At 44.8% G+C, this 228,980-nt stretch overlaps 1 protein-coding gene across 1 annotated transcript; it reads right to left on the bottom strand.

Annotated features, from left to right (window-relative positions):
- Positions 1–542: 542 nt before the first annotated feature.
- On the bottom strand, positions 543–208,378 carry TMEM163 (transmembrane protein 163; the record flags this gene model as incomplete). Its single annotated transcript, XM_081142189.1, has 8 exons — positions 543–2,695; positions 5,548–5,689; positions 11,792–11,903; positions 34,834–34,930; positions 70,716–70,807; positions 72,361–72,404; positions 202,862–202,981; positions 208,183–208,378. The coding sequence occupies 8 exons, from the start codon at positions 208,376–208,378 to the stop codon at positions 2,635–2,637; spliced, it is 864 nt and encodes a 287-aa protein (XP_080998315.1). The 3' UTR covers positions 543–2,634.
- Positions 208,379–228,980: the final 20,602 nt, after the last annotated feature.

Genomic DNA, 228,980 nt, shown 5'->3' with positions numbered 1-228,980 from the left:
CACCATTCCCTCTATCTCTGATTTTGTGGAGCCTTGAGATTCTCCCCCACACCCCCCCCTGCCGCTGGTGAGGCTTGGCAGAGGGACGAAAGGCCAGCAGGCAGGTGTGTGTGGCCGGTGGGGGGGTTCAGGGTGCACAGAGAACATTTGCCGTGCTGGGGTCTGAAGCCTGGCTGGGACAGCAGGATGGGAACGTCGCACAGTCTGCCCCGTCTCTTCAAAGAGGCGGAACAGACTTGGGAAGCATTTTGCTCAGTCCTGCCCAGGTGTTAATAGGACAATAGCAGAGCAATTGATGCCAAAGGAGATGGTGATGTGCTTTCTGCTGTAGTTGCTGCCACACCTTTGATGTCTTTATGCTAATGGCCATTCGCATCTGTGTCTTCAAAAGCTCCTGGTTCACTCTGGGGTTAAGTAGTGCAGGATTCTGCAAATGAGGCGTCGCTGTCCAAATGTACTGTACCCGCATAGAGGCACTGCTTTGTTTTCCACTGTTGTAGACAAAACTAGGGAGAACTTTATTTTTCAATAAACTTTTCTTGTGTGACAAGTGGGAGTGATCTTTGCGGGGGGCTTAGGTGGGTGCAAGGTCACCTGCAGAACACAACCGAGCTGCACCCCCAGTGCTGGCCTCTGCTACCTGCAGTCACTGCTGGAAACGCTGAGAGGACGGTCACATGTAAGGCGCGGAGGAGGGCCATGTCACTGTTGAGCGTCTTTCCCTACATCCTATCCACCAATACTAATTTCAGAGCGTTCACCAAGAAGAGAGTGAATTAGAAAGACCGGTGAGCTTTTTTTTTTTTTTTTAAGATACCTGTACTACACCCAATGTTTGAAAATCTTGAAGGATGTGCTAGTAAAACCGTCCTAAAAAGGCTGAGGGCCTCTTAGACCTGGGATGCATTTCCCTCCTCATGAACATTCGGTTACTTTAGGCTCATGCCCTGGAAACAAGGTCAGGAACCTCTGGGCTCACACCAAGGGCTTGCCTGCCTGTGCGTGATGCTGGAGGAAGGCGTGGCTCGGCCTTGGCACAGCCTCTCTCATGCCTGCCCAGAGCAGGGACAGCACTCAGGTCCCAGATACGGCATGGTTCATGCAGACCAGTCCCAAAAAAGGTGCCAAGAAAACTGAGTGTGTACGTTTAGGGGAGGCTATAGCCCAGCTTCCCTCCCAAGCGACCACACTATATGAAATACAGGGAACCTGCAGAAAGGACACCTGCTGAATCTTGCATTTCCCAGACCTATCTGAACAGTCCTCCCTTTCCCCCACCTAACGTGTTTCCGTCCTACAGAGCACGCCTCTAAGTGCTGCTAGAGGAAGCCGCGCACAGCATCAGGTTGAACCAAGGTCAGTGGCCTTAGATCAAACCACCATCCCTTGCCCTGCCTGACGCAGCTGGTGGGAGATGGGGCATGGGAGGCAGGGGTGAGGTCCCTCGGTCCCCGGCAAGGTCAGCTCCCAGGGCCTCGGGCACCACCAAATGAATGTGTGGCCACGCTCCTCACCTAAGCGGTGGGTGGCCTGCCCCACCGAGGCCACAAAGCCATCAAAACAGTTCTTGGGGGTCGCGCTCTACTCACATTCCACCAGGAACAAGTGACCTTCCGTGTCTGCTTCAGCCACAACGGCAAACCTTCCCATGACGGGGACACCTCTGAAAGAGCCTCCCTGCACCATACAAAACAGTAACGGTCTTTATTGGCCAGACACCGTCGCCTGGGCTAGAGGTACAGACTGTTGTGTGGGAACCATTTTCACAGAATCGATACCTAACGTGACATACACTGAGGACATCTCGCCCTTACAGGAGAGCCAGCGCCTCTGACAGACTAATGTACCATTACTGCCACCTAACAGCAGAGAGATATCTGCACGTGGATGGATTATGTCATTATTTATTACAAATAAACAGTAGTTTCACATGTCAAAAATGGGTCCTGTGTTTACATGTATGTTCGAGTTCTGAATGTACAAGAAAGGGTCATGTGCTTAGTTCGTCCATGCAAAGCTCATACATACGTCACTAAGTACTTTAAAAATAGAATGGTCTCCTTTTGAACAAGTCTGTTTAGATTTCAGATTAGTAAAACAGTATGAAACTAATGAAATACATCGATATAAATCAGGAAGCGCGATATACGGATGGTTTGGGTATGTGAAGGGGTGAGTGAGGACGAAAGGGGACAGACATACGGTCTTCCCTTCAGCTCTGCCGGGAGAGACCTCGAGCTCCGAGGGGCCGGAGCCCTCTGCGCCCAGAGGAGGTGGGTCTGGTCAGTCGCTCTCTATTTCAGGCCTGGAGCACCACAGAACTTTCTACCAAGCAGAGATCTTATCCTACCCACAAGAACCCTTTTACTCCAGAACACAGAAAAGGTGAGTTCCCACTGGAAAGGGGGAAACCAGGCTCCCCTCCTGTGCACGCTGTCCTGACGGGTGTGGCGGGGGCGGTGGAGCGAGGGGAGCGGTGCAGACCAACCTGCTGGGCAGACCTGTTCCCACGAACACAAACTTTCCAAAGAAACAACCGGATGTTCAGTTAAATGCTGGCACCATCCGCCTGTGTGGAAACCTCTCCTGGTCCTGACGTCTTCATGCAGATGCAGACTGGCGGCTCGGCCCCCTTCACTCAAACATCTCGTAGTGACGCGTCTGCCTCACCCTGGGCACCATGTCGATGAGGAGTCTGCAGGGAGGAGACACAGGTCACCCAACACCTCCAGAGCCTGGGGTTTGAGCACTCGGGGAAGCAGACAGGAGAGGGAGTTTTGAAAAATGTATCATTCACATATCATAAAATTCAGCTTTTTAAAGTATGCAACTCAGTGGTTTTTAGTATATGCAGAGATTGGAATTAGGAGGTGGTGATGGTTGGACAGAGCATTTTCCTCACCCCAAAAAGAAACTCACTAGTGTCCCTCCCTTTTCCTCTCCCCAACTCCCCCCAACCACTGATACGTTTTCCCTAATTTTGAAAATATTTAATTTATAAAAGTAGACATTTAATTTTACAATTCACCTAATTGTTTCAAGTGTAAAATATGCCAATTTCTGTTTTGTTTATTCATATATTTTGTTTTAGATTCCAGATATAAGTGGTATTTGTCTTTCCCTGTCTGACTTCTCTCACTCAGCGTAATTCCCTCTAGGTTCATCCATGCTGTGGCAAACCGCAAGATTTCACTTTTTTTTTTATGGTGGAGTAATATCTATTGTATATATGTACTGCACCTTTTTTATCCACTCATCTATCTGGAGACACTTTTGGGGGAAGGGGTGGTTGGTGTTAAACCCCTTATGCAATAGGTTGTCTTTTGTTGATGGTTTCCTTCATTCTGCAAAAACTTTTTAGTTTGATATAGTCTCCTTTATTATTTCATTTCCCTTGCACGAGGAAACACAGCCAGAAATATATTACTAAGAGTGATGTCAAAGAGTTGACTGCCTATATTTTCTTCTAGGAGTTTTATGGTTTCCAGTCTTATAATTAAGTCTTTAATCCATTTTTTATATGGTGTAAGAAAGTGGTCTAGTTTCTTTCATTTGCATGGGTCTCTTTTCCAAGGCCTTTTATTAAAGAGGTTGTCTTCACCCCATTGCATATTCTTGCCTTCTCTGTCACAGACTAATTGACCATATAGGTGTGGGTTTGTCTCTGGGTGCTCTATCATGTCCCATTGATCTATGTGTCCATTTTTATGCCAGTACCATGCTGTTTTGATTACTATAGCCTTGTAGTATACTTTGTTCTGCTTTCTCAAGATTACTTTGGCTATTTGGAGTCTTTTGTGGTTCCATATAATTTGTCCTAGTTCTATAAAAAAAATGCCGGTCTTTTGATAGGGATTGCACTGACTCTGTAGCTTGCTTGGAATAATATGGAAATTTCAACTATGTTCATTTTTCCAGTCTGAGCACAGTGTAGCCTTCCATTTATTTGCCAATGTACTTATAGTGTTCTAAGTAGAGGTATTTTACCTCCTTGGTTAAATTTATTCCTAGGTATTATTTTTGATGCCATTGTAAATAGGATTGTTTCCCACTACTTCATCTTCCAGATCACTAATTTGATCCTCAGTGTTTTGAACTCTGTATCTGATAGATTGCTTGTTTCCATTTCATTTAATTCTTGTTCTGGAGTTTTCTCCTGTTGTTTTATTTGGAGCATGTTTCTTTGTCTCCTCAGTTTGGTTGCCTATGTGTTAGGTAGACCTGCTATGTCTCCCAGTCTTGCTAGAGTGGCCTTATATAGTGTCCTGTGGGCCCCAGGGGTGTCCCTTGTATGGATTGTGTACGCCCTTTTCTGTAGTTCAGCCTTGACTGCTGTTGGCACATCAGTGGGTGGGACTGACCCTCTGACTGGCTGTCCATGGCTACAGCGGACAAGTTGTTGTGTGGGGGGTGACCACATAGTGGGAGTCACTTTTGCAGGGCTTTGTTGCCAGCTATGTCTACCCTTTGGATGAGTTATTTTTGAAGCTGGTGGGTGGTGCTCTGATGTGGTCTAAAGCTACCCACAAGTGTGTTGGCTCCAGTGTAGGCTTGGCACCACCTGGTGGGAGCTACGAAGTCATCTGGGGTTGGTTGGCACTTGGAAGAGGCTATTCTATGAATCAAGACTGGTTGCCACTAGTTCCAGGCTTGGGACCGTTGGGTGAGCACCGCAATGTATGCTGACACCAGGCACCACTTGTGCCCGGCTTGTGGCCATTTAGTTGAAGCTCTTGTTCCACATCAACACTGGCCAAAGTTTATGTCAGACTTGGGGCCCCCTGATGGGAATTACAATGCAGGTTGAGATCTATCACCACTGTGCCAGGCATGCCAAGGCCAGCTGCTGCTTGTTTGGGGTTTGTGGAACTGAGAGAGATTTTAGGCAAGTCCAGAGCATGAACCAAGGCAGGCCACTTGTGTGGAAGATCCACTGGAAGCACCTGGGCCGGGAATTCAAGTTAGGTGGGGTGGGGTCCCAGAGAATTACCAGGGTGGGGCAAATGGCGTTAGCCAGGGGGATGGAGAGCTCGATGTGGCGCCCACCTGTGCCTGATAGCTGAGTGGGGGTAGGCTTCAGCAAAGCCACGATGCTGACCAGCACGTCCAGCCCTGGGCAGAGCTGCCCTGCCCCCTGCCCCAGGCTCCCTGGATGTCCCTGGTGCTAGTCAAGCTGCTGCCCTGGCACTGGAGCTCAGACTAATGAGTTTGTGAATGAGCAAGTCCACGTGCAGGCCCCTCAAGACTCCAGCAGCCCCGTCTCACTCAGGTGCAGTCCCCATTGGTTTTCACAGTGGCTGTTACGGGGACTCCTCAGCCCAGAACTGGTGCCCCTTTGCGACTTTAAAGCCTGTGCCTCTTGTCAATGTCCTTGCCTCACTTCGGTGTCAGCCACAAGAATATCTCATCCCTGATGGGGGCTTTTCCAGTCACCTGACGACACTCAGACTCAGACTCAGGAGTGTCACAGGTACGCGGTGACCATCAGGGGTGGAAAACGGAGCACTCTTGGCCACCAGGAAAGCAAAGAGGAAAACAGGCACTTACTTGACCCCGTAGGCAAAGATGGTGAGGCCGATCAGCACACCTGTGCTGCCATCCAGGTACCAGACGGCCGAGTTATGCTTGAACACCTCCGCACTCAGAAGAATAGAGAAGCCCATCACGCCTCCCACGAGGGAGTTAAACCCTGGGTAAGAAGCAGAGAGAGGCTGAGGGCAGTGCCACGTGAACTTTCTTAGCCACCAAGAAGCCACCCAAATGCCAGGCGTTCTCCACATCCAAACCTGTGCTGCAAGGAATGTTGCCCAGAGCACTTCCACAGGTGACAGCCACCAACTCAGACACCTGCATGGATTGTCAAGTCTGTTCAAATGTCACCAGAGACCTTGCTAGATAGAGCCATCACCCTCCATCCCCTGCACCTCTGCCTGCTTGGCAGAGCCTGTCTGTGGTTGTTGGTCTTCCTCCCACACTCAAGAATGTCCAGACCCCATGAAGTCCAGGACAGTGCCTGGCACAGAGAAGACATTCAGGTACTTGGTGACTCAAGTCTGTTGAATGTCAAGCCTATGAAGTCTTATTATTACCCCATCTTACTGGTGAGAGAACTAATGTTAAGCAGAGTACAAGGTATCGACCAAAGTAATACAGATTGAGAGGATCAGGGCGAGGCTTCTACCTGAGGCTTCTACCTTCCAGTCTCTAAGTCACCTGAGGATTTTCACTCTCTGGGAAGAGAAATGCAAAGTCAAGAATTAGGGACACGGTTGTAGAAATGGCCAAAACAGAACCCGAGTTAACAATTATCTCCGTTCCATGTGTCACACCTCTCAGTTGGTCCCCACAACTGAGGTGTGACACCTCCATTTTACCTGTGAGTTTCCAAAGGCCACACAGGAAGGGAACGGCCTAGAGGGGCTTCTGGGGTTGTGCTGTGGTGTGAGCCCCGAGGCTCCTTGCCTGCCTCAGGTAATGGCCTGGGAAGCTCTAGGCCCATGCTGCCCTGGCGACCCCCTGGCAGCTGGTCCGTGCAGGGTCAGTGACCTCTCCAACAACAGGCCTTGCTTCCTTCCTGGGGCAACTCCACCTGTGTAAGTACCATGCTTTTGCCCAACTCAAAAGTGTTCACTCCAAGTTCAAGCAGGAAAATTAAGATCAAAGAACTTAAATGCATTCACTGGGCACTCTATACCTAGGGGAGAGGTTCTAGATGGGGGGGGGGGAGTAAGAGTGTGGGGCACAGAAGACTTGAGCAAAACCTGGGAAAGACCCCTTCTCAGGATCCAAGGTAGAGACCTCAACAGGCTGCTCCCCAGCAAGGGGAACAAGATGAGCCTGGCTGGGCCCTGCAGCGACGGCTCACTAGCTGTTGCAACCCTCTTCTCCCCTCAAATCTGCCATCTCACTCCAGTTCTCAGCAGATGTACTTCTCAGAGCACTTACATCCTGACAACACCGCCTCATCTTCCCAGCACCAAGTCCACCATCCACCGTGACAGCCACCCCACATACTCAGTTGCTTCTCCAGTTACCTGTTCACCAAAGGACTTGGTTCTTGAAATTCTCCCTTTTCTGGAACATTCTCACTAGGATAAATCTTACCTTCCCATCACCCACCTCAAACTCCTCCCTGACCCACCACCCACCACAAGCCCCATCCACCCACCACAAGCCCCATCCACTATCGACCTTCACAAAACTTGCAGAGCTGTCTACCCAAGTGCACCTCCCAACCTCTCCCCTCCCCGAGTCCTCCCTGAGCTCAGAGATGACTCACTCTGGGCTGCCACGTGCTGTGGTTAATTCACTGTCCTCGGCTTTTGCCCTCCTGGGACACTGTCCTCCAGCCTCCAGAACTCTGCTGGTTTTCCTCTTTCCACTCCAGTGCTTCCTTCTCAGTCTCCCGTGCTGGGTCCTCCCTTTCCCCATCTGCGCACTCTGCCTACAGTCTCCCCTAGGAGAGCCCCCCTTGTCGTCCCCAGTCCTGTATGTCAGTGTCTCCCAAGTTCCTCTCTTCAGCGTAACCTTTCCCCTCAGCTGCAGACTCACTCATATAAGTGTCTCACAATGAACATGTTCAAAGCAAAAACCTTGATTTCTGCTCCAAAACACCCATCTTCTCTGTACATGATGCCACATTCACCTAGCTGCCCAGGCCAAAAATCTAGGAGCGCACCCTTGACTTCTGTCACACCCAGAATCTAATCAATCAATCCATTAATTCTTGCCAACTGTTACCTCCAAAACTCAGTCTCCATCTCTATATCTCACCACCTCCACTGTCCAAACCCAGCCCAAGCCCCCCTTGTCCTTTGCCTGCACCCCTGCCTCCTCAGTGCCCTCCCTGCCTCCCCTCCTGCCCCTATCTCGAACCCACAATCTATTCCCCTCACAGCAGCCAGAGTGATCTCAGGAAATGGACAGCTTCTGGCTGTTCTTTTTTTTTCCCCCCCAAAGTCTCTGTGGCCCACATCTTTTCTCAGAAGGCCACCAAAGACAGCAGAAGCTATTACTCTGTCACAGGTGACCAGGGCTGGAGTTTACCTCTCAACCATTCTCGAACTTGGAGAAGTTTGGGGGGGGAGGGCTAGAAAGAAGGGGGAGACGACGAAATGGCTTCTGCCCCAGGGCAGACTGGAACCTCCACTCCTCTCCCTCCATCTCTCTGCCATGGGCAAGGCCCATGGAGCCCTCAGAGAAGCCAGGTGGAGCTCAGAAAGGATGCAGAGGGTGAGATTCCCCCTGACGGCCACTAGATGTCCACTCAGCTCCACCAAGTCACTGCTCTGCCAGCCAAGGACAGCCCAGCCTCCTATTTCTGACAGCAGGGCCCACCCCATTCCTGCTGCCACCCATGGGTGCTCGCAACTGATGGATTCACTGTTTGTTCACCTGGTTCACCTACACCTTCTGGGAAGAGCCTCTGGCCTCCTCAGCTCTGCTCACCTTGGTTATGACAGAGCCTGGCTCAGTTCAGGTTCACCTCCTATGAGCCTGCAAGGGAACCAGGGACCAAGCACAGAGACGGGACAGTCCTGTGTCTGCCTGGCAACAGCCTCCAGAACTTCCAGCCGCAGCCACTCCACACAGAGAACCCTGGGCTCACAGCCCACCCCCAAAACCGCCCACTGTACCAATGCTGCACACGAGGCCTGACTGCTCACTCACCTCTGGGGTGCTGTCCCCGCTTCCTCAGTTAAAACCAGAGCTGTTGTCGAGAATAAACGCTGTTACCAGTTTAAGAGGCTGTCTGAGTGGTGGCTCCACAGGCCTGGCCTTAATGACTAGATAAAAATCTGTGTAATTAAGTGCATCAGCTTCACGCAGAAAATTCTGATTACAAGTTTCCACGTGCTTACAAGCACCCTAGACTCTCGGTATTCTAGAATTGTGAAGGCGCAAGAGAAGAGTCAGCCCAGGCCCCTCAAGTCAGATTTGCAGCTGGCCCTGCCGGCAACGAGCCAGGCTCCCGGCCCCAGTTCCAAGCTTCTCTGCCTGACGTGTAGTATTAACTTGCTGTACAAAATCATGTTACCTGAAGCCAGCTTCAGCCTCGCGCTGATAGCAACAATACAATCTGACTAAAGAGCTAAAGGACCAAATCGAACTGACAAGGTTTGCCGCACTGCTCGGCACTGGGAGGTCGGATTCACCCACACCCTGGCGCCCCCTTTCGCTGAAGACCTGCTTCCTGTAAGGAAGGACCCGGGGAGAGAGCCCAACCCAGCTCACAGCAGCTCCCGCATGGGGACCAGCCACCCCACCAGTCACAGGTGAGGCCTGTCCTCCCTGCCTGCGCCGGGAGCACTCTGTGGAACCTGCTTCCTTCTGGGAGCGAAAGGGCCACACCTCTCACGGGCACATTCTCAGGACAGCGGCCATAAGGGACGTCCTCCAGAGCCAGCCCTCAGAAACCCCAACATTAGTGACAGGCATGGCCCCCGCCTCCCAGAGAGGGGATCATTACAGATGGTTCCCTCGCTCTGCTAACCAATGAATGAGAAAAGCCGCACACCAGAAAAGGCAATTAGCAGGAGGCTGCGATTTTGATTACTGCTGTGTATTTTGCTGACACTCCCACCAAGCAAGGGATTGCAGAGCACACCGACCCCCAAGCCTGTTCGGCCCATTCATCCCCAAGCCCTGTCCATTTTATATATATCGCCGACATTTCCTCAGACCCCCTACAGCCCCCACCCGCGCCCCCATCCCTGCCCAGGCCTCCACCGCCCCACCCTCAGCTCCCAGAGACCTCGGCCTGCTCAGCTCTCCCTCCCTCTGCTGTTCCCCACCCGACCGCCAGAGGCTGTTTGGAAAACATCACTCACGTCTCCTCACCTGTTTACCTAGCAAATCCTGCAGGGGCCGCCCTTACCCACCCGTCCCAGCCCCTCACCCTGCGTGCCCTCCTCATGCAGCCCCCCAGGTGCCCACCATGCCCTCTGCCTGGGGAGCGCTCTCTACCTTCCTGTTTGGGGAACAATTTTCACTTAAACCATCTACTTTGTAACGAACCTCTCCCTGGTTCGAGAGTATAATGGAAATATTGCAAAAGAACTCTGCAAACCCACGGGTGGGTGTTACTGCAGCTCTACAGCAGCACACCCAGGACCTGCTGTGAGCCGAATCTACTTGCCCTGGGCTGCACACGGCTGGCTACCTCGGGGCCCATCTGGACGCTCAAGGAGCCGGCTGGGCCGCCTGGTACACAGAAGACCCTGCACGCTGCTGAGCGCAGAGCCGGGAAGAGGCGGCCTCGCTCCTAGCTGCTGCTCCTTTTACTATTTTAAACAGCTTTTACTATTTCAAAAGTTTTGGTTTGCTATGGGCACATGGTCTCCTAGCACAGGGAGAAGGTGGCATCTTGCAAGGGCAGAAGCAGACGGCAGGCCCTGCTGGTCGAAATGGCAGGTGGGACACTGCGGGTCCACCACCCCTGGAGTGGAATGTGTCCTGGCCCCCGGGCTGGCCATGGAGGTAACGCAAACCTGTGTGCATCGCACGGACTGGACGCACCTCACAGCCCCAGAGCTAGAACCTCCAGGGTGAGACCCAGGAATCTGTGCCTACCAAACACCACAAGCAATTCTGATGCTGCCAGTGGAAGTGGTCACTTGACTAGTGCCCGGAGTCCCTGGTTCTGCAGCTAGCACATCAGATCATGTAAGCTTAAGCTTCTTCAGGTCTGTTCAACAGAAGCACATATGGAGCCACACACATGCACACACATGCTCCTCCCAGGGCAGCGGTGGTCGCAAAGCTGGAAATACCACTCTGACTTCCTGCCTACCTGCCCTACTGTGCACAAGCCTAGCTCCACACACAGTGGAGCATCATGGGACAAAGAGTCGAAGTCCCCAGTGCCACCAGGCTTTGTCACTTGGGAGACAAGGGCCCTCTGCACTGCCATTTGCCCCCTCACAACAGAACCCATGGACGTCCACCTGCACTCAGGTATTTCACAGAAGAGATCACCTTGGGAATTGGGGGCTAGAGGGTATGTGTGAGTGGCTCTTTTCTTAAAGAAATCCAGTAATTTCTGCTCTATTTTGTGCAGATACATACACCAACCCTCAAGCTTTAACCTTCTGACCTCTCACCCCAGGGTACAGGGGCTCATGTCTCTACTCCTGACTCCCGCACATACTCAGAAATGAAGAAAATGCCCAGGTGATCAGTTTGTCATTTCCTGTTTATACACTAGCACTGGTTTGCGAACTGAAATGCTTTTTTCCTGCTTTCATACACCCTTCCCTGTCATCCCAAAGGCCACACAGGAAGCGCCCCCTGACCCCTAGGGGCACAGAGGGACCCTTCCACGTGGTCTGGGTTTTCAGCAGAGAAACACATGGATCATTCCCCTTGAACTCCCAGGTGAGTGTCTCACAAGCTGGAGGGGAAATGAGCATGGAAAATCCACAAAGAAAACTTTTATAGGTTCCAGAATAGACATTTACTTTTGATTTGAGGCAATGCACATAAAGTCCCAGATTCTGGGGGAAGCCCTTTGTGCTTCATGTTTAAGAGGCTGGGGAGCTCCAATCCACCCCATTAGGAGGTCAGGGTGGAGGTGATTCATGAAGAGTTTGAGACAGTCCCAGGGCACAAGCCATCTGCCCTAATATGGGAACCCTGAGAACCATTCAACAGCCAGAGGAGGCGAGGCTAGGGTGATCCAATTCCCAGTAGTTGACCTCTTCTGCAAGACCAGCAACTAAAGGTGACACACACAGCACCTTCCCTCCCTGTGCCCACAGCCTCAGGGGTTGGGCACACCGGCCCTACTCACCATCTGTTATGAGCGCTCTGCTGGTCAGGACCTTCCCCAGCATAAACTTCAGCACGGCCAGGATGCTGCAAAGGATCCCACTTAAAATGGAGACACTGAACAGGAAATCATCCTGGAAGAGAAAGTTCCAGATTTCAGCAGTTCACGTGCCAGAGCAGATTATCTGCAAATCACTTGCCTTAAAGATAAGCTTTGTTCCCAGAACAAAAAATCAGTTGGGTATGCTGCCACCAGAGGGGGTATGTCGCTTGTTTTCATATCTTAGTTACCTGTGTCACTGGGAACTGGAAAAGCTGATCAGAAACAGATCATCCGGACATTTCCCTAGGAACCCGTTAAGTATTTCTTTCCCTACAGGAGATTCCTCCTTGCACTATCTATTATGGTGAAATAATTGGCAATCATTGATCAATAATAGAGTTGGTCAGAATACTAAAATCAGTTTCCTCTATGTAGAGTTTTTCATAAATAAGTTAAAAAGCAGCTGATTAAGAATTTTGGGAATGTAAGTCCACCACTGGCCTAAGAATACTTCATCACGGAGCCACCTGAATTAGCCACAGGGTCAAGTATCATGGAGCTACTTATAACCATATTTCTCCTTAAATTCACACAAGGCAATAAGAAGTTTAACTATAGCCGTCAAGGTGAGAAAAGGGCATCTAAAAATACAGTCTGTTATTGACGTTATCTTAGCACTTCCTATAAGTTGTTACCTTGCCTTTGCAAGCGAATGAGTGAGTCACATGCAAAAGAGAGCGCCACTGTCTCATGACCTTAGGGCCCATGAGCCTCCTGGCTTCAAGCTCCCTGCTCACTCCCAGGAGACACAGCCTCCAGATTCTACACTATTAAAATGCAACTGCCAGCAGAAATCTGATAGAGCGTCAGATATACGCAAGGAAATTGGATTCCTTAAGCATTTTATTATTCAAATTCACTAACCTGGTGACAGAAAGTTGGGAAGAGAGATGACAGCCTGTTTCCCTGAGTTCAAAACTGAACAAAGTCATTAAGAAAAATCACCTCACTGGAAACGGGATAGCCACATGGTGCCAAAGCATCTCCCCCACAATCCTGATTGATGGTGGTTGGTTTTAACATATGCCCACAAATCTTTGGTAACTCCTTCCTCTAGGAGCCACAACTTAATTTCCCCCTCCCTTGAGTGTGGGCCGGACTCGTGACTGGTATCTAACAAACGGGGCATGGAAAGGGAAAGACAGTAACTTTACAGTGGAGAACCCAGCAAGTGATCTTAGCCAAGTGATCAAGATTATAATGGCCATTAATAACTTAGGCTCCTGTCACGTGCCTCAGCAGCCACAGGAAACAATGCAGGCATTACTAGAGAATCATGAATGGACACAGACCCAGGTGTGATGTGACTCAGGAAACTGAAGCTGGGAGACCGAGGCATTCAACTAAGCACTTTGAGGCCCCAAATTCAGAGGCTCAGTTTTGGCTTTGCTCACCCCATACCTTTCTGGCTCCATTTAATCACTCGGTTGGCAAAGCCCCCATCCTTAAATTTCCAGAGGTGGATAAAGTCTGTGTTCACCCCTTGCCCCTCAGAGACATGTGTGAGATTCCAGGGGTAGAAGTGAAGTGGTGCCCCGAGTCCCTGAGGGCAGATGCAGGGCTTCAGGTGCAGGGCACCAGGGCTGCTGCAGACATACGTATGTCGCTAATCCACTGGCGACCCTTAGAGGGAGGGCAGCAGCCAGCCCCAGCTCCCTCCACCAGCTTCTGAGCCACCAGCTTCTGTGTCCTGAGCCACGCATGTCAAGGTTGAGACGATGACAGGAGGTGGCTCCAGTCCATCTTCAGGGAACCAGGCTGCCCTTGCTGTGCTCCACTCGCTACCACTCTTCCTTCCTTCCAGGCTGCCCTGCTGCCTTCAGGCCCAGATTCCGGGATGGCAGCCTGACAGGGGCTCTTCCACAGCCCCCACCACCCTTTAAGGTCCCATCCTCCTGTTGGGTCCCACTGAGAGTGGTACAGCTTCTCTGTTTGAACATAAAACACCATTCATAGGGATGTTTCGAAATGCTGAAACAGTGCCCAGCACAGGGTAAATGCTACATTTGAATGTGGAGAAGCCAATATGCAAAATCCAGGTTTTCCCTCTCAGTGGATTATTTCTGCACCCACACTCTGTTCCCAGGGTCACCTTCCCGAAGTCTGAGGGAATGGGTTGTGCCGTCTCGAGGGCGCACCCAGAGCTACGGACTTGCTTGGCTCACTATTGCTGCACTGATCTACCTCAGAAACAAATACACCCTGAAGGGTCCCCAGGAGACCTGGGCTGGGAAAGACCTGCCAAAGTCCCTCCTCCAAAACCAGCTTTCGAAATTCTGGAAGTCCCCTGTGCTTTCCCCACCAGAGCCCACCTGGCTCCCCTCTCTTCACCACCACCACATCTACTGTCAGCATGAGCAGAATGTCACAGAGATGCAGTCATCAGTCTGCTTAAGACAGTCGCTGCTATGGACTCTGTGTCCCCCAAAATGCATGTGCTGAAGCTCTACCACCCAATGTGATGGCATTTGGAGATGAAGCCTTTGGGAGGTAATAGGGTTAGATGAGGTCATGAGGATGGGGCCCTCGTGATGGGATTAGGGTCCTTATAAGCAGAGGAAATGATCTCTCTCCACAGGCACCCACTGAGGAAAGGCCAGGAGAGGTCACAGTGAGAAGGCGGCTATCTCAGTGAGAGGGGAGAAATAAATTCCTATTGTTCAAACCACCCGGTTTCTGACATTTTGTTACAGCAGCTTGAGCTGACTAGGACAGTCCCTGAGTGTTTCTGACAGGGTCCCCTCTGAGTCGGAGCCAGAGCAGGCAGGGCTAATGACGGGAAACTGCAGTCCGAGGAGGTACGAGCACTGGTCGGCCGCACCTGCCCTGCCTCACTTAATTCACGCAGCCAGGTCCAGTCAGCATTGGACAGGCGGAGAAACGGGTGCCCAGGGTCACTTAGCTAGTGGCAGGACCTGGATGTGTTCCCAGCTGTAACCTGCACCAGGACGTGGCCTTGTAAACACCTCTCATATCACATGGACTCTGAAAACAGAGGGACAGCCACTGCCTTAGGTATTTAGTTTCTACTGTTACCAGCACTGGCCCTGTGATTTCTCAGATTTGAATCTTTACTGAATGGATAGAAGATCAGGGCAAAAAGGTGCAAGAAAATTGGCCACTGACTCAAGAGCCAAGGGTGAATGTATATTAAAGGTAAATACTCCATAAATGATATCTATGCTGTGAGCTTTTCCATGACCTCATAGTGGTGAAGGCCTTTTATAACCATTGCAAAGCCATCAAAGATTAATACACTTTACATGAAAATGAAAAGGGGATAGGTTAAGTACAAATATAGATACAAAAATATTATCACAAAGAGTTAATCTCCCTATTTTCTAAAGAGCTCCCAGAAATCTGTAGGAAAAAGACCAAAAAAGAGACTTAAAATAGAAAATGGGCAGAAGACAATTAGAAAATGAAAATTACTTTTAAATCTATTGAAGATGTTGAAACTCATTAATAAAAGAAACAAAAAAACTACACTGAAATATAGTTTTTCACCTAATCAACCAAAAGTATTATTAAAAACTTCTGCTCCTGAGCCCTGGCCGGGTAGCTCAGTTGGTTAGAGCGTCATCCCCGTATACCAAGGTTGCAGGTTGATCCCCGGTCAGGGCACATGTAAGAATCAACCAGCGAATGCATAAATAAGTGAAACAACAAATCAATGTTTCTCTCTCTCCCTCTTTCTCTCCCCTTCTCTGTCAAATCAATATATAAATAAAAATAAAATGCTTAATCTTTAACAAAAAACTTTTGCTCCTGGAAAGACACTATTAAGAAAATGAAGGGCAACCAAAGACTGAGAAAAAACATTTGCAAACACATTTGTTAAAAGTCTTGTACCCAGACTATATTAAGAATCTCTGTAACTCAATAAAACAGATGATTCAATTTTTTAAAAAATGAGCAAAAGATTTGAACAATTTACCAAAAAAGATACATGATTATCAAATAAACACATGAAAAGATAGCCAACACCATTCATCAACAGAGAAATATAAATTGAAACCACCATAAGATAATACTACATACCAAATAGAACCAGTAAAATTAAAAATATATAATAGCAATCATAGTGAGGATGTGGAGCAACTGGAACTCTCATGTACTGCTGGTAGGAATGTAAAACAGTACAGCCACTTCATAAAACAGACTGGCCATTCCTCGTAAAGTTAAATATTAACTTACCACAGGACCCAGCAATTCAACTCATTGGTATTTACCCAAAATAAACAAAAGCCCATGTCCACACAAAAACCTGCACACCAATGTTCTCAGCCACTATTTTCATAGTGTCAAAAAGCTGGAAACAACCTAACTGTCCAAGAACTGGTAAAAGGATAAACAAACTATGGGATATACCCATATAATGGAATACTACTCGGCGATGAAAAAGAACGAACTACTGACACATTCGGCAAGAATATGGCTGCACTTCAAAAGCACTATGCTAAGTAAACAAGCAGAGACAAGAGACTAAATACTTTATGATTTCATTTATATTACTGTCTACAAAATGAAAACTATGCCAACAGAAAGCAGATCAGTGGTTGGGGAAGGGAGGTGATTTATAACTGCAGAAGCGCATGATGGAACCTTTTGGAGGGACAGAAATATTCTATATCTTCATTGTGCTGGTAGTTCTGTGACCATACACATCTACCAAAACCCAGCAGACTGTATGGGATATTTTACTGTATGTACATTTCATCTCAGTAGAACTACTTTTTTTAAAACCTCACCAGAGGATATGTTTGTATTGATCTTAGAGAAAGAGGAAGAGGGGGAGAGAAGGAGAGGGGGAGAGAGAGGAGGAGGGGGAGAGAGAGGAGGAGGGGGAGAGGAGGAGAAGGGGAGAGGGGGAGAAGGGGAGGGGGAGAGGGAAGAAGAAACAGAGGGGGGAAGGAGGAAGAGAGGGAGGAAAGGAGGAAGAGAGGGAGGGGGGAGAGGCAGAGGGAGGGGGAGAGAGGGAAAGGGAGAGAGAGATCGGTTGCCTCTCATTCGAGCCCCAACCTATAGCCTCAGTATTTGTCCCAACCGGAAACTGAACCCATAACCTTTTGGTGTACAGGATGACACTCCAAAAACTGAGCCACCCGCCAGGGCTCAATAAAACTAATTTTCTTTAAAAAAGCAATTTATCTCAGGGAATCCTTAGGTAACAATTACAAATATTTACATAGTTCGGCTTATGCACGTTGTCCTAATACACACAATGTCCATTCTCATGGTATGAGGCAGAGAACAGGATGAAGCACAATCATTATAAAGATTAAGTCTTAGAGAGGTCAGTGGTGGAACATGGCCCCTAATGGGCTGGCTTCAAGTCTCACGAATTTTTACTGATGTATTTCCACTGGGTGGGTGAACACTCCTTTTTATAGACTTATCTCAAGTGTGTCCTCTGTTGAGCGTTTCCTGACAACTCATGCTCTAAGAACTGACACTTCCACTCCACACCCCCACTGGACCATGTCCTCATGGTCCTGTGACACATCCTTGCACTTGTTCCCTTCCTGTGTCCCTCTCCTGTGGGCTCACTGAGACATCCTTCTCATTCCCTTCAGTGTCTGTCCCATGGCAATGTGTGTGATAATGACCTACCACATTGCACAGAGGGACGTCAAAGCCATAGCCCACCCACACTTTTACAAGCAGTTTTATGGAAGATGCAGGAATGTTTATCCATTTATCACCCTAACCCACAGTGAACGTTAGTGGCATAAGGTTACAAATCTATTGAGTAAAGACATCCCTGGGGTGGTGGGGCAGGGGGAGGAGAGGACTACCCTGCTGGATTTCTAATGATGAGACGGGATGCAGGAATGTACCTCGGGGGGAAAGAAACCCCACTCGGAGGTGTTCTTGAGCACGAGCTATATCCCTGGAACTCTGGAGGGAAGCAGGACATGGGTGAGGGCAAGGCTGACATTCTGCAAAAGCCAGAAGGGTCCTGGGCTCACACACCCTCCCAGCCACACTCATGGTCCAAGATATCAGACACAAGGTGAGTCTGAACATCTTGCTTTGTTCCCACCCGCCAGGCTGTGGGACATGAAGGCTCCACTGTGAAGGCCTCCCCATGCCTACCTAGGATTGCTGAGCTCCTCCTGCTCATGGCACCCCAACCCACACTCAGGACAGCTTAAGAAGCCACCTCAGCCCGGCCTCACCTTCCAGATCACATGTGACTAAGGCCAGTGGTCAGTCCACCTGAGTACAGTGTCTTTTCTAAGACCTAGTAATGCCTTAATCTGCAATTTCCCAACTTCATTGGTCCCAAAACATGAAAAGCAGCACCTTAACTCAATGGAACAAATCTCTTACATAGGAATTCCAAGAACTTGAAAGATACCTGCATTTCAAAAAGCTTTCCACCCTAAACTCTTTGGTCTGTGCCAAGACTAATCCTATCTTACCTAAGAGATCAAGTCATAGAACCACCCACATGCCCCTGCCCTTGCCCAGGTTCACCAGTACCCCCACCACCCCCACACCTTACATAGGAGACTGTCTGCCATCATGAGAGCTGTATCTTCAGGTCAAAATATAAGGGCAAAATGACCTCAGGTAGAGAGGTTGCTAGAACAATCTCTCCTATCAGTGTGTACCAGGCAGCCTCTAAAAGGATTAGTCGAATCACTGACCAGAATCTTGGTGGTCAGGATTCCCAATGCAACTTTCCAACCCTATCAATCTGCTGGCTAAACTAAACTCCACCACTCTCCCTGCTATAGACTGCATGCTTGTTTTCCCCCAAATTTATATGCTGAAGCACTAATCCCCAGTGTGATGGTATTTAGAGGTGGGCCTTTGGGGGGTAATTAAGTCATGAGGATGGAGCCCTCATGAATAGGGTTAGTACCCTTACAAGAACAGGTCCAAGAGAGAGTATCTCTCTCTCTGCCCTATGAGAACACAGCAAGAAGGTAGCCAATGCAAGCCAGGAAGGGTGCTCTCACAGACACCATATCTGCTGGCACTTCGACCTCAGAATTCCCAGCCTCCAGAACTATGAAAAAAAAGTAAATGTTTTAAATCCTGATCAAAATGGCAGAGTAGGTAAATACTGTGCTCACCACCTCCCATGACCACATAAAAATCACAACTAAATTATAGAATGTGGAGAACCATCTAGCTGAACAGAAGTCCTATAACTAAGGATATAAAGAAGCCCCAGGGAGACTGTCAGGAGGGGTAGAAGCACGAAATGAGCTGGCCCCAAACCCATGTGTTGTGGTTGAGAATCAGAAGGGATATCTCAGCTGCAGAGGTCCCCCTGAGGAGCAAGGGTTCTCAGCCCCACACTGGGCTCCCCAGGCCAAGCACCAGTGCTGGGAAGAGGAATATCTTCCCAATATCTGGCTATGAAAATCAGCGGGGATTCCATCCATCAGGTGAGGAAACTCAGGTGTCCTCTTAAAGGGCCCGCACACAGACTCGCTTGCTTGTAGGCACCCGCCCTGGGCTCCAGTGAAGGGACAGAGGTTGGAGGGGGGTTGGTAACAGAGACCTACAGGGAGAAACTGAATTATGTGGCTTTAGGGAAAGGGCTGGAGGGACAGTTGCCACTGTCCCTGTGTTGAGCCCTCCTTACACACAGCCAAATCTGAATCTGCGTTAACCTGGTAAACACTACTTGCCCCACCATGGGGACTCCCTGAGACCCCACCTTGCCCAACTGACGCACTGCCCATGGGTCTTTCAGTGGGCAGGCAGCAGGTGGCAGCAGGCCCCAGGTGTCCTGTGCCTTCTGCTGAGCAGCCCCCAGGCCCAGCACAGGCAGCTACCAGCCACTGATTGCTCTGTAGCTCCTACCAGGTAGCCCCAGGCCAGTCACAGGCAGCAGCTGACCTTGGCCTGCACTGGAGCCTCTCCCAAGGGGCCCCAGAACCAACCCACCAAGTGGCTGGCTTCAGGCCACAAGAGAGCACCACCCAATTAGCTCCATAAGCGGCACACCCAAAGGGAGGTCCCGGGAAGAACCAGACCCTGCTGGGATGAAACCGACTCTGGGGGGTGAGCCCCCACACAGCAGCTCACAGGCTGTGGTCATGGCCAATCCTCACAGCCAGTCAGCCGAGGGTCAACCCCACCAACTGCTGCGCCAGCAGCGATCAGGGCTCAACTACAACAGAAGGGCACACAGAACCCACACAAGGGACACTCCTGGCACGCTCGGCTCAGGTGCCCAGGGAGGCTGTGCCACACCGGGCCCCTCAGGTCACCTACTATATAAGTCCACCCTGCCAGGACTGAGAGACATAGCGGATCTACCTAATAACAGAAACAAACACAGGGAGTCAGCAAAATGAGATAAACTGTCTAAAAACCAAAGAACATGCTAGAAAAAGAACTGAACAAAATGGAGACAAGCAATCTAACAGATACAGAGCTCAAAACACTGGTTATAAGGATGCTCAATGATCTCAGTGGGAACTTCAACAAAGGGGTAGTAAGCAGAAATAAATGTCTGCTGGCTAAGCCACCCAATCTATGATATTTTTTAGAGCAGCGAGACTGACTAACACATCCACTGTCACTCCCACCAAGGGCCCTTCACCAGAACAGAGGTGGGGGTGTTAACACCTGAAAATCAGATTTACCTCCTGAATGATTCACACCATCACATAAATGGAGGAGCCTTGTTTCTGGCTGGTTATCAGCCAGCAGCAGTTTCTAACACTGACACTGAGTTTCCCCATCCTCACTGCTGCCCCCCAGCATTGTTCCACACGGCCCCATCTCAAAGTGTTTTATTCAGGGTGGTGCTCACAGGAACACCATTTGTAGGAATGAATTATTTTTGCAGGACCACTCGTCAAATCCTACTTTAAGTTTATTCCTTAGCATAGTGACACCAGTAGATGCAATTCCAGGTCACAGTGAACTGTGGCCACTCCCACCAGACTTGGGCCCTATCTGAAAAGCCAACTCACCATTCCCCCAAAGACCAACACTTTCCCTGTTTACAAGCTTGTGACAGCACATGGGGGGATACGGACGCCTGCTTGCTTAGGCTGGCAAAAAAAGGCGTCCTTTGCTTTCCTAATGAGGACAAATTTCAAACCATTCTGACACTGCACGTGTTATAGAATTACCCAGGGAAATGCTAGTGCTGGCTGAATAATAAATGCATATCGATTTACAGCCCCAGGTGAAATTAAAAGTCACGCTTATCCTCAGATCTTTTTGGCCCCCCACCCCCATGCCCCAGGCAGATGAGAAAAGCTGGCAGATGTGGAGAAAATTACACCGAGCACAAGCCCTCAATTTCCCCTGGTTATTAAATTATATTGACAAATTGCCATGGATTCACATTAAATGGCTTCACAATTTTTAAATTAACATATCAAACCATTCTGATGCAGGGAGGGTCAGGAGCTGGTGTTTAGACAATCGGGGACGCAGCTGGGGGGTGTGCAGCTGGTGGGCATCGGGGTCACTGGTGGGACTTACACACTGGGGAGCCCTGGTCCCTGGTGATTTCTAGCCAGACTGACCCACCTGCAAAGTCCCGTGAAGGAAGCAGATGCCCAGCTCCATGGATACCGAGGAGCTGAGGTTGGCAGGGTCACGGGATGCCACAGAGGAGGACAATGCAGTGTCAGCTGAGGCACTCTGCCTGCCTCGGAGACAAGGAGGGCACTGTGAAGTGCTTGGCTACCACCCTAAGGCACAGCCTCGTTTCTGTTAACCAAGGCCTCGGGCTGATTGCTGTTTGCTAATGCAAGACAGGAACGCAGGGCTCACCGGGGGACAGCTCTCTAGTCCCTGAACACTGCCATGAAATCGGAGATGAGCCATCCTGCTGGGGCTCACACACCTGCCTTCCTCCCTGTGGACCACTGGGCATCTACAGGAAGTGACACGGCCAGGGTTCCCTAAAACTGGGACCAAGCATAACATCCCCTCAGTCAAACCCTCATGACACAGAGGCACTGCGCCCTTGAACAGCTCTTCTCTGCAGAGGAAGGAGGACCTCAGGGCTGCCTGCCTTTGCTCCCTTTGTTGCTATAAATACCACGCCAACACCCCAATATCAAACTAGAGAGTTCCTTAAATAACAGTCATAATCATACAAGCAGATACTATTATTAATGCCCATTACCGATGAGCCTCGTTTTCCAAAGGCTTAACAAACAATTTTATTGTAAACAAAACCATCACAAGATCCCCGCTGGGTAGGAATTATGACCCCAAAGAGAGAGGCTAAGGAACCTCCTAGGGTCAGGTCATACAGCTAGTGGTGCAGAAGGTATTCAGACTCCCATCTGTCAGGCCTATGATCTACTGCCCTTCATACATAAGAAATGCAGGACAGCCTTCCCCTAATGTTGCCTGATGGCCCTGAATTTCAAATTTGGCGAAATAAAAAGAATAATCACAATGCTAAGAACATTGCTTCGTATGGTAGAAAATGCCTTAGAAATCAGAAAGGACTCCAATTAAAGACCATGGAAGGAACACACACATTCAGCTTTTGTGAGGCCACTAAATGGCAGCACAGGATTTTTTTAAGGCATGAACCTACAAGGACAAAGAAAAGAGGAGGCGGACCAGGGTCACAGAACTGTGTGAGCCAGAAAAGGAGACAAAGGGGTGGTAGCTGCCTGAAAGGTGCAGGGAATGGCGCAATCCTAGGGCAAAGGGGGAGGCTTAGAAGCTAGATGCCAAAACCCCGAAGGCCCAGGAATCCATGCCACTAGGCACCTCTGGAATAGGGGCAAAAGAGGTGAGACTGAAAGCAGGAGGTGTTGCAGGTTGAATTCCCAGTCAGGGCACATGCCCAGGTTGTGGGTTCAATCCCAGGTGAGGGGCATGTAGGAGGCAGCCAATCCATGTGTTGATCTCACGTCGATGTTTCTCTTTCTCTCTTCTCTCTCCCTCTCCCTTCCTCTCTCTCTAAAAATCAATTAAAAATCATAAAAAATAATAAAAAAAAAATTTTAAATCTCTATTTATTTATTATTAAAAAAATAAAATATAGGAGAAAAAATTAGAAGACCAGTCCAACATCTAATAATATAAAGCCTAAAATATAGAACAGAGAAAACCATAGCAAAAAAGTCGTTAATAAAATAATTTAAGAAACTCTTCCAGGATTAAAGGACACAAATACTATTAAACTTCTCAAAAGCAATATTAGAAATTAGAAGACAGTGAATTAATGCCTTCACAACTCTAAAAGTAAACTCACTTCCACCCAGGCAAACTACCAAGTAAAGTGTAAAGACAGAATACCAAGATTTTCCTACATTCAAAGTCTCACAAATTTTGTCTTCCCTGTATCTGTTCTTAGGGAGCTACTGGAGGATGTACTCCTCCAAAACAATGGAGTAAATAAACCAGGAAAGACAACAACATGGGATCCAATAAGATACAACCTAAAAGAAAAGGGAACTGAATCTCCAGGATTACAGTGCATGGGCTCCTAAGATGACAACTATGGAGCCGACCCAGAGTGTGCACGTATATCGACAGTATGTGCATATGAGTGTAATTTATATTACATATTCATGTATTAGTATGAGAGAACACACAATGTAATGCAAGAAAGGAAAAATAAACCAAACAAGACTCCTGGGCTCAGCTTTGAATAACATTTACAATCTTAATAATAACAACGTTGAATATTGATCTAATCAAAACAACAGTGTAAATGTACTGGGAGGTAATTAGGCGAGGAAATGATTAAAGGGCTAAACAGAATAGGTAGCCAAGAAACCACGCCAATAACGGGAAAAGCAAGAAGTAACAGCATATGCATGTTACTTAGAGAAGTGGGGGCTGACAGGGGTTATAAATAGTTGCCTCTAGGGAGGGGTGTGTTTTTTTTATAATGAGTCATGTAGACTAATTGGCTATTTAAATTATATACATGTACAACCTGGATACAAATTGAAACTCAACGTAAAGGAAATATTTCAGGGCAGTAATTTCTGAGTGTATTAGTCAGAGAAAGAGAACCAGCACGAGATAAATATTGAGAGATGTATGAAGGAATTGGCTTATGTGACTGTGGGGGCTGGCTAAGCAAGTCAGAGATCCAGAGGGGGTGGACTGTTAGGAAGGACAAGCTGGGGCTCAGGCACGAGCTGAAGCTGCTGTCGACGGGCAGAAGTCTTCTTCCTCAGGGGAGCCTCAGCTCTTAAAACCTTTTAAATGACTGGATCAAGCCACTCGGCATATTGAGGATACTCTTGTAAAGTCACTGGTTATACGCATTAATCACTTCTACAAAACTCCTTCCCAGTGACACCTACATTCACACTTCAGTGAATAACTGGAGGCTACAGCCTCACAGGTGATACAGAAACCTAACAACACATTTACACTCCTGGCTTGTTCATGATGGTTAGTCACCCTAGGAGCACTAACTGGTGGCTCGGTCATTCAAGAATCTGAATTGTTTCTCACACTTATAATCGGGGCTCCATCAGAGGCACTTACGTGGCAGAGTGTAGATTAGGCCAGAACCTGAAAGCCACCTAACACCTCAAAGATACAATGTGGAAAATCACCACGCAGAACATACTTTTCTGCAAACCAGCTTGGCCAGCTTCTTACATCAGTGGCCACTTGTCTCTCTTACAGAAAACAAAACAGAAAAAAAAGAAACACCAACAGCCAAAACTAAAAAGAAAACATAAGCAAACATAAACTCACTAGCCCCCAAAACTGAGTGTGAAGAAAATGAAGGAACCACTAAAAATGAGAACTTACTGAACTAGAAAACAAATCCATAGACCCGATCTGCAAAATCAAATGCAGGTTTGTAAAAAATGAATGAAACAAGCTTTCCACAAGCTAGCATGAGAGACAAAAAGCAAGAACACCAATGAACATTAGCGATTCAACAAGATCCGTAAGTGCAGATGGATTGGAAGTTTTTAAAAATCTGTGTTAGACTAACAGGAGTAACTTTAATGCAACAGGCTTGAAAGTCTAGATAAAATCAGCAATTTTCTAAAAAAACAAATTTTGAAATTGTTCCAAAAACATAAACTATAAAAATATTTGAGGTGATGGGGGGAACCTCATTAATAATAACAACAACAACAATAATAGAAGCAACAAACACCTGTTGTAGCACCAAGTGCCAGGCACTTTTTAAATGTTTACATGCATTGACTGAGAGAATCCTTATAACTCTATGAAGTAGGCACTAATGTTAATAATAATAAATGTTAAGTAATAAATCTGATTACACTAAAATGGAAGGCATGGGTGGGGGTGGGTGCTTCTAATAGCAAAAGATATACAATATTTAAAAGAAAAACTAGATATTAAGAGAAATTATTTGCAACTTGTATACAAGGCTAGTGCTCAGAACCTATAAATAACTGCTAAAAAACAGTAAGAAAAAGACAACAGAGAAATGGACAAACAATGTATAAAGAAGCAGTTTATAAAAAATACAGATAATAAATGTTAAGAAGTATAATCAACTTCACCAATAATCAAGGGAAAACAAACTAAAATGAGATCCCATTGTCACCCAGGAGACTAGAAAACTGTGACACATTTGAAGACATCAAGCATGGTGACGTTCTGAAAATGGAAACCGGTGAAGCCACACTCAAGGGCAACTTGGCAGGATCTATTAAAACATGAGCACCCTGTACTACCCCAAAATTCCTCTCCTACGTATGTACCTGGAGAAACCCCACCCACACACTCTGCACATTACCATGATAGTACAGCAATTCATTCCAACAGCTTTGTAATAATCAACAACTACAAACTACCCAAATGCCCAGCACCAGGGGAGTGGCTACAATACATGAATGTATAAGATAGGCATTAACATCATACATATCCTACATCTTAAAAACACGTTGATTTAAAAAGCTGTAGTGTGATATGTACAGTATCCATTCATGTAATAACATGTATTTCTTATGAATATAAATATGTCTCATACCAAAAGCAGGGGTGATGGTGAAGGGGGCCATACATATATGGGCTGCCTCACCCGCACACCACCTGTTCAATACATCACCAGCACTGCAGGTCAGGACCAAAGGCTATGAAAGTGGGGAGTGGTCTGGGATGAGCCTCTTTGCTATGTTTCCCCTACAGGGGTGTGAAAATGTCCACAGCACAGATTCTGTGGTTTCACCCCCTTTTTAAGTGTGGTTCTGGCCTACTGCCTGGTATAGCCAAGGGCCTCATGCACGCATGTATTAATTCATTCAATACACATTTATCAACATACATTTATTAAGTTCTTAATACATGCCAGGTTCTATTCAGGGCTGGGAGGGCAGCGAGTCTTAGTCCTCAAAGTATTTAGTCTATTCAGGGAGACAAGTAGAAAGAAAATTACGCTGCACTGTGGTCAGAGCTACCGTTGCAATCAGCATGAGGGGTCACGGAAGCACTGAGGATGGGCACCAAATTGGGGCTGAGTGGTGTTTGGGGAATTCCAAATCGAGGGGTGTTAGGGTCAGGTAAAAGAAGACAGCAGGCAAACCCTACTGGCAACACTTCCCCCAATGCTGCTTCTCACCAGCAGAAGGGGCAAAGGGTAGAAGACCACGGCCCTCAGCAGTGAGAGCGGTAACTCAGCTGCTCCTCTCATAACCGCCTCTGCTCACACCTCTCTCTGCACCAGTCACCATGCCGAGAATGAAGGAGCAAGCCCAGGGTCCCACCCAGAGCGGCTGGCCGGGTTTTTCAGTTCTCCTCTCCAACGAGCCCACAGGGCTGGGATGATCAGAGAGTCCACTGTAACAGGATTATTTAAGGATCAAGAATTCTTACCCGGTGCCCCAAAACTACTTCCCCCAAAAGTATCAAATGTTTCCCTAACAATTCAGTAACATGTGTGGCTTTGTCACCAAATACTCATATCCTGGTTACAGGCAGACTGTTCGAAGTCACAGCACTGCTCCTGGGATAGCAGGATGGAGCACAGGGGAGGTACAGAGGAGCCCGTCGCTGCAGGAACCGATTCCCCACTGCCTCCTGTACTGGGATGTACTGGGAGCTGTGAGCACCAAACAGGGGTGTTTTAGGCCAAGCTTGGGAAATAAAAAGGCATTTCAGTATGATTCTCTTCACTAGCTAAACACTAAACAGAAAAACAGAGAAATGTTATGAGGATTGTATTGTCCACATTATACTTAGGGAAGTGAATGAAAAAAATATGCACTTAAAAATGTTCCACACCTTAAAAATTTTTTTTCCCGTCTTCAAAAAATATGACAATAAAACCTCAGAGAAAGAGAGATGCTAAATTAGAAGTGCTGAATTCTCACATTCCAGACGGAAAGACAAGTGCCAAGAGATTAAATACATTTCCCAAGGTCAAGCACAGATGCGTCTGAATAGCAAAGTACTCAACCTTGCTTTAGCAACACCCATCTTTGATAGACACCAGTACCCTTAAATAAACAGATGCCCCTAAATTAGACCGGGGGACGGAGAGGAGTGAGCTCATTTCTCTATCTCCCTCCCTTTTCCTTTCTCTTCCCCATTTTTGTTACCATAACCCAGCAGCACCTTGAGGCAGGTTTTCACAGTACTTGTCATGTTGGAATCTTCAAGGCCTCCAGGAAAATGGAGGGGAGGGGGTTTGCTCCCATTCAGTAGTGTGGAAAACCCTACACTTGACGTTTATCCAGAATCTTCTGTTAGACTGAGTCTTGGCCATATTTTCTCAATCAGGAAACCGAGCCAGTTACATTAGCTTTCCTTGAGAGCTGACTTTCAGGCCTCACACTCTGGAGTACTTCAGGAGGCCATCCACGGACCAGACGGAGCCTGTCACACCACCTGGCTCCATTCCTGTGTGCGTGTGTGTGCGTGCGTGTGTGTGTGTGTGTGTGTGCGTGTGTGTGTGTGGAGGACGTCGTTTTATTTCTTTAGCTGAGGATTTCCTTCCCCGTTATAGAATGGCACGAGTCTAACGCCCTATATACTTGGGGAGCACTGGGCCGGTCTAATGAGACAAGAGGAAGGCACCTTTCGGAGGTGGGAACACAAAGGGGCATGAGAGCCAGATAAAACAGCCTGGTGGCCTGCCCCCGACACATCGCATTCTGACTCAAGTCCAAGGCCAACACAGCGAGGGCGGGAACCAGCCAGCCACTTCCTAGGCACCACCTGAACCCAGAGACCGAAAAGCCCGACGCCCAAGCTTTCAGGTTTAAAACGGTTAACCCTCTCAGAGCCAGAGCCACCAGCGGGCACCGACGAGAGCTCCTGGCAACGGCCTGGGATCAGTGATCCTTCAGCCGGAGCTCCCCTCACTGGGCACCTCTGAGGGCAGCTGCTATATTTAGCCTTCTATTTACACTTCCCCTCTTATCACACACCTTGTCTTCACATGCTGCCTGCTTATAGTGCAACTTTTAGAGGCGCTGTCAACACCCAGGTACTGAATGTATGGGTTAGTCAGGAAAACAAAACCTCACCTCACAGCAACTGAAATGTTTATGTAATATAGATCTGAGCAGGATTCCTCTTTGGCCTAGCAATGTGAGGTCATCTGTGGCCAAGCATGGCCCCTGGATGTACTTGAACTGCATATATTCAAAGTGTACAGCTTGACCAATGTTGACATGTTTTTATATCTTAGAAACCATCACCAAAAGCAAGAGGATATTTCCATCACCCACAAAAGTTTCCTTGTGACTTGTTAATAATTCTTCCCCACTCCCACAATCCTCAGGCAACCACTATCTGCTTTCTGTTACTATAGATTAGCTTGCAACGAAAATTTTATATAAATGGAATGCCATATATATATTCCTTTTTGCCTTGCTCCTGGTTCCCACCTTAATTATTTTGAGGCCTATCCATGTTGTTGTATGGGTCAATAGTGCCTTTTTAATGCTGAGTAGTATTCCATTATGTGGATATACCAGTTTTTATCCATTCACTTGTTCATATAGATTTAGGTTGTTTCTAGTTTTTGACATTAGAAATAAAAATGCAATAAACATTTGTGGAAGAGTCTTTGTGCAGACACATATTTTCATTTCTCCTGGGTGAATCCCTAATGGTGGAATGGCTAGATCATAGGGTAAATGGGTGTTGAACATTTTAATGAACCTCTGAACTCTTTTCCAATGTGGATAAACCATTTTACTCCCTCACCATCAGTATATGAGAGCTGCAGAAGCTCCACGTGTTTGTTCTTCTTAATTTCAGGGATTCTAATGGGTATGTAGTGGTTGAGTATGGTTGCTTTAATTTGTAATGCCCTGATGATGAATAATATTATACATTTTCTTGGGTGCTCATTGGCCATTCGTTTATCTCTAGTCTTGTGAATTGTCTGTATAAATCTTTGCCAATCTTCTGATTGGGCTGGTGCCTTATTAAGCTATTCTTTATACATTCTGGATACAAGTCCTTTGTCTGATACATGGCTGTTGTCTATGTTGTCCTATCATTTTCTTAATGGTGTCTGGGAAGAGCAAAGATTTTTTATTTTGATAAGTCCAATTTTTTATTTTCTTATTTTATGGTTCATGCATTTGGTACTGTACTTAAGAAACCTTTGCCTCCAAGGTGGCAAAGATTTTCTCTTTTCTTTTAGCAGGTTTAGAGTTTTGGGTTTGACATTGAGCTTTATGATGCAGTTGTTAATTATGACGTAAGTGTGAATGTCCATTTTTTTCCATATGGTTAGCCAGCTGCCCCCGCACCATTTGTTATAGAGACTTTTCTTCCCTCCATTGACCTGCCTTGGCACCTTTGCTGAAAGTCAGTTGGCCAGATATGCATAGACCTTTTCTGGATTCTATCTTCCTTGAACTCTGCTTTCATCAGTGCTCAGTTCTCTTCTGTTTGGAAGCTGGTAGGTCCTTGGCTCTAGGAAGAATAAAGCAGCCAATCTTGCTTAAGCAGTGGAATTATTCTGTCTGAAGTAACAAGGGTGAGACACCCCTGAGAGTCTGATAGTGATTTCCACTTTTCTTTGCACAGTGCTGGGGAGATGTTGGCGGGGGGGATGTGGAGGACCCTTACTGAGATTGTTATTTTTTTAAAGTAGTTGTCAACACAGCTCCAAAATTAAATTTAGAGTTATGCTTGAGGGCGTGTCCGGGTGGAAGAAGAATCTCTCTGTTGCTGATGGTGGATCCAGGATTTATAGGTTATTGCCCAAGAAGGAGCCTACAGCATTACCCAATCTGAGCTGAGTACAGTGTCCCTGAAGACATTTCCTGGACAGTTCAGTTCAGTCTAAGCTTCCAGAACTAAAGGCATCAAAAGGTCCACCAATTTCTCTAGTCCTATAAAATCAGCCAACATTCCTTCAATAGTTACATGCTAAGCACATTACTTACATCTTTTTATTTTGTTTGCTTAACAATCCTACAAAGAAGGTGCATTATTTCCGTTTTACAAACAAAGAGTGCGGCAGAAAAAGGTGGAACAACCTGCCCCAGGTTTCTCCAGTTAGGAGGTTGCAGGGTTGAGATCTGTCCCCGTGACTTCAGCTCCCACATCCCTACCCCCGCGGCTGGACTGCCTTGGCGCACTCACTGGGTGCTGAGGGCGCCTTGAGAAACTCACTCCCACGCACGAGGCACTTGCTCAGAAGACCCGAGGCTGACAAGCTGTGAAAGTGCTCACCTGGGCCCAAAGCCTTACTGCCCCCTCCCCATCCCCCTCATTTCCTTCTGTTAAATATCTCCTGCCTCAAAAGGGGCCCAATCGAAATCACCTTAGACCATAAACTGGAGTAACTGTGATCAGCAATTCAGAAATATAAAAAATCAGAATGCTAAGGGCAGCAGCCACCACAGTTGTCACTATCTTCTGAGGACAATTATTTTAAATAAGTTGCTGATTGGATCCTTATCATAAACCTCTGGCATGAGTCTAGACTCCAGTTCACATGTCAGGAAGCCCGGGGTCAGGAAGACTAGGTGGCCTGCCTGTGCTGGTCAAGGGGGCAAGAGGGGCAGAGAGGGGCAGAGAGGGGCAGAGAGGGGAGTCCCGCCTCAGACAGGTGAGTGCACCACGCCCACGTCCCCCCACCTGCTAAGCAGCTTCCCTACAGCCCTTCCTTCCACCCCGCTCCATGTGCCCCATGATTCCCTCACTCCATATTCGTCCCACTGCATTTTCCGTTGCTTTTTTTTTTTTTAAATCTTTACTGTTGAAAGTATTACAGATGTCCTCCTTTTCCCCCCCACTGCTTCTTAATTAACCTGCCTGCGGGTGTTTCAGGAGACAAAGCAGTAGAGGCAGACGCTGGTCGGAGGCAGAGTGCAGGGGCCCTGCGGTAAGAGGTCAGGGCAGCAGAAGTAGCCAGAAAGGCCAGGGACAGGACCACCTGGGGGCCTGGACAGCCTCCCTGCAGGACAGCCCTTGACAGCACCCACTTCTGAGTATGAAAAGATAGAAAAAAAGTACAGAAATAAATAAAAAAAATCAGAAAAGAAGACAAACCAGGTGGTCTAGGCCAATGAAAACAAGCCCACGTAAGCCCACAGTACCAGGATCCAAGACAGACCCAGACCAGGAGAAGGGGTTTCAAATCCAGGCTCTGCCACCAGCCAGCGGACAACCTCAGGAAGATCACTTCATCTTTCAAAGCCGCCGTGTCTTCCCAGGAAGCAGAAGTGTGCCACTGTCCCCTCCCCAGAACAGGTGTGGCGGGCGTAGACAGGAAGAGGGTGATGCTCCTTTCAGAGCCACCACAGACCTGAGGCCAGCGCCGTTCCCATGACATCTGCAGCACTGCCCACTCTTCCTGACTTCAGAACATAGTTCATACAGAGCTTCCGAGATGGCATCTTCAGGATTTGTTTCATTAATGATCCAATTCAACCGTGGGCAGGATGTGAGGGAGCAGACTCAGGCCATTTACCTGTGAAACCCTTGCAAGTGGCTCCTGGTCCAGGTTCCCCCAGAGCCACCAAGGGGCAGGTGACGCCACCAAGGGGCAGAGCTAACCGACTTCACAGTTAGGAAATTCCTAACTACACAGCTTTCTTAGTCAAAACTTACCCACCCTTGCAATACTCTAGTTCTGAGAATTACACAGCAGATGTTGAAAAGGCGGCTGCCAGGGGAACAGGCTTGGACAAGGGAAACTGCTGCTTCTGACAAACCTACAGGTGACAACCTGGCAGCAATCACATGTAAAACGGCAATTCTGCAGTTAAGGGAAGGGTGAAGCTATAATTCGGACGTAAATTCATGATATCTAGGCCCTAAATGCCAGTCTCCCTGGTTTTGACCACCACTGGCCATAAGCAGCCAAAAGGCATGCGTTATTGGCCCATGTGAAATTGTTCACCCATTCTCATTCAGAGTTTTCTGGGGGGTTTTAATTAGTTGCTAATTTATTTCTCATTAAACACAGGTTTCCACTTTCTCTTAAAAGCTCGGAAGATCTGGCAATCTCAGGTCCACATTCCCACAGGGCAACTCTACTAGAGGGCAAACCCTTCCTCCGGGCACACACTCTCTAGGTGAAATGGACCTCGGAAATTTCTCCTGTTTTCAAGACTGGCTTTGGGGGCCATCTGGGTTTGTGACTCCTCATTTAGATGAGGCACTGCACACAAACACTCATTTTGAATTTCTGCAGGGGCTGGGGGTCTGGCTACAGCCTGCTGACTTCCACAAATTTCTAGAACAGACACAGGGAACCCAAAGATCCAGTATTAAACTATCATCGGCTACAACCAGCAGCATTTACCTGGCCCGCCCCCCCCCCCCCCCCCCCCCGGCCACTCGGCTGATTAGAAGGCCTCCCCTCTAGAGAAGGGAGCTCACGCAGCTTGAAGGCACCTTTGTTACCTTTCCATACATCTGAAGGCTTAAAACAAAACAAAACAAGACCACCTTACTTCTGAGTTGTGAAGTGATAACAATGAATGGGTGGATTTTTAAATCCCATGCTAAGACTGATAAAAGATGCAGTGGGTGTGAGTTCTCCAAGGACAGGTCGTCTTGGGCAAAATCATGGAACTCTTCACCCTCTCTGACCCTTGCCCGAGGCAGGGCATTAGATATTTATACCTCAATATGGAATTCAAGTTGGTGAGCTCCATGTCTTAGGAGTATCTGCACCATAAGATATGAGACTATTCGCAGTTAAAAATGGTTCAGCTATCAAGAAAAAAAAAAACAAGGAGGGCCCCTAAGCACAGCTATCCATTCCATTATCATTAGTCCCGCTGGAAATTAATTTTTAATGCCTAAATAAATGAGTGTGTCCACTAGCCTAGGGCTGAAATTTCCCACCAATAAACATTACTTAGAGTGGAGTCAGATTTCTCTACCCTGTAAAATGCAACCACGCTATCTGACTGACGTCTTAATTCATCGCACTTTGTACTTTCATGTCTACTCTTCACATAAGCTTGATTCCGACAGAACGGAACACAGGATAGCAAGTCTGGTGGAGGGAAGGGATGAAAAAGTCCAGGATCCCAGGCAACCAGGGAGATCAGGGTGAAACAACAATAGTGAGATAGAGAGCGCAGAGTATAATAAATAGCAATATTTCCCTGAGCTGGCTCTGCTAAAAAAGACTGAAAAACAGAGGCAGGCACATCCCTACCCTGGTACCCATCTTTCCTTCCTGCCATTGAGATATTAGAGACCAAGCTTTCCAGCTGGGATGATACATGATAGTTAAGGTCCCGATGAGTTTCTAAAGGAATGGGACTAATCTCTGTGAGGGGCAGGGCAGCTCCAAGCAGCTTTAATAGCTTTGAAATGCGGTATAACATCCTGCTTCACTTTCACCTTCCCCATAAACACACACAGGCACAGACACTTAATACATTACCCCAAAGAGGATTAGCATAAATGTTTCTAAAAGTAAGCTTAAAGGGCTAATCGTTTAGGCCTTATATTAAGAGGGTGCATGTAGCTAAGCTCAAATCACATCACGTGAGAAGAGCTCTTATTTTTGCATTTAAATTACTATGTAACTTGTCCAGGGTGGGGCAAAAGTAGGTTTACGGTTGTGAGGATGCGAAACAGAGTTTATTTCTTGTATTATTATTTACTAATTGTTGAATTATTCTTTTTTTTGTTAATCTTCATCCAAGGATATTTTTTCCATCGATTTTTAGAGACCATGGGAGGGAGGGAGGGAGGGAAGGCAGGAGAGAGAGAAACATGGATGTGAGAGAAACACATCGATTGGTTGCCTCCCACATGTGCCCTGATCGGCAAGGGAATGAACCGGTAACCCAGGTACATGCCCTTGATCGGAAATTGAACCCAAGGCCCTTCAGTGCGTGGGCCCACGCTCTACCACTGAGCAACACCAGCCAGGGCAATTATTGGATTATTTTCCATATGAACAACTGTACACCTACTTTTGCCCCACCCTCTATATAGGGAATCCTTGTAACAGCAGTATCTCCATCTCCCTGTAGGTAAATCGGCTGCTTTGTATGAAGACTGTCAAAATACTTCTTTTCTCGGCATTCATAAGGGGAGGCGGGGAAAACGAATCAGAGTGCAGGTGATGATTCTCACAGCAAAAACAAAGTAATCAAAGACACACTTCATTATGAAATTGTGTCCTCATGTTTCTGCAATCGAATGTCAGTTGTGCCCGAAAACCTAAACAGGTTCATGTATTGAGGTGCAAAGGAAAAAACTAACTTTTAATACAACAGTCGTTAAATGGACACAGAACAACAGATGTCAACAACACAGACTGGTCACTCTGCTACATAAAAATCAGCCCATTTCTCTTCACATAAGAGATATCTTGTTTTAACAATAGTCAAAAATCTAAGGAGAGAGACACAGAAGCCAGTGCAGGCTCCACTATTCGAAGTCTTTTCATCTTGCCTAGTGCTTCTCTGCCCCAAGTCATTCATATTCTGCAACGAGTCCTTCAGGACTCCCGAAATGCTGTATATCCTCTCTCCACCTGTCCAATGTTCCCCAGTAAGTCTGTGCAGAGAGGTAACACAGGAGGGACTGTTAAGAAAGAAGCAGGACCTTACCACTTCTGGGAGCAGCTTAGTTGAGAGGTCATGGATGGCTTTGACCACTATACATATGGATGACAGGAGGAATATCACCCCCAAGATGACACAGGCTCTGCAAAGAAACAAAACATTGAGAAACTTAACTGGAAGAACTCCACCCTGCTGATTTACACAATGACAGTGACAACGACACAACCCAATGTATGGGGGCCCAACCATAACTTGACATATTCCCACTGTGATCATTCACAGCCTCAGAATTGATAGTGAATCATTTCTAAGAGAATGATGCAGAATTTTATCACCAAAACCAAACCCATGGGAAAGAGGCTGCACCATCCTACATAATCTCACAGCTTCCCGTGAATGCTGGCATGAAGAATCTCCAAGGCCCTGAGACCTCCCCAAGCCCCGTCCCAGTAACACAGTTCACTCCTCAGCCAGAGGCTGCAGAGTTCAGCAGCAAAGAGTGGAGACTCCAGCATGAGACATCCTGAGTTCAGCCATTTAACATGTTGCTTGGTCTTGATCAAGCTACTTAACTCCTAGTAACGTCTATTTTCTCACCTGCAAGATGGAAATATTTTCTACCTGAAGATAAAATCAGATAATGCACAGAGCATAAAAAAAGTAACTCATGCATGCTGGCTTAAAAAGGAAAACAGGCGTCCACCATGGATGTCCCTCTCTGGTGATAAGACACCTTTGGCTTTTCCCAAAGATAAAAAGGAGGAATAATTTGGTAATAACAAAAGAGAACATACTTATGGCAAGATGGAGCAGTTCTTGCCCTACCTGGTTTGGCTCAGTGGTTAGAGCATTGGCCTGTTGACTGAAGGTGTCCCAGGTTCAATTCTGGCCAAAGGCACATACTTCAGGTGCAGGCTCAATCCCTGGCTCTGGTCAGTGGGCGAGCAGGAGGCAACCAATCAGTGTCTGTCTGTCTCTCTCTCTCTCACCCCCTCTTACCCCCCTTCCACTCTCTCTGAAAAGCAATGGAAAAAACATCCTCAGGTGAAGATTTAAAAAAATAAATAAATAAATAATAAACTTTTAAAAAATTGTAAAAAAAAGAGACGGAGCAATTCTTGAGAATGAGGGGAGAGAAGTAAGGAGGAGTCAGCTAAGGCACCCGGCCCAGGAGGAGGCAGGAGCAAGTTAGGGACGAGGCCAAGGATGGGTGTGGGAGCAGCAAGGAAGTCTATGGGGCTTGGGATATAGGTGCTGTCTGGGGCCATCCAGACACAACAACTCACAGGAGAAAGAAAGATGAAATATGAAAGAAAATGTGAGGAAATGAAAGTAACAAGGGCCAAAATACCAAATGAAAATGAAAACACAGAGAAAAGAGAAAAATGAAAGAATGACCACAGTTAGCTCTAGGTCATTCCTGCCCTGACCTGATGTCTCCATCAGGCTCTCCCTGCCCTGGCAGCCTCTCAGCCCTCTTCCTTCACTCTCAGATAGAATCATCTTTCATTATCCATCTTGGATATCCCTCTCTGGACTAACAGAATGGCCCCAAGTTTCCCCACATAACACTGAAGTGGCACCTATTTAGAATCTAAACAAACCTGTGGATAAACATGTTCCCCTAAAAGTACTGATCAGAAATGCACAGGTCAATACAGCTGCTTGGCATCTACTCAGCAGGCTTCTAATTCATACTCTAGTTGAGGGGTTTATTCTTCCAACACGGACAGAAAGAATTCTTCAGTGCTGGCTGGGGCGAACCACAAGAGCAGAGGGGTAGAAAACACAATGAATGGGCTGGGGGTCTTGGTACAGATGAACAAGAGAGGTCCCGGCCCTATAAACCAAATGGATGATCCGCCACCAGTGCCATATATCCTCGGAATGAGCCCGGGGGGAAAACATACACGCAAGGGGAGAACAAAAACTGCAGGCAGAAAGTCCACACTGACACAGCAGCAGGAGTGATGAATGCTAGTGCGAGGAGTTGGCCTGGGGCTGCTCCCCACAGTCCTGGCAGGGCGACAGGGACGAAGGGGGCCGCAGCCCACAGGGGAGTCCTACAGGAACAAGGTGCACCTACAGTAGGTCCTTTAGTGACAAGATGCTGGAGCAAGAACAGGAATTCCCACAGGTTGGTGGGTTGATGCTCCCAAAGCAAGTGGCCCCTGAGTCCCAGGTGTGGCTCTGGGGAAGACGGCTGTGGGCCAGGTGTGCTGACACTCAGCGTGACCATTTCTACCTGTGAGCATATGGGACTAGGAGAGGTCCCATTACAGGGAAAGAGCCTAAAGTCAGGATAAGCTTTCAAGATAAGATTTGTAATGTGGTGTGTGTGTTTTTTCTCCATTCAAAAAACTCCTGCCTGGCTGTCATGGCTCAGCGGTTGAGCATCGACCTAGGATCCAGGAGATCGTGGTTGGATTCCCGGTCAGGGCACATGCCCCAGTTGCAGGCTCGATCCCCAGTCCGAGGTGTGCAGGAGGCGGCTGATCAATGCCTCTCATCATTGATGTTTCTCTCTCTCTCTCTCCCTCTGCCTTCCTCTCTCTGAAACAAAACAAAACAAAAACCCACTCCTGAGTGACTAGCAGAGACTCTCTGATCCACCCTTTCAGATAAATCCAGCCACCAACTCAGTGCTTCTCCAACCCCAGTGGCACCCTGCACTCACCAAGGGTTTGTGTGTTTTTTTAGCAGTAGCCCAGAGACTGCCCCAGTTCAATTTTATCAGAATCTCTGGGGGTGAACCCAGGCACCTATTTGTTTAAAAGCTCTCCGGTCAAGTCCCCAATGCACCAGGGCTGAGGGTCCCTGCCCAGAGCTAAGTGAGGCCCGTCCTTGGGGAGTTTCCACTGTGGGCTAAAAAGCCACAACTCTCTGGACTGAAGGTGGGGAGGGAGTGGTCATGCCCACTGGTAGGAAGGAATGGGCTCTAATGGTCCCTAAGAGACCTGCAGTGTATCTGTGTACAGAGCAGCTTCTCCCCCAGGATGTGGGTAGGGCAGCCACCACTGGGTGCTAGACCTCTACAGAAAGTTTGTCACAACACCCTCAAGAAGCTTCCATCGCCACGCTCCTGGGGTTGGGGGCTGGAGGGAAGGAACAAAGGTCTGAGCTTCGACCACGAACAGTGATGCCACAGGAACCTCTTTTTCCAGATCGCTGCAGGCGCCTCATTGTTTACTTTAAGGAGAGAAGTATTAAGAATACAATGGTCTCCTTACATAATATCTTGCTTATATATCTTTAATCAAAACCACACTACAAATCCCTTAAGGGCAGGAACCCTATTTTTAGATCTCAGTGTCTACAGCAGCAGAGCTGAAGTAACCATTAACTGATTAAGTGATCACTGGTGATTTGTATGTTTCCCCCACAGAATTCACTGCTTGCCAATGTTGATGTGAGGAGCAAAACACTCCTACTATGCCAGCCAGCATGCCTCTGGAATAGCCCACACTGTAAAACAGCTCTGAAGTGTAATGAAACTCAAAAGGAAATGATGACTTGGTTTGCTAAAGTTGAGTTATACAAAACCACCATCACATTTTCTTCATGAATATACCCATGAATATGCTAAAAATGTTTTAGAAACCTATTTTCATGTTCTTTTAAATGTGTTACAAATTCAAAACCCACAGTCACCCCTCCTTCCCCACTGCTGGGAGCCTGTGTGTCAGAGCAGCTCCAACCTAAGGCAGCTATTATTAGCAGAGGGTGTGATGCTATTTTTGATGTTTTATGAATAATATATTGTGTTTACACAGCAGCCTTCTCCTCGGGCACTCCAAGTTCTGCACATCAACTCATAAATGTTCCAGAGGCCACTCCCCAGACTGGGGTTTTGGTTTTTCTGCTACTTCATAGATTGGGGTGGGGAGAGGTATGTTTCATCAACACAAGTGGGGGAGTCAAAGACTAAGAAGCTTGTCCAAGGTCACCCAAGGAGTATGAAATCCACCCAGATGGAGAAGCCAGGTCCCCTGACTCCCTCCCAGTGGCCATTCCCGGTTGATCACCCGGCCACTAGAAGGCCCTGGCATCCATGTCACATCCCCACACCACCAGCGACCTGGGGCTGCGAGGTCTCCAGGAGGCAGCAGAGATGTAGGTAAGGAGCAAACACAGCTGCCTCCTGGTTGGGGGTTGTGGGGAGCAGTGAGGGTGACGCTCCATCAGCACACCTGGCCTTCAGCTGGGGGACAGCACTGAGGAGCAGGGTCAGGAATGAACACAGGCTCCTTCTCCCTCCTGCCCAGACTCCTGAGGAGGAAAACACTGAGTCGGAAAGAGGTAAATAAACTACCATCCCCCTTCAACATAACTCCCCAATCAACCCAGACTGAAGCCAAATTTAAATTCCCACAGGACCAGTGGCCAGCAAAGTGTTAGCCACAGGTCAGCAGCATCGGTGTCACCTGGAAACTTGTTAGAACAGCAAACTCCAAAGTCCATCCCAATCCACTGAATCAGAAACTCTAGGAAGGGCCCTGGGATCCATTTTACTGCGTTTCAATAAGCCCTTCAGGGGAGTCTGACACACACTCAAGTCTGAGTCTGTATTAGTCTTGCCAGTGAAGACTAGTAAATTCTAAAGACATGGTTGAAGCCACTGGCACCTTTTCTTTTCTTTCTGTAAAGACTGCAAAGTGCTAATTGTACAGCATTCTAAGTCTATGAATAACCCTACACGGAAGCGTCAAGGAAACCTACTGACAGGTACTCAACGAATTGCCTCTGAAATTATAAGGGCAAAACCTACTGACAGATACTCTCACAGTCAAAATGATGTGCGACTGAAAGTTTGCTCCCTCATCGACTGTAGGTTTAAAGGCCTGTGATTCACATTAGTAAAGCCTGAGTCTTCTACCAATTCTAACGCATTTCCCAAAGAGAAGCTTCTTCCAATCATCCCTTAATTTACACAAGATCTAAAACACAGTAGCCCAGCCAATTTAGTCTTCAGCTTAAAGTGTAAATGTTTCATTTATCATCTTTCACCCTAATCTCCCAAGCACTTGTAATCTGGGGCACTGTCTCTATAAAAGAATGAAAACTAAAAGACAGTCCAATGGCGAATATACACGGTACCTAGGATGCCCCATTTCTAGTGCTGGTTTGTTCTAGCTAGGTCCTGGGTCACTCCATGTATTCTACCATTTTAAATAAAGCAACAAACAAAATCCATTTGGAGGCAGGATAAAGGGAAGGAAAAAGTGAGCAAAGGATGCTTATAAGCCATTTCTCTTTTTCTATAATGGCTATGCCAAAAAGTTGCCCTTTTTTTCCAAGGCTCCCGGCTGGCCTCACTTCCTTACCACTAACAAACACCTCCTCCCCTTTCCCATTCGTCCTCACCTTACCTCCCTCTCTCGACCTTCCGAGGCTCCCATCTCCCCTCCGCCCGCATCCCCAGCTCTCTTCTCTACCCAGCCCCACCCTCCTGCCACACTGTGAACCGGCTGTGGTGAGGGGACGTGGCTCGGACCAGGGATGGTCGCGCAGGCCAGAGCTCTCTGGGCCACACACTCTCCATGGAAGATCGCCCATCTCCTCAACACCGAAGCGCTGAAATCCTCTCCTACACAACGAATGGCCTTTTGCTTATATCTGCAACAATACACAAGATGACTAAACCCACCCAAGTGACATCTCATTTAGATAGGACTTTTTTCCTGGCTTCGACTTGAGGGACAAAAGTCACCATCAGGGACTTATTAAAGAATAAGACTCTGGAGCAGTGCAGTGCAAGAGTTTCCGTGATGATGGAAGTGTCCTATTTGTACTCACTGCCCTACAGGCAGCCTCTAGCCACGTGTGGCTACTGAGCACTTCAGGTGTGGCTGCTGCAACGGAAGAACCGAAATAGTAATTACTTCTAATTAATTAAAATTTAAATGGCCACGTGGTATTAGTGACAATTACAGTAGACAGTGCCACTCTACAGGCTGGGCTGAAAGCAGGCTCACCAAAGTGTGTGGGGAGGGAGAGGAGGAGGAGAGGGGGGAGGGAGAGGGAGAGGGGGAGGGAGAGGGGGGGGAGGGAGAGAGGGGGGGGAGGGAGGGGGGGGGAGGGAGAGAGGGGGGGGAGGGAGAGAGGGGCGAGAGGGGGGAAGGGGAGGGGGAGAGGGGGAGGAATCCTGAAGCTCCTCATGGAGATCAGGTAAATTTCTGTGAGCCAGCAGCGTCTGCTCTAGGAAACCTTGCAGAAGGCATAATGCCTTTGGTACCATCCATCAATCGATGCATCACTTCCCTCCTCCCATAAACCCCCTGCTGCCCTGGTTTACCTGTCAAGTCTCACTCCTGTTCTCATCTAATGTCATCCAAGCCCAGCCACACCTACTGCACCACCAGAGGTAATTATTTTAGAACTTGATCTGAGCTTCATTCATTCATATTTTAAGGTCTGCATCCAAGCCCTGAGGCTAAGGAAAACAAAGTCTATCCCCAGTCTCTGAGAGCACAAGCGTAGGATGGGGAACCTGAAAATCATTCCAGGACAGTCTCAACGAACAAGGGACAGAGTGAAGAAAAGGGTCAGAGTGATGAAGCACCACCTGGGAACAGGTTGGAAGGAAGGAGGGCTCCGCAGTGTGACCTTTAAGCTGGGTCTAGAGGAATGGATGGGAGTCATCAAGCAGAGAAATTAGAAGGCTGTGCAGAATACTCCAGGCAGAGGGAACGTGTAAAAGTGTAAAGATACAGCACTGTGCGGCCCGCTTCAGTGGAAATTTCAAGTGGAGGTGCTATTCTTGGAGTATCTGGCCTAAGGGGACCAGCAAGGCAAGGGCCTCATGGAAAAGGGCCCCTTGTGTCCTGGAAGTTCCCTCGAGAGGGTGGGTGCAACACCCATGATACATACAATGGACCTTAGACGGTACTCGGACTAGCAAGTTATATTTAATAGTTATGTATTTTAATGTACATTAGGGAAAAAAATTTCCTGCAAGGATATTATTGCTTAGTAAAAAAAAAATGAAGTATGATCATATTTAAATAAATATTAAGTAAATAACAGCACAAGTGGCACACAGGGCAAAAGTCATCAAGGTGGAACTCATGTCTGAGGCTAAGGAAACCTGCAGTGGTGACAGGAAGTCACGAAGGACGGTAAGCAAGGAAGGCCCGTGACGTGACCTGGGGCTGGAGGGAAAGAAACTAGAGGGGGCAGGGGACCAGCTGGGAGCTGTGTCAGCGGCCAAGAAAAGGAAGGGATGACTCCTTACACAGAGGCCGTGACAGCCGAGAGGAACCGCAGGGAAAGGCCCAGAGAAGGCAGAATCGATGGGACTGGTAACCAACTGGACATGGGCTGCAGGGAAGGGCGCAAGGGCAACCCAAGGGAAGCAGCGGTGGCACATCCGGGAGCAGGGGGCACAGGCTGGAGTGGGGCCTGGCAGGGAGTCCAGCCTGGGACTTGCTAAGGTCCAGGAGGAATGTGCAGACGCCAGATACACTGAGCTTAGCTGAAGGGCCATGTCCTTGGCCTGGGCTCCCAGGGCATTTTCTGCGGTGTAGAGAGATGGAAGGAGAGAAACACACAGATACACCCTGTCTCAAGGGTACCAATCCCTACCCAGTATACCCTGCAAGGGTAATGCATGCTGAGACTCACCCCCGCCCCCCCCAAGCTCCTTCAGTCAGTAACTAAATACCACTGACCCCTACGGTGCCGTGGGGCAAGGGCTCAGCAGTGCACCGGACAGTGAGCAGCCGCCTGCCTTCCTGGGGCTCACAGGAGGGACAGGCAATAAGCACATGAGCAAACGGTGGAGTTATGCACAGAAACAGAAACAGGACAGAGGAGGAGAGGAATGAGAGTGCTGTTCTATATACGGTAGTCCCACTTCTAACGAGGGGACATTTGTCTGAAGATCTAAGGGATGGGAGGGAGGGCTGTGCGCTCCCTGGAGAACCACCCTCCGGACAGAGGGAACAGGGTGAGCGGACTGCCACACGGAGGGAGCCAGCATATTCAGGGGCCAGGGACGAGGCCGGCAAGGCTGGAACACGGCGGCCACGCCGGGCCTTAGGGTCGCCGTAAGTACTTGGGCTTTTACTCTGAATAGGGTGGGAAACCAACGAAGGACTGAGCAGAGAAATGACTCCCACTGACACAGGATCACTCTGGCTGTTCTACTGAGAGCAGACCAAAGCGAGGGTAACAGCAGTGGTCCCAGAAAGAGAGGACGCTTAAACGGGGCAGGAGTGGAGGTGGGGACAGGCCTGCTGTCTACCATTCCCGTGGGATGCAAGGCAGCTTTGCTTTTATTTATTGCCTTCGATGCAGTGAAGTAAGAAGCGGACTAGTGGGTCCTAGAAAGATTTTAGAAAGAGTGTCAGGGTAAACATCTGTTTCTCAGGAGAAGAAAAACACTTAGAAATCTTACTCCTTTAGCAAACCAGTTATTCAAAGTATTTTCCATGTCAGGTCAATTATCTGCACATCAATTTCGATTTTTTCTTACATATTTACTAGATTGTATAATTGCTTGTCTACGCATAGAATATATTCAGGCAGATACCCCCAAAAAAGTAATATCAGCCTCTGCAGAAAACAAGTGGGGAACAGAGACTCACCTTCCCTCCATGCCTTGTCACGCTTTTTGTATTTTTTAAAACAATGTGCATGTACCACCTGTAAAAATAAAGAACCACCACATCATTGTGGACACTGAGGGAGATTTACTGAGGGAGATTTACGGAGGGTCTCCCAGATGCCAATGAACCTGCTATGCAATAGATACAGTGACAAATAAGGTGCAGCCTTTTTCTTCAAAGAGTAAAGAAAGGGGGCACTGAAATCACACTGGAATCTTCTAGAGAAGTTGAGATTTGAGTTGACTTTGAAAGAACCAAAATAAGTGAGCTTAGGAGTGAAGAGTATGTTCCAGGGAAAGAGAAACTGTGTCCAAAGGCCTATGGGAATCCATTCATTCAGCACATTCTCACTCCAAACCTCCCTTACGCCAGCTACCACTCTAAGGAACAAATCACGCAGGTATATGGGGTCAGAACCTTCCAGGCAGAGGGATTAGCAAGGCTCTGAGGCAGATGTTTGCTTGACTTGCTAGAAAAACATCAAGACAGCCAGTGGGCCAAAGAGGAGGGAGGGAGGGAGGGAGGGAAACAGTGGAGGTGCAGCCAGAGGTGAGGGTCACGTAGAGTCTTCCAGTCACGGTAAGGAGTTAGGCATTTCCAAAGATGGGAAGCCACTGGGGCATCTGACTCGGGAATGACATGATATGACATCTTAACAAGATGGGTGCTGCTTGGCAAAGGAGAAACAGGGAGAGCAGTTGGGAGGCTGTTGCAATATATGGTGAGAAAGTCACGAACGATGGCATCTTGGATCAGGACAATATCATTAAAAGGTGGGTCTTTGGATATATTTTGATTTCAAGATTTGGTCTGTCCAGAGATATATTCTGAAAGTATGGCTGACAAGTTTTCTTCATGTATAATATGAAACAAACAAGAGTCAAAAATGTGCAAGGCTTTTGGCCTGAGAAAGTGAAGGGTGGAGTCACCACTTCCTGAGATGGGGAAGGCAGCAGGGGAAGAGAAGGGGGCTTGGGAGGGCGGGGGACAGATCAGGAGTTCAGGCTTAGACGCACTAAGCGTGCGATGTCTGCCAAGCATCCAGTTCGAGGTGCTGGGAAGGCAGAAGGCAGGGGAAGGCAGAAGGCAGGTGGAGACAGAAGTTTAGCTTCAAAGGAAAGCTCAAGTGGGGAAATAGATTGGGAGTCATTGGCACATAGACTACTTAAAGCCTTGAAAGGGGACGAGACCATTTCAAGACATCATGAGTGCCTTAGTAAGGCTGGAGTGAAGGGCCAATGAGGGACCCTGACCAGGAAGCTGAGTAGAAAGGTGGGCAACGGCCAACCCTGAAGAGCCTCGTGTGCCAAGTTGTAAAACTTTCTTACGAGAACCATGCAGAGCCCGACAGCTTTGACAATGATGCAGGAAGACAATTAGATTTGTATTTTTAGCAGCTGACTCAGGCAACACCTGTTGTGAATATCTGCTGGGCCTGACCTGCATCCACGCCCCCTTCCATTGGTAATGAGCCTCAGCTCTCCTTTCAGACAGTCACTGCACCCTGCCTTGAACCAAGGCACCGACCCAAGCTTGGGCTGACTGGGTACTCTTTCCCTGGACTTTGAATCTAAGATGAATAACTAGGACTGAAACCAGAGAGATGACTCATCCACAGTAGGGATGGCTGGAAGGCCAAGCTCACCTGGGACTGTGGAACATAGTGGTTAGTCAGTGTCCCTTGAGTTAGCTGGGCTTCCTGCATGACAGCTGACTTTCCCCAGAGCAAGCATTCCAGGAGTACCAGGGACAGGCTGCAGGCCTTGGAAGTCACACAGCACCCTTCCAGAGCATCCTGTTGGTTATAAGTGAGTCATAGGACTAAGATAAAAGGAGCCAGGAAAGAGATGCCACCTCTTAATGGCAAAGTAACAGGGTGAGATTAGAAAAGAGCACATGGGAGGAAAGGTATTGCTGTGGTCATCTTCAGAAAATACCACCTGCCACAGTGATGAAGAGGCCCAAGACCACCAGCCACCAAGGAGGTCAGCGAACCCTTTGCTTCTGGAGAATGTCTCATATTAGGGTCAAAGTAGTCCATACCCTGAGTCAGGGTCTATGCTGCAGAGGAGAAGCGATGTCAGAAGAAAATGGGTAGGCCAGTTCCCAGTGGGCCTGTGATAGATTGCATCACTGTCCTCAACAGTTTGATCTCAACCACACATTCCTATCCTTGCCAGGTGCTTTTCAGCACCTCTGTGTGGAAGAGGTATACATTCTGCCCACCAGGCTTGGAGGTGTGACTTGCTCCTGCCAATAGAATGTGAGTGGAGATGACAGACACCACACACCTGAGCAGAAGCTCTGCCTGGTTGGTTTAGCCTCATTTCTGTCCTGTACCACAGGACCCACAATTCTCAGAGAAGAGCTTTTCCTTTAGCCCAAGACCTGGAATAAGAACTCATGTGGCACAGGGCCACTGCCAAATCTCAGCTGAAGAGGAAAGTGACCGAGAAACTTATGTTTGTAGTATAAGTCACTGAGATTTTTTGAGATGTTTGTTACTGCAGCAAAGCTGACAGATACAAGGTTCTAAAATCAGAAACACCTTATGGCAGTGGCAGCAAAAGGCTCTCTCACAAAAGCAGCAACTGGAACTGGAGCAGGGAGTTGCCTGTTTGAGGACCATGGTGGAACACCTGTCTGATGGCAGTTTTATTATGGAAAACCAGAATCACCCAGTTTTAGTCCAGAAAATCAGGCAATCCCAATGTCATACATATGTACAGAAAACCACTTCCGGAATGAATATTCTTATTGAATCAAAAAGATATACAAGAACAAACACCTTCTATGATCTCTGGAACATCCACCTGTGTTGGAGGCATCAAGCACCAACTCAACCGCCTGTCTCTGTAAGAAGCAAAAAGCTCAGCACCTTCAGGACACACACTATCGGCATGACTTGCTTAATTGAATCTTTTCTTTCTTTTCATCCCTGCAAACATCCTCTATCATTTCCTTGGTAACCTATCCTCCAGTGTTTCTAACCTACTTGATTACAGTATTTTAAAATAATTGGCTTAAATTGTTCATTCTGTTTGATCCACTTCTGGGAATCTATCCCCAAAGAAAAAGCTTTCTGCAGAAGAATGTTCACAGTGGCATCAATTATACTTAAAAGTGGAGAAGTTAAATATGTCACAAAAGGAGTGTTTAAGTAACTATGATCCATCAATTCAGGAGACTATTGGGTGCCATTTAAAATTGCTTTTGTCAATGACATAAAAGTGTCAGAAAGATAAAGTACTAAGTAAAAAAGCAGGATATAAAATTGCATGTATACAGATTAAAAAAATATGCAAAAACAAATCCAAACTCAGGTAAACATTTTGGCAGGAAATACACAAAATTAACAATGGCGAGAAGACGAGTTTTTTTCCTTCCACTTTTGGGTATGTTATACTTTTATAATGGAACAAAAATTTCTAAAAATGCCTTCTCCAGCTATATCACTTTTGACATTTCCTTTTCTTCTATCTACATAAGATATTGTCAAGTCTCAAACTTGATGGCACAAATTAATCAGGTTTTAACTGAGCATCTGCTGTATGTCCTACAGGGGAGGAGGCACCGTGTGTAAGGCGTGCCCTTCGGTGGGTGCTGCACTGTTGCTGGAGCTATAGCAAGCTTCCACCCATGCTCAACTGTTCATGTCTCCTTTTCCAAGACTCAGTTTACTTATAAGTAAAATGGGAATGATAAAAATACTACTTCCCTTTCAAAATAACATGGAAATAAATAAGACAAGCTAGAATTTTCTTTATCTGGATATTCTGTGAATTTTTAACATACAAACTTTGCAGTTTTGTGTACAAAATATTGTTACATGAACAGCAGTATTACTGGAGCTAGGGGTGATGTTGCTGGAGTTGGGGTGGGACTCGGGAGTCCCGGATTCTAGATCTATCCTATCATTAACTTCGGGAAGAACAGGGAACTAGCAAGACCTCTCTAGGCCTCAGTTTCTTCATGCTGAAAATTAGCAAACTTGACTTAGTCAACAAGGTCCTGATATGCTAAAATTCTAGTCTAAATGTAGCCATGGGAATTCTGGCCCATTAAAGATTTTTATTTCAAGCCAACAGGTTTAAGGCACAGATTTATCTGCATAACCAAAATGCAAGAACTGGACAGTAGATATTGTTTACCTGCTACAAGTTAGGAATAAAATAGGAGTTTCTCACTGAGCAATGTACAAATTATGGGCTTCCTCTGATGTATCACTGCAAAGCTGTCAGAGAGCAAGACGGAGGCACCATGTTTCTGGCTGGATTTTACTTATTTCTGCAACTTCTCTGTGACCTACACACTCTACTATTTTAAAGAGTGGCATTTCCCAGAGTAAGAGATAAAAAATAGAGAATACAGAAAGAAAGCATTTTAAAAGAAAAATGTTACTCATCCACTGAGGTGGGCAACTAGCTTTCTAAACAAAACAAAAGTTTTAAATTATTTGCAGGGCATTAATACACTGTAGCCTCACTGTATTATAACTTGGGAATTACACATTAATGATTAATCCTAAAAACCTTCACCTGCAAGAACTAATTCCTAAAAATTCTAGAACTTTAAATTATAATGATATTTCTTATTAGACTCACAAAATGCTAAGGCTTCCCTATAAAGTACAGATCTGCCTATAAAGAAACCATTGCTTTGGTCCCTAAATCAGCAGAGCAAGCTGCGATCGTCAATCACACAGTCACAAGAGAGAAACGCCAGTGCTGACACACTCATTAGCATCCTGGCCTATGAGAAATCAAGAAACCTAAATGTAACGTGCTGGAAAGCTGAATAAACATAAGAACATCTCTGAGTCACCACAGGTGGGGTATTTTTTAACCCCGGGGTCACCTGGGAGACTGCAGGGGGCAAGGAGGTGCAGCAGATGCCTTTGGAGCCACACCACATCCTCTGGGCCAGTTCAGACTGCAGTTGCTGCCCAGTGGATGGTTCCCTGCCCTCTGAATGAGTCCCAGCTTAGTGCCCACGGGGTGGGGTGGCACACACTCGCAGAGGCAGGGGCAGAACTGAGCCCCCGCTATGGAAGTGGCCACAGTATTACACCTTCGTGGGCTTTTCCTCCCTCGTGTCTAACTCTGGGTCGTGCTTCCTGGGGTAACTCCTAGGATCACTGCCCAATCTCAGGCAGGGGGACTTCAGGGAAGAACCTACAAGAGGAACAGTCACAGAGTATTGTCAAGATAAAGAGAAAACAAGATACTTGGAGGTAACAAACTCAGCCTGGCCACTAACATCCACATGAACAAACCAAATGTAGACCCAGGACAGGAGCTTCAACAGTTCCCTGGTTTTGAGGATTAAATATGTCCAGAGCCCCCAGCATTGGGCCATTCTCTGAGACTCAAATACCCAACCAAAAGCAGGCACGAGTGTCGTAGGAGCCTATAATTCCCTAACCCTTTAAAAAACTCACACTTCTAAAAGCAAGGCTATGGATAAACGAAGCCAAATAAGTGGGATTAGACATACAAATTAAGTGAGACTTCCCTCCTTCAAATTATTACGTATTTTGTCCCTGAAATGCATTGCTTTTGCCTTCCTCTATAGGGCAGTCTTTAAAATCTGGTGCCATCCATAAAGGAGGCCTGGGTGAATGGGTGCTGAGGTGTGTGCCTTCCTCGCATCAGCACCGAGAACAAAGCTGCATCTCAGTGCAGACCAGGAGGCAGAGATGAGTTTGGAGCAGAAACAGACATGGGCTTCCGGGGCCAGATAAACACAGAGAGACGGGCCAGCGGTCCTTGATGGCTGGCACTGTCCAGAATGCGGAGGACCCGGGTGCTCAGCCATCTGCCAAGGCTCGATGGGAAAGGCAGGATGAGGGGTCACCACGGGGAGGAGGCGGGCGGGGACAACTCTCTACCGCATGGCAGGCGGGAGCACATTCTGGGGCACGAAGTGGAGGCAGAGGCAGTTCCCATCACCAACGCGTCGCTTGACATATTCAGCTGGAAACCACACTTCCGGGCCAATATAAACGCGAGGGGGTGACAGGAAGAAAGCCTTGTTATGACTGATCTAACCCTATCACTACCACCTTAGAGAAGAAGGCAGGGGGGCATCTTACTAAAACCACCTGTCACTCTGGATGTGACCCATCTACACATTCCCCCAAATAGAGAGTCAAACCAATGACTGATGCATCCGTTTGCTGATTAAGGACGCGGATTCCTCTAATAATTCCTCATACCCAATTTCTGTGAAGTCTAGCATGATCCCCGGTTATGGGCAACCCCAGGGAGAGCTCGGACTGGGCCTCCATTCCTGCTGTGAAGAGAGGCAGTAGAGAGGCATGTTCAGTGTGCAGGCTCCAGAACCAGGGTCTGTCTACACTGTGGCGCCAGCACTTAGCAGCAATGTGTGACCTCGGGAGAGCTATTTAACCTTTCTTGGACACGGTTTCATCATCCGTGTAATGGTACATCTGAAACCAGACCCCAAAAACAAGTCTGTCACTGCCTGTCACCACTGAGCCAATAAGCAGAGACAAGGTTGAATCATTTATGACCGGCCCTAGCCAGTTTGGCTCTGTGGTTAGAGTGTCGGCCCTCAGACTGAAGGGACCCAGGTTCGATTCCAGCCAAGGGCATGTACCTCGGTTGCAGGCTCCATACCCAGCTTCAGTCAAGGCAAGTGCGGGAAGCAACCAATCAATGTGTCTCTCACATCAATGTTTCTCTCTCTCCCCGTCTCTCTCTCCCCCCTTTCCACTCTCTCTGAAAAGACACTCTCTCTGAAAAGCAATGAAAAAATATCCTTGAGGATTCAAAAAAAATTAAAAATTAAACAGTAAAAAGTCATTTATAAGCATTTATTTCATATTGCTGGCAATATGGAGTGAGCAGCATGTTTGATACCCTAGAGAAACTGTTCCCTGGTATTTTATTTCAAACAAACTCTTATGTAGGATTAGTGGGTAGGAAAAAACCTAAAGTTAGTGAGTTCCCAAGGACTGCCTTCTTTCACTGTCCTTACGAAGATTAGCCCGGGAACGCTGCCTCCCTTCGGATAGGTTCTGTCCTTGATCTGGGCTCCAGGCCGCCTCATCGCTAGGGCCTGTTCCCCTTCAGTAACATGTTCTTCAGTTTCCCAAGGTCTGTAAGAAAATCTTTTTTTATAGTGAGTAGCTGATAGAAAACTTCTCTTTAGAATGAGATTGTCCAGGCAAGTCCATCCAGAGCCATGGCAAAGGGACCTCAAGGTAACTCTCTTGATCCCCAAACTGGCTGCTCATCGGAACCATCTATGAGGCTCAAAGAACTCGAGAGGACTGGGCTGCACCTTGATGTTTCTGCCCCTACAGTCTGCAGCAGTGTGTAGGCAAGTGGTGTTTGTCAGTTTTGTTCTCTTTTTATTTCCACAAAGCTCTCCAGGTGTCCTATGAAGGAAGAAGCTTAGGAACTTTTGTTCTAAGGCATAGGTGTGACTAAGTCAGTGGTTCTTGATCGGGGTGATTCTGCATTCCCCCCAGTGGACAAGGGGACATCTGGCAATTTCTAGAGATATTTTCTATTGTACAACTTTGTAAAGTGCTAGGGGCATCTAATGGGTAGAGATCAGAGATGCTGATAAACATCCTACAAGGCACAGAACAGCCCCACAACAACAAATTATCTGGTCCAAAGTATCAACCATGCCAATGTTGAGAAACCCTGCTCCAAGTCATCTTGTGACTTCCTCTTGGTGGTGCCCAGAGAACAGACATCAGGTTCCCATGTTCATCAAGTGGGGACAACCCACAGAGCCAAGAGGACCAAACTGGGTAACACATGTTGGACTGATAGACAGGAAACAGCTTCGAAAGAACAGTGATGGATTCACAGAAAGGCCACCATAACCTCTGCACAAAGAGTGAACAAAAACTTCACTTAAGAAGAGCACACCAGCCCAGCCGGTGTTGCTCAGTGGTTTAGTGTGGACCTGTGAACCAGGAGATCACGGTTCAATTCCGGGTCAGGGCACATGCCCGGGTTGCGGGCTTGATCCCCAGATGGGGGCATGCACGAGGCAGCCGATCAATGACTCTCATCATTGATGTTTCTATCTCTCTCTCTTTCTCCCTTCCTCTCTCTAAAATCAATAAAAAAACATATATATTAAAAAAAGAAGAGCACACCAACAATCACAACCTTGTAGACACACTGGGCGACAGAGCTGCCCCTTTTGTCCAGTGAGTACCAGCTCTGACTGCCAAACACCCACACTTTGCCTGCACCACCCCATTTACTCCTCACAACTGTCCCATGAGCAGATCTTTCCAACTGCCTTGAGCAGTTGAGGAAACCATGGTTCAAAGGGTTGAGAAAATGTGCTTAAGGCTGCCACGCTGGCCTGTGGACCCGGCCCGTCTGTATCACTGGAAGCCCAGGCTCCGGCCATGCATCACCCGCTTCTCATCTCATGCTGTGTCTTTTTTCTCCAAAGCAGGATTGGAGGCATCTGGTATACCTGATTATCCACGCCCCGACCCCGGATCTTTAGGAATCTTCTAGAGGGGGGTGGGCACAGACTCTGGGGTCTTTATAGGCTCCACTGATGATTTCGTAGCACCCTGAAGTCCGAGAACCAGACACTGTACTTCGATGACCCCTGCTTGTCCGAGCATATGACTGAGGCCAACAGCCAGGTGTGTTCCCTACAGAGGACAGAGCTGGGCTCCACTACACAAAAACATACACATTCCCCTGAAGAGAAAACAAAACAAAACAAAATGTGGGCTCAACTGGGCAGTGAGAAGAAAAGCATTTGAATTTGTGTTCCTTTATAGGGGGAGCCCAGTGCCTAAGGGAGGAAATGAGATTCACCAAGCAGGTTGGTCTCAGAAACGACCATCATCTAAAGTGCCAGCACACTAGGGCTTCGTGGGTGCATGGATTGGGTCATTTGGCCCCAAAGTCCCATGACCAGAAATTACAAGGGCACTTTTGCAAATAAGCCACTTGTACCTGTGTTGGAAGCCTCATATCTAACAGAGGCTTTACAACCATGCTCTGTATTTTGCCAACAACAGAATCAACCTCACAGGAACAGGCCACCAGCCACATGGGGCAAATAATTATGGGAACAATACAGAGGAAAGTCATTTATTATTCCCACCCTACTTATGCCACTGGTTTGTCTGAGACCTATTACAGTTTGCCCTCCTGTTGCAATCACCCCAGTTTGCTCTAATTTGCCTGCCAATGATTGTGAATTAAAGTAACCTGCAACCGCTTTTTTTAAGCAAAGGGAAAAGAGAGACTGAATTCCATTGGTGTTGAAAGAAAAATGCTGTGAGGCTCTGAGCCGCCCTTGCAATGCCCACTCCCCTCCTAATTACCAGGCCACTGGCTTCCTGACGGATGGAAATGAATGACAGGGCTCCTGACAGAGCTTCTGTAATGAGCCCCTGGGTAATTACAACTGGACATTCAATCTGCACCATTAATGCCAGAGGTGGTTCAACCAAATTAGAGAATCAGGGTCTGTGGATAAAGACTGACATGTGCGTGCTCTGTAATTTTATTAACCATTAGCATGCTTTGTGTAAGAAAGGCTTCAGATATAAAACCATATAAAGACACGCAATTTACACCCCTCCCTGGTTTAACAGCCTGTCTGTAGGATGTAGGTGGGGGTCAGAGTGTGTGTGCCATCACTGAACTGCTAGGACATCTCAGAATAAAAACATCACGGGCCAATAATTAAGAGAATTATTCATGGGCCTGTTAAAAGGTCACACGCCAAAAACTCATTCAACAGAAAGGAGCTGAAGTGTGGTGTCCAATTTTTTTTAAAACTCAGAGACGATTGGAAATGGGGATGAGCAAAATTTCACCCAGAAATAAAGCTATCATCGGTGCCTTTCAAACCCAGTATGGAGAAAATTATTAGGGCACTTCTTTGCCCCACCTAAAAATCCTCAACTTCTCAGGCATCCTGCCACCTCCCTCTGCCTTAGGCAAAGGAGCTGATATTTAATTCATCTTGATACAAATTACTCTAGTCATTGTGCGGCCTCTTCCAGGCACAGGATCAGTGTGGATAAACGTTTTTAAATAAAGGCTCCATTAAACAGAGAAATGTGAAGAAGGGGGATGGGGTCCTTAGGTCCAACCTCAGTAAGTCATATGACTCCAGTGGTTTCCACCAGGGGGCGGTATTTACCCCCACAACCACCCCCAGGAGACATTTGGCACTGCCTGGAGATATTTTTGGCTGGCACAACTGGGTGGGCGGCTGCTGGTAGCATGTACTGGGTAGAGGCCAGTGATGCAGCTAAATATTGTACCGTACACAAGAATTCCACAGCCAAGAATTATCCAGCCCAAAATGTCAACTGATACTCTTCTACTCCACTATTTTAGAGCCTGGTTCAAAGTGTGGCTCAGGGGCCACCACGGGCATGACCTGGGAACTCATTAGGATCTCAGGTTCCTCACAGACCTCCAGAACTAGAGTCTGCATTTTCACCTCCCAGAGTGATTTGTTAGTGCACTAAAAGTGGAGCCACACTTGCTTGGAACAGTGGCTCACTGTCGGCAGCTCTCTGGAATCACCTGGGTGGCTTGATGCCTGGGGCCCGTGCTTAGACACCCAGGTGTAGTTAATCTGGACAGTGGCCTGAGCACCAAGAGATTCTAATGTAGAGCCGAGTGTAAGAACCACTATCTCCAAAAACATTAAGTCAATGCCATTCAAAGGGTGGTTCCCAGACCAGCAGCACCAGCACCAGCACCACCTGGGAATTTGTTAGAGATGCAAATTCTCAGCCTCTCTCCACCCCTCAGATCAGAGACTCTGGGATGGGCCCAGCAGTGTGTGCTTTAACAAGTCCTCGGGGGGCCTGCGGGCGCAGTCTGAGCAATACTGCATTAAGTGATAGGCCCCAGACCCCCAACAGTTTCTGATCATTTGGAACTATATCACTGTGTTCCTCCACATAGTACAAAATCAGTTACTGAGCAGCATGTGAGGGCCCAGGTTTCCCTTGTCATGACCTTGTGTTTCGTGAAAGTGTGCCCAATGGAATGGACGGTCTGCTCTGCTTTTGAGACTGACCTTTGGGTTAAAGGTTCAGATACATGCAGTTTGAAACCACTCAAGGGAACTGTGACCTCCAAGTGTGTTTCTGAGGAAGGACCTATTGAAACTGAAAATATCTCCTGCCCTTCCCCATATACCTAAGAGCAAGAATGGGCACCACTTAAAAAGTGCTGCACAGCCTGCCCCCGACACTGGGCCAGACTCCACAGAGCAGCTCCCCTAATCAATCTCCCCGACCAGGGCAGGGGTGCGTGGAGACCAGAAACACTGTCCTAAGTGGGGTCTGTCTTACACGGGAGTGAGGTTAAGATAAGTGAAGTGAGGTGGCAACAGGAAGGAAAACCCAATGAAAACTAGAGGCAGGAGTGCTGCAGGCATTTTAGATGCACACCAAATCTGTCCTCTAGGCTAGAGGAAGGGGTGCCTGCAGGGGCACAGGATAAGCTGGAGAGACGTTTTGGGCCATGTTGCCCCATGCGTGGCTGCTTCCAGCTGGGCATGATTTCAGAGTGAGACTCCCTCAGCCTACATTAGGTCAAAAAACATGGTAACTTTCACTCTGCACTGAACACTGTCTTTCCTGAAGCCAACGGGGTGGAAGGAAGGTGTTTTTCCCACTTAATGAAAGAAAAGGGAAGGGACACTTCCGGATGCATTTAGCATGACAAAACAACTTTATAAAACCACCTAAAATTTGTAAAATATTTTAAATAAAATAGTTGTCCACGTGAAAAGTCTCTCAGGGAGGAGCTGAGTTAAAATCTCTACAATGATGCCAGACAAATCGTCTGCCCAATAGGAGCCTTTATGTAATTAATAAAGTCTATCTAGGTTCACTCCTTCTAATATCAGTTAATGCCACTTTATACAACAGTGAAAACAGCTCTCAGTGCATTTTTTTTTAAATCAAGCAATTAAATTAATAAAATATATTAAAAAGCAAATTTAAAAATCAAGAGTTTTTAATGATGGAGAAATGCTCACTGTAGGAAGTTAAGTGGGGGACAAACTAGGATGTACAATAAAACACACAGCATTAATTCAATTTTGTAAAAATGCCCATAAACCTCCTATGCATAGGCATAAAAGACACACAGAAAGTTAGCCATTTTCTCTGGGTGGCAGGATGAGGGGTGATTTTTTTTTATTTTTATACTTTGAGATTTTTCAATTATAAAAAGTAAACAAATTTTTTTTAAGTGGATTTTCAAAAATCATAAAAAGGTAAGTTATAAATATCCAAGCAGGGCTCAAGGGCCACCAGTCAGGGTTATGACAGAAATGCAACAGGGGAGATTGGCACACTGGGGAAGCAATGGCATTGGGGCTCCAAGGTCACTTCTGATGTAGTGGCCATTCCAGGCCCTCACAGGAAAATCATGATCATGCAGGTTCAGAAAACCACATCCCCATTTGAATCCCAAACCAAACGGAAGGCTGGTCTCACACAAAAGTAAGAGGCATGTAGGCGGTGGAGGAGGGCAGCGTCTGCTCTTCCCCCTTCAAGTTCGTTCTGCAAATGCTCCAGTTTCCTCAGGTGCCCAAGAAACAGCTCATCCGCCACTGCGGAAGCCTCATGCTCTCTAAAGGGCAGTCAGAAGAAAATGATGGACTTCCCAACTCCAAACGGGGCCCAATGAAATTAAAAAAAGAAAAGAGTCCTCCTCAATAGATCTACCCAAACCATTTCTATTCCGTAAGAAGAAAACCTGCATTACTAGTTTAAGGCCTTTTCTTTAACTCAATAATGTGCCTTCTTTGGCTCTAAATCTAATAACTTCAGCTTCCCTCTGGGGTTGGAAGAAGAATGAATCAAAGTAATTATTTCTGGAAAGCAGCTCATGTGCAAACGTATTTGCACATTAAAATTTCCCAGTACACACGCGTGTGCCCACACATGCACCACCCTTTCTTTGAAATGGGCCAATCAAATATCAGAGTTAAGGATCCAAAGAGAAACTGTTTTCCATACATTTCTACATTTCTTCAGCTCTGTCTGCCTTGATTCTTTCTGGCCGGTGCTCAGATAACACTTATCAGCTTATATCACAGTCCAATTTTGATGGAGAGAAGGGAGTGAGGGGGCTTTTTATATGTGTTCGGCTTTGCCATTTAAAATCCCCCTTTCAGGAGGCCACTGAAATATGTACTTTGGCTGATATCCTAAACCTCTCCTCCCAGAGTTTCTCTTGCAGGTGCTCACTTCCCAGGGGGTGAATGGGCAGAAAGAGGCATGGAGAGCGGCCAACCATAGAGAGGTGGGGTACACCGGGCCTTGGTGCTCAGACAGACAGACAGACAGACAGCACCACTAGTGTGCAATTCTTCACAGTCAGGCCGGTCTTCCTGGACTGGCACAGGGACTGGGTATAACAACACACGCAGAAAATCATTTCTTTCTCCCAACCCCTTTCATCGGCCAATTTTCCTCCCTAGCTCCTGTGCCTTTAATAGGGTGTGATACTTGCAAAGTGCAGATTCGGTAATAAAGAAACGGGTATTTGATCCTGAACGTGCTTGCCACTGCCTCTGACAACCAGATATCTGGGAATGCAGAATCGCAGTTAATTACACAAAGGGCAGACCCAGCTTTGTGTAGTCTATTGTTTGTGAGCCTGTCCCTGGCTTTAGTTACTCATGATATTCAGAAAAGCAACCTCATACAGACCTGCAGCTGTGCCCGCAGTGAAGGGCGCTGGGGGAATACCGCGGGCTTGATGTGCATATAAACTAGGTGAGCTTACCATTCCCCGAATATATTCCTCACCCCCCACCCGCCTTTGTGGCTGGCAGTGTGTCCAATCACAACGGCCACCTCACGAACAACTCAGATTACAGACAAGTGGCAAACAACGGCCCCACCATACTCAGGGACTGACAGGTCTCCTGTGTAGGCACAGTCTTGCCCACAAACCAGCTTTCAACCTCAGTCAGAATACAAATAGGGCTAGGATGCACAAATGGTCTTTAAAATCACAATTTAGTTGTCTCTTATTAAAGAAAAACGTACCCAGTATTTCAAACACAGGGCCTGAAGGAACACACAGAGAAGGGCACGTAGATTCATGCACAGCGATAGATGGCATCCCAGCCTGGAAGGGCAAAAGCTGGAGGAACACAGATTTCCTAACAGGAAACTGTAAAGTCAGTCATCACATAGCCAATAGCAGAACTCCACGAGGCGCTTAAAATGAACAAATTAGATATACAGACAGGAGATTTAAAATGTCCTTGGTTTTGTGTGAGGAGAAAGAAGCAGGGTCCAAAACATTATGTACGGAAAGATCCTATTTTCACTGACACCTGTGTGTATTGTCATGTATGTATCTGTGTGTATAAAGCATGTGGGTGTGTATTATATTCTATTTACACAGAAAATATTCTGGAAGCACATACACCAAACTATTCATTACGATTAACTTTTAAGGGGGGGGTGGGGTGGGAGGAAAGAATGAGAGCAAGTACGAATGAGAGGAAACTTTCACCTTAAAATTTCTATTAATCTTAACGTATCTGTTCTACAAATATGCACCATGATTATAATCAGTGAAACAAAAGTATTTTCATTTTTAAACAACATAGGGCCTCATACATTTACAAGAAGAGAATTCCCTCATGATGAACCACCTGAGCTCTCCGACATTAATTATATAATCAGATCACTTACTCCCCACCTCCCCTGCTTAATAACTTGCCTGTGGCCTTCCACTGCTATTATAATTAAAATTCCTCGTAAGAGTCCCAAGGCCCTGCCGCCTCCCAGCACCATCTCCCCTTTGCCTCTCAATAACCGAGTCCAGCCCCAGGCACCTAGTTTTCTGACCCTCAGACACATCAAGCCGGTTTGGGCCTCTGTTCACACCAACCCCTCTGTCCAGGAATGCTTTTTCCTAGGCTCCTTCCTCCCATCCCAAGTATCGTTGCCGGGACCTCGACCCCCAGCTTCGGAGCCCTCCTCAAGCTGTCACACTGCCCTGGCTGATGTCCCTCACAGCTCTTCCTTCTCTCTGTGTAATTACATTATTGTCAGTCTCCCTTTAGTCCACAAGGAGAGTCAGCTTCTCTTGTTTTCCAGCGCCTGTGAAACACAGTGGGCACTCCATAGCTCACTGCTGAATCAACAAATGCCTGTCAGAGCCAGGTGTGAGAAAATGCGTCTCCTCATTGAAATGTGATTGGTAAAACTGGACTTTCTTAAAAAAAAAAATTTTTACCTTCTCACACATGAAACCAATTGCACGCTAATTTACAGAACATGTACCTGACTATGTTTGGAAAAGGCAGGAAAGAAGTCTCTCCATGACCACCTTTCCCGAGTTGCCGATCCAAACAGCCAAACAAACCCTGAGGAAGAGCAGATATTTAGCCAGGTTGGTCTTCACTGGATCCAGCAGAATGGCCTGCTCAAAACCGGGGTAATGGGAATATTGAGATATAGAGGCCTAAATATGACATTTTCCAAATTTCCATCTGTTCTCTTGGACAGGACTTGTCAACAGACCCTTCACATCACTACTATTTTTGGAGGGTTCTCCATGTCAGACTCCAACATATACCAGCATATGCTAGAAGAACTGCACCTTTTATAACCTGGTTTTCCCATAATTTCTGCCCCAGTCACCTTGGCAGGATAAGAACTTGAACTTTGATTTAAAAGTAAATAAGATCAGTGGACAGTTTGTGTAGGGGACTCCACACCACCGGCAATATATGTACATGGGTTTCCTCATTAAAACACATGACAAAACGGGCAAAGAAATTCTTGGCTGAAAATGCCAAGAAACAATTTTTGGTGGGTGCTAACACCCACAGTAAATGATCCCTTTTGCAGCAACAAACACAACAGGGGATAACACAGCAACTTTGCCTATTCTCACAGTTGCCCTAGGAAAGCTAGGGGGTTGCAGGGGTGGGTAACCCTTCCATTTAAGCTTGGAGCAGCTTTTGTGCATATACACTGAATCCTTTCACAGGTTTTCCACTCTAGTGGCCAGTATTTAAGAATTTAAGTGAAAGGGGGAGGGGCAAAGAGCAAGTTGCTCATCAATGGGTGTGAATTTTCAGTCATGCAAAATGAACAGGTTCTAAAGACCTGCTGTACAACATTGTGCCCACAGGAACAACACTGCATGGTACACTTAAAAATCTGTTAAGGGGAGTCTCATGTATATGTGCTCTTACCACAGTTTAAAAAAAAAAAAATGCCCTGGCCAGGTAGCCTGGTTGGTTAGAGCGTTGTCCTGTACACCACCAGGGGGTGTGTTCGATTCTCAGTCAGGGCACATACCTAGGTTGCAGGTTCAGTCCCCAGTAGGGGCATGTACGGGAAGCAACAGATTGATGTCTCTCTCTCTCTCTGCCCCCCTCCCTTCCTCTAAAATAAAATTAAAAAATTAAATTTTAAAAAAATTTAAATTTATTAATTTACTTGTTTTAATAAATAGAGATGGTCCTCTGGGGTTGACTAAGGGCTGGGCTGTTACCAGCTGTTGTTTCCTGATCCCTCCTTCCTCTGAGTCCACATTCACAACTGTCATAAAAGTAATCTATATTACTTTTACACATATAAATATTTTACATATTTACTTCTGTATATATTTATTACATATATATGTATGTGTATACATGTATATGCATATACTCACATACTTCTCTTTTTTTAAAATATGTCTTTATTGATTTCAGGGAGAGGAAGGGAAAGGGAGAGAGAGAGAAGCATCAGTGATGAAAGAGCTATTGATCGGCTGCCTCCTGCACGCCCCCTACTGGGGATTGGGCCTGCAACCCGGGCGTGTGCCCTCGGGAATTGAACCGAGATCTGCTGGATCCTAGGTCGATGCTCAACCGCCGAGCCACGCTGCCCGGGCTACACACATACTTTTCAACTCTTCAAAATATGTTCTCTCTTAATGCTTTTCTTGATTGCCTCCAAGGCAAGTAAAACAGCAGCTTTAATTTTAACCTAATCGATGAGGAAATGAAAGTGAAGGGTGGTTACATTGTGTGTAGCAGAAACAAACCTGAAACCCAGATTTTTTTGCCTCTCAGGTTGGAAAAACGACTGCTTTCTGAGATGCAGGGAAAATGAGAGATCCACTCACCAGCCCCTCCAGCTGGCTGTGAAGCTGAGAGACAGACGGCCCTCTGGGTGTTGACTAAGGGCTGGGGCTGTTCCCAGATGTTCTCTCCTGACTCTTCCTACTCTGAGTTCACAATCACAACGGTCATCAGCACACAATGAATCCCCGGGGCTCCCCACCCCAGCAGCACTACATAGCACTGCATTGAAATGAAATCAACACCAGGTTTGGGGGTCCAGCAGGGCTGGGTGCAAATCGCCAGCATAAATCCCAGCTCTATGACTCTGGGCAAGTCACTCCCTCTCTAAGCCTCCATTTCCTCTCCTACAGGACTGGAATAGTGGCAATTGTATCTCATAGGACTGTTCTGAAGATTAAATGAGACAAACATAAACAATACTTAGCACAGTGCCCAGAACATAGTAAGAAAATCAGTAATGAAGACTGTCCTATGAGTTAAACTTTTAGATCAAGACATATCAGAGTCCAGAACAGGAACTCTACAAAAACCCCTCAGCCCCTGGGACACGATTTCTGCCAAACTATAAAATCCACAGCTATATGTGCAGAACTGATAGGAACTAAAAAATACAGAGTTAAAGAAAAAAGAACAAGAAGCCTCCTCCACTGCTAGCAGATGGTGATAGTATGAACATAACTAAAGCAGCAGCTCATAAAACAGAAAAGGGGTTGGTCAATAAGGAAACACAAAAAAAGGTGGTTATAAAGGCAAATATAGTGGGTACCTTCAAAATGTGCATGGAAAGTCTACTCTTAAGAAAATACTCCCCATTAATGGGATCCTACAAATGTCAAACACTGTGCCAAGGAACTTACTGATAGGACCTCATTTGTTCCTCATAACAAGTTTATTACTAACAAGTAGAAACTATTTTTTAAAAAACTTAAGTATTCCTTGAGATGCCTTCTATTTAGTGATATGAATAAGCTAAATCATATAAAGAGAGATGCTTGCAAAACCCACACTGACTAAAAATGTAAAGGGTGCAACTATTTAGTGAAAGGCAGGAAATCGGGAGAAAAAAAGTCACCGGAATTCCAATCCATGCGAGTTCATGGACACCCAGAGGAAGGCTGCGTGCACTGTGGTGGGAAGTGATCATACGGAGAAGCACCTGCTGGTGGTGTCAGCACAACAGCACCCAGTGGACAATCACAGCCAGAAGGTGTCAACACAGGGGAGATGAGAGCTTCAACCTTTATTCCTATTGCTCTTTATATTCCCCCAAAAGTAAAAAAGTATGCTCGACAGGATTACAAACATAACCTATGTACCTTGTAAAATATTTTTCGGAAAATGCAAAATGTGTAAAGAAAGTGATCATCAGCTAGTGTTGATTAGCAGTCAATGGCAAGTACTATGCAAATCAAACTGAATTTAAAATGTTCAACAGCTAACACACTGGACAGATCTGGACACTGAAGGAAGAAGAACTATGTGCCATGAAAGCTCTGACCCTAAAATGTCGAAGACAACTATGGAGACACCACGCCCACGACCCTCCAGAGAAGGAAAAAACCTGCCCAAGTCTCCTGCTCACAAAGGTGGTCACAAAGAAAGAAGGACCTGGCCCGAACCACCTCAAAGCTCACCACATCAGAGGGATCCTGTACTAACCCATTCATCTCAAAGCACAGTGCAAGCGGAAGGTGCAGGGAGGACAGACAGGGTGACGTCCAGGCTCAAGTTTCCAAAGGGTGACTATCCTCAGGGTGAAGCACTCACAGTGCTGGGCGGGCCCTGGTGTTCTTAGGGACACAAGACTCTCCAAGCAGCAAATACCTTTTCCTGCCAGCAGGTGCCAGGGAGGCCACATCATGGACAATGGTGGGTTCCTAGTCCTTGATGATAAAGCCTCAGTCCAGGATTGAGGAGGCCCTACCCAGCTGCCAGCAAGGCCTGAAAACAGGAGCCAAAGTTTCAAAGAGCCTGGAACAAGTCCAGGCTGCAAGGAAGACACATGGTCCTCACTAGCAAGGCCTTCGAGACCCAGGAGGGTCTAACCATTTGCCAGGGGATCTGGGACTTGAAAGCCAACTGCTGGGAATGTGCCAACCCTGCCCCTGGACTGCCTTGCCCAGGAAGTTCATCCACATCTAGCCACCTGCCAACCATTTCCCCACCTTGCAGAGTGAGAATCGAAGCCCAGGACTGCCTTCCAAGTTGGATAACTGTTTAGCTCTTTATTCCCCTGGATCCACAACCCCTTTCCCTCTGCCTTCAATTGAGTGTGGGTTGCAGCAATTGCTGGGAAAGGGCATTTCAAATAGGAAGTGGGGGGGGGGGGGTGGATAAAAAGTTTGTAAAACCAAGACACACGAATAATCATTTGGAAAGGTAACATTGCATAATAGTTACGAGCAAATTTCAGAGCAAGAAAGACCTAGGTTCGAGCCCCAGCTATATCCATTACTAGCCCTGAGTCTTCAGAACAACACTTACCTTCTCTACCAGGTGTTAAATAACACCTCTACCTGACAGAGCCCGCATGACACCTGGCACAAAGCAGGTGCTGGGTAAATACTTATTACTGTCATCTTCATAAAGAATATCAAAATGTTCCTTAAAACAAAGGCGTTCCATAGCTCAATCTTTCATTCTGCAACTTTAATGAGCACCCACTAAATACTAGGCAGTAGTCTAGGGATTGGGAATGAAAAGAATAAGATAGTTAAGGAATACCCTTGCCTTCGTCACCTTAAAGTTTTGTGAGAGCAATGGATGATAAATATGCCAATATATGAATTAAATACAGGTAATTAGATGTGTGAAAGAAAAAAACACGGCACTGCAAAAACCAAACAAACAAACAAAAAACCCACAGGTGATGGGGAACAACACAGGAAGGACCTGGTCAATTATTAAGTCATACTTCTTTAGTCACCTAAATTCTCCTAGCCGGAGTCTGGGAAATGTCCCAAAATGGAAATAAATGGCCTCTCATTCCCATCTGAAATTCTGGCAACCCATTTCCCGAGAGAAATACAGATGACAACAAAGCACATGAGAATATGCTCAGCTACACCAGTAACTAAAGAATGCACAGCAACAAGGAGAAGATAATTTTGCACCTGGACAAGTGGCTAAGCTCAAAAAGAATGGGAACACTGAGAGCTGGCACAAGGGATTGAACAGACATCCTAACCCTTGCCAGCGAGCACGTAAGGGTGGCCTTTTTGGAGAATTTGATACTGGGCATCAAAATGTGTCAGCAAATTCTTTGACCCAGACTTCCAGTAATACATGCTAAAGAAATAAGAGGGAGCCCAGCTGGCATAGCTCAGAGGTTGAGCATCGACCTATGATCCAGGAGATGGTGGTTCAATTCCTGGTCAGGGCACACGCCCAGGTTGCAGGCTCGATCCCCACTAGGCGGCATGCAGGAGGCAGTCGATCCAGGACTCTCTCATCATTGATGTTTCTATCTCTCCCTCTCCCTTCCTCTCTCTGAAATCAATAAAGATGTATTTTTAAAAAAAAAAAAAAAGAAAGAAAGAAGAGAGCAAGCATTAAAACACAAATGTGGTAATTGTGGCCCTCTCCCTTCCACACATGAGCAAACTGAGGTCTGCAAAGATTAAGGTTGCAAAGCAGGTGGGTGTAGGTCTGAAAGAGAACTTTTCTCAGGGACAGTATGAGCTTCCTGTGGCTGCTACAACAACCACCACAAACTAGGGGGCTTAAAACAACAGAAATTTATTCTCTCACAGTTGTGGAGGCCAGAAGTCCAAAATCAAGGTACCAGACTCACACTCCCTCTGAAACCTGCAAGGCAAACTCCTTCCTTCCTTCTTCTAGCTGCTGGTGTTTACCAACAATCCCTGACATTCCTTGACTTGTGCATACATCACTCCAACTTCTGCCCCCGTCAACACGGTCATTTTCTTCTTGCATGTCTGCCTGTGTCTCTTCTCTTCTTATGAGGACCCCAGTCATATTGGATCAGGACCTCATCTCACTTACTTGGTTACATCTGCAAAGAACCTTTCTCCCATTAAAGTCACACTTTGTGAACTGAGGGTTAGAACTTCAACGTATCTTTTTGGGGGACACAATTCAACACATAACAGGGACCAAACAAGCCAACACTCCTTCCTCTACTACATCCTGCCCATCACACCACAACCATTAATGTCATGTCAGTGTCCTGGAGGTTTCATATGTCCTCTTCATGACAGTGGAAGGCCACTCCCTCTGCCTTCAGGCAAGACCAAATGCAAACACTCCAAGGCAGGTGAGTGAGCTCGTGTCCTGTGGTGAAGGCTCTGCCTTCTATATCGGCTCTCATCTGTCACCGAGGCCATCTCCAAAGTTATTTATTCTTCTAGTTCAGGGTCTGCTCTTGAGCTAAAATACACTCAGGAGCTTTGTCAACTTAACAGCACCAGAGAAATGTGGAGGAAATGCAATTTGCTTTTCCAGAACCCCGAACTTAGGGTCACATCAAATATCCATGAGAAGCGGGGGAGAAGGGGTACGATTTTAATATGTTCTTGGTATAACTCACTGCCTTTGCAGTCTCCTTAGATCACACACCAAAAGCGAATCACCAATCCATCATTTCTTAACTGCATCAGTTACTGTTCTTTTTCAATTCCTGGAGCTGTTTCCCAAAACAGCAAGGGTGCTGCTGAAACCAGTTATCAAAAGACTATCAAGACATCCGGCCGACTGACAGTTTCCAGGCCAAGCATTTGGCTAAGCAAATTGGGAAAGAAAACAGAGCAAATACCTGCCTGGGTGAGAACCCGGGTGCCCATTTACTTCACCTGAAAAGACACACAGAGGATTTATGCCTCTCTAAGAATATCCCTTCCAGAGCTCTCAAATGTGCTACTGAGCATAATGCCACTTGGAGGTCGATTTGGAACAAGAGAATAACCTCCCAGGCTGTTTTTGCTCAGTGCTGCAGAATTAGAAGCCTGTAAAGGTGAGCAGCCCCCATCTGCCTCCACCTCTCTGTGTCAGTGAGCTGATGGCCTGTGAGAGAGACAGCTGGGCCTGGCAGCCTCCCTGGGGCCTCCCACCTGTGCTGCAATCATATAGAAAATGTCAGAGGCCCCCGATGGGCGTCAATCTGTACCTTCTGTAACTGAGCATGAGCTTCCCGATGGCCCTCCACAGCTGACGGCAGCAGGAGGCTGTACTTCCCGGGGCCTGACACGGTACCCAGGGCCTAGGGTGCTGAGACCAGCGTGAAATTCCCTGTGTAATTTGGCTTTGCCAAGTTCCTCCTCCACTAATTTCTCTCACACCCTCCAGCAACTCCTTCCCTCCTTCAATATCTTTCTCACATTTCCAAATCCCCTGGACTTTGATTTGTTAGTAACTCTGTCATTTTTAAATAGATTACAAATAATCAAACTATCTAAGGAGGCATTGTCCAATATGGAAGCCATCAGCCACATGTGACTATATTAATTTTAATTAATTAAAATTAAATAAAGTTAAAAATCCAGTTCAGTGGCTCCAGCCACATGTCAAGTACTGAGTGCCTGTGGCTAATGACTACCACGCTGGACCATGCAGACAGAGGACAGACCCATCACCCGGAGAGCTCTATTGCACAGCTCTGGTCTCGAGGGTATAAAGACCATGTCTGCCCTCCTTTGTCTATCCCCAGGCCTCCTCCCAGAGGCGATCCTGCTGCCAGTCTCCTTTGTGTCCTTACAGAGATTTTTTTATGTCTAAACAAGTGCGTGGGGATGCAAACTTCTTTTACTAAAACAAATGAGAAAGGCTCGAAACACTATTTTGCTCCGTGCTTTCTGCACTGATTGGACCCTGGAGATCACAATATAAGTGCACAAATAGTGCTTCATTCTTTTGAGTGTCCTCACAGCAGTCTCCTGTCACCAGGACAACTGCCACCACTCCCGCCTTATAACCACACTTCCACTCCTCCGTGTCCCCTTGGGTGGCGCCCTGCTCCCTTCCCTCCCAAACGCTTTCATCTACTCTTTTCTGACTCTTCCCCTCAGCTCCCGGCCTAATAAAAGCTGGTTGATCCCCGAGGAAGCTGCCTTCCCGACCTCTGAAGTGAAGGCTGCATGTTCTCTCTCCTGCCCATTCGCAAAGCCTGTCTTCCTCCTGGTAAATTCCAATCCAGTTTCTCTGGCTTTCTCCCCCAACACTCCCAGTTACCCGCAGACTAAACCACCCGCTACATCTCCTGTTGTGGCCCCCAATGCCCTGGCCCCTCCTCTCCTTCATTCACTGAGGATGTCAGCACCTGCTCCGCTCGTTTCATCTCCTCCCTAAATTCTGCAAGCAGCCCCTCAATCCCACCTGGAGCATCCAGCCAAGCCTGGCCTCACGAGTGTCCCCGACCTTTTGTCCTGACTCTGCCTCAGTCACCCACTCCCACCCTAAATCCACACAAATGAATGAACCACCCGTCAGATCATGGATTTTAGCATCCCACTCTCAAATTAGTATCCCACAGCAACAACCGTCAAGCTACACAAGACTTCTAATCCATGACGACGACTCCCTAACCTTGCCGCTGTCCTGCCAGCCCTCCTTCCCCAGCCTGAATATTCTGGCATGTTCTTAGATCCCTCCCTTACAAATAAACATGACTCCCTTGCCCCTCTATTTTAGTTGCCTGTTGAAAACCCTGACGCTGCATAAGCCTGGTTCGCCCTCTCCACACATATATTCCCCACCACAAAAAAGTGACCAAATTGGGAGCTTTTAAAAATAAGTAGTTGGTAGGATTACAAAATGGAGCAACTGCTATAGAGGGTAATATAGAGGGCCCTCAAAAAATTAAAATAGTACCATCATTTGACCCAGCAGTCCCACTTCTGGGTTGATTATCCGAAAGAACTGAAAGCAGAGTCCTGAAGAGCTATTGGTACACCCTTGTTCATGCAGCACTATTCACAATAGTTGAGGTGGAAACAACCCAAATGTCTATCAACAGATGGATGGACAGACAGAATGTGGTATATACATACAGTGGAATATTATATGGCCTTAAAAAGGAAAGTAATTTTGACACAAGATAGATGAAGCTTGAAGACACTATGCTAAGTAAAATAAGCCAATCACAAAAAGACAAATGTTGTATGATTCCTCTTATATGAGGTACACAGAGTAGTCAAATTCCTAGAAATAGAAAGTAGAATGGTAGTTGCCGACGGGTGGGGGAAAGGTAACAGGGAGTTGTATAGTGAGTCCAGTTTTAGTTCTGCAAGATGAAAGAGTCCTGGAGATCTGTTCACAACAATGTAAATATACTTAACACTACTGAACTGTACCCTTAAAATGTTTAAGATGGTAAATTTAATGTTATGTGTTTTTTACTGTAGAAACAGAGTATAAAATGAAACAAAATTATTGGTTAGGTTCCACTCTGTGGTGGTGCTGAAGGCACACTCTCTTCCTCTGAGCACCAAACACCCCATCCCACAGTCAGCAGGTGGCCAGGCTGGGGAAGCCGGCTACTCTCCTGCACTGACAAGGCCAAGCTCAAAACTCACCCTGAACCTGACAGTCAAAGTAGAAACAGTTAGAAGAATTAACTAAGAGCCAGCTGGGTATTTCCACATGCTCTCAAATACTGTTCTCCAGCAAATAACTGAACACCACTAGCTTTTCCAGCTCTGCCTCTCATGATTCATTCATGCTCATTTACATGCAAACATCAGTTTCTCAGCTGGCAGTGATTTCATGAATTTTTAATTTACATGGAATGAGTCAGAGATTAAAACTTTAAACTAAAGCCAACAATAGAGGATGTGAGTGTCGTTTCAATCCCCAGATTAAGAATCGCTGAATGAATTCACTGGCGTTGCCACATACACCATTATCTGGGAATTATCGAAACAACTCCTCTGGGAGTGTTTGCCTTTTGGGTATTAATATAGATATTCAGTTGTTGTTTTTTAAAAAAACAGTACCTGCTTTAGGATCATTAAAAAGAGTGACACCATAGACAATTCTTGTTATCAAACTTAATCTTGGAAAAACTGCAGGCCACCTGGCAGTTGGGATCTCACAAGATCCCAACACTACAGAAAAGCCACAATGACATGCAGCTTTGTGACTATTATGTAAGAAACTCATTTTAGCAAAACTAAAATCAAATTAAAAATAAGCAAATTAGAAGAGAGAAATTGAGAAACTCTGAACTCAATTCCTTCTGGAATTGCAAATCAAATTCTGCATCATTAATTCTAAAATAAGAAAAGGCAGAGGGAAGAGCTTTCTCCTTTGAGGGCAAGGCCACATGTGCAATTTTAAACTTCTAAAAGTCACATTAAAAATGTAAACAGGAGTAAAATTAATTTAAGAGTTTATTTAACCCAACAGATCCAAAATATTCTATCAAAATATAATTGGTATTTTTAAAATTATTAATAAAATGTTTACATTCTTTTTTCCTTCTACACCTTTGGAATGTGGTATATACTTTATACTTACAACAGCTCTTAGTTAGTACGGGCCACACATAAGTGCTAGAATACCACTAGTGGCTACTGTCCTGGACAGTGGGACCACGGAACAAAGAATATATATGTTCCCCAGACAGGACAGGGACGAGCTCTTGAAATCTGAGCCTGCCTCCAGACTGCACTCTCTAGCCTCTCTCACTGAATTCCTCACATAATAGCCAGCAAGAGCGGGGGCGGATGCAGTAGCTGCTCTCTGGGCTGGACTAGTGTTAGTTCCGCTTTGGTCCTTATGGTACCAATATTTGAAATCTTACAAAATCAGTTTACTACTATTGTTTTCTTAATTTTTTTCAACCACAAATTGACTCGCTTTTTTCAAAATTGACCTTACCCTAAACATTATCACCTGTGATATCACAAATTTGGTCATTTTTATACTTTAATTATGTTCGTTGAAAAAGCTAAAGCACATCAAAACACAGATTTAACACTTAAAAGAAGTTTTGTGCTCTACCTAAAGCCAACAACAGACTAAATTAAATTTCATTCTCATTTGAGAATCAGTTATGGTGTCCTCTCTCCAAAGCTTTCCCTTTGGCACATGAAATGTGAGATAGATTACTGAGTCCCCTGGCACCCAATATGTGTACCCCACACTTTGTACATCTGTGTAGGACACAGCATCCCTACCAACAGTATCCTTTGAGTGGGAACCACCACAAACCACAGCAAGGGGCATTTACTCATTTGTATTCAGCTGTTCAGAAGCTGCAGAGGTGGGTAAAACTCTTGCCCTAATGACAAGTGGTGGCTCAGTCCCAAGGGCGTCCCCTCAATAATTAATAATCATGGCAGCTAAGGTTCACTGAACTACATGCCAAAAGCTGTTCTAAAGTGTGTGTGTGTGTGTGTGTGTGTGTGTATCATACGGCGATGGTTATATCTCACTCATGTGATCATCATAATAACCCTAATAAAGAAGGTACCGCTTTCCTGCTTTTCCAGGGGAGGAAACAAGGCACAGAGCAGTTAGAAGCTTCCCGCAGTCACAGAGATAACAAGCGCAGGAGCTGAGATTCAAAGCCACGAAATCCCACTCTGGAGCCTGCGCTGTTGTCACCCTGAGGATTACAAATGGAATAAAGAGATGGAAGCTGGAGAAGACGCATGTTTTATGGTCACAAACACAAATCCTTCAAAGACAAAATCATCCCGCACAGGATGTGGAGACTGAGACAAGCAATGCCCTCTGACAGACAGGACGGCAGCCAAGTGGAATAATTTATAATGCCCTCAAGACGTCTTCTGCAAATTACCCTGGGGAGCTCATCATCTTCCTCAGAAAAGAAGAAAAAAAGCATGAAAATTCAAGGCAGCCAAGATTCCAATAACACAAAGAGAAAGAAGATGCCTGGATGGATGGATGGATGGATGGATGGATGGATGGATGGATGGATGGATGGATGGACAGACGGATGGACGGATGGAGAGAGAGACAGACAAATGAATACACAAATGTTCACTCCAGACTCAAAAGCAGAGAACAGAGAGCATTATAAAGGGACATTGCACTGCTCTGACCCCTGCAGAAGGGCCTACCACACGGCTGATATCACACCAGCCAGCCTTCTCAAAGGCAATTTGGGGACCTTACTCTTGTCACTGGGACCAAAGCCGCAGGGTAAGCTGTGCTGACAACCCAATTACGTGGCCTCCGTTTGCATGGGTGCCACAGTCTGGAAGGAGATGAAAACCCACTTACAGGTATTCTCTGTGGGCAGAGTGCACGGCGGCCGCGTTGCTATAGCGCCACAGGACGATCGCCGATGACAGGACATCAAGGACGGCATCAAACTAGGAGAAGGAGACACACATTAGTGGTTTTCCAGAGTTAACAGGACACGACTATAAAGACACAGGGCAACGATTCTGGGACCCGGGACATCTGAGCAAGTGAGCTCAGGGCAAAGAGGGTTTGCATCGTAATGACGCGGGCCACCCGCCCTCCTCACAGGGGACCCTGGGGCTCTGGAGCCCGGGGCGCTCCACATGCCAGCTCCCCCTCCTCTACTTTAACTGCTCCCCGGCCTGGGAAACCACACTCTGTGCAGTGGTGGGTCTGCGCCCGAGGCCCCTGGCTGCCAGCACTCTGGAGATGGGGGTTACACTGTTCTGACACATGTGAAATTGGTTTCCCCATGATAAGCAAGATCATTTCAGCATTTCACTGCGTGTCCCAAGTAAAATATTTGGGGCGAGGAATCTGTTTCTGGCTTTCAGTGGGATTGTTCTACCTGGGGTCCAGACTGAAGGTGGTCACCCAAGGGCTCTGGGAAGTCTGCAAACGCTGAAATTCTATACAAAATTCAATGCTTTTGTTTGAATGAATGAGTGAATGTGTGAGGGAGGAGGGAGTGAGGGAAAGAGAGAGAGACAGGATTTTAAGAAAGAGACAGAGAGAATGTGTGTGCGCGCATTTTTCTGGAGAGACAGTCCACTCCTTCTAAAGATCCTGAAAAGAATCTGCAACCCCGTTCAGTGCACAGGACGACGCCCAACTAACTGAGCCACATCAGGGCACATGCCCAGGTTGCAGGCTCATTCTCCAGTAGGGGGAGTGCAAGAGGCAGCCAATGGGTGTTTCACTCTCACATCAGTGTTTCTTTCTCTCCTTCCCTCCTCCTCTCTAAGAATCAATTTAAAAATCTTTTTTCAAAAAAAGAATCTGCAACCCCCAAAACATTAAGTTTTCACAACAAAAGGAAGAAGTGAGTTTGGGAACAGGAACACATACCCTTAGGTATAGGAAACCTAAAGCTATGCAGGAGGGATGGTTACAAGCGCTCTCTGTGAGAGCCACTGTGCCTACCACACTTGTCACCTGGAAAGTTATAAGCACTCTTGAGGGGACGTGGGAAGCTCACCCAAGTTTTGGCATGTCTAGCTAGTAAAATATCTGAGACCAGTTTTTCTCTAACCAGCTCACATCAGGAAGCAGAATGGGAACCCAGGTTGCCCTTGGCTGGGCTACAGACTGACATCCTAGTGGCGGCAGCCCCACTCTAACTCCCACACCTCCGCCTGCACCAGCAAAGCCTTTGCTCCGCTGTGTGCCCATCCTCCAACTGACAACCTTGTGGGGGAAAGGGGCTAGAACCCTAAAACATCCTTGCAACCAGCTATGGGAAATGTGGCCCCCTAATCTGTTCTGGAGAATTACACAGCATCTTTGCAGTTTACTTCCATTAAATTTTAACTTCCCCTAGAAGCTATTTCCATAAAAGGTATGTTTGTCAGACTAAGCTCTCCTCTGTTAACCACCCTCTCTTATTGAGAGCCCAGGGTGAGATTCATGGGTTCAGGAAAAATGTGCAAAACTTCATAAAAGTACATTTCAGGTTACTTACTGCAAACCCAAAAGCAGAGGCGCTGTACCTCATAACGGAGACAGCTAAAAAGAAAGAAAATATTATTCAGAATATTTTAAGACCTCATGGATATTTTCTCTCATTCATGAGTATATTAATATATTTGATATGCCCTTTTAAATATCAATGGAAAAGTTCCAAGGGAATAAAGTTAAAAATTAACTGTAGTTGTAAACTTTGAGAACTAAAAAAAGCAACGAGTGAAGTGAAAAGATTCCAGACTCCACCTGCAACAACTTCCCTTCCCAGCCTGTTCTGAGCACCAAAGGGCCAGTTTCAGAATGAAAATACTCAAGCAACTGTCAATCAAACGACCACTGAGACGTGGAGAATTTGGGAACTGGGATAGAGAACTGAAAACTATATTAAACTTTGAAAGTAAAAGCTCAATTGCTCAAATTGTTCTGTAAGAACCAGTGGCAGCTAGTGCAGTGCACGTGCCATTGCTAACACAGCTGAGAAAAGTCTCTCGCTCATCAGGACTTAAAATCCAGCGTAGACCTCAACAGAACTGTTTAGAAAAACAATAACAAACGATCTTTAAACAACAGATGTCTACAAATGTAGGTGTAACAATTATAATTAAAACATTTATCCCCATTCAAAAATCAACCTTTTGGGGGGGGTGGGGGGGGTAAGTCAACTAGGTAGCACTTTTGCCTAATACTTTGATCTGCTTTATGCCAAAGCAATGTCCAGCTTCAAAGGCTAGTCTCAGCTTGACTTAATAAAGGCAGTTCTCCATATTTAACTAGCATGCGTCCACCCTGCAATAAAAAATGAAACCCTACCCAATGGGTCAGCAAGGCTCTGAAGTGAACTGCTCTGGATGTAGGTGTTGCAAGCGCTCACTCAGCGGGTAAGAGGGGTGTGGGGGTGAAGCATACTCTCACTCAGCTCACCACAGGTCCCCTCTCGGGGACCCACTCCCTGTCCTGCCCATAAGGTACAGAAATGAGCCCTGGACAGCCCTGTTGTCCTTTGTACCCCTGCCCCCAGTCACAAGGGGTCATCTGACCCCATATATAGCAAGCATATTTCATTTTCTGTGAATTGGGGATTGAGACTGAGAGAGTCTAGCTGGTTAATGTATGTTGTTGGAATTGCAACTTGCAATCACGGGAGCTAGGGCTGGCTGTGGTTTGCTATAGGGACTGAGGAGCAGAGCTAAGCATGGGGTAAGGTTTCCAAGCCCTTTCTGAGACTCAGCCACATTTCAGTCCTCAGGCTGTGTAATACAATCCATTCGATTCCTGATCCTGTGTTTCTGACAGGGACTGCTCCAGGTATCCCTGCTGATGCTCTTACTGGCATAGAGAAGGGCAGAGCCAGGTGTGCGCAGTGACCAACGGTAGCTCTCACAGGCAATACAGGTGTGTAGTGCAAAGGGCCATTGACCCTTCCCCAAGAACCCACTTCACAGGCCATGTGGGCATGTGCAAAACAGGCAGCAGACCCCTCGAGGAGTCACCCTGAGCACCAAGATGCCCTGTGGGACACTGAGCCTGCCTTGCGGTAAGTGATCAGTAACTGTTAATTAAACTGTTAACTGACTTTTACAGAAACAAGTCAAAATGAGTATCTGGTTTTTCCTTTACAAACTTTTAGAATATCTTAGCTCTGTGCTTTTTTTGTGGGTTACTCGTTTATCAGCAGTGGAAACCTTCTGAATGCCTACTAACACCTTGCACAGGTGCTGGGTATTATACAACAGATCAGGAGGAGCTGCCCCGGTGGAGCCCCTGCTCTGTCTCCACCTGCACTGCTCGCCTGGGCACCACCAAGCGGAGGGCACAGCTGGAAAAGCACTCCACTCACCATCACAGAAGACTGCGTGCTTTCCACGCAGCAAACCATTACTCTAAACAGTTTTAATTGGCCCTGGCTGGCGTGGTTCAGTTGGCTGAGCACTGTCCCATGCACCAAGAGCTTGCCGGTTCCGTTCCCAGTCAGGGCACATGCCTGGGCTTAATTCCCCAGTAGGGGGCATGCAGGAAGGAGCTGATCGATGTTTCTCTCTCATCTATACTCTCTCTCTCCCCCTCACCCTCCCTCTCCCTGTCTAAAAAAACAAAAATATATATATTTTTAAAAAGAATAGACATTCTAAGTTTTTTAAAAGTTTTAATTGAGCTATTCGGTAATACCAAACATTTATACAGTGGGCTACTGATTTCAGAAATGAATGCCCGCTTGATTATATTTAGGAAAAAAAGGACCCTTGTCTCAGAGACCCTGGACTCCAACAAAGAAGTTGGCCATCGAATGGTGGTGACTCTTTCCCTGACCCGGTCAGAGTCAATGTTTTCAAACATTCAGAAAATTACACTGGAAAGCTGTTTGTGCGAGTGAATTCAGCCTGCCCAATGAAATACTAATAGTGTCCTATCCCTCTTGCACCAAGGCAAATGTAAGCAGGAGGGCTCCAGGTTAACCCGAAGTCCCTCACAGAAGAGAAGGAGTAACATGAATTATTTATAAATTGGTTCCATCAAATTTCCCTGGTGAGAGGAAAAGGCAAAAAATGCCAAAAATTGCATGGAGAACCCAGGGTACACTGAAGGGCACGGCTCATGGCCTTGGCTCAGGCAGCTGCCTTTTGTGAGCAACTCCCCGGTTCCCGCAATGAAATAACAGCAAAAAGTCATGAACATGGGACCCAAATGGAAGAGTCAGTGGCCTTTTAGGAATTTCTGAAGAGTGTGAAATAATAAGGTCATTTTCCCTGGCCTGTAACTTAACATGACACATCCTAATTTGGGGGTAAGAATAGACTCAAAAGAAAGGGTTGGTTTAGCCAGCCCCTCTCCCACAGAAAGAGAACTGTGGGGTTTTATCAGCTTGGTTCCAACTTCCCTCATGCTAAGAACAGGTTCCACTTACATAACAGCAGGCCTGGGCCAGAATAACCCACCAAGGCAGAGATTACAAGGTAGGTGCCCCCGGAGCCCACACGTACATGGCTAAGGGCAGCCGAAAGCCACCACAGGTCCAACAAAAGTCCAGCAGTGCCTTTCGGGCAGGTGCAAATTTAACAGTGGGCAGCAGACAATTTATGCTGCAAGCTGGCAAGGTTGGTGGAAACAGGCAACCGGGCAGCCATGAGTGGAGCTCTCCTATGAAGACTGCCCTGGGTCAAGGCAGGGGCTAGGAGCTGAAGATAATGAAGTCACTGTGGCTGTCAGCACTCGGTGTGGAGCCTGTTTAGCAAACACCACGGCTGCTCTCTGGAATGGAGCGCCGACTGTCATCAGCCTTCAGAGTCATCTGGATGGTGCTGCTGTCAAAATCCCTCGGGGAAATTTGCAAGAACGTTTCTGCTCCTCACAGTTTAGGGCTTGTCTCCGTTGCTCATAACTTAAACATGCACTTAGGGAGCCGGTGACCACCAGCAGCCTCTGAGGGACGCAATTACAGGCCACGGGAGCCTCATTCCCCAGGGAGCCGAGGCTGCTTTCCTGCCTCTCGCTGCCCAGGGGTGAGAGTGGAGGTGGGCTGCCACCTGACCAAGCTGGCCTTGGACACCCAGAAGTGTATAAATACAAGTGTGTGCTTAGGATGTGACTGGGCTCCTCTCACTTTCTGGGCTGTCTTTTTTTTTAAACATTAAGACATGAAGTCCTTAAAATGTTCCTAAGTAAAATGAAGATCTGCAGTTTGGGGCCTGCCCCGTATCTGTTCCCCACTTGAGTAAGAGCACCCTGAGTGTCCTCTGGAGAACAGCACCTTCCCTACCCTCAGATCATGTGCTTTGGGTGGATAACATCATTGTCCCCACTCTAGAGTATCCTTGTCCTATGGCCACAGTGAGTAATTCAAAGATGGCACAACTCAATGTGAGCCGATGAGGACCTGTCCTGAGGTTTTGCTGCAAATATTGGTAACGGGGTATCTTTCTAAGAGGAGACTGCAGATAGAGTTGGTAGGATGAAAACAGAAGCTTCAGGTAGCAATTTTTCCTTAAAGGGGAAAGGGCTGCCTCAGAATAAAGCCAACACAGAGGAAAGCAGATGTTAAGATAAGAGATACAGCCTAGGCCAGGCAGCTCGGTTGGCTGGAGCATCGCCCAATGCACCAATGTTGTGGGTTCGATCTCCGGTCGGGGCACATGCAGGAAGCAGCCAGTGAGCGCAGGAATGGGTGAGACAACACATGTTCAAATACCTCAGCCAGTAATTTCTCTTAATTTGCTTAAGCCAGTTTGAGTTGAGTTTGTATCACTTGCAGCCAAATGTCTTAATACAATAAACCTTGACACAGTAATCCCATGTCCAAGAATCTCTTTTAATGTCTAAGTGGAAAAACGCTTTACACACTTTGCATAGTAGGTTTATATAATTGATAACAGCAAAACACTGGACACAATCTAAATGTGCAGCAGTAGAGTGATGATTAAAGTATGGTTCATTCAAAAAATAGGCTACATGTAACTATTTTTAAATGTTTACAAAAAGTAGTGTTTGTTAATGCATATTAGTTAGAATAATATTGAAAATAAATGGGTGATATGTTTGGTGTCATTAGTACTGGGAAATGATGGGTCTGGCTAATACAGGTGCAAACTGAATGGAGAGGTCCGGAGAAGGTGACATTTGAATGCAGACTTAAAGGAGGTGAGCCATGCAGTCACTTAGAGGAAGAACCTTCCAATAATGGAAGTCTGGGCAAAGGCCCTGAGGAGAAGCGCCTGGCATGTTTGAGGCCACTCAGTCAGAAGCAAAGGGGAGGAGAGGAAAGTTATATGAGATAATAGATTTCCCTGTTGTGTGAACAAGAAACTAGGTACAAAAGGGTAAGATGTCCGATAATATATGTGATATAACTAGCTTCCCAGTACAACTATGTTTAAAAAAATGCATTGAAAACAACTGGGGAAAAAATCCCTCAACTGATAATAGTGGTTAATCCTTGGTGGGCAGAAACATTTGAGTGGATTTCTTTCAACTTTTTTGTATTTTCCATATTTCCTATAACCATCATATATGGCCATTCAAATCAGAAAAAAATCCATTTTATTTGGGAAAAAAATTACCCAACTCATAACAATATAGCCAAAGATCCAAAACAGAAGGGCAGGAACCAGGTTTGTGGTGCACATTTGGGGTGCACTGTGAGCTCCTGAATGGCTCTGGATAACAGGAAAGCATACAACCTCACATGTCTCTACGTCATCCAGGTCTCTGAAATACATCTCTCCACGCCAAGTCACCTACATGAGTGGGTTGCTAATTCCCCAGAGAATTCACTAGAGCATGGCGGAGGGGCAGGCAAGCCAGGATGTGGAACACAAGCAAAAAGTCACTCCCTAAGGGACAACCTGACTCCCAAGGTTTTGCTAGTCCCGCTTTCTACTTCCATCGATATGTCAAGGGAATAGTAACAGCTACATTCCCAGAAGCACTCACACAACAGAAGTCTTAAATCAATATTTACACAGGTCTGGTTAAAGACCAGACCTTCTTTAACTAAGCTTCATTCAGGCCAGAAAGCATGTCAGCTGGAAACTCAAATTCAAACAAAAAGACAGCTGGAAAATGGAGGGACCCAGGCAACCCATTGTTAGGGCAAAGCCAAATGCAAATCACGCAGCTGAATAATCAGCAGGCTTTGCAGAGGGTTTTGGAGGTTCAGACAAGTGCCTTGGAAATGCACAGAGAGGAGAGAGTGCCAGCAAGGCAACTGAGGGTCAATGCCAGCGCCCCTCAACAAGGAACGTTAAACAAAGAATGCCGTTTCAATTGCAGGCTGGTTTACAGCGACAATGAGGTCCCAGCTGTCATTCTCTCCAAAGTCAGGCGATAATTATCTTGAGCCTCAGCACTCTTTATCAACACCCCAGTCCCCATCACACCTCCAGGTTCCCAAATTATGTGACCAGTAAAGCTCTGCTAATAAATCAATCCCACTTTAATTAGACCACCTCTGTCACACAGAAGCCTGGCAACCGCACCCACAGCCGTGGCACTAACCCAACCTGAGAACCTCCCACCGCCCACCTTCCTCATCACGCCACAGTCCGGGCAGAAGGGTGCAGCCAAGAGGGGCCAAATTACTAGGTGTATGTCCTACCTCACTTCAGCAGAACCTCCAACGGCTCCCTCACGCCCTCCCACCCCAACAGGATTATAACGTGCTACAAAAAACGTGGGACGGGATGTCAAATTCAGTCGCCACTGAAGGAAACAGGGACCAAGCAGTCTGAAAAGCGAATCAACAGAACTCCCCCTCGGCGGCAGCACAGTGACTTCACTTTGCAGTTCATCTGCACAGGCGGGAATCTGCAACAGGGCTATCTCAGGAGAAACTCTGGACGTCTCTGTTTACCCTACACAGTAGTATTCAAATATCAGAACTGGCTGCCAACATTTTAAAATCGGGAGCCCTCACATATTAAAAGAAGAAAAAAGAACACCTAGGTTTTTGGCTTCTCTGGGAAAACTGAGACCCCCCCGAGGCTGGGCTGTGCCTTTCCCCCTAATGTGTCCCTTTCTGCCAGCGCTGTGTTCGGATGGGGCATGGGTGCTTGGGCACCTGCCTGTCCCGCGGCATCAGACCCATCTGGCCTCACACACCTGCCCTCTGGGTATCTGACCCGGTGGGCTTGAGTGTGAGACTTTAGATGTAACCCATGAGCAGCTTAAAGAAAAACAATTCCCAGCAAATGCCTGGCAAATATTCTCTATGCTGCGTGAACAGTAGCCTCTGATATTTTCTACTCTAAGGCCTGGCTCTCAGCAAATTACAAAAGGCTGCACCGCTGGCCAGGTGCTCAAGCTCATACCATTCTCTGAGAGCTCTTTGTCTTCTCTAGCACCTGAGAACCATCCACTAGCTGCAGCCAGGCTATGGACACTGCCCACCTACCCCCAGAGCTCTGCTAGTCTGTAGGCAGGCAAAGCCCTGCCAAGACCTCAGGGATGATCACAAGTCTCTCTCTCCTTCACATGACCAAGAGGTGGGTGGTCATGGACAAAAAGTGGCCACAGAGTCCCTCCCCCACCATAATCTGTGCAACCCTCAGCAAGAGTGGGCTTGAAGAGGTTGTAAGATATCACCCTTGAGCTACTGCTATGGCGGAGGGGAATGTCATTGGATAGTGACCTGGGTCATTTGGCAGTAAAAGATGCACTTGCGTTCAGGTTTATACCAGGAAGCAACCACCAAAATGTCTTGCCTGCACCCTGGTATCCTCCTGTACCCCTGCCTGGACCTCTGCCCAGCATTCTTGACATTCAGCCGGAGTGGTTCTACCTGGTGCACTTCAAAAAAAGGCCAAAGATTTTACAATGGATAAGGTGCCAGGAGATGACCTCCGCCCCTACCTGCTGCACCTGCTCACTACACTCCAGCCCCAGGGGCCTCCTTACTGACCTCCCCACAGCCCCGCATGCTCGGTCCAGGTCTAACTCATTGCTCTTCCTGAAGCATCTCTTCCTCTCCTTCAGATCTGTGGTCAACGCTCACCTCATAGGCCTGGCCTGCCCCAGCTCCCATAGCGTAGCTCCTCATCACCTTGCTCTACGCTGTCTCATCCTGAGCAAGTATCATCTCTACCACACCATCAATTTACTTATCTATGAAAATTGTGTACCATCTGCCCCTCCACCCATTAGAATATAAGCTCTATAAGGTCTGGAAGTTTTTCTGCTTTGTTCCTTGATGTCCCACAAACGCCTAAATCAGCACCTGAACACATGAAAGCATACAGACTGATTGACAGACTGATTGGCTGAAATAACACCTTAGGTCCAACCTGCAGTAAACAGTATTCAGGGAGAAAGCAGACAGGACCAAGGGTTCAACACACCAAGAGGCCCAACTGTCACTGAGCAGTTGTTCCCTGAGCAAATGGAGTAGCAGCCAGCACTCTGTGGGGCATAGGGAAGAAAGCAGCTGCAATAAAGACAATTCTTTTAAGGAGAACTTGGAGCATTTGAATGACAACGACCAAGGACTATGGCAACAGCAAGAACAGTCCTGAACCCAGACAGCCATGAGCAAGCCCAGAATTGTACACAAGGGAAAAAATTAGAATGAGGACAAGCCCAGGAGAGTTTCCACCTTGGACCAGGGTACTCCCTCTCTCTCCCACACACAGTAAACACTTGCTCTGCTTCAGTCTGCATAACACGAAACACCCCAGCCCCCTTCCAGAGCGGGAATCCGTGATATGGAATGTAAGCTGGACAACTGCTGCTTAATAAGGAGAGACCCAGTTCAGACAGGCTCTCCATGGCCACACAGACAGAAGGTCAAAAGCCAAGAGCAGCTTTTCATGCTGAAGTTTCTTCAGTGGCACAGCACTTTCACACTGCTGCTTCTACAAACTGGGATAGAGAGAAGGAAGGGCTGCCTGAAGCCATGTTTACCCAACTCTTATGAATGGTTACGAGTTATCGTCAATGGAGTAAACAATCCACCTCACTTGGTGCCACATTAATTCCAAAGACCTCCCTCACCAGAGCTAACAGTAGCAGCGCAGTTCTTGCTGACCATCAATTGCATATTCTCTCTTGCATGTAATTTTACTCCTGCCTGTGCTGTGGTTTCTCACGATGCCAGCACCGCTCTCAAGAAAGCAGTCTATTGCCTGTGGATGGCAGGCTTAGCCAAATCCCCGCCCAAGCAGCCTCAGACACTCAAACCCTGTCCTGCAACCCACTGGCCTAGACCAACAAGGGGAGCCTGAGCTCACCAATCATTCTCTCATGCAACAAACATTTATTGAGCATCTACGACATGCCACACACTGTTATGATGAGCTGGTGATATAGCAGTTACTTGCCCAATGATTTGATGAAATATGCCTCCTAAAGCCCCAACTATCCCTTAATCACAGAACACTGCTACTTTTGCCTCGTAAATAAAGTGTTCATTGAATAGAAAACAGAGACTGTGCAAAATTTTCTAAAACAGAACCTTCACAGTTTGTCCTCTCCAGCCTTCTGTTCTAACTGCAGTTCCGGTTGCTGGGAATTCAAAACCTCAATGCTCATTCTCAGTCCACTATCTCTAACTTGGCTCTGGCACCCAAAGCCTTCTGCCCCTACTGCCCTCACTTTTTATCACACAGAAAAGATCCTTGTGTCTTCTCCAGCCAACCTATGAAAACTTGAAATCAGGGGCTACACTGTATTCAGGGCTCTATCCCCAGGGCCTATGAAAGCACCAGCACACAACTGGTGCTCAATAAATGCTTGTTGAGCAATAAATGCTTGAGGAATCACTAAATCCTAATAATAATATCTGGTTTTTATTTACCATTATACAATGATTAACTCATGCCAGAATCAAAAGCTACCACTATGGGCAACTAGAGCTAGCAATGGCATGGATGTTGCACTTAAGGTCATCCTTGTCAGGTCGCTAAGATGGTCCACTGGCATTGCTTACACCATGCCACACATAGGACCTCTTTGGTTCAAAGAGCTGCTAAGAAACTTATTTAAAAAACAGAACACACTGTGGGGAAGAGGAATACACAAAATAAGACTTCAAAGACTTGGCTTAAGGAAATGGTGCTGAACAAACATTTACTCATTTGAGCTGATCAAAGTCATTAGAAGACCATTAACATTATCACTCAGAAAATAAAAGTTAAACATAGCAGAATAAAGACCTTTTCTCCTCTCTCTCCCTACTGTTCTCCTCTATAAAACCTGCCAAAGCAACAAGGAGCATAGAAAACCAAAGAAAGAGTATGACCAAAGAAACTAGGAAAAGGCCAACTTCAAACCCCAAGCTGTACAGAATATCTACCACATACACTAATACATTACATTGAGGGAAGGTGCTGAGAGCAGATAACATACCTCCATCAAATTTTATTCTGAGCTCAGAGTTTTTCACAATTTGGTGGTAGGATCATTAAGAGCCCAAATAATTACCCCCCTGTGCAATACCAAGTTAGAGGATGAGCTTCAGCATCCACTCCTGAGCCCTTTCCCCATACTCGACACAGTAGAGAGCAAGAGAGGTGAAACCAAAGGAGTAGTTGCTCAGGCAGCCACTGGTGTAAGAATCAGGCAGTTGGAAAACCAATGGCATTTTCAATGAGAGGAACAGAGACCGCAGTGTGAGACATACAGTCTTCTCTTGCTCACAGGCAGTGAGATGCTCTCCAAGGTAGACTACCAGGATGAGATGTAAAGTACTGCGGGAAAAGCTACTCGAATTCAAGCTGCACGCAGCTTCCCTTCATGCCCCAGCACTCCACAAAGGCCCAGTTATTAGAACAGCTAGCTGGCTAACTAACTGGCAGGCAGAACGGGGGAACCAAAAATAATTAGTAAGTGAACTCACTATACATTAGGCCACGAGACACTAAGTCAATAGACAAATATCAGCTCTTTCTATCTTAGCCACAAAGAGTAAGACACAGTTTTAAAAAGACACTATTTTCAACAGCATAAAAAAAAATTAAATACCTAAGAATAAACTAATGGAAAATGTGTAAGATTTCTACCTAGAAAAATAATAAAGTACTATTGAGAGAAATTAAAGATGATTAAACATATGGAGGGACATACCATGTTAATGAATTAGAAGATTCAATATTAGCAATCAAAATTCAATCAATTTTTACCCAGCAAAACTATCACTTAGAATCAAAGAGCAGATAAAGAGCTTCCCAGGCAAGAGAAAGTTAAAGGAGTTCATCACCACCAAAACAGTATTACAAGAAATGTTAATGGGGCTTCTTTAAGAAGAAGGGAAAAAAAAGATAAAAAATAAGATAAAAATATGAATAATGAAATGGCAATAACTACATATCTGGTCAACAGTTACTTTAAAAGCAAATGGATTAAATGCTCTAATCAAAAGGCATACAGTGGCTGAATGGATAAGAAAACAAGACTCTTACACATGCTGTTTACAAGAGACTCACTTCAGATTGAAAGAAACATACAGACTGAAAGTAAAGGGGTTAAAAAAAGATATTTCATGAAGATAGAAATAAAAAAATAGCTAGGTAGCAATCGTTATATCGGGAAAAACAGACTTTAAAACAAAAACAGACAAAGAAGGACCCAGCAATTCCACTTTTGGGTATTTATCTGAAACACTAAATCAAAAAGGCAGATGTATCCCTATGTTCATTGTAGCATTATTTATGGTAGCCAAAATATGGAAACAACCTAAGTGTCCATCAACAGACAAATGGAAGTAACCTAAGAGTCCATCAAACAGATGAATGGATAATGAAGAAGCAGTGTATATGTACAATGTATTATGACTCAGCCATAAAAAAGAATGAAATCTTGCCATATGCAACAATGGATGGGCCTAGAGGATATTGTGCTGAGTGAAATAAGTCAGAAAAAGAAAGACACAAGGCCACATGATTTCACTTATGTGTGGAATCTAAAAAGCAAAATTAATGAACAAACAAAACAGAAAGAAACTCATAGATACAGAGAACATTTTGATGGTTGCCAGATGGGAGGGGAGTTGGGGGTATGAGTGACAAAAGGGAAGGGATTAAAAAAGACAAACTGGTAGATACAAAATAGTTATAGGGATGTGAAGTACAGCATAGGAAATATAGTCAATAATATTGTAATAACTATGTATGGTGCCAGATGGGTACTAGATTTATTGAGGGGATCACTTCGTAAGTTATATAAATGTCTAATCACTATATTGTACATTTGAAACTAATATAATATTGTATGTCAACTATAATTGAAAAATAAAGATTATTTTTTTAAAATTCAATCAATTTTTTGTGAGAGAATTGATAAAATGATTCTAATGTTTAAGTGGAAAGTGAAGAGTCAAGAATATTCAAGACAATTCTGAACAAAAAAAACCCTGGAAGACAGCCACTGCCAGCTATCAAGGCTCATTTCAAAGCTATAGGAATTAAGATAATGTTGGCACAAGGTTAAACAAAAAAGACCACAGAAGAAAAGAAAACCCATACATACATGGTCACTCGATTTTAACTAAGGTACTCCTGAAGGGCACTGGGGGAAAGAAAGGTCTTTTCAATAAATGGTCCTGAGCCATTGATCCTACCTCACACCATACACAACAACTGTAGATATCTATATGCTAAGTACAAGATAGCATAGGAGGTAACTGGAATATAATATGGGAGAATATTTTCTTAATCTTGGTGGAAAGAAAAGATTTCTTAAATAGGACATAAATGCATTCATCATAAAGAGAAATATCAGTAAATTAAACTATATCACAAGACTCCATTAAAAGAGCAAAACAGCAAGCTACAGAGTGGGAGAAGATATTTACAATACTTATAATTACTGGCAGACTATATCCAGAGTATACAAAGAAGTCTTACAAATCAATAAGAGAAAACCAGCTCAGCAGGAACATGGTCAAGACTTAAGCTCCTCATGAAAGATGATACACAAATGACCAATAAACATATGAAAATATGCTCAACTTCATTAGCAACCAGGAAAAATAAAATTAAGACCACAAGGAAATACCATTGCACAAGAAAAAAGGCTGACCATTTTAAATATTAGCAAGGGTGCAGTCCAACTGGAACTCTTAAAAACTGCCTGTAAATAGGTACAGGCACTTCAGAAAACTGGTTGCCAGAATCTATAAAAACCAATCATACTCTATGAACCAGCTATTCCATTCCTAGATATATACCCAAAAGAAATGCATACATATAGAAACAAAAGATGCTTACAAAAATGTTCACAGAAGCAGTGATCACAATTATCAAAATTGGAAACGACACAAATGTTCAATAGTAGAATAGATTAATTGGGAGCATATTCACCAATGGAATACTATACAACAGTGACAATAAATGAATTATAGCCTCTTGCAACTACATGTATGAATCTCAACAAATAATGATAAGGAGAAAGGAAGGGAAACAAAAGCATTCACTGGACAGATAATCTATTTATGGTTCTGTTTGTATAACATTCAAAAACAGTCAAAGCAACAGATGGTGGTAAAATCCAGGCAGTGGTTACCTGTAGGGCAGGGAGGAGTGACTGGGAGGGAGCAGGAGAAGGGCTTCTTGGGTAAAAAGGTGAGAGTAAGTGGTGGTTACATGGGTGTGTTCATTTTGTGAGAATTCCTCAAGCTGCAAAATTTTGACCTGTGCACTCTTCCGTATGTCTACTATACCTTAATTTTTTAAAGGAAAACTTACAAATCAGTGTTTTAAAAAAGTCCAAGAGTCTAAAAGATAAGTGAAGAAAGGACATAAACAGGCAATTTCAGAAAAAAAGAAATCTACAACAGTCAATAAACATAAAACAGCAAAATACATTACACGAAAACATTTCACCTTTTAGAATGGCAAAAGTCAAATGATTTTTTAAATGCTGATGTGGGAATACAAATCCTCACATTCAATGTCGGTGGGGAAACTTCTTTGAAGGGAAACTTGGAAAACGTTTAGCAAAATGTAAACTAGACGTTCAGTGAAGCTAGCAGCTCTACTTTGAGAAATGTATTCTGTGCTCGTCCCGGCACAGGTGCAGAAAGTACAGATTACAAAGAAAGAGTGTTTATTACAAACACATAACAGCAAAACATTAACCACTTAGGCATCCATTTATAAGGAAGTGATTTAATAATTATCACACATTTATACTGAGATATCATTCAGCTCTTGAAAAAGATCTGTAATGCTGCAAAAGGCAGTGAGTGAGTAAAGCAAGGTAATTCATAACGAGACTGTGTACAGAATATTATGTACAGATTATCGTGTGTGTACAGAAATAAATGCACACACACGTGGATAAAATTTCAGGGAGTGGAGGATGACGACCTCAGAAGGCAGCTGGGAGTAGGAGGCTGAAAGGATGCTCCACTTCACGGTGCCCTTCTGTATGCTTTGGTTGTCTCACCGTGTTTGCACCTGCATGTATTTCCAAGGTGGAGTCAGAGGTTCACATACTACACCAAAGAAAGACAAGCCTAACCTTCAATATGGCCCCTGCGAGTCAGTTACTATATAGTTGCCTGCAGTCAGAGACTTAAACTGGATTTGGCCAAAAAGAGCTGGTGTAAGTGAAAATTTAAGTTACTGACAATTTAGACTGCCTCAAGCTACTCCCCAGTGAAAACATGAAATAAAGTCACTATTTTTCAGTAAACAGAATATAACATTAAAATCAAGAGTCAGAAATTTCCCAAAATTAAAGTCCCCAAGATAGGACCCTTCTCTATTTGCAAAGGAACGTTTCCTTCCTAGTTGGAGATGACGCTAATGGAAAGTCAAGAAGAGGAACAGATACAAATATTCTCTGTTACTATTGTCCTGACATTCTGGATAGACACAAAGGTCAGGGGACACACTCTGTAGTGGCTAAAGAGGTCAGGTCTCCACTTGGTTACACCGACTCCTCTGTGAGGGGTTGAAAACTTAAATGTTCTCTTTTTTAAAGGTTGGAGTCCTAGCTGAGGTAGTTAATTGCATAACCTTAGCATTCTTACCACCTAAAGTAATAAAACTAGTCCCCAGTAAGGCTTATAAGAGAACAAGGTAATTTACTCAACAAATACGATTCCCTTTCTTTGAAAGCTTATGTTAACTGATGTATTTTGGGGTGCCCCGGGTCTATTATGTGTCAATAATGTATCACCGGCTTTCACTAACCTTGAGCATGAGTCATCATAGCCTATAAAAGGTAGTAAAAAGAATAAAGGAAAGAAATCTTAAGTCTGGTTTCTAAGTCAACAAATGCATTAGCTCTACACACACCCTGTGAGCATTCTAAAGCGAAGAGATGATACAGCAGCAAAAATCAGACCATCAGGTCCGTCATACGATCAATACAACGTCACAAGAGAAGCCTGGGAATCAGTCACAAGAAGAAACAGGCAGATACAACCTTCCAACATGAAATTATAGGGATCCCGTGATGTCGCTGAGCCACACTGCACCTGGTTTCCCTGATACAAATAGCCTCAACTGAGCCCTGATAGGATTTTATAGATGGAGAGCTGTGTTTTTGGCATTTTACATGAATAGGAACAATCTCCCAGTGATAGGGAGCTATAAATCAAAGATGAATTAGTGTTGATGCCCCAAAAGAAAAGAAAAATAAGGAGTCATGGTTTTTCTTGATCTTATGACAATAATTCTTACCTGAGAGGATCAGCTTTATTTCCACTCAATGCTGATAAATAACTCATAACTGGGTATCAGGGCAGCAAAGACAGTGAATTAAACATTTCCAGCTCTCTGCCATGGTTAGCCTGTGTACCTCAGGTTTTTCAAAATGAATTCCTTAGATACTGTTAAACCTTCAGGGATCACACAGAGCCTCCCATCCCATTCCTACCTCATTTCCACCAGGATAACTTCCTTCTCACCTGTATATTCAGAACTGCAAGGATTAAATTTAAAACACTTGAAAAACACATAAATGAAGACACCCCCACCCCAATCCACATTAATAAGGAGGCGGCCTTCACACTACATACCACCCTTTGTAGGTAGGACTAGTGTTCTAGTCACAATCACATCTCTGACCCACATTGACGAGACTCTAATACAATTATTACCCATCAGGAAAATAAGGCCATGTTCTGTTTCTATACTCGGAGATGGTCCTCAAAGACATCTATCAACTACTAACAACCAATGGAATCCTCAATACTCAACTTCGTGGATACCATGGAGCCTTTCCCTGGGATCCACATACACACAGATACTAAAATGTTTTTATTCATTCTGCTTTCTGCCTTCTTCTCCTAAAAGAATCTTTTCTTTTGGGAGGTCTGTCCCTTCACAGCAGGGGGAGCTGATACTAAGCTGACCCTGCCTTCAGGGACAATTCAAGGCCACCACATATTGGAGAGCTGGCCTGAGAATGAAGATGACACAGAAGGAAAGAGAGAAGGAAGGAGACAGGGAGGAGAGAGAAAAACAAAATTCTGAAATCACCTGAGGCCATCAATCCAGCCAATAGCATTTTGTAGTGTGTTCTCATTTATTTTGCTTAAATTAATATGAGGGATTTCTATTGTTAGCAAATGAAACCCTCTTGACTGCTACAACACACACACACTTTCAATCAGAACACTTGATGCTAAGGCTCATAACACTCTCCCACTCATGTTGGCTTCACTTCAAAGATAAATTAGGAACCGACTTATATAAGGACTTCTTCAAACAACAACCTCCCCTAAAATTATAAATAGCCTGTCTTAAAAATCCAACTATATCCAATTCAACAACATAGGACACACCAATATGGGGAAAAAACACAGGTAATAGGATAATGACTGAAATGGTATTGCCTAGTGTTGACCCCAAGAAGAACATACCTGCCACAAAGGACCCCTCTTCGCATTATCCTCTCTCCCTTATATTTATCTTCTTACAATCAAAAGCACATGTCTAATGGCCAACTAGGCTATGGTTTTACCAAAGAACAGGGATTTCTGCCACCTCACCCCTACTTGCCTCCAATGTGACCTTCTCACTATCAAGCTAAGGAGGTAGAGGGGAAGCCTAAGGTAGTGAAAAAATTTTTACTCAGAAAAAAAATAACCCAAAGAATTCTACTTTATAGATTTTTCAGAGAGTTTTAGAGTACCTATGTCATGTGCCCTCAAGACCAAACCAGATTAGGTGATTCACCAGAAGAGGTCACAGGGATGAGCATATAGTTAGTCATATCCCTGGCTAAGAGCTGTTGCTGCAAAAGGATACAAAGCCGAAAGGGAAAAGGTGCGTGGAAGAAAATGCAGAGGAAACCAGGCACGAGCTTCCAAGGGTCCTCTCAGGGAAGTCACGAAGGACATGCTGAACTCCTCTAACAACAAGTTGTGACTACACACATACAGCGTTGTCTGCCACACTGGAGACTCAGCACCCAGGGTTTTTATAGGCTCATCACATAGGCACAGTAGTTCCCCCTTATCCATGTTTTTTCACTTTCTGTGGTTTCAGTTACTGGCCGTCAACCATGGTCTAAAGATACTAAATAGAATATTCCAGAACTAAACAATTCATAAGTTTTAAATTGCATGTCATTTTGAGTAGTGTGATGAAATCTTAAGTCATCTCACTCTGTCCTGCCTCAAGAGGTCCTTAAAAGTTCAATCTGAGATTCCTTATGCAAAATTCCAGCAAAGCAGATTTAAAAGAGCCCATAGAATTAATGACTATTCTTGCTGCATGTATGTAAATAACAGACTACCTTTATTGAAACTGGATGTATTTTGCAAACAAACTAGTCTTAATGTGGTTATTCTAAAATCACCCTCAGTGATTTTAGACAGAAAAATTATGTTTCAGTAACACACCTTTGTAGATATTAGATTCTAGTATGTTCATTATGTTTTGCGGTTTTGCTCCTCTCTGTAAACTGAACTGGATCCTGAATTCTAGTTTCTTGCAATATCTGGCTATGATTCTCCAATCTAATGTTTCCAGTTGTTCTCCCATCCCACTGACTTGGAATCATTAAGAACTAAAATTGCTGTATTTCTTGAAGCCCCGCAAAACTGAAGCTAGACTTGATATAAACTTCCAGGAAATCCCCACAGCAGCTCCTGTATGAACAGTCGTCATGTCTGTTGTGTGGCCACTCAGAAAAGTCTCCAGACATTCAAACTGCAAACCAGGAGCACCAATCAAATTGCCGTCTGAAGATGGTCCAAGGGAGGCATCTAGACACCGTCTCCATCGGCTGATCTCGGAACTCAGAAACTGGGATCGCAGCCTGCTTCAGTCATTAACCATTGTTTTTATTTTGTTTCCATAGAAATGTCTCTTATTAAGCACCTGACTGCTTGCACCCCAGGCTTAACTTTAGGAGCCCACCTGCATCACCACCTTCTGAAATTAGATACAACTGTGTGATTGACTGACCTGTTCTCAGACTAAGGGGTTGGTTCAATGAGATGGAGCAATCTCTCCCAACTTCTAGAATGTGAAACTTCTCAGGAGGTTTCAAAGGTGGGACTGAAAGGGTCAGAACAGGTGTCCCCAGGATGTGCTACTTTGGCATGTGGATTATTTTCAACTGAAGGCAATGGAGACTCTGAAGGATCAGGAGAAACTTCTGTACACTCCCTCTTACTGCCTAAAGGAATTTAAATTAGGGGCCTTGCCAATAATAAGAGCTATTGCCAGAGATAACTTTTTGACATATATATATAGACATATATATATATATGGTAGCAAACATCTAATTACTGAATATCTGCTCTTCTTCTCATTCTGTGAATTACCTGCCCTGCCCCCACCCCGAAGCTTCAGGGCTCTCACCTCAGTCCTTAGCTCAGGATGTCATATAGACCTCATTTACCTTTCTGTCTCTGAACCTCTCGTATATGTGGAGTCTCCGTACACATACAGGTAATTAAATTTGGCTATTTTCTCGTTAATCTGCCTCGTGTTGATTTAATTATTAGACCAGTCAAAAGAACCTAGAAGGATAAAGAAAAAACGTTCTTCCCCAATACAGGCATCCACTGGGGGTCTTGGAACGTATCCCCTGTGGGTAAGGGGGGGACTACTGTACCTTCTGTCTAGCATGTAGCAAAATTGCAGACTCCCAGAAGGCAAGGAGGTGTTCAACACAAACTGCATTGTTTGTATGGGCAGCTTGGGCTCTGTGAGCCACTCTTATTGTTCCAAGAAAATTTAATATCAGTGTATAAAAATAACTTACTAGCCAGTTCTCATATGCAGAGGCACACCTGCTATGTTAACTTTTCTGCACAAGACCAATGTTTAATTCTTCACATTAAAGTCAGAACCGAGCACTGAGGCATGAAGTGGCTTGCCCAAAATCACAAAGCAGAGCTAGCTAGAACTAGCACCCAGGTGTCCAGGTTCACAGAAAGGAAGACAGAGCTGCTGACCCTCAGCCTCCAGACACATGCACACATATCTTCCAAAGAAGTCTGCTTCAGAGTGGAGATTACAAATAAAGAAGATTCAAAGACAGGTTTGGTTCTCAGTCCACAAATTCTCCATGGCAACATTAATTTATCCATAACGTGAAAGTCTCACTGATGGAATAAATTTTTAATATCCTACCACTATCCCTCCAACTCGATTTTATTATATTTGAAAATAACAAGTTCGTTACTACTTTAATTAAAACCATACATTTTCACTTAAAGCTGGAAGAGTCCTTAGAGATAGCCTATCTAGTCCAACATCTTTATTTAACAGAAAAAGCACTGTGGTCCAGAGAGGAAGCAACTTGCTGAGGCCCCATCAACACATCTGAAAGCCAGGGCCAGAATCCTCCTTTCCTGGCCTTAAGTCACAGGCCTTTCTAGTGCATCTTGCTGTCCTACCAGCCCAGGCTCAGAGCTCAGAAGACTGTACACTTATTATAGTCCCTTAAGTACTTAACGCTCTGTACCAATTTCTTCTTGATGACCTGTGCAAGGAGGTCTGAACAGCCCTACAAAAAGCCAATATTCCTTAAATTAGAAAACAAATAAAAATAATTAATGCACTGGAGGAGATTTCATATGACATTTAGATGCTATTTATATGCATCCTCTTATAAGTATTCACAGTTACTCAGAACTACAACACAGTGCTGAATCTGCAACAGTTCAACATGCCCCAGGCATCCATGCCCACAAACAAGGCCACTGGGTTGACCACCAAGGGGCCTCTCATGCCCCACCTAGCTCCTGAGCAAGCTGTGCGTGTGCAGATGAAAGAACATAATGAGCTTATTTACATGGCCAGAGGAAACAGATTTCAGGCTTCCCAGCATGGTGTCCTTATATACTACACAAAGAGCCACAAAGGCATGTGAAGGAAAAAACTAGTCATTTCTCCCCAGAACAGATTCTCATTGTGTGTAGTCCAGCAACTGGAAGAACTCAAATGAGAATCTTCCCATATTCTGTAAAATACATGTTAAATTAAAACAAAACAAAACACATGGCTAGAAAGGACTCAGTCTACAAAGAGACATTCAAGGTGTATCAGAAAAGTGTAAATTTGTCACATCTGGGGGTGGGGGGAGTAATGCCAAGGATGCTGCTAAACATCCTACAATGCACACGACCTCGCCAGACAAAAATTATTCAGCCCGAAGTATGGGTCGTGCCAAGATTGGGAAACCCTGACCTAAAAAGATAAAGGCCAACTCATAGCTCTTCACAGCGTGTAGATAGATTGATTCTGGGAATTCCGTGCTGTTCTAGTGTTAACAACGATATAGAAAGATAAATTAAATTCAAACATTAAAGCTGAATTTAAAACATTATTCAATTAACCAGAGGATTCCGGTTGCCAGAAATTTTAGTCAGGCTTTTAGTTTCTTTATTTCACTATTTCAAAGCCTGTGTCCTTTCATTCTGCAAAACTTCAAATACCTTTTGGATGGAATCTGGTCATTACACTTCAGATGCCAGTTGCAGCTCTGCCTCCATATGAGAGCCCAGGAAGTGAAGGACCCTCCGGTGAACTTGGAGAGGGACCCACAGCCCAGAGCTTGTCCATCTGTTACGTGGCCTGTGTGCCAGAGCCTCCGGCTTCCACCCAGCAGTTTGTGTTGTTAATTATGTTTCTAAGGTTTTAGAGTAAAGTTTTAGAGTAAACCACTATGAAAACACTGGGAAATCAAGACAGCAATTAGGAGTGAGAAATAAAACCTATATTGCCAAGCTGTAGAGAAGCAGCAGATCCTGGTAACATAGGAGACAGAGTACGTGAATTCAATAAAAGTAAGTAAGATCTTCACATTGTGTGTTTATAGGGGGGAAGGGGGAAAGGGGCAGCATTAAGAGAGTAAAACAGAGCCAGACACAGAGTACAATGAAGATCTAGGAAGGTGTATTCAAATGTCACCTTCTCCAAAATTATTTAGTACCTGTCAAGGTCTTCGGGCGTTCTTCAAATGTGTACCACAAAAACACCCTCTTGGATGAAGAAATTATCTGTAGCCTAAATAGGAGGGTAAACTTATTAAGAGAAGCCGTCGTGCTTGCAGGTTTTCCAGCTGCGAGGCGGGAAGAGGCTGCATCTGGGCGCAGCTTGGGGCCCAGTCCCCATGCGCTGTGCGGGCTGCCCGCTGCCCACGGGCTTCCTGCCGGCGGCCAGTGAGGGCTGAAAGGCCGGCCAGGGAGCCCGCCAGGCAGGGCACCCGCACCGGGGCTGCATCCAGAGACGGGGCTTCTGAGAAACATGCACTAAGGTGCCCCAGGGCCGAACAGTGACTAGATGGAGGAAGAGGGAGGAACGATTTGCTACAAGGCCAGCCCGGACATGTGGGGCTCTGGGGACACAGGGGGCATGGAGGGGTCCGAGGCATGCAGAATGGGAAGCCGGATGGAGGGGAGTGGAGGGGGAGAGCCGTGACCTCCTTGGCCGTGGATTTTAATTCAGCATAGTTTCAAGGGAAAGAATCAAAAGGAAGGACATTATCATAAAGATACCTGGGATAACTTTAAAAAGATGCTTGGCCTTGATTTTTGATCTACAAAATGTGTCCTGGTAAAGGAGTCTGGAAACAAATCTATCTAAACCATGGTCAGACCCATGCCCTGGCCTCCCCCACCCCATCTAGGAACCAAGGCTGAGAACTTGCCTCTCTTGTCAGACATTTCCCTGGGGTAATGCTAACACCTGTCTGTATTTCCACATCACACACTTTTCCTGAGGACCTACCCTGTGTGCAGGGTTTCAGGCACAAAGTGAACAAACCCTGCCCCTCAGCTCTTGGTTGGATGGGGGTGACAGACAAACAGATGGTTTCCGAGCTCCACACCATCGTGAGATAGGTTTCTTGTCACAGGGAGATACTGGCCAGCACTTAGGGAGGCAGGGAGAACTTGGTGGCAGTGCTGTGCGTCCACTTTGGCTGGGAGAGAACACAGCCAAGCCTAGTTCTGTTCTAGGTTAGGGCAGAATTTCAACAGGTGAGCGGGAGAGAATATCCTACGTCAAAACAAGACACGTTTTGGGAAGACAGGTCTCCAAGCTGTTTCTGACCCGCAGGAGAGGCACCAGGCTTATGGAGGGACCTGGGACTTGTCCATAAAGAGGGGAGCCCAGGAATATGGAAGGGGGCTCTCCTTGGACAGAAGAATGAGAGAGAATCTTGGGAAATGCCTGTGCTTAAGAAGTGGGCAAGGATGGAAGAGTCTGTGAAAAAAACAAAAGAAACCATGGAGGCAGAAAAATGAGGGCTGGAAGTAAGGCAGGTTAGTAAAAAGCTAGGAAAATTGCTTGGCAAGTGGAACAGGGAAACTGAGACAGACAGTTAAACAGCTGAGCAATTTACAGCCAGCTAATAAATCGCAAGGTCTTATCTTCCCGAATCAAGGACACTTAGGAGCAAATGGTTTACTCATTCCAGACCTTGCAGGGACAGACCTGCCTCGGTCCCTATCCCACTTCAGTGACATTCTTGGAAGGTGAAACTGACCAGACAGTGACACTGACCACTCTATAAGCCCATTTTGATGAATCAGCATATTAAAGATCACACTTGGAAAGCTGATGAATATTCTATTGAGACCCTCCCCTGAGCACTCCCCTAAAATTCCCACCTTTATAAAACAGATAAAAATCCTTAAGACAAAGGACCTAGCGTGTGCTCTCTCTAGAGTATGTCTGCACCTCTCTCCCCACTCTTTTCTCAGGCCTGTATCTTTGCTTTCTTTCTCCTAAGCTCTAAAGGTTCCCAGGAGTCCTGTAACAAGGGGAGCAGTGAGCAGCCACAGCTCATCCCGGGTAACCCCCTGAACCTGTCTTCAAGGGCCCTCCTTTTGCATCTGTAACTTGTTTCCTGAATCCAAGCAGCCCAACTGGCTCACTTCTTCTGCCTCTGTGACTTTCTAAAAGGCCAAGGTACCTTGCCTAGGCTTCAATCTTCCTCACGTTTCCAAAGGGCCAGGCAGCTCCACCTAGACTCACTCCTGTTGCCATGATCTTGCCTCTTCTAGCTTAAGCCCTTCCCTATTTCACTGTCCCCAATCTTAATAAACGTACTCTCAAAATCACCTGGACTTGTACTGTGAAATCTTTCCTGCATGAAATCAAGAACCTACACATTCCAGACTGTTCAGGGGCAGAACACACCCCACCCCCACCCCCGTCCTAGTCCCTTTTCCAGTGACAAAAGGTTTAGTATCTTAGTGATCGAGGAAAGTGTTCTTGGGGGACTGGGCCATCAACAGTTTCCACAGGTGGATAAGACCCTGAGGAAAGGGCACTAGACAGTCAGCTTGGGCAGAAGGGGGGACACAAAAGAATAGAGGGGATATGAGGATTTTGAAAACTCTTGGAGATCTTCAGGAGATCACGAAATATTAGGTAGGAGATTATGACCTGCCTGTGAAATTCTACAAAGTGGTTTCAGTCATCAAAGAGGATGTTACTGTTATATTTCTCACCAAACCCTAAATTGGGAAACTAAAAATGCCAGTAGGACCTTGTATAGTCATGTTTTGAGAAAGCTGCATCCCTAGTTATAAGGGCTTGATTCCAGGTGAGCCTAATTTTAGCTTGCAAAGTAAGCTCTCCTAATATAAAAGGCCACCCATTAAGTGGCAGTAAGAATTTTAACCTGGAATAAATGGTCCAGCAGGACCCCTTAACCATTCAGGCCGAATGCCTCTCAGAGGCCAAGGTTTTCTTTTTCGGAGAGAAAGGACTCCCACACAAACCAGCAGGAGCAGACAGAGGAGGCAGATAATGGCTTAGCCTCTCCAGAGCCTCTCATTTACAAAGTTGAGAGTTTAGGGCCAGCAGGGGACACAGCTTTCTCAAAAACTAATGAGTCTGCAAACATTTCAGGTCCCAAATGGAAAGGGCACACTTTGCACTTGCAAACAGGCCCGTGTCCGTTCTCCTAAAGCACATGGTTTCCTTCCTTCCCCTGTATAAATGCTCAAGATGGGAGGTGGAACAACCTTCTAAAATTTCCTACTCTGAAGTATCACTAGACAAAGATACTAATACGTGCTCCCTGCTCATATGCGGCCCAGCTAGTTCTTTCTAAGTCTCTTAAATACCTCTCTCTGTGCACTATCACATCCCATCCAAACTTGTCTGCTGGTCCTGACTTCTCCAGCCTGGAAGCTCCACAGGGGCCACTACTGTCTTCTTCCTTATTGTAAAACCCTCCTCCAGCCTCATCCCAGTGCCAGCCAAGGTGGCTGACTCAAAACAGGCACCCGTTAGACATTTCCTGCACTTAATGAAGGAGGCTGCCGTTTTAAAAAGAATTTTAGATAGACGTATGTGTCATATACATGCACACACATATACCTCACCACACACACACACACACACACACACACACACACACACACACTACTGTTGTAAATAACCCAGTCATTAATTAACAGAAAAGGAGCTGCAGTTTAGATGCACGCCCAGTAAAGTCTGGGTGACATAGGGAAGGTACTTGTCAGTCAGTCACATCTGGGAACAGGTCATTGGCCAGGACAAGCATTGCTACTAAAAGGGTGTGAAATCTGAGATAATTAAGCTCCTAAACAAAGAAGTTCTCTCTCTCTGCTATGGGCTCCTGGCACTCTTGTTGCAGGAAGCGCGCTCCCCTGCATTTGCCCACATGGCTCATGGCCATGTGGACCCCACACAACGGACTGATGGACTGTGACTATCCTAATGCTGTGCTGGACCCAACTCCACCATGGGAAGGAAACTTTAGACACTGGTGCTGCTTCTAGCTCTGCTGAACCCCCAACTGCACGTCTTCCGAGACCGGTTTAAGGGAAATGGGACTTTGGAAACCAAGGGATGTAACTCCACACAAATAAAAGTCACTCATCCTCCTGTGCGAGTCTTAGAAAATTATTTTCCTCAAGATATCGTAAGAAGTCGACCCCCAGCACCCAGTGGGGAAAGGGATCCCCCACTTCCACCAATAACAGATGGTGCCCAATGGTGAGGCTAACACCCCACTTCCACTGATAGCACGCACACACCCACACACCACGGGCTCTAAATCAACTCAAGAGCCAAAATCTGTGTTCCTTCTCTATGGGAGTCACATCCTCTCTCTTCTGGAAGGTCCTTTCCTTTCTTCAAGAATCCCCTCTACCCACCAAGGTTCCAGCAGGGAACAGAAGCCACCTAGACAGTGTGAAACAAATGAAGGGACTTTACCTTGCAGGGTTATGGGAGCAAAACCAGGATGGTGAGTCACCACGAACACGTAACAGTCAGAAGCCACTCCTTGGGCAGGAGAGACACTGTGCCCAGAGCCAGCAGGAGCTGCAGCCCTGCAAGAGGCACTGCCCCAGAGGAAAGTGACTGTCAAGCTGCAGTGCCAGAGACACAGAGCCCAAACCCAGGGAGCAGGGAGGGTCTGACCACTCTACCCTGCAGTCTCCTGAAGGGGGCGGGCAAGTACTCAGGCCACATTTACATCAGCTGGGAGGCATCCCGCCCCCTTCTCCAGGGGCCACTGTGACCCTCCCTGCCCATAGGATAATTGCTTCTATCCTAAATGAGGAGAAATTGTGGCTGAATAACTCTTTTAACCCTCCAATTTCCCTACTTTTGATAACAGTTATATTAATTTCATCATTTAAAAAATAACAGGGGAAAAAAGGAGAGTTTTCCGGTGAAATACCTGGCACTCTGGCAGGCTTCCGTTAAAAGTCTTAACCACAGGGTTTAACTAGAAAAAGAAAAGGCCACATATAGACTCTGCTCACATAGCTCACATTCTGGATTTATCCATTTCGACTGATGACGCTCACCAAAGCCAAACAGGAGAGCCCAGGCATCCCACGGGGGGAGGCAGACCCGGTGGTAGCATTAGCGCCTCCACTGCACTGGGGTAGCCCTTCTAGAGCCAGAACTGCAATGACGACACTCTCGTCAGCCAATTATATTTCCAGCTTGCTTCACATGTGAATCGTGAAGCACGTGCCATCGTGGTTAGATTTACGTGTGTAACGTTGCGTACAGCCATTTGGAGAAGATTAATTGGATAACGAATTGCAAACGACATCAGACAACACTTCCCCATAGTACAGTTAATTGGAAAAAGACTGTACACATCCCCAATAATTCCAGTACGCAGCTGTGATGACTCCTTTCGTCTCATCCCAGTGATCTGACACACAGCCTGGATGGGACCGTTCTGATCGTGTTAAACCTCACGGTCTGAGTGGATGTATTAATAACTGGGGCTATGTGTGCATGTGCACAGCCACATGCACATGCATACAAAGCAACAATTTTTCCACAGCTCAGCCAAGTGGAGTCGGACCATGTTCTCAGGAAAGAGACAGGCAAAGCGAGACTGCTCTCTTCCCCATCCAGTATTTAAAAGAGACAATCACAAAAGGAAATAGGATGGTTCAATCATTCCCACTGGAGAGCAAGACGTTTCCAGCAGGCACAGCCCCTGGAAGGAGTCGGAACTGAGGGACAGCATCACCCCTCCTGGGGCGGGATGGACAGTCTATCCATCACACTCCTCCCCACTTTTCGACATCAGCCTCAACTATTCTGATAGCTTCCCTATATCTCCCACCTCCACTCAAGTCCATTCAAGAGGCTATTACACCTGCAGAAGGGCAACGACAGGATCCCCATAGAGATTTCAATACCAGGTTTAATGGTAAATTTTCCAGTTCATCAAAACATACAGAGGTGGGCACAGAATTCTTTTTCAAACTCTGTTTTTCTCACACTACAAAATAAAATGGATTTTAAACCATACCACCATAAATGGACCCTGAAGCTACAATTTGACTGTGGTAATTTTTTAGGATGATTCCTCCATAATATTTTTTTAAGTAAATTTGAGGGGTTTTTTCTGCTAAGTACTCCCTGGGGGTTGGGGGGAAGATGGACAGCCGCTGAGTTACGAAGTTAGGGATCATCCATGTTCTGGGTGTTCCTGCTGCTCTCACCTGAACCACTCAACCCTGCCCCTCCCCCCAACTGCCCCCTCACAGGGAGCTACTGGGAGGGGCAAAGGCTCTTCAGGGCAGAGCAGTCAAGTTGGCGGATACACTTGGATTTGAACCCAGTATGACCCTACATCAGCCAGAAGGAAGAGATGATTGTTTAATGTTTCTAACCTTCAGTTTTCTCACCTGAAAACTGAGATACTAACTTGCAAAGTTGTGAAAATGAGAAAGAATATTATGCAAAATACTAGTCATATAGTAAACAATTTACTTCTCACTGCATGAATATTTCTTGCTAATTTCTTTAGTAAGTATTTCTTGCTAAAAAACTAATTCTCAGCCCTTGGTTAATGGTAATGATTTCTGTCTCTTACACACGACATGAAAGCTCTCATTTGATACTGAATTCAGAAATCTAGTCTTTAAAATAAAATAAAATGCCAGCAAGGAACAAAAAGTACCTTAGGTATCAAAGATCAATTATTAAACCAGGTACTTAAAAGAAATACCAACCCCTGGCTTTCCTCAGGAGCTTTAATAAACGAAGCAGAAGGGCTGTATCTGTCCAATTACACGGTGATACAGGAATTTTTTTAAATAGAGAAGATGCATTTTCACGGTACATTAAATGCTGCTATCTGGACCTCAATGACATTTATAGTGAGAGAAACAGAAGTGGAGAGTTAGGGTTGAAAATTAATTAGTCCATCTCAACCTCATGAGTCACAGCCATCAGCTTAAGAGACATAACACCACACACTGGGTTTTAATTAGGAGGGTTGCAAAACTGCTTTAGAACCAAAACCCAACAGCTAAGCCCAATTAACAGGTTGATGGAACAGACTATGTGACGCCATAGTTTTTCTTTTTAAAAAAAAAAAAAAAAAAGAGTAAAGTAAAATTCTTCTCCAGGGGCTCACCAGCTTTCCCCCAAAATATATAACATATATATAATAAAAGTCATTCATTCATTTATTGCGCAAAGGATGTCAGTGTTTTGGGACACTAAGAAGTTAATCTGGAACTGGGCCAAGACCCGCACATTTACAGGTCAACAAACAACCCTGGGACAGAGGCAGGATGTGGATGGTGGTTCTGGCTTATCCAGCTCTGGCCAACCGACCTCACCAGAAAGGGTTTTATAAGATGACCTCTGAGGCCCAGTTCAGTTCCCAAATCCCATAATGAGGACAAACGTCCTCACCATTACAGATGCAGGTGGCAGTGAGAATAGTCAGGGCAGGGAGATGCTACGTGAAGGGTCAGAGACACGTTGGGCAAAGCAGGTGGGAAAAATTGTAGCCTCATGTCATTAAGCAGCATCCTGACACGATATTTCTGGTCGACTTCTTTTTCCAAACCATGCTTCTATCACCTAAAGCAGCTGTTTGGAAAATAACTCAACAGTCTTCTTCCCCTGAAAAAGACAATTTCTTTTTCAAAACATTAACTGGAAAACACACGTCACAGAAAAAATGTTCATACCATCTTCCTAAGCGTCCATGCAAACAGCCTCAAGAACAAGTCATGCTTCTCTCTTCCAAAAAGTATCTGAGATTCTCCTTTACTGTGATGAGAAAAACTGGATGTCAGCATTCACAGCCATTACAGAACTGGGTCCATTTTCATCCAAATGTAAAACAGCTGCTACCAGCCTACTCTGGCTGCATTGCTGGGCTGACCCTCCCCTCCACCCCCCAACAACCCTACCTCCAGGAGCTTAGAACATTCTTCACACTCTTTAAGGGTAGGAAGAGCCCTTTATGAAGCTGATGAAGTCATACTCTACACTTAGTTTCCCCATCCTTTCCCACTGTGTGTATCAGCACATGTACACTAGTTATGCCGTATTATCCACAAAGACAACCTTCCATGAAGCAGTAGGACCCAGAAGGCAACCACCCCTCAGCCTCCCTTCTCCCTTTGGGCCGCTGATTCTCCATTTTCAATATTCAGTGATTCAAAATATGGGTACTTATAATTGAGAACTTGGTTCTTCCCAGTGGTGTCGGGAAGCTGGAGTAGAAATATCAAGAGACACAGCAATCGGAACTGCTCGGGTTCACACACCCACACACTCCCCGGGACAGCTGAAGGCAGGGACAGAGAACAGGAAATGCAAGAGCTTGAGGAACTTTCAGAGGGCTCCCTGGGAAGTATGGGCATTCCAAACACAAAGGAGAAAGATAACTGTGCTCTGGAAAGAGGCCTCATAGGGAAGAAACTAAAGAAGGGCGGGGGGGGGGGGGCTAAGTTTTGCAAATGCATGTCAAAGGCCTGCCTACGCTAATCAGACACCCCAGCCCAAGCCGGTCCTCCACTCAGTTACAATGACCTGCATATGACAGTCATAACAGTGCTCGGTCTCTGGAGATTGGAGAAAACATAATCTTGCGTCAGTCTTTTCGGTAATATCAAATCACTGGCACCTGAAGAGGAGGCGCTGGTGGGGCTGAGGGGGCAGCCTCCACCTTGAGAGGAGGGGAGGCAGGGGACAGAGCAGTCACTTCTGGAGTTCCAGGGGCCTCAAATCCCTCTTACCTGCAAGGAGTATAAGGAATTCACCTGCTGGCGCACACGCCACACACCACCTAAGATACCTCTGCTTCTGGGACCATTTTTCCTGTAACAACGGCACTAATACATACTTCTTTATTTTAAGAGGCATCTCTGTGCAATGACTATTTGAATGGAACAATGTATTAGAATCACTTGATTTTTGCTTACTCCTGCGGAAAGAGAAGCTTGGAGATTCCGCAGATGCCTCTATTGGCACTGCAGGTACTCAGGGCACCGGCTGTGGGACCCAGCTGCCTGCATTTGAATCCTAATCACACCCCCACCAGGCACTGAAAAGTGGGCAATTCCTTTAATGCCTTTTTGCCTCGGTCCCCTAACCTGTAAAACAGAAGAACCTGTAGCTCGGGAAGGAGCTGCGTACCGAGGGGGCTGCTACGCGTAAAGCATGCGGAGCACACGGCAAACGCCTGCGGGCATGCTTCCAACAATTAGTTCTTACCATCGGTACCTTCCAGACTCTCGTATTTGTCATGTACAGTGATAAACTTTCCGAGCACAAATATCTGATAAGAGACACCTACAGAATGAAGGGAAAAAATCAATCAAGCCAAGTCCGGGGCTAATGAGGTCTCTTACTGGAAACCCCATGGAGAAGGCTCCAGGCCCCAGGCCCCAGGCTCCAGGCCCCAGGCCCCAGGCTCCAGGCCCCAGGCCCCAGGCCCCAGGCTCCAGGCTCCAGGCCCCAGGCCCCAGGCCCCAGGCTCCAGGCCCCAGGCCCCAGGACCAAGAAGCAGGAGGCCACTTGATGTGCAGTCGGGATGGAAGTCCAGGGCCTATGAAGGAGCCAACGCCAAGGGAGCTCTGGGAACAGGGCCTCACCGCAACAATGGGAGCTACCTGTAGCCTATGCCCTAAAACCGTGAGCAGGCTTCTATTAGCCCAACGCTCAGACTCTCGGGCACCTCATGTGACTCGGCCGCCTCCCCTCCTCCACTCCAGCCACACTGACCCCCCAGCTGTCCTGAGAAGCCCACCCCTCCTCAGGGCCACTGCCTGCGCCTTCCCCCTGTGTGGATTGCTCTTCCCGAGATACCTGCACGCTGTCCCCCCACACCCTCCGCATCTTTGTGCCTTCTCAGCGAGGCTCTCTCTGGCCTCATGAATGAGCATGCGACTGCTATTTCTGTCCTTCATTCCCTTTCCGGCTTCATTTTCCTCCATAGCGCTACTCAATCTAATATATATTCTACTTCTTCAGGGCTCCATAAGGGCAGGGATTTCTGTTCACGGCTCTATCCCAGGAGGCCTAGAGCAGCCCCTGGCACACAGCAGGTGCTGAAAAAATGAGCTACAAGGCTGCTGCACAGGAAATGCTGTTCTTGTTAGAAATAAAAGGTTAAATGATAAAGCAAACACATCGCTGAACTCTCCTTGCTTTTCTAGGATGAAATCGCGTTTTTGGATGCCCTCACGATACCCAAGTAGGTAAAATTTCTCAACTGTTGCCAGGAGCAGAGCTGAGAATGCAAGCCCTTGACATGAAAGACAGAGACGTACCAACTGTCAAGAAAGGGATGGTCGGAGAAGGGCATCAGCCTCAAACAAAACCACAAACTCACTGCCCAGCCATGGTGTTCAAAGGAACATCCTCCAAGATCACAGAAGGAACGCTCGGAAAGCACTTGGTAGGGCTGCCAGGTGGTCTGACAACCCCTCCACTGTCACCCGTGTGGAAATCACAAAAATACCTCTCTAGAAGCTAAGTTTCAGGCAAGACATAATCCTCAAAGTCTATTTGGAAGGCAAAGCACTGAGAACCATGAACTTGTTGACCATTTTGTTTTAGAAGATCTCTCTGAAACTGCTTGTAAAAAATAGTCCAAAGACACCAGGTGAAGGCCCAAGACTCTTGCTAAGGAGAGAAGAAAATATAGGTAGTAACTTGTATTGAATTTGTTAAAATTAGTTAAACATAAAAGAATCAACAACATGCCGGGGTAATGAGCCTGGCATGTTACTGTAGGGTAGTATATTTCCATTTATACTAAGGAAGCTGAAGTCCTCCAGAGACCATGACTTGTCAAGAATCACAGAGATGGTAATCACAGAATGGAGTTCAAGGCCCAGCTCTGACCTGAGCTGCCCACAGTGACCGGCCCACTCTCCCACAGATGTTTCACGTCATGGACACTGGGATGTTCTTTAGCTAGAAAATTAAGAGACAGGCCCAAGCTAAATACTCCGCCTGCAGATATTTTCATTCTATTATAACCACATCACATGGAGAGGCACTTATTAAATTTATACATTCAATTCCTATGCCCCGAGAAACAGGGCTAGAAAGAGACAGCAACTACCTTTATCTAATCAATTTCTAGGTAATGGCTGTAAACGGAATCATCCGTTAAACCCTCATAATCTCCTCCACTTCCTAGCTGGGTGACTCTGGCAAGTTACTTAATCTCTCTGTTCCTCCATATCCCCTTAGAGGGCTGCAGTGAGAATCAAAGGAGTTAATAAAGTGCATAGAATGGTGCCCAGCACAGGCAAAGCTCAATAAATGTCAGCTATTATTATCACTACTATTTCCTATAATCATAATGTAAAAATTGGGATATTTCATTAATAAAAATGTAACCATTTTTAGAAGGAAGGAATAGTTGCTTTTTCATTTAATGAAAGGAATAGTTGCTTTTTCATTTAATATAAATAAGCACAAAATTTGAGTATAAAGGCCTTATCATAAATGTTCCTCCCGGAAAGGACTTTTGTGCAGAGGCTGTATAGACTTTCTGAAACGAGAGCTCGGTGAAGTCTGTAGTGAAGAGAAAGTCCGGTTCTAAGGACCTCCAAACTGTTCAAAATTAGGGTGATCAATTTTAACAAGTTGTACAGTTGAGTCAAGGTACACAAATGTCACGGGAAGTCTCTGGATGGTATTTGTTGAAGAAAGGGCTGTTTCCAGGTCAACCTCCTTTTCATTGGGGATCCCCTGATCTCAGGCAGGCTTCTATTGAGTAGGGCTACTGTGACCAAGCACCATGAAGGTAGTTCACACAACAGAAATTTATTGCCTCACAGTTCTGGAGGCTGGAAGTCTAAGATTTAGGTGTTAGCAGGATTGGTTACTTCTGAGGGCTCTGAGAGGGAAAGGACTCCATGCCTGTCTCCTACTTTCTGGTGGCTTGCTGGCGATCTTTGTCTTTCTTTAGCTTCACCCCACTTATCTGCCTTCATCATCACATAGCATTCTGGCTCTGTGTGTGTGTGTGTGTGTCTGTGTCTGTGTCTGTGTGGTTTATGTCCAAATTTTCCCGTATTATAAGGACACCAGTCATATTGGATTAGGGGCCCACCCTATTCCAGTATGAAATTTATCTTAATTAATTACATCGACAAATAAGGTCACATTCAGAGGTACTGGAATTAGGACTTCAACATATACATTTGGAGGGACACAATTCAACTCCTACTAGCTGCTGGCCGGGCCCACGGAAGCCATGCTGTGACTGGTACAGTGGCAGCCATGGAACTCCAGGAGCAGTCACAAGGTGGCAGTAAGTACCAGGGCTTTACTGGGCTTTACTTAACCATAGAAATGTAGTCAAGTGGCAGGGGTTATTATAACAAGCAATCTTAAGTCAAGCATCACTTATATTTGCTAATTTAATCCAGCAAAAAAATCCAAAATGGTCCTTTATCTTTTCACACCTGTAACCAGTAGACAGAAGGGCATTTCCTTTCCCATGAGGCCTGGGCAAAATGAGGAAATGGGAAAACAGGCATCTAAAATAAGAGTCAATCTTTGATTTAATATCTAGCCCCAGAGTCCTGAAAAAACTATGGCCTTTAAAAGTCCTAAAGGGGGGGGGGGGGGGAGCCTACACTTGACCTTGACCTTGAACCAAAGTATCACCCCATGGGGGAAGCTGGGTTGAAAGTACCATGTACAAAAAACCTGCACTCCTGCAAACCCAGTCCCCGATGCCAGCCTTTCCACATGCCCAGGTGTATATATCCATGTCAAAGACCAAGAAGACACAAGAGAGTCCGCAACACACAGATAAATAACGCAGCAGGGGCATCAGGCAACTGTCTCTCCTCACTGTGCTAATGCTGGCCTACCAAGACTCTAAGCAGGCAATTCCTTACCCGAAGAGGCCCAAATGCTGCCCGGGGGTTTCTGGCTGATGGAATTCCTTTCCCGGGTAACAGTTCAGCCATATGATGTCGAAATCCTATAACGCTCAGAGACCTTCTCCTGGGCACTAATGGAGAGGTGTTCAAAGAAGGGATGCTCTTCAAATCCAATTACTGCGGAGTGTTTATACCTAATTTACTTTTAGGAGGAGAGCTGCTCCATAGCGGTCCCTGTTGTGTTACAAGAAAAATAACCCTGTCAGTTACGGTTGCTCTGTAAATCGCCACATCCGAATGGAGGTAAAACGTTACAGAAGCCCAGTAAAAACTGAAAGTGAGTCCCTCAATGTCGGGTAGATTTACACCTGATTTGCAATCAAGCAAAGTCCACTTACTTCATGTCCTAGAACTAACACTCCTGGAACCAAGGAAATGCACTGTGTGACTATGAGGGCTGTTGTTGTCTTTCCAAAAATCCTGCTAAATGTAGGGCCCTGAGAAAACCTGGAGAATCAGTCAGGCCACAGGCCTGGAAAGCTGTGACGTTGTTAATGGAATTAAAAAAACCATTCCTTGGAAACTCCAAGAGAAAAAAATGAGTCAGAGAACCAGAAAGAAAGGGGAAGAAATATGTGATTCCGCAATGAAGGCGCCTGCCACCACTGCTAAACCATGCCAACCACATCTCGTCACATCATCACTCAGGGTAGAAACGCAAAGCCAAACAATTATCACCGTTGGGTAGGGTCTACAATTCCTGAATCTGATGAAACTGGAGCAGCATCACATCTGAAAGGAAAGGCAGAGCCATCCCAGGGCACAGAGAGGCAGGGCTCGACCAGCACGTGTCATCCGCCAGGGCAACACCACACCCCAGCACCTCAGAAGGAGAGCTTCGTACTCACACATTAGATGCCCACTCTGTGCCAAGGCCGTATGCTAAATGGACTCACGGAGAACCTACACATAAACACGCAACAGAGCAAGGCAAGTGTATCACGACGTAAGGTTTACCTGCAGCAAGAATACAAAGGGCTGTAATATTTGTCATTTGATAATGGCAGAAACAAGAAGGGCTGCGTGGAATAGGTGACATTTGAGATGGTATCGAGGAATGGCAAGTGGGTGTGCAAAAACTGGGGGAAGTGGGGGAGGCCATTCCCAGTGCAGGGAAGAAGACCAGTTAGACTGAAGTGTGGGGCTCATGAAGGGAGCAGACTAAGGAGCGAGGCTTGAGTTAATAGAGAACATGGGCCATTTCATGTTTGAGGAAAGTGACATGTGCTTTAAGTTTACTCTGTATCCAGCAACCCCTAGGAAGGATGGGACATGACAAAGGTAGAAGGCAGAGAGTGTAATTATGAGGCTATTTTAATGGTTCATGCTCAAGGTGAAGACATTCAGAAGCAGGATGCTGGGTGAGCTCTGATGTACAGACAGGCACAGAGGACCTGGACACTGAAAAGAGACCATGGGAAGGTGAGGACCACGGAAGAGGCCAACACGTAATAAAGGATGTCCCACTCAACACTCACTGAGCGCCTACTGTGTACAGTGCACTGGTGATGCAAAAACGCGTAAGATACACCCCTACCCTGGAGAAACCTGAGGGAGTTACAGCATCAATGGCCACAGTGCTGATGGCAACAGCCACATGATTTGAGCTTTAAGGACAAATAGACTTGCTTTCATTCATCATTCACTGAGACTTGAAATTCCCATCATCTTTCTGGCCTCCTCCTACCCTCCAGTCCCAAGCCTCACTGATTCTTACTTTTTCTAAGAGTTACTGACGAGCTATACCCAATCAACCCTATGGAGTTTAAGGTTGAGGTCACCATTTTCAAACAAGGACCTAGTGGAGAGACAAAAACGGTAAATAACTTGCCCAAGGTCACAGTCTGTGGCCAAACCAGCTTGTCTATTTCTAACCCTGTGTTCTTCCCTGCCACTCCTCCCTGAAATCTCCCACCCAACTCTCCCTCCCGCTCCCAGAGGCCCACCTCAGCCTGACCACTGCTGCTGGCATCTGAGCTATTGTCAATGCTAATCACATACCTCAGGTCTGGTTCCTCCCAGAGCTTCCAGATGAATCTGCCTAAAGCCAGATTTGCATCACACCACTTCCAGTTACAAACATTCACAGCTCCCTCATGTCCACCAAATAAAGCTCGAATTCCACAGTCTGACATTCAGGGACTCCCAGCACTGGTCAAATGCCACCATTTACGCATGCGGCTCCCTCCCACTTAGCTTTGAGGAGCAACAACCATTTTGTTTTTCTGCAGCCTTCACAGCCCATAAATGTGCACATATAGGACAGTCATCAGGTATGGGTATGGGTATGGGTAGAAATACCTCCAGAAATGAGAGAAAAGCAATGTCATAATACTCATCTATTCTCATAGTGCTCTACTTGGCTTTTTGCCAAAGCTCAAGCTCCAGGAGCTGCTGTCTCATTGGGAATACAAGATAGAAAGCTTTTAGGTAGATAAGACAATAAGGGATCAATACGTGGGTTGTGTGGTACAGCTTAAGCTCCTGTGAGCTCAGAGGAGAGAGAGATCCAAGTGAACAGACAGGACCTACCATAGGAAGTGGACTACTTGAACTGGCCTTTAAAGATGAGGGCAGAATGGACACATACGGAGAAAAGAGATCAGGCACTTTCAGCTTTGCAAAAAACACACAAACCCCCTAAAAGTTCCATTGCGAGTCTAAATGCATCCACTTAACATTACATGAGGAACCCCCCTCTGCAGCACTGAGCCTGAGAGCCAGCGAGGAAAGCTAACACAGCAGCACACCGTCCCCCTGAGACTGACCATTGAAAACAGCAGCCCAAGCAAACAGTCCCTCCCCCTCTACCACCAGCATCTCCCAGGAATTGGGCAGGACCAGTCACCACCTGCTCTTCAAAAGGCACACACCCCAAACCCAGTGCTGTCTGCAGTTCTACTGGGAGATCTCCTGAGAAACCACTCTGACGAAAAGCCTTGTGTGAGCAGGCCTAAGGTGGTGAGAACAGAGCCAGCGCAGGAGGCAGGAGGCAAGGAATGAGGGGAGGGTGGAAGGTAAGCCAAGTCCCAAACTGACCAGTAGTGACTGCTCTTCCCATCAATCAGTCACCATCCAAGCAGCTCAGAACGTGGGCTACTGCAGGGTTAATAGTTTCTAGTGACTAAAAGCTTGATTCATAAAAAATTGAAGATGACTGCCTCTGGGGGGTTTTTCATGCAGAGGTTTAACTCGGGAAGATGCTGGCCGCCCTACAGTGATTAACCCCTATGAAGGCTGCTCAGCCCCCATGCAGCCTTTTTGGAGCATTCCTGCCAGGGGAAGCACAGAAACCAACATGCCAGACAGAGCGGGAGGGTCCTTTAATGAAGGCTTCAGGTTCTCTAAGTGGAGAATTTAAAGACCGTGAGCAACCACTTAAATGAAGATTCAAGGAAAACTTCCAGCTCTATGTACAGACTCTGAACAATGGGAGAGCTGAGATGGCAGAACTCCCCACGCCACCTAACAGCGGGAACACTGTGCCATCTAGCTCCCTTCAGAAACACTTACAATCGGCATCATTCCAACACGTGAGAAATGAAGGAAGGAAGGGAGAGAGGGAGGGAGGCAGAGCAGCTGAAAGGTTATCTGTTTCATCGCCAGGCTTAGTTTATTCCATTATATGTGGACCTGAACTTAGCCGAGTTTCAAATGAGTGTGATGCATCTCATTTCTGCCGGTGGTAATTACATCTCACAACTTATTAAATAAGAAATCCCACTTCAAAAAAAAAAAAAGGCATTACCACTAAAAATAAAAATGCAAGCTAGCTATTTATATGCTGCCTGTCACCATGCCTCTCACACACACAGCGGGATAAAAAACAAAGACATGTGGTACAAAGAGCTCCTCTCCTGTTCCAGGGAGCAGGATGCGGCAGAGTACACAGGGGAGGCGGGCCCACGACCAGAAATCCTGCTCATTTCCATCTACCAGTTCAGATGATCAGCAAGTAAATATCATTTCGTCAAGCACACAAATTGCCAAATTCAAAAGAAAGCCTGGTGGCCAATTCTCTGCATCCCATGAAATCTGCAGAATATCAAATCTACGCTACAACGTGCAGCGTGGACTCAAGGACGGTCGGTGTCTTTTGGTGTCTCTCTCAGAAGAAAGACAGACAAGAAGTAGCAAGTTAATGGGTTTCGCTGAACAAAAAAAAAGTGAAAAATCTATATCCAGGCAGCTTGATGTATATTCTGAATGATAGTATGTGCAAGTGAGTGATCAATTACATGCAGAGCGTAACCTCTTTTAACTGACCCACTTATGCACTTGCCGGAGCAGCAGACACCAGTCCCTCTGCAGAGCTCCCTGACTGAGGAGGCTACTCTCTCTAGGTGCCCGCAGTCCTACTTCACCAGTATTTAGTCAAGAAACAGCGTTGTCTGCTCCCGAATCTGCTTACACCAGCTGTACCTGATAGTACAATTACATGATACTAAATATTTACAGTAATAGTAATAGCTAGCACACACTATGTACCAGACATTGCTCTAGGGACTTTATTTGTACTCACTGATGTAATTCTCACAGCCATCCTATGAGGTCTGTGTGATCATCAGGCTTATTTTACTAATGAAAACACTTGGGCCACAGCCCAGCTTTAAGCTAAAAGTCGCAGAGTTCAGATACAAACCTGGGCATTCTAGCTCCACAGCCCATGCTTCTAACTACTAGTCCTTCCTGCCGAAATAGTAAGTATATTGATATTCATGAGAGCAAAAGGCAGTAGTAGTTGCTAGGAATTAGATTAAATCCTTTGGAAAGACTCACTAAAGCCACTATTGAAAATTAGTTGACTTTGGACAGCGTGTGGTCAAGATCATTGTGAAAGACTGGGAGGGGAAAAAATACAATCACAAAAGATGTAGAATTCTGGGCTCAGACGAGCTGACAAGCATGTATGTGCAGGCTCTGCTGTAACCCCAGGCAACTGGAAATCAGAGGCAGCATGTTCTGGGTATGGTTGACGACAAGGTCAATTCAGAACTCCAGGCCCTGAGAATACATCTTGAAAGGAAGAGTCTACATGTTTTATGTGTAGACATATGAACTTCATACACATAAAGTTAAACTATAACATTAAAGATATCTACATCCCCAACTTTACCCTACTTTTTTTTATTAATCAAAACACCCGGTCCTAATTACATCCAGCAAAGAGGCCTCTATTGTGTTGACACACACCCACGTACATCAAGAACCTCGAAATAGAAAACAGGGTCTAAACAAGTCTGCTGTTGCTCCCACTGGAAATCAAGCTCCTCGAGAGCAGGGTTTGCCTGCTTAGCTCATTTCTGTGTTCCTAGGCCCTAGAAAAATGCCCACCACATAAAAGACAACCAACTGATATTTGCTGAATGAATCGTGTGCAGCTACAATACTGGCTAGGCGAAACGAGGTCTAGATAACCAAAGTGGCATAGGGCATTGGAAAGGCTCCTCGCAGGTAATGAGGTGAATGTGGTTTTCTGTGACTTCACTGTTTAGTGGTGTAATTCTTCACCTGTCTCTGACCCAACGTGGTAACGAGTAAACAATGGCATAAAATACAATGTATGCAGAGGACTGAAAATGTCTGATGGAAGGAAAGGAAGGGAATAAATTAATACCTGAGAACTTTGGTACTATACCAAAGACCTCAAGATACATTTTCATTTTAAAACAAAAATCTGTAAAACAGTTCTGAGCCCCTTTAAGAGTTTTATGTACTCACCTAATAGCCCCCAACTCCCTTTAAGAGTTGCCTTATTAGTAACACAGTAAATTTTATCCAGTATAATCGAAGAATAAAATGAACGCTTTACAGCCACTCACAAGTGACCTCCTTTCAAATGTCAGGAGAACGGAGCATTAATAACCATCTGTTGAATAATTAAAATAAGTAAGATATACTTAGAAACTATACTAATCTAAGTTATCACTTTGAAAGGCTCTTCAGGCAGGGAGCATGGCATATGGCAAGAAGTGTCAGCCAGTGGTTCAGAGGTCCTAAATGTGACCATAACAGCTCATCAGCCACGGGGCTTTCAATCAAGCACAGCCTACAGAGCCCCAGTTCCCTCATCCATAAAAGGGACTAAACTTGCCCCATGAACTTGAAGACGATTTTAGGACTGAGTCCACTCTGTTCTGGATTCACCAGGAAAGTCCTGATCAGGGCTGCATTATGACTTTCACGAGCCCTGGGCACTTTTACCCCTTCCTCCAGCAATTACATATTAATTATGTAGCAATTACATGTTAATTACATATTACATTTTATTATATTTTACAACTTTATAGATGAGTATTCAAATATTATACAATAAAACATTTTCTTTGACCTAGAAGCTCTGTTTTCTTCTACGGATTTCAAAAGAAATGAAAACATTTTCATGGGCACAAAACAAAAGTATTATAGGCCCAAAAGACTGCCTGTAGCAGCTTAAGGATAAGTCAACTGGGCAGCCTGGCTGGACTCCAAACCTATTCCATGGGAGCAAATACCGCCGGCCCTTCCCCTCTCAAACCAGGCCATGTACAAGAGCCGTGTTCACACAACACATGAGCTCGGGGTCAGAGTGGAATTGCTGAAGGACCCATCTGGCTGCCTGTCCAGGAGGGGCAGGAGCAGGCAGAGCTGGAGCCTGGAGGCCAGTGAGGCAGAAACCAACCCAACAGTGTCACAGGAACTAAATAATGAGCAATCCAGGGAGCAGATGCCAAGGCAACTGCAAAGGCAATTCTACCAGATTTGACCACCAACCGTATCCTTCCTGTCCTCCTACCTCCTGCACTGCTTCTAAGACTTTCCGGTCTCAGTGATTCAAATTCAACTCAATCAGCAAATATTTTCAGAGCGCCGTTACCATATGCCAGACACTTGTTCAAGACACTTACCAGAAAAACCAAAACAAAGATCCCTGCCCTGGGGCTACACCTGATAAAGGATAAACATAATAAGTAAGTATATTGTACATGCTAAGGTGGTCAAGGATATGAAGAAAGACGTAGGGCAGAGTAAGGAGGCTCGGGAATTCTGGGTGGAGTGGGTGTTACAGTTTTAAATACAGTGGCTAAAGCAATCCTCACTAAGAAGGTGAGGTTTCAGAAAAGACGTGAAGGCAGTGAGGTAGGTATGTGGGGGAAAAACATTCCAGAAAGAGGGAACAGCTTGAGCAAAGGCTTGAAGATAGGACGGTACCTCTCTGATTACTCCCAAGCTTGCCCTTATAGAAGAAAATTAAAAATCTGTTACCACCAACCGAAAGCAATCTCTACTGTAGATGGAAGATGGAAGAAGGGAGTAGCTAAGGTTTAATTCAAACAAGTTGAGGCTGAAATGCCGACCAAAAAATTGGACACATGGGTCCTGTAACTGGAGAGAGAGGCGGGGGCTACGGGTAGGTTATGCCTTCGGTAGTGTGGCAGAGAAGGGTCTAACGCTCAGCAATCCCATTTCCTATGCTTGCCTTTCCTGTGCAGTTAGGTTGAGATCACGTAATACAGTTCTGGTCAAACGGATGCGGGTGGAAGCGAATTACGCCGCTTCCTGACCTGGCCATAAACCCCTTGGGGGCCTGTCCACAGCACTCGCAGCGACCTCATTTGTAAGACACCATAAGATGCAAGGCCCTCGGATTCCCAAGTGGCTACTTGAAGGACGGCTGCCAGGAAGGGCTGCTGAACCCACACAGGATGCGGGACGTGGGAGAAACCGTGAGTGCGCTGTGCTCAGCCCTGAGACGTCCAGGGCTGCTAAAGCAGCCAGCTTACACTGTCCTAACAAATGCAACAGACCCCTCCACAGAGCAGATCCCCCAAGCGGAAAGAACCAGAACCAATGAGGGGTAATTCCTCTTTTGAAACTGCCTTTTAAGGGTGAAGGAAGACCTCCTGGTCTCTAAGGGCAAGGACTGATTAAACATTTATCTTACAGGATATGCTAATTATTTCATCTTTTCCTCCCTGAAACTGTTTTCTTCGGGTTTCTAGAAGCCGGCTCTTCCCCAGTCTTCTGTTTGTCTCGCTGGCTATGGCATCTCTTCTTCTGCCTACCCGAGACAGGGTGCTCCACCTCAGCTGACACAGCGTCTCCTGGGGCTCCCATTCTCTCTGGGCTTCACCCCCACTTGCACACTTAGGGGTTCTTCACCTATCTGTAGTCCTCACCTCTCTCCTGAGCTACAATCCCTACTGGACACATCTGTCTTCTGGGTGTGACTGTTCATGTTATGTACCAACTTGACGGGGTCACGGGGTGACCAGACATTTGGCTAACATTTCTGGGTGTATGTGAGGGTATTCCTGGATGAGATTAACATTTGAATCAGTGGACTTAGTGGCATCACCCAATCCACTGTGGGCCTGAACAGAACAAAAAGACGGGAAGGGGGAACCTGCCTCACTGCTGAGCTGGAACATCGGTCTTCTCCTGCCCTCAGACTGAGACGCATCCCACTGACTCGTAGGGTTCGCAGGCCTTCAGACTCAGACTGAAATCCACCGCTGGCTTTCCCGGGCAGATCATGGGACTCCTCAGTCTCCTTAACCGCATAAGCCAATTCATGATAAACCTTGTGTGCGCATGTGTGTGTGTGCACGTGTGTGTGTGTGTGTGTGTGCGTGCATGCACTACTGGTTCTGTTTCTCTGCAGAACCCTGACTAATTCATGGGTTATGGGCATTGTAAACTTAAAACTGTATTCTAACACAGAATTACCTTCCCTCCAGAACATGTTACCCCATATATAGTCATTTGGACCATAATAACAGTATCCTTCTGGCCACCTGATTCACAAACTCAGTCACTCCTCATACTTTTCTTTCCCAGGCTCACGTGCCAGATTGAGTCACTTCAACCCCGTCTTGTCTGCTGGAAGATCACACCCAGAAAACCTCCATCAACGGGCCCTGGCAGATTTTACCTTTTAGTAAGGTTCTTTCCCTTGAACTAAATCAGTTCAAGTTCAAAGGCCCTAAGTGTTATTTTAAAAGATGATGGAGTCTCATTTTATTACAATAGTTTGGATATGGTCCCAAAGGCCACATCTGAATGGAAAATCAGAAGAGATTTCAGCAAAGTAATTTAAGATGATCAGCAAATATACCCCATAAAATCACAGATGTCCTAATAAAAAAAAGCCCCATAAAAGAGGTCTTCTAGCCCTCTGTCCAGGGCAAAGTGAGGTGATACCTTCTGAAAACCATTAGCAGAATCATTATCCCTTCCCTAACAAAAGGCGGCCAAGCAGCACTACTCAGGATTCCAAGCGACAGGGACCACACATACACACACACACACGCACATACAATACACCCAAGCACATATATACCCATGACCTCAGCAAAGGCTGGGTCCTGATTGACAGGATGACAACTGTAATCCATAACCCTCCCTGGGCTAAAGACTCTCCCCTTCTTTCTTCGGGACCAGCAGTGCAGGAGACTTGGATGTAGCTGGCACTGCTTCACTCAGACCTGGCAAATCTACCTATGGACTCAACGAAAAGAAGGAATCTTTGTTTCAACTCTTGAACTCTGGAGTTAGTCTGTGGCCAGTCTAAACCACTTTGCAACCCCTCACAAGTCCCTTCTCTCTCCAAACCCACCTGATCAGTTCAGATTCATTTTCTCTTTCCCCTAGTCTACTGCAATAGCCTACTAACTGGTTCCAACCTAACCCCTTTTCCTTCACTCTGCTGCCACAGTGGCTTCTGATAAACACATCTGCTCCTAACTCTCCCCTGCTTTAAAGAAAAAGATTGGTGCCCACAGAGGTATGCACAATAGTAACTACAGCTCTGTTCATACACAAGAAAAACTAGGAATGGGGCGGGGGGAGGGGAGGGCAGTGTTCATCTATGGGGAATGGTTACATAAATTCTGTTACAGCCACATGCAGCATATATGCAGCAGGTAAACACAATAGCTAGGTTTATACATAGTAACAAAGAAAGATGGACTAGACAATACCGTTTATGAAAAAGCAAGTTTCAGATTTTGAAATATGTACCTAGCAGTTATTGGAAAACAAAACCCTCAAAATAACACACGATGTTTTCTCTAGGTGCACGCCTGTCTGTAAAAGGATATAAAGGGCCTGAAAGGTCATTCCCCAAACTGGGAATAGCTGAAGTTCTAGGGCAGGGGAAAGAGAAATAGGATCCAGGAGGGGTGCTCTCATGGGAATTCTCAGTATCCATATACTGCATCTGTAATTTAGATACTAAGTCCAGATATTAAGTTTAAATAGAAAGATAAAGCCTAAAATGGTTTTAAAACCTCCCTGCATCAATAAGAAAAAAAGCAAGCCAATAAGAAAATGTGCTTTTGTAGTCATACGTAAGAAGTCTTTCCCTAATCTGACCCAAGATCACAAAGATAGCTTTTTTTTCTGAGAGTTTTATAGTTGTAGCTTATACATTTAAGTCTATGGTCCATTTTGAAGTGATTTTTGTATATGGTATGAGGAAGGGGGTCCGACAGCAATCCACTATTTCTTAGGTGGATATCCAGTGCTTCCAAAACCATCTGTTGAAAAGACTATTCTTTCTCCACTGAATTGTCTTGGCACCCTTGCAAAAATCAACTGACTATAAATGTAAGGGTCTATTTCTTGGCTGTCAATTCCATTCATCCTTATGCCAAAATGAGACTGTCTTTATTACTTTAGATTTGTAGTAAATTTTGAAACTGAGAAAAGTTAGTCCACCAATGTTCTCTTCAAGATTGTTGTGTCAATTCTGGGTCCTCTGCATTTCTATATAAAGTTCAGGATAAGTTTGCCAATTTCTGCAAAATAGGAAGCTGGAATTTCTTTTTTTTTTTAAATAAGTCTTTATTAGTTTCAGGGAGAGAAAAGGAGAGGGAGAGAGAGAGAGAAACATCAATGATGAGAGTCATTGATTAGCTGCCTCCTGCACACCCCCTGCTGGGGATCGAGCCCGAAATCCGGGCATGTGCCCTGACTGGGAATCGAACCTGGATCTCCTGGGTCACAGGTTGATGCTCAACGACTGAGCCACGCCCAGCCGGGCAGGAAGCTGGAATTTCAATAGGGATGATACTGAATCTGTAGATCAATTTGGGAATAATGCCACCCTAACAATATTAAGTGTTCTTATCCATGAACATGGGCTGTATTTCCATTTATTTGGGTTTTCTTTATTTTCTTTCAACAGTACTTTGTAGTTGTACGACTCATTTTGCACTTCATTTGTTAAATTTATTTTGCACCTCTTTTGTGAAATTTATTCCTAAGAATTTTATTTTATTCTCTTTGATGCTATTGTAAGTGGAATGGTTTTCTTAGCTTCATTTTCAAACTTTTCACTGCTACTGCACACAAAGGTAATTAATTCTGTATATTTATCCTGTTTGTATTCTGCAACCTTGCTGAACTCATTTATTAGTTCTAATAGCTTTTTAGTAGGTTCTTAGTGTTTTCTATATACGTGACTATGTCACCTGCAAATAGAGTGTTTTATTTCTTCCTTTCCCACATGTATACATTTTATTTACTTTTCTTGCCTAATGACCCTGACTAGAACCTCCAACACAGTGTTGAACAGAAATAGTAAGAGTGGACATCCTGATCCTACGCAAAAGCATTAGGTCTTTCACCATTACGTATGCTGTTAGCTAGTTTGTCACAGACATTCTTTATCGGATTGAGGAAGATCCCTTCTACTTCTAGTTTGTTGAGTGTTTTGATCCAGAAAGGATAGATTTTGTGAAATGCTTTTTCTGTGTCTATTCAGATTATTGTGCATTTTTTGTCATATATTTTACTGATATGATGGATTACATTAATTGATTTTCAGACATTAAACTAACCTTGCATTCCTGGGATAAATCCCAGGTTACGGGGTATAACCCATTCCCATATTGATGGATTCAGCCTGCTAGAATATTTTAATTTTGAAAATAATCTTGCCTTGTTGAGAAATGACCTTTGGTATCTCTGTCAAAAGTGAAATATTACACTGAAGAATGACAATTAGTCTTAGCAACTTAAAAATGATATTGCTTGTGTTAGGTGATTAATTTGTGCAAAATCATGCAGAATTTTAAACCTCACAGTAACCTTAGCATTTTATCCTAAACAGTCTTTAATAATCAACTAACAAATTACTTAAATATTAGTATTAATTACATTATTAAAGCGCATTGTTAAGTTGGATTATAACGTGTATTTTCTTCTGTAAATTCTATCACAGCTCAAACTGTAGCAGGCTTGGACATTCAACTAGGAATGTCTGTAGCAAATTAAGCAAGCCTAATTTTGATAGTATTTAAGTCTCCCTTATAGAACTTCCATCAACAATGTCGTATCTTTACAATTTATCATACAGGAAAAGTAAGCACAGGGAAGATTTTTCTCTGTTTCTCTAAACAAGATGCATACTCTGACAGTAGAATATTATGCAGGGGCCCATCAACCTGGGACAGTAAACTCACTCTGAGTTCACCTTACTAAGTGATCACAATGTATATAACTGGAAATGCCAGACCCACGTTCATTATAAACCTTGTTTTTCCTCCACTGAGTTCTCACACATACTCCATTATGCTGTTTTTTAAATGCTCTACATATTCCAGACATTTTAAATCATAGGCATAACTTCAGGCAATGAAGGAAGAGATCTATAAATCCTTTCTCTAAAATACAACTCTAAAATACAACTAGATAAGACTGTCAAAAAACAATCATTTCAAGTCCCTAGAAACCAATCAAAGGCACACAATAAATTGAGACGCATATGTTCACAAATCACTGCTCAACTCTGAGTAAGTACAGTGAGAGTCTGTGATGATCTTACCTGGAGCTACCACTAGCTCCCAGTCCCGCTCAATGAACAGGATAGTTATACAGTGGCGGAGCTGGCTCCGAGAACTGGTATCGTCACTGAGAAGGGGCTGCCTTGATATGGACCAGAGGGTGAAAAACCCATGTCTGGTTGATAATGGGACAAGCCCACCTCTCCTAGCCTGAGGCTGCAGTCCTGGTTGGGGATATGCTGCATACTGAAGGACTAGCCAGAAATTTAACAGGCAGATCCTGGAAATAAGCTAGCCATAGACTTAATATGCATTTCCCATACCCTTGGCTGTCTGGGAACTGCAAACATGCACAGCGAAAATCTGAAAGGGCCCAGCAGAAGGGAAATGCTGGGGTATACGTAAACACTGTCTGGGGGACACTTTCAGAACAGTGGAGTAAGAACTTACTTAAAAAGGAACAAAAATATTGTCAATAAACAACTTTTTCAGAACTCTGGAAAGTAACCAAAGACTTGTAACAATTGCAGGAATATCTATTTATGAAAATGTTGAATCTCAGTAGGCTCAAGACATTTTAACTCAACCAACGTCCACCCTCGTCTCTCCAGTTCCACAAGAGCCTTGAAAACCAGCAGCCTTGAAGCCGCCAGAGGGGGCAGATGGGTTTGGGGCATTTTTAAAAGCCCCATCCTCAAACTACTGCCAATTTTGACCACTGTCTCATGTGTCGTCACATCCTCAGCACCAAGCAGAGTTCTGGGTACAAAGTGGGTATCTATTCTCTATATTATACACTAGCCACGAATAATCTGAAAATGATACTAAGAAAACAATCCCATTCACAAGAATAAAAAGAATAAAATAGGAATAAAAACAAAAGAAGAACGAGATGCTAGAAACTACAAACATTACTAAAAGTAAAAATCTACATAAAAGGAGGGATGTTCCACTCTGATGTCCTATAATATTAAAATGGCAGTTCTCCAAAATTTCATCAATAGATTAAATACAAACACTATAAAAATCCAAGCTGATTTTTTAAAAAGTAAATTGGCAAACTGATTATAAAACGTATGTAGAAATGTAAAGGGCCTAGAAAAGTCCAAACAAATGTTAAAAGTAAGAACAAAGTTGGAAAACTTACACTACCTAGTTTCAACAGTATAAAACTACAGTAACCAAAACAGTGAGGTATTGGCATAAAGAAAAACAAAATTATTAATGAAACAGAATTGAGATTCTGGGGAGGAAAAACACCTTACATTTGTGGTGAATTAATTTTTGACAAAGGTGTCAATCCAATTCAGTGGAGGAAGTTGATCTGTTCAACAAATGGTGCTAGGGGAACTAACTATGCCCATACAAAAGAAGAAAATGAACTCAGAGCCTTATCTAACACCATATGCAAAAATTAGCTAAAGTGGATAAGAGGCCTAAATGTAAGAGCCAAAACTATAAAACCTGTAGAAAGAAATGCAGGAGAAAAATCTTCATGATCTTGGATTAAGTGCCAAGATTTCTTAGATATGACACCAAACACAATCCATAAAAGAAAATTGATAAACTGGACATGATCAAAATTAAAATCTTCCGTGCTGCAAAAGAGACCATTAAGAAAATGAAAAGACCAACCAATACTGGGAGAAAAAACTTGCAAATTATATTTCAAATAAATAACATATCCAAAAAATATATATCTCAGACCATTCAATAATAAGTTGAACAACTCAATTAAGAAGACAGGCAAAGCCGTGGTTCAGTGGTTAGAGCATCTGCCCAAGAACCGAAGGGTAGTGTGTTCAACTGCTAGTCAGGGCACATACCTGGGTTGCAGGTTCCACCCCAGCTGGGACTCGTGCAAGTGGCAACCAACTGATGTGTCTCTCTCACATTGATGTTTCCCTCTCTCTCTCTCTCTCTCTCTCTCTCTCTCTTTCAGTCTCCCTCTCCCCCCCCCCCCCCCCGCACTCTCTCTAAAAAATAAAAAAAAAAAAATAAATCAATGGAAAAAATATCCTCAGGTCCTGGAGGACAAAAAAAAAAAAAAAAAAAGAAAGAAAACAGGCAAATGATAAATGATTTGAATAAACATTTTAACAAAGAAAAGTATACAAACAGCTAATAAACACATGAAAAGATACTCAGCAACATCAATCATGAAGAAAATACAAGTTAAAGCAAAGAGATACTACTGCATACCCATTAGAATGGCTACAATCAAAAGACAATAAGAAGTGTTGGCAGAAGACTTAGAAAATTAGAATTCTCATGCCCTGCTGGTGGGAATATAAAATGGTACAGCCACTTTTGAAACCAGTTTGACAGTTTCTTAAAAGCTTAAACATAGAATTACCAGATATAATCCAGCAATTCCACTCGTAAGTAAATGCCCAAGAGAAGTGAAAACACATCCCATGAAGCCTTTACAGAAATATTCATAGCCACATTATTCGCAAAAGCCCCAAGCTGGAAGCAGTCTAAATGTCCACTAGCTGAAGAGATAAACCAAGTGTGGTATATCTGTGCAATGAAATACTATTCAAAAAACTTTCTAATCTATTCCCACTTATACGTTCAACTAATACTTGTCAAGGAAGCCAAGAAAACTCAATAGAGAAAGGACAGTCTCTTCAACAAAATGGTGTTGACAACACTGGAAAACCACACGCAGAAAAATGAAACCAGGCCCCTATATTACACCACTCACAAAAACTTACTTAAAATAGATTAAAGACTTAAACATAAGAGCTGATACCATAAGACTCCTAGAAGAAAACAGAAGAAAGAAGCTCATTAATACTGGTCTCGGCAATGATATTTTTGGATATAACACCAAAAGCACAAGCAAAAAAAGCAAACTCAGCAAGTGGGACTGCATCACCCTAAAAAGCTTTTGTACAGAAAAAAAAAAAAAATCAACAAAATGAAAAGGCAATCCATGGAATAAAAGAAAATATATGTGAAACAAACATCAAATAAGGGGTTAATATCCAAAATATATAAAGAACTCATACAACTCAAAAATAATCAAAAAAATAAACAATTTGATTTAAAAAATGGGCAGAGAAACTATATAGACATTTTGCCAAAGAAGACATCCAAATGGCCACAGGCACATGAAAAGATGCTCCACATCACTAATCATCAGGGAAATGCAAACCAAAGCCACAAGGAGATAACTCACACGTGCTGAAATGACTATCATCAAGAAGACAAGAAACAGCAAGTGCTGGCAAGGATGTGGAAATGTAACTTGGTTAGGCCACTAAGTAAAACAGTATGGAGGCTCCTGAAAAATTAAAAATAGGACTACCATACGATACGATCCAACAATCCCACTTCTGTGTATATATCCAAAGAACTAAAAACAGGATATCAAAAAGATATCTGCACTTCCATGTTTACTGCACCATTACTCACAATAGACAAGGTCTGGAAACAACCTGCATGTCCATCAACAGGTGAATGGATATAGACACGGTACATATATACAACGGAATATTATTCAGCCAGGACAAGGAAATTCTGCTGTTTGCAACAACATGGACGGACCTGGTAGGCATTATGCTAAATGAGATAAGTCAGACATAGAAAAACAATATCACTAATATGTGGAAATATAAAAAAGCCAAACTCATAAAAACAGAGAGTAGAATGGTAGTTACCAGACGCTTGGGAGAAGGTGGGCTAAGGAGATGTTTTTTAAGGATACAAACTTGGAACCAGTAGATGAATCAGTCCTGGAAACGTAATGCACAGCACAGTGATTATAGTCAACAACACTGTATTACAGGCTTCAAAGGTGCTTAAAGACTAGATCATAGTTGTTCTCACCACAAAAAAGAAGTAACTATGTGATGTGATAAATGTGTTAGCTAATGCTACAGCGTAATCACACTGCAATATATAAATGTATCAATACATAAATGCTATAATGGTAATCACACTGCAATATATAAATGTATCAAATGAGCATGTTGTACACCTTCAACCTACACAATATTATATGTCAATCAGCCCAGCAGGCGTGGCTCAAAGGTTGAGTGTCAGCCTATGAACCAGGAGGTCAAGGTTCGATTCCGGTCAGGGCACATGCCCGCAGCCACCAACCTCCTAAGGATTTGCAGTGGACTGAGCCAACTCATCCCTCCAGTCCTGTTTTCCTTCTCTTCTGAAGATTTCTGACGGTGGTAAAAAAGAACAGAAGAAAAAATCAAGGGACAGAAACGTCGTCTTCTCACAGACACTGGCTTTGGGTGTGTGTTTTTCTGACGTAACAATGCAGACCTCAGACAAATTCTGATGACACCCACTCAACGCAGCGGTATACTTAACCAAGCATCTGAGGACAAGTCTAGAATGTCAGACATGGAAAGGGCTGGAAAGTTCACAACATCCAAACTCTGATTTTATTAAAAGGGATATAGGCACATGGGGCCCAGAGAGGTAAAGCAAGTTTTACAACAGGCCCATAGCAAGCATTCTGGCCTGACTCTAAATGTAGTGCTCTTCCCATTATTCCATGTTTTACTTAAGTGCCTTTTACCATGTAAATTAACAAATTCACGGGTTCCAGGGATGAGGACATGGACATCTTGAGGGAAGCATTATTCTGCCTACCACACCTAGTAATAAAATATTCTTCAGGAACATGGTTTTGTTTTTGTTTTTTTTAGAGAGGTTAGGAAGGAAAGGGGGGGGGGGGGAGGGAGGAAGGAGAAAGGGAGAGAGAGATGTCTGTCACCTCCCCTACACAACCTGACAGGACCTGCAACCTAGGTATGTGCCCCAACCAGGAATTGAACCCATGACCTTCCAGTGCACAAGATGAGGCTCCAACCAACTGAGTCACCTGGCCAGGGCAAGAATATGAATTTTAATGTATATTTAATATTCATTATCTTTTCTTTTATATTTTTGGTTAATCCATACCCAAGGATATTTTTTCCATTGCTTTCCAGAGAGAGTGAAAGGGAGGGAAGGAGGTGTGGGGAGAGAGAGAAACATTGATATGAGAGACATGTCGATTGGTTGCCTCCCTCCTGAGCCCCAACCAGGCTGGAGATCAAGCCTGAGATCGAGCCTGCAACCCAGGTATGTGCCCTTGACCAGGAATCGAACCCATGACCCTTAGGTCCACAGGCCAATGCTCTAACAACTGAGCCAAACCAGCCAGGGAAGTATTCCATATCTTAAGGGTAAGTCAAATATTCTTCTATTGATTCTGTTAGGTTGTTTCTAAATGTTTTCTTATAATCAATAAAGCTGACAAGGCACTGTTAAGGGGAATGAATGTTTGTGTCCCCCAGTATTCGTATGTTGAAATCCTACCCCTCAATGTGATGGTATTAGGAGGAGGTAATTAGGTCATGAGGATGGGGCCCTCATGAATGGAATTAGTACCCTTCTAAGAGACGGAAGAGCTTGCTCAGTCTGTTTTCTGCCATGTGAAGATACAATGAGAAGTTGACTGTCTACAACCTGGAAGAGGGTTCTTACCAGAACCCCACCGTGCTGGCACCCTGACCTCAGACTTCCAGTCTCCAGAGCTGTGAGAAATAAATGTATGTTGTTGATAAGCAACCTAATCAATGTTATTTTGTGACTAAGACAGGCACTATACCATGTAACTCTCTCAGCATTCCTGCAATTTTCAGATCTAAGGATCTGGGTACATGATTAAGGCTCTTGAGATATGCTCGCAAATCATCCTCTGAAAATACGTTTTATTTACATGCTCAACAGCAGCTATTAAGAGTGCCCGTTTCACATCAGTCTTGCCAGCATGGAGTATTATTCTGTTCGATTGTTGCTAATCCTACCAGAAATGATAGCTTAATGTTTACATCTGCATTGCTTTTCTTTCCAGTGATATAAATATGTTATATTTACTACTAACAATGTTTCTCTTTTTGAAACTATCTGGTCATGTCCTTTGCCTGTTTTTCTAATAAAATCAGACATTCTTTTCTTATACATTTGAAAAATGCATTTCTTCAAGACTGTTAATTTTTTTTATTTCATCTCCTATAGACAGATGTACTTTACAAATATCTAGTTCTTTAATTTCTTTTTGCACTGTACTTATGAATGTTTGGGACTGAATAAGTTACATCCTCATAAAAATTAATTTAATTCTCAGGCTTTGTTTATTACATCTTTTCCCTTATGCTGACTTCCTTTATTTGTCACAAGCCTAAACTGGAGTATAATAGAACATTGTACTGCAAGTAAAAAACTATATATTTGAGTTTTACTTAATATAAAAACATTCTCATACTAAGATTAGATAAAAACCATAGAAGAAATAGGGACTTACTTTTACATTAAATTATTTAGATAAAGAAGAGATCAGCAAACTATGGCCTGCTAGTTATTTTTTATGGCCCATGAACTGTTAAGGAGAAAAAAAAGAGGAAAATGCTGAAGAGACAGTTTGGCCCACAAAACCTAAAGTACTACCTGGTCCTTTACAGAAAAAGTATCTTATCCAAAATGTAATTTAGTATATATGGCAGGATAAATAAACCCATTATTTCAAAAAATTTTAACCATCTCAACACTATTCTTTGTATTTGAAATGCCACTTGTTCAACTCAAGAAAGAAATAGAAATGGCCAGTATAAAAATGTTCAGTGTCTCTAATTACAATGAATTGAAAATTAAATTAATATGTTGTCACTATCAGATTAGAAAGGATTACAAAGGTTTATAATATATAATATTGGAGATGATTTTGGGGAAATGTCAGCCCTGATTTTCTTGATGGGAGTATAAGAGCAACCATCTTGGAGACAATATTACAAAAACTGTCAAAGGTTTAATTCCATAGGCTCTTTCATTCAACAATTTAAATTTTATTAATTTATACTACAAAAACTCTCACTGAATTTCATAAGACAATGTGTATACAGCTAATTCCTGAAGTAATGTTTATACACAATACTGGCAAAATATTAGAATATACCTAAATGCTTGTGTTTTATAGGGTTCACTCAGCCGGCCTGTATTGATCAAACCCTGCACATTCCCAAAAAAACTTGTCTTCAGGACTGGCTCCTGGCTAGCTCTGAGGTGATGAGTTCTGAGCCCTTGGAATATTTTGCCTAATAAGAGTGTTTTTATAAGCCTGAGGCCTTAAGCCATGCAGTACAGGTGTCATCAGATAGTTTATGCTAACAATATGACATACGACTGACACCTGTCTTTGCTCTGAAGGGCTGGAGAGTGATTAGCTGAGAGGAGTCACACAGGCCTTGTATGCCTACATAACGACTCCCAATAAAAACATGGCCACCAGCCCTGGCCAGTGTGGCTCAATTGGTTGGGCGTTGTCCTGCACACCAAAAGGTTGCCAGTTCCAACCCTGGTCAGGTCCCATGCCTGGATTGCAAGCTGCATCCCTAGTCGGGGGCATGCAGGAGGCAGCTGATCAATATATCACTCTCACATAGATATTTTTCTCTCTCCCTCTCCCTTCCTCTCTCTGAAAATCAATAAAAAATATTTTTTTAAAAACCTGGCCACCAAAGCTTGGTGAGCTTCCCTGGTAGACAACACTTCTCACTGCTGGGAGAATTAAGCACATCTGTGTAACTCCACTGAGAGGCCATTTGGAAACTTGTGCCTGGTTTCTCTTGCCTTCACCCCATGAACCATGTGCCTTTTCTCTTTGCTGGTTTTAATTTGAATCCTTTTGCTATAATAAAATACAAGTAAAATAGTTTTTGAGTCTTGTGAATTTTTCTAGCAAGGCATAAAGCCTTAGGATGTTCCTGGGGGACCCCAACACAGTATCATTAGGAATTTTGAAAATTGAAACAATGAAACAGTACAAAGCCATTAAAAGGCACGAAACACATATATGTGTATGAACATACACTCATAGTGGATGCCTACAATATATTGTTAAATGATCAGTTAACTGCAAAACATGATTAGCATGACGTTACATTTTTAAAAGCTAACTTTTATTGAATGTTCATGATGTGCGCCAGGCCTTATCTGTTTTACATGTATTACATCATTTCATCTTCACAACAACACTGTAACTACTGTTATTATCACTGTAATGATGAGAAAGACTGAGGCACACAGAGGGTAAGTAACACATCCGAGGCCACACATTCAGTATTTGAAACCAGGCTGTCTTACATCAGAGCCAGTCTTCTCACTCTCCCAAAAATGTGTGCATATCTGTATGTATATTGCAATACTCCTCAAAGCATATATGTTAATAGTAGTTTCGTCTTGGGAATGAGATGGCAGGAAGAAAAGATAATGACTTTTACTTTGAACTTTCATATGTATTGTGTTTCTGATGTAAAAACGCATATTAATATTATAACCATTTTTTGTAGGTTATGAGATCTGCCATATCATATGCCCAGTTTTCATAGAGACAGTGGAAGGCTGTTTTTCGTCTTTCTGTTTTCCTTCTGATCAAGTCTTGCACCCTTCTGTTTTATTTTAATGTCTCCAATTTTAAACTTCATTGTAATTCTGATTATTCCAGTCCTTCCTCATCAATCTCTATCCAAATTTTGGGTTATTTTTGCATATTTAGTTTTCTAAATAAAGTTCAGCATTACTCTATCAAGTTCTCCAATTAAATCCCATTTGTATATGAAGTAGCTATTTGCATGGGTTTCACACAGGAGTACAGCCTCATTAATAAAGAGAACAGTAACTTAGAATGTGTGATTTCAATAAGGCTGGCTCAAAGTAGACGTCGGCTGTTTGTGAAGAAATGGATTGATGGACAAACTGATTGGTGTTGACCAAGCCTTTCAGATGGACGTATAAACTAATGAAAACAGCTACATCTAAATACCCATGATCTACTTTTCTAATTAGAGATATGGTAAATTACACATCACTATCAGTATTCACAGGCCCTCTGAGGTCCTTGTCAGTAGCAGCTGAATTCATTCATGCAACATACCTACTACATGCCTACTACATGTCAGGACTGTTCGAGGTACCTGACTAACACTCTAGGGTTAACTTGTGTCACTTAGTCGCTGTGTGATCTTAAGCAAGTTACTTAACTTTCCTGATCCTCAATTTTCTCACAGGTAAAATGGGAGTAATAATTATACATCTTTGGGAACTATCAAACGAGACAACATATGACAGTTTCTAGGACATAGTAGGTACCTAAGAAATGGAAAGTACCATCGTTCCTAATGCCTCTGCCACATAACCAGCCGATTTCAAAGCAGTAGCTCACCCCCCCCCATTAATTAGTTTTTTAAAAACTCCTTTTATTTTGAGCATTTTCAAATCAGTGATGTCTTATTCATGAATTTCCTTTATTAAGTCCCTCATCTCCAATGTAGCAATAGGCAGAGAACCAGAGGTGCAGAAGGAGAGAGAAAAACACCTGGTCCTGGAATGTGAAAGGCGGGTGGGAGCAAATAACCGCGACAAGGGCACAAACAACAAAGCCACCTCTCCACTCAGGCACTTCCATTGTGTTCTTGGAGAGTCAAAGGCTGATCCCAAGGGCGAGGGAAGAAATAAGACATTTCTGAGGGGCCGAACAAGGGTCTGACAGGCAGGCCCCCTCCCCCGTGCCCAGGTTTACTTAGCTGTCACACCGTCGCCATGGCAACCCTCTGCCAGAAGACACACCACCTCCAGTCTGTGAGGCAGGCAGCCTGTGCCCCTTCAGCACTGAGAAATATCCAGAATGCCTTTTGAAACTAATTTTTATATCTGTGTTCCATATGGGAGATGTGTGAGGGGAAGAGGAGGAGTTCTGGCTGTTAATCTGTGGCTCGGCAGATTAAACAAAAAATCACCACAAACACACACAGTCCTGAGCTAAAACAGACTATGCTAATAATAGAAGTAAAACATTTTGACAGCCTCACTCAGCTAAGTGTCAAACGCTTAAGAAAAATGGGTTGAAAAAAGAAAATCAGCAAACAAGAACAAATAGGAGCCTAAAAGGGATGGATGAAAGGCAGCCCAGAGCCTCTGCAAGAGCCTCTCCAATAAAAAGAAAAAGCAGTTGCCCCAGCTGGTTTTGCTCAGTGGTTAGAGCATCGGCCCGCAGACTAAAGGGTCCCGGGTTCAATTCCAGTCAAGGGCATGTACCTTGGATGCAGGCTCAGTCCCCAGCCCCAGTCAGGGCGTGTGAGCAGGAGGCAACCAATGGATGTGTCTCTCTCACATCAATGTTTCTCTCTCTCTCTCTCCCTTCTACTCTCTCTCTGAAAAGCAATGGAAACAATATCCTTCCATGAGGATTAAAATTTAAAATAAAAAATAAAAAGCAAACCTGGAAGACGTTTACCAGATCTCTATGTTGGGCTAAAGACAGACAAGGTAGGCCCTGAGGTTCTGACTTTCACAGGCAGTGGGAAGGCACAGTAATAAACACGGCTTGTTAACTTCTTGCTGCATGGCTTATAAGCCTTTGGTACTCGGATCAAACAATAAAGAACACAGAGTATGCACAAGTGTGGGCAGGCCTGTGTGCACACACCTCACAGACAAGACGGAGCACACAGCATGCGAGCCAATGCCTGTGAGGCCACTTTCCAGTTCACAGAACTGCCACCTACCCATGAGCAGAAAATTCCAGAAACACAGGTAACCTGGACAGCTGGGTCACCTTTCTCTCACAGATCATCTCACCATGCACTTAACATGAAAGTAAAAAGGGGCTCGTGTCCTCTCTAAATTACAGAGCGCCTCTGTTCCATAGCCTCTCTCCCGGGAGCAACATTCAGCGGCCTTTTAAGTAGACTGATGCCCCAAAGGGGGAAGAGAACAGGCGGGAGAGTCAAATACACAGGTGCTTCTTGACTTATGATGGGGTTACGTTCCTGTAGACCTATCATAGGTTGATAATATAAGTCAAGAATGCATTTAATACACCCAACCTAGCGAACATCACAGCCTAGCCTAGCCTACCCTAAGCGTGCTCAGCACGCGCACATTAGCCCACAGCTGGGCAAAATCATCTAACAGCACATACACCGTAGAGCACCAGTTATTTACCCTCGTGATCATGTGCCTGCCTGGAGCCACAGCTCACTGCCGCTGCTCGGCCTCCGAGAGAGTGTTGTGAGGCATACCTAGCCAGGGGGAAGATCAGAATTCAAAATTTGAAGTACGGTTTCTACTGAATGCTTTTGCACCATCAAGTCAAAAAAATTGTACGTGGAACCATTGTAAGTCGAGGGCTGCCTGTAAATGATATCGCACACGGCAAAAGGCAGTTTTACCCTATACCTGGCAACAAAAGAGGAAAGCAGAGCGAAAATATAGGAAAAATTTATCTTTCCTGATCTATTTCCCTAAGCCAACAGAGGAAGGAGTCTGCAATCCCTGCACAGGTCTGTGTGGTGATGGACAAACACACCAAGTGGCAGACACTCCTGGGGCTCCCCCCACCCCAGGATCCATTCTCCCCCACCGCTTGCCTGGAGAATCCCAGCACTGTCGGGGCAGCAATACGCCCGGTAAGGCCGCCTGGTTCCCAGCCTCCCTCCCGCTAGAGGTGGCCACGGGAACGAACCAGCCAACGAGACGCGGGCTGAGCGAGCTCTCACCTCTTCCCCTCTTCTTTCTGCCAGGCTGTGGGAATGTCGTCCTGGAGGTGAGACAACTATCCTGTGAGCATGACAAGGAAACTCTCATGCTGCTAAGGATGGAAAAGCAGAAGCCAGAGGGCCTGGTCCCTGACAGGGTGTGGACTGCCTCCCCCTGGATTCACGTGAGAATAATAAACCTCCCATTCAGCTAAGTGGCCCTCATCAGGTTTTCTGTCACCTGTGACTACATGTCATCCCATGCTGTAGGAATTCTGTCAGAATCAGAGTCTGGGTTCTCTCTCTTATCATTAGTTAACAACACCGCAGGATAGATCAGTGAGAATCCCAAATCATCTAATACATTAATAAGTAAATACCTTCACATCTCCAATATAGTTCAGTTATTTTTATATGTTTGCCTATCACTGCAATTATGCCAACTTCATACTAAGATTTTAGAGCGTGGTTCTGAGTCATTCCAAAACTGTGATTCTCCATAAATTAAATTACGCTTTCTCTTACACCTGGTAGCAATCAAGAGCTCCCCTGTGGAGAGCAGGGTGGAGACAGAAAGAAGCAAGAGCAAATGACCCTGTTTTCCCAACTTGCTCCAAACACACCCCTGGGAAAGGCACCACCCCCTCGCTGTCTGCAGCTGGCAGGGGACACAAGCTGGGTTGTTAGCCTCCTAAAGGAACAAGTTGTACCTGCGGCAGGAACATCTTTGTACACTGGACCAGTCATGCTATCTCCACGCCAGCTTTATATCTTTGGTTGCCTCTGGTGCTTTTATCAAGACAAACTCTCCAAACTATAAGCTACTACTGCGCAGGTACATTTGCAGGTTCCAAGGAATGGCAAGTATTCCCCCTTCTAACTGCCCAGGATCCTCCCCCATGAGGCTTCAGGAACTTCCCCAGACAACACCTGTAAATGTGGTCCTCAGGGGATAAAGTGGGAAGAGAAGATTTCATTTTAATTCCCCCCAGTTGTTTAAAGCCCATGTTCAGCCCACATACACATACGTGGTTTCCAAATCTTTTGAACACCCACCCTATCATGTCTTTCAAATGTTCTAATAATAAGATAAAAACCAAGAGAACTACTGAACCAGTGTGATGAAGGTGGATATGATCTTAAATTGCACACATTTTAAGCATCCATAATAACGTTAATTATCTGCTTAACCACTAAGGAAATCAAAACAAACTTGCATCTCAGAATGCCTCTTGGAAAAACAATGTCTCCCAGTAAGTTAAACTATAATTAAAATATCAGGTTTACAATACCTATGGAATTAATTAAAATAAAATCTTGAGTCACAGTATGCTCTGCCTTGAGTTTCTCAGCCTCAACACCACTGACATTTTAGACCAGGTAATTCTTTGCTGTGGGGGCTACTTTGTGCAATAAGGGAGTTTAGCAGCTTCCTTGGGTAGTGTGACTACCAAAAATGTCTCCAGACATTGCCAAAAGTTCCCTGGGGGGCAAAAACCGCCCACCACTCGGTACTACTGCTACACCTGAAAAGGATCTTTACCCACATCCACTTTACAGGTGAGAAAAGTGAAGCCCAGAAAGGCCAAGAGCTCACCACCACAAAACTGAGTTAGTGGCCACGAGAGGGAACACGCCAGGGAAGTGGCTCCTTGATCTTTTATGTCTAATCGCACTGAACTGCCATGTGTTGGGGCTTTGGTTGAAGATGCAACATTTTAACTTAAAATAAATGTTACCAAAGGCATCTTTTCAAGAACTCAACATCATTAATCAGCAGTGTATTAGAAATAACCAGAATGAGAAGCCTGTTACATTTCATGGCCAACCACACGACTTTTGTCCTATGCTTCCATTAGGACTAATCTAACAAACGTGCATTAAGCATTTTCTGGGCGCCTTCATCATTCATTCAGGAGAGGAGATTCCCGCGCGAGTGCACTGGCCCCGCAGTGAACCGACTGTAAGACAGCTCAGCAGGCACCGGGCACAGGTGAAGCGCCCGGTTCCGTGAGAAAGGTTATCACAAAGTAAGGGGAGGCTTCAAAGGGAGAAAATTCATGTTAGCTTAAAAATCCAAGAAACCACAGAGGAAAGAGCAAATGAAATGGGCTTTGCAAGATGGGAAAGGGATTCTGGGGAGAAGGAACAGCATGGAGGTGGGAAGTAAAGCACAACTGAATTACCTAATCGAGTGGACGGTGGAGAAACGCAGTGGGCTAGCAAGAAAACTGAAGGTCGAATAAGGCAGGCTCTATACGTTTCTCTGGACATTCGTTTTTAATTTGTTAGTCAATGAGGCACCATTGAACTTCTAAGTATAAATGGTATGTGATGTGGCACTTCTAGGAAATTATTTTCCCGTAACAGCATAAATACATTAAAGGAGAAACTGACTGCCGTGCGATCACTGATGTGTTGAGAAGGCTTCTGAGGCACAGTCTGACCAAGGGGCTGTCTGTCAGTCCTGGACTGGACTACTAAACAGTTAGAAAGAGGCCATGATACCAGTCAAAGCAAAAGGTACCGTGCAGGCTTCCCTGGGGCAGAAGTGGCAGGAATGGGACACCCTGGGACAGACACACCAGTTGATGCAGACATGGGCTGACGGGGGGCGAGAAAAGAGGATTATCGGAAACATGACTGTTACCTTCTGAATCTTAACGACTGAAAGGACAACAGTGCCAGGAGCAGAACCCCGAGGTCGGGAAAGAACTGATTCTAGGGGAGAAAATGAGATTGAGATTTAAGAGAAGTCCAGTAGGGCATTAGAAAGAAGGCCCTGGAGCTTTGGGGAAAGATCGGGACCATGATTTAATTCACAAGGAAAAGCAAGTACAGTATAGATTTGGAGTCCCCTGCATAAAGTTGGCTCTTCAAGCTCTGGCCATAGACAAGATCCCCCTGGAAGAGAGGGGTGAGAAAGAAGGGTCTCACAGAATGCCTACATCTGCTATTGTTGTAGATCTTATTGAGCAGTTGTAATAAGTGGCTTTCCTGGTTTTGCCAGAATTTAAATGTATTACCCTCAAACTGTGGACCAATGGAATATTAAAAACGTCGTAAACAATTTATACTAAAAAAATTTTCAAGGTAAGGTATTATTACCACATAGAGTTATTACTTTTAAGAAGGAGGTATATTTCACATGTTTTAATGTGCTTAACTATGTGTTGTTTACAGAACTGGAATAAACAAAATACTGATAAATTCACCTCTTAAAAAAAGAATGCCTACATTTAAGATGCAAAAGTGAAAGGAAGGATAAGAAAACGCTGTGAAGGGATTTCTAACTCTCTAGCAGAAGAAGTAGGGGAGCCAAACGTAGGCAGTGGAAGTTCAAATGCACAGGAAGCTGAGAACGAGGCGTGGACACAGCCTGCAGGCCTCAGGCTGGGTCTGGTCCCTGCGAGGCAAAAGCTACTCAACCCTACTCTTGCCTCATGAAAAAAACTTTAGGCAGTTGGTAAGTGAATGGGTATGGCAGTGTCCCAATAAAGCTTTATTTACAGAAACAGGCAATGGTTGGCCTGTAGGCCGTGGTGTGCTGACCCCTGCAATAAAAGGTGGAATAAGGCAAATGTTCTTAAAATGCTAACTCTAGCTGCTAAGTTTAGAGATATGAGAAACACACTGAGATAAGTAAGACCAAATTTTACTTAGCCAGCAGAATCTCAAGTGCGACAACTGGCTTCAAGTGGTCAGTGTTCCCCTTGAAGAAGAGGAGGGAGGAAGACAAAGAGATTGGCTGAAAAACATGGAAAATAACATACAAGTTAAAAAGAAATAAGTGGAAACATTTATGACCATCCATCTACACTGCAAATTGAGAGAATTTCAGCCTCTGACTCCTTGCCAAGCTTCCTGGGCTGCTCCAGAAGTGGAAATACTAGACCTTATTTCCCGGAGACAGGAAGTTGTGCTCAGTGGATAAGAGGGGACCACTGTACTTAGAAAACCAAACATTCATCACTGCTGGAGCCCAGGGAAATCTCCTCCTGTAGCACTGGGGATGAAAAAGACAAATGACTCTGTTCTTATCAGCAAGTCATTAAAGTCTTTAGCAGGGGAGATAAGAGGGGACGAGAACACGGTAGTCTTATGTAGAGAGAGATAAGCTCAGAGCTTCCGAGAGCTGAGGGTGGTTGCTGCGGCCAGGAGTGAGGGGAGATAAAGACCTCAGCCTGCCTGGAGGAGTGGGCAGGGTCTTCGCGGCAAAGACTACGAAAGGGTGTTCCAGGTGAAAAGGCCACATGGGCCTAGGCCAGCACTCAGTCCGCAAGCCGAGGCTACAGAAGGACATCGGGCTGACATTCAGGAGAGGGCAGAATGGGCGTGCCAGCCGTGAAAGCCTCCCTAAACCGCCGTATCATGCTACCTCTCGTGCCTTATTCAGCTCTGCTGCCACCACCCTGGCCACCCCAGCCGCCTCAGCCTCGCTCTCACAGGCAACTTCCCAGTCGTCTGCGCTCCAGCAGCTACAGTAGGACAGGGGCAGCAGCTGCCTCGAGGACTCGGTCCAGCACCGAGTCCAGGGCCCGGCGTGCCGGGGCTGTGCCCAAGCCAAGCCAGGCCAAGAGTCAGAGGCCTGCACCCTCTTCACTGGGCTCGGGCTGGCTAACAACGACAGTACAAACGAATAAAAATGAGGCTGGGAACACCCACTGACGCCAAACCGAAGGGTGCTTTAGAAAGCTGGCTCAGAAACCCAGAATTACTTTTTTTTATATGTTTTTCTCGATTTCAGAGAGAGGAAGGGAGAGAGTGAAACATCAGTGATGAGAGTCATTGATCGGCTGCCTCCTGCATGCCCTCTACTAGGGATCAAGCCTGCAACCCAGGCATGTGTCCTGACCAGGAATTGAACCGCAATTTCCTGGATTATAGATCGACGCTCAACCACTGAGCCACACCGGCCGGGCCCAGGCTTACTTCTGTAGTCCATAAGCAGTGCTTGCAAGGTTTTGATAATTTATTTATTAACTAAGTTTTCTTCAGGAAACGTGATACATACACATGGTTAAAAAATAACCAGTGCAAAAATAGTTTTAAGTAACCTTCCACAAACATTTTATACTTATTCAAAAGTATATATAAACTCATCCTGATTTTTTAACACAAAGAGAAATATATTCACTTATGTACTATTGTGCTCCTTTGTCTTTTTTTCAACTTACCAATGTACCAATGTATCTCTCAGTTTGTTCCATCAGTAAATAGATATCTACATTATTATTAATAACCACAGGACATTCTATTCATTATATGGATCTACCTTAACTTATTAAGCAGGGCTCTATTGATGGACACAGAGGTTATTACCCACTTCTGTGTGACAACGTGATACAAACATTGACAGTAAACACTGCTGCGTGTCTGTCGTTGCATATACACATCTATGTAAATTTGCAAGATGAATCCTAGTAGAAGTGGAAATGCTGGGTCAAAGGAGATGCACCAAGGAAGGTTCCTGAGTGAGCAGGAGAGGTGAGAAAACAGGGGGCAGATGACTGGAGATGTCTGTGAGTCAAGGTAGGCAATCTGGACAGAGAGTATAAAGGATTAAAGGAAGGGAGATGATGGAGAAAGACCGAGGAGGCTCTAGTGAGGACCCGATGGAGGGCAGGGACAGAGAAGGGACTTCAGGACCATCGCAGGTGAAACTGCAGGGGGGGAAAATTAACTGAGTTAACAAATGATGATGTGGAGACAGGAACAAGGGGGAGGGCAGGTAGAACAGTGAGGAAAGGAAGAGGGAAAATCAAAGGGTCACAGAGCATCCCCAAGCGGAAGTACCAGGACACAGGTGCCAAACAAAACCCTCAACAAGGGTGCGCGGTCTTGAATGGAGAGTTCCATGGTGCACATAGTGATGCTGAGATGTTGACAACCAGGTAGATTTTATTAACTGTGGCTGGAAATGTCTCACTGAGCTCAGGAGAGAAAACGGGGATTTAGGGACCATCTACAGAGGTGGTTGGTATCAAATACAGGACCACCCACAGATAGAAGGATTCAGAGCACAAGTGCCAATTCCCTTGAATCCCCAACATTTAGGGAGTCAGGAGGAGGCGGTCAGACAGAGAGGGCAGAGGGAAAAAGCACAATGTGTCCTGGAAGCCAAGAGAGGGGCAAGTCAAGGCAGAAAATAGCCTGGAAGGAGAGGAAAGCTCCCAGCAGAGGGACGACCTGGCAGCCTGGCCCCACAGTTCTTCCAACACAACTGGCAAAGACACCAAAGGCAGGAAAGGAAGCAAGACTGGCACTAAACCACATGGACATGGGGGCTTAAGAAGAACAATAAAATGGAAGTCGACTTTTCTTAGGATAGGAAGACAGTTCCGAGTTCATACGTCGAAGAGTAGGCTTAAGTGAAAAGAGGAGAGAACTAAAGGAGAGAGACAGGAGGTAACTGACAGCAAAATCTCAGGACTATTGGCCCCAGATGCCTCTTTATCATGACTGATCAGACATTCTGATCATCTGAAAATCAGCCCACTCTCACACTGTTTAGACACTGCTGTGGTTTCTTTCATTTGTGATTTCTGGTTCTAACTCCAATTTCCCATTTTCTGGTAGCCTTCTGCTTCCACTGCACATGCTGTGAGCTACTAAATCCCCAATGGTGTTTCTGCAGTAAGAGACGCTTCTAAGGCTCACAGCAAAATGTCAGCGACACAAGCTGCCATCTAAATGTGCCGTCTTTGTGTGTAATCTTGTCCACGGAGGACTCTTTTGTCTAGTTATAGCAAACCGTCTGCTAAATCAGAATTAAGATCTAGAAAATGCCACAAAAACAAGCAGCAGTGCGAAAGATGGCATTCAACCCTTCCCAAGGTTCAGGGTATTAGACACTTTCCAAACTACTGTTGGAAGCCAAGTGAAAATTATTTCTTTCAGAATATGTCTCCCAGGGAAGGAAGACGTCAATGTCTCTTTGGCTCATTCCTTTGCTGTCAGGTCAGTAACATCGTCAAAATCCTCAAGCTACTTCTTTCAAATATTAAGTCATCTTCTAACTTCACTCACAGAGTGCTAGCAATTCCATTCTCCTTAAAAGAACTAATTTTCCCGGGCTGTCATTTATCCAAGTCTGATTCTCTTCACTGCTACTTATATTGACTAGTAAATACACCTCCAATTTTTAAAGTACCACTTCTATAACCAGTACTAAAACTCAAGTCAGTAAGATGGGACATGAAATGCAAAATCAAAAGGTAAAACTATAAACAGCCCCAAAGGTAGAAAAAAGAAGGATGAGCTGCCCAGCTGGGCATGGCTCAGCGGTTGAGCATCAGCCTAGGATCCAGGAGATTGGGGTTCGATTCCCGGTCAAGGCACATGCCCGGGTTGCGGGCTGCAGCTGATCAATGACTCTCTCATAATTGATGTTTTATCTCTCTTTCTCCCTCTCCCTTCCTCTCTCTGAAGTCAATAAAGATATATTTAAAAAAAAAAAAAAAAAGGATGAGCCATAACACCTAACAAATGAAGGAAATTAAAGGCAAAGGGAGGGAGGGAGGGAGGGAGGGAGGCAGGCAGGCAGGCAGGCAGGCATTGACAGAGATGACTTTTAACCATCACTGTAGTATCTCCAAGCCTCAGGAAAACTGCCAGAGCTTGTTATTTGGGGAGCTCTATGTGAACTGGGGAAACGATTCAAGTCTGAGTGTACCCCACCCATGGGGACAGACACGTCCCTAACTCTGAGAGGGTTAAATCCTGGTTTAAGACGTTTGACCAAGTTTCAGAAGAGAAAGCACAGTTCAGGTCATTCAAAAAAGGCTGCATCCAGGTTCAGCCAAGCTCCATCCTAACATAACTTTCACCTAACATGCACCTTCAGGCCACAGAAAACTTAAATGAATACCAGTGTCTTCAAACTGCAGCTCAGAGAAGAAGGCAATCAAGTCTCATTTAAGACTGGAAGGGTGTCAAGTAGAAATCAGCTTCACTTTATTAAAACAAAGAATAGTCTAAAGCAGAGCTATTTATGAAAGTGTGCAAATATACCAGAAACAGGAAAAAGAAAGATTCATAGCATTCTTTAGAAAATTTGTGAAGGATGCAGTCAGAAAGAAAATATAACTAGAAAAACAAAAGGAAATTGCCCATGAGTGCAAACACTCACTAGTAATCAAAATTGATATAAGGATATTAAAGTAAACAACGGCATAGAACATAAAGTGCAGAAATAGACCACATACATACAGTCCACTGATTCTCAACAAAGGCACGAAGGTATTTCAAGGGCAAAAAGAAAATTATTTTCACAAATGTTGCTGGAATAACTGATTATTCAATTGAAAGAATAATTCCTATGCCTCCTTCATACACAAAAATTAACTTGAAATAAATTTTAGGCATAAACATAAAAGCTACTATAAAACTTCTAGATGAACACATGAGAAAATACCTTTACAAACTGAGGGTAGGCAAAGATTTCTTAAATAGAACAAAGAAAGCAATATAATTTTAAAAACTGAGAAATTAAACTTAAAAACTTATGCTCAGAAAAAGATATGTTTGAGAAAATAAAAAGGCAAGCAGCAGACTGAAGAAGAAAATATGCACAATACATATATTTGAAAAAATAACCACTAATTAAAAATATATATATACACACACATATACATAGTCAAAAACACAATAGTTAAATTGAAATGGACTACTAGAAATGTTTAAATAACTAAAAAAGGGCAGGAAAGAAGAAACACGAGCAAAAAGCAGAGGAAACAAACAAAACAAATAACAAACTGGTATGCTTAAAGTACATCAATAATTACATTAAATGTAAATGGTCTAAACACACCAAGTAAGAAATAGAGATCTTCAGAATTGAATTTTTAAAATAACCCAATTATGTGCTCTCTACAGAAAGCTCACTTCAAATGTACCAATGGGTTAAAAGTAAGAGGTCAAAAAGATACATCACATAAACATGAATCAAAAGAAAACTGGAGTAGATATACTAATATTAGGTCAAGTAGATTTCAGAGCAAAAACCATCACCAGGATACAGAGAGGTATTATGTAATAATGAATAGGTCAATTAATCAAGAAAATATAACATCCTAAATGTATGTGCACCTAACAATAGACGTCGAAAGTACATGAAAGAGGAACTGAAAGGAAAAACAGACAAATCCACAAGTATAGTTGGAGACTTCAATACTAGTCTCTTAGTAATAAATGGAACTAGTAAGAAAATCAGCAAGAAAGTAGAACTGAACAACGCTAGAGTTCAACAGGAGCTAACTGACATTAATAGAACACTCAACCCCACACTGGTTTCAAATGCACACAGAACAGTCACCAAAACAGAGTATATCATAAATCACAAATGAAATCTTAACAATATAAAATAATTGAAATAATGCAAAGTATATCCTCTGGCCACATGGGATTAACTTAAAAAAATAAATAATGGAAACATAAATCTTTAAACATTTAGAATTTAATAGTACAGTTTTAAATGATCTACGGCTTAAAGAGGATGCCTCGAGAGAAATTACAAAATACTTAACTGAAAAAAATTAAAATACAGCGTATCAAAATTTATGGGATGCAAACAAAGCAGCGTCTCAAAGAACATTTAATCATTAAAGTTAAACACACTTTTGCCCCATGGCCCAGCAATTTTGTTCCTAAGCATTTACCCTAGAGCAAACTACAGCCCTCGGGCAAAATTCAGCCAGGCTCATTTGTTCATGTGTTGGTTTCTGGCTGCTTTTTTCTGCAATGGAGTTGAGTTGCAATGGACTGTTGGCCTGCAAAGTATTTACTATCTGGTCCTTCACAGAAAAAAAAGTTTGCCAGCATACGCCCTAGGGGAAGAAAACTTAGGTTAACACAAAAACCAGTACAATGTTTACAGCAGCTTTATTCATCATCGCAAAAACTGGAACCAACCCAAATGTCTGTTCTTCAACAGGTGATGCATAAACAAACCCTGGCACATCCCTACAATGATATACCACCCAACAATAAATAGGAACAAACTACCGACACACACAACAATTTAGACGAATCTTAAAGGCATTAAGCTGAGTGAAAGAACCCAGTCTCAAAAGGCTGCCTACGGTACAACTATATTGTATGACACCCTCCCTAAAAAAATAGTGACAAAAAACAGACTGGTGGTTTCCAGGGTTTAGGTGTGGGAGATTAGTACAAAGAAATACTTTGGGCGTTAATGAAACTCCTATATCCTGTATAGTGGTGGTTGCACATGTGTTAAAAGTCATAGTACTGTACACACCAGAAATGAAAGTCAATTTTATTCTATGTTAATTTAGAAAGTAAAGTTTTAAAAAGATAAGCTTTGCTTCTAATATGAGCCCCTTGTATAAGATATTGTTCACTTCCAGTATCTGAAAATTAATATACATAATAGAGTCTTAATGTGAAACATATGGTACAGCTTTTGTTGTTGACATTTGTTTTTAGCTTCAACCCTTATTCTGTTTTCAATTAAATGAAAAGCTGGGGCCAAAAGAAGGCATCGAACCGACTCGAACCAACTGTGGTTGGATTCATGATGAAGCCACACAAGAAACTGTTCCAGGAGGTCCTGGGATGACTCATATTTATACACAATTCATCTCACAACTGATATCCACCTAGAGTTGCTGGGCTGCTGGAGGCAAATCAGCTGAAGTCCTCTCCCAATTTGGGTCCTTTCTTTCACTTTCTCAGAATGTTCTGTCAACAATGACAAAAAGCATAGTAGTACAAGGTTCCAGCTTGAGAAGGCGCAGAAAGACGTTTGGCCAGTCTGAAAAACCAGACCTGACATTAATCAGTTGTGTGTTCTTGGCCAAGTCATTCGACCTCTCCAGGCCTCAATTTCCTCATTCACAAAGGAAGACCCCCAGTATCCTTTACATGCCCTTCCAGCTCAAACTGAGTTCACGATGCTATCATCCATGAACTTCTGAACTATATTTATTATACATTAAAAAGGAAACTGATAAAGCAGCATTTGTGCCCAAAAGAAAGTCATGAAAGGAATATTTGTGGCCTTTTTATGAAACTTAAACAGGAAAACCCAGCATCCCTCACCTCTCAAAAGAAGCTAGTCTAACGGTCTCTGAACGTCCTACCAACGTCTAAAAGCACCTGTGAGGGTCTCTTTCTCTAGTCCTGGGCACTCACGTCCAGTGGGCACTACATTTAGACCCTCCTTTGGTCCAGACTGTACACAGGGCAGTCTAGTGCAGTGTCAATTGTGGTGGCTGTAGACTAGGTTTCCTGGCACCAATGATAGAGGGATTTATATTCTCTATACCCCACAGATATTAAGAAAATAGTCGACAGATCAAAAGCATCACCTACCTCCAGTTTTGAGTATTTAGAAAACCTAGTTTCAGGTAGAGAAAACACATATCAAGGATATGAAAAAGAACCACTGTCCAGCTGGCAACAACAAAAATTATCGTAGTTATATTTCTCTTTGAGTTGTATGCTTAAATATGGAAAACAAAGACACAGCCACCACACACAAATTTGTAACAAGTCAATCCGTGTAAGCGTTGCTGCCTCTAATGCTAACAGGCTTTCTGAAATGAGTAGCATGATTCATGGTGCCAAGAACTTGCTCCCTGCCAACAATTATTAAAATGTAATTTCTTATATCCTTTTAGTCATTGCTCATATGGGACGTAAATGATTCACTTCAACCAGAAGTAAACACATCCTCAGGGTATTTTACTAGAGTTGGTTCCTGGCAAAAACTTCCATGGTGCTGAAGAATCATTTCAACTACTAAGGAGTCATTATGTCCATTTATTTGTAGTGGGACAAAAATGAAATACACAGAACTGAAGGTCAGAACTCGGGAGACAATTCTCTGACCTGTGACATAGCAAAAGAAAACTTTAACACATTTGAATCTATCAAAGTAAAAAAGTTAGCACAACAAAATAACAGGCAAAATGGTTGAAAAATATTTACATGAAATATAACAAAGTATAATATTTATAACACATAAAATTCTCAAACTCAAAAATATCAAAGCATAAAGAAATGAATGAACAAAATATATATGCACAATTCACAGAAAAGAAAAGAAACACTTGAAACGGTCAGTCTCAACTAACACTCAGACAAAAGTTGAGGGATCCTCATGCTTAGTAGGACACAAACACTCACTCCCAGATCCATCCTTCTCATGCTCCAGTGCTCACGACCAATACCAGTGATCAATGCCTCTCAGAGTACTGAAAATGTTTATAATCCCTTTTGCAAACAATAGTGCAGCGTAACCCATTAAAGCATTCTCTATAGTAGTGAAATAGCGGAATTTAGGAGCATAGCAGTTGGGTCATGTTTAGGTACTTTATTGGCTGAAAGATGCTAATCTTAAATAATAACTGAAACAGAAACATGGATAAATGTTTATAATGATTAAAACTTGCAAGTACACTGAAATTATATTAAAATATGGGTATATTAAAATATTTTAATAACCAAATATTTGAAGCCATTTAAATGTCAACCAGTACTGAAATGGGTTAATAACAAAGTACTTCTATAGAACATTATGCCATCACAATAAAGAATGCAGTAGGTCTGCATGTTCCAGAAAGCAAAGGTGTCCAATATATATAATTGAGAGAAAAAAGAAAGGTGTAGGGCAATATGCACAGTAGGACCATATTGTTTAAAAAAAAAAGAAAAACCCATTCTACATCATACATGATTTATTATGTATATGTATGTGCATAAAATATCTGGAATTATATATTTCAAATCATCAGCATCTAAAAAGTATGTTCAGAAACTTTCATTTTAATTTTATTCCCTTTCCTATTACATATATTTTTATCAACTTGAATTATTTTAAAAACTCAATTGCATATTCAAATATCAAACTGAAATAAGAAAAAAATTAAAATAATGTTGAAGCAATGAAATTATAGATGATATAAATCAAGCTTCACAGGTTCATTTCTAAGTAAAAGTTTGTTTTAGAAACAAGTAGCTGTAAAAGGTAGAAATGAGAATCCAATACTTTACTGTTACTCTTACAGCAGGCTGGACATAGCTGTCCACCTGCACTTTCCTGTACGCTTCAGGAGATTTCTCTGGCTTGTGGGGGAAAGCCTGGGAGAACACAAAGAACCCCCCTCAAAAGGCCAACAGAGCCTGCAGAAATGAAGCAGCTAAGAAATACTCCAGCAATGTCCACTGTTCCAACGTAACAGCTCTAAGAACACAAAAACCTAGTTTTCAGTTCAGGATTCTCTTTGCTTTAGAGAACAAACACACCATGAAATGCTTTCGTGTCGCTTTATTTAAATGATAACTTATCCCACAAGCACTATTCAGAGAGGTAGTCAATGTATAAAACTAAAACTTATATATTTTTAATGAGTTTTCAGAACAAATATCCTGACCTTCTTCTGAGTATTGAAACAACTGTCGTGCTAAGGGGGGAAAGTGAAATGCATATTCTAAAGCAGGAGATCACATAAAAAAATCACTGATTTTTTGTGAAGGTCTGGTTTGCAAAGAAACTCAAAATACTTCCAAAAAGAGAATGAGGGCCACCGGATTAGAAATCTGAGAGTCCAGGAAGATAATCCAAGTCCCTCAACCTACCCCCATCCTGAGCACAGACCCTGTGACACCTCTCAGACTAAGGCACAGGGACTCTAAAGCACTCACGTGTGTCACCATCCAACACACTCCACAACAGGCAGGGGCGGAGGGAGCTCATTCACTCTTCCGGCCAGAAAAGCACCGTTTCCAGCAGGCACGTTAGCTTACTCCACAAACAGTGCCAAGTGCTTTCTATTTGTTCTAAGCTTTGAGGATGCCCTGGTGGAACAGAACAAGTCCCTGCCGTTGTTCTCCAGGGAGTTTACACTCAAGCAAAAGAAAACGAGCAGTAAAAAAGTCAACAAAGACAGGAAAAATCCTTCACACTTAAGTTTAGGAAGAAACAAATGAGGTGATCTAATCAAGTAATATGGAGGGGTGCTAACTTAGGTGGTGGCCAAGGAAGGCCTCTTTGCGGAGGGAATATATATATATATTTTTTAAACATATCTTTTTCTTGATTTCAGAGAGAGGAAAGGAGAGGGAGAGAGACAGAAACATCAATGATGAGAGTCACTGATCGGCTGCCTCCTGCACACCCCCAACTGGGGATCGAGCCCCAAAGCCGGGCACGTTCCCTGACTGGGAATCAAAGTGCGATCTCCTGGATCATAGGTTGATGCTCAACCCCTGAGCCACGGCCGGCCAGGCTGCGGAGGGAGTATTTGAGGCGAGATCTGAATGAGGAATCTGGGCGCATGGGAGGACCGGGAGGCTGTAGTCAGTGGGGAAGGGGCGAGGAAAGAGTCCTATGATCCCATGAGGTCCAAAGGGCAGGCAGAGCTCAGACCACTCAGGCCATGGAGGTCATGGTAAAGAGTTTAGATTTTCATTGGAATACAAAGGAGAATCATTGGAAAAATTTGAAGTAAGAGAGTGAAAAGATTTAGTTTATAACTCAAAAGATGATCTAGCTATTGCAGGGGTGAGGGGGTAGCCAGTTTGGAGAGGACAAGACATAGGAGGGCTTGTAGGAGGCCGTGGGAATGGTGCACATGACGGTGGCCGGGAGCAGCAGAGATGGCAAGGACCTGGGAAATTAGGGACTCATTTTGGATGACTGCTAATAGACTGGATGCAGGGATGTGAACAAAGGGTAAATTAAAATCGCAAATATTATTTTGAAAGTAAATGTTTTTTAAACAAAAACAACTACTTTCTTGATCCCCAAAATCAGCCATGCATGCTCTTTAAGACGTCTCTCTTTGCAGTGGTACTGATTTGCCTGATCTTCCAAACACACTGACCTGGTAACCCACTGCCAGCATTTGAAAGTCAGTCCACGACAGAGAGAAGCAAGAGAAACCGGTCCGGTAGACAAATCCAAATCACACCTTCTGCAGCTCCACACTTTAAACAGCTGAGCAGGTGGTCCTGTGCACGCCCAGTGATTCTGCTGAAAATCTCCAAAACAACTGCCCAGTCACTTCAAAAAAGAGCGAGTAGTTTTATCCTGATAGGAAAATGTGAGGAGACCCTGGAAAAAGTGCTTTCACATACAAATGCATCATTTTCACCATGTATTTGCAGAAGAATTCATTTCACTCGGCTGGCGAATGAAATATGCGACCATATTCATGTTCCCAAACCAGGCTTCACACGCAGCACGGCCTCATTCCTGAGCGTTCTTACAGCAGGTCCGGAGGAAGCTCATGCAAACAGACCCGAAGACTTAAACTTCAGGGCTCCTTAATCTCTCAGGTGGGACACAGCGACACCTGTCAAGTTTTAAGAGCTTTATGATGACCTCAGGGAGCCCCCCTCACAATATAATCCATTTATAATCTATAGAATAAAGACCAATTTAACTTTTTTCATTCAGACACTGAGAAAACGCGTACACAGCTCACACACTTACACATTCTTGAAAAGGCATTTTGCCAACCCAAGACTAGAAGCTAGAAGGCTCTAGCTCTGCATAATTCCTGGAGCATTGTTTGATTCTAAAAAGGCTTTATTTTAATGGACTTCGGAGTTGGAAATACAATCTTACACAGTATTTCAAGAAAGTATTCATGGGTTTATTACTTTTCATTCATTCAATATCCACTCTTGGGAACTAATGTGCAGTCATACGGTTTCTCCTTCTTTCCGATGAATGTTTGAACTAGAATGTGATCTCTTCATACAGAAAGGTACAAGGAAAAGTCAGCATGACTGGCTAAAGAAGATGCCGAGCATATGTACATGCTCAGCCATTTGCAACAGCATGGGTGGATCCTGAGAGTATCATGCTAAGTGAAACAAGTCAGACATAAAAGGACAAGAGCCCTCCGATTCCACTCGTAAGCAGGATATAAAACAAAAAGCAACAAACAAAACAAACTTATAGACACAAACGACAGTATGGTGGTTACCAGAGGGGAAGGTGCGGTAGGGGGAGGAACACGGGGGTGGAGGAAATCAATTCCGTGGTGATGGACGGAGACCAGGCTTTGGGTGATGAGCATACAAGAGTACACAGAGTAAATTCCAATAAATTTAATTAAATTTTTAAAAAGAACAAGGATACATGCCAAACTCATAAAAGTAGATATCTTTAAATAGGTAGAGGCAAGGCCAGAGTGGGAATGTCAATCGAAAAAGACGTTAGCTTTACCTATAATGTTCGGTTCAAGAGATCATTTTCCATAGCATTTTAATTTCTGTAGGCATACAGAGAAAACTAGCTCTAAATGTGATTAAAATGTTAATAGCAATCCATTCTAGGACTTGAGAGATGAGTACTTACTCTTCTTACCTTTATATTTATCTCTAGGAAAAAAGAAAAGAAGGGAGAAAGGGCGTAACTTGCTCTACCCTCTTGGCATCCTGAAACCCACCAGGATTCCCAAAATGTACCAATCATGAGCTTCAAGACAGTGAGGGAGCGCAAGGAGCTTCCCAACACTTTGTAACACTTTTCATGACACTTTACACCTTATAACCAAATTAGAGTCTCTTCGTGCCAAGCCTGGCAGACTTGGGGCTGCCTGCCCAGCTGACAAACGCCCCCTTTCTCTGGGAACCAGTGTGCACCTCTAGATGGTGCCTACTCTAGATGGTGCCTGGTGGTGACAGTTTCCTCCCGGCCAACGCTGACAGCGTGGCTTGAATCAGAAGCCATCGCAAGCCAATCAGATTCTCCGGCCTGAAAACCCCAAATTGGGTCTACAGAGCTGTTCCATCTCTTTGTGCGAAGGATCCCCTCTTGCAGGCAGCCTGGGGAGTGAAGGAAGCCTAGCTACAGAAAGAGAAAAATTAAACAGACCCAGACAGAGGCACAGAGGCAGGAGACAGTGCATGGAGAACTAGTGGCTGTCTAGCCTGAAAGGGTCGAGAGTCCTGGCCCTGAGCTCCAGGTCCCCTTTGTGTAGGAATAAGCCTTATGATTAAGCCCTGACTTTGACTTAAGATAGCTTGGAATGGTTTCTGTTACTTAGAAATTTGTTAGGCATAATATTTCAAAGGGTGGCCCCCAAGGTTCTTGGGCTGGCTAGTGAAGCTAGCATGCAGGACAGAATTCAGCAGAGGTCCCAGCAACTCATCAAATTCAAAATTCCTCATTAACTTCTTGCTACTTCCTAAAAAAACCTAAAAGACAATAAACCTTTTGTGGAGGCCCCGGTTTTGGCTATTTGGAAAAGTACTGCATTGCGATCACTCATCTCTCACACAGAGTTGAATCTGGAGAGCGACACCTTAGAAGCTATGTGTTCTAAAAATGCACCACGAGTCCCTCTCTGCCTGGATGGCCCTGCTATAGCCTCAATGTGAAGAACCAGCAGGAGGGCTGCATTGATCTTTCTGATGTTGCACACAGATGCTGATGTTCTGCACACATCCTCCTGGATCTTCCTACATAGTACTTCCACCCTGCAAGGCAGGAATCGCCTCCATCCCACAGGTGAGGACTGGGAGATGCTGTGACATTAGGCAACAGGCCCAGGCTGCTGAGCTAGTAGGCGGCAAAACCAGGGCTCTTCACATCTGATTTCTGCCCTTTCCAACACACCGGCTCCTCCCCAGATGCTCCTAAAGCTACTGGGGAAGCCTTCCTGCCTCTGCATCTCCTCAAGGCCACTCTGACAGGTGAGTACCCAACCTGGCCAACCTGCTGACCTACAGGCATGGTCCTGTCTGAAGGGCCCAAACAATGTCATCTCCCCCGTTTTTGTTCCCTCACTCTCCTCTTCTTCTACCTGGATCGTGGCATTTTCATCAAGATCACGTGCCCACATCCTCCGTAAATTCCAGGTCTGGATTTCTCGGGCCAGCTCTCCTAATGAGCAGCGAAGACGGGCTTTCCTCGGTGCTACTGCATATTGGTTCTTGTTACCACAGTATGTCCTTGTGGAAAAATTAACACAGAGCAACACGAGATGCCCCAGCTTTGACCACTCTCTCCCCAGCCCTGACTCAGTGGGCAGTTCCCAACTACAGGCTGAGCTGTGTGAGCTCAATGTCAACTCCAGAGCCTCCATCAGAATCATCTTGAGGGCTTGTTAAAGCAGATTGTTGGCCCTGCCCCTAGGGTTTCTGATTCTATAGGTCTCGGGGGGGGGGGGGGCCCTAAGAATTGACATTTCTAACAAGTTCCCAGGTGTGGCAGGCTGCATAACGCTTCCCTAGACCCCACACAAAAGATATCCAGGTATCCAGGTCCTAATCTTAATCCTTGGAGCCTATATATGTTACCTTACATGGCAAAAGGAACTCTGCACATGTGATTCAATTAAGAATCTGGAGTTGGGGAGATTATTCTGGGTTATCTGGTGGGCCATACATTTAATCTCGAGGGTCCTTATGAGAAGGAAGCAGAGAAAGATTCAATGGCAGAAGAGGAGAAGGCAATGGGACAATGAGGCGCAGAGATTAGAGTAATGTGGCCACAAGGCAAGGAATTCTGGGAGCCACCAAAAGCTGGAAGAGGCAAGAACAAATTCTTCACTGGAGCTCCCAGAAGGAACCAACCCTACTGATACTCTGAATTTAGCACCATAATATCTGGCTCAGATTCCTGACCTCCAGAGATGTAAGAAAATACATTTGTGTTGTTTTAAGCCACTAAGTTTTGGTAGTTTGTAACAACAGACACAGAAAACTAATATAGCAAGTGATGTTGATATTGCTGGCCGGGGTCCACACTTTGAGAACCCTGCACTCTATCGAGCCCTGGGCACACCTAATGCCACTCTGAGGATAAGGGTCTGTAGGCACAGTTCCCTGGAAAATCCAGTGATGATTCTGAACAGTGTACTACAAGGTGAAACACATCACACCCACAGCCTCCCTTCTCTTTAACTCATACAGTGGGAAAGAGCACAGCAGAGTGGTTACAGAGCTGAGTTCAAACCTGACTCTGCTGCTCATTGGCCCCGTGGCCTTGCCAGTCTATTAACCCCTTTGTGCCTCAGTTTCTGCATCTCTAACTCAGGGACACCACCACCAGCCTCGAAGCACTATCGAGAGATTCAATGAAATGACGTGTAAATTCTGCCTGAGCCATAGAAAGCAGTCACCAAACACCTAGTACTATCATAATTTTTGTGACTTACAATTGCATTGAAAGTAGCTGAACGCATATGCCCTCCTCTGATCAACAGAAGCCTCCTTCTTGATGATGTTTATTGACACAAATTAGTAAATAGCTCCCTCTGAGATCTGATTAGATCATCTACAAATTTATCAGAAAGAGTAACAAAAAATAGTAGGAAGGTTTTTTAAAAAAATCATATCCTCTCGACCCTGCCCATCCAAATCCTGCATCACTGGACACTGCCAGTCTCTCCAGCCTAATTTCTCCCTGCTCACCCTCACCCGACCAACTACTCCAAACTTACTAAACTAGTACTTCCTCAAAATCTAGTCTTGTTTCTGCCTCCAAGGATGCCTCTTCCTCTGCCTTGAAAGCCCCTCCCTGGTTCCCACCTTCAGCTCGGCTGTGTAAACGGAGCCTCTGCAGGGAGGGCCCCTCCGTGTTCCTGCCTGGGGCTAGTGCAAGCCTGGCTCTCCTGCTGTGGAACAGGTGGGAGACACAAGGGGGGTTTCCCCATCCAGAGGGGAGACTGTCACTTAAGGCAAAGCACAGGGACTCTGGACCCAACTGCCTGGGTTCATAACCCAGGTCCATCACTTCCTCATTTTATGATCTTGGGCAATGAACTCCAGTTCCTCATCTACAAGAGGCAGGTTTTAATAGTATCTGCCTACCACACAGGGATTTAATGAGGACTGCGAAAACCCATGTAACTAATGGTGTGTAGCACACAGTAGGTGTCTAGTAAATGTAAACTGCTACCAGGGCTTCCATGGCCGGGTGTTCCTCTTCAGAGATGCCATCCTGGGCAGCTCTATCCTCATGTGCCGAAGTGTCCGCTCCTGATGCAACACCGGTTGAGCCCCTCTGTGACGCTGTGCCTGAGCCATGCTGGAACAAGCCGTTCGTCACTCGCGGTGGCCCCTTTTTCATCCCAGCAGGACTGTGACCTTGTGCTTGAGCGTGCTGCTTCACCAGGCCTGGCTCAAAGCGTCTAAGGAGACCGCATTCAACCCACCCCCAATGAAGTGCTCCTCCTGAGCACAATCAAAACTAGTATTGTGGCGGAGGCTGCTGTTACCCTCCGACATCGATTCCCTCCTCAGCTGGGCGCATGGTCTCCAGAGGATGGACTTTATCTCCAGCCTCCCTTGCAGCAGAGATGGCCACGTGAGGAAGTCTGGGCAGTGAGATACGAGTGTGGACTGCATCTTCCAGGCGTGTCCCCTACAGAGAAAGGGTAAGCTTTCTCCTCCCTCATTTCTCATGTCCCTTCACAGAGACTGGCACGTGGACATGGTGAATGTGGAATGTGGACACCTCTTCTAAATAGGTGGACATAATCAACGGTCAAGAGAAAACAGAACAAAAAGGAAAGAACCTGCCCTGGCTGGTGTTGCTCAGTGGTTGCAGGTTCTATTCCCAGTCAAGGGCATGTACCTGGGTTGCAGGCTCGATCTCTGGCCTGGTTGGGGCGCATGCGGGAGGCAACCAATCAATGTGTCTCTCTTGCATCGATGTTTCTCTCTCTCCCTTCCAGTCTCTCTAAAAATCAATGGAAAAAATATCCTTGTGTGAGGATTAATTTTGAAAAACAGGAGAAGAAGGAACCAGCATGGAGCCGTCACAGCAGCCAGGGCTGATTACGCCCAAGGCTGTATGTTTAAGCAGTGACTATTTGGAGTCTCTCAGAGCAACCAAATCTATATTTCAACTAATTCAAACATGTACCAGCTTTGAACTGTATCTACAAAAGTTCAAAATACATTTTAAGCAAAGATAATATTCTGTGAAATTTCCCAAAGTGACTCCTTGGAAAGGAATGCTTGTTCAGCTAGAGTTTCAGAGAGGTTTGTTTAATGAGTCACACCCTGTACAGTTAATCATTACATCTCCTGATGGTAGGAAAAGCCAATTGAATGGTCAGATCCACCTATAGCACCCAAATGCATCCAGTGACATTTACAATGTTTTCTTCTGGCAAGTGTTTTGAACCCCAGAACAGGAACAACATGGACCATTCTAATGGGCAAAGCTCTGCACCAGCTGCTGGGAGTCCTGGGCAGTGGACCCAGCCTTTCCAAACGCAGCAAGACCTGCTGGCCTCATTTTCTACGTCTGTAAAAACACTGAGGCTGAGACCAAAATTCTACAACCAAACAAGGAAATGGCCCAAAAGTAGCAACTGGAAGGAGAAACATGAACCCAAAAGAATAGCCCATCACACTCATAAGCCACACATAACCCTCTCCTGAAACAAGCCCAGTTCCCATCTGTGTGCATTACTGGCCACAGCTTCCTCTTACTGAGGTAACTGGTTGGTGTATCAAGGGTTGGGAGGGAAAAGAGCTGAATGTGGGGGTGGGGTCTAGAGAGATGTTAATGCCATCTCTTGCTCATTAGCATTAACATTCTTTCAAATACTAAGACCCCAAACTCAAGTGCCCTGGGCCCACTTAGCCAGTCCTCAATTTTTTTTTTTTTTTTGGTCTATTCTATCACTTCTGTTTCCTCTTTCACTAGCTTTAAAGAACACAGAGGCTGCAGCAAATGGGCCTTCTGTTGCCCTTTCTCCTCTTCATGCCATAATGAGGGCTTATGTAGGGTAAGCATATAGTTAATTTACTTTAAACATATGACTGACCCCCCCAAGAACCCATCCATCAAATAGCCTACAATGGGGCCATATGTTTCCATCATTTGCCTTTGTGTCTGTCTCATACCTGCGAGGCCAAAATCTATTACTTTGGTCACCAAATTACATTTCTTACAGGACCTCTCAGACCAAGAGTCATGCTGGGTCATAGCCTCCAGCACGTGCTGCATGAAAGAGGCCACCACCAAAGAGTGGACCCATCAAGATGCCCAGGCGCCCCTGCCACTTCCTAAGCACAGCAGCATCCTCCCTCGCTTCTGAAGACCAAGAGTGGGGTGAATGAAAAGCCTTCTGAGCACCTCGAGGATATGCTGGCGCCACCAGGGCCAAAAGGCCCTCCCCAGAACTAACACTAATCCTTTCTGATGTCTGCTCTGTGTCCCTGAGCTGCGGCTGCCCCTTGGAAAAGTCCCTCCTACTTTGGTCAATGGCCTACGGATCTTCCTGGGGTCTAGTTCAACCATCCAGTCACACAGAAAAGAAAAAACAAGGGTCAAGAGCCCTCACCGCTTCCATGTCGTTTTCTTTTTGCTTCCACTACTGATCACCTCCAGATGGGGGAAAGAAACCAGATTCCTAATGAAGATTCTCTGACACTCCAGTTCCAAACCTTATCAGCCATAACATGTCAGCTTCCATGAAATTCCCCATCCCAGGGTTGGCAGACTGTGCTTTCCACAGATGGCCACGCTGATGTCTTCCCTATCCCACAACTGCATCTCACAATGGGACAATGACATTAAACACTGGAAAGATCTATGTTCCCTTCCTTTGAACCTGGGCAGATTTCTTGTGATTTCTTTTGACCAAGAGAATGCGAAAGGGACACAGCACAATTTCCAACTTGAGGTCATACAAAGCAAATCAGCTTCCACCTGGTTCTTTCACGGGACACATTTCTTCAGAGCCTGAGCCAACATGGAGAAAGTCCATCAACTCTGAAGCCACCATGCTGGAGAGATGACATGGACAGACTACACAGGTGCAGAGAGATGTCCCCAGCTGCCCAAGGGCTCCCTAACCTGGCTGCAGGTGTGCACATAAACACGTCTTTGAGATGATCCGAACCAGTCATTCTCTGGTGCAACCTCACCAAGAACCCTGGGCCAGAACCACCCAGCTGAGCCATTCCCACACTCCTGACAGACAGATACTGTAAGATAATAAAGATTATTGTTATTTTTAAGCCACCACGTTTTTATGCAGCCACAGTGACTGGAACACGGGATCCTGAGTAGACACAGCCCCTTCTCTCATGAGAGTAACTTGCCACCTCTGGGGCCAGTCCAGGACATCTTGTCAGCGTTTAATTTCACAACTCAATCTCCTAGTAGAATAAAGGGCACTTTTGAAAAATTAAGAGTTTAAATTTTCACGTCAAGATGCCGAGAATTTCACAATACCTCTTGCTAGGTTACTCAAGAGGCCTTGAAGCATCTGAAACTGAAGTGAGGCCACCCCCATGGCTACAAGTGTCTGACTCTCCTGGGCTTCCAAAGGCAGACCCAGAGTGGGGCCCACAGAGCTGGGCAAAGCTTGGGCCTCCCCACTCCCACCTGAGTGCTCTTGCCCTTCCACTGCCTTCCTCATCACAACCACCACACCACAAGAGCAGGCCTCTGGAAACCGAGATTCAGGCTCACTTATAAAGAACAACAAAACAGGACCGGTGCCTTCACTGAATTGGCTGGAGAGCTGTGAGACTCCAAGGGCTGTGGGGCAGCAGCCGCAAGTGACGCAGGAGCAAGAGCCAGGAGAAAGGCAAGGGGTGTGCTGAGGGAGCGAGGAGCTTCTGTTTCAGAAAACCAAATGTCTTTTAACTGAGTTCGTCTGGAATCTGAGATCACCTGCTCCCCATTTGTAACTGGAAACCTTCCCTAAAGAGCCAATTACTTGACATTAAAGTCCCCGATTTTAAAGGGCTTTGAAACCAACACCAGGTAAGTGCTTACATACACAAAACATTCCTCTGTGATATTCTGGCTCAATCTTTCAAGCGCTGATCCCTACTTTCTAATAGATGATGCATCTGCAAGCGGACCTGGGAACCCAGTCCCTGCCCTGTGAAAGGCCCACCCTCCGCACGCCACACTGTTTGCAAAGACCTCCTTCTGCAGTGATTTCTATACTCCTGTCTGGCTGTGTCTGCATCCCCCCAGCCCCTCAGCAGCAGTTTGCTGGCTCTCAACAGAGGCTAAAGCGAATAATGTGAAGACTGGCACCAGACCCAGAGTGTCAGGTTCCCAAAGGCTGAGAGTCCTGCCTGTGTTTCAGGATCCTCATTACTAGCAAAGCAAATGCAGCAGAGCCAAAGATGCTAAGTTGATTCTCAGAGCACAGACACCCACTCTGAGACCAGCCCAGCTGCTTTATCAGCCAGGAGACCCAACCCTCCCCAACTCCTGGTCCTCGCAAGTCCCTAGGGTCAATCACTACTACTACTTCTTCCCAAATTATTTTGGATCCAGCCACAGAAGCCCAAGGAACCACACTCCATCTCCTGTGTCCAGCATCTCTCCCCAGCCTGGCTATCTGGAACAACGACCAGAGAGGTTGGTTGATTAAAGCTCCCCTGCCCATGGCTGTCAGGAGACTCCTGCCCTCATCCTGCAGACCCCAGGATGCCACTGCTCTCTGCTTCCTGCTGACACTCCCCACCACCACTCCCTCCTGGAGAACTTTTCATCCCATCACTGCCTATAGAACAGAAATGCTGGTTACCCTCTCCCGTGCAGCCCACTCAACTCCCGCCTCCTTGGAGAGGCAGCATGGCAGAGTGAGAGGAACACAGGAACTGGGTTGAGGAGCATGAATATGGGCTGAGCCCCACCTCTGATGGGCTTCACTCAGGCTTTAAGAGCCAGGCCAACTTATAAGTTCAATGCATAGCCTCATTGCTCACGAGCTGTGTGACTTAGGGCAAATTACTCAACGTCTCTGGACCTTGGCTGCCTCATCTGTACAATGGGGTAATTTAAAAAACTATCTCATAGGGCTATTGTGAGATGAATTCAAGTAACAAATGTGAAACATTCAGAACCTAACTTGACATGATAAGTGCTAAATATATGTTATCTATAATTATTATTTATTATTATTATCCTCATATGTGAGTTACAGTTCACCCACCATCACCCTTCACAAGATTACCATAAGAATAAAATAGGATTTGGTTTGTAAAAGTACCCTGTAAATTATAAAAGCATAAAAAATGTATTAGCTATTGCTACTTGTCTCAAAAAAACTCCTAACCGAGGTCCTATTCATTGCAAGGGTTTAGCTCTACAGTAGAGGGACAGAGTGGAGGGTATCAGGTAGAAAGAAATAAAAATATAGTTCCATGAATACTTACACCTCTGTATTCTAGAAACCTCCATGCCTCCTACAGTGTATACTACTGACCTCCATCTGGATGTCCCACAGACCACATGACATACAAAAAATATACACACACACACACAACTGAATTTTTCATCTCCCTACCACCCCACAATGATCCTTAAATCTGATCACCATCCTATATTCCCGAAGTCCACTAACAGGGCCTTCATCCAGACAGAACTCTGGCAAATTACCCTCCACCTCCCCAAGCAGAGTCATTCAAGTCCTGTCAGCCCACCAGCCTCATCTACCACAGGCCAGTACTCCTGCCCTGCTCCACTGTCTCCCCAGCCTCACCATCCCGGCTCCCCTTACAGAGGAGGTCTCCTAAGGATGTCTCTGCCTCCCACTGTGTACCCCAATCCCACCTGGGGCCAGTTTTCCTAGGTGCACATTTAATCTTGTCATTTCCCAATTTAAAGTCCTTCAAGGTCTTGGTGACCACAGCTGTGGCACTGAACTTTTGGTTCACAAACCCCATTAAAAATATGATAAATGTCATGAACCTTCTCCGCAGGAAACGCACAATGCCTAAAATTTCACATGCAAGGTTAGCTGGAACAAGGAAGCCCTGGTGTCCTTGCACTAACCTAGGATAGGCCCCGGTCCACAAGATGAACTCTCATTTCACAAGCTCACACAAGCACTTGGTCTGCCTCCAATTATCCTCCACCTTCATTTCTAGCTGCCTCTCCCTTGTACCCATGGCTCAGCCACTGTGAATGACACAGACCCTCCAACACCCAGCATTCTTTCGTGTGCCCACCTCCTTTCAAAGTTTTAACCCCCTAAAAATAAAAATTAAAAAAAGTGTCATTCATTTTTATATTTCTAGGACCTAGTGCTCAGACATGGAACTGGGTTAACAAGGTAAGCAAGTTTACTATAAGCTAGCAGTTTGACTTAAATTATGTGGTAGACAGAAAAATGCCCCCCAAAGATGTCCATGTCCTAATCTCCAGAACCTTTAGATATGTTATCTTAATGGCAAAAAGACAGTTTGCAGATGTGATTAAATTGAAGGTCTTGAGGTGGGGCCCAATGTAATCACAAGAGTTCTTTTAAGGGAAACTGGGTGGTAGGAGAGTCAGAGAAAGAAATGGGACAGTGGAAGCAGAAACAGGAGTGATGTGATTGCTAGATGGATGGATGGAGGCCCAAGCCGAGAAATGTGGGCAGCCTCTAGAGACTGGAAAAGGCAAGAAAACAGATTCTCCCCAGAGCCACCAGAGGCCCTGCCAACAACTTCATTTTAGCCCACCGAGACTGATTTTGGACTTTTACCTCCAGAACTGTAAGACAATAACTTTGTGTGGTTTTTAAGCCAGTAAGTTTTTGGCCATTTGTTACAGCAGCAATAGGAAACCAATACAAATTACTTTACAGAACTTCATTGTATATTCTTCTTACATAACTGTTTAAAATTCTAAAACTGTGATGCCCTGAGCATCCATCAATAGGGGGCTAGCTAAATATATTATGGTACAGAGATATACAATGATGTACCTCACATCCACTAGGAAAGAAAAGGTGGTTATTTCTCCTATGCTCAGTTACACGCACACACAAACATACACTTCTGTCAAGGGAATACATTCTTATTACCGTATTAGGAGATATACTTTCTGTACCTAAATCACATCATGCTCTATACATACTATTCTCTACCCTGCCTTTTTCACTTAATACATTATATTACAAGTATCTTCCCAATTAATACAAAAGTATCTTTTACTCATACCTGGGCAAAGAAGTAAGCATCAACTTTTACCTTCTATGTATTTTATAATATGCATTACCCAAAAAAAACAAAACAGGAATACATTTCTTTCTTTTTTAAATTTTTTTTTTTTTTTTTACTGATTTTTTAGAGAGAGAAAGGGGAAGGGAGAGAGAATCAACTTGTTCCACCCATCCATTCACCCACTGTTCAATTCCTGTATGTGCCCCAACCAGGGATCAAGTCTGCAACCCTGGCACATTGGGACAATGCTCCTACCAACTGAGCCACTTGGCCAGGGTAGGAATACCTTTCCATTGAAGGTAAGACTCATTCTCAGAAAAGTTTCATGTCAAAATTTCAGACAAAAAAATCAGACCAAGTATTAGTAAAATTTCATAAAACACATCATCTGCTACTTTTCTTATTAATAAAAAATAACACACCAATGAAAGAAATCTGAACCACGGAGGCATGAAGATAATTACACCTGGGTGTATACTTTAGCTACTTGTATCAGCTGAGGTCCTCCCCAGCCCTCTGTTATTTCCAAAATCTCCAGTGTGGCTGGCTGTCTAATTACTGACCTCACTGAGAGATGTTGACAAACTGACACATGAACAACAGTAAGATATGTAGCACTGATTTCTCAAGGGACTGACACGCACAGTTCATAATGGGAAGGACATGAATAATTCAGATGTTTCCTGTCTGGGGGAAAAAATGACTTTTAGATATCTAAGCCTAAATCAGACTGATTTAATTAAAGAAGATGAATGAGAAGGAAAGTAGGTTCTGTTTCCTCCCGTCACAAGTCACAGTTGACAAATTTCATCAGCACTCACAATAGGGCAGCCTCCAGGTGAGGAAACAGCACTCATTAACAAATCTGGTCTCAGGGTTTGGGAATCAAATGGTCTTTCTCAAAAGCAAAAGGGCCATGCAAAAGCCATCACTGCTTATTAGCAGACCTCCCACAGTGTACAGCTCCCAAAATAGAGAAGACCCCTCAGGTTAGCCCCCAAAATCCTAAAGAAATGTGTCAGTCAGGTTCCCTTCTGACAGAAGAAATGTGAGTGAGACCCAGCAGAGTCCCACATAACCTTCCTGAACCCCCACCGCAGCAAGACAAGTCTCCTAAACCCTGTTCCTACTTCAACTGCCAGGAGGAGAGCGGACCTTCTGGGATGCAAGGTACAATGGCCCGGGGCCCAGGGCATGATGCTAAATGTTTAACTGGCTCTCCAGGAGAAGAAAACATCCTGACTTGCAGCGCTTGCCGATTTCCATGGTGTAAATATACCCACTATCACCAATTTCAAGCTACCAAGCTGATGTCACCAGTTTACAAAAATCCTGAAATTTTACCAGTTGGCTCTCACAAGTCAACCAACTCCACCGAGTAGCCCTCCACCGTTGCTCACACGCACAGAAAAAGTAATCTCTCACATCCTGATGCCCGAATCTCCACTCTTTCTTATGTGTAGAGAGTCGGCGCCCCGGCCGCTGTGGCTCAGTTGGCAGAGCGTCAGTCCTGTGCACGGAAAGGTCTCCAGTTCCATGCTCTGCCTGGACACACCCAGGCTGCGGGTTCGATCCCATTCAGGGTGCATACGGGAGGCAACCAATCCATGTTTCTCTCTCACATCGAGGTTTCTCTCTCCCTCTCCCTTCCTCTCACTCTTAAAAAAAAAGAGCATTGGGATTTTGGAGGGGTTTTGTTGTTGTTGTTTTTTAATCCCTCACCCAAGGATATTGTTTCCACTGCTTTTCAGAGAGAGGGGAAGGGACAGAGAGAGAGTGAAACATCGATGTGAGAGAGACACATCGCTGGTTGCCTCCTGCACGCGCCCGGCCGGGGGCCAGGGATCGAGCCTGCAACTGAGGCATGTGCTGTGGGTCAGAATAGAACCCAGGACCCTCCGTCCCTGGGCTGACTCTCTAACCACTGAAAAAAACGGCCCAGGCTGTTGTTATTCTCTGCAAGGAACCTGCGCCCTTGGGTTATATATTAACTGCACTATTTAGTACTGCAGGGGACACATATATCATTTTTTTCTAACAGCCCTACTGAGACAATTTACACACCATATAATCACTGATTTAAAGTGTACAATCCAATAGTTTTTAATATATGCAGAGTGGTACAACCAATACCACATTAATTTTAGAACATTTTCATCACCCCTAAAAGAAGTTCCTTACCCTTCAGAAGTCACCTCTCCCATTCCCCCAATAACCCCAGCCCTAGGTTACCATTAATCTACCTTCTAACTCTATCCTTTTGCCTATTCTGGATATTTCAATACATGGAAGCATATACGACCATACATATATTTTAAAATACGGGGTAGGCAAAAGTAGCTTTACCGTTGTGAGTACGTGAAACACAGTTTATTATTGTATTATTTATTAATTATTTATTATTTATATTACCACTGTAAGCCTATTTTTGCCTACTCCCTGTATAAAAACACTTGAGAGGAACAGACCATAATGATTTAGTGCTGTATGGGGGTACTAAATGAGGAAATTAACCACCCTCACTGTTATCTTACAGAAACAACTGATAAAACACCATAAATAGGGGAGAAAACTCCAGGAGGGTCTGACACATCTGTTTCTGTCAGCAATTCTTCTTCTACGGTTCTCTGAAGAAGGCATTTTAACCAGACATGGCCGCCAAGAAGAGAGATTTAAAATACCATGAAAATGTCCACATCCCATTAGTGTAACTGATGCTCCAAAATCAAAGCGGGCCTGCCTCTGATGACCCCGCTCTTGTCTCCTCTACAGACACCGTGGCTTTGCTGGTGCAGAGAAGGGCAGCTCTGAGGACGGTCCAGGGTCCTCTCACCGAGCTGGAGGCTGCAGGAGAGCGAGGCCCCGCTGAGCTGCCACATGGGGCTATTTTCAAAGGCATCTCCCAGTGTCAGCAGCTGATCCTGCACACGCCTCCCTTAGAACAAAACCCTACTCCTTGTAAGAGAAACACTACAGACAAAACGCTTTCTGCAAAATCTGTGAGGAAACGGCATGGGGAAACAAAAGAAAGGTTGCAAGGAGCCTATTGAAACAAAGAAACCACCAGCTTCCATGTATTATTTTTATAAGCAGAAGAAAAACCATACCTGGGGGAGGGGGGAGCGGGGGTTATAGTTTCAATCTCCCAAAGTCACCCAAAGCCAGCAGAATACAAAACTGATTTATAACATGACCACACCTGTATGTTTCTCTAAAATGGATTAGGAAAACTGTAGGGATGAACAAAAACATTAAAATGACTGTCCCTAGGATGTGGAAGATTATTTTCCAATTATTTTCAAAATGATGTGTTACTTTTATAATATTATTCTATAATAAATACCTAAGTAATCTTTATCATTTTAACTAAATGTGTCCACACATCACCCACCCATAATGAAATGGACAGCAGCTCTTCCAACATCCTAGGTACATGGAAATGAACAAATCAGGTCATTCTGTTTGCTCTATGTACAGACTCACAGCAAGGAGAGATCTCTGGCCATGAAAAGCTCCTCCACCTTCTAGGAAACTCTCTTGCAGCCAGACAGAGAAAACAAGTGACGGCATTGCTGCCTCAACCTGACCCACAGTGCCCTCTATTTTAGGGTTTCTTTCTGGTTTCAGGAAAGCAAATTGATCCTGGCTAATTGATTCTGCTGAAACAGTTCCAGAATGTACATTTTCGAGAACTGCACGGGGCCATTTAAACCCTCTTTAATGCATCAGCCCCCTTCCTGGTCTACTAGCAAACTCCACAGGGAGCGAGCTGCAGAGAGGCCCTGAGGAGCTCTGAGGGTTCACATCCAAGAGCTACCCCAGAGCAGGGGGAAATCTCACCGTTCACGAGTGTAGGCAGGCAGATGTCAGTTAAGGCTCAAGGTCAAAACAGTAGCAAAAGGTACACCCTGCCTCACTCTCATGACCACTCATGTCAGCACATGACTTGTTTCTCTCTTTGGCTGCCTTTTCAGGCGTCATGGGTTACAAATGGTTCAGGAAAAAGTAAAGCGTGGCACAGGGGGGAATATACATGTTTGTGTCTAGATCCTTCTCATGAGAATGCGCTCCAATGGGAAAGGACAGGGGCATCTCTATCTCACTCAGCTTCTCCTTCATGTCAGTCAGTGGGAGAGAGGGTGAAGGGCATTGAGGTCAGAGGCTCTGGAATGTTCAGACCTAATTCAAACCCAGCCTCTGTACTCACAAGCTATGTCACCCTAAGAAATTCTTTCCCATCCAGAACCTGTGAAATGGGGGACACAGCAGGGACACCGGGCTTCACATTCCCAAAGCAATCACGAGCCGGGGCAGGTTCATATTAGGCAATCCAATGGTAGCTGTTTTGGGTAAGTTATTTTTCCAAGTACAAAGCAGGTGATCAATAAATGTCAGCTGAATAAATTAATCCTTACAAGTTATTGGTTTTTAATTGCTTTAAAATGAATTTTCATTGAGCTGTTTTGTTCTACTCTAATTCAAATAGATGAGCCATATTTTAATGAGGCTACTGTATTCGAGAACAACTGCCACTTCAACAACTGAAATGTCAGTCTTTCACCAAGTAGAAAACCTTTCCAAGATCTATCTACGTACAAGAAAATAATGGATTTGTACACAGAGGTGACAACATATTTAATGACAATGAGCTCTGGCCCCCATCAGCCATAAGAGACAGTGTCTGCTCCCAGGCTGGGGTAGCTCTTTCAGCTGATGGATAGTGGGTATGTCCCCACAATTTCAGGGAGAGAGGGGTGGATACAAGGGGGAAGGCAGGAGGCCTGGGCCTGGGCCACTGGCTGATCACCAAGTGGCATTTTTAACACCAGCAGGCCATCCTGGTATGCACCCACCAAACACCAGCCTTATGGTTAGAGTATATGACTCTACATATCCATACAGCCTTATTTGTTTGTTCTAGCAACTTAGAACAAATTCTTTCATTTTAAGTCATTCATCATAACATCAGAAGAGGTTTTCTCCACTTGGGACAAGATTGGCATTTGAAACAGAAGATACAGCCCACGTCATTCATTTTCATACCTGCCTGGCCCCTGTAAGAATTTACATTTAGAGAGAAAAATTTCACCCAAGTGAAAATAAGAGAGACAAAGTGCTCTGGGATGGAAGGAAGAGCAGAATGTAAAGAACTGCAGACTATCTCTAGAACTGACCTGGGGCTTTCTAAGGCATTCTATCATATTCGTACCCCAGTGTTGGAGAGGACCAATGGCGAAGGTCATCGCCCCCATTCTATGAATGACCAAAGAGGCTCAGAGAGACTTGACATCTTGAACAAGGCAGCACAGTTAGTAGTGGTGCTGGCCTGGAAATGAGCTTCCTAACACCCAGATGCTCGTCCCCAGGCCTCTCTCTTCCCCCCACAACTGAAAGACATTGTGGTGAGGGGGTCACCTAGGGCCCTCACCAACCCTGCCCAGCTACTCCCCATCACTCTCCTCTAACCACATCACTCCCCAACCATCCATCCTACGCCTGCCAGGATAAAGTTATTTTAAACTGCTATACAAAGGAAACAACCAAGCCACAAAATAGGCACAGAAAATAACCCAATTATATGGATCTGTGCCTGGTGGCATGATGGCTGGAAAAGGAGGGGCTAGGGCAGAACCCAGGCTGTTTAGAAGTCTCTTAACCACACAAATCGTTGCATTAAAAAATAAGGTTTCTATGTAATATTTTGAAGTGAAAAATGTAAAATGTGACCTTAAAAGAGTTTCTAACCCTTTTCTAAATAAATCATTACTGTTTTCTTTTCATGGAATTTTCATTTTAAATGGATGTTTATCCTCAAAGGATAAATAAAAGAATTCAACAAAGACTACTCAAAGGTAGGGAGAGACAACAAGAGGGCGGTGTAGGTAACTGCGGTACCCACCACCACTCACGACCACATCAAAATTAAAATGCAGAACAACCATCACTCAGAACCTCCTGAAATCTAGCTGAACAGAAGTCCTACAACCAGGGAACTGAAGAAGCACCGAGACCAGTAGGAGGGGCAGAGATGATAGGTGGAATCCCTGGGCAGAATCGAGGGGCCATGGCCATGGTCCTACACCCGGTGCCATGGTTTAAAACCTGGAAGGATACCTCAGTGGTGGTTTCCCAAGGAGCAAGGGGTCCCGGCCCCACATCAGGCCCCCCAGCCCAGGGTTCCAGTGCCCAGAAGAGAAGTCCCCACAACTTTGGGCTGTAAAAACCAGTGGGGATCGTGGCTGAGGGACTCAGAGGCTGCGGGAGTCCCAGGCAGCTCCTCTTAAAGGGCCTGCACATGGACTCACTCAGACATGCTCCCTCTGAGCCCCAGCACCGGGCAGCAGCTTGAACGAAACCTGGGACATTCAGGGAGAAACTAACTTGCTTGGAATCAGGACAAGAGCTAGAGGAACAGCTTTCTCCCAGACAGAAGAGCTGGCAGAGGCCATTGCTCCTTTAACAAGCCCTCCCTCCACAGAGCCAGCAGATGCCTTTTCTGATTCTCCATCAACCAGGCTCACACATTTCTCCCCACCCTGGTGAATCCCTGAGACCCCGCCCCTCCCTACTTCCAAGCTCATCCACTCCATATCCAGTAGCTTTTCTATGCAAGTGGCCTCTCTAGAATCATGCTTAGGACTTTCCTAAAATCTCTCAAACAAGCAGCAGCTGGCCTCAACATGCCCAATACCTCTCAATAAGTGACCCCAGGCCTGGCACTATCGGCAGCCCACATTGGTTCATAGCTTGGCCTCTTCTGGACACCTCCAAGCCCAACACAAGTAGCAGCCAACTATGCTTTCCTGTGTAGTTCATGCTGGGTGGCCCTGGGCAAGGCACTGGCACAGGCTGACTTTGCACCTCCCAGGAGGCCCCAGAGACAGTGCACCTGGTGGTCAGACTCAACCACGCTGGATTGCAACCCTACCACATCCATGAGTGACACACTTAAGGGGTGCACTTGGTGAACACCAAAGCTCCACTGTGAAGTAAATCCTGCTCCATAGGGGTGTCTCCAGCACAGCAGTTCTTTGGCTGTAGTTGCAGCTGGTCCTCACAGCCAACTGGCCTGGAGGTCAATTCCTCCCAGGGACGCCAACAGCAACCAAGGCTCAACTACAACAGGACAGTGCACACAGCCCACACAGGGGAGCACCTAGAAGGCCCAACTCGGGTGACTGGGGAGGCTGAGCCACTGGACCCTACGGGACACCTACTACACAAAGCCACTCTACAAATTCCAGGAGACATAGCAGCTCTACCTAATACATAGAAACAAACACCAGAAAGCAGCCAAAATGCGGAGGCAAAGAAACGTGTCACAAATGAAAGTACAGAAGAAATCTCCAGAAAAATAACTAAATGAAATGGAGCCAAGGAAGCTACTAGATACAGAGTTCAGAATAATGGTTATAAGGATGCTCAAGGAACTTAATGAGAATGTCAACGATCTTAGTAAGACTTTTAAGGAAACTAGTGAGATCATAATGACATAAAAAACAACAGTCAGAAAAGAAGGCTACACTAACTGAAATGAAGAATAATTTACAGGAAATCAACAGTAAAGTAGAGGACACTGCGAATCAAATCAGCAATTTGAATATGGAGAAGCAAAAAACACCCAATCAGAAGAGAGAAAAAAAAAAATCTAGAAATATGAAGATAGTGTAAGAAGTCTCTGGGACAACTTCAAGCGGTGCAATATTTGCATTATGGAGATGCCAGAAGGAGAAGAAAGAGAGCAAGAAATTAAAAACCTATTTGAAAAAATGAAAAAAACTTCGCCTACCTGGGGAAAGAAATAGACTTACAAGTCCAGGAAGCCCCAAAGTCCAGAGAGTCCCAAACAACAGGAACCCAATGAGGCCCACAGCAAGACACATCATAATTAAAATGCCAAAGGTTAAAGACAAAGAGAGAATCTTAAAAGGAGCAAGAGAAAAGCAGTTCATTACCTACAAGGGAGCACCCATATGACAGTCAGCTGATTTCTCAACAGAAACCTCGCAGGCCAGAAGGCAGTGGCAAGAAATATTCAAAGTGATGAAAAACAAGGACTTACAACCAAGATTACTGTACCCAGCAAAGCTATCATTTAGAACAGAAGGTCAGATAAAGAGCTTCACAGATAAGAAAAAGCTAAAGTTCATCACCACCAGACCAGTACTACATGAAATGTTGAAGGGTCTTCTTTAAGAAGAAGCTAATGAACAAAGCAAACTGACAAACAAAATAGACCCAGAGACACTGAAGTATGCAACAGACTGTCTAACTCAGAGGGAAGAGGGAAGGAGAGTGGGGGTTGGCAAGAGATTAACCAAAGAAGTTATATGCATATATGCATAACCCATGGACAAAGACAATAATGGGGTGAAGGCCTGGGTAGGGGGTGGGAGTGAGGGAGTCAATATGGGGGGGAAATGGGACACCTGTAATACTTTCAACATTAAAGATAAATTAAAGCCCAGCCAAGCGTGGCTCAGCAGTTGAGCGTCAACCTAGGATCCAGGCGATTGGGGTTCAATTCCTTATCAGGGCACATGCCTGGGTTGTGAGCTCAATCCCCAGTCGGGAGCATGCAGGAGGTAGCTGATCAATGACTCTGTCATCATTGATGTTTCTATCTCTCTCCCTCTCCTTTCCTCTCTCTGAAATCAATAAAGATATATTTAAAAAAAAAAAAAGATAAATTTAAAAATAAAAAAATTAAAATTAAGAAAAGACTAGTCAAAGAAAGGATTTACACAAAGAAGAAACCTATGAAAACTAGCCTTTAAAGTCACTAGTCACATTTAGCCAAACGTCCACCTCCCGCTAATCTGTCACTTTTTCATCAGCTAAATCGCCAAGACCTATAATTCTCCTTTAATTTATACTCCAATGGCTCGTTACAGGCCACATTACAGTGCCAGCTCCCTATCAGTTTCTGACAACTTGTATGATGGGCAGTTACCCTATCTGCAGTCCATTTCAAGAGTGAGGTGGGACTCGCAGTTCCTGCTCAGAGAATTAGAGAAGATTTCGGGCCGGTAGGGCTTCTTGAAGGTGCATATAGAGGAAGGATATCCAATGCCCTGGCACTAGAGGCCCTGGCTCAAACCCAGCTCCACCACATGTGGGCTGGAGGACCTTGGGCATGTTGCTAACCAATTCATGCTTCCATTTCTTCACAGAGTTGCTGTATGACACAAACACGCAAAGGGCTTAGAAGATCACCAGGCTCCCAGTGAAGATCAGTTCTATAATTATGACCACTACCACCACCGTGGCCTATCTGAAAAAAGGTGGTTAAACAGGGCACATTTGGTCACCTGGGATGGAAACTAAGTGGCAAATGTATGCCTTCTCCCAGCTTTATAAGTGCCTACGATTCTTGAATAGCTTTAGGGTACCTTGACAGCTACCATTATTTCCTAAGTCATCATCTTCTCTCCATCCAACTCACATACACTCACAATGAAGTCCCTCCTTTCCGTCCAGCTGTCCACCACGGCCAGCTAGCAGGGCTTCCACAGGCCAGTTGACAATACTAGATGTGCACATCAGGTCATGCACACTCTCGTCTGACCTCCATTGGTGACCCTGCTCAGTACTCGATAGAGCCTCAGCTCCATGCCAGGCAGACCGGCCTGTGTCTCCTACACTCCAACCTCTTCCAGCTTAGCTTCTTGCAGCTCCTCCCACACAAATCCCATCCCTGTGCTCTTGCCAAACTGAATGAACCACCTGCAATTCCCCAAAGGCATGAAGCTTTTGAGGAACTCTGCCTTCTCGCCCCAGAACACATTCTCTCTCCCTCCCTCCCTCTCCTCCGCTCTCTCTTCCTCTCCAACCTCATGCCCCTAAACACCGCAAACAAGAATAGAAGAGCCTATGTGGAAGTCCCACATCATGCCTAACCTAGCAGAGCATCACCCACAGTGCACAGTACTCTGGGTTGACTAGTCACCCTGCCTGCCTTCCCCACAATGATGACCCTGGTATCCACAGTGAGGAGACCCCCATCTGGGTCTGTGGAATGGGCAGATGGACAGGTCACCAATAAACACCTTTTTCTCTAGGGTCAAAGAGCATGATTTCCATAATAGTGCCAATTTTGTTTTCATACTCCCAAAGTACCCTCACAGTAGGCAGATTCCCATACATGAGAATTTGGAACCCATGCATAAAGGGAACTTCTTAAAAGTATTGCTTGGGGGAGGGGGACACGTATTTCAGATGACAAAGCACCCTACTTCATCAAATACTCATTTAAGAGATATCTACAAAAACAAATGTAGAATATGCAGGGAATTAGCCCAAGGATGCCACTTAGTCCTGCAACCTTTCTCAGTCAGAAGTCCTCATCTGAACCACAGACCACAGAAAATGACTGGAGTGAGTGTTCTTAGCTCTCTCATTCATGGTGCCTGGCTACTGCTATTCTAGGTGCGTGGGACAGATGTTAACGCATTGCATACAACACTCTATTTAGGGCATTTGGGTTTAATTCTCTTGCAGAACCTAGGCTGAGAAAGGCAGAGGGAGGGGGACTTCCTCTCAAAGTTTTATTCACTTTCCTTTATCACTCTCAAAGCTGAAGGCTTCTCCTCCTGTTTGTGGAGGCCAAGAACATGCACCAGGTCCTGCTCTGCCTATTTTGGGGGGTCAAAGTCATGTCTCGGTCAGCTGACCACTTTGTGCCTCAACATCATCCACAGTAAACTGAGGCGAATGATGTCCATCCCTTTAGGAGAGGCATATGGAAAGAAAACTAATGAGGAGGTGGGCCCAAGTCCTCAGAACCACAGACTGTTACAGCTCACAGAACCTCAAGAGTCCTTCACCCTCATACCTTGCAAAAGAATCTGGAAACCAAGGCTCCAGGAACTTCAGCAACCAGAGTCCCAAAGCTGGGACCTCAACTCTCCTGACTTCCATTTCATTACTCTTTCCATGGCACTCAACTCCACAATTTAAATCCAAACTCACTGGTTAAGCTATAGACCACAACAACTTTTCTGATACAGTATACAACAGGGGCAACTACAAAGTCTAAATCTCTTGACACTAGAGCCTAAATTCCTGCTTATTGAAGGTTCTACCGCTCTCCTGATTAAGTTACAGTAAGTCCTGCTCATTTCTGGGCATGCTGAACGGTCACAGCAGGTCTTACTCAGTCCCCTGGCCCCAGCACAGCCACTAGCTTAACAGCAAGTGCTTCACAGACATGGGGAGTGGGAGAAGAACACTTATCAGATTTTGTTATGAGAACAAATGTGGCCAGCTACAGGACAATGAGAGCACTGGAGTGATTGCTCCAGCAAGTCTCTGAATAAGATGTGTCAGCACTAAGGTCCTCACCACCGGGAAAACAGGAGAAAACACTTTTGAAACTACGCCCTCAGTTTCTGGTGGTTTCTGAAGGGTTTGGTTTAACTCACTGTAAATTCAAAGCAGGAAAACAGATCATTTATTAACATTAACTGATAATCGTTGCCATGTATTTGTGCTATAACCCCCTGAGCAATGGCACACATCAGCTCCAGTGCTGGCCACAACCTGAGCTAAGTACTATTGTCTTGCTTTACAGACGATGAAAGCAAGACCTGTAGAAAGGTTCAGTAAGTTGACCAAGGTCACAGAGAGAACAAGTAGCACTTGGTCTTTGCCTTATGTGGACGCCCCCTTCCCCGCCCGCATTCATTCATTCCCTTAACAAATGTTGAACTGAGCAACTTCTATTGACCCGTAACTGAAAACATTTGTCCATCACTAAGCTTACCATGAAAGGGCTTCTTTAGTGAGAGTTACAACATATCCCACTGCCACTCACAAGACAAAATGAAATGAGCACCAAAAACCACAGGCAACAGTGCTGTAGGAGCGTGAGTGAGGGGAAGTGCAGTAATTGGTTCTGACTATGAGTATGAGCCAAGGCTCACGCAGGCCTTGAAGGAGTGGAATATTCTCCCAAGGCCAGGAACAATGCAAAGGGCATTTTCTCCCAAGGGAAGCTCGAGAGCATGGAGCACCCTTGGGTCCAAACCATCAGCTGGACTCCACAGTACAAAAGAGCCCAAGAACAAGACAGCGCCCTAAGTCCCCAGTGTTCTTGAAATGAATTAACTCCCAAGAACAAGGTCCACACAAAGCATGGCACCCCAACAATGTCCACTCTCTCCAACCTAACTCCCAACCTTCAGTCCTCACCTCGCTGGTGTCATACCTGAAATGAAACAGCAGCCACTTCTCCAGACCTTCCCTTGGGTGTTGAGTTGACAATGTAATTGGCTGAATGTGTGCCCACTCAGGGATCAAACATATTATGTTTAAAGACCCCGGCTGAGCGGTCCCTGAAGCCAGTAATCACATCTTAGAAATGGCTGACCTTCAAAAATAACTATTTCCAAAATTCTCATTTAATTGTCCTAGACTTCTACTATAGACCCACCATCTAGGACTCTCTCCCTCTACACAAGTCATCAAAATATCCTGAATAACGCAAGAATTTCTCATCCAGGAAGACCTGGGAGGAGGTAGAAAACAAATCAACAACTCAGTCAGTAACTACAAGTTTTCATCATGAGCAATCTGGGGGGAGCAATTTGACTCTCTGCTAAAAACAGCAATTCAGAATGCTAGAAATATCACATTTGGAAATAAATTATGAGTAATGAAACAAAATTTGGCATCATGTTACACCTATATGAGTAAGGAATTTTCCAGAAAAGTTAGTGTAAGGTCCAGCAGTAGCTTAATCAGATCTGGAGCTCCCCTACCACAGCCCCCATTCTCCAACCCCCTCCATGAGCACTTGACGCAATCACTGTAAAACTGCTGTCAAAGGAACATGGCAGGAAATACAATCAAAACAGGAAAGGATCCTGTGTCTACAAATCAATCACATAATCATTAAACCCATTTTCTGAAACCACCACCTTACAGATTCCTGAGCATGACCATATTCTCCATTACCTTGTCAGGGATGGCAAACATTTGGACTTTTTCATTAGAAGAGATGGAAGAACCAACCCAGATTGGACTAAGCTAAAAGCAAAAGTACTGATTCCTGTCACAAAACTAAAAGGCCCAGAGCAAGAGTAGCTTTAGTTATGGCTTGATCCAAAGACTGCACCAGCCTGCGTGCCTGTCTGTCCTGATGACAGAAACGGCTGCCACAGAGGAAAGGCACATCACCTGGCCTGCCTGGCCTTTTCGCCAGGACAGCAGAACTTCCCCTGAACCAGCCCCAGCCTAGCAGACCTCTGCTCATGTATCATTTGCCAGGGGTTTGACATGGCCACCCCAGACTGCAGGAGAAGCTGGGGAAGAGAAAGGCTCATTACCCAGCCTTCAAATCAGACAGGGGGCTGGGGCCGAGTTTGCGAGTGGGGCTGGGAAGCCTGCCACCAGGCTCGGTGGAAGCAGCTGCACAGCCCAAAAAGCCATCAGGACATATTGCAGCAGAACCGCGGCTGCTCCAAGACGTAAATCTCCAGTAAAAAGAACTGATAGAATATGTGACAGTTTATTCATGAGATGCTTTAATATTATTATTACTGACTTGAGAGAGAGAGAGACGGAGAGAGGGAGGGAGAGGGAAAGGGAGAGCGAAACATCAATTTGTTGTTCCACTTACTCACTGGTTGATTCTTGTATGTGCCCTGACCAGGGATTGAACCCACAACCTCCATGTATCGGGATGATGCTCTAAGCAACTGAGCTACCGGGCTAGTGCCAAGATTTTTTTTTATGTATTACAGAGTTGTTAGAAAATAAGTGAGAGCAGACTAAAAGTTTTTAAAAAGCAATTTTAACATCAGGAACAACAAAAGTTGTACAGAAAAGAGAGATAATCATAGCATACTGCCACCTCATTACTGTACAATTTCTATAAATATATTTAAATTTTATTATGTATGTATATTAGCTGTGCATATACATATAATAATCTAATAAATAATATATTAATATTCATCAAAATTATAAATATACCTGATATGGATTAAACCAAAAACTATAATACTGGTAAAACTGAAGAGGTGGAAAAAAACTTGTGAAGGGTCTGAGACTTCACCTGACTTACAAACGAACAAGTTAGCTTGCCAGTTTCATGAACGCTGGCAGAAGACATGAGACTTTTGGAGCAGAGACAAAGGACAATTCATAACTCACAACAATAGCAGTAGCCAGGATATCAACATTTTGCCTTGATACCTCAAGCCCCCAGCCCCCAGCCATGCACAGAGGTCCAGGTGACATCTGCACACACAGTGGGTTGCATTACAGGAGAGGAACCCCAAGTTTAAAGAAGCTGAATCTTTCATCATGAGCAGTAAGAAGGCCTGCCCTCTGCTCTGGAGGAAAACACTATCTCTGCCTGCCAAGGCTGTTCACTATACAAATATTTTTGAAAAGATAATCTGAAACAAAGAGAGTTATATCTCTGCTTGTAAGATGTGCAAAATGTGAGAGACCCAGAGAGAATTTTCTCCCAACAGGGAAGATACAGAAATGCCAAAAGTGATGGCTTTTAGAAACACGAGGTTTACAGAAAAGCACAGAAGACCCGTTGGAAAATGGTTGCCTCTGAGGTAAGCAGTAGCCACGTGAGACAGAAAGAGGGAAGGGGAGCCAAAGAGGAACAGGTGTTGGATTTTCTTTTTAGTCAACTTTAGCACTATTTGACTTCAATCATGAGCATGTATCATTTTGATAAATAAAATGAATTTTAAATATGTAAAAATTTAACAAAACACAGCCAATGTCCATTCGTTCTCTGAATACAATGTCAACAGTGCCAGGCAAATGCTATGGACGGCATGGCCGTGACGCAGTGCGCACAGCAGAGGTGGCACTGCGTGTTCTTAAATGACATTCAAGGTAAAATGCACGATCCAGCTGACAGTTAAGTGAAGCTATTACAAGGGGAGGTCAACTCTTCATAAACCACACGTGCCATGATCAACATTTATGTGCCCTGCGTTAATTTCATCAGAAAGTGGATCACTGGTAGGAAGCAGAACCTCGTTTATCGACCACATAGTGGAATACCAGACTATGTGCGAAGTACCATGGGATGGTACAAGTAAGTATCAAGTCTTTTCCCAAACTGAAGGAGCTTAATTCTTGGTTGCCAACACCATCCAACCAATTCTGATTCACAAATGGAGAAGGCTCTGTGCTGGAAGGAAGCCAGCGTTCAGAAAACTGACTGGAAGCTGGCGAAACTGAGGGCGGCTGGGAGCTGAGAACACAGCTGAGAGCATGGCCAGACCCCTGCAGCTACAAGGCCACCCGGGCAGCTCAGCACCAAGCTACCTGACTCCTGGCTGTGCTGCCAGCTCTGCCACGGGGCCCCAGATGCTGCTGCCAACCTTACAGGGCACTCCTGCCCGACTCAAAGCTGCAAGCGGGAACGTGGAATTGGTTTAGCTCCGGTTACGTCCTCATGATGGCTGCAAGCATCCTGGGAAAACAAGTCTCTTCCAGCCCCCCAGAACCTGTGTCCCAACCGCCCACCAAGACAGAACTGGTCAGTGCCTCCAAGCACAGGAAAGGGGTTCAGACGCGGGCAGCCAGAAAATAAAATGAGGGAACCCAGTGGGCACACAGAACACACACAGGAAAAGTCAGCAACCGACCACTGACAAATGAGGAATATAAAAATCTCTAATTCCTACAAATTTCCTTTTTATACAAATTTCTAGGTTCTCCCAGCCTTTCTCTATGTGAATATAATAACTCTCAAAATATTCTTAAACAGGTGAAAATAATTAGGTCATACATCACTTGGAGTGTGCAGAGGGAATGATTTCAGCTCTCACATCACCCAAATCCCTCAGCTCTCGCTGTTTCTCCACTGGAAGCATTCGCCGATGCTCTTCTTTACTTATTTCCAGGAAAACAATAAATGTTTAGCAGAAATGGAAAAACTGACTTCCCTCAATTTTCATCAGAGTATTAATCCTACTCAAATATATAAATACTGAGTAATGAATGGATAGCTTCCTCCCAGGAGAAACCATCCACACTCTGGAGCAGGGGTGGGGAACGTCCAGCCCACGGACCATATACCCCGAAATCATTTGGTCTGGCCCTGTCAAGGCAATTGCAGGAGGAACTCAAAAATTCAATCAATTCAACTAAATGACCAAATATAGCAGGCGAGTTTTTAAGTTGATAATTCTGTATGGCCTGTGAATGATGTTATAAATATCCAAATGGCCCTTGGCAGAAAAAAAGGTTCCCCACCCCTGCTCTAGAGCTATGCAGTCCAACAGGGTAGCCGCTAGGGAAATGTACTGAGCATGACATGAGGCCAGTCCAGCTGAAGTGTGCTGTGCATGTGAAACACACACTGGATTTCAAAGGTGCAGCATGAAAAATAATGTAGATCTCTCATTAGTAATTCTTATATTTTTTTACCAAATGCTGGTATATTTTGGGAATAAATAAAAATATCACTAAATTTAATTATACCTGTTCCTTTTTACTTTGTTTAATGTAGCTCCTGGAAAATGTTTAATTGCCTATGAGGCTCACATTTGGGGTTGGAATTCCATTTTGTTTCTATTAGGCAGTGCTACTCTAGACAGTTCATTCAGCTCACACCCCCAAATGGTCAGCACTGTCACATCCCCTCTAACTTCCAGCTCCCAAGACACCTGTCACAACTCAGGGGAGCACAGGGGACTGAATGCTTTCAAGGAGACCTGCTCCAGGGCTGGGCAAAGAGAGGCAGGCAACCATTTGCAGTTCATCTTCCCCTCATACATATAAATGAGTTACTCAGGTCAAATGCAGTTAGAAAAACTAATAGCTTGAGCTTTTCTGACCAAATGTTAAATTTCAACAGCCAAACGTACCATAAAGTTACATGCAGACTTTATTCAAACAAAGGCCCAAGCAAGAAGAGACCCCCCTCAAAATGTGTTTTCTCCACAGAACTGCACACATAGCCCAAAGTAAAGTTTGCCCTGCCCCTTTGCTCCTACATAAACTGATTATCCATTGGTTTATCAAACTTTGGCTACAACAGCAATTCATTTTTAAGAAGTCGCTAATCTAGTGAGTTGAAGGATGGATTTAATATATCACAGGAAAAACTGATAAATTCTCCAGAGCCTTGAGCAAACTATTAGAAAACCCAGGCCTCCCCCAGCCTCAGCTCAGCACAATTGAACACGTTATGACCTTGGTTCTCTCTACACTGCCGTCCTCCAGGCTGACTCATAAGACCTTGTGCAACCAAAACTGTGGCTGTTCCTATCAGCATGAAGAATAATACTAGCAAAACGCAAACGCTGATGAAACCCAAATACACTGCTGAAACAAAGATGGTGCCCTGAGTAACAACTCTGAGAGACAACTTACTCATTAACTTATTCAACACACCCTGCCTGCCTGCTCCAGGCGGACAGTGTCCCAGAATCTGGTGACATAAAACAGAAGAAAGCAGGTGCCTGCTGAGGCACAAATAGTGTGATGGGGGTTGGGGGTAGACACGTGACAACCAAAGGGGAGACATCAGTACAGTGTCCATACAGTGAGCAGTTGAAGGCCCAGAGCCAGGGTGAGACTTTGGGGGGAGCAGGGGAGCAACTAAAATGCTTGGTTGAGCTTCAGTAGCAGGCCAAGCAAAGCCCCCTCCTCAGCCCCTGATGCCGGCCTCCTGCAGAGGGGCCCCTGATCAGCTCCTGCATCCCAGGGGCTGAGCAAGGCAGTCCTGCCTCCCTAGAGGCAGCCTCCGATTCACCAAGTCTGTCTAGTTGAGGTGCCAGGTGTAAAGAAGCCATTGCGGCTGCGCTGAAAGCCCCATCCTCCCATCTGGGCTAATCAGCAATACAGTTGATTTGTCCAGCTTCTCTCTACCCTTCTTCCAACTGGCTCTGAACTTGAGAAAATGGTTGTTATTTACTGGACCGAAAAACTCTAAGCTCACGCACACATGCACTTCTTTTAATTGATTTCAGAGAAAGGAAAGGAGAGGGAGAGATAGAAACATCAATGATCAGAATCATTGATCAGCTGCCTCCAGCACGCCCCCTATTGGGGATCGAGCCCAAAACCCAAAACCCGGGCATGTGCCCTGACTGGGAGTTGAACCTTGATCTCCTGGATCATAGGTCCATGCTCAACCACTGAGGCACGCCGGCCGGGCCACACACACACTTTTTATATAACCCTGAGGTGTCCCCAAGTTTCTCCAATAGACAACACTGTGCTGACAGTCCCTCTCCCTCTCCAATGCCCACTCCTGTCTCTTGACAGCCTGCCAAGGCTTCCACTCTGACAGTGTTCTCTGAGGGGTTACTAGTGGCCTCCCGAACACCAATGGTCAGTCTCCTCAACCTGACCTTCAGCAGCACACCTTACTTCTTGAAGGGCTCTACTTGGCTTCGGGATCCCTGTACAATTCTTATTCCCTTTGGTAGGCGTAAAACTGCACACACACCCAAAGATACCCACATCCTAAGAACTAGAACCTGTGAATGTTATCTTATGTGGGAGAAAGGAGGGGAGCATCTTTGTAGATGTGATTAAGTTAAGAGCCTCACATCAAGGGATTATCCTGGATTATCCAGGTGGGCCCCAAGTGTCCTCATAAGTGTCCTTATGAGAGTCAGCGAATATTTGACACATACAGAGAAGGTGATAAGACAGAGCAGAAAGAGATTTGAAATTGCTGGCCTTGAAGATTGGAGTGATGCAACCACACACCAAGGGGTCCCAGCAGCCACCCAAAACCAGAAGAGCAAAGAACAGGTTTTCCCTAGTCTCTGAGGGAGCATGGCCCTGCTGATCAAAAAATATTTTGGTCCAGTGATACTAATTTTGGACTTCTGGCCTCCAAAACTGAGAGAGAATAAATTCCTGTGGTTTGAAGCGACCCGGTTTGTGGTAATTTGCTACAGCAGCCCCAGGAAACTAACACATTCCACTCCAACTTGTCCAACTTCTGAGTCTCTGCTAGTTCCTTGCTGTCTGCCCACCCCAAAAGGAGTCATTCTCCAAATTCGGTCCTCTGCCCTCTCCCCACATGTCTTAGTTAGCTCAGGCTGCTATAACAAAATACCACAGACCAAGCGGCTTAAACAACAAGAGTTTATTTCTCACAGTTCTGGAGACTGAAAGTCTAAGATCAAGGGCCTGTGGGATCAGGTTCTGGTGAAGGCCCTGTCTCCGAGTTGCAGGCCACCTGCTTGTTGTATCCTCATATGGCTTTTTCTCAGTGCATGCAGGTGGGGAGGGAGGGACGGAGGGAGGGAAAGAGGGGGACAAAGGGGACAGAGGGAGGGAGGGAGAGAAAGGGGGAAGGGGAGAGAAACAATGAGAATAGCTCTCTTCCTCTTTTATTAAGGGCACTAATCCCATAATAAGAGCTCATGACCTCATCTAAACCAAATTACACCTTGCAGGCCCTACCTCCAAACACAGGACATAGGCACTATGAATTCTGGAGGATGCAATGCAGTCCACAGCACCTCCTCTCTCACCGTGATCCTGGTCTGTCTTCTTCACCCCCCTGCCCTAATGCAAAATACCCCCAAAGTCCATCTCTCTGTCTACACTCATCTCACTCTGCAGGCCCACAGCTCCCACTGACCATCAGTGGTTTCCTTTCCCTAGCACTGCCAGGAGCTCAGCTCAGGTTGGGCAAACTGAAGCCATCTCCTGCCCCGCTGAGCCTCACCCTCGTCACTGCCACCGGAACCATCTTTCTTTGTCTAATCCCTTATTTCTGTTAGAGATTCTGCCACTCTTCCTGTCCTCTAGGATCTGGAACTCTTTCTCTTTCATCCAAGTATCTTGAGCCTAACCTGAAGAGAAAGATAAAAAATAAAATAAATTTTAAAATTGTTTTCAACTCCAGCAATTTTAGGTGACCAAAAAACTTGAACCAGAGTTTACAGCATGATGAAGCTTCTAAAAATGAATTCAAACTTTACATTAATGTGTATTAATGTGAATTCTGCATCTTCAGAGGTAACTGCTGATAGCCATTCCCTGTGGATGAAATGACATTCTTTGCCTGTGGACATCACTTTAAAGAGGATCCCTGTAAGTCCAGGCAAGGTTGGTCACTACAGTGGGTTCTAAAAACCATCTCACACAGGAAACACTGAAGAACGTAACATGTGAAGTCTTTAGAAGAGGTAACCAGATGGTAGGATGGGCTCGCACTGAAGATCTGCCTTGTGGAAAATGGAGATTCATCCTATGACTGAGAACAGAGACTCTATGGTCAAGCTGACTGGGATGTGAATATAGTCTCTTATTAGCGACGGAACCTCAGGAAAGTTCATGATCTCTCTGAGCCTTAAAATCCATATTAAAAGTACAGATGATGATGCTAGCTCAGAGCACTGCTGTGAGAATTAAGCCTAATCATGTATGTAAAGCACTTACTACAGTGCCTGCCGTACATGGGCTTCATAAATGTTAGCTAAGAAAATAATAATTAAGAAGTAGTAGGTTTTTTAATAAAAGGCAAATTTCAGCAAACTGTAAAAAAACAACAACAAAAAAAAACAAAAAACCTCTCTAAAATTAGGATTGGACAACATGAACTTGGTCTCACTAAGTTACTAGAATACCAAGAGTGGATGTGTGCACACAAAGGCTAGAGGACCATTAGAGCTTATCTAAAGAGAGTAAAGAATCTCAATGATGGCAGTTTAGACCTGGTGGCATCTGAAGGAAGGAAACTTCCTGCTGCCCTGTGGGACCGGCTATAGTGGGGAACCCGCAGGACTAGAGTCGTTAGCATGGCGGCTTTATGACTTAAAGGCAATGAGATTTACTTACAACTAAAGCTTATTCTTATTTTACCAGAAACAAACCACATCTGTCCCCACTTAGAAAAAAAAATAGCCATCTTTGTACTTTAAAAAGCATTCCCTAAGAATGCTCTCTTTATGGGGCATGTGAAATTGAAGCATCTGCTGTCAGGAGACTGGTACATCGATTACTCTCTGACAAACATCTATTCAGTTCTGATACCACAGCTCTTCATTTGCAACAAAGACTAACCTGGAATGAGTTCCAAACTCTCGCAAATGACTACAGATACGCATTACTCTTTCTCCAAAAACAGCAAGAATGGCAGAGCCCTCTCTGGATAAATCCAGGTACCATGGCAAAGGTACCCAAGTAAGAAATACAATCTCCAAGGTTTCTGGGAAGATAAAAATGGTAGTGAACCATTTTTAAGGCTTCCTGAACCCCCCCCCCCCCCATGAAAACATCAGAGAAACTAGGGCAGAAAAACCAAAAACTCAAACACTGACAACAAACCTAGGTGAAAAGCATCACCTCAAAACATAAACTATGAACCCTGAACAGCATCCAGACCTGCATACTAGTGATCGCGGTGATCAGCACGAAGCAGAGGGAACAGAACAATGCCCACGTCAACAGGAGTCACTGGGACGAACAGCAGGTCCGTCTGAGAAAAGCAGCCAAAACTTCAAGAAAGCTTCACAAGCACCAGTTGGAAGGCAAGTACACAAAACAACAGGAAAGTCTGACGGTGCTGGGCTGTGGCCTGAACTAAGAAACCAAAGCTTCCTTCTAGGACATAGCTCCACATTGACGCTGGAAGCAGAATCCAAACTGAACAGGCCAGAGACAACTGGGGCAAAGGAAAGCTCAGTCACGACGGAAAAAGGGAAAGAGGAGGGAAACCGAAGGACAGGAGGCAGACGCAAAGGAGGCCGTGGTATTTTAATACTGTGGGGCGAAAAAAACAGAAAGAGGAGTGCTCTAGAGCCACCATGCTCAAAAAGCTCTCTAGAGTTACCCTCCCTCATAGAAGTACAGGAAGACTCATTTCCCTTAAACACGAGTGATATAAGAAGATTGCCCTCAAATAGTACACAATTTTTTTAAATGAGAATCAGAAACACGTCCCTCCATACAATGAGCGCACAAACCAGAAAACCACGCTCACAAAACTGATGCAAATCCTAACATTGCAAACATTTCATAAAAACAAACAGAATTCAGAAAACACTTAAAACCAAAAGAAAATTTTCATTTCAACAATGAAGAGAAAACTGGAAGAAATACAAGAGCAAAATAGTATATAGTAAGACTTTGAGAGAACTAAGAAAAGGAAAATCTTTAAGCTCAAGAAGAAATGAAAGATAAAGGGACTTGAGGAAACTTAACAGGTAAAGATGACAGGTAAGGAACAGCCAACATACATATACCAAAAAGACCAAAAAGGCATAAAACCAAAGAAGCAGAACAGAGTACACACTAAAAACTATAATCCAAGAAAAAGTTTCTGAAATATAAAGATATGAAACTACACCTGGTACCTGGGAAAAGCTGACCCAGAATAGCCATCACCAAAGCATAGTTTGCTAAACTCTTGGACATTTAAAAAATTTTTAAATAATTTATTTCATATCCAAGAAAAAGATCAAGTCATTTTAAGATAAGAAAATCAGACTGTCATCCAACATCAACAGCAATGCTTTATGCCGTAAGATGTAACATATTTAAGATACTTGGGGGAAATGTGAACTAAAGGGATTATATTCAGCCACAATGACCTTCGGTACAAAGGCCACAGGAAAAAAATAATATAAACATGCGAGAGCTCAAGAAATTCTGTTCCCATGAACTCTCCCTGAGGAATCTGGTGAAGAAAGAGCTAAAATGAAGCATCCATATAAAGTTGGGCGGTAAACATTAAAAATCATTTACTATAGAACTAAGACTGAGTGATGGTTATGAGGGAAACTGTAGAGTAGGCGTTGGCCATACGACCTGAGAACGTAGGCGCTGCACTACTTTAAAGTGGAAGCAGCGCTGGAGAGAGTGTATGGGAAAATACTGTCATTTAACTGATCGCCTGTGGGTACAGGCTTCGAGGAAAAGGCTATTATTTCCAATCAGATGCTGTGGGAAAGAGACAGGAGAGAAAGGTTACTAAATGCATAGTAAGAAACTACTAGACAAGAGCCAAAAACAGTTGGGACGATGGGTATCAGGTAAAGGTAGAGATACAAGAGTAACCATGCATCTGACCTCTGTCATATTCATCCTCTTGCTTTGCTTTCATAAGCTTTTCATAAGCTTTTTAGGCATGCAATGAGCCATAAAACAATAAAAAAACAAACACGAGTACATTTCTCCACGCAGTTTGGAGGAATCCTAACACTTTTATGGATTTGCTCCAGAACTTTGTTTTTCAACATTTATGGCCGAAGCCTTCTGCATATGCTGCGTTGATCCCGTCTCCACCCACCCCAAAATATCCACCATCCTGAGGTCAGCTTATCATTTTCATGCTTGTTCTTATAATCCACGTAGCCACAGTAATATATTATGTTGAGATTATATTACATTAAACGGTAGAGTCTTACAACTTTTTTTGTTCATCAGCATTGTGTTTCAGATCCATCCATATTAGAGGTTCTAATTCAGCAGTTTTCAGGACAGTACTGCACCCTAAGGGGCATGCTGGAAATTCGTAGGGCTGTCATGGGTTTTCACAACTTTGGACTGGAGAGAACATGGTATCTACTGAATGGGAGGGAACCAGGAATCTCAATATTTTAAAATGTACAATTTCCTCTTGTCCCATTGGACTTTCAATAACTCATAAGATACTCCTTTAGCCGAATAATTATCTGAGCACAGAACCCTACTCTATTTTACCTATACGGGACAGTTTGCTTTGTTTTCATAATTTAATTTTTCTTTTTTCTTTTTCTTTTTTAAAATATATCTTTATTGATTTCAGGGAGAGGAAGGGAGAGGAAGAGAGAGATAAACATCAATAATGAGAGAGTCATTGATCAGCTGCCTCCTGCACATCCCCCAGTGGGGATCAAGCCCACAACCCAGACATGTGCCATGGTCGAACCATGATCTCCTGGATCATAGGTCGGTGCTCAAACACTGAGCAACGCCGGCTGGGCTATTTGTCTTTTTAAAATAATTTTTTATTTTTCAATTACAGGTGATATACAATATTATATTAGTTTCAAGTGCACAACATAGAGATTTGATATTTATATAATTTACAAAGTGACCACCCCGATAAGTCTAGTACCCATCTGATACCATACATACTTACCACAATATTACTGATGTATTCCCTATGTTGTACTTTACATTCCCATGACTGTCCTTACAACTGACAATTTGCACACATCTTAATCTAGTCCCCTTTATAACCCACCCCTCAACCCTTCTCTCATCTGGGAACCATAAAAATGTTCTCCATATCTATGAGTTTGTTTCTGTTAGTTTGTTCATTTATTTTGGTTTTTAGATTCCACATAAAAGTGAAATCATATGGTATTTGTCTTTCTCTGTCTGACTTATTTCACTCCGCAAAATACCCTCTAGGTCCATCCATGCTGTTGCAGATAGCAAGATTTCATTCCTTTTTATGGCTGAGTCATATTCCGTTGCATATATGCATCACTTCTTCTTTATCCATTTGTCTATCAATGGATACTTCGGTTGCTTCCATATCTTGGCTTCATAAATAATACTGCAGTGAACACAGTAGTGCATATGTCTTTACAAACTAGTTTTTTGGGTTTCTTTGGGTGAACACCTAAAAGTGAAATTGTTGGGTCTGTCTTTGTCTGTTAATAGCCTTTGTTTTTAAAGTCTATTTTGTCTGATTTAAGTATTGCTAATCCAGCTTTTTTTCGCTTCCACTTGCATGAAATATCTTTTTCCATCCCTTTACTTTCAGTCTGTGTCTATTTTATCTACCTGAAGTGGGTCTCTTGTAGGCAGCATATTTTATGGGTCTTATTGTCTTATTCAGCCACCCTATGTCTTTTGGTTGGAGCATTTACTCCATTTATATTTAAAGTAATTATTAATAGGTATATAGTTATTGGCATTTTACTACTCATGTGGTTTTTTTGGGGTTTTTTGGTTTTTTAAAGAAGTTCCTTAACCATAATATTGGTTTGGTGGTTACAAACTCCTTTAGCTTATTCTTGTCTGGGAAGCTCTTTATCTGACCTTCAGTTCTAAATGATAGCTTTGCTGGGTAGAGTAATCTTGGTTGTAGGTCCTTGCTTTTCATCACTTTGAGTACTTCTTGCCAACCCCTTCTGGCCTGCAAAGTTTCTGTTGAGAAATCAGCTGACAATCTTATGGGAGCTCCCTCATAGATAACTGATTTCCTCTTGCTACTTTTAAGATTCTCTCTGTCTTTAACCTTTGGCATTTTAATTACGCCATGTCTTGGTGTAGGCTTCTTTGGGTTCATCTTGTTTGGAAATACCTGCATTTCCTGCACTTGTACGCCAATTTCCTTTGCCAGGTTAGGGAAGTTTTCCATCATTATTTCTTCAAATAGGCTTTCAATTACTTGCTTTCTCTCTTCTCCTTCTGGTAACATATAATGCAAATGTTGGTACACTTGATGTTGTCCCAAAGGCCCCTTAAAGTATCCTCGTTGTTTCAGATTTTTTTTCTTTTTCTGTCCTGATTGGATGGTTTTTGCTACCTTGTCTTTAGCTGATTCTGTTCACTGCGTCGTCTAATCTACTATTGATTCCCTCTAATATATTCTTCATTTCACTTACTGTATTTTCATTTCTGATTGGTTCTTTTTTGTGTTCTACCTCCTTTTCTATGTTTCCTATCTCTTTGTTAAAGTTCTCACTGAGTTCCTTGAGATCCTTATAACAAGTGCTTTGAACTCTGCACCTAGTAGATGGCTTGTCTCCATTTGTTTAATTCTTTTTCTGGAGTTCTGTTCTGCTCTTTCATCTGGGACATATTTGTCCTCTCATTTTGGCAACCTCCCTGTTTGTTTCTATGTATTAGGTAATGCTGCTACATACTAGGCTTGGTAGCATGGCTTAATGTAGTAGGTGTCCTGCAGGCTCCACTGGCACAGCCTCCCCAGGCACCCAAGCTGAGCACTTCAGGTGCATCCCCACCCCTGTGTGGGCTGTGTACACCCTCCTATAGTGGTTGAGTCTTGATTTCTGTCGGCATGTCAGTGGGGTAGAGTGATTTACACCCACGCATATCAGCTGCAAGGACTGGCTGCAATCACCATGGAGGATCAGCTGTGCAGGCACCCACCCCACAGAGCAGGACTTCATTCAGCAGGGCTCTGGTGCCCACTGAGTCCTCCCCTCGAGTGTGTTGTTTGTGGAGGTGATTGGGTGGTGCTCTGGTATGGTCTGAAGCTGGCCATCATGTGTGTTGATTCTGGGGACTCTTGGGAGGGGCACTGGTGCAGGCCAATGTCAGTTGTTCTCCTTGCTTTACCCAGGGCCAACTGGTATGAGTTACAAAGTGATCTGCAGATGTTTGCCACTTGTGCTGGGGCTGGAGGTACCTGGGAGATGCTAAGTTGCAAACCAAGGCTGGCTGGCACTAGTGTCAAGCTTGAGGCCACTTAGCCAGAGGTTCAGGGCATGCCAAGGCCTGACAGTGCTTATTCGGGGTTTGTGAACTTTGAGAGATTTTAGGAAAATCTGCAGCACAAGCCATGATAGACCATTTGTATGGAAAAGCCACTGGAAATGGCTTGGGTGGGCCTTCAAGTTGGGTGGGGTGAGATCTCAGGGAATTACCAGGTCCCAGAGAATCTCAGGTCTCAACAATGTTGGCCACGTTGATGGAGACTCAGATATAGCACCTGCCTGCAACTGCAAAGGAGGGCTCAGCAAAGGAACAATGGCTTCTGCCAGCACTTATGTCTGGGAGAAAGCTGCCTCTCCAGATCTCACCGTGAAGCCAGGCAATTCAGTTCTTCCCTATATGTCCCGTATGCTTTTTGAGCTGCTGCTTCAGCACTGGAGCTCAGAGAGAGTGAGTCTATCAGCAAGTGAGTCTGTATGCTGTGCCCTTTAAGAGGAACACCTGGGACTTGAGCAGCTCCCCATCCCTCTGAGCCACAATCCCACTAGTTTTTCATAGCCAGAAGTCATGGGGACTTCTCTTCCAGGTACTGGGCCGGGGACCCCTCACTCCTCAGAGAGGGCCTCCACAGCAGAAATATCCCTCCCAATTTTTAATCACCACATGTGTTCCCTATCTCCGCCCCTCCTACCTGTCTGCACATGGTTTCTTCTTATGTCCTTAGTAATAAGAGTTCTTAGACTTTAAGCTGTTTTCAATATTGGTTGTTCTGTAGTTTAGTTGCAATTTTGATGTGTTCATGGAGGAAGGCAAGTATAGCATTTACTTGTGTGGGGGATTTTTATTTTATTTTATTTATTGATTTTTGAGAGAGAAAGAAGAGAGATATCAATTTGTTGCACTTAGCCATGAGTTCTTTGGCTGATTCTTATATGTGCCCTGCCCAGAAATCAAACCCACAACCTTGGCATATCAGGATGACACTCTAATCAACCAGCTACCCAGCCAGGGCCTATGTTTACCTGTGTTTCGTAATTTTAAATGTACACTGATTTTTTTTCCCCAGAAATGAAACTACCATGTAAATCAAGAGAACAGTATGCTTGGTTTTATAGACCTTTATGAAGAGTTATAAACCAATTTAAAAAATTAGCAACTCCCACTGAAGGCATTCAAGACACAATACAAAACACTTGTATCAATCTCTTAGAGCTGTCACATTCATGATAATTCTACATAAGCCTATCAATACCTACTTAGTCCCTATATCAAAACATCGTACAAAGGAAAACACCAACAATACAGTATTGCTCTTTTCTTACCTCTCTTAGGTCCCAACTTATTCATTGTATACGGACGTAAGCAACTAAGTTGTGTCTATTAATATCATCACACCAAGCATTTATATATTCACGAATATACTATTTGCTTCAAAATTACCTTTTATTTCTCCATTATTTTGCATCTAGGATATAATGCTATTTTTGTAAATGGTGTATATAGATGAAAATTTATTTTAAGATAGTAAAATGGGTATAAAATATTGGTTATAAAAAGGGTACATTGGGTCTTGTGCTGCTATATATAGATTCACAGTATTAAGACAATGCAGTTTATCAAATCTGTTAATGGACATCTGTCCCCTTCACAGTTTTTTGCTGTTACAAACAAACATGCTATGAACAGTCTATATTATCTCCTTAAACACATAAATGTTGCATGCTTTATAAATATCTTTTCTCAGAGGTTTATCTTTTATTTTATATATTTTTTATTATGCCCAAAGCTTTGAGTCTGCTTGTAGTTAAATTTATTCATGTTTATTTTATTTATGTTAAACTTATTGCTTTTTATTGTTGTAGTTAAATTTACTTACGTTTGTGCTTTCTGTGTCATAAATTAAAAATTTTATTGCAGGTCATATACAGGGGCAGAGCTAAAGTAGGTTTACAGTTGTATTTGAAGTAGAGTTTATTCTTTTTGTTTTGTTTTGTTAATCCTCACCTGAGGATATTTTTTCCATTGCTTTTCAGAGACAGTGAAAGGGAGAGGGGAGAGGGGGAGAGAGAGAAACACCACATTGATGTGAGAGAGACACACGGACTAGTTGCCTTCCGCATGTGCCCCAACCAACCTCCGGTGGGGAGCTAACCTGCAACCCAGGTACGTGCCCTTGACCGGGAATCGAATCCTTCAGTGCACAGGCCGATGCTCTGGCCACTGAGCAACACCAGCCAGGACAGAGTTTATTCTTGTATTATTTATTAATTATTGTATTGTTTTTCATACAAACAACCGTATACCTACTTTTGCCCAATCCTGTAGATATTCTCATATTTCTATCTAAAAAGTTTTCAATTCTTGCTTTTAGGTTTAGGGGTTTTTTAAGGTGCTTTCAAGAAGAAATCATTTATTATTAGTATAGAATAATAAATACCATAGACTGAAGAAGTGGAGTTTGATTCCATGGATGGACCCAATCCCATATAGTCACAAATATCTGCTGATCCTGAAGCGTTCCCTTGCCCCCTCCCCTGGCAACATGGCAGCACTTTCTATGACAGCACTGTAACCTGTCTCTTTCAGAGTATCTAAGGCGGCCTCCACCACCAAACACAGGACAAAATCAAGATAGCAACTTAAAAATAACCATAATCAACATAATATAATCTAAAGATGGATGAGTGAGACAGATACACCAGGGACCTTAAGTGGTTACAATGGTTGAACCCTAAATGATTCTTATTTCCAGAAAGAAAAAAAGGGGAGGTATGTAGTTATCTTGTTCTTGTAAAAAGAACAAAGCCAAAAACAAACTCCAAACTGAGATGAGCCATGTCATTAGAGATGAGATAATATTCTCCAAGGACACTGGTTCCCAATCATGAACACAGGATTTCTCTCTTTATTCAGATTTTATTGTAATAACATTTTAAACTATCTCTAATGAACTGTACAAATTTATTCCTTTTGGTGTATTACTGTAAGAAATGGTATTGTCATGAAAATTAAAAATTATACTCCTACTTTGCCACTGTATAAGAACACAACTGACTTTTTATACTTCTATCCATCCACAGCAACCTTGCTGAAATGTCTTATTTCTTTTAATAGTATCTGCAGAATCCTTTTTCTTTTCTATGTAGATCAGACTATAATATTTATAAGTAGTGACTGTTACTTTTTCCCTCTCTGATCCATATAGTTTTATTTCTTTTTCTTGCCTTACTGCACTAACAAGGATATCAAGAACAATGTTAGACCCTAGACAGTTTGGCTCAGTGGTTATAGTGTCGGCCCGTGGACTGAAGGGTCCCAGGTTCAATTCTAGCCAAGGGCACATTCCTGGGTTGCAGTCTTGATCCCTGGCCCTGGTCGGGGTAAGTGTGGGAGGCAACCAATCAGTGTGTCACTCTCACATCAATGTTTCTCTCTCTCTCTTTCTCTTTCTCTCCAACCCCCCCCCCCCCGAAAAGCAATGGAAAAAATATCCTCAGGTGAGGATTTAAAAAAAAAGAACAATGTTGGGAACAAGTGGTAATAGCAGACATTCTTATCTTCGTTTCAGGTTATAAGAGACTGCTTCTAATATTTACCACTTATGATTGTTGACATTTTAGATTAGACCACCCTTTGTCAGGTTAAAATAATTCCCTTCTTAGTTTGCGCAAAGTTTTACCTTGCCCTGCGATACTTAGATATGTGTTCATTTCCAAACATATAGGGATATTTTAGCTATATTTGAGATCAAATGATTTTCAAATGCATTGTAATCAGAGAACATGGTCTATAAAATATAGATTCTTAGTAATTTGCTGAGACTTGCTTTGCGACTGTGGAAGTGGTCACCTTTTGTAAATGTTCTATGACGCTAAAACATACTTGTTGGATGCGTGGTTCTATATTGACCTATTGGGTAGTGTTTTTCAAATTGAAAGTTATAAGCAACTAGTGGGGCATAACATCAATTTGAGAGATTGTGACCAGAACTTTTTATTATTTTTTTAAAATATATCTTTATTGATTTCAGAGAGAGGAAGGGAGAGGAAGAGAGATAGAAACATCAGTGATGAGAGAGAGTCATTGATTGGCTGCCTCCTGCACACCCCCTACTGGGGATCAAGCCCAAAACCCAGGCATGTGCCCTGACTGGGAATCGAACCTCAGTCTCCTGGATCATAGGTCGATGCTCAACCACTGTGCCACGCCAGCCAGGTATGACCAGAACCTTTTTAAATTAAAGAGGAGAAAAATGATCCTAGTGCACATTTTTTTATTTTAAAATCTCTTGACATCATGTTACTCATAATGAACAGAATTATACAGTTCAACGGCAGCTACTAAATTTCTTAGTAGCACACAAAAAATCATGTTGCATAGTATAATTAAAAGTGTCATAGATATGATGCCATGATATATATACATATATATACAATATAAACATAAGTTCAGCTATACTAGGCCACATTTTATTATGAATAGCAGTCCAACATATTTGCAAAACACTAATTCCATAAGTCAAATCTTCAATGTCTTCGCTAATTTTTTGTCCTTTCATTTATCAACTAGTAAAAGAGGTGTATTAAAGTCTACCATTATGATTATGATTTGCCAATTTCTACCTATAATTTCATCAATTTTGGTTGGGTGCTTTGGAGTTTTGATTGGTGCATACAAATTCGCAAATTGTTTTGTCTTCTGGGTGAATCAAACTTTTTGTTTATATAGTAACCATCCTTTATGCCTAATAATGCTTTTTTTCTTTAATTCTCTTTTCTCTGATTAATACAGCTATACTAATTTTCTTTTGTTCATACTTGCCAGATACATCCTTTTCTACCACTATACTTAAGCCATTCTGTAACCTTATGTTTCAAATTTATCTCCCATTAACAGTGCAGTTATTTTTAAAACCCATTCTATCTCTGACTTTTTACCTGATGAATTTAATCCATTTATATTTTTTTTAATTACAGACAGTCCCCAACTTACAATGGTTAGACTTAATGACATTTTGACTTTATGATGGCGCGAAAGTGATACACATTCAGTGGAAACTGTACTTTGAATTTTGATCTTTTCCTGGGCTAGCGATATGCACTATGACAGTCTCATGATTCTGGGCAGTGGCAGCCAGTCGCAGCTCCTACTCAGAGACACAGTCACAGGGTAAATAACTGATACTATGTTGCCAGCATTTTTTCGCTATTTTGTGTTTTCACAACCCATCATGTTCACAAAACACCCATCTGCGTCTCCTGCTTCTGGTGAGAAGAAGAGGAGGAAGGCAGTTACTCTTGAGATGAAACTCAAGCTAATTGCCCAACGATAGGATAATCTAAGTGTTCTGTGCACATTTAAGGTAGGCTAGGCTAAGCTATGATGTTCAATAGGTTAGGTATATTAAATGTATTGTCCACTTACGATACTTTCAACTTATGATGGGTTTATCATGAAGTAACACCTCCCCCCCTCCCCCCCTCCGTAAGTCAAGGAATATCAGTATTAACATGTTTGGGTTTGGTGCTAAGTATTATTTTGCACTTTCTATGCTTTTTCTGTGCCATTTTTTTCCACTACTCCTGCTCTCTACTGAATAAGATAAGTTTCCTAATTCTTTTTTCCCCTTAATTCTCAAGCAGTCTCAAGCACCTCTAAAACCACAGACTATTCTCTACTTTCCCTCTTCTCTGCTTTTGGAATTCTTATTGATCTCTACTGGAACTTTTCTTATCTTCCATGTCTCTCAGACACAAAATAGGAAAGAGAAGTATCACTTTGTGCAACATTGTTCTGTTTGACACTTTCAGAGAAATATGGCAGGATGGTTCCTCCCTTTTACTTTTGCTTCCTCTAAAAAACTCACTAAATTTACAGTACAGGGATGTTTTGGGTTTTTTTTAAAGAAACCCCCCAAAAAAAAGAAAATGGAAGAGGCAACAAAAACTATTTTTAGAAGCTAGAAAACATATGGGCAAGTGGCAATTGATTTAACAGACTCCAGAAAGCAAATTTCTAAAACAGCCGTGTGAAACAGAAAAGGCAGCCTCTCCATCAGTGATCAGAGGTTTACTCTCTGGCAGAGGTGCAACAATCTCTTGTTCGAGAAGCACCAGACTAGCTTAAGGTGGGAAAACCAAACAAAATGGCAAACCAAGTTAGGAATTTCTAACCAAATGCTGAGACTCCAATCCTCTTCCCCAATTCAGTTCCCAAAACTCAGGCAGTCGGGAGCTCACCCTCCAGGCAGAGGGTAAGAAAGCCCTTCCCTGGGCAACCTGGGCAGCTCAAGAGGCAGGCTCTGGACTATGAGACTGGGACCCACCCAGCAAAATGGTCCAACCTACAGTGAAGGCCACCCACATGCTAAGGGCTGCAGTCAACTTTTTAATACCCACTCTTAATATGAGCAGCCTATCAAAAATTACCCCTCACTGGGTGATTTTTCCTCCCATAACATCAACAATGCCCACCAAGGCCCACAGAAAAAAGAAAAAGCACCTGGGAAGAAGATAACACAAGAAATAGAAAAGATTTTTTAACTATCGCGAATATTTTCTCAGAAATATAATAATAAATCATTTTAGTCCTGGCTGGGTGGCTTGGCTGGTTAGAGCATCATTCGATACTCTAAGGTCGCAGGTTCAGTCCCACGTCAGGGCACATACCAGATGCAACCAATGAATGCATAAGTGGAACAACAAATTGATGCTTCTCCCTCTCCCTTCTCCCTCCCCCTCCCCCTCTCCCTCTTCCTCCCCCTCTTCTCTCCTTCTCTCTTTCCCCTCCCTCTCCCTTCCTCTCTGTCTCTAAAAAAAAGATCATTTTATTGATTGATGGATCTCAGAGAGAGGAAGGGAGGGAGGCAGAAGGAGAGAAACAGAGAGAGAGAGAAACATTGATGTGAGAAACTTCAATCAGTTCCTCCCACACATGCCCCAACCGGGGAAGGAACCCACAGCCTGGGCCTGGGCCCTGACCGGGAACTGAAACCAGCACCCTCTGTATGGGGCGGTGCTCCCACCAACTGAACCACAACCGGCCAGGGCAAAACAACAAGTCATTTTAAAAGATCAATAAAACCACAGTTGGATGATTTTTCAAAGGAACACTCAGACAATTAAAAAAAAACTAGACAGTATGAATGAAAAGCTCAACAGAAAGGTAGAAATATTAAATAGATAGAGATATAAGTAAATATAGGGATGGGCAAAAGTAGGTGCGAACTGAACCGCCTCAGGAGGAAGTGGGGCTAACCCAGCAGGTCACTGAATTCAGGTTTTGTCTGCTGATTCTCAAAGACGGCAAGGATGCGTAAATAATGAAGGCCCGGACGATCTGAGCATTTACAAGACTGCACCTAAGCACACTGTGCCATTGCGACATTCTTCTGAGTAAATAAAGCCACTGTAATAATCATAACCTGCATGTCTTTTTCCATACAAACAACTGTAAACCTACTTTTGCCCACCCTGGACACTCCCTAGGAAATAGAGCCAAAAAGAGCAACAGTAAAGGACAGAAAGCAGGGGCATACACACGCAGGTGAAAAAGCCTCACCATAGCAAGTCCCGTGCAAAGGATCCGGATTTGGAACAGCTTAGGACTGTAACAGCAACACTAGAAATAACAACAGAATGGAGCAAAGCCTTCAGAACTCTTCAGGAACTTTATTTCCTACTGAGAATTTTCTATTTCACCATCAGTCATCAGGCTATATTAAGGGCATTTCAGGCTTAAAAGCTTCACCTCCAGTGTGTGATCTCCTAGGGAGCTAGAAAAAGATGTGCTCCCCTCAAAAGGCTGTAAACCAGAGAACAGAAAAACCACCCAGGAAACAGGGACTCAGAGGGAAATGAAGGAAACGCCCAAAAGGTGGTGAAGGGCACTCCTAGGATGTAACTGTGCATCAAGTAGAAAGGGCAACCAGAACAAATTAGAGAACATCCAAGGTTCCAAGAGAGATTTCTTCAAGAAGAAACAAACAGAATTATCATGCATCGGAAATGCAACAGAGAAGCTGACACTGAAACAGAAACGGTGAATTTGAGTTTAATAAGCAATAGAGTCTGAGAAAAGTAAACAGGAATAAACAAAGCAGGCATTAAAATTGGAGAAAAGGAAAAATCATGCAGGAAAGAAGTAATCGTTCATCATATGGCTCGGTGAGCAAGATTTATATAGTCACAATAATGCCAATCGTAACCATTAAGCAAGGATGGACATTCAGAAAGTCAGCATGTTTGTGCAGGGCCAGGAGGAGACTCAGAGTAAATTGTCTCCTTTCATGGTGGAAAGTCAACAAATAATGCCCAAACTTCAAAACATGCCAAGAAATAGCATTAGAAGCCTGTTGTTTATACATATACAAGTAAATACAAGGGTCAACTAGAAGAGGTCAAGTTGTTGAGAGAGAGAGAATGGGGGGTTGCTGTAATCCTTAACTTTTAAAAAACTGCATCCATGCCCAGCTGGGCGTGGCTCAGCGGTTGAGCACCGACCTAGGATCCTGGAGACGTTCAATTCCTGGTCAGGGCACATGCCCCAGTTGCGGGTTCGATCCTCAGCAGCGGGGGGGGCATGCAGGAGGCAGCTAATCAATGATTCTCTCATCACTGATGTTTCTCTCTCTCCCCCTCTCCCTTCCTCTCTCTGAAGTCAATAAAGATATATATTTTTTTTTAAAACTGCATCCATGTTAGAGCTTAACAATAAAAATAGCAAAAATATATTTATTTGGTTATTTTCCGGTTGCTCTTTTCAGTGTCTTTTCCTTTCATGTGTTTGAATTCTTTCTGATTATCCATTCATATTAAACATACTTATTTTACAGATTTTTGTCAGGTAATTATCTTATGTGGAATTTGAGTTCTAACTGGATGACTCTTAGTTATGGTGGACCCTTTCCTCAGGAGCTCTCTAATGTTGGGTTGTGAGCTCTTCTTTGGGGGAGCTTCACCCACGAGATATCTGCTGGGCCACGGCTGAGGTTGAGCATGTATTTCCAACCTCAAACCACATCCATGTTAATATCTCAGCTTGAGGGTTCCTAGGCTAAGTGGGCAGTAAAAACTCCTAAAGTGGATGCCCTGGTGTCTCCTCCTCCACGCCCTGGGCACTCATTCTCCCAGCTGCCAAGAGTGAGGGTGCTGATGGCTCACAGTGACATCCCTCTCCTGGAACTGCCCTCTACTGAGGGAAGTTTCCTCTCCCAAGGCTACACCTCTCCCTGGGGCAGCCCACACCAATTTCTGCTTTAGCGCCCAGGCTTCAATTGGACAATTCTAAAGGGCTATCCCAGCTTCCAAGTCCTTACAGGACAAGCCTCCCAGGCAACAGCACTGATGTGTTCAACTTTTCCCTCTGCCCAACCCTGCTTCCCTTGCTCCCTTTCATGGATTATTCCTGAGAGTTTCCTCCAGCCCTCCCTCTCTCCCTCCCCCAAGTAAATCTCTTGCAGTAAATTTCAGAGTCTCAGAGTCTAATTCCAAGGATATCAACTTATGAAAATCCCAAACACAAATTTCTATGAAGTCAGTCCCATGGTTGTGATCCTAGTGGAAGGCCCCCCAGCCCTCACTGCACACACAGCTGTGCTGAGACTGATTCGTGTCCTCCTTCTCTTCCTGGGCTGGTGGGTGGGCTTGTTCTGGTCCACCCACCCATTAAAGGTAAGGTCCTCTAGTGAATTTACTTTATTCTTTATTCTGAGATCTTCGTTTCCTCCACCTGCCTGGTACTGGCTAAGGCCACTGTTATGAGCTGAATTGTGTTCCCCACAAAATGCATATGTTGAAGACCTAACCCCAGTACCCCAGAATGTGACTGTAATTGGAGATGGAGTTTTTAAAGAGGTGATTAAGTTAAAAAGAGGTCACTAGGATGGGCCCTAATCCAATAGGATTAGTGTTCTTATAAGAAGAGATTAGGATACAGACACACAGAGGGAAGACCACGTGAAGACACAGGGAGAAGATGGCCATGTACAAGCCAAGGAGAGAGGCCTCAGAATGTCTAAGCCAACCCTGTCGACACCTTGATATTGGACTCCGGCCTCCAAAACTGTGAGAGAGTTAACTTCTGTTGTTTAAGCCTCCAGTCTGTGGTACTTTGTTACGGGCCAGAGCACACTTCTGCAGCCACATTCCATCCCTGTGTGGACATCGTAACCCAGACCCCTCGTATGCGACCAGCCACCTTCCTGTGCTCCCATCCAGGGCAGTCCTAGCTTCTGCATTAATCTAATAGCTCTATTTTCATCTCATTCTTCGGGGGTAGAGATGACAGAGGCTACTGGGGACTGTAGACTGTCCTATCTCTAACAATTCAATGATGTCCTTTCTTAAGCATCCCTATGTGTCCAAGAGGGGGGAGGTTCCATCAGGCTATCTACCTATCCCGCTGCTCTATCACTTACTCTGACATCTCTAGAGTTCACCTTCCCATTAGACTTGAGCCCTTCTAAAGGGTTGTTCCACTTCCTAATGTCCTCTGTGGTCATCAGGCACTGCCGACAGTCCTTGACCAGCAGGCACTCACTAACTGGATGACTACATTCACAGGCTGGAAGGAAGGACTGGCCCGTAGGTCAGAAGACAATGAAAAGTGAGAAACAGGTTTCTTTATGGGGGAAAAGGATTCTCTCCCTCCCTCTGGCTTCACCTGTTACTTTCAAATCTCAATACCCCTACCTTTCAGCCCCTAGGACAGGGCACCAGAAAACAACCTGTGGCCAAAGAGCAGCCCCACCAGAAATCCACCTTCCAGGAGCAATTCCCACAGGACCAGATCCTTACAGGCCTGGAAGACAAGCAAACCAGAAAACCCCTTCCTGTCCCACTGGCTAACAAATGCAACTGGAAAGAGACACAGCAATAAGAAAAGGCCTCAGGAATTTCCCACAGGGCATCAGTAGACCCCACCCGGGCCCACTCAGGGAGGGGCCAAAACCCCCTGGGCCTCATGAGATGAGTCCAGCTGGGGCTCACTGCCCAGCTTCTCTGAGCCACGGCTATGGCTGTATGACAAGGACACCTCCGTGCTAAATGCACCCTGGCCACACTTTTAATTAAATGCGGTGTGCAGAATGCAGGGAGAAGGGAGGCAGACCACGCAAGCAGCTGCTAAGACCCCTCCTCCACTCCGGCTAGAAACAGCAGCCCATTGTGAGCACAGAGACTCGGGAAGATGTGATCTCCTTACAGAGCCAAGCTCGTCCCATCCAACAAAACCCTGGATCCTTCCATGCGAGGCAGCGAGGAAGTGGAAGGGGGGAGAGCACAGGCTCCTCACCCTAGCTTTTTACAAAGTTGAAGGTGGCTCTGTTGCAGCCTTACCATTGACCTGAAAAAGCTCTTATTCCTTTGTCTGGGATCTTTACCTGCAAACATTCTCAACCTGCTGCAGTCCTGTCGCCTCAGCAGGGAGACGTCAACTGTTAACTACAGTCTGACCACTACTGAGTTAGAAGCTGAGAATACAGACTGGAGGAGACAGAGGCCCTGCCTTTGAGGAGCATATATTAGTGCAAAGGGCAAAAAATGCAAGGATTCAAGTACTGTGTGTCAAGTTGCTGACGGACATGTGCCCACGGGCTATGGGAACAAAGGGGCATTTAAATCAGCCTGGAGAGCCAAGGAAGGCTGCCTGGAAAAAGCGATCTTTCAATTCAATTTTGAGGGATTAGTGAAATTTAGCTAGGAAAACAGGTGGGGTCAGGAACAAAGGGCATCTGAAGCCAAGGGCAGAGCAGGTGCCTAGGTCTGGGGGCAAAAGGCAGGATGCAACATTAGAGGAACTACAAGGAGCATTTGGGAGCTAAAGTGGCAATAAACTGGGAGATGGGAGGAGTCCAGCCAGGAAGGAGGGACCAAGACCATGAGGCCTCATTTTAAGCAGAAGGGTCTGACTCAAGCAGTACTCAGCATTTCATCAGTAAGCGAGTAGCGCAGGGGTGGGGGCCACACAGAACCTTTGAAGCAAGACCACAAGGGTATGAAGGAGGAACCCAGAGGCAGGGAGCATTGTCAGGAGGAGGTTCCCAGACGACACCGCAGCCAGTTCCTCCCCTCTGGTTTCCACAGCATCCACAGTTATCACCCACCCAGCATGCTTACATGGAGAAAGTTATCCCACCAACACCCCCGGATACAGCTCACAAACTTTGTGCCTCATTCCACCACCCCTTCCCCCATCGTGTCACCTGGCTCAGCAGTGGCGGGCACACAGTGGTTGGGAGGTTGTTCCTGAAGATTCTCCACAACAAATCCACTTCATACAAAACTGTGAGAACAGTAGCTTGTGAAGAGTCGCATGCTATTTGAAAGACTAGCCAGGAAAAGACGCCATGTCTAACAGAAGTGGCACCTGGAAGGTGTGCACAGACACCATGCCTGGGCTTGCACATGCACAGGAAAGGGATAGAAGATACAAGACATTGGCAACAAAGCCTGTCCTTGGGGAGAAAGAACTGGGAGGGAGAGAGAGTTTAGGATGGGACACAGATCTACACTTATGTACTTCTGGTCTCAATTTTTAATGTACATACATGATGGGGCAAAAGTTGGTTTACAGTTGTTCATACAGAAAATAATACAAGAATAAATAATACAAGAATAAACTGTTTCAGGTAATCACAAGCTGTAAAACCTACTTTTCCCTACCTTGTATAGTGCTTTTATCAATAAAATAAATATAAGACCAGCAAACTACACAAAAAATCATTCTACAAGCAGAATGTAAGTTGCACGTTTAAGTCTTTGGTTCATGGAAATAATTTCAGAGTTGAGTCTCAGGGCACCAAAAGGCCATTGAGGTTCTTATACCTTTCCCATCTCACAGTGTGTCTGCTGAGAGAATACCTAAGCAAGCATCCAGACAGGTTTTGCGTTGTTTCTAGAAGAGTCACGCAATGTCATTTTACCTATCTCTCAACTCTTGGACTCGCAATTTAAAAATAAGAATAAGTACATTAATTCTACCATTTTTAAGGGTCAAGAGTTTACACTAAAATCAAATATATTATTTTTAAAACTTCCAAATATAATATCACTCCTTCCAGAAACTTTCTAATTCTTAAGTCTTCTGATTCACTAAATTTTTTTTAATGTTTTTATTGATTTCAGAGAGAGGAAAGGAGAGGAAAGAGAGATAGGAACATCAATGATGAGAGAGAGTCATTGATCGGCTGCCTCCTGCACGCCCCCACCTGGGGATCAAACCAGCAACCCAGGCATGTGCCCTGACCAGGAATTAAACTGTGACCTCCAAGGTCATAGGTCGATGCTCAGCCACTGAGCCACACGTGTTGGGCTGATTCACTAAATTTTTAAGTGAGCTTTTTCTGAGAAAATCTTGGGGTACTTTTTTTTTTAAATGAAGCTGTATATGTTGACCCCTGAGGATGTTCCCAATATATCTTCATTTCCCACAGAACATGTATTGAGTGCCTAAAATTTAACTTGCACTTAAAGGGGAGCAGAGTTTGCCACCCCAAAATATGTCTCTTTGGGATATTATTTAAGGCTGGTTAATTTTAAGAAACAGCAGATATCCCAGAAGCTCTGAAAAGCAGACAGAAGTGACCCTTTACAAAGGACAGTTACATTTGTAAGGGAAATCTCCACTGTAAGGGTGTTTCCCTCACTGTACCAAAAAGAGGAGGGTATCTAAATCTCTAGAAACTGTTACCAGTGGAGAAGGCTAGACTTAAATCCGTACACTATCTCACCCTTGTTTACTGTGCTTTTCCTGGTAACCTCCCATAATTGACTTCCCCATCCCCAACATCTTTAGTCTTTAGCTGAAGGTGATATTTAAGGTGATGGCTTCTGAGTTACTCAATATTCCTGGGTCTCTGCCATGTATACAGGAGGTATACATGCTATTAAATTTTAAGTTTTCTCCTGCTAATCTGTCTCATGTCAGTTTGATTATTAGACCAGCCAGAAGAACCTTGAAGGGTAAAGAAAAATGTTCTCCTACACCACACAATCAAACCTCAAAATGAGGCAGAATGCATTTTCCTAAATTTATTCTAACAATGACATTAATGATGTTAAAACTCTGAGTTTTGAAACGGAACTTGTGTTCTCTTTCTGGCCTCATTATTAAAACAGATTTTTTTAAGGTTTGTTCTTAACAGCACTGCCATTTTCTGTGCTGCCCACCGATTACAAACAGAAGCAATTCTAAAACCAAACTGAAATATTCAAGATGTGTTACCTTCTGGTTTCATGTCAGCATTTGGACAGGTCCAAAATCGCTATATTACCAACTAATATCAAAAATAGTTCACATTCCTTTCAAAGAACATATTCCTTTAAAAATACGTTCAAGTCACAAACTGAAAGTTCACCTAATTTTTCAAACTATACCATGAATGTCAACCAAAGTTACATGTATATCTGATTTAGCACAGACAGCTCAGTAATACTGATCAAAGCTAGTTGTATCATTAGGTCTTTTAGAAACTACTAATTTGAGAGAACACAGCATATCTGATCGCCTGGAAGCTTATATGAAGTGAAGGGTAACAGTCTTTATTTGCAATGTAGATGCTACGTTAAAATATGAAATTTCTCTAGCTGAAACAATGAAGTGTCCCAAAACTTGTACGTATCTATAACCTTCATTTCCAAACACACAAGAGACAACAGCATTTCTTTAGGTGCTCAGCTAAAAATCAGCATTTATGATTAAAGAAAAATGGCAGGTGAGAAAATAAAGAGGAATTCTGACTGACCCCAGCAGTTACAGCTCCAAAACACCACTCCTAGCGAGAGAACAGCCATAGGATGAGCCAGCTGTCTCAAAAACATCTGAATTGTTTATAAAATAAGCGAGACCTAAGTCTGGTATTGAAACCGAGGATCTTTATCATTTTGATTTGATTTGTAGCCTTAGTTTTAAAAAGTACTTCTTCTTCTACACATTTCACTGACCTTAGCCTTTCCCCTTGAAAAATCACTAACCCCTAAGACAGTACAAGACAACAGCCAGGTCCTCACTAATGGTTACAAGGTTTGAGCCTCTGGCAGCTCCCGAGCCTTAAGGTAGATGGACCGCCTCAGCTACCTCTCCACAAAACCAGACAGAGGGGCACCGAAGCTGAGCCCAGAGCTGTCCTCAAGACCTGAAGAAATGATTTACTACCCTTACCTCACCTTCGACCAATCAGCTCCTAACACATCCTCCAAACCTTGAATCCACGGTGTCTTGTGATTTTGCCCTATATAACCTGCTAGTTCCCTGCCAGCCAGCAGCCAGGGCTTTTCGAGCACAAGCTCACCCAACTCGGGACTGCCGCCAATCCTAAAGAATTCCTTTCTGCACTGTAAACTCTCGCTCCTTCATCATCTTTTGACTACTGCACGCAGGCAGGTGGACTCACATGTTGGGGTTTAACAACACTACCTAAACAAAACTTCAGATAAAGTTTATTTCTAAGAAATATTTTTCTAAATTATTTTCCTCCCACCTGAAAATGTTTTTAAAATATATCTCAGTTAACAATCTTGAGTACTGCATGCTCTTCCTGCCCCCAGAGAGATGGTAAACCATCCAACAGTGGCAAGAAGACATAGCGATAAATACGGCCTTCTCTTCACCATGATTATCACCCCTGCCAACACACACATGCACATGCACATGCACATGGCACACACTCCAAAGACTTCTCTGCCATCTCAAACAGGGACATGTTGGGATTCTGCAGCAATTCTCTCTAAAAATATTAACTGAATCAACATGACCATTTCATTGGATAGGACAGACTATTCATTTCATGCCATCTCTCAGTCAACACCCCAGGAGCTCCTTCTGACACTTTTTAAAAAATACATTTGCTATTTCTGAAACATAAAATTTTCCTTCAGATAGTAATTTAAGCATAACTTCAAAAGTCAATGTACACTGTTTAATCCCTATTGACTTTCTTTCCATTTGAAACTATGAAAAGGATTGCACAAAAGTGTGTCAACACGTAAATGATGCTTTAGAAAGGATTTTAAATATTTTATATTACAAATACATTTAGGAAACTAAAAAGTAAAACCAACAACCCTAACAATACAACCAAAGACCATCCTAAGGGTTTAAAATATGAAACACACACACACACACTATAGCTACTCCATATAGTTAAAGTAAGAAAAAATATAGTTCATCTATATTTTTTAGTTTAACTAAATCAAAACAAGTTAAATGTAACCTGGGAACAAATGGAATGTGTTATTGGTGGAAGTGGAGTTCTTGGGGTGCTGCAAGGAAAATAATTTCCTAAGGCCCCCACGGGGGGATGGGGTTTTATGGAAAGCTTTATTATGATGTGAAATTAAGGAGTTTCCCTTCTGAGGCCCCATCACTTTCCGTCTTACCATGGTAAAAGTCCAATCTTGTCTTCAGCAGGGCTAGAATTAAAGGTACCGCCCAGAATTTCTGTTCCATATTAAAGTGCAGTCCATTCCAGCATCTGGCTAGCTTAGCTTGTGTCCCCAGCTGCAGTCCACTGCACGTGGGGTCCGCTTGGCCATGGGCCATGTGGCTACTTAAGTCATATGGTTATGGTGAAAGAACAGGTGAGCGCTTGCAAGTGTGGGTCATGGGGCAAGAGAGAGCAAGAGCAAGCAAGAGAGAACAAGAGAAAGAAAACTTTTTGTCTGGGGATTTTAACCAGGAGCTTCTTCAGATTAACCAATCATCCTTTCGAGATTTCACATGCTTCTGATGGGGCTCACCCACTAGCTAATCCACTGTTCCCCAGGCTAGACTGACAAGCAAGCACCTTCCCAATGTCATCCCAACTTCACTGTGCATGTGCCCATCTCCCCCTTTGTTCGATCCCTTCCCCCAGTGATCTATAGGGAATGGACTGGTGGTTCCCTGGGGAGCACGAAACTGTAGCTTCCTGGTGAAGCTGCTCAAATGACCATGCTTATAATGTCTGGCCTCCCCTTTGCTCTCTTCCTATTATTAATAGCTAATTAAAATAATAAATGTACTACAGAAAACAACTAAGATCATGACATTATACGCCAATGCCAACATTTTATAGGCAAGAAGTTAGAGTATTTGACTTAAATACTACGGACAAAAAAGGGGGCCACATAATGTATAAACCTAACAAGCTCAGGGGAGGCCTGCATGGCGGGCCTCACAAACTCAGAGACCAAAAGTAACCACATAGGATGGTCTGAACATAAAAATTCCTAAATAAAAGCTAGTCATGGCAGTAATAACATTCTAGGCCTGTAGGTTCCTTGACAAAGGTCAGTCTTTACCTTAAGTGAGACTGTCTATTGTCTATTTTTGCATCTAAGATAACATATCTTTGGAATGTCAGAGTAACCGCCCCTTTTTCCAGACCTCTCAAGGTACACCCAACATAGTTGTTAACTACCCTGTACCCACCAATGTTTGTGCCTCTCCCATTTTCTTTTTACCCATCTCAGAGATTTCCCTGCTTTGCTTTCTCCTGCTTCCCTAATCTACCACCAATGAATTTCATCTACCTCCTCTGACTGCTCTTACACCGCCTCCTTTTATTCTAATGTATAAAATAAGCTGTAAAACTGCCATTCTCGGAGTCATTTTCTCAATCTGTTGACATTTTGCTTCCTGGCGATTGTTGTCAGTTTGGCTCAAATAAACTCTGATAAGACTTTTTCTTAGGCTGGACCTTCTTGTCAACAACACTTGCTACAACAAAGATGTAAAATCATTTTATAAAGAAAAAAAAACCCTTTTCCAAAGCAACATTCTAATTCCATATGCATTATGCAACAGACTCTTCCTATTAAAGGAAATGGAACCAAATTTTCAAGATAACCCAACTGATCCAAGCATAACATGTGAAACCAAAATGTCCTCAAAAATTGTCCCTGTTATGAGATTAAGTACATCAAATGTAGTGTCACTCTTCCAAAGGAAAAACTTACTCAATATTTCTTCACATTCAGGGCGCCACTCGAACACCCACAAGATAAAGTGCTAACAGCTCTATTAGACACAAGGACGCATCTGAATGACTGTCATTCTGTTTGTAAACCACCTCCATTCATTCCATTCTCTTGCCTCACATATGTAAATCGTGGTGTCTGATCTGAGCCTGCCAACAGCCACCACAAGCAAATTATCCTCCAGGGACAGCAATCCGGCTTGTTATTCTTGTTTCAGCATAAAAAAAAAAAAGGAAGAGAGGAAGCAGCAGCTATTTTCAGGAATTATAATTCCTCTAGATTAGATTTCTGGCTCACAGCTAAATGTTTATACCCTGAAATGCATTACCCTGTTTCAAAATGTTTGGCTTTTCTTGAGAGCCAAGATATGGTACAATGTTTCCAATATAAATTGCTTTAAGTAATATATGCCTAGTTTTGCCGGGGGCATTTGGTCAGAATCTAATATTCCCTCTTGGGAGCCAACACCAACTCCGGGCAGCAGATCTAACTGTGCAGAATTGAATTTTAAACAACACAGAGCCCTGTCTTCCAGCGGACACAGTCCTTTTTTCCTCCTATTCTGAGGGTTGCCACATGACACACTTTGTCGGGTGCTTCTCACTTAGAATATAGATCTTTCTATTAAGGTAATAAACTAATTGCAAAAGGCATTCCTTTTTTCCCCCTAAAATTAAAAAGCACTGGTTTCTACCAAGGTTGAGCTGAAGCTGAATGCCAAAGCCTAAGCTCGAGAATCACGGCGCGATCAATAGAAATAGACGGCACGTGTACACTTCCAAAGGCTGCAAAGGTGAGCTGAGAAAACCACGTCAGAGGGCCTCCTACCCCGCAGACAGGATTAGCCATAGGTGGGAAGAGCTCAACTGTCTTAGTTTTTCTTGATTGTAATAAATGTTTTTGTTTCTGTGGCCACTGAAACCTTGAAAGAGGACCCTCTCATTTTTCCTTCATAAAAATATGTGCCCATAATTTTATTCCAAACCTTAAAGGGAATATAACCGGGAGAAGGGAGGGGATGCCTGCAGTAGTGTGCACTCATCGGATTGCATCAGGCTCAAAATATGAATCTCAAGGATGTACACTTGTCACGTCAGCCCGAGCTGAAGGCAGCCACCAGGAGAATATGTTCCCTGTCCAGCTGGCAGCTGGAATCGACTTCCACAAACCCACAGACTGATGCGAGCCAAGCCTCCCAAGCACCGCTCTCCATTTCTTCCCTCCTCAGCGGACAGAAGCCATTTTACTCATTTACAAGCACCCTGACTATCCAACCATCTAAAACATTTTACTCATCAATAATAGTCAACTAAAAGCAAAAGCACCCCCCGCAGGAGTCAGAGACAGGCAGCCCGGGCACATCATGGATCGGCAAGGCTCCCATACTCACTAAAGGCGGCCACGGCCAGGGCCAGCGTCACGATAATGGAGAACCAGGAGACCCACAAGGCCTTCTTTCGGTAGTTCTGGGCTTCGTGGGGTTTTAGCCGAGTGCTGCTTTCTAGTAAGCCTGACAAAAGGAAGGCGAAAGGGAAGTTAGATGTTTTCTTATTAAGAAACCCACAGCCAGAGCTACATTTCCTTAACCAAGGATTGCAAACTCCCAGCCCTTGGGCCAAGTGTGGTTTTACGATTAGGAGAGTTCACATGGAAATCAGGCTTTCTGGCATCTCTTGAAAAGATCAGAGGAAATACCTGGCATATGTTCCTGCAAGGTAACAGCAGCTGTTTCTTTATAAGGGCCCTGCAAATCCCACCATTCCCTGACCTGACCTTTGAACCCAGCCCTACCCCCACCCCCATGTTAACTAGCTAGGCTCACGCAGGAAAACAACGCCAACAGCCCACCCACATTTAGTTAGCCATGCAGGCTCCTCAGCTATGGGCATTGATTTGCATTGATCCACCTGCGAGGTCCCAACTGGTGGGCTGGGTTTTGCCCAAAGCAATGAGTCATGGAATACAAATGCCCACAGTGCTCCCTCAATGACAGGTAACAGGAGAAGGACCATTTCTTATTAACCACCACCACCAGGAGCCGCCAGACCTAAATTACATGCCATTTTCCCTTCTCTCCTCCTGCTCTATAGTAGCCATCCCTTTGTACCAAGCATATGTTGAAAAACTCTTAGAATAGTGAAGTGGGTAAACCTGCTAAAACTGGAAGTAGCTTTCCAGATAGGCCATGTGTAAGAGAGGTTTGACTTTTGTCTCCTGGGCTTTCAATTGAGAGTCCTTGACAACAGAAATTCGAGACTCCCGGGCAATGCCCACACCTCGACTGCCTTGGGTTGAAGATTAAAACATCTTCAGTATGATCCCAATTTATATTCTTTCTTCTCCTTTGAAAACAGATCATATATGGCATGTTTTTGTTTCAAAAAGAACCAAATTCTCACTCAAGCATTCTACATAACAGGAGCTGATGACACCATCTCTGACTAGAGAGCCGACCACATACTTTCACAGGTGGGGCAGCCGCATCCCAACAGCTCCAACGGATGAAGAAATTGGTAGTTAAAGCTTAGGCACCATTTCGTAAAATATGCACAGGGTGCAACATATTACACCTATGCATCATGTAAAAGGCATCATCTTCTTAGACCAAGAAGGCATCGCACTAAGCCTCTGGTTGCCAAAAACTGTGTTCTGTTGCAAATTATAGCAAGACCCTGTTAAAACTTCTCAGTTCCATTTACTACCCAGCCTTAAGCACCCTGACCAAGTTCTGAACAAAACAAGAGGGAATACTCAGAGGTTGCTTAGCCAGCCCAGTTTATAGCTCAGAGATTTTGTAATAATTGAAACCTGTATACTTACAAAGGATCAAAAGATAGATAAGATTGCTAAAGGTAGGTTTAAACACCATCTCCATCACCTCATGGTAAAATCTCCCCAAATCTTCCTTAATGCATGAATGCACTTGGATGGAAAACAGAAAAACCTCCCTTGTCAAATTCTGCCCTAGGTACAAGGGATTTCAAATTAAAATCCCTTTGTCTATTTCCTTTGTCTGCATCTTCTCTGGCTGCTGAAAACACCCCATTCAAATTTCAAAATCACCGTGTCCAGTTAAAGCCACAACCTAAAACAAGCACTCCGTACACACTCCCAATAATTTCCCTTTTTCCAAACGATATAAAAATCTTCCTTTCATCCTGGCAAATTGATTTTCAGAAGTGAGGCTGTAATGTGTAAGTAATGACTCAAATAAGCAGTTAATCTGCTGGGTATTTCGACAGCAACAATCTCGAGAGGTTTATCTACTGGGGGTAAAAACAAGGTTCCTTTTAGAAGTAGATTTAATTTTCTAAGAGAAACGCAATGATCTGCATTTTCTATTCTGCCACGTGGCATTTTTCCTTCCAAGATCAGCAGTTTCCAACAATATGACTGACCATATAGACCAATCTACACGCCTCACCCCTCAGGGGGCCAGCACCCCCAGGAAGGGGTTCAGGACCACAGCCCACAGAGGCTAGACTGTCCTGCTAAGGGGGGCACTTGGGTCCTCTTAACAGGAGGACTGATGGTTCTTCCCCAGATCTAACCCTATGTGTTCCTCCCCCATGAGATTTTTTAAATTAAAAAACTGCAGTAAAGGCAATGAGAAGACTGTCCATGAAGGGAGGAACTTTCCCATTTCTATCCAATCTTTGTTATTTCCTGCTACTTTTCCTCTCTAAAAATACAGCGAACATCAAGAATGAAAAATTTTCTCCTCAAAGGGAAATGGAGTATAACCTCTGAAGACCCAGCTTGGAAATGGCCTGCACACAGATGCCTCTGTCTCTGCTCCCATGTTGGCTGCATGCACACTTGCAAGCCAGGGAGATGTGGTGAGAATTTCTGAAGTTTTCAGGAAGCTGTGCTTCCAAAGTAGAAAAAAGGTAGCAGTCTAGAGAAGCTAAGGCAGGCCTCAGACAGTTGGCCTCCGCATTCAAATTTCTAATCTCACTCAAATTTCACATATTTGTAATTTGGGCCAGGCAATAGTAAGCATAAGGTTGTACTAATGAATGATTGTTATCTTATTATTTAAGGGGGGTGGATGCAAATACACGTGGGACGGTTGAAGCCATCAGGCATTTCCATGCTACTATGAATTAATTCCAATTGTTTTCTCCTAAAGAGTTAGTCATGCCTGGATTCTCTGAAGGGGAATATTCATTAGATAGGAAGGTAGTGGGAAATGTTGAAGCATATCACCCAAGGCTAGGATAGGCCCAAAGGCTTGGGGCAGAAGGACAGAAAACACTTGTGGAGAGAAGAGTGGATTTTAAAAGGGAGCCAGTGAAAATGCCTAAGACAAATGTGGCCTATATTTTGTGTATTTAGTCCCTAAAGTTCTCAGACCACAGAGCTCTTGCTCCCTGAACCACAAGGCTCAACCAAATGGCACTGCAGCTATTAACATTATGAGCTAGCTAGGTTTCTGGAACCAGCCCACATCACTAAGGGAAAAATACCTCCAAATTCTCAAAACACTAGATTATAAAGCAAGCCTTTGACTGGAGTTAGCAGCAGTCTGCAACAGGGCCCTGATAGCTCAGAAGAAAGTTAGGACAAGAGAGAAAGCCAAACATAGGTACACATCCAGGGTACCCAATTCTCACAAGGCCTATAGGTATTTAGGCCTAGAAGCAAGCAAACCAGACATGGTGGAGCGATGCACAGCAGGCAACTGCTAAGGTTTCTTTCTCCCCAAATCTTCTCACCATCAGGAAGAAGGCAGCAACCATCCAAGCATTCCCAAGGGATGCAAAAATCAATATTGGAAAGATGAGGGGCCCATAAGGAAAAATAACACAAACACAAAATATTTTGATAAGCCTCCCCAGGTAACTTCCGATTTATTTAATAAAGATGACTCATTCACCATTAACTCTTTGCTGTCAGGAATAGGTTAAACAAAAGAATATCACACTTTCCCTTTCAATGCCACCCAGCATGGGGTCTTTGGGGGACAGGGTTCATCCTAACAGAGAGGCTGTGTATGGCATGCAAAGCTTTCACAAAGTAACAGTTTATGAACAGTGAATGCTTTCATGCTATCACATAATGGAAAATGAAATTCACTAGACCAGTGAAAACTAACCTTAAGAACCAATTCAGATGGGCTTTTTTACACTTGAGCATTAACTACAAAATGATGCTAAATATCTACTCGCCCTAGCACTTTTTTCCCTCCTATCATTTTGTGGGGTGGGGAGAAATAGGCCAGCTCTTACCAATGACCTGCAATGCTACAAAAATACGCTCAGCCCAGAGTTGTCTTTCTTCAATACCAAATTCGTAACTGCTGCAATATTAGTTGCCAAGGGAAAGGTAATTAACACCACCTATAATAAAACTGACAGGTCTTGTTGGGTGCTTGTGATGTCACCAACCATCAACTCTAAAATGATAGCCAGTCCTGTGAGAATCTGAGGAGAAACTGCAACATCGGTGCCCAACTCGTTGCAACTGGAGCTGCTCCAGATCTCGCGGAGCTCGCTACCGATTCTCAGAAAATTGCCGTTTCCATGTCATTCTATTTCACAGGCTTCGGTTTACATTTCCTAAGAGGGAAGAGATCGTGCATCTGCACACTAAACCGGAATAAAAATGTACAGGAGATACTAAGAATAGGACAGAAACCTGCTAAGATTGCTAAGACTAAAATATAAAAATCCGCCACAGCCAACAAAAAATAAGGCGTCCAAGAAAAGGGGGTGGCAGTGGCGAAGAGCCGGCTCCCCTTGAAGGGCCTGGCTGCGAGGGTCCCGCTTCGGCCACTGGCCGGTTTTCGCAGAACCAGAGTCTTTTTAGGGGGGGGGGGTCTCTCTGGACTTGAATTCCGCAAGAAGCAGAAAAGATAGAGACGTCGCCAGGAACAGGGCTTCGAGCGGAAAGCAAACAAGGGAGGGAGGGAAAGAGAGACGGAGGAGGAGAGAGACACGGGAATGAACCGGGGCGTCTCTCCCATTTCATGCGGGCAGCTCAAAGTGGGCCTCGGCCGTCGGTCAGGAGGTGGGGTCTGGCCTTCCAGGAAAGGGGCGTTTGCGAGGTTCAGGGCCAGGGTCTCGGGAGTGATTCTGAAGAAGGTGGAGACGTGCGCTCCGGGCACCACCGGGTTTCGGTGGCATTCGCCCCGATGAGGCTGGCAGACCAAACCAGGTGTCCCAGTCCTCTGCCCTCACCACCGGACACCCCACGGTAAACTGGGTGCCCTGTAAATGAAGGTCGGGGCCGCCCGACTCCCGGCGGCCGCTGAGGGACACCTCAAGGCGCAACCCACAGAGGGAAATTACCCCGGAGCCGGTGGAGGTCGGCGGGGCTCGGGAAGGAGGGCGCTCGGGGCTCAGGTCCCTCCCAGCCGAGCGGAGGCTGCAGCTCCCCAGGAGCGCTCGGCTCCAAAGCAAAAAACAGCCTCCCGCAAACTTTTCCAGGGGGCCCCGGAGGGGCAGGGGCAGGGGCTCAGGCCGCGGGGAGCAGGGAGCGGGGCCCTGCGCGCTTCCCCGGAGGCAGCAGGTTCTCGGGTTCGGAGGCGGCGCCGCCCGCGGGAGGTGGGGCTGCAGCTCGCAGCGCTCCGCGCCCCCGCCGGGAAGTCCCTGCTCCGCGCCCGGCGCAGCGGGGAGCGGGAAGCGGCGGGGTCCTCGCCGCGCCGGCCCGGCCCGGGGAAGGGGAAGGGGCCGCGCCGGGGAAGGGGACCGGGCAGCGCGCGCTCACCTCGATCCTCCAGCCCGTCGCTGAACTGGCCGCTCTGGCTGATCCGCAGCTGCTGCCCCTCCTCGGGCTGCGGCGGCTCGCCCGCCGGGGGGCTCAGCGGGCCGGGGGCAGCGGCCAAGGGCGCGTGGCCCCGGGGCCGCGGCGGGACGGCAGGGCCCGCGGTGCTGCGGCGCTCGCTGCCCGCGGCCGTGTCCATGGCGCGGGGCGGCGGATGTCGGCGGCGGCGGCGAGAGCGGCGGGGACTTGAGTCAGAAGTGCGAGGCGCCGCGGCTCCGAGCGCGCGGAGAGACGGACGGACCGCGCGGCGAGGGCGGGCGGGCGCGGCGAGTGGAGGTGCGCGGGCTGCAGGGGGCGGGGGTGCGGAGGAGCCGCGCGGCCCGTGGCTGCTGCCGCGTAGTCGCCGCCGCGCTCCGCCCCCGGGGCAGGTGCAGGCGGCGGGGACCCGCCCCGAGGCCCCGGCGCCCGAACCGGCGCACGGAGAACAGTGTGGAAAGAGGGCTTCGGCGGGGCCAGTCGCCCCGAGGTTCCAGGGAACTACTGGGGGCGCGGGACGGCACCGGCTGGGCCTGGGGTGGGTGTGGCGGGAGACCCGCCCCGCCCGCGCCGCGCGATGGTGCCCACGGGGGACCCCCTCGGGCCCGATTTCCCCCGCCGTCCGGGAAGCCGGCGGCCGCGCTGGGGCAGGAGAGCGGGCGGCGCCCTATCCTGGCATCTTCCCCGCCTGGAGCGGCGCGGGCTTCAGCGGCTCGCCGAGCCTCCGCCGGGGCTGCCATCCTCGCCGCCCAGCCCGGGAAAACGGGGTTCACCCGCCCCCAAGCCCGTGCGTCCCGGGCCTTCTCTAGAGGCGTTGATTGCCCGCCCAGGTTTTCTCTTCAGCACCAACCTAAGGGGAGCGAGCACCCCTGGGACCCCTGGGCGCTCTAGGAGATGTTTGGATCCCAAGGCTCCCCCATTGCTTCTACCCCCAGGCCTTTGTCCAGCCCCCCCCCGCGACCCCCCAGCTCGCTCTTTTCCGTCTGAGTTGTCCAGCCTCGCGGTTCCTCGGGGCTGAAGCTCCCCTGAGCGCCCGGCGCCACCGCCTCCGCCTCTGACCGCGCGGAGCGGGACCCCGCGCGGTGCGGCTGGTTCCCCGCAGCGAGGCAGCGCCGGGCCGGGGCCCACGCCGGCTCTGCAGCGGCCCCAGGGGCTCAGAGGCGGGCCGGCCATTTGTCAGATTTATCTGGAATTGAACGGTGTCAACATCCAAACTGTAGAGTCTAGATTTCATTTTTAAATCGAAATTTAAAATTTAGATTTCGTCTCTAAATTTAATGAGCGCTAAAATACCAATGCCTTATTTAAAAGCCTGCCTACTTTGGGGGGGTAGGCACCCCGATTTTTGTAGAATAGCCAGTTTCCTTTCTCCTCTCTTCGCCTGCGGTTGGGATCGGAATGGGATTTAAGTGCCTTTGCTGCGTGGTGGACACATCGCTGGAAATGGGAAGAGGGTTTCATTTTATGTTAGGGTGTCGGGTTGGAATGGGAAGATCTGAGTTGACCTTGACCAACTCACTTTACCTTTTGGATCACTAATTTTTTTAACTACAAACTGAAAGAGTTGGACTATGTCATTTCAAAGGCCCCTTCCTGCCAGGAAAAGAGGGTGGGAGGGAGGGAAGTGAAAAAGAAGGAAAAGAAAGATAACTGCTCTGATTGCTTGGGTTAAAAACAAACAAACAAAAAACAATAAAAAAAAATTCTACCTCCAGTCTTTGTTTTGTCCTTGGAGGGTAGGCAAACCTTCAGGTGTTTGTAGCCAGACACCGACACACCCGCAAAGCCCACCTCCTTGCTGTCCCACAGACTCCTTCCCCCCAGGTTTCCCCATGTGATCCCTCTGTCGGTGGCTCTCAAACATCACAATCACCTGGGGAGTTGACGCACTAAAGTACCCAGCGTTCTCCCACTGCTCGAGATCCCACACCACAGGTGATGGAATTGGTCTGGTCTAGGACCTGGGCATCAGTATTTCTTAAGCTCACTCCCCTTTCTAAAATCTGGGAAGCTTGTGTTTGTTTGTTCATTTGTTTGTTTGTTTGTTGAAATGCTGAGTGCCCCTCCATGCTTTGAGATTCTGATTAAGTAGATCTGAAATCTGGATGGAAACCTTCATTTGAATCTCTCTCTCTCTCTCCCTCTCCCTCTCTCTCTCTCTCTCTCTCTCTCTCTCTCTCTCTCTCTCTCTCACACACACACACACACACACACACACACACACCAAGGACTGTGTTCTCTCAAAGGAGCAAGTCTCATTGTTCTTTCCTCTGGGTCCTCAGATTAGTTGTCGAGTCCAGCTCATCCAGACGTGAATGTGCAGGTGAGCACCCAGAATTCTGGCTACAATGCAGATTCTAACTCAGTAGATCTTGGTTGGAAGCTGAGATTTCTAACAAACCTCCAGGTGCTGCTGACACTGCTGGCTTGAAGACCATACTTTGAGAAGTAAGGATCTGGGAGTTATTTATTATTCATGGGATAAATATATTTTATAAAGTTCCAGATGCCCTGGTTCAGTAAGCCATTCTTATCTCCTCCGGAAAGGTTTCTCTGACTCCAGCTCTCCCTGGGCGCTCCTTTTTGTGAACTGTAAATATTTAATAATTCACTGCCTGTTTCATGTGTAAGGCAGGGATTGTGCTGCTGGCCTGATTACCATCTGCACTTACCCACATCTACCTGGACGCCAAGGACACAGAGTTTCCCCAAACAATCTCTGCCAATGGACTGGGAGATAACATTAGCTTCCATTCTTGGAGAACATAATATGTGCCATGTACCTTGCTAAGTGTTTTACATGCATTGTCTCCCTCACTCAACTACTACTAGCTTTGTTTCACAAAGGAAGAAATCAAAGCAAAGTCTCCTGTTAAGCTCTGTCTAGCATTGCAGCCCACAGCGGCACTGCCCCCTAGAGGGCATTTTGGAAATTTGCAATTGCTTTAATTGGCTACCACAATGATAGGAGAAACAGGGATGGGGTGGCCAGGGATGCAGGAGGTCCCCCCATGCACAGGACTTTGCAGCACACTGATTGTTTGTATTCCACATGGCTTTCATATGTCAGACTAGACATTTGGAGCGGATAAAATGTGCTTCTAATTGCATTAAAACTTTAATTTTGTTTACATATAGACCCAAAATAGTATTTTCGCACAATTTGAATACGCACTGGTGTTGAACAAATGCAAAAAAGAGTCTGGAGGCTTCGCTAGAAATAAATGATAAAGATTCACAAGAGTCTTGCTGTTTACAAACTGGAAACACAGCTAGGCAAAAAAAACAGAAGTCTTCTGAAGAAGAAAGAAAAGTAGAGTTTGTACCGTAAAAAGTGCTTTCTTGAGAATAATCAGTCCTACATTCTTAGCCCTAAGATTGGTCCAGGAGAGTTACCACTCAAATGTCAGGCAGTCTGGATGAGGGGTGCAGGTGTATATCCAGGCATTGACACAGGACTAGAAAGTTCAAAAGTTTAAGTTCCCAGGCTAGTTAAAACAATTGAATCATTTCCTCATGCCTCAACCTACTTAATTTTAGTAATTTAGCAGCTTGCCTATAGTGATTCCATTTTATTTCTTCACTCTATTCCTTATTTCCACCTTTTTGATGAGGATTTGTCTCTCAGAAAACATTGTAAATCAAGCAAAATGTTTTAAAGTGCCTCAATGCCAATGAGGCAATGCCTTCTTTGAATCCATTATGTCCCTCAGAGGGTGAATATGGGCTAGAGACATGCTTTCCATAAATGAGTGTGTAGTCAGCTCAGCATTTATGCCAATATTTAGGTTAAAGCATTAGGGAAGGACCAATTAAGACATTATTATTGCATATTAGTTTCAGAGCTCAGCCTCAGTCTTAAGAATAGGTCAGTTCAGTTAAACAGTTGCCTCATTTCAGGAGGTGATGATGCAGATGGCCCCCACCATTAGGTCTATGGACTGTGATACAAGCAGTCAGGTATTTAATAAAAGGCATCTCTATGGAAATAACAGAAAAACAACAGTTAATGATTGAAGCAGGCTTAATCCCAGTTTCTGAGTTCTGAAGGCAGTCAGTAGAGACTTCCAGATGTCTGGCTCAAAGCATCTTCAGATGGAGTGAAGGCAGGCAGCGACAGTCTGACAAATTCTCCTGGTTTGCAGCTTTAATGTCACTGGTGATTTTTCTGTGACTGGCACAAAGATTGTCCATATATGAGCTGTTGTGGTGATTCCTCTGAAGTTCATATCAAGTTGTTCCACTTTAGCTCTCATGGCTTTGAGAAAGGGCAGTTTTAATTCTCAATGATTACAAGTCAAAGGATGGGAGAAAAACTGGAAACATTAGTTTGCAGAGTCATAGCCAGATGCTGGAGGAAACTAGAATTCAGGATCCAATCCAACTTACACATAGGAGCAAAGCCTCAGAAGACAATGAACAGTACTAGACTCTAATACCCACAACAGTGTATTAAGAAATATAATTTTCTCCCTGAAATCACCCTCATTTTTACCAAACATAGCTAAGTTAAGACTAATTTGTTTGGAAAATAAGTCTCATTTCAATAAACTTGGCCCGTTATTTGTATAGGAGCCACAAAAAGAGTAATTAGCCATATAGGCTCTTTGAAATTTGCTTTGCTGTGATTTTTCTTAAGGAATCATCAGGTTGAACTTTAAAAGGCTTCTCAAAACCAGAAAAGCCAAGGCAAGGACTTGCCATCAGACTTTGCCTATAATACCTACAGATTTGGGTGAGTTCCTCTCTTCTCAAGGTTCCCAAAATATTTTGAGGTGCTTGCACCTCACTGATAGTGACTCCATTTTATTTCTTCACTAGATTTTCTATAAATGCAACTACAATCATATGCCCTATAACAACGTTTTGGTCAATGAAGGACTTCACACATGCCAGTGGTCCCATAATATTATAATGAAGCTGACAATTTTCTCTCACCTGGTGATATTGTGGCCATCTTGGCCCTCATAACGCATTACACAAATATTTACCATTGCATTATAGTTGCCTACAGTATTCAGTACAGGGACATCCTGTACAGGTTGATAGCCTAGGAGATGTAGGGGAACAGAATCTGTCATCCCAAAATATGCCTACCTGGCATAAGGTTTATTTTAGGCTGGTTGACTTTAAGAAACAGCAGACATCAGAGCAGCTCTATAAACCAAGTGGGAGCTACCCTTTGTAAAAGATATTTACATGTGAAAGGTAAATCTTCCTGTCCAGCACTAGGGGAATGACCCTTCCTCTAGACTAGAAACTCAATGCAAAAGACCAGGACTTAAATCTGCAACTTTACCCTTATTTAACCACCTGACTGTGGTTTTCCTGGTAACCCTCTATAACTGACTCCCCCAACATCTTCTTTTGTCTTCAGCTAAAGATGGTATATAAGATGGCAACCTCGGTCATCTTGGCAGTTTACTGTTTTCCCAGCGCTCTCCCACGTGTACAGAAGGCGTACATGTTACCCAACTTTTGTTTGCTTTTGTCCTGTGACTCTGTCCCTCGGGAACTTCTAGGCCAAGAACCAGTAAGGGTATAGGGAAAATTATTTTTTCTCCCCTACAGTGTCAATGTAGAAACAAACATCCAAACCTATAAAGGATGTTATAAAATTTTATTTGAGCCACACTGATGACATATGCTGGGAAGCAAGGTCTCAAATGCTTCTGAGAATGACAGTTTTGCAGTTTCTTCTATGCATTTGAAGTTAAGGAAGGAATGTAAGGAAGCTTACCTGGAGATGGGAGAAAGCAAGGTGGGGGTTGGATTCAGGATAGTTAACAAGAGTTCGAGCTCTCTTGAAGGTGGTTATGCTTATTTCAAAGGTACAGACAGGGCTTGCTTAAGGCAAAGATAAACCTTTTACTAAAGAAGTTATATGCCTGGGGCGTGACTGCCCACCATGACCTGCTCAGTTAGGAATTTAGGATCAGATCACTCTGTGAGGTTACTTCCCATAGAACCCTTTTCCATCCACAAGAGCAATAGGCTATCCCATGTAGTCTGGCGATGTAGCAGGTTATACCATCCAGGTTTGCTTCAGTGCACCCTGTGATGTTCGCACCATGAAATCACCTAATGACACGGTTCTCAGGATGTATCCCTCTATTAAGTGACGTGTGCCTTTATTGTAGAAGTCTAGGGAATATTTTACTTTGTTCACCATTTTGGGAAATCAGGACACTGAAGCCAGTCCCACTCCTGGCAGCTGAGTCAGCAGTCAGCACATCTGCACCTGTCAACGGTGTAACTGACACAGCCCAGTAATTCCTTACGTATATGAATCTTTTTATTTAGCCTGTACCTAAAAATAAAAGGCAAATGTGAGAGGTAACAAGCATTTGTTTGAGACCCAAAGGAATAGCTATTCTGGAAGCACTGATTCAGACAGAAGCCCAACCAGTGCTCTGGTTAGGAGGTGAAGGCAAGGGGTGTTTATGAGAAAGGGAAGGGGAACAGTTACATGAATAGAAGGAAGGAGTCTCTATGGCTGTAGATAAGCAAACATAGTGATGCTCATTCTAAAGAATATCTTTAATTTCCAGTTGGGTAGTCATAGCAAAGCGTTGTTTGGCATACAGTGCTGCTTCAGGCTCAGTCCAAAGGCTATTTGCCCAGTTTTAATATTCCCAAGGTGAGACAAGTAAGAAGCAAGTACAAAGAAGTTCCTCTGGGATGGCAGCTCCGACTCCATTTTAAAGTGGTTTCGTTTACATTATTTTTCACAAGATCTTATTTCAAAATGTCAAAAATTAAGAAGTATCAATAATATTCCAGAGTCTTGTCCTACTGCTCTTAAATTTTCAGTAGACACAAATATCTGACTACAGTTGACCCTTGAACAACATGGGGGTCAGGGGTTCTGACCCCCTGCACAGTAGAAAAGTTACATATTTTGACTCTCCCAAAATTTAACTACTAATAACCTATTGTTTACTAGAAGCCTTACTGATTATATAAGTAGCTGATTAATGCATATTCTATATGTTATACGTATTATAATTATATGCATTCTTACCATTAAGTAAGCTAGAGAAAAGGAGATGTTATTAAGAAAATCACAAGGAAAATACACTTACTGTATTTATTGAAAAATTCTGTGTAAAGTGGGCCCTCACTGTTCAAATCTGTGTTGTTCAAGGGTCAACTATACTTCTTGAAGACTTCTGATGCAGTTCAGACTGAGCATTTATAAAAGCAAATATATTAAATATTTTTTTTCTACTTTTACTCCATTATAATTAGATCTTTATACTGATGTTTAAACTATGTGTGTAGATAAAATCTATGATTATATTTCATGATCACAATAATGAATGATACAAAATAATTGTTATAAAAGGGAACCCTCACTGTCACAGCCAAGAGGAGTCTAAGGAAACATGACAACTAAATGTAATGTATCATGGGTGGGATCCTGGGACAGAAGGGATATTAGATAAAAATTAAGGACATATAAATAAAGCATGGAGTTTAATTAACAATAATGTACTAATTATAGCTCATTACTTACAGCGATGCACCACACTAACATGAGATGTCGATAATAGGGAAACTGGGTGCAGCATATGTGGGAACTCTCTGTACCATCTTCTCAAATTCCCTGCAGATCTAAAACTGTCTTAAAAACTAAAGTCTACCCAAAAAAGGAAGAAGTAAAATAAAAGTGAGGGGAGTTGGGAAGTCATGAGTCTGGGACACAGACATTCTAACCTTGAACTTTTAATGCCTGCTGCAGAAGAGAGACCATGGGCAGTACACGAGGTCCTGCAAGCCTTTAAGGTGGTCCCTGGGGCTGCAATGCTCATGCGCAGCAGTGAGAAGAATAGAAATGAGGGGAATGCAACTAATTTTTCCCTGACTTTTTTTTTTTTTTTAATATTTCTTTATTGATTTCAAAGAGAGGAAAGAAGAGGGAGAGAGAGAGATAGAAACATCAATGATGAGAGAGCCATTGATCAAGCCCGCCACCTGGGCATGTGCCCTGACCGGGAATTGAACCCTGATCGCCTGGATCCTAGGTCGACGCTCAACCACTGAGCCACGCCCGGCCAGGCAATATTTCCCTGACTTTTACTGGGACTTATTTTTAGTGTATTTAAGGATTTAAGAAGTTTTGTGAATTTTGTGAAATGCATATGTTATTTTTTAAATCACTGGGCTTCCTCCAGGACATTTTAGAAAGTCACAACTGGGGACATAAAACCCGACTGACTGTTGAGAGACACTAAGAAGTTGAGTGGTGGTGTCTTCTGTTCTTCCTATTCCTTTCTACATTTCAGCAAATGTCTCCAGATCCCTAATGCTAGGAATATACACAGGAAAGAGAAGAAAGGCCAAGAAGCCGAAGAAAACAAAGTAAGCAGTGAGAGCCTCCGCTGGAGTAAAAGTCACAGTTACCTGGTGAAGTCGCCTGCTGAGGTCATGACTTCTAAGGACACTTCAGATAAGAGTCCATTTAGTGCTCACAACCTCACAACCCCCTAAAGCAGGCATTATCAGTACCCCCATCCTAAAGATAAGGACACTGAAGCTCAGGGTCAGTAACATCCTAACGAACCCAGGAGGGGAGCTCCCGGGCCTCGAGCTGAGCCACCACAGGGCGTGTCCACTCTGGAAGAATCTAAAGGCGACCCAGAGTGTGGCTTCGACACCTGATTTCCCTACATCAGATTTCATCTCAAGGGGACCTGTCTTACTTTGTTACTTGTGTGGGCTTTGGAAACATGTTATCTTGTCCAAGTCTTGAAGAAGCGTAAGTGACACAGGGAGCCAGTGTGAACCCTGCACCATGACCCCTGGCGTGGGGCTGCATGAGGAGCTGTCTGGGATGGAGGCCTCAAGAGGCCGCCGAGGGCAACTCAGAACAGCGTTCATAGGAGGGGCCCCAAGAGCTTTCCTTGGAGAGTGGGAGCGTGTGTGTATGCCTGAAGGTGTGAGTGTTCAATACAAGCTCCCTTCCCACAAGAAGTTATAAGCGAGGGCATGACTACAGACCCTTTGGAGAAACACCATACTAGTGATACGCATCCTTAGAGGCTCGAAGCACAAGGCGCCGTAATGTTAAGACAGCAGAAAGGCTGGTTCCGTGCCGGCTCCGCCCTGGAGGCCTCGCGCTCTGACAGGGTGGGCAGCTCCGCACCGCCCGCCTTCGTCTGCCCTCTGGAGCCCTGGGTCTCAGCTCGGTTAGCACGTTACTCACCAGGGCTGGAGGGACCACCTTGTCCTGGTTTGCTGAGGATGCTCCAGGCTTTAGCACGGGCCGTTCCGAGTCCTGGGAAACCCCCTCAGGCCCAGGGAAGCTGGGACAGTTGCTGACCCTACCGGATGCTTTGAAAAATCCTGATGCCCAAACCAACCAACTCTGACTGCATCCGGCCGCCCAGGGGAGGGCAGGCACAGTAAGGAAAGCCTGCCGCCTGTCCCAGGAAGCCCTGAAGCCCTTCGCCTGGCTGCTGCCGTCCCCCGGCCCCACTCCTCCTCTGGGCTCTTCAGACCACTTTCTGAGTGGCAGCAGGCTGGCCTTCCTGCAGGGGAACTGGGCTTCTCCCACTGGCGGATAAGGGCCGGCACCACTCACAGTGTCTGCGACCTGGAAGCAGTGTATCCACACGCGCGATGAGGACAGCCGGGGCCACTAGGGAGACCACACCAAGGCCGTGATGGCCTGCTTTCTATGGCTGGCAGCCACCATGGCCAGGAGTGTTTTTGAAAGACCCCCACCCCTATGTGATAGCACTGTGCAGCCAAGCACAAGGAAGGGCTGCTTGAGAACCATGCTTCTCAACTCGACTGTGCTCAGAATCACTTGGGGATCTTGGCAAAATGCAGGTTTCAGTTCAGTAGGCCCAGGAAGGTGCCCAGTTTTCTGCATTTCCAACAAGCTCCCAGGTGATGCCAGTGCTCCTGGTGTAGGCACCACTCCCTGGGTAGAAGGGTCTCAAATGTAGAAGCGGCAGGTTTTGTTTCTACTTTGAAAGAAAACACAGTATGGTGGGGACAAAATTAACAAAAAGGGAAAATCAAATAAACAAAATAGAATAACTAGGAATACAGTGCAGAGAGGGAACAGGTCTAGGACACTCTATCCCTTTGGATTCCTCAATGCTCAACACACACAATGGACACTCAGCACACAGAAAAGGGTCCCTGGAAATGCTGCATGGGTGTGAGGACCAACAGTGATTGGCAAGGGTGGGAGGGCATCCCAGGAAAGGGTGATGGTGGCAGGAAGATTCTATGATAAAATTGGCTAGAACTTTGTATAAATGTACATACCCACAATTCTCTCCAAATAACGGTTACCTTTGGGGAAGAAGGGAATCGAGATTAGGATGGGGCCTATTGAAGGGGCTTCTAGGGTTGCTGGGAAAGTCTAGTCCTGGACCTGGGTAGCACTTGCTTTGTAATAATTTATTAAGCCAAACATTTGACTTGTGTGTTTTTCAGGCGTCTGTTTTAATTTACAACAAAAATATTTATAGAAATTCTGTCCAGAATAAGCATGTATATTGTGAGGGATGGTCTCCCTTGGCTAAAGCTTTGTACTGAACCCACCAGAGGTTACCAGGGGAAACTGCATCTGCAGGACCAGCCATCTCACTCCGCTCAGCGACACGGCCAAGATATGGAAGAGGGGCATTAAAAAGAATAAAGCACAAAGTCAGCTAAATTAAATAAGGGAATTAAATAAGCTCAGAAAACTTTCATTTTCTTCTGCTCATGTAAAAAAAAAAAGGTTATGACATCCAGTCTCCGCTGATTCTCCTCCTGGCCCCTCTGCCTTCCCCAGGGCCCCAGGCCCATGAATCCAACTGTCCCCGAACATCTCCAGCTGAGTAAGTCCCGCAAACTCAATGTGTCCAAAAGCAGAACTTCATTATCTTTCCCCCAAACCTGTGCATCTTCAACCTCCTTTCACTGGCAAATTGCAGCACCATCCACACTCGTCTCGAGCCCGATCCTAAAAATACTTCCCCTTGACTTTACTCTTCTTTACCCTCACAAGAGGTGGGTGACTAACCTCTGCTGATTCCACCTTTCTAACAGCCCTTACATCATTCCCGCCTTTTCAACCGTGCTCCCAGTGTCTTATTGCAACCTTCTTGCCATCTCTCACCGGTATGATTGCAGTGCTCTCCTGGCCAATCTCTCTTCCTCTGGTCCAGCTCCCCAGGCACCCTCCACTCTGTTACAGTGGTTTTTCCAAGAAATCACTCCAACCTTGCTGCTCCTCTGTTTGCTGTTGCTTATAGAATAACACCTTAAGTCTATTAGGTTGGTAGAGAAAGCTCTCTTAACCTATGTCCTGCTTCCTTTGTCTCCTACTGTACTGACCCTCCTGATCCCTCCAGCCCCTATTTCTCCAGTTGGACAAAATTTTCTTTGGTTCCCCAAAGTTGCTTGGATAATTCATTCATACCTCTGTGTTTTTCCCTTGCTGCTCTCTCTTCCTGGAAGAGTCTTCTGGGCTCTCCCTCAGTCCCAGCCAAATGCAGGCACACCCCAGCTCTTTTAAGGGTTCCATTCTCTACAAGTCTTTCCTGGTACACTTCCTGCTAAGGGGTCCTGATCTTCCCCTCTGTTTGTCTCCCAGTATTTATACCCTCTACATGCTTCTGTTATAGCCCTAATAACCCTTTGTTTTTCTAAGTTTGTTTACATACCAACTTCTTTCTTCCTGATGGAATATTCCTCAAGTCAACAGCACAGTTTATTCATTCTAGTGTTTTAGAGAATTTTTTCAAAAAGTTGTTGATGGAATAAATGAGTAAACTCTTAGCTGCTTCCCTATCAAGCCTTAGGTCATTTAGTTGACCAGATCGTTTGTGACTGATCTCACAGCCAGCCACCGAAGCAGTCCTCAGAAATAACACCTCCCTCGTAGCCCCTCCATCAGTAGGAAAAGAAAGAGAAATCCACACTCAGGCTTTAAACTGCTAAAGTGGGAGCCCTTTCTGAAAATAATCTATAATTTGTACCATCCTCTTAAAGGTGGCAGACAACCCCTCCCACCTAGCTCTCAACCGCAGATGCTATGGAGGTTACATTGTTTTAAGCTTGGCAGTCTCTCTTCCCAAAGCCTACAGTTTTTATATGAACCTTTCACTGAGGTTTAACATACATGTAGAATAGTACATGAGTCTTAAGGTTAAAACTCAATCAATTTTCACAAAGTGGACACACACATGGAACCACTTCAATAAACAGAGTATTATTAGTTCCCCCAAAGCTCCTCACTGTCCCCTTCCAGTCACTAACCCCCCACCAAGGATAGACAGAAACAGTTCCAACATTGCTTTGACACAAACTATTTTGTGCAAGGTTTATATATTTTATATAGTTTAAAACCTCAGTTTTTAATTGTAAAGTAGTAGCATATGCTCATTGTAAAAAGCTAAAACTAAACAGAAGTGAAAAGATGTAGAAAGTGAATTTCTCCCATCGACCCTCTGCCCACATACACACACATACAAACACCCCCTCTCCAAGCTTAATGACCACAGTTTGGTGCATGTTATCAGTGAAGACTATATATGAAGTGAGAGAAAATTCTATTCGAAATGGATGAAACAATAAGGTAATGTATTGGCTCTCATAATCTAGTTAATCGTTTTCTGAATGAATGAACATTTAGGTTGTGGCCAACACATCGCTCTTACAAATACTGCCACATCCACCATTTCATTTTGAACGTCTGAAACAGAAAACGTCCAGAGGAAGGGTAGGCTTTGGGATTTAAATCAGTCACTCAACTATGTCACCAGAGATTCTGTTTCTTTCTATCTCTTAGCTTTGCCTTCCAAGACACCAGCTTCATCCTAAGTCCGACTCACTTCATGATTGCAACGTAGTACCAACGGGGCCACATGCTTCTTCAGAGAAGGGGGGTAAGGGAGGAAAGGAGGAAGGGAAAGAGGAAGGAGAGAGGAACTCAGTAACCATGGTGAATGTCCTTGACTTCATTCTGATTGGGCCAAAGTTGGCCATGTGCTTAGTTATGAACCCATCGTCGAGGCCTGGGGAATGCCAAGTATTGATTGGGTTGGTTCCCATTCCTGAACCAATCTCTGTGGCAAAAGGATGGAATTTTTCTAGTTGGCTCTATAAATAGGGTCAACCTCTGGAGTTGGGCATGGGGTCAGTTTCACCCAAACTGAGTAAATAGCAACTACCCAATGGGGGTATGATTGGAATGGATGATGGGAAGACAGTGACTATGTCCTTTGAGACCATTGGGGGGGTTCTAAACGTACACTCATATATACATAAACATATATATTTAATTTTTAAATAAAATGAGACCACACTACTCTGTAACTCACACTATTCTATAACTTTGTACTGTATACATATAAATCCTCTCCAGCTTTTAAAATTGCAAGGCATTCTAGCATATACGTAAATGATAATTTATTTAAACATTTCCCTAATTGGTGACTATTTCAATTGTTTTACACATTTTACAAAGATTCTACGCTGATCATTTCATTCTCAACAAAACCTTCAACAGATGATGTAATTTTTGAAAGATACTGTATATTTTAAAATGGTTTTAAAGTTCATGAACACAAGAGACACAATGTTCCTTAAAAGTCAGCTAGCTAGGTACATCTCCACCAATCTCTATGCAAAGAATGATTTCCTTTTCTTTTATCATTTTGTTTAGTAAAGATATGAGCTATACTGCCTCTTTCAAGGGGGTAGAAAATATTTCATTGTTGCTTTAGATTGGAAGAAAATAAAAACCAGTTGCTGAAACAGAAATCAGATTGGGAGATGTGAAATGTTATTTGGCCAGGTAGAAACCTGAAATTGATGAAACTGGAGGATTGAAATGAAGCCCAGTGATCGACCAGCCAGCCATTCCCCCGCCTCCACACCAGAATTCATTCGAACACACCCAGGCACTCAGCTGGGAAGTCTCCTGGAAGTGATGTGGAGACTTAATACAAAACATTTGATTCAAAGAACTTCTCATAATTGTCAACCATAAACACAATTCTTTATTTTCTCTCCTCCATAGTACTGTCTAGTTTTCATCATAACTTTTGTTCCTTTTATTCATCTCCCTGATGAGGAGTTGATTCAGTTCCTGAACAGGGTGTCCCATGTTCTGCCCCTTCCTCTTCTCAGGTCTAATTTAACAACCCTCTGGCTCTAGCTCAGGCCCGTGCTCTCTCACTCTTGGGAGAAATATTCTATTCATGTGCCCTCCTTTCTTGTGGGTGTCAGAGCCTGTCTGTCCTACTCTCCCTTTCCAGTTCTAAGATGCCTCTTACTGTCTGAATTGTGTCCCCCACAAAATTCATATGTTGAAGACCTAACCCCAGTACCTCAGAATGTGATTGTGTTTGGAGATGGGGTCCTTAAAGAGGTAATTAAGTTAAAATGAGGTCTCTAGGGTGGGCCCTAATCCATTATGACTGGTGTTCTTATGAGAGCAGGAGATTAGGACACAGACACACAGAGGAAAGACCATGTGCAGATGCAGGGAGAGGGTGGCCATCTACAAACCAAGGAGAGAGGCCTCAGAAGAAGCTAACCCTGCTGACACCTCGATCTTGGACTTCCAGCCTCCAGAATTGAGGGAAAATAAATTTCTGTTGTTTAAGCCACCAAATCTGTGGTACTTCCTTATGGAAACCCTAGAACACTAATGCAATGCCCAAACCCAAGCCTGCAATGGAAACTCCTGACTGGGCCAGATGGAGCCCCTTGACCTTCCATCCCTGTCTGGGTGGCCCCTAGGTCTCCTCCACTATGTACTCCTTGACTCTGATGGGCAGTCCCTCCAGCTCTGCTCCTGCCAAATTCCGCTAGTTCCCTCCCTATTTTGCCTGTGGAACAGTGGTTTTCCAGTCTTAGGGAGCTTACAAATCATACTTTGTGAATGCAGATCCCCAAACCAGGGCTCCAGAGATTCAGATTCACTAGTTCAGTGATGGGGTCGGGGAACCTGCACTTTTAATAAACACTCTCAGGTCATTCTGAGAAACCCCATCAAAGGTATTTCTCTTTCCTGTCTAATCCAGTGGCCTTCTACCTTGACCGCATATTAGAGTCACCTGGGGAGCTTTTTAAAATTCATGCCCAAGCCCTTCCAAGACATTCTGAATTAATTAATCTGGGATGAAGCCTGGACATAAATATATTTTTTAAATTTTTCCAGGTGACTCCTACATGCAGCCAAAGGGAGAACCATTTTCCTAAAGTTGGGTCATCCTCTTACTGACATTGAGCAAGAGCCTCCTCATGTCTCTGTCGACTTCCACATTTCAGTCCCTCCCACCCCGCTCATTCTTCACGACAGTCAGCATCAGTTCTAAAACATGAGCTTGATCATATCTCTCCCAGCTAACAATCCATCAACATCTCCTCATTAATTCAGGTTACTGTTTGCAAGCTCATTAGCCACACATCCAAAGTCCGCCATGCTCTGGCCTCTGAGGGCCTCTGCACCTGTATACCATCTCCCCCCTTGGTCCCCCACACTCATGTCCTGGTTCCCCCAAATCACCAGGCACTCTCACACCTCTGCTTTCACCCTTGCTTTCCCCTTGCCTGGACAGCTTGGTTAATGCCTTCAGTTGAGTGGTGACATGGTCTGGGCAACTTTCTCTGATACCATCCCCATGCCTAGGTTTGAAGGTGAGCTTCCCTCCTTTTCCAAAAGCCCACGAGTGCCCACCTCTGTCAGAGCACACGTGGCACTGTTTGTAATTGCTACATGCCAGTCTCTTTTGCCTGACATCACCCATCTCCCTTCTCAGCCCCTCCGAGTCCCAACACAGTGCATATATACACAGGAGAGCTTAGTGGACACTTGTTCAATAAATGAATGAGTGAATGAGTGAATGAATAAATGAGTACCTTGCTCTTTCCCAGTTGTGCCCATTGCCTGCTGTCTCATTACTATCCACAAACAGGCTTGGCTCCCTCAGTTCTGACATTCCTCTGAACTGCTCTGTTCCATGCCTACTTAAATCCCAGAGAAACCATTTGCAGCAGGCTCCTCCAGCCCACAGCTAGCAATGGATACAGCTAATAGAATCAGAGCTACTCTGGGCCAAGCACTTTCCATTCTTCATACTCACAACAGCAATGAGTAATTATTATCATCTCCATTTTACAGCTGAGGAAACAGGCTCAGAGAGGTTGAAAGAAACTTTCCCAGGGTCACACGGCTGAGGGTGGCTGATTCAGAACCGGAACCACAGAACTGGGCTCCACGTGCTCCAGCCCTTTCTGCTGGGCTACATGTACATCCACTGAAAAGAGATTAAAAATTGACCTGCCATATTCTAAGAATATATCCTAAGAAACACAAAACACTAATCACAAAGAACTTATGCACCCATATGTTCATAACTGCACAATTTACAATGCTAAGATCTGGAAACAGCCCAAGTGCCCACCAGTAGATGAGTGGATAAAAAAGCTGTGAGACACTTACACCATGGAATACTATGCAGCTGTAAAAAGGAAGGACCTTTTATCCTTTGGGACGGCATGGAGGGAACTAGAAAGTATTATGCTCAGTGAAATAAGCCAGTCAGAGAAAGACAAGTACCACATGATCTCACTTATATGTGGAATGTAATAAACTGATGAACAAAATGGATCCAGAGACATAGATGCATGGAACAGACTGAGGGATCTCAGAGGGAAGGTGGGGATGGGAAAGTGGGTGGGGAGAGATTAATCAAAAACTTACATGTTTATAAGCATAACTCATGGACACAGACATTGGTCTGGGGAAGGCCTGGGGGTGGCGTGGATGTGGGATGGAGGGAATCAATGGGGGTAAAAAGGGGACATCTGTAATATTTTCAACAATAAAGATAAAAAAACTAAAAAAAAAAAAAAAATGTGGCTGGGTGGTGGGAAGGAGGAATGGCTGCCAAGACTCAAGCTGATGAAGTGACTCAGATGTTTAATAAATGTGTGTTGGTTTAATGAAAGGAGTGAATTAACAACACTCACCCTATTAAAAACATTCAATGTCCTTCTCAGCACTGTGCAGGCTTTTAGAGCCCAGTCCTCCAATGAACCCATATGTAAGGGTTGAAATTTTTCTTCTCTCCTCTGTGACATATTCTCTCCCTGGTTCCTTCTAGAGGCTCCAGGGGAGAATCCATTGCTCGCCTCTTCCAGTTTCTCCAAGCTGCTGGCACTCCTTGGCTTCTGGCCACATCACTTCAATCTCTGTTTTCAGGGTCAGATTATTTTCTTCTCTCTAACTCTGATCCTCGTGCTTTCCTCTTATAAAGACGTTTGTAATTACTTTGAGCCCACTGAATACTCCAGAATAATCTCCCTATCTCACGACCCTTAATTTAATCACACCAGCAAAGTCCCTTTTGCCGTATAAAGTAACATTCACAGGTTCTGGAGATTAGGACATGTACATCTCTTGGGGCCATTACGTCGCCTACCACACGGGGTGAGAGGAAGGAGCCAGGCCTAAAATTGATGTATCTCAGCTGCTCCTGTTTATCTACCACCTGATGTCAGTTGAGGCCTCGCTGTCATTCAGGATTAAGTAAAATTGAATCCAGCTCCCATCCCAGGTTCTGTTGAGAAGTTTAATGTACTCTGCAAGACTGGGCTAGCTCCTCCGTCATATCTTGTCAAGGTCACCTCTCCCCGATACCCTCTGAGCTCCTGCCACCATTGAACTTCTAATTTCACCTGCATCTCAAGTACTACAAATGTTCTCTTGGCTCCTTATCTCTCTCATTCTGTGCTGATCCAGACATGGGACTCAGCCCCTTTCCTTGATTTACCTCAAGCCATTCAAAGAGGCAATTTCTGTCATTCATGTGTATGTTTTTTCATTTATTCATTCAGGGTTCTCAAGGGGACTGAGTCCTAGTTGCCCACAGGGGTAACTGACTTGATAAAACACCCCTATCTGTTTCCTTCTTTTCTCTGTCTCACTTCCCAACCCCATTATCAGAGTTCTTGAGATTAATTCCTAAATGAATGACTTGTACTCAAATTCTTGTCTCAGGATCTGCCTCTGAGGTAACTCAAACCAAGGCAGTAGGCAAAATCAGTCCTCTAGAATTAGCAACATCAATGAGGTCAGAGTCTCCAAACGGCTCCTGTGAGCATGCACTTAGACTTCCAGAAAGGGGACAAGCACTCCCACAGCAGTTAGTCAGGGATATCCTTACATTTAAAAACAAGAGGTCAAGCCCTGGCTGGTATGGCTCAGTGGTTGGGTGTCATTGCCACACACCAAGATGTTTCCCGTTCAATTCCCAGTTGGGGCACATGCCTAGGTTTCTGGCTCAACCCCCAGTAGGGGGCATGCAGGAGGCAGCTGATTGATGTCTTGCTCTCTCATTGATGTTTCTCTCCCCCTCTCCCTTCCTCTCAAAAAGTCAATAAGCTATTTTTTTTTTAAATAAATAAAAACAAGAGGTCAAGAGGTTCTGGAAGGATGCTTCTCCCCACCCCAACTCCCACCAAGAAAGGCCTGCTACATCCACTACTCCTTGAACTCCTTTAATGGTGAACAGCATTTTTTATATTACCCAAGTATACATCTAGCTTCCAAATTTTCCTAGAGAAGCACACACACTATCTCAAATTCACATTAAGGGGTAGTTAACTGCTATCTCACCCTCTCCTGAGAAGAGACTTGAGTGCAGAGAGGAGGGTGGGCACCTGAGATGCAGTTCCAGTCATTCAGGAGAAGGCAGGCAGAGAGGGAAACCTGTGAGCGAGCGTGTCCTCATATCCCCCAGAGCCAGCACCCTGGCTGGCTCCCATCAGCACAAATTTTTCCATCAGAACTCCCATCCTCACCCTGAAGAGATTCCTAAATTTTCCCTGGAGGAAAATATATAGTAGGGAAAACCACAACAGGACAGAGAGCCCCATGAGGACACTCTGCCTTGATGGGGTTGAGCAAAGGCCACAGTTATCTCTGGGACCTAACTTTTATCAGCCCCCTTCCCCAGCTTCAGCTCCTGTTCTTTCCCGGCTGCAAAGACCCAATGAGATGGCTCTGCCTGAGGGATTTCTGACTGGATTAGACCCTCCAGTTCTGGGCTCCCTTCCAGCTGATCCATATCCTGGTTAGGTGTGAGGTCTGTAATTATCTCTCTGGAAAACCCTGGGGATTGGAATAAAGAGAATAGGAACTGGAGTCAGGGAGCCTGATTCTGGTCCTACCTAACCTCACCTTCTGATGACTGAGCTCATGATATGCCTTCAGAGAACACGCCCACCCCCTGGGATCCCTTCACCTGGAGGGACATGGAGTGATGCGCGGTGTTATCACCTGGGAGTGACGCGGAGCTGTGCCCCTGTTGATCAGAACTTTTTCAGGTGCAACAGATAGGAATCAAGGAAAGGTCTTCCCTGGCTTGTGTGCATGGGAAGGACGGGATGCATGAGGTGTGACAGACCCCGGACTATAGCAATTGTCAGGATCATGTTCTCTCTCTCTCCACCTCTTGCTGTTGCTCCATGGGTGCTGCTTTTCTCCCTGACCTCAGAGGGTCTTTTCCATGCAGCAGGGAAAATGGCCACTGACAGTGCCAGATGGGAATCTTTCCAGCATCTCAGAGTCAGGAGACTGTCTTTCCCCTTGGTTTCTACAAAAAAGTCCCAAAGTGGGGCTCTGATTGACCTGACTTGGTCATGTGCTCACTTCTGAACCAATCTCTGAAACCAGGAGGGGATGATACACCAGTCCAGCCTGGGTCATGTGTCCCCAGGCTGTGCAGTTAGGGGCCAGGGGATAGTACAGGGCGTGCTATTAGTGGAAGGGGCAGGAGGAAATAGTGCTGGGCAGGCAAAATCCAGGGCTGCTTCAGCCCCTAGCTTGTCTGCATGTGTCCCATAGCCATGGTCCGTGATGGTGAGACTGAAGCCAGGGCAAGAGTGAAGGTAAAAAAGAGTGAACCCAGAGGGAGTAGAGTCTGTGAAGGTGAAATCACTCCTCTTATCCTTGGGAAGCAGTCATTCAAATAGGGAAGCTGAGGGCAAACATTCCCTCCATGGGCAGGGAACCGAGAATCACGTCACACCTGAGGAGCTGCATGGAGTCCTTTTAGTGGGGACAGCTCCTCCAGCCTCGTGTTCTCCTGCAAAACACAGAAAGCAGTTCTGCACTCACAGGCTTGTCCGAGGTATCCCAGAAGCAAGACCTGAGATGGGGTCCTTGGTGTGAGTATTATCAGGAGAAGATGAATGAGGAAAGCAAGTGGAACAGAGGAGGAAGCCCACAAAGATGCAAGTTCAGCTGAATTCCACCCTCAGCCTGGTCCCGCAGGGGGCTCCCAGCACCAATGGCGCCACAGGGTTATTCAGCCTTGAGACAAAGGACCAGCCTATTACACCCCATACCTGTCAGTCATTGCCTGGGGGGTCACCTGCAGAGGGGGAGCTTCATTTCTAGGCAGCCCAGGGCTCAGAAGGAAGCAGCTGTTGGGGAAAGAGGGCATGGCAAATTAAAGGGGGGCTGGGTGGGGCCCAACAGCACCCCTTATAGGGCTGTTGTGAGATAATGTATTGCAAGTGCCCATCACAATGCTGGGAATTACCATCATCGTTAGTACCATTATCTTATCCCTGATGTAAAAAAGTAACAGTAAACATCACGAAACGCATGATTCTCAGCCAGACACCGCTCAATGAGTTAGGCATGCACAGGGAGCAGGAGTCCAAGCAGACTAGGTCCATGTCCTGTGCCAGCCCTGCCAGGGACTAGTTATGTGATTGGGGTGTGTAATTTAACC

The sequence above is a fragment of the Miniopterus schreibersii genome (genome assembly GCF_964146895.1).
Source record: "Miniopterus schreibersii genome assembly, chromosome: 7".
Taxonomy (NCBI): Eukaryota; Metazoa; Chordata; class Mammalia; order Chiroptera; family Miniopteridae; genus Miniopterus; species Miniopterus schreibersii.
This window is presented reverse-complemented; position numbering and strand designations above follow the sequence as displayed.